The 288,358-nt window shown below is 40.2% G+C and overlaps 2 protein-coding genes and 2 long non-coding RNA genes across 10 annotated transcripts; 2 read left to right on the plus strand and 2 right to left on the minus strand.

Moving 5' to 3' along the window:
- The first annotated feature begins 10,613 nt into the window (after window positions 1-10,613).
- MAST4 (microtubule associated serine/threonine kinase family member 4) lies at window positions 10,614-206,916 on the plus strand. Of its 7 annotated transcripts, none has more exons than XM_050716229.1 (28): window positions 10,641-10,710; window positions 32,988-33,062; window positions 51,337-51,368; window positions 137,285-137,373; window positions 144,733-144,802; window positions 148,429-148,507; window positions 153,793-153,950; window positions 155,369-155,444; window positions 156,847-157,056; window positions 159,943-160,044; window positions 165,326-165,458; window positions 169,800-169,867; window positions 172,336-172,421; window positions 180,674-180,882; window positions 181,600-181,738; window positions 182,794-182,926; window positions 183,629-183,794; window positions 186,725-186,826; window positions 189,895-190,017; window positions 190,261-190,373; window positions 192,298-192,425; window positions 192,520-192,752; window positions 194,161-194,361; window positions 197,196-197,425; window positions 199,752-199,874; window positions 200,652-200,788; window positions 201,499-201,680; window positions 202,540-206,916. In XM_050716229.1, the coding sequence occupies exons 1-28, from the start codon at window positions 10,672-10,674 to the stop codon at window positions 206,403-206,405; spliced, it is 7,302 nt and encodes a 2,433-aa protein (XP_050572186.1). In that variant the 5' UTR covers window positions 10,641-10,671; the 3' UTR covers window positions 206,406-206,916. The 7 variants fall into 7 exon arrangements, with proteins under 7 accessions (XP_050572188.1, XP_050572186.1, XP_050572187.1 ...); XM_050716230.1 differs by having other exon boundaries at window positions 201,505-201,680; XM_050716231.1 differs by lacking the exon at window positions 32,988-33,062 and having other exon boundaries at window positions 10,614-10,710.
- LOC118251408 (uncharacterized) lies at window positions 30,977-43,221 on the minus strand. Its single transcript, XR_004779805.2, has 3 exons — window positions 43,075-43,221; window positions 37,206-37,371; window positions 30,977-31,104 (listed from the first exon to the last, which is right to left on the minus strand). It is a non-coding gene; the product is annotated as an uncharacterized LOC118251408 (long non-coding RNA).
- On the plus strand, window positions 79,730-102,265 carry LOC118251407 (uncharacterized). Its single transcript, XR_004779804.2, has 3 exons — window positions 79,730-80,096; window positions 85,605-85,685; window positions 98,960-102,265. It is a non-coding gene; the product is annotated as an uncharacterized LOC118251407 (long non-coding RNA).
- Window positions 206,917-212,683: 5,767 nt separating the features above from the next.
- Window positions 212,684-242,686, minus strand: CD180 (CD180 molecule). The gene is made up of 4 exons (XM_035553504.2): window positions 242,569-242,686; window positions 217,516-217,637; window positions 215,084-215,250; window positions 212,684-214,409 (listed from the first exon to the last, which is right to left on the minus strand). Exons 1-4 carry the CDS (start codon window positions 242,684-242,686, stop codon window positions 212,684-212,686), a joined length of 2,133 nt encoding a protein of 710 aa, XP_035409397.2.
- Between the last annotated feature and the right edge of the window lie 45,672 nt (window positions 242,687-288,358).

Raw genomic sequence — 288,358 nt, forward strand, 5'->3', positions numbered from 1 at the left:
TTATAATATTCCCTGCTGTAAATAAGGAAGGAAAGTGAGTGAGCTGAAGTTAACCAAGACAGCTAACTTACGCTCAAATCTAACTCCACTTTAGTTGTGTTTGATGATTATGTGACCAGTAAAAGCAGATACTGAACAAACATCCCTAGCATGATGATGCTTTCCCTGAAACCTGTAACTGAATACACGTTTTGATATGCTATTTGTACATGCTCTTCTGTATCATATACAGTACAAATCAGAACTATTATTCAGTAAGAGAGCATTCATTTAAAAAAAAAAAAAAAAAAAGCTTCCATGGTTTGTCTGGTTTGTATTGGATCCTAGGTTCATGGGGAGTCAGACTTTCAGCACGGTGAACTACCTGCTGAATTAATATAAATGCTAAAACATTAACTACTGCTCTCTAATGAAGGAGGCTGCTTTTGTGAAGAAGAATGACCGTGCAGTGGGTGGGAAGTGTTGAATCTTGGAGCATAAGGAGAAGGCATAAATGCATTAAGAAGAGTTATACATCCTTAAGGGAAAGCACATTACTACCATCATCCCTCTGAGAAAATACTGAATTATTGGAAGTGTTAAGATTAAACGCCTCTAAAAAAGCAAAATGAGGCATCGAAAAAAAAAAGACTAGATGCATCATTGTTCAGAGTGAAAAATACACTTAAATACTTCCCAACGCTAATAATTGTGTTTGAATAATTGTGTGGTTACCTGTCTGTACTGTTTTCACACAAGAACAAAACCTCCAAGTGTCTAGGATGGATGATTCATAATGTAATTGCTGTTGTTATTGTTTTGCCATTAATTTTTTTAGACTGTTCTTCCTTTAGAGTATATGTAAAGTAAAATATTCTGTTGAGCTGATTATTAGAAAATGCCAGTGTAGTAAAATCAACTCAGACTTCGTTTTATTTGCTCTCTGAAAATTGGAATATAGATAGATATGTAGAGCTGCGAACTTTCAGATCTAAGGTGACATAACTCCTGTATGCTTGCTGTTTGGCATTCCATGGGGGAATACTGAGACAAGTAGTTGTGATTTTTTTTTAAAAGGAATAATACTTCTGTATGTACGCAATTTCTCTTTTCTTGTTGAAAAGAGATCCACGAGAGAAATCAGACTGTGGTTATATGTGCTGTGCTTTCAGAAATAAATTTTTATGCTATTGTATAATTGTGGTTTGGAGAGTCAGAGGGCTCAGTATCTTCGTGGAACTGTTAAAATGATTGGTTTGGTGACTCATCTATGCATTTTGCTGAAATGAGGAACGCAGTCTTTGATGCAAACGGGAAAATCATAAAAGTCAGTTGTAACCAGTGTTCTTCTATATATTGTCACTGAAGGGAAGGTTGACTACTTACAGCAGTTATTGCTTTAAGAAGCGTTTGTTTCTTCAACGATTATTTTTCTTCTGATATTTTCGCGACTGATTTATTACCTTCTACACGTGCTGGACGGCTAAAGCAGGAATGGGCTGGTGCAAGTAGGATTTTGTCCAGCAGGTGGCATAAAAAAGCCAGTGTGTACCTACCTATGCAGTCCACGGACCGTACATCCCTTCCTCGTGGCTACTTCAACACGCATAACTGAGGCTGTTGTTAAGGTATATATGCTTTAGTATGAAGAAGCATTTGATTTCCAAGAACCTTAAGATACAATCGGAAACCCAGTAGTATTTTTTTTTAAATCCACAACAATCAGCTGTACTGCTTTATGCGTCACCATACACAACCCTACACTGACCTGTGGCTTGCGAGGTCAGTAGATTCGTCAGCCCTAGAAGAAGGGAATCAAAGCTTTGCTAACTAAGGAGTCTTGAATTTCTCCGTGTTCACCTGTGTGTTCTGAGTAATGCACAGCGGCTCAGGAGAACAGTAAAATCTATCAGTGCATTGCTAGACCGGGTAGGTGGGTTGCTCTCTTGGGTACACAGCAACCTGTCTCATCTGAACGTTTCTGTGCCACATAACAGTCATGGTCTGTGATGGTGAAGGGGAATGCAGGCTGAACGGGACCCTACCAATCCAGGCAGCATGCCTTGACTGAAAATCTCATTCTGAAATCCAAAAGTTGTATTAAAGGAGCAGTGTGCTATGTTGTGTGGGGGGTAGGATTATGTTACTAAAAGGAGGTATAGCTAAATAATAAGTGATTTCAATTTTGTCGTCAGGCCAGCAGTTTTGTAGCTGGGGATGCATAGGAAGCAGTGCCTTGAAAAAATCTGATGGGTGCAGTATCTCTGTTTTCTTTCCTGAGGCATACCAGTTATCATGCCAAGCCCTGAAGGGGAGTTGTTGGTTTCATGTGGAGCATTTATTGTGTTATTTCTATAAGCCCTTTACAGGGATTTAAGGCAAATGTATAGAGTTGTACAGATGGCATGACATTGTAAGGAAAGGCGGACTGGAGGCAAGTCACCTCTGCTTAATGTGCTACTGTACTTACAGAGGATTTTCATAGCTTAATATGGAAAATAAAAACTCTTTCTGGCTGATCTAGTTCTAAAATGAACTTGTGGCTTTTAATTAATGTATTGAGTGTATTATTAACAGTTTTGATATTGAAAAAGGTGTTCTAGTGAATTATAAAGTAGATTATTGAAACGCTTCTGGGCTTTCTGGTTGATATATTTGATGCTGGTGAAGCATTTTGGTTTAGTAGTGAATGGTCACATTGTATACAATGATTTCTAAAGGATTAAATCTAGTAATCCAAAATGAACCTGAGAAAATTGAACTAATTTAAGTACCTAAAACTTCTTGAATACATTGAATGCATCACTATGTAAAATGTATTCTTTGCACTAAAAGTGAATATGTAATACGAATGCATGTGAGTAGCATACAGTTAATTTATGAAGAGATGTTTAGCTTTGTTTCTTATGATAAAAAGTGAGAAACTAATATTGTCACAGTCTGACATCAAGAATACAAGAATTAGAGCAACATGGGACAAACGTGAAGCTTTTTTTTGAATTTGCGCTTTGTTCTGGTATTATATATAAGGATTTAGAGCAGTAGAGGATGTTAGGATGTCTAGAATTCTATATGAATTATTATGCCTTACTAGTAGTAAGTGACATTATGAATACTACTTGTTTTGGTTAAAATTAATTTGTTTCTCTAGAATGCAATGTTTGTTAATTATTAAAGAATTATCAGAATATCATTATAATAATTTTAAACAAGGTACCTTTAGCACCCCACACTCTAAAAAGGAACAATTACTTTCCCTGTTTCCTGAAGTAAGAGGTACGCTCATATGATATCATTGCATAGGTTCTGTGGTAAATGAGATCTTGGAAAATAAATCCTGGAAACCAAGTGGTGGATTTCTATTACCTTGTGGAGATAGTTTGGGATAAAGCTGTCCTATTTTCCTCACTGATCAAATACTTTAGTTAAAATATGCTTTCCTGTTAACAGCAAAACGAACAAGCCTTCTTATAGCTGTGTAAGAGGAAATTCTTGCTGTTCGTGGTGTAGGGCTGCAGTGTGGTCAGCTGGCCTGTGCTCACAGATGAGAAGGGCACGTGCTTCTTAAGGTGGATTCTGGCTGCCCTTATATCAGTGACGGCTTAAGTGTGGGTCCATCAATTTTGGCAGCCAATTTTGAGGAAATATCTCACTTCCAATGCTGTAGCCAATTTCAGTGGCGCTTTACAGAGCAACAGAGGCTTTCAGAAGCTGGAGGAACAAGAGGCAGATGGATAGTGTGTGATAGGCTTCTTTTCCTCAGAAAACATTGCTGAAAGTCCAAAGCATTGCATTCAGGAAAGCTCTTTGGAAATGTAACAGTAAGTAGCGATGCTGTAAGTTTCTGATTTATGTAAAGTGGCTAGGTGTTGATCTGTATGAATTTATTCAAAGATTATCTTCATTTTAATTGACTTCCACAACGAATTTAATCTTGATACAAGAAATAAATGCCCGTCTTCCTGCTCCCAGTATCACACATGGCTTTGGCTTTCATGCTTCTGTAACTTCACTTGGTGAAGATCTGGTTTCCATTATGATTTCTGATGAAATAGCTTTGTTCTGCAACATTTTGAAGTGAGAATATTGAAGGTTAGGTGTAGATACATACATACAAAAAGGCTGAAAAAGTGGGTGATAAGATTGTTTTTACTGTGTTTCCCGCCCATCCCCGGTTGGTTTTAGCTGGATTAGACAAATGTAGTGCTTTTGAAGAGGTTGTCTTTTCCAGCTCTGAAATTCAATGGAAAACTTGGTGGGTAAATTCCTTCAAAAAACTGAAAGCTATTTTCAGAATGCTACAGAAAAATGTGATTTCTGTGTTATAGTTTTACATATATGCAGAGTTGCAGAATTATTTTAGTGTGGGATTTAAGGTTGCTCAATTTCCTTATGACCATTCAGAAAGATAAACTTGGTCTTCTTTGTGGAATTGTAATGTCATCTTCCTTTTAGGGTATGTGCTTTAATCTGTCCTTAAAAGTAGCTTCAAAATACTTCAATATACAGTTTTTGTCTGTTTGAAAACTTTGAGACCTACAGCGTGTCTTCAGAAGAAATAATCAAAGTAGGAGCTGCCTCAGGCAGATGGTCAAAGATGTTGCCAGAATTTGATTCACAATTCGTTTGTAGTGGATAGGAAACTATGCTGAAAGGCTTTAGAGAGTCATCTCTGAAAGATTCCTAGAATTCCTGGGTTCTCAAGTATCTGTGGTTGCATGGGTGAAATAAACTCCTTAGTAACCAAGAACATGCATGTGACAACTGACAGCATATTTTTTAGATGATATTTCTGTTTATCTGAATCTCTTTTTAAGTTTACACCCGATGTCTGCAAGGTTTTGGAGATGAAACATTTTTGGAGAAAGAAACATTATTTTCTTGAATGGCGAGCAGAATATAATGAATAGTACTGAATGTGTTTCTTGGAGCTGCCGCCTGGACTGCTCACTCCAGCACCCGATACCCCTCCAGAATAGAAAGTTTTAGTTATTTTTATGTGCGTTGAGGAAGATGAGCTTACTGGTTTACTGAAGCTTGGATATCAGTAATATCTGATACTTTTACATGAACCTTCTTCACTTTTGGTTAGACAAGAACACAGTATTTTGAATAGTCTGTCATTGTTATGCACAATATAAGCTATATGGAGAATCTGCTGTAAAACTGGGATGTTTGTGCTTCACTTTGAGATTAGACTAAAGGCCTTTGGCTAGAGAGACAAGCTTATTGAACTTGAAAGCTGTAGGTAGATTTGAACTTGATGCAGCCTGGGGATTTCAGTTTTAAAATAAAAGCCTTTTTGCCATGTGCTAGTACTGTTCATACTCTAATCGATGTTTCACTTTTCCTTTTGTTAAATTCTGTAGCTAGCCTTGTAGAGTTTTTCTTTGCAAATTTTTTTTTTTACATGCTCATATTTTGTCTGATTAGGTTAAGCTTGTTGCACTGAGAAACTTGAAATAGGGAGGTATATAAATTTATGTAAAGTAAATGTTTAAAAAGCATTTCTGGGTTGCAAAAATCTTAGTTTAGCATTTTCATTCTAGATTCTAAAGTCTTCTTAAAAGGTAAATTACAAAGGAAAGCCTTCAAGGTTTGAAGCAAGAATAATCTAGGACCATGCTGTGTTGCTGAGAGAAACAGTAGTTGCTACTGTAAAAGGCAATTGAGGCTTTTAGGATAGTAACTCTTAACACCCAGTAAAGCTGCTTGGCTGATAGTTGCTGTTCAGCAAAAATAAACCAACAGAAATGTATGTGCTGGCAATTGTTTGCCTGTTTTGGTGGTGTATTCATGTGCTGTCTGGAAGCTGGTGGGATACCAGTTACAGAGAGTATTAATCTTTCCTCTAATTTGGTTTCCTTTTCATCGCACTCAGTTTGTTTGGGGGAGCTGGGTGGGATGCTGAATAGAAAGTAAGCCACACTTCTCTCCCACTTTCTTCAGTGCTATATATCAGTAATATTTGTGTGCTTTTTTTTTTTTTAAGTTATCTCTTATATCTTCTTTTTGCATTAGCTGTGTATTAGCCTGATCCAGCTTCATTCCCTGAAGCAGTTCCTTGGGCAGGAGACTATATAAATGGGAAAATGGTTCTTACAGCTTGATTTTATGTGATTAGAATAATAAAATAGTAATTGTGTATTGATTCGCAGTGATATGAAGACTATTTATGGAAAAGATGTGGATGAAGATCTTCAACTCTGCTGCATAGGTTAGGTCTGATTTGATGCATGGGTTTTTGTGTGCACGCACATCACAGGCACATTCATGTGGCTGGCACAACATCCAATAGAACACACTCTTAGTTATTTCTCTCCTCTCTAATGTCCTTAGAGAAAGGTTGCATAGGAATTACTGTTAAACACTTCTATGTTTTTCCATTCCTGTACTTGTAAAATCAGGTATCTGTAGTGATAGTGTGTCCATTTACTCGAACTTCTGAAAATATGGCACTTACAGTATTTTAATTTTTCTACTAACAATCACTTCAATAGCTTATCACTGCATAATAACACAATGAAGGCTTACTTTTTACGAATGCTGGGGAAACACAGTTCCCATTCTTATGGGCTCCAAGTTATCGCAGTGCACAGCAATTATTGGATTGCTTGTTATCTATTCTGAGGTTCAGATTTCTCACATTTGAGAGGAAAATAACTATTTAAAAAATTCAGTGATGGTGATTTGATGTTGTACAGTATTTAAGGTATGAGAAACAGCCCTGGCAGAGACAGATTTGAAGGGCAGAGTACAAGTGAGTTGTTCCATGATGCATAATAAACACAATTTATCTTATGCTGCCACCATGTGTAGTATGAAAGTGGCAGCCACGCATAGGATATGTGTATCCATAAAACTAAAATCTCCAGTGTGAGACTTGAATTACATATTCATATATATTTTCATGTGCTCAGGTTTTATCTTTTAATTAAGTCATTGCAGTAATCATAGTAATTTCTAAACTCGGAAAAGAATATTGACTGACGGAACTAAGTGAAGCAACACAATTAAGGCAAAGCCTTAGCAGTTGAATGAGGAAATAAACTGTCTAAATTTGTGCAATTTTCCTAAAAAAAAAAAATAATAAAATAAAATAAAAAAATGTTGCTGTATTTCTTTTTGGCTTTAAATAAACATGTACTTACTGGTATGTACCTAAGCTAACTGAAATATTCTTCACATATAATCAGGTCAAATGCAGCTTTTATAGGGAAGGAAGCTTTCTGAAAATTTTGTGGTGGTTATATTTCTTAAAATAATTCTACCTTCCCTGGGGGGGGGGGGGGGGGGGGGGGGGAGGGGAGGGGGAGGGGAGGGGGAGGGGGAGCAGTTTCCTTCGTATTCTGTATATACATGCTATTTTGTGGTGCATCTACAAGTGTGCCTTTCTGCAACAATTATGTGAAGGAGACTGTGAAGTAGGTTGCTGTATTTTGTATGTATGCAAGGACAGAGAGTATTGTTTACATGTTCCAAAGAACATATTTTTTTCATTATTCTAAAGCACAACTTTAATACCACAATGTTCTCTATCATGATTTTGATAGTTCCTATCAAAATAGGAAATAACGAGCTGAAAAATAATGAAAACCTCCTGACAAAAATAGCAAGCTGTATGCCATTTCAAATGTGTAGATACACCTTTGGTAATATCTAATAAGATCCATAAAATGTGAGAAAACTCAGTGGACACTCACCTTGTGTTAGATGCAACACTGTGCTTTTCAGTACCTTCTAATATGGCATTATATGTCGCAGCATAAGCTTAGGAAAGCGTTATTTTTAGAACTGACAGCAAATACATTTTCAGTGAAAGGTATTTTTTGTACTTTTCTACTTGGGATTAATTCCATCTTCCACTGGAAGGCAGTCTTCTCTTTGTTTCATTTTCCTGCCTTTCAGTGTTATCTATGTAGCTGCAACAATTATCTTTAGTTTCTTGCAAAACAAAGTAGTTTTTGTACACTATTTGTCCGTAGTTAGGAAGCTTCTTCATGTAGGAGACTTTGTAGTTTTGTCTGCTTGTAATTCTTTCTGTAGGTTATCCGTGTGCACAACTGGATACTTTTGTGATAAGTAAGGTGATTTTTTTTTTTTAGGTTAGGACTATTTGCATCTGTTGCCTGTCACTGATACGTTACTTGGTTAGTATGGCTTTATTGTGCTGTTGTTCTTCAACCAATACATTTATAGAATTTTTCATGCCTTGCAGGCCTCTCAGATAGGTAGGAGAGTGCTTTTAATTCATATATCTACATTAGACAGTTTATGTGGTTAGATATGCTAAAATCACTGGGGGGAAAAAAAAACAACTACCACACTTTGGTATTCTTAGCTTCTGAGGGAACTAACTGATTAACTGTGTGCTGAGAGTTTTTCTGTATTCCAGTGACTGAAATAGAACTTTTCTAAACACATGTTTAGGACTGTGTAAATAAATGCAAACAGCCTTGCAGCTGAAACCTGCGGTGTGCCACAAGGGACAAACAGTATGTTTTTGCCACTCACCCTTGAAATCTGACAATCTGGCTATTGCCTCAAATTAATTTGTGCCATCCTCATTGGAAACATAACAGTGTTTAAATTGTGTTTCACTTGCCTGTGCTTTCTTTGGAAACAGAAATGGGGAAATGTTGGATTGTGAGGGCACATGGATATGAATGACTGGGAGAAAATTTGCATTAACAGAGGAGAAAGATGATGTTTTGTGAAGTGGAAATGGGAAAGAAAATAGCATTAGGAAGAACTGAAAGGAGATACCTGTATTACTTAGTGTAACTCCAGTTTCCTTTTCTTCCACAGAGGAAGTGAGGGATTCTAGTCACTTTTCAGTTTGATTCTCCAAGGTGAAAAGTTTTTCACGAGGTTCAACATGATATTTAAAGAGAGGTTATAGTTCAAAAAATAAATTAATTCAGGAGAGTTGAGTATCCTTTGTTACAAAGAAAGTCAAAGAAAGTCATGCTACTCTCTCTTCTGGCCTACAAATCTGTGTCGCGCATTGTTTGTTTTTCGTTGCCTTGTCTCCCTCTTGTGGAACTGGAGTTTTGGTCAGTATGAGCTTCTCCCTTCTTTATCGCCTCAAGCACAGCTCTTATCTTGCAACTGAAATTGGTAGTGGGTAAGTTTGAGCCATTGACCTGATGTTACAGCTACATTTTGAGCTGGAGACGTGGAGAGACAGGGAAGGAGAAACACTTGCAGTTGACGTGACCAACTGATAAAAATTGACTTTTTTTTCTTAACATAGTTGGAGATCTCAGAGAAATGTAGCTTAGTGAGAATACTCAAATTTTCTCGTTGCTTATAAGTGTAAAATAATAATGCATTTCCATCATATGAAGAAAAGTTGAGAAGGGCAAATGCAGCAGCCTCTTTTTTTCTGAGATCTTCATATAAGGTGTATACTTAGTATGTTATCCTTTCAGCAATCCTTCATTTTTGTTCCAAATGTTTTTGCCCCTAGCAGGTTTTACTACTGTGAAATGTACACGGACTGCTTTTCAAAGTGATGCAATCTGACAGGAAATCAATATTTTTTTTCATACTAGATTTAAGGTTGTGATTGTCATAATCCTCATCTTAAACTGTTAATAGGTGAATACTAACCTTGATTTTTATCTCTATTTATATCCTTTAGTAAGAAATGTACTTTTCACTTTGTCCCTGCTTGCTGCTCTCTGGAAGTGGTTTGAAATGGAAAGAGAATACATGTATGTTAGAATTGGTTATCTGCAGGTGCACCTGTGTACTTGAAGTAAAACATGGATATTCCTACAGATGGATTCTGCTGTTGTGTGGTGGTGTCTTCCACCGAATTAAACTTTTGACTGAAAAATTCTTTAAAATTATCTAATTGGGATGCTAGTTTTAGGTAAAGTAATCCCCTGTTTTTTGAAGCAGTAAGTTCAATTACACAAATGAAGGCTAGAACGGAATCATTGCCATTTGCTGGATGTTTGCAGTGTGGATACTGAGGTCATCTCTGTGTTCAGCTTTAGTTCATTTACAGTTTCTGGCAGTCTGACTTAACTTTTTGTGCTTTTGGTTTTGTAAGGAGAGGAGCATGCTCTGCCTTTGAATCTTATGGTGTGTAGGCTCCCTAATTTTTTTAAGTGAGACCAGGTGAGGATTCCCAGCTGGAAAATGTGTAGGTGTGTTTATGGGGATGTTTCTCTGGGTGTTTTGTGTTGGACAAGGCTTCCTCTTGTAAATCTGCGGGTGTGTGCAGTGGTTGATTGCTTTTGAACATAAAACGCAATCTCGCTCAGTTACCAGGTTCTTAAATCTTGAATTTTGTGGGATGTCTGTAAAGACATAGCCCGGCGGGCTCTGACACCACGGCTCATCCTGTGAGGAAAAAACCCCAAACCAACGGTTTGTTTAGCCCGGCTCGGCACCCGGCCGTGGGGCGGGCAGCCCTGTGGCCGGTCCCGCAGGGCGGCGGCGGAGGAGGCGGGGGTTTAGTTTAATTTAATTTAATTTTTCTGTGTTTAGGCGGCTCGGGCTGGCCGGTTGCGGGGCCGGGCCCGCCCGAAGTTGCCGGGCTGCACACCTCGGCGGGCCCACGTGACCGGGCGCGGCCAATGGGCGCCGCCGTGATGTCAGCGGCCGGGCGCTGCGGGGATGCGGAGCGGCGCGGGGGGCTCGGGGCAGTCCGGCGCGGCCGGGCGGCGGAGCGGCGCCATGGACGAGCCGGGCCTCCTGCGGCGGCGGGGGCTGCAGGTAGGGGCGGCGGCGGCGGCCCGGGCCGCAACTTGCCCGCACCTGCCGCGGCGGAGCGGGGCGGGGCGGGGCTGGGGTGGGGGGGGGGGCTCAGCGCACACCTGTGGGCGCGCAGCGGAGCGGGGCTGCGAGCCGTTATGGCCGTTGGCGGCCGTTGGGGCTGCGTGAGGGGGAGGGTTGGGGACGGGGGCAGCGGGGGAGGCGGTGACGGGACGGGACGGAGGACAGGGGGGAGAAGGAGAAGGAGGTGGGGAGGATAGATTTTATTTTATTTATTTATTTTTCACTGATTTCGGATTGCCGGCCCTTCTGTGTCAGACTTGGTTAAAAAAAAAAAAAATAAAAAAATACCGGCACATAACGGTTCGCTGCCCGCCGTCGCCCTCCGTGAGTGACTTTTTACCCATTTATTTATTTATTTATTTTTTTCCGCCGGCGTCGAGTCGAAAAAGTGGAGAAGAGAAAAGGAGGCGGTCTGCCCGGAGCCGAGCGGGCCGGGCCGGGTCCGGTCGGGTCGTGCCGTGCCGGCATCCCGCGTCCCCGAGCCGCCGCCCGGCCGCTCGCCCTGCCGCACCGCCCCAAAGTACATCGCCCTCGCCCATTGTTTCGCGAGCCCCTTCGCTCGAGTCACTCCGGGCGATGAATGTACTTCCTCTCTTTTGTTTTCCTTCACATCCGCAGCGTTTCAATGGGAGGAGGGGGAGAAGGGAAGCCTCCCCGTGTTTGGGATCGCTGTTCCCAAGCAGTGTGAAGCGGCGCAGAGCGCTCGGAGCGCACTGAGCTCGCAAAGTTGCGCGCTCCTCGGAAATACGCCCTTTCCGCTCAGTGCTCTCAACTCCTTGCTGATCGGATTTGTCAGAGGGGTGCAGAAGTGAAATCCGTAGACCGCCGTGTTAGGTAGCATAGGCACATCTGCTGGGACTTGGGGGCCTCTTAGTGCTACGAGAATCTGTCAGCTTTTCTTTAACTTCTCATGCGACAGCATTTGTCTGTGGGGAGTGAATAACTTTTTTCATAAAAAAAAAACAACGGTTTTTGAGACTTTACTCCTTCAGATCCTAAATCCTTTCTCTTAGTTGATGGTGCAGTGGAGAGGGGACTCTCTATGACAGCTTTTAAAAGGATTTAAAAGTTTTGAGAGGCAGATCTTACAGTGATACCGGATTTCCTTCTCCTAAACCTTGTTTAATCCATTGAGTAGTGTAAACCGGATTTCTGCCTTTTGACAAGAATTGAACAGCAGTCTGTACTGCTTCAGGGGTAACATAAAAACCTTGATGTGAAAGCCTATTGTTGAGTTCTGCAAACACTGCTATTGAGTTGATTTTTTTGTTTTGTTTTTTTTTTTTTTCCTCATCTGTAACTTTAATCGAGTAATTTTGAATGAATACCATGAATATTTAACAGAACACTTTGCTTACTCCTGCACATGCTTAGCTAGCTCTTCATTTAACAGTATTTAAAGCTATATCATGAATAATCTGAGTGCGAGAAAGACCCCATTCACACATGCACTGCATGCAGTAATAATTTTTAAAGATGTGTACCTCATGGTTGTCATTTGAGTCTGGTTCTAGGGTAGAAAAAAATAACCAGCTGTCAAAAGTGTCCAACTTGACATGCTGTCATCTAGAAAAAGATGGCAAGGGAGAGATCCTATTTACACTCAAATTTCATCTACTAGTCCTTTCACTGAATCTGTTTTCCTATTGTCCTCTCACTCCTCTTCTGTTCCTCTTTTTTTCACCTTTATCTGTTCGTTCAGTTAGCCTAGAGACTAGTATGATGAATTTCCAAGCGGGAAAGCAGATCATATGACATGACACAGAATGTAGTCCCAGTTTAATTCTTCTTAGTAAATACTGATTAGATGAAGTCCTTGAGTTGGATTCTTGACTGACATTTGCCCTTCTTTATAGTACAAGCCAAAGTAATGAATTTGTTACTTTATAGTATTGGTAGCGTATGTTCTCACTGTTTAAAAGAAAAAAAAAGTTGAACCTTCTGCCAGTATATTGTTCTGTGGAAGTATCCCGTGTCTTTTGCCACTTCTTTAATATGTTGCTCATATTTTCCTTTAAACCTGTCAAGAATATTCAGAACAGGATTAAAAAAAAGGCTTCTGGATTAAGACTATTCAGAAGTAGTTGTGGTCAGCTAACTTTACTTCATATGACTCTGTCACTTCTAAAGGTTAGAAACAGAACTGCTAAAGCAGATAAATCTGCTTAAAAGCTGTGTGCTTGCTTAGTTGAAGGTACGTGTAAATTCCGAGCTCTGCAAAGTGTGAGTTTTTTTAATATAATCTAGACATATAGTGAGAAACAGTACATACTTAAAAGCTGAATTTGTACAATTGCTGTTTTTTCTGTTTGTGCACAGTTTGCTTCAAAGCTTGGTTTACAGGACACACAAACCATTTCCTTTTAGATGGGAACCTGATGTAGTTGTGTTTGATGCCATGTACCATCATGCTGTGTTTAAAAAAAGCCAGGAAGCAGCTTGAATTGAGTCTCAAAATGTAAGCTGTAAGTAAATATGTAGACCTGGGTAAATCTTGTTTTGTGTTGATATGTGTAAGGTTTTTGTGGTGTTTAGGCTTCTAATAGAGAAACTGAGCCCTTCATTTGTTACATCCTGAGTACGTATACCTATTTCATTTTACTAGAACATCTTTCTTTTATGTCTAGTTACTTGTTCTGGTTATGTTCATAGACAAACAAAATCTTCTGAATGCGGAGATCTGGAGTATGTATTCCTTTACAGTGAGCAGATTCTAGGTAATGGCTTCTTAAGCTTTAACTACAGGAAAAACAAAAACCTTTATTTGAAAGAAAAGCCAGGAGAAAATTGATCTTCAACTTCTGAAACGTTAAATATAATTTTGTGTGGATTGAAATAAGCATCTCTTTAAAAAAAAAAAAAAAAAAGGCAGCTATATACTTGCATATTCTGCATCACAGATCTTGATTATGTCCTGCTAAAAGCTTATTTCTGCTTTCTTCCGTGAGTTTGTCTGGTAGGCGTTGATCTGAAGCAGTATCTTTCAGATTGCCTTAAACAACAGCTCCAAGCCCCTGTGATGGTGGCTACAGGTAACATGCAGCTCCTTTCTTCGGTGAGAGGGATGTGGGAGTGTGGGAGAAATCTTACTGCAAGATGCAGCTTCAATCACATTTCTAGAGCTGATGAAGGTTTCTCCTTGTTGAACAGATGAGTTGGAAGTTTCAGGCCTTCCCTTTTCCTTTTGCTAATTTCAGTTTTGCCTTTAAGTGGCTGGTCAGCAGTGTCTTGTAAATCTTGAGGTAGTAACATGAGATTTTTTTATTAGACTTTTAGAGAAATTGACCAACTGCAAACATATCAGCTATATGTGAAACCGCTCAAATGTCAAAGAAAACACTGCATTTATTTGTTTTATTGTCTACAGCTATATTTTTTCTGTAAATGCTGGAAAATTTTTGCAGGCTTCTTTCAATTTGGGACGGTTGTATTGCATAAAGTTTGCATAGTTAATATTGTATATGACATGGAAAAATTCCAATTGTAAATCTTCTAATACTCTACTTCATGCATTGATTTTTTGGGTGGGTGAGTTGAAATGAATTTCATCCTTACATTCAGAGTTGTTGCGGTAGAGATGGAAACAGGCAGTGTAAATGAAAACGTGGTATAAATGCAGAGTTGCTATTTTTGTGGAACTGGTGAGTCAATTTATGTGAATTCCACGTTCTTTCTGGAACACGGCAAGGAGCACGGTGACTGTGGCCTTGACTATTCCTTTCCTCCACCTCCAAAACAGGAAAATAGTTGTCTTTTATAGACACTTTGAAATATTGTGCATAGTGCCTAGACCTTTGCAAAGAGTAAAACCTTAAAGTTTTTCTCCAGGTTCTTGCTTATTGGCTCCCCTAAAAATACGTTCTGAGAAATCTAACAGAAGGGTAATGATTTCTTAGGAAAAACGACCTTCTCTGTGGCTCCTAAACAGATGTGATTTTCTGGATTTAGGAGGCTTCATGAAAATAATTCTTTCTGACTGAAATATTGAAAGATGACGTGAAGAAGGGTCAGCTGGCAAGCTGTGCTCTGGAAGAGAAGGAAGGAAGTATCATTTAGACTGTAACTGCCTCTTGAATGCTGTTCATGATAGGAATGTGTTCTTGGGGTAGTCTGTTGAGGAAAAAATGGTGATAAAAGCTGAAGACTTTCTGCTCTTTCTCTTCAGTCTGCAACAGAAAATTATTATAGATGAGGTTCTGGAAAGATTCTTCATATTTTTCACTGATTTTGATGCAGTGTGTGTGTTCTTCATCCTGCTAGATGTGAGGAGTTGTGTAGTTGAGAATCAGATCTGATTCACCAGCTCTGCCTCTTGGTGAGCAAGTGCAAGAGTGGTGAAAGACTGAAAAAAAAAACCACCACCAACAACAAAACAAAAACAAAGAGACCCCCCACAACTTTTCAATTTGCATTTTCACATAGATTCAGATTAGTTCAGGGGAAGGCAGGATGGACGTCTTCTGGTGTTGTGTGGGAATAGCTTCGTGACTGCACTCTGCATTCATCCTCCACTTTTTGTTTCTATCCAGTCCTGTCTAACACTGCTTACTGAGGGGTTGCTGCTCTGCAAAGTAACGCTCAAAACAACCTAAATTGTGACACTTCTTCGTTTTATGTGGTGTTTGCATGAGCATCGCTGTAATCACAGATGTATAATGTATTTTTTTTGGTATATTGGTAAATTATTTTTTTTCCCCTGATGGAGCCATCTTTATTTTTAAGTTATTGCAGGTATAGCTTTATAGAAAGCAGGGTATCTTAGGTCTATTTTGGTGATGTGTACAGGTTGGAGTAGACATTTTATTTGCTTAAATAGTGGTAGGCAGTGATAGTTGCTGTTAGAAAGCAAAGACCAACCTTCTGAGAGAGAGGACTCTGGTGTAGAGAATGCTTTTCCTTTCTTCATTAGCTGTCACTTTTGTGGGTCCAAAAGAGTGTACAATCTCTCGATCAGTTAATTTACCTCTATTTTCCAGGCATTCATGCATTGTTACACGTTTGTCAGGTCTTCTAAAAGGCCTTGTGTCAGACATTTTGCTATTCTTTGAGCTGTGAAAGCTTCTCTGAAGGGGTTAACCTTTTCTACTGTCTTTCCTTCTCTTAGTATTGTGGTCACTTTATTTCAGGGTTTAAAATAAATAAAGCTGCTTGCATTTGGAGCTAAAATAATTGGCATGGGGCCAGCTTGGTGTCTGTAGCCTGTATCACACTTCTCTCTAATGCCTTTTGATAATTGCAATAACGTTTCTTGATAATGTCTGCAGTATGTCACAAAGCTGACTGACTGTTTTGTGTTAGGTTTGGAATGCAAAGCATAAACTTAATGTTCCTTCATGTAAAATACTTCAGTGAGCTATGAAGTGGAATCCGTAATGATTTGAACTGAGCTTGGTCGTGTTCTACGAGTCATAAAGGAAACCAGTTTGGGAGTTCTCTATGCACTGCTTCTGAGTCACTTAGCTTACCCCCAAAATCTGTAGTGTTGTTTTTTTTTTTGTTGGTTTTTTTCCCAGCAACTTTAGTAATAACAGGGATAATATCTGCATGAAGGATAGGAACTTCATATTAAAACATTTTTTTCCCAATTCTGTGGTTAGTTCTTAGTTTGACAGACAATTTTAACAAACTCTTTTTTTCTCACTGTCACAGCTAATGAAACCAGTAATTTTCCATGTTGTCTTTCTGAAATTCTTTGTAAGATGCTTAATTTTAGTGTAGTTTCCCATTAAAATTTTGTCTGTGATGCCACTTTGTGTTATGTTTGATATGATGATTTCTCATATTTGTTCCTACCTGTTGATGCACTATGTTTAAGTTTTAAGCTTTCCATTTGAGTTGTGGATTTTTATCAAAATTGCTCACAGACTTTGACGTGCTGTTAATTCCTTTCCCCAATAGATTGAAGCAACTTTTTGCTTAGAGCAGTGCCACTTGCCCATCTGAATGTTAAAATTGCATAAAAACACATAAACGATTGTGAAGATCACAAAGCAAAACACTCAAAACTGCAATTTGATAGTTGCTTTTAATTTTCTTTTCTTGGCTTCACTTTGTCTGCTTTAAAATAGCGTTGACTTCTTCCACCACCTTATCTTTACCTCCTATAAGACTAGTAAATCAGAATAACAGCTTTTCCTATCAACAGCTCTTGACCTTTTTAATGTTGTTCGATTCTTAGTTCTCAGCTTCTGCTCTTGTGCTCCTGTTGCTCCTTTGTTCCCCCACCTCTCCATTTAAGTCTCCCTTGACTTTAGTTTTCAAATTTAGCACTCCATGGTGGCATGCAGCAACTGTGATTAGTGCTAGAAAGGATAACTGCACTCAGTGTCTGCTCCTTTGAGAACAGGTGTGCTCTTCAGAGGCGTTAGGTACCGAGCTCCTACAGAACTAGTGTCTACAGAGCAAATTACATTTAGAGTAGGTTGTTCTTTTTGAAATTCCTTAGTTTTGTATATATAGCTGGATTAGTTTTCATAGGGATATTAAATAATGCTTAGAAGGCGTGTGGGTATCCTCCCCCACCAAACTTCAAGACTCTGTCAAAGCAAGGGAACAGGTGTGTTGAAAATTCTGAAAGAATTTTTAGTCATTCCTGTCAGAAAGAGATCCAGTTTAGTAGCAGTGTACCAAAAATTAATCCTTGTACATATGCTATAAAAGAAAAATATCAACAATCAAGTTCCGTAAAATGCTAAAGTAATCAAAAGCATAATCTTGCAAAAAGTAGTAAGTGGCCTTAGTTAAAAGATGGGGTAACCATTCCTGTTACCAAACAATGTATGTTCTCCTGGTTTTTATTTTCAGCTCTATGGAAACTAGTGAATACGCAAAATACCTAGTTTATACAATGCACTACAGTCTAATAATATGTTGTTCTTGAGTTAAACGTCACACTACAATTCTTTTACTTTACACACTACAAGTCTTTTAGCCCTTGAAAACTAGAACTTAAGTGTAGATATTTTTTGTGTAGTTAAATAGTCTTGGTGTTATATACACATAAAGGATGCTATATCAGAAATGTGTGTGTGTATATAAAAAACAGAAACGTATCTGAAGATGCGTTTCAACTATTGAATTTTCTCCTGCTGTCCCACAGTGCAACTTTTTCTTCTGAGGTGAAAAATAAGGGAGACGTGGTTAAAAAAAAAAAAAAAGTGTATACAGTATGTGTTTGCATTTGCTGCTGTTTTGAGATTTTTTTATTTGATAGTTTTTTTTAATGTTTTCTCCTTTTGCTTTAAATTATGCCAAAAGGAGGAGGATACCATTTGAGTTGTTCTAAAAAAGCTAGTTGTTCACAAGTTCTGCAGGTACGTTAGGGAATCTAGCAGTCAGAACTTATGTGCAGAAGAACCTGAAAATAATCCCTATTCTCTTATGTTTTCTGAATAAAACACTCACAGGCACAGCTGGAAAATTTGGGTTATGAGTGGAAAATTGATTTTCGGAATCCATTGCCCCTTGTGATCACAGTTTCCTAGTTTTAAATTACTTCAATTTTTTCTCAAGATTTTAGTAAATGTAGAGAACTGCAAGAAAGGAAGGAGTAATATATATAAGTGTGTGTGTGTGTATATATGGCCCCAGGTAAAACCTATATTTTATGGTACTGTGATTCTTCATTAGTTCCTCATTAGTTCTTCATTAGTTCATGTGCTGTTTCCTTTTTTTGCTTCTTCAAGCCACAGTTGTGCATGTTTGTGTCTGAACATTAAAAGATGATACCAGTTCAATGTAGATGCAGGGGTAATCAAGTGTCTTGTGTTGTTAGACTGTATGTCTTGACTGTTGAAGATGATGAATAGCTTCTGACACTTGGGCATGAAGTTGACTAGCATTTTCTTATTTCATCACTTTTTCCTTGAATAGTTCTGTGTTTGTCTGGAAAGTGCGGTTCAGGATTCCCAGGGCAAAGTGGTCAAAACCTATGTTTTTCGTGGGGTTGGCAGCAGAGGAGATTGGAAATAAAGCCTGTACATTGTATCACTAGGTAGGGGATGTTACTGCCTTTGTATGCTTTGCTTTGTACCAATGGTAAGAAATGTAACTAACAAGGTTATTTACAGGATGGCCGCAAGAACCTCATTGTGCTTGCTGCTGCTCCTCTGAAGTTAGTAATCTCAGCCTTAGAGAGTGCGCCTGCTAAGCTGGTGAAAACTCCTGATTGTGTGTTGACTCATGTGTGTTGCATTTCTGAACTTACTTTCTCGAATAGCTCTTGTTTAACTTTCTTGTCTGTTCTCTTAGGACCCTGCATAGATCTTCATCTTTCACCACAGGTTTCTTTCTTGAGTCTTTGTATTTTGGTTTGTTTATGCTACTTGCCTTTTGCACTGCCAGTAATGCCAACTTCATTGTTCTGTTGGCTTTTGGCTTTTGTTTATACACTTTCTCTGTAGGTTCTTACTGAAACTACAGATGAAGGCTTGTGTATTTTTCAGTATCTATGACAAGATTGTGGAAGAAGTTATCTCGGTGTCTCTTTTTTATGAAGTATTTTGGGATTTTTAAATAAAATTGTGACAAAACAAGTACCTACATTGTGCATGCATTTTATTTTCTCTCCTTCTGTTTCCATGTTATTATTCGTGTGTTTAGGATCGATGTAATTGTAATGGTTTTTGTAGCACCTTATGCCCCTTGCTTTATTTCAGCAGTAAGAGTGGAACGTTCCAGTTAATTTTTTAGCACTACTGCAAACCACAATAGTGTGTATTTTTTGATTGTCTGTTTCCCCCTAAAGACACCCTCAATTATTTCAGTATTGTTTCTCTCTGATGTAGAGTCTATCTGACAGATCAATACTAAGCTCTTCTGGTGCAAAACCCAGTGAAGCTGGTTAGGCTTATAGGTATGTGAAGCGCATACTCTTGTCTTTAGGCTCTAACAAGATGCAGGGAGAAATTTCAAGCGCTTCTACATTGATGTGTTTCTGCCAAAGGGCTATTCTAGAAAAAGATACTGTTTAAAATGCCTATTTTTTTCATGTGTTCTCTCTAGCGTCACTGAGGAAATGCAGTAATCAATGAGAATCCTGTCAGATATTCATTCTTTCCTTTTTCTCCTTCAAAATACCCCAATGTTCTTTGTTCAAAGAAATACTGTAATGATTATTTGTGTTCAACAGGATGTAGTCCAGGAGATGAGGGCAGTGCCATAACTAGCAGTGCTAATGGGAGAGCATCCGGCAGACTAATGGGTTAGGCTGCCAAGCAGTTTGAACAAAACTGTTAGCTGTGCGTTTGTTACACAAATTAACTTCTTAATTGTTACACAATTAAACTTCTGTGGTCATGCTGCAAGAATTGAGGTACAAGAAGTTACCTCAGGTGAGTTACTTTATTTGCCAGTAGTTTCTGTTGCTGGATGGATTAATTGATGCAGGATACAGTCCTAGCCTCTGATTTCAGTTCTCCTTGGGAGACAGCTTTCAAAGGTGTGGTGTGGTTGTTTTTTTTTTTTGATTTGATTTCTGGCTTTGGCTGTAAGGATTGCCCAGAATACCAGTGTGAGGTTTTTGTCAAATAACTGATGGCACATTACTTCTGTTTTTCTAAATTCTGTCTTTTGATAGAATCTTTCTTATTTATTATGTGCTTGCTGTGGTGTGAGATGGCTCTTTTGAAAGAGTTTTCCTGATGAGCATGTAGAGCTCGGCACAGAGCCGAAGTATTACACTGAAGATCTAAATTGAATACATTAGAGATCAGCAAGAAATGAACATCTTATTAGTTAAAAAATAATAAAAAAATAATAAAAAACATTTCACACTTGCCTGAATCAAAAACTAAAACGGAAGAACTGTGATAGAATTTGTAATGTGGTCTTGCCTCCACAGTTGGCACACTGTATTGCCTATTGTCTGAAGACCTCAGTCTATTTTCAAATCACTTATTTCTGTAATTCACAGTACTTTGGTGAAATCATAGAGACTAGGATGAGAGGAGATACTGTGTTTTGTTACCTCTCACGACAGTGAAAGGCTTGCATACATTCTTGTTTTACACCGTATCATCGGAATGTGAAGTTCAAAGCTTCGAACCTCTGCTAGAGTAGTTTGGCTCTGCCTAAATTAATCTTTTCAGTTTTGTCATCAGTCTGTCACATTACTGCATGTCACTTTGAGTAATTTGATTTTCAACACTTTATATCTTTTAAGTATTGGTGTGTTATCAGCATCATTTCATTTAAAATTATTAGTTGCTATCCTTCTTCTTTTTAAAAATTAAATAAATACTGTTTTCTTCCTTCTTGTTTCATATAAGTTTTTGAAACAGTCGGCTCTAAAATTTTATGCAGTTTCCATTCTTCCTTGCATATTCTAGCTACCTCTTTCTGCATATGTAGGACTAAATTATTTTAATGCCTGAAGGTATGGGGAAAAACGCTCTGAATGCCTGTGAAGGCAATACTCCTTTTCCCTTTTTCGTAATAGTGAAAAATTGATTAACCGATCTGCAGCCACAATATTGAAAACTCAGAACGAATTAACCTTTTGCATCTCCCAAGATCTTTGTTTTACTCCTTCCTGGTGTCTTGTTATCATTGAAATAGGGATAGAATTTCCTTTTCTTTGGCAGTTTGAAGCAAAGGGAATTAAGTGATTTGTTCAAGACTGTAAGGCTACTGGTGACCTTGAATTTCCTGATTGTCTCAATACCAAGATCTCATGACCTTAGAACAGGCCATTTTGTTTCATACCAGCTATCACATAATACAGAGGTGTCAAAGTTGTATCTTCCAAATACAGTTCAAGAATTTGAAATAGCAAGGAGAAAGGTGGTATGTATGTAAAGGGCATGAAAAGGCTATGTAATACCTGGAGAGACCCTACCTAATTACCAATCCTTTTTTGTCAAAAATGTATCTGACAGAAGTAGTCTTGGCAGCGTTCAAAGGTCTGTTCAATAGGTAACCAATATAAGGAAAACTGTGTATGAAGAAATTTTACTGCTTGTGCAATATGTTGACTTTCTGCATTGACATAAAACTATCAGAACTATAACTAGATAATATTACAGGTTGAAGGTAATGATACTTGCAATGATGCTTAAGTTTTTAGTGATGTTAGTAAAAGTTTAGTTGTGTATCCATCCTGCAATATTTACTGCTTCCTTTGCTACATCCTAAAATTTTCAAGCCATCAGAGGCTGAATTGACTTTTGATTATGGTGCCTTGGCTCCTTAGAGGTAATAGGGAAAAAATCAAACTAAACATATCATATCCTAAAACAAGATTTTTGCTCTTAGATTACCTATTTGCTGTGTTCCTTTGCTCTTATATTTTCTCTGTACTCACTATTTTGTTTTATGCATCTCTACTAAAAAGTAGAATAATGGGAGAATGAAAATTTCCTTTGGTGAAGGACTTTGTCTTTTAAAATTTGAGTTTGTATTATGTTGGACCTTAAAAAAAAAATTATGAATATGTGGAACATTTCAAAATATGCAATGTTGCAGCTTGACATTTTCCCTTTTTTTATCCAGTCATTAAAACTGTTGTTTTTTAAAGTATTACTATCACAGAAGCATAGAATGGTTTGGGTTGGAAGGGACCTTAAAGATCACCCCGTTTCAACCCCCTGCCATGGGCAGGGACACCTCCCACCAGACCAGGTTGCCCAAAGCCCCATCCAGCCTGGCCTTGAGCACTTCCAGGGATGGGGCGTCCACAGCTTCTCTGGGCAGCCTGTGCCAGTGCCTCACCACCCTCTGGGTGAAGAATTTCCTCCTTATATGTAACTAAATATGTCCTCTTTTAGTTTAAAGGCATAACTCCTTGTCCCACTCCACTCCCTGACCAGGAGTCCCTCCCCAGCTTTCCTGCAGGCCCCCTTTAGGTACTGGAAGGCTGCTGTAAGGTCTCCCTGGAGCCTTCTCTTCTCCAGGCTGAACAGCCTCAACTCCCTCAGCCTGTCTTCATGGGAGAGGTGCTCTAGCACTCATCTTGTGTGTTAGCACAGTCCCATGTTTCACTTACAAAATGCTGAGTGGCAAGTTTCATGATTTTTTGGAACAATTTCAAGATAAAATCTGTTAGAATTAACTAACTTTAGAACCCATTTTATTTTGTTATCTGTTAGGATAGTACCAAAATTCTATAAGGATAACTATTTCAGAACTTTTCTGGACGGTTGTTTTTATCATTAATTACTAATTAACCAGAGAAGGAGGAGGAGGGATGGTCTTGGTGGGTGCTCACTCATCTTAGGAAAATAAAATCAGCATTGCCTTATTATACCAAAAGAAAAGGATTTCTCTTAAACTTGATTTTTAAGGGAAAAGTAGAAAATTCTGTGTTACTGCAGAGTATGCAGCCTAACTTTCTTTGTGAAATGATGTTAAGATTTCACATCTGTCTTTGATTTCTCTGTAAAGTTCCTTTACAAAGAACGCTGAAGCCACTTGCAGCACTGGTGTGGGCTTGAGTTGTGTTGTCATCATTTTGAAACTGGAAGTGAAACCTCTGGTGCTGGACCCAGAGATGCCAGTCCTAGGGTGCTGTGTTTGGAGCTGTTGTCAGCAGCAAGCCTGGAGCCCTGTGTGCCGTGCCAAAGGGTTGGTTTGTCGGATGTGCTCCTCAGTAGACTGTGCTTGGGTGGCGTGTCGCTCATGTCAGATGGGGCTTGCCTTTCTCTCCTAGCTGGCTTGCCTTCCCTTGGTGGCTTTTGTGGCTGTACACACACATCCCATTCTGTTCTTCAGCTGCTTTCTACATTTACCATCTTTGTTAATACACTTCTGAGTGTCGCTTTTTGAAGCTTCCTGTCATGTAAACTGTGGGAAAAAAAATCAAAGTGTGTTTAAAGATACTGTCTTTTTTTATAGTGGCTAGAATTTCCCTTCAATGTTTATTATTAATTAAACACACATTAACAGTAGAGACATCTTGCTGATTTAATGAAATTGCTGGTTAATTTAGCAGAAATTAATATGGTAATTGTGTAGCAAAAGCTCTTACATGCTTGAAACAAACTTTAATTTTACAATTATGCATTTGATTAAAAGTGCTATGTATCTGACACAAGCTGTCCTGTTATATTTTTGTAACACTGTAGTTCTTACTGATACATTTCAGCATGATTTTTCTGAAAATGAAAGATATATTGTACTTAATTTAATTTATGTAAAGCCTCATTAAGCACTGATATTAGCTACAGCCTTAGATCCATTTGTAAAAGCAGTGTAATTCTGAGTTCAGTTGATTACTGATCATCTGATCTTGCAGCTGCTCTACTTGGCTTCCTTGTAGAAGGTGACTTAACATTTCACTTGGTTGTCTTGCATTGTTACTTAAAGGTATCAAGCCATAGGGTGCAAATTCTGCTTTCTGTGTATCATGAAATTACTAGGAAGCAGCTGAATGTACTGATCAAGAGCTGTGTTTTATGTGTTTCACCGTTGTGTGGTGGGTTGTTTTTTGTTTTTTTTTTTGGTTGGTTGGTTTGGTGGTGGTGTTTGCTTTGGAGAAGTGTGGATTGTGGAGAAGGACAGTGAAAGGACCGAGGTTGAAACTTCCAGAGTAATCTACTAGCTGTGGACATGGTGTGCTATGGCTACTTGCATACGTGAAAATCTGCAAGAATAAGCTGCTTGTTTCACACCGCTGCCTTACTGCCCAGTTCTGTGCGTCTATAAAGTTTTTTGTATCTTAATATTTTTGCTTTGTCCATGTATAGAAATAAAAATTTTTAATCACCTTGAACTGATCTGACCTTTACAGTTATCAGAGTCAGCAGTTCTACTTTGATATGGGGAAGAAAAACACTGGTTGCAGTGAACTAATTTAGCCAGTGTTTCCTAATCTCCTTGTGGGGAGTGCTTTTAACATGTTTACGTGATGTAGGGAAGGGACTTGAGACTTGACCTGTGCTTTGAAATTAAGACTTCAGATGCAGGCATACAGCAGTGTATTATGCTGACTGCAACATAGCGCTGTGGCCTCTGACTGACTCAGTATCCCGAGCACATCTGTTTAGGTAACTGAGTGGAACAACTGCATCTAGTATGAGAGGCTACAGGGCAAGAGGTAGATCGTGGTGCATAAAAGATATTGAAGGGTATGGTCTTAACAGTTGACAGTGGGCCTTGGCTGGGAGCCTTCGCTGTGCTATGGATTTTGCTAGATGTAACTGCAGAGGTGCTCAGGCTGGAGTGTAGGACACTGAAGGGTGTAGAGTCTGGGGTGTCAGAGACTTAATTCTAGGGTGCAGATGTGTCTTGGGGACATAGCACAGGGCTCGTCTTGGATAAAGCACACTTGAAGATCATGGTTCAGAGGAGGTGCTCTTGAAGAATGGGGTTGAATATGAAAATAACATAAAAACATTGAAATAGACCTGCCAACATTGTCCAGCCTGGTGTGGATGGAGTTGTTACTGTGAATTTTGTCTTGCGCTAGCTACCTGCAAATCTATCAGGTACCGGTTGTGGTGTTGGTTGGTATATTCATCTCCCTATATGGAATGCTGCCACTGTTGCTTCCCAGCTTGGTCTGGCAGCTTATAAAAATGGAGTGAAAATCTGGACAGTTGCCACTTCTGTCTGAAGGTAGAAATCTCTTCAGGTAAGAGCATGTGCCTGTGTCACAGAATTCAGATGCTCTTGATATCTCTGATTACCCTGCTATCAATGCTAACTGCTCTCACATGGAAACTGCTTTTGGTAGTGGCGTTAAGTCCTGTTGGTAGCTGAATTAGCTCACCAGCCTATGCAGCCAAAATCACTTTTTCTCCTTCTATTGCTTTCTGGTTTCTGTGCCTTCAAAATTAAACTATATAGTGTAATCAATACCTGGTGCCATCCCTTATCTCTGTTGTTTTTTCCTCAGAGACTTCTGTTTTCTGCAAGGTTATTTCTCGGACTGCAAACCTAGAACATGAAATAAGTCTCTGACCCTTTCTGCTTCCTGACCAGTTTTCTGCATGCCGTCTACCTAAAATGCCTTCCCTTGGATAGGGATTACTTAGGATGCTGCCATTTCTCCTCCATTTGCCCTTGGTGACATGAATCATGCCGGCCTTTGTGAAGAGCTAGTTTTCTGACTGTTGCTGAAGTTAGTTGCTTCATGTTAACTGATCAATTGCAGCTGACCTGTTCCTCTGGAAAGGACATTCACCCTGTGAGGATATCGTGGATCCACAGTATGTGCTTTGCTGGTAGTAACTGTACAGTTTCTCTGAATGCATTGCATTTTCAGTGTGTAGGTTTGTTTTTTTTTTTTTTTTCCTTTTAAAATGAAAGGTAGTTCTACCTCTGAGACACTGACCCTAGCTTTTTCTTTTTCTGTGGTTTGTCTGCCCTTATTAGACAGCCCTGTCTGGAGCAGTACATACAGCTGATGTGTGCATAAAGAATTTTTTATCAGCTGGAGTGTAATACTAGGGGGGTGTAAGCTTACGATGTAATGAGGAATGCACTGAAATCTTCCATAGTGAAAGAACTGCATTCTGTTTGCTCTCTACTCTCACCTTTTATTCTTACCTTTAATTCCAGTTTTGTTTCTTGCATGCACTGTCCTGGCAACTTCTGTTAACAGTTGCTGATCTCCATTGTACCTTCAAGTTATCTCTGTCCAGGTGTTAAGTCCCAGTGGCAAACATTCATCCCTACTTGGATTTGCTGACAATTTTGTCATAAAGAGCTTTAGCAGCAGTATGGCATAAGAACTCACCAGTTCAGCTGTTGTCATCAGTGATCAATTTCACAATAGCCCAATTCCATCAGCTTATCAAACTGGCTGACCCTGGGAGCAGGTATGACCCTTCTGACTCTGTATGAGCTGTGTTTAACCTGTATCGCTTCAGTGTCCTGTTTTACAGGATAGAACTACAAATAATTGTACAGATTTGGTACGGGGAGCAGTAAGCTCTGTCTTCAGGGTAGGAATGAGCTAACGGGACAGCTGTGGAGAGGAACTCCTGAATCTGGTTACTGCTGAAGTCTTCTTGGTGGGGACCCATGGCACGACTTGCACCATAACTCATTCCTTGTCCAAGCAAGTAGTGGAGCTTCTGGTACCAAATGAGTAGCAGAAAAGCGGGTGGGATGTATTTATGATTTAAAAATAAAAAAGGAGGAATCCCATGTTCTTTTGCACAGGGGATAATGAATCTGGTATTTGTCTCGAGTTTCATTACCTGGTAGTATCAAAACTACTCTGCAGTCTAGCAGTGTGTCACGTATCTCTTGATGTTAACGTCGTAACAAGACAGTATTGCATCAAGTCTACCTATCTGATTCTTTTGTGCTAAAAAAAATGAGCTGTTAGAATATATTCTGATTTAGAATCTTGTATGGTTTTAGCTTTCCTGGTACCATTAGAGGCACAGCCCCCATATGCATTTTAATAGTCTGAAGATTCATTCCTTTGTCATAGGAATAATCACGTTGATTTAGTTCTACTTTTATGCTTATGAAATGATATCTGTGTTATAATGGGATTTTTCCTAGTGTAAACTGTCTTTTGTCAAAGCTCTGGACTGTTCCTGAAGTACATTCTGAAGGAGAGGCAGGAAGGAAAAATAAAATGCCGGTAACAGAGAAGAATTCCCAGCTTCCCAGTTTGGTACAGGATCTCATGTTACATGGGTTAATGTAATATAATGTAATAAGAGGGAAGGTAGGGCCTCTGAAAATTACCACTCTTGCTAGCTAGTGTTAAAGAATTAAGTTGACCTTATGGTGATTCCAAGCCATAATAGGAAGGAAGGAGACCCTTTTCAAGCATCCATTTTTTCAACTACATTAGTTTATATATTAAATGGTGAAGGGAAGGGCATGGTTGTGCTTTTTTTTTTCCCGCTTCAGGGGGCATTGATGCACTACAAAGATCTTGTCTGTGATAATGCCCCACTAAATTACTTGGGCAACTGAATAAAATCAGCAGGAAATACTACGGCTAGGTTACCTTATCACTTCTCCTTTTGGGAGATGCTCTTTAAACCTTTAATAAGCTTTTTTTTTTTTTTAAATTTTACCTAAAAACATAAGTCATTTTGTCTGCTGTGTTCACGAATACTTTGCTCTTTTGATTGACTGTATTCTAAGGAGTTTCTCCTACTTTCTTATCGGATGTCAGGGAAAGGTTAAAACATAACTTATATTTGCTGTGAATCAACTTTTTGGGTACTGCATGCACGCTATACTTGTGCTTATTATTTTACATAAAATGGTTTCATATTCCAAAAACATTAAACAGAAAACTGTTTCAAGTTTTAATTTTTCTCTGGATGGGACTAACAATGTTGAGAGCAAAATTATTTGTTGCTTTCTTCTTTTTATGGCGGTTTCTACCTTTAAGTACTTTTTTTCCCCCTGGATTTAGAATACCGTGTAATGGAAGGACAAATAATGCTTTAAAAGTGGTGAGAAAACTTTCCCATTGTATTGCTGACCCTATTTACGTTGAGGCAGGGGACAGAGAATATTCATTATAAACGTATCTGTGAAAATGGTACTGCTTTCCTCTGAAATACTACTACATTTGTTTGTCACTGTTCAAAAGAAGACTGTTAGTAAGGTGCTAGGGTAGAGCAGATTTTTATCTTTTGCAGGCTTTTTCCTTTTTGGAATTTCTTACTAAGCCCTAGTGTGAATATTGTAGCAACTGAAATACTTACGTGCTTGGAACCTATAGTGCTGTCAGTGCTCTAGAGCAGAAGTTCCTCGTCTCCAGACTCATCTCCTCTCTAGTCTTTCACCACTGGCAAACCCTTCTGCAACTGTAACCAAATGTTTAACTCCTTCTGTAATGCTGACTATTAATTTGGGTTAGTATGCACTGCTCGCTATCTTTTATTGGCTTAATATGACATAACCTTCCTGTGGTGTGTATAATCTTTGGCTGTTTTCACCAGATCTTTTTGAGTTAGAGCTGGGTTTGCATGGTGTCTTACTGAGAGTAGAAGGCTTTTTGTTAAGGAGGGATAAAATTTATTTTGGGAAAAGCAGAGTCTTGAGATGAGCAGAAATACTTGCCAAGTTGAACTGTATTTTCAGTTAACCCAGTGGATATCTTTTCAGAAGTACAAGCAAGTCCATCTTGCATTTGTAAAAATGTTCTGATTTTTTTTTTTTAGGGAAGACTCTTAGAAGGAATTGTATACTGGCTTTGAAAGTGAGAAAGAAAGAGAAACAGTCATGAATTTTCATCCTGATTTGGAGCAGGCACTTGACCCTTATCTTTTCCCCATCAGATGCATACTTTAAACAGCAGATTGCAGTGTTCGTGCTCGCAACTACAATGAGTGGCTGTACAAATAGGAATGTCTGTAGAGAGATTGAGACAGTATTTAAAATACCTTGGTGAAGAAACAAAATGTAAATTTTTTGTCTCTTGAGTATTAAGCAGGTAGAGGATTTTGAGCTAGTATCTCTCATATCCTGGAAAAATCATCAGCCATTGTGCTCTGTGGGGTATGGACATCACTGGGTAAATACCTTTTGACTTTTTTTCCCAATTTCAATAAGAGTGCTCATGTTCTGTAGTAATTGTAGCTTCACTTTTCCCAATATGCACTTAAAAAGTGGTGAAGAGAGCACAGAACCAAAAAAATCCCACCTCCTCTGGTTAATTCATGTGCTTTGCTCAGAGACATCATTCTAAAACTAGTTTAAAAATACTATAGGCAAATATTTTATAGGCAAATATGGGCAAACCCAAGATTTAATTTGTTTTTGACTAGTTGGCACAATTTCTCAGACAACCTTAGTGTATTGAGACTTCTTCCTGCACTACCTTGTATTTTTAATGTGTATGTTAGTAGAAAATGCTCTCACTGAACTCCAGCAAAAGCACTGGTGTGTAGAAGTGTTTATCTTATCACCTGTTAAATTGTAAGTAGTTGTTAAAGTATAAGTTGTTAAGATTTTTATGTTACTGGAAAAAAACACTTCTAGTTCTTTCATCAGTGTTAATTGTTCTGACATTTTTATATTGGTGATAGAGTTCTCCCTTCCTCCCAAGACTTAAGACACTGCTTACACCATCATTGTTTCTTGTCTTAATCATACTTCTGCACTACTGTATAAAAGTGTTGCCAGCAAATATAGCACATGTAAATGATGATCAGTTCTGTACTTTGATAAAGTCTTTTGTGATCAGAAATATAAACAAGTATGTTCAAGATTTCTGTTATTCTACATTCTATACAAATAAACATTCATAATCAGTCAGTTTAATTTTTGTTCAACACATGTTGATACATTTAATGGGGTTTGTAGTTTGGAAGAAGTGATGAATTAGCTCAGTGACAGAATAATCTACTTCATGTGCTGACTTTAATTTCTATGCATCTACGTAAATACATGTAATCACTTTTAAAATACCTTTCTACAAAAGCTGTTAATGAAGATTTTAAATTTTAAGGACTCCATAGTTCAACCTGTGCATCCAAATTTAGCTTTAAAGAGAATGAGCTCTTAAGTGGAAGCAAGGAAGTAGCGTTCACTAATTGCAGTGAAAAGCCAGAGCTGGGAAGTGCTTGGTTATGTATGTTGAAGTCAACAGAGTTGTGTGCCTAGTTTTCTATGTGCTTAATTAGCTTAAAGAACTGTGGTCGTTCTATATGAAACTTCTTCTGGATGCACTTATTCACTAGAGAAGTTATTGATTTTTTTTTATGACTTGGCCCTTCCTCAAGGGACTGTATCAGAGCATTTGACTGATTGAGTATAATTTTGTACTGTTGATTCCAGGAAGCTATTTAAGTGTAAGCAAGCAGGTAGGATGAAATATTAGTGATTAATTCTCACAGCTCTGTTGGTACAAGACGGGTAAAGCTGTTCACAGTAAGAATTATTAAGGAGCACTTCATGGTTATTGCCAAAGACACAGTAATAGTTCCAGTCAGACACTAGGCATGCAATTCAGTCAGATCTAGATACTGCTCCATCAGTATTTGTCTTATCTTCTTTTCTTGACTTAAATTTCCATGCTGCTGTTCAGCGAAACCAGTAGTACTCATGCACTTCTATTAGTACATCATTAGGAACTCCAGCTAATGGTTTCCTGAGTGAATAGGAATGAGTTTCTAGAGACTGAACTCAGAAAAAGAAAAATATATCTTGACTGGCAGCCCTCTTTGGCCAGCACTCTGACAGAGGCAAAGGGACTCTGTTTCACTACTGTGTTCTTGCTTCTTTGCTTAGTTGCTTGCAGTGTTCTTTCTCCTTTTTTGCCTCCTAGATATAGCTGTTAATTCATGTGAAAAAGTATGTCTTCTGGAGGTAGTTTGTTCTATTCATAGTTGATTGCATCCTATAGATTTTTCCAGGAACCTGCTTCTTTTTGCAAAGCCTCTAAGTGGTGGTGATGGGCCTTGTTTCCTGTTGTCGGAAAGAAAAGAGACCACCAGTCCAATTTCAGCAATGGTGATGATCATAAAGCAGCAGATTATTGAAGTTTCTAGGCATTTTATACATTTTTGGCTATTAAGATACTTCATAATATTTCATATTTTATATAAATATTTTATAATGTTGGAAGTTTGGTAACGTCAGATAATGATTTTTATTTAGGCTGAAATTTGAAACACAGTAGTGTGTGTTTATTTTTGGTAAAAGTAATATTTGTGAAGTTAAAGAGCAAGTTAAATTTTGTGGTTGCCTTAAAGTTTCTAGAAATGACAGAGTAGATATTTAGTCTTCAGTCCGTTTGTGACAAATTACTTGCTGAAAATTCAGTTACCATATTCGGTAGAATTTGTATAGAAAATTAACTTGGAAATTTACTTAACTTTGAAAGCAAACAGAGTAAGTGCTGTTATTTTAGACGATTAAAACATTGCAAAACTGTTTAGCTGGCAGTAAGTATTTAGTCTGTCAAGATGTAGGGATACATATAATCATTTTCCAGAAAAGCTGTTCATTCTAATACGTTAATGTAGAATATTTCTTAGTTGTGTTAGAGGAGCACCTCTTTGATACAGCTTCATGATGTCTGAAAAATATCAAGATGATAATTTCAGTAAAGGGGAAAGCATGAATGTGAAAAAGATACAAAGCCTCTCTAATAATCTAATGTACTGAAAGTCTGATGGACCAGAAGACCAGCAAAATAAATAAAATCTATGGTGCTTTTTCCTTTTATTGTAGGAAAAGGAGATGCAAATACTTAACTTTTTCCTTGTAAAATTTCAGTTTGTACAACTTAGTTGTTCAAAACGCAGATTTTTGCTCAAACTTTATATTTGTTTCTAGTTTCAATTTTTGTGTGTATTTAAGCAGTTTGAGTATGCATTGGGATGATATAATATATTTTTCTGAAAGGCAAGCAGCTCCATGTAGGAAAAGGTTAGGGACAAACCAGTTCCCTATTCTAGAGGCTGTTTGATATGAATTTTGATAACTGAAGGGGGGAAACGAAATGAAGTAACAAGACCAAACAGTGCACCATTTTGTTCTCTGTTTAAAGTCTAAGAGGCAGTCTTACTTTTGCAACTCCAGCAAATCCAGGTAATTTTCAGCTTGGCTGCAGCAAGGTATTACCTAAATAATTTTGCACATGCAAAGACTGTTGTGCTTCTGTATTTTTGTGTGGAATGCTCTTCTAGATTCCTTTCAAAGAGGAAATGATTATCCTTTCCATGGGTGAATCTCTTACTTATTAAGTTTTCTCAGGAAAAGGTACTAATCTCTGCTAGGTACAGATCTCTAAAACATAATGTAGTTGTTGATTGTTGAAGCTCTGGGTGGAGAATGCATGTCTTGGAAGTTGTATTTCACTAGAAGAGGTGCTGGCCTTTGGGTCAGACTGTAGATCCAGCTGGGCAAAATGATTGGTGGGCTGGATTCTTTTGTGTGCAACTTCTTACATGGATATAGAAAATGTAAGATAAAGTAAATACATGAGAAGAGCAAAATGAATCTTTTTTAATCCTAATGCGCGTATCTAGAAATGAAGTAGGCTTGTGTATATGCTTATTTAAAGTACACAGCATATGTAATACAGCATATTAAATGCATATGAACAATACATACATAAAAGCCTTATGAGGCTACTTCTATCAAAAGGTTCATTTTCTTTGATATTTGTATGATGAAATTATTGAAATTTGGTTTTATAAAGCTTTTACAGAGTTAGTGAAAATGCAGTTCAGTTAAATACTCTTCCTCTCCCTTCTCCGACATCCTCCATTCCAACCCCTCCACGATCCATTTCCCTCCCTTTTCTCTGTTCTTCTCCCTCTCCTTTCTCCATTCGCTGTCAGGAAGGGGCGCCTCAGAAGAATCATTTCAGCTCAACACGTCACCGTCAGAGACTAGTGGAACCAGCGGCTTCAAAAGTGAGTGCTTTCATTGAAGGACCATTTTTAAGAAGTGGAATATTGTGTCAGCAGAATATTTGTTACTAAAAGAGAAGACCTTATGTGTGCTTGATAGGAGATACAATTATTACTTGTCTGCAAGTGATATGATCATTCTGTCTCTAAAGGTGACTTTCATCACTGTTGAGATTCCTATTGGTGTGAAACTCTTGTACTTTAAAATGTTGGGATAAAATTTTAGATGTATCTGCAAACTGAACCAGAAACTGTATGAACTGTTCTGGTTTGGTTTTATTATTTTCCATGATGTCTGTTTTCTTCAACTTGTCAGTTCTTTTTTCTGTCTTAAACAAAAGGGTTACATTGATGAAAATATTGGCAGGGTATGAAAAATAATCAAGTATTCTATTATCCAGCTCTGATAGGAACTTTCAGAGAAAAAAAAAGACTTTGGCATCAAAAGCTGATATTAGCATATATAATAGCAGTACCGGTTAGGTTCATAAGACTGGTCCACCTTTTTAGAGGTGTTTTTTGTTAACAGTATGCAAAAAAGTTTGAGATACTCAGTGAATGTGATGTTATTGCATAGCTTTTAATATCTAGACTAATAAACTGTGTTATAGTGTATATTTCAGAACATCTGTAGCTGTTCAGCTGTATCTGTTTTTTGCTACTTTTTGTTAGATTCAAGCAAAAATGAAGCTGTGTATCCATTAGTACCATTCTCCAAAAATCCTGTTCTCTACTTTGCTTTTGATTTAGATATGTGCAAAAATTGATGGTAATATTTTTGTACAACCTTTGATAGAGATTGAAATAGATCAGGGGTGGTAGTCCTGGTCTTGAAAGAATTGAGCCGTGGTTTTAAGAAAAAAATGAATTGCGTCATACATGGACACAAGTTGTCTTATCTTGCTTTCTAAATTGTGACTCAAATCACTGTTGTCAGACTGAGTCTTTCTGTTGTTAAGTGTGTTGACTCACTAAGTTTTAGTTGTGTTGACTTCTACTGATGGCAATTTTAAGTATTTATTCATTTTGGACTGTAACAACATTGTCACTACTAAGTACAACATTGTCAGAACCTTTTGAGGGGCTAGGAAAAGGCAGTTCTGGGCTTACAGATGCAAAAGTGAGTGAAGTATTTATTTCTTTAAATAGTTTACTTAAGAGCAGGTATTAATTTTTTACTAACTCTCTACTGTCTCTTGACAAGACCCTTTCTATGTGCATTAATGTACACTGGAATCACTCCAGGTAATTCCCTGTTTGTGGAAAGCCAAAGGAAAAATGCATACCAGAGTGCCGTCCTGCGGACATAAGCTGTGCTAGCTTTGTGTCTTTGCTGCTGGGAGGATATCCTGATGCACTGGGAGCAAGTCCATTGGCAGCTCACTGCTTCTGGATTCCAGCCCAACATCCAAGGGGGGAACTCGTAGCACAAAGCACGTCATCCTCCACCTCTCCACCTACAGACATTGTCAGCAGCCTCTGAATGACTGTCTGCTTAGAAGACGCTTTAGCACACAGGAGGAACGTAGATTGCCTCCAAGCCCTACAAAACAGTTAACTCCCTAACTCTGTACACCTCTGCAGACCTGCTGCGGTGCCCTTGAGGCAGCCCCTTTTCGTGCTTGGGCCCACAAGGCATTGATGATTCTTGGGGCTGTGGGGTCCAGGCAAGTTTTCTCCATCAAGACTAGGAGGACAGGACTGAGAGTCAACTCTGCAAATAATTCCAGAAGTAAGAAGCTGTAGAAAGGCAGCAAGACTGTCAACTTTCCCAGTGGTTCTTTGTTGTTGTTTTTTTAATCACACTACTCGGTCTCAGTTTATTGCCTCAGGAAGGGCTGCCAGTTGCTCCTCGTAGTTAGGGGTAGGTGCGCAGAAGCCAGCAGTCTGCTGGTTTTGTTGCACTCTTAAAGCCATAGCAACCTTGCCTGCTGCTTTTAGGTTGAAGAGAGGAAGTGAATTGCCATCAACCAAGCTGACATGTCTTTCTTTAAGCTTGTTGGTTTGGCTCTTGCCAAACAAACTCATTACTTTGAAATGGCATGTTGTCTCTTGGCTCTGTAAAGACTGGTGGGATCCCTTTTATTCCTTTTGCCTTCCTGTGCAGCAGCTGTTTGCCCAGGTGGCAGGATGTTATGGAAGCCCAGGCTGCACAGTTTGCAGAAACTGTTGTCTGTATCAGGGCCACTGCCTGGGGGTGGGGGAAGACAATCAAAGACCTGCAAAAGAATACTGTTTTTATGCCTAGGAAAATATGCTGGTGGGCTTGTAAGGATGTTTTGGTTTGCATGTCTGATCCCTGTGTTTCTTGCATCTGGCTCCTAACCTCCTGGTCATAGGAAGAGAAATGTATTTGGAGACTTGGAAACAAGGCAGTGTTGCTCATGGAAGTGGCAGCTGCTTGTGTTTGTGGGACAGATTGTTTTATATGGAGTGCTTTTTATGGTGAAAAATAGCTGCTAGTATATAATTGGTGACAAGGGTGCCTTTGAATGTTTGAGGGCTCTTGACAAATGCACAGACCTTACTGTTCTGCTCAGGCTTGTGCTGCTCAGGCCTCGTTGTATGTGCATAGAAGACGTACGAGCTGGGTTTACTGCTGGTGGTGGTGTCAGGCTGGTTAAAGGAGACTTGGGAAGCCCAGCCACATCTTACCTTCTCTGTGCATAGTGACTAGTCAATCCATTGCAGAGGTAGTATGTCGCTCAGCGATTTGGAGGATATTGTTGTACAACTTGACCATAAGATCCTCCACCTGTGTTCAGCTGACTACAGGTATTGACATAGATCTCAGCCTGCATCCTGCAGATCATAAACTGGACCTGTATGAGGTGCGTTTGTGGGTTAGTGATTGGGGGAGACCCAAAGTAGCAAGGGACACGTGTTGACTGCTGATGGGTGACTGCTGACAAATGTTCCTGAAGGGAGAGGATCTTGGCCTGTCCTGTCCCGATAAAAGACAGTAATAAAGATAAGATGCTGTGAAGCTGGCTAGCATGGCCAGCTGCGGTATTCATATGTTGTTTATGTCTGCCAGCTACTTTCTGTGAAGTGTTAGAATGCCAATAACCCTCTGGTTAATTAAACTGAAGAAGCCCTTGGGAGGTGTATCCTGCTTCATTCCTCAGTCTACACTTTGCATCTGGGGAAGCCTTGGGCAAGGACCCTCATAGCACCCTGGTAGTGCTGCAGGCATGGATCATGTGCATATGTGACCTCTACTGTTGCACAGTGGATCTTGTCTACCAACAGGTCTGTCATAAGCTTTTGTCTAGCATTGTGGTTCTTTACGGATTTGGTGCAAGCTGGGGAACGCTGGGCTTCAGACAGTAACAAGCTGCTTCTCCATAGGTTTCTCATGTCTTCAGTCTGCTTTGCCAGAAATTTTCTGCCAGGCTGGGAATAGCTGATGCTAATACCTGCTTCTGTGAGGGGAAATCATAAAAATGTCTTGAGAGAGACTATTCTGGGTTTTCCCCAGGTATTGGAGCAGCACTTGCTCCGATTAATATCAGTATTGATTTACCTCACGTTATGCTTTGGGGTAAGAGTGACTGTTTGGCAGCAGAACGAGAAGCCACAAACAGTAGCAGAAACATTTATTATGCTTGCCTAACTAGTGCTAAACAGCTGCTGAAGGTATGAATAGGACCTTTATATATTTGTTGCTGTAATCACAAATCATGCAGAAAGTACTTAAAATCAAAGTTCTCAGCCTGTAAGTTGCTATGAACCCTCTGCTCCCCTCAGTTTGTCACTTTACAGGTGCATCTGAAAAGCTGCATCCAGATTTGAGCCCCCTATACAAGAGAGATACTGGAGTTCATGATGTACACGAAGAGGCTGAGGAGCTGACTTTGTTTAGGATCGAGAAAGCTGAGATGGATTTAGTTGCTGTCTTTCAGTGTCTAATAGATGGTTATAGAGAAGATTTTGTAACTTGTGGAGGTGCATTGTGAAAAGATGAGAGGAAACACAGGTTGCGAGAAGGGGAAAATATGAATAGGCAGAAGAACTTTTTCTCAGTTAAGGTGTTTAAGCACTGCAAGAAGTTGGACAAGAGGGGCTGCAGGAACTTCATTCTTGGACATCTTCAAATCTTGACTGGAAAAGGCCCTGAGCAACATGATCTCACTGTGAAGTTACCTCTGCTTCTCATGGAGAGTCGGACTGGGTGACCTCCCAGGGTCCTTTGCAGCCCGAGTTACTCCCGGATGGATGGGTGAGGTACTGGCTGCATGCTGGTGCCTGCCCGATCTGAAGTAGCCTTTTTGTTGTCATAGCATCTTCTAGCTGACAGGCAGTGTCGATGCTAAAATAAATAAATAAATAAATAAATAAATAATGGTGGTTTCTAACTAGTCCACTTAAACACACAGAGCGGACTTTGCTTTTGGCATACATAGGAGATAGTATAGGTGTAGTCTGTACCCATCTTTTACTGGTTATATTTCATAATTTGGTGGTGCCTTGAAACAGAAGCTTAAAAGGTTGCAGGGTAGTTTGTTGGAGCTTTTTTGTGAATCACAAACTGAGCACAGGTAGACAATGTTAAAGAAAGTGCTACAGGAATTATGTAAATAATTAAAGGCAAAAGAAAGCACTCATTTATAAAGCTGGGAAAGGTAATGGTAAAAAATCAATTTGATATGGGAGCATGGAGGTTGAGAAAGAGGCATAGGGAAAACGTTCACACTATTCCCAAACTCCTGTGGTGTTTCAGTAAAAAAGAATAAAGCTGGTAAGAATGGTAAGAATAAAGCTGTATTCCAGATAGGCTGGCACTATAATTTGGGCACATCTAACCATTATGAAGTTTGCTTTGAACGTTGTTAGCTTGCAAAAAAACCAACAACACTGATAGAACAATCAATTGAATGAAAAACTCCAAGCTGATTTTATAGAGAGGACACTTCAGAAGAGTTTAAGTTTATTTATGTTTTAAGTCATTCGGATGTGAGTACTTTAGCAATTAGAGTACAGTAAACTTTATTGAACTTAGACTGAAGAACTTCTGCAGCATATACAAATAAAGGTTTTAAAAAACATGTTTTCTTGCCTATAAGCCTACTTTAGGAGTAAGGTATTGTTGTAACTTGTGCATCACATGATCTCATTTAAAAAAGAAATTATCCATTATAGGCTGGGGACTGCAGAGAAACACAGTTCCTTAACACTCCTCTCTGGCAACAGCTGATAGTAGTTTGATTTGATTTGATGGCCAATTGATTGCTAGAAGGTTATATTTACCAAAGGTCATAGAGAGTCTAGCAGATGTATAAATAGAAGCAGAAGATAGTTTGCAGCCAGATAGCATACATGGGTGCTCTCTTTGGCAAGTTAGGGTTGACTTCCTTATAAAATTGGTTTCCTGAACAAGTAAGTCTGTCACTAGTGTATTATTCATTGTATTAGATCAGTTTTACAAACTTCTTCCCCCAAATGGAAACAAAATAATACTCCCCTTTCTCCTTACTAAACTCCTTGTTTTGTAGAAGGTAGTACCAAGTTATAATTAGAAGTTTGCAGCTGTTGCTTTGAATGTGTGGCATCCATCCGTGTGCTTGCATGCCTCCTGATTGATTAAAAATAGAAATAGCTGGGGTAGAAATAGTATTAGAAATTCTTTGACTTATGTAAATGCCCGTATGTATAGAAAAAGACAACCGAGGAACTTCTAAAGCTTCAGATGTAGTTAAATTAGTGGTCATACATCCTTATTTAAGTGTTTTGTGGGAAGCCTGCATAGTGTGGACATAAGTAAAAGGGTTGGACTAGAACAGAATTGCAGAACTGAAGAAAAAAGAAAGAGAAAAGTCACTGCTGGGAGATATTTCAAACATACTAAGATAAGATTTATGTCATCAAAAAACCACTTTTCTCCCCCAAAAGATGATTTTATTCTGCATGCACTCATATTCAATAATGAAAATTATTATCCAGAATACACTGGTGCTTTCCTTAAATGTTTTGGTCTTGATAGCATGAATGCAGAAAAGGTGAGAGGTGCTGGACTTGGCCTGTCAGATGTCTCATATAAATCAATGTAGGAAGTAGGAAGAATTTTTTATACCATTCCCTGTTGCAGATTCTGAGATTTTGTTGCCTCCTGCTGGCTTAAAAACAGTGTAGAGAAGAAGCTGTATCTGTCTACTCTTCAATTTTTAATTTCATGTGGAAGAGATGCGTAATTGAAGTTGCCATTTTAATCTTTTTGGGCACTGAGGAAGTCTTTGGGATGGACAGTTTTACCAGTCACATAAGAAATCCCTGTACCTTTGGAGAGTTCTTCCCATTAATTATTAGGTATTTCACAACACAACCTTGCAAACAAACATACTGAATAGAGATATAAATTCAAATAACCTTCACTTACCCTGTTAGACCTTATTAACGGTGTAAACAGGATGATCAGTCAAAGGTAAAAGGGAATTTTAAAAATGTAATGCTTGCACAAACTTAATACAGTTGCTGATGTGATTTACTGCAGTTTGACTTGGAACAATCCATCTGCCATGTTGGACAAGGAGTGGGATGAAATTGGCTATAAAATGGCAATAAACCAAAAGATTATCTGGATCCTAATCTCAGCTTTGCTAGAATGTTAGTAGTCCAAAAAAACACTTATAAAATATACCTGACTTTATTGGTAGCAGATACAGAGAGAGCAAATAATGATATAAATAGTGGAAGAGGATTTATCAATATTTTATTTTTGCTTTCTGTATTTAAGAAGGATTGTCTTTCTACCATTGTTTTTAGCTGAAAACCTTGCCTAGGCTGTGATCTACTTTATGTCAAGAGTTCACAAACTCTTACACACAATGTTCCAACACTGATCTAGGAACTTGCATTGTCAGTGTTAGGAAGCTGGTGTTCAGTAGACATGAGCTTCCTGCATGCATCAGAGTTTTTCGAGCAGTGATTGATGCAGAAGATATATCTGTTGTTGCAGACATCTTGAGACTTTCAGATAAAAATAGCAGAGGGCTAATGTTGGTGTTATGATTCCTTTCTGATTAGGAATACTTAAAAAAAACCATTCAGATCTCCAAAGAAAAATTACCTTCTCCATCTTGTCTTCACTGCTATGGGTACTCAAAATTGAGATTGCAGCTAATTAAAGGAGCTGGATAACATCAGCAGGGAGAGCAGTGTAGTATGAATAAGGATCATGGGATTTCTCCCATATTGTATTTGGAGAGGTTGAAATCAATTCTTCTTTTCTTGGAGCACTGAGTGGTAATTGGAGATGCCTGGAACAGCTGGTGATGAGGATGTAGTCTCTTGCCCACTGTACAGGAAGAGTAGTTCAAGGGCCAGTTCCATTTTACCAGTGATCTGGATGCAGGAGTGGAATGCACCCTCAGCAAGTCTGCCAGTGCAGTTTGGTGAAGGCAAATGCTGGGTTCTGTACCTGGGACGGAGCAGTGCAGGACACAGGCAAGTTTTGGAGATGAGTGGCTGGGGAGCAGCTCAGCAGAAGGGGCTCCGGGGGTGCTGGCTGACGGCAGGCTCGGCGTGAGCCAGCAGTGTGCCCTGGCAGCCAGGAGGGCAAACCACATCCTGGGGTGCACTGAGCACAGCACAGCCGGTCAGACGCGGTGATTCTCCTGCTGTTTAGCGTTGGTGCAGCCTCACCGATGACTGGACACAAGGGAACAGCACAAAGCTGTGCCAGGGGAGGGTCAGACTGGACATGAGGAAAAATTCCGTTACCGTGAGGGTGGTCAAACACTGGGAGAGACTTCACAGAGAGGTGGCTGATGCCCGGTGCCTGCCGGTGCTCAGAGGCATCTGGATAACGCCCTCAGTAACGTGCTGTAACTTGTGGTTAGCCCTGAAGGGGTCAGGCAGTTGGACTTGGTGATCTCTGAAGGTCCCCTCCCACTGAACTGTTCTGTTCTAGTGACAACAGCTTTTTGTGATCAAGCAGTAATTGCAGCAAACAAGCAGAAGATGAGGTAGAACACAGGTGTGTAATGAGAAGGCCCATGAAGAGTTATTTTTGAGTTTAAAATGGAGGAAAAGAGAAAATCTCATGAGAATATTGCTCTCTAAGTTAGATAGGACGTGCACTCTTCTGGGAGTGGCAGAAATTAGTGTGGCTCTTTCAGTGCGCTTAAGGCTATGTAGGAGACAAATAAGTTTCAGCTTGTTGATAGGAGCATGAGACTAAAGTGAAAAAAAAAGTTCATTTTGACCAAGCTGTTTTAACAAATGGTTACACAAATGGTTTTCACAAACAGAGTTAATATTTACCTTGCTGTTCTCCAGCCAGTCTCAATTTTTCCAGTGTGACCTTTGCCCTAGAACTTGAGCCTATCTTCCACATCAGTGGAGTGTATTACTAGTAAGCCATGGGGTCAGCTGAACTGAAAAACTTTGAATTTATAAATACAGATTAAAATGTCAGTGTTAAGCAAAATCTCTGATTTTGAGACCTTCAATTGCATAAGGTATGGGATACCTGAAATGACAAGCAGAGCAAATATAAATTTGCCTTTTTCTGTAAGGTATTTCTGTTGCCTGATGAAGGCTTAAAAAAAATTATTTTGCCTCTGCTGTAGCTCATATATTTCTTGTGGAAAAGTGAGCAATTTGTGAGCTTTGTTCCTGGCCTGATGAGAATCTTCCCTTTTCCCTTACGTGTGAAGAGCAGCTGCAGACCTCGGTTCTGAGGCTCCTAGAGAAGTACTTTCCCCTTTCAGCATATGGAGTCTGTTCAAGCTGATGATTGTGAATGTGTCAAGGTAGAGCAAGGCTGTTGTTTTGCTAGTAGTGACCAGTCCTGGGAAAAAAGAATAAACGTGATTGGGTTTTTTATTTAATTATTTTAGCCCCTTCCATCCTCTGTGAAATGCCTAACATAAACTGTTGCAATCAAAGCTTAAATGTAGGCGAGTCTTTCATGCTGCAGACAGGCTTAATCAGTTTATCTTCTAGTTATTGATTTTGACAGCTGTTTAACAGCAGCTGCTGAACATGCTCACTGTATAATTGGAACTGTAACAGAATTGTCAGCTATCATGATCTGATGCTGGTAAGAGGAGGGGAACTAGATTCCTTTAAGTATAATGGTCTCTAGCAGCTGTATTTTCAAGAATCCCAAAATGGCTGGAAGGGCCCTTTGGAGGCCTTTTGGTCCAACCTCTGCTCAGCAGGGACACCCAGAGCAACGTGGCCCAAGACCACGTTCAGGTGGCTTTCGAAGACCTCCAAAGCTGGAGGTTGCACAGCCTCTCTGGGCAACCAGTGCCAGTGCTCCATCACCTGCACAGCAAAGATGCTGTGATGACGTAGAAGGCGTGCTGCCGGATGTTTAGCTGGAGCCTCCAGTGTTCTGTTTTGTGCCCGTTGCCGTCTGTCCTGGCACTGGGCACCACTGGAGCGAGCCTGGCTCAGTCCTCTTTGCACCCTCCCTTCTGGTATTTATACACATTGACAAGATCCCCCTGAGCCTCCCCTGCTCCAGGCTGAACAGTCGCAGCTCTCAGCCTCTCCCCATAGGAGGGATGTTCCAGTCCCTTGGACAATTTTGTAGCCCTCTGCTGGACTGTTTCCAGTATGTCCAGGTCTGTCTTGTACTGGGAACCCAGAGCCGGACACAGCACTCCCCAGGTGCTGCGGTGTCACCAGCGCTGAGTAGCGGGACAGGATCACCTCTCCTGACCTGCTGGTGATGCTTTGCCTAATGCAGCCAAGAATGCCATCAGCCTTCTTAGCTGCAGGGGCACCTTGCTGGCTTATGTTCAGCTTGGTGCCCACCAGGACCCCCAGGTCCCTTCCTGCAGAGCTGCTTCCCAGCTGGGTGGCCTCCAGCCTGTCCTGGTGCTGGGGGTTGTTCCTCCCCAGGTGCAGGACTCTGCACTTCTCCTCGTTGATTTTCATGAGATTCTTGTTGTCTGTAAATTTACTGAGGGTGCACTCTACCCTCATCATCCCGATCATTAATGAAGATGTTAAACAGGGCTGAACCCAGTATTGACCCTGGGGTACTCCTCTCATTACTCACCTCCAGTTAGACTTTGCACCTCTGAGCACTGCTCTCCAGGTCCAGATGTTCAGCCAGTTTGTGATCCACATCACTGTCGAACTGAGGAGAGAAGTGCCGAAGCTAGCCACTGCATGCTGTTGTTGCTTTATTCTTTTGCTTTTTCATGGTAGGTAAAATCCTGTGTAGGTATGTCCATTAAAAAGCCTCTGCTTTTCATGCTTAATTAAAAGAACTTGGAGAAACCCATGGCTTTACTCAGTGCAGATTTAGGGTTTTCCAGCTCTGGTAAACTGTATCATTGTTTATATTTATTCAGCTGAACAGTTCTGCCAGCAGCTGGTGTTTGATGGCTTATGTGATTTATTTATTTATTTTTTAATTCGTTCTCTTTCCCCCTTTATCAGTGATAGCACTCTTCAGTTACAAAGATGGGAGTATTTGTGTCAGCTTGGTAGCTGGAATCTAACTAACACTGGTGTTCCAAACACTTTGCAGTCAGTGCATTTTCTCCACTGGTCATGAGGTGATATGGTACTTTGCCAACGGGTGACATAGGCTCTACAACAGCAGGTCAGCAGGGAGCATGGATTTTCTGACGCTGTGTCAGATGGAATGATTTTGTGTACTTTGAAGTGGAAAATTCTCTCAGAAATTTCGCGCTTTTTAGGTAAAGAAACATGGTTATTGATTTTTAAAAGATTGGGATAATAAAATTCAGAATGCAACATGTCAACAAATAAAACCAAAAGCAATATTTTTCTCTTATATTTTACTAGGAAGTATTTGAAAGAAGTAAAGACTGGATGACTTTAAAATGAAAACAAAGTTTTACTGCATTAATTTTGGCAGCTGTCAAATTACTCTCTCTGAAGGGGATTTGTGCTTCTCATTAAGTATGTCTGTGTTTTTTTTAGCCTGTTACTAATAACAGTATCTGCTCTGCAAATAAGCCATGTTGCATTATTGTTGTAAAGAAGTGGAACTTCTGTGTTTTGCCACTGCTGCTTTTGGCTGAAAACTTAAAATACAGTGGAGATACTCAGACTATGCTTAATAGCATTAGTTCTTAACTGCATTACTGTTTCTCATTTGGCCAGTAGGTTACTGGTACAGTCTTTGTACTTTTTTAATTGATGCAGTATGTCCCTGAAGCATTGAACATTTATGGATTCGGTTGGCATAACCAAATTGGCATTAGATATGCCAATATACATGTTTTTAAAAATTTGTCTTCTTTCCCCTCATTTTCTGTGTTTATGAGTTTTATTCCCATAAAGGGATGTTTTTTTTGTGATCACTTACCCTGTCAATATTTGTAGCACTTCTTCTTTCATCTGGTCAAATTTATTTTCTTCTGCTTTCCAAAAACATCTTCCAGTGACTGACTGCTATGTTATCTTTTCAGAGAATATCTTTGACTATTAGTCATCAACTTAGATTCTTGCTGCTGTCTCTGAAGGAACCATTGTAATACACTGTCTACTTAAAAACAATGCTAGTTAAAGCCTTTTTATTCAGGTGTGGGAGCTGTTCACTGATCTATGTTTATTTTTTTTGAAAAAAATCAGTGGCTGTCATTTGTATGGTATCTCTTACCCAATGTAAGTCTTACTAAGTTCTTTCAGTTGCTAAATGCTATTGCAGATCCCATCATTTGGAAGGACTTCAGAAAATATATAGTGTTCTTCTTAAGAAGATGCTTACTGTTAATACATGGAATCATTCTGAAACTTTCCACCTTGTTTCATAGGATTCAAGGTTTCCTAATGTTAACAGTTCATAGAAGAATACTAGGTAAAATGAAACATGGCTAACTGCTGTTAACTTAGTTCAGTCTGTTATAAACCTTAACATTGCCGTAGTATCTGGTTCATCTATAGGAAAATACATATAGATTATTTACATTGCTTCCATATTGTACATAAAGCAATTGATTTCTTTTTATTATGTGTTTTATATATGTAGCCTGTTAGGCGTTCTTTTTAATCCAGTTAATTTGCATTTAAATTAACAATGCCTAGCTTTAAGTAGGCGTCTGGGTATGCCTTTTACACCACATTTAAGTACCCATGGAGCTGATGCACAGATATGTTTCTGCTTTGAAAGAGGCAGTCAGCAGTGCCTGTAACAAAAGCACGGAAGTTAACTGAGGGAATAAAAATGAGTTGTATAGAATGCAGAATATCGAAGTAGGCAAAATGTGGCCTTTTCTGGTTAAATCTGAGCTTAAGGGGCTTCTTAATTTTGTAGTTTATCTCCTGGTAAAGTATACAGTAGTTCCGGCTGATTTGTGACTCCAAGTTCATAATTTGCACTTTTTTTTAGTGTTTGGTATGAGAGGGGAGAAAGTTAACATGCAGAACATATAAGCTAAAAATGCACCTGAAATATTTAATAGCAGCCTTGTGTTCTTGGCCAAGAAATATTTGGTAGGTGACAAGGGAGAATTGTGAACAGAGTGTTTCCAGAGTCATAGTAACTGCCTTGCAGAACTTGCAAATGCAGAAGCAGCAATTTTTGTTCATGAAAATACTTGTGAAGAGATGGCTTTAGAATTAATTGCTGTGGGTACATACAAAAACAAAAAGACACCTGTTAAACATCTGGCTGCATCTGGATGACTAGAAAAAATATGAAAAACTCGTCTGGCAGGCAGAACATCAGAGTTTAGTTTAAGGCAATAGTAATACCTGTATCTTTGGCAGCTAGTGCAGAAAGGCGAAGTAAGTGGTAACTGAGACTTATGTTGCCAGTGAAGAAGGTATTGATACAAATCGCTTTTCATAAGAAGAGCAAATACTGAATTGCATCTTGGACATGTTGAGTCAGACTAGAACTGCAAAGAAAGAGGTGGCCCAAACATGAACTCGCTTGGTTATCTCGAAGGCAGAACAATTTTATAGTTACACCTGTTATGCAAGAAATCAGGTCTGAGTGAGGTTACCTTAATGTTCAGAGAAAGAGCAGAGAACTGGTTAGTAGTCTTGAGCTGGAAATTTAAAGTCAGAAGAAACTCTTAAAATTCAACTGTAGTGTTAATGGAAAACTTTTGGAGGCAGAGGCTTTACAGTGCTTGGAACCAAGAAACATTGTAAGTTAGCATAAGAGCAAAAGGGCACCTTTGACAGAGAAACAAAATTACAGCAGGAGAGAGGCATTTGATGTGGAACACCTACACTGGGCATTTGAGGTGATTGATCTTTTTCCACACAGTAACCCTTGGTAATGCGTTATGTGAATCTGAAGAACAGAGTGTTGGTAAAGTTGGAAGCAATCAACTAAAAAGCATAACCACCCATTGCCTTGCTTAGAAGATATTTAGACTGGATTAATACAATGACTTGATATATTAATCTTATAAATGAGTCAAGATGAGCTTGTAAAAGGCACAGTGCAAGCCCTTCCCCTGACAGATCAAAACAATCCTATACTTACGTTTCTCGCCCTGCCTTTTTCCCTTGTTCTCACATACCGATGAAAGATCTGCCACCTTCCAACGTGTCTTCAGCAAAAAGATAATAATTGCTTACTTAAGAAAAGTCTTCATGTTCTTCCCTCACAACATCCCTCTTGTCAGTAGTTTTGATAAGAAGGTGCATTGTGTGCCATGGCTGTTTTTTATTCCCTCCTACTATTATAAATGCTGCGTTAAAGTTAGTGTTAACCTGTTATTAATTCAGTGTATTAGTTGTGTATTAAATAATACACATTACCAGAAAGCCTTCAGATGCTTATGGCCAATGATGGATGAGTAGACCAACAGGGTAAAAAACCTTCTATGATTTTTTCCATATTCAAGATTTTTCCTTCTGAAGAATGCACTACTAAAATTTTTCCTGAAAAAATAAGTTTCTTTTTCAGCCTATTTTGCTGACAGCTGAAAACTCTCTTATCTAAGACTTCTGAATATTTGAGAACCTTGCAATTGTTGTTTGAAGATGAAGCAAACTGAGCTGTACCTGTATTGACAACACTAGCTACATCTTTATGAAGCAGCTTATAAATGTGTCAGCTCTTTATTGATTTTCTTAAAAATGAACTCAGCAATAAGTTAATGGCATCTTTACTTCTTCTCATATAAGGGAGGACATGTTCAATATTTGAGTTTTCTCTAATTTGCTGTCAATATTTACAAGAAACTAGATGAAGTTAGGTGTTGTTTTTTTTTTTTTTTTTTTAAGATAACTCTGTCATGTAAACCTTTTTATTTAATTCTGTTACTTGAACAATTTCTCTAGTTAGTGGGCTGAAGACTTCGACCCAGAAAAAAAGCGTAATGTCCTTTATTCATTCTATGGTCTTTTAATAAGGCTGGTTATCTGCACTCTGGTGCACTGACTGAACTTGACCAGACTGAAATGTCTAATAGATGTGTAGAACCAGAGTAAGAATCATAATTACTGAAATGATCAAAAAGCATCTGTTGCTATGAAACTATGTTATTAATGGTAAAATGCACAGAGTATGGAATTTGAACTGATAACGATAGCTGCAATTAAATTTGGTATGGGAGTCTTACTGCATCATCACAGCAATTTGGCACAGACTTGCACAGATCTCTTAAACCTGAGACAAGGCTTATTATGTTTTCAGACCACGTTTTTTGACATAAAGGGCCTCAAGAGCAAGAGTGTGTGGTCCATTTAGTCTCCTTTGTGTGACTGGTGTGGAATGAAATAGCCCTAAAAACAGCAAAACTGGGACTTCCCGGGGAGGATTCCATGCAGGGCAAAGGCAGAACATCATGGTGTCATCCTCTGGGACAGAGATGGTCCCTGAGAACCATACAGAGTGGTACTGAAGGATCTTTTATTTTATTTTTTTAATACTCCAGTGTCTTTTCTGATAAGTAGGTGACCTGAAGATCTTGACACAGGTATGTTTTTCCCTCCAGCAGTCCGTAGGCCTGTGTTGGATGCTGTGCAGTAGGACTACCACAACTGGTCTTCTGCTTATGGCTTACTGAGCCCCTCAGAAAGGAAGCAGCGTAATGCTAGAGAACTTCAGGGAGCTACAGGTCATTTCTAGTGTAACTGAGATATGAGCCTTAGAGTTGCAAGGATGAAGAGCTGAGTGATTTTTGGTATCATTCGGTGCTTCCTTGTTTTCAGTGGTTGTTGACTAAAGCAGCTGGGAGAAACTGAGTAAAAATTGCCTATTTAGCTTATAAAAGATACTGGTGTGTTTTGTCTATCTAGTAATGAGTGGTTATTCATTATTATCTCACCTATATAATTCTGTATCTTCTATATTTGTTATTATCTTACCTATATAATTCTATATATTCTATATAAGTCATCTATAATTTATAGACTGGCCCTTTTTAGAGCATGTTTAAATTTTTTCCACGTGCTCTGAATAGACTCTGTTGTGGAGTTCTGCTGTACTATCAGAATGAAAGCATAATGCTGGCGAGTCCGGTTTGGATTAAGAAAGTCTTTACAAACACAGCTGATAAAGACTTTTCCACAGCTTCAAAAAGTTAAGACAGGTGAGTTTTAAATGATGCACAATCATGTGGGAGCTGAAAAAATTAAATCTGATCTGAGACAGAAAAGCAGGCTTAAGTGTACTATGATTTTTTTTTCTTGGAGTAACTCATGGGGGGAGGAAGTGACCTGGCATTTTAACATCAGCACTGTGATGTATAGGAAAAATGAGGCTATATCATCAAGGAAAGATGGTGTTGTTTTTTATATTTATTTATATATATACACACCCAGAGTATTTTATGTATTTTATATATAAATGTATACTGTCAGGGTATTTTAAAATCCATGCATACAAAATCTTTATTTGCATTGTTTTGTAAATCTTCCTGCATGAATTACACACCCGAGATTTTGTTTCACTTTTTTTACTTAGTACTAAGAGATCTTGGCACTTCTTAACAGTTTTACTTAAGGGTAGTTTCAGTAAATTACTGAAGCTGTATTCAGTGATCAAGAGTAATCCTGGAGGATGGCATGCATGGGAATGGGCTGAGAGATTAATGTGACTTTAAGTGTCCACAGAAGGCATTGTCTGTCATGTGCTGTTATAATGATAAACTATAACCAAACCCCTATAATTTTTCCTAAAAAAAAAAAAAAAAGCCTAAAAAAAAAAAACACAGGAAAAAAGAACAAAAACAAAAACAAAACAAACCATGAATCATAAGAAACAAAACAAATCTGCAACAAGTGTTGCAACTGTTAAATTAGCTGCAAACCCAAGTATAATTCTCGCTCATTACATTTTGGCATTTTTTCCATGGTCATTGGCCATTACTGAGTGACAAAGCCGAGAATTTACAAGTAAAGTTTTATGTTAGAAATGGAACACAATGGCATTGTAAATATTAAAGAAAAAAACCATACAAAGGGAAGTACGTGGGTTCTGAAGTGCAGTTACATTTTGTTCGTGATGAATGTGACATTTTCAATTTAGGGGAATTACACAGCTTCATAATGCAATATTGTATGCAGGTGTAACTGTTCTTTTGTATATAAGCACGTTATGCTAAAAGATGTTGTTTTAAATTGCAAATTCTGAACAGTTGCTGGAACTTCCTAGGAAGTGCCAGAATTTGTTACCAAGGCCTTTAATTCTGCTCTCTTATGCCTGTGCGGTATGATCTCTAATTACATTGTTTCACACTATTTTTTCCTGGCTCATTCAGTTAACAGGATGGGCGGTGCTCAGGAATTGAGCGGCTACTTGATATTTTAATCCTTATCATTCAGTTAGCAGCCCCTGCCTTATTTACTGCACACCATTTAAGTCTCCAAAGAATACATAATTATTCATTCCCTTACGGCCTTTTCTAAGGTGCCTGACTGAGCTATTTTTATCCCTTCAATTGTATTTCATGTACATTTTCTGGTCAATGCCTATAACTTCATTTTATATACTAAGTGAAATGAATATGTGTGTATGCATATACAGCATGCACATGCGTACATATATACACACACACACTTTTTAAAGATAATTTTGAGATCATTTCCTTTAATAACTTTTAGAATAGAAATGGAGTATCTGTTATGTGCTTTAAAACAGTCTTTTGTTAGGATATTAAAAATAGACATAAAATAATGCAAATGAGTGACTGAAGACATCCATTCACATAACTCAAATTATCTTCATATGTTACCTTGTCTTTTGAGATGGTCTTCAACTTTAAATGTATGTGCACATCCTGTAGGTCAGACAAGTTCTACCTTTGTTTAAAGGCAGGCTGCACTCCTTGCTAAACAGGATTGCAAAGATGACTTCACTCATGTAGCATTTAGAATATAAGTTCAAGTGAGGAATGGGGGAAGAAGTGAGGGTGGCTAGACGTTATAACAGGTTGCCCAGATTGGTTTGGAGACTCTGTCTTCGTAGACTTTCAGAACACAACAGGACACAGTCCTGAGCAACCAGCTCTACTTGGCCCTTCTTGGAGCAGGGTTTTGGACTGAAGGATCTCTAGATGTCCCTTCTAGGCTCAATTATTCTGTTATTTATTTGTACTTATACAATACGAGGCGATCTACTTGTGGTAAACTCATATCATGCTTATTCCTGGTAGGCAAAACTTCATGGATCTTGTGTTGTTTTTTTTTTTTTTTCACAATAAATGGTAGTAAGATGTTTATCAGCAGTTCTGATTTAGTTAGCAGACTCTCCCATCAGTCCCATAAATAGTAGTTTAACTGTTCTCAGCAAAAGTTTTAGAAACATCTGTCTAACAGTGGTTCTGTTGTTATGCTAGTACTTTGCAGTGAATTTTAATGATTAATGATCGATCAAACTGTTGTGGATTTAATCCTTTTTTTTAGTAAAAAACAAAACAAACAAACAAAAAACACCTAAAACCACACAGAGGAGAATCATTGGTGTTAGTGGTCACTTATTTAGGTCTTGATCCTGTTGCTAACATCTTTTGCAAACAACGAATGCTGGAAAGAGTTTAGCATTTCTTTGTCACTGATTCTTGGGAGTTTTAATGCTGTCACCAATGTATCATGCTCTGAATAAATAAATGTTACAGAAAAATCTTACCATTCAAAATAGGCTAACTGTTGCTATAAAAAGACCTAGACTTTTCCTCTTGCTAATGTTAATACTTCAAATAAGAATAGAAGGCTATAAGTGAAAGACACATGTAAAATCTGTATTTTTTTTATTACAGTCAAAATATACATCTGTTTATCTGCTGCTGGTAGGATGGGAGGAATAGAGTACTTGTCTAAAAAAAAGTCACATCCAATTAAAGGAGATTTTGTTCTTAATGTAAATTCTTTTCTTTTGCAGAAGGAGTTGAGCCTTCCAAGAAGAGGAAGTTTGTAAGTACCTGAAGTTTCTTCTGTTGTGCTCACAGTACAGTATGTAGTTTTGACTGTTCTCGAGTAGGCTATTCTTCTTTTCAGGGGAGCTAAAACAAAGGTTAAATATGGCAGTTGATTTGCCTTAAGATGTGTACAGAGAAATTTAGATGGTGAATGAAAACCTATGCTTGTGCAGTAACCTTTTTTATGCAGATCTGCCTTTCCTAGAGGAGCTATTGTGAGATATTTCTAAATTGCCTATAAGTTCTTATGTTGAAGCTTTCCTTTTGTATTGAAGATTTCTCTACTTAAAATCAAGGAAGAAATCTGTTTTCTTTGTGAATGATGTAAATGAAACTTGACATGCAAGTATAACTATTTCTGTATGAAATTCTGTCATCAGACTTGTGGATAAAGTGGTAGGAACAAAAGAATAGATGAGTGCTATTAAATGTATAGGGTTGTTGAGCTAGCATTTTGATTAGTGGAGGTGAAAATTGTTTATTCTTGTATGTGTTGCTACTGAATTAGATACCATGGTTTAGTTGTTCTTTGTATGGGCTCTTGTACCTTGGCTTCTTTCCCTGGTGTTTTTGACCTGTTTTTATATATATATATATATATATATATGTATTTATTCATTTTTGTTTATTCCTTGTGTAGTAGTAATTCATTAAGAAAACATTGAGATAAGTATCTACGAAAATATCTTATGAAACAATCTGTTTGGTTACTACTTTCTCTTCAAAAAATAATTTAGGAATATAGGGCTACCACTGTACTCAAGTAAGGTTGTATTAATGTGACAACATGTTACAAATAAAACCCAGAGCCCTTGTACAAAGGCTGGCTATGGTTTTATTTTTATATATTTGTTTTCAACTTGATAGTGCTATGTAGGTTTTGTTGCTGGTTTAGTTAGATATGTGAATAACTGAAACTGTTATTGCTGGGAAGGTACAGGTTGTAAGACATCTGCTGACTTGCGCAAGACTTCCTTGGTTTGGGTTCTGACAGAAGTAAAGTCTTACACCAAATAGTAAGCAAACCCATTATTTAAGAAATGCCACTAAATTATGAAAACTAATTCTATGTCAAGTATTTGATATTGCAGTGGCACAGATAAAAACTGTTTAAGAAAACAATCTCTGGTGCCTTTTGGAAGCTTCATAATTAACCCAAAACTGTTGTGTGAGCAAAAGACTGCCCATATAGAAGTTAATGGGTAAACTCGTGTTGATATCAGCCAGAGCAGAAAGTGGCTTCACAGGCTTTTTTTTTTTTTTTAAACTATAGCCCTGATCTTGATTACTCTTGCTATGTTTGACATTGAATATTGTTAAATGCTTTTCTTCAGGTTTGAAAAATGTCTGCAAAGCAATTACCTCAATTGTGTTCATATACATATTTTTTATAGCAGATCATTGAAATGTAGGTGCAGATTCTGTAATGTTGCTGAGATCTTAATAAAGTGTCATAAAGGAATAGCTGCTTATCAGCATAATCATATCTGGCTATTAAGGTGGTTAGGATTCTGCAGATGGTATTGTAAAATACCTTTATTACTGCTTTCTTAGTTAAAAGGCTCATAGTACTGAACTTAGCAAGGGCTATAGTACCAGTAGTTGTGTTTGGGGGTCTTGTTGGTTGTTCTATTTGCATATTATGTGCATATTGACATGAAGACTGAATTTCACAGTGTGAGAGGTCCTATGTTTTTATTGCCATAAACATCGAGAGGTCCTGAATGGCTCTGTTTAGATGTCGTTTTGTCTGCTGGATCTTTGCAGCCAATGGTGTGTCAAGGACACAGCTGTAGGGTAAGGCAGGGACAGCTGGCTCAGATGGGACCAAGGAGAGAAACATGGAAAACAAGATTTGGGTTGATGAATGATTCGGCTCTTTTTTTTTTTTCTGAAGTCATTTCTTACTCTTATGATACAGTCTGGGTGGTGGGGAAAGGAGGGATGATGCGTGGGGAAAGGTATCTTGCTTATTGTTCACCAAGTGTATATGTGAAAGAACTAGTTACAGAATACTTTTTCTTTTAGGTATGTTGTATTAATTTTATACTTTATTTGGGCTGGCTACCATATAGATTATACAGAGTTGTTTTCCGTATGTATGCAGATAATTTTTAAATGTTTTTTTTCTATGGCAAATATAAAGGGGTCTGCTGTTTCCAGGTCAAGGGAGCAAGTGTGGTATAATGTGTCAATATGGAAGGGCAGGTATTTGTGAGGAAGCATAGGTTGTAAATATATGACTGATACAGAGCACCAGCCTTTCCCTACATATTCTGCTGAACCAACAAGAGCTCTTTGGCGTCTTTAGCTATGTACGCAACTTGATGCCAGAAGTGGTGCTCATGTTTCCTTTATTAAGTTGATCAGATATGCAGTGAAAAAGGGCAATGCTAACACCCTGCCAGCAAAACAGTAAGCAGAGGGGTCTATTTGTGCAGTAGCAATTAGCTCTGGGTTGGTTAGCTGTGGCATTCGTGCCAACAGGATGTGTTTGCTACCTGCTGCCAGTTGGCAGTGCTTTTCCACTCATTGAGCCTCACCTGCTGTTCATCTGCCAGGGTATCCTGGTTGTGCTTCTGGGCACGTATGTTCTTGCCATGTTTGGAGGTACTCCACCTTGCAGCTGACCTGTTGAGCTAACTCTGTGGTTGTTGATCTACAAACCCAACTGGCTTCGCTTACAAACGAAAAAAACCCATGCCCTCTGTTTTCACTGACCTGTTTATCTATGTAACCATCGTGCAGCCCAATATAGACTTCTCTGGGAATCCTGTTACTTGATACGCAAGATTTAGCTGATATAAGGGCAGAGTAGTATGAAACTCTATTGTCTGATTTTGAAATGGAAGACTACAGTCTAAGGGCATGGGGGTGCCAGAAGTCAGGGAAGAATCTAGAGAGGCTGGAGGAGGAGGAGGCATGGAATGCAATGTGTCTTAGGTGAACTCTTGGAGAGGATTGAGGACAGAAAGTGCAGAAAGCTTGCGGAGGAAGAGAGGGCTTAACATCTCTGCTTTTCCCTCATGTTGTCACTATTTCAATTATCTTGCTGTGGGGCAATTCAATTATAGACTGCAGCTGTGTGGCCTCATTTTGGAGGTCATGAAATAAGTTGAAATTTGTTGGACTTGTACAACTAAACCCAATCCCAATTTTACATATACAGCAACTCCCAAAGAAAGACTTGGAGACAAAAGATCTTGAAAAGGTCGAAGTTCACTTTGTCTCAGTTTATGCCAATGATGCTAATTGTTGCTGATTCAGAAAGAAGCAATATTCTGTCAGATCACGCCCTGGCTGTGCTGGTACAACTGCTTGTGTTTACACAAGCAGAACTGATCCAGGTTGCAATTAGCTTCATGGAAGTTCTTTGGGGTGTTTGTGCAGCTGCACAAATGCCTTTCTGACAGCAGGGTATGGTGGCATGGAGGTACAGTGAGTGTCAGGGAGCTTTCTGTAGGGCTGTCTCTATCAGTAAAGCTGTGTGGTTGTTATTACCTCACTTATCAGAAAATTATGTAAAATGTATTTCTGCACACTGCTGCTGCAGGGATGGACTGTTTATATGCTGCTATGATATTTTTTATTAATTTGTTTTCACCACATATTTCTGAATATCAAGGAAAATACTTGTGCTTAAGGTTAAGCCAGACCCAGAAATAGAAGTTTGTGTTGCTAACATCAGTGTATGAAGCATGCAGGTCCTCTGATGAACCACAGAATTTTTGCATCTATAAATCACTATTGTTTATACATTCGAAGAGCAGATAGCAAGAGTATAGAGCCAGAGAAGGTGTTTAACCTGTGTTAAATAGGTGAGTCTCAGTCACTGAAATTAAGATGTCAGCATGCCCTTAACCTCTTTTGTTTCTTTTCCTGAGGCAAAGTGAACAGCAAAATGAGAGCTGCAGAGGGACAGGGCAGGAACTCAAAGGTTGTGGCACAATAGTTACCCTTCATTTTAAGTCGGTGTGTTCTGGTTTAAAATGTCCTACTCCTAAAAATGAATTAACAACAAGCTTCAAAAAAAGTCATATTTAAATAGAACTAAGTGGGTAGGTAGAGGAGGTTCATTGTTTCTTTTGAGCTTCAGTGGTTCACTTGCCATAGCTGTAAAATACATGGCTTTTCCAGACTAAACTGGTTCTTGTTTCTTTTTCTTTTGTTTAATCTGTCAGAGATATTTCAGTTTAATTCAAAGCTAGGTAACTTTAATGTATTTTTTGGCTGCATATGTCCTTCTCTTGAAACTTCTGAAAATAAATTCAGTAATTATAAAATGTGGAGTCTCATTCAGTTGCAGCAATTATATAATCTACTTGCACCTGTGAAAATGTCAAAGTTGGTCACAGAATGTTCATGAAACTCATTTATGCATTACAGTGAAGCAGCTGATATCCTTGGATAACAGCAAAAAAAAAAGTGTGACTAGCCAAGAATTCAAGAAAAACAGTAGCTAAAACCACTGCTAGCTAAAGGGCTTAATCAAACAAGTTTCGGGAAGGTTAATAACTTAAGACAGTTTTTATTAATGACAAATATGGACTGTCAGTTAACCTCAGGGAAAAAGGGGGAATCAGTGATTGAGTGGAATAGTAAAGATAATGCTAACCTCACTTAAAAATAAAAAATAAAAAAATAGAATCTGTAAGTATATACGTGACCTGTGATAATGAAAAATGTTTGAACTGAATGCCAAAGCACCCAAAGGAAAGCTCAGAAGTTAAATACATTGATTGTACGATCCTAACTCTCTACCAACAGCTGTCTTGGAGTTTTTATCTCCCTAATTGCATAGGCTTCTTTGTGGCTTGAAGGGCACAACTGTCAAAAAACTGTCAAGCAAACAAAAGACCCAAGCACTCCAGAACATGTAAGAGAGATTGCCTCTTCCTTTGTGTTGTGTGTATATGTCTCAGGACATGTGCATTTATGGTTGCAGTTTTTCATTTTTTTTCATCAGATATATTTTTCCAGAAGGGAACTGTTGTGCTGAAAGTGCTCGTGTCAAGGTACCTCATTTACAAAGTGCAGAAGTTCAGGTATGATTCATTGTAGCTGAGGATCAAAACTTCACTAAAGGATTTGTAAATATTGGATGATTAGTCTTGGATATTGTTATCTAGATAATTTTAGGCAGATCATTAAAGAATAATAATAAATTTTGAAGAAATGAAATATTTTCCATGTTAATTATAAAAACTAGTCCAAATGCAGTCCTGAGATGTAAAAGATACTAACATTTTGTATTTTAATTAAAATAAAAACTCTGTTTCTCTGTTTATGAATGTTTTGGGACTTGTTTCGTGTTTGTTTGTTTTTTCTGAAAGTGCATAGCCTCTGCAATCTGGTGCTCATTGGGAGAAACTGAGTGTCTTAAATTAAAACAGTTTGCAATATCCCATGAATGTTATTACAGGAGACAAACACAGTTGTGCCTAAATCTGAGCAATGAGTTCTTTGTGCTGCAAAATGGTGTAGAACCAGAAATCTGCATTGCAGCTCTCTTCTGTAGATAGTTTGCTGGTGCTGTTTATATTTATATTGAGATGAAGTAAACAAGTTGGCCAGAGGTGAGTGCTTTGGTAAGCAGCGTTGTTACACTGAAGGTACAGAGATTTAGGTCCATTTGTTCTCTAGAGTGCCTGCCTCTGTAGCTGTGACTTACGTATCTTCTGTAAGCAGGAGTTCCTACTGCAAAGTGTACTGTATGCTGATAGAAGACTCCATCTGATGGCCACTTAAGGAAACGTGTCTGAACAACACAGTGTGTTGTCCCCAGGGAAGTCCTAGCTGCTTGTCTCAGTGGTTTATTGACCTTTGGCAGGAAGTGGAAGGGACAAATAGAGTAAGCAAGAGGGCTTGTGAGACAGGACTGACAGGAGCTAGCCCTTTTTTGTCTCCGGATAGCTTCGATGGCACTGTTTATACAAGTGTTGCAGCTTATGCTTAGTTATGAATCCATGTATTCATAGAGTCCTACTGCAAATGCATCTAATGGTTGTATCACTCTTTGTATTAGTTGTAGAGTTGTAGAGAGATCTGTTGATCTAAATTATATCCAAAAAAGTCATTTTCTGGCATTCCTTTAGTTACATCCATGTTTGGACTTTTGCAAGCATAGTAGCAAAGAAAAGTGATTTTTTTTTTATATCACAGTCAATAATAACTGTTTGATATCAGCAAATAACAATGATATTAAACTGAATGTCAGAAGCAGAGAGCTTTTTTTTTGGAGGGATTGGAAGCTGTGGAGTAGACTTGAGATGATGTTCTTATACTTTGGGAGTCCTGAAATTAGAACCTTCCCACCCCCACCCATTTCATCTTCACTTCCATTTTATCTACTCATTTTCTTCAGCATCATCTGCATTTAAAGTGAACTGAAATGCTGCTTTGGACTTTCAAATGATTATGTTGCTATTACTCATCTTGTACCTTTGTAATAAACATCGGTGTTAATCATAAAAAGAGAACTTGTTACTTTTCCTCTTAAAGTAGTTTGATTACTATTACCTTAAATTTGGAAATCAGAGCACATTATTTATTGTTGCCAGGTAATGGATCTCTCAATTCTAATATGTATATCTTTTGCAGAAGTTGATACTCTCAGTATCCCATGTTGGATTCTTAAAGATAATGTGGTAGTGTTAACTGCTGTTAGTACTCTTTCTATATGTTTGTGCTCAGTTAACTTGTATACTGCCAGCAGGTAGAAAACTATACTCAGTATACTGGGTGGTGCTCAGTAAGGACACCTTAATCTTTCTGACAAACTCAGTACTCATTCAAGAGATCTTTTTCCAGCAAGCCTAATATGTTTTGCTCACATGTGACCAAAACAGTAAAGAATTTTATCTGCCTCTCATAGATCAGTGTTGCTGTTGCTATTAGCACCTTTTGTCACAGCAACACACTGGGAAAATATTGTCTTCTAAATGCTTCTAAGTTGCTTTTCATGATGGTGGCTTCCTAAGTGCTGTGTACACTCTTAACTTTCTAGATTCTTCATGTTTCATAGATATTAATATTCATTTACCAATTAAAATGCATTTTTTAAAAGAGCACAGATTACCAAGAGATCCAGAGATCCAGATCACTTTGTATGTGATGTTTTCGTCCTCAGTATTTACCATTTCTTCAATGTTTGACCTTTGAAACTTTTAGCAGTGACTTTTTAAATGTCATTTCCAAGTCACTGACGAAAACGTTGAATAGCAACAACCAAACTAAAGTTCTATAAACTCGCAAAAGAATCTCACTTGTACAAAGGAAATTCCCCCACTTGCATATATTTTTTTTGGAGGTCTGTTAATGAACTCTAAATCCACTTAATGTATTAATTAATAATGTATTGATAATTATCCACTTATTGCTAACATGCTGAGTTTTCAATTAAAATTTTGAACAATGAATTCACATACTTTACAAAATCTTGCATCAGGCCAGGATCACTTGGGTATGACATGGAGAACGAGGACCACCAGCAGAGTCGTCCACCACATCTCTTCAGTTTCTTGTGACTGAGGATGAAAAACTGGTTTTTGGACATGTTTTTTGTATCCTTTGAGCCAATAGTTATTGTAGTATGATCCTTTTCCCTCACAATCTTGCTTACTTCAGCCCCCATAAATTTTATGCAAGTCTGCTGCCCATTGTTTGCATTTCCTCATTTTATAATTGTGTTGGGCTTACGGGAAGAGTAATGGCATGTGCAACGTGCTGTAGCCTTGTTGCCATTTTCCTGTTGTCAGTGCAGGGTCTTCTGCAGACGAGTCCTTTGTGCTATGGAGAGCACAGGCATGGTTTTTATGTAAACAAAACAGCCCTTGGCATTTTATTGCTATTAGTTTTGTCCTTGGTTATCAGCAGAGGCCATTCTGTTTGATCTTGTTCAGCTATTTCTTTTGGCTTTTTCATGCACGCATTTGCATCCCTAGTTCATTTATAGCAATATTGCTATGAATCTTTGCATGTTGTCTCTTGACTCATATTTTATGATGTATGGGATTGCGTCTCTTTCCAATGCAAGGTTTGTATGCTGTTCGAGAACATTCTGAAGTTTTGTGAAACCTTGTTACTTGTAAACACGTGCTCATGTGTCTGTGTGCCTGCACACAACCTTTGTGAACAGATTAAAAAACAAGTGATGACATTTTAAAAGTGTGTTTTAAGGGTATTTTTAAGTTATTCTGTGTTGCATTAGTAGGCCATATGTTCATACAACATTGTCCACTGTATTTTTAACCACATAGATAATGTTTGCAAGGCTTGGAACTTCATAAAATGTGTTGAAATTGTAGTTACCTGAGGGACTAATGTCCAGAAAATGAGGCGTTCAGATTTTAAACCTTAATTGTGTAACATAATATTTATCCACCCATTCTGTAAGTGTGTTTGAATCATGTAAATTACCACCTGACCCATTCTTCACCATGTACCATGGTTCTTCACAGAGCTCTGCATATGCTGTGCCTTGTTGGAATTGTGTTTCAGACACTTAGGCAAGGACAGGACTGTGTCAAGAATGAAAAATAAGCTTAAGTATTTCTTCATCAAATTTGTGAATGGGCTAAGCCACGGGGAAAAAGGGGGTTGGGGAAGGGGAGATGAGCCTCCAGGGTAAAAAACAATGTTACAGAATTTCAGGATGGGAAAATTGCATGGAATCTTGGAGGGACCAAAGGTCAAATACCTGGTTGCATCTATGCTTTACCTAATTCCAAGAATGCTTTTGCACTAGAATAGTTTATTTGAAATTTTAAAGAAATGCTATGCACACAAATAGGTATAGTGCATGGTGTTCAACCCAGATGTTTGGGGGACAGATCTCATGGCTAGTGGATTGCTGGTGATATGAAGATAGGTACTGAGGTTCTAAAACAGGTGAATGTCTACAAAGAAATAGCAGTAGGAAAGATCTCACAGAACCACGGAATAGTTTGGGTTGAAAGGGCCTTAAAGACCACCCAGTCCCACTCCCCTGCCATGGGCAGGAACACCTCCCACCAGACCAGGCTGCCCAAAGCCCCATCCAGCCTGGCCTTGAGCACTTCCAGGGATGGGGCACCCACAGCTTCTCTGGGCAGCCTGTGCCAGTGCCTCACCACCCTCTGAGTGAAGAATTTCCTCCTTATATGTAACTAAATATGTCCTCTTTTAGTTTAAAGGCATTACTCCTTGTCCCACTCCACTCCCTGACCAGGAATCCCTCCCCAGCTTTCCTGCAGGCCCCCTTTAGGCACAGGAGGGCTGCTGTAAGGTCTCCCCAGAGCCTTCTCTTCTCCAGGCTGAACAACCCCAGCTCTCTCAGCCTGTCCTCACAGGAGAGCTGTTCCACCACTCTGATCATCTTTGTGGCCCTCTTCTTGGCTTGCTCCAACAGTTCCATGTCCTTCTTGTGCTGGAGACCCCAGAGCTGAATGCAGGGCTCCAGGTGGGGTCTCCCAAGAGCAGAGCCGAGTTGGAGAATCATCTCCCTTGCCCTGCTGGTCATGCTGCTTTTGGTGCAGCCCAGGATATGGCTGGCTTTCTGGGCTGCAAGTGCACACTTAGTTCATTATTGAAATCTGAATACTGAATCTGACAAAATGAGGCAAAAAAGTCTGACGAAATAGACTAGCTAACCTATTGTTCTTTTTCTTCCCACATGACAATCTTCTACCCTGAGCAGCTTTTTCAGTTTACTGCTTTGTTCGCTGAACTGCTCTGCTTCTGCTGGTTCTGCTCTTGTACCCTGCATTATCTGTTGAACCAGCAGTTTGTGATGCTCACAGTGTTTGTGTACAAAGAAGCAGCAAGGCATGTAGCAAGCGCAGAAAGAAAATGCGCTTGGGAAGTTGGAAATTTTATAGTAGAAATATGAGCTGCAGAGGCAAGGAAGTAATAACCTATGAGAGCAGGTTGGGTCTCAGGGGTCGCTTAGTTTGTGAACACAATAGTTACATGACTGTATTCTGACTTCAGTAGCAAATGTGGTAGGCACATGAATAACAACTATTTCAGACTAATAATTGTTTCAAGTATTTTAAAATTAGCATTGGGTCCTCCCATTTGGTCTTTGAGCAAAAGTTGCATCATAAGTAAAATTATTTCTCATCAGTATTTGTTCTAGTAAAACTTTAAATTTGTATGGCATACACACAAAGAACAAATGCCCATGTAACCCTGTTTCATTCTGATGCCTGAGAGAGTATTTACCCAGTGAGAACTGGCAGAAGAACATCATGTGAGTAATCACTGCTAGTCAGTGCAGCTTGAATTTCAAATGGCAAATCTCAGGAATATCAGACATACTGAAAAAGCATCTTGCTCACCATTTGTTTTTTCCCAATGGCATTATTTTGCTAGTTAAGGAAAATTCAAAGTTTGTCAAAAGAATTATTTGTTACAAAAGACTTGTAATGTCCTTACGAATTGCGTGATCCTGTCTGCCTTGTGCAGTATTGATGAATTGATTTTTTTGGCACTGATGCTAGAAACATTTGAATAATCTCTTAATCTGCAGAAAAAGCTTTCTGAGGCTATGCAATTTCTAGCTTGCACACATTTAGCCTCTGGAGGATTGGGGTCATGGTAGGGCTCTGGAAAGATTACATGATTGTTTGATGAATCTGTGCTCTGCTTAAAGAATTCTAATTATATATATATATATATTTTGTTTGTTGTCTGTGTGTGGAGATTGAAGGTGAGGTGTAACCTACAAATAGATGATTGGTTTTATTTTTAGGAAAGATGCATTCAGCTTTCTGCACAATATTCTTGTTCTTCCGGTAGCAATAAAATCACCTTTATTCTAAATAACAATTCTCAGGTAAAAGAGGCAGTTACTGAACAGCAGGATCAGCATCTTCTGGTAGACATTCTGGCATTATAGATTTTCCCCTTGAAATTGTCAGTATTATTGTACTTCCATTATGTAAAGTGTAGGGTGACCTCCTAGAGATGTCAGGATCATGAAATCCAAGTAAGTCACCTCTGTTTCCTTGTAGAGAAGGAGGGAAGTCTTTTCTCCCCTCCTTGTTCCTGTCGAATGTGAATTCGAACGTTTTTATTACTGCTGGCATTCTCAACCAGCACTGTTGTTTATCATAAAGCATATTCATGTGTTCGTATCTGTTATCTGCTGGTTCTTTGTCGTTCTGCTGTGCTATCACAATGCTATGTACCTTGTTATAAAGCATTTGGGGAACTCCTGTTTATGCAGAATACTTCAATATTTTCTGAGGAACAGATGGAACTTCTCATTTGTTGGATTCCCCCAGACATCCAAGTCAAGATCTTCATCCTACTTGCTGCATAGCTTGGGATCAAATGTTAGAAAGATCCCCTGAAAAAGTAGTTGTGTAGATACTTTTGGGTATTAACCTCTTAGTTTGGTGTAGTGTACTTCTGATGCAAAAGCCCAATGATTTTCTCGTACTGTACAGTTCTGTTAACATGAGATTTCTTTTGGATGGAGCTGAATGGGAAGGTTCTCTTCTCTGCAAGGAGTTAATCTGATGTACTTCTACCACTAATGGAGAAGTGAGGTACCAGGTAATATGTGTACAGAGCTTGTGTACTCCACAAATGCTCTTGGACCACTGAGTTCATGTAACATCCTCAAATGCTTCCTTTGGTATGTAAAGAGCTGGATGTCATCTGTGCCTTCATAATGTCTGTAAGCCCACAATCCTTCTTTTCTCTCACCTTCCTCTTTCAGTAAACTTTTATCTCTTGTTTTATTTATACCTGCCTTACCTTTTATATCAGTCTCCCCATGATGGGCCCCTTGCTGAACCATTTGGCTCTTCATGATTTCCTGCCTTTCCAATTTTCTTTTTATAATTGTGCTTCCACCAGTCCTTTACTCTCCTAAAATACCAGTCCAAGGCCCTGATGACTGGGTTCTGCTCATTAAACTGTTCTATGAGAAGAGTAAAAGCTGTATCAGTGTCAGGATCAAGAGGCTGTTGCTGGGTATGAGAAGGACTGGCACTCAAATAAAATTCCAGAAGATGAATGCTTCCTTACGGCGGACCAGGGACAACAACTGGATCTCAGAGGAGCAGCAAAGCAGGCATGTTCTTACTGGCAGGGATCTTGAGCAGAGCATGAGATGCTAACAATTCCAATACATATTCCTCTGAAGGCTGCACGCTATAGGCCTGGGCAGGATCAGGTGAGCCAGCTGCAGGAGGAGTTGTAGGAGGTGGAATGTTGGTTTGATCTTGGGGAGGGATGTGTGTCAGTGGTCCACAGACAGACTTTCAGGATTTAAAGCAGCTGGGGTATGGTGTGACAGCAGGAGAGGGGGCACACTGTGATGACTGTCAGGGCCTCTATTGTCCATGGCTGGATGTGGTGCCCACCCTGTAGTTAGGTCACATTGGCTGTTTCTTCTTGTTAGCTAGTAGTTTGGGGAAATACTGCATAACATTTGTGGCCATGGCCATTTTGGCCTTTACCACTACCTCTGTTTCTGCCTAAAATGTCTGGATTCTGCTGATTTTTCTCCACCCTAACATTTGCCTCCCTCTCCCTATTGGGGTTATAGGTCACGTTTACTCTCTCGGGAAGTAAAATTTTCTTGGCTGAATGCAGTTCTGTTTTTCTGGAGGTATTCCTTCCATTTGTGTTTTCAAACTTTGCCTAAAGCTGAGTGCTGCATTGCAGGTGCATTGCTGGGATAGGGCAATGGAGATCTGGGGCAGGGATACTGAGCCAGGCTTGGGCTTGCAGAACTCGAACGTAGTTTTCACATGGTTACAGAGCGCTTTGTATATGGGAGAATGACTAGTAACTTCTGGGGCTAAGAAGAGGGGCAGGGAACATGAGGAGTACTTCGGGAGGGGTCAATGGCTCATTATGAGTCTTGAGGTTACACAAACTGAATAGGGTGTGCCTGGTAGGGGGCAGGTGGGTGACTTCTGTGGACAGGAGCAGGGTGGAGCTCATCTCACGCAGGTTTGGAGAAGGAAAATGTTTCTTTGGCAAGGTACCTTTCTGTTCTGCAAGTTCTAATCATCTACCTCTGCCTCTTTAGTCTTTAACAAGCCTTGGCACCTTGTGTTGTGGCAGCAGTTATCCTGGCATTAACATACTTTCCTGCCATCATGCAGTTTTCTACTCTGCCATCTCTTTAACAAAGCAGGAAGCAAACATATCATCCCTGTCCTTTCTCCCAAATGTTGTAGAGCTTTTTCTTTTCTGTTATTTTATTTTACTTTTTTTTTTTCCTTAGCAAGCCAGCCAAGCTTAGACCTGTAAGGTTTTTACTGAGTTATGTTGTGACAGTGCCTGTGAAAAGGTCAGAAAGAGTACCGGGGATAAGTAGATCCATAACATTGCAGTGCTTGCCTGAAAGGGGTAGCAGATCAAGTGTCATGGGGGAAGCAAGTGGGGGTCTAAATGGCTGGCACAGATCTTGGGAGCCTTGCACTTTGTGGCAAACAGCACACAATGAGTACAGGGCACAAGACAGTGTAATTGCTTATAATCATTTCTTCATGTCCCAGTTGGTTCACTCATGAATGTTTAGTGTGGTCATGCTCCTAGGCAGTGAAGGTAAAAACAGCAGTTGAGACAAATATGCTATCCCAAGTGCCCCTAATGTGGGACTAAACATGCAGCTGCCAAAGAAATGAGTTCTTGCTGTTTTGGCCTGACTGCAAAAGCTCACCTCTACCTTTGTAAAGGTTGTGTAGGGTACACAGGCATTGGGAATGCTTTTTTGTTTTGTTGAATGCTTTGTTACGTGGTACTGCTTTGCAGCCAGGCTGCCAGACACACATCCCACTTCACAGCATGTGATGAAAACGTGATTAAACCAGGCACATTTGACATCCATGTGTGGGTGTGGTCTTGGGACTGAAGTGAGAGGAGTGCACATGCTGAAAATCATCCTGCTTCTGAAGGAAGAAAGGTGTCAGTGATGCCTTTGAACCTGAGGTCAGAATTAACTACTTGTAAACCCTACCAAGGCAGTTCTTTAATCTGCTCTAACAACCTGGCAGTGCCTTTAGGTCAGCTGAATGGCGGCTGGTTCTGGGCTGTATGCAGCACTATAGCTGTCCGGGCACGGGCAGTGGGTTGGAATACAGCATACCACCAGTGGATGTCACGCAGTTCTCAAACCTACCGAAAACAGAGGCCTGGCGCATATCGTTGATGTCTCCAACAGTTCTCCAGTGGTAGAGAATGTGGATAAATGCATTGGAGACCTCAGTCATAAGTTTTGTCTATGGCACTCATGTTCTATGCTGTTCAGCCTCTGGTAGGAGTTATGGGATTATGGTTACCTTACGGTCCTGGTGAGCAACAAGCAAACAATGAGACAGTAGAGAGGACTGGCAGCGTTCTGAGCTGTGTTAAGAAGAGTATTGCCAGCAGGTCAAAGATGATGATCCTTCCCTGCTAGTCATCACTGATGAGGCCACATCTGGAGTCCTGTGTTTCCTAGTATGAGAAATATACTGACTTAATGGGCTGAGTCCCGCCAAGGGCCAGGAAGATGATTAAGGGACTGGGTAGACTAAGATCTGGGGCTGTTCAGCCTGGAAAAGAGAAAGCTCGGGGTTATGGGGTGAGGGATGGTCTTACAAATGTGTATAAATGCCGGTTGGGAGGCAGTGAAGACAAGGATGCTGAACCCTTCTCAGTGGTGCCAGTCGCCAGGGCAAGAGGCAGTGGGCACAAATTAAAAAATGGGAAATTCCATCTGAGCACAAACAAACTTTTTTCCTGGGGAAGGTGTGTGAAACACTGGAATAAGTTTCACACAGAGGCTGTGGATTCTCCTGGAGGATGCTCAGAACCCAACTGTACATGGTCCTGGGCACCCTCCTGTAACCTTCTTTGAGCTGAGGATTTGGACTGGATAGTATGAAGAGGTCCCTTCTAACCTCAGCCATTGTGTGGTTCTGAGTGTAGTGCTTCCTGATACAACAGGTCTTAGCTGCTGCAAGTCTTGTAGTCCAGAAAGTAAAGTGTTGTCAAATAGCATCTACTTAGGGCTGCTTTGAACTGTGTGCATTGTGAGGGCTTTTGGTCCAGGGGGCTGGCTCTGGTCTAAAGTAAAACTTCTGAAATGTATACAGTGTGAATGCAGAGCTCTTAGCATCAACTGCTTTGATCTGCTTGTTCTCTCCTACTACACCATGGTGTTTGAAAATGTGGGCATAGAACTCCAAAAATGTTAGTAATAGAAGTCTGCAGTAAAGCACATGCTTGTGCTTGCTGGTGATGGAAATTTTGTAGGAACTGGTGAGTATTGAAAACCCACACAGAAAATGATGCAAGCAAGATGGATGCCAATTAGTTTGCCAGAGTTCTGTGATAATTCTCACTGTAGCAGTTGTCATTTAGGTGTCTGTGTAGCTAGTGCAAAATTTAGTAGGCTTGGTTAACCAGTGAAAGATCATCTAGAGAGAATATGATTTGCCTTGGTTTTCTGCTTAATTTGAGAATGCAATCTTACTACTTTTTCCTTACAACTTTTTTTTGGAGGTCCTTAGTTGGAATAGGAGGCATTTTATTTACTTTAAAAAAAAATATGATAACGTGATATAAGAATAGAATGACTTGGGTTGGAAGGGACTTTAAAGACCATCTAATTCCAGTCCCCTGCCATGGGCAGGGACACCTCCCACCAGACCAGGTTGCCCAAAGCCCCATCCAGCCTGGCCTTGAGCACTTCCAGGGATGGGGCATCCACAGCTTCTCTGGGCAGCCTGCGCCAGTGCCTCACCACCTTTGAACGAAGAATTTCCTCCTAAAATAATATATAGGAACAAAATCTTTAAATGGTTTGTTTTCCAAACTGGCTCTTACAGCTTGTACTTTCATGAATGAGCCCAAAGTAGAGTCATAACCAGTGCATTATTGATTTTATATAGATAAGATATCATTTTAGGGAGTTGGCAGTAGTCTGAAACCAAAGATAAAAGAGGTTCATTCAGTCAGTGGGATCCTAAAGCTCATTGGCAAGAGAGGCAACTATCAGAGATCTGCATCCAACAAAAACTGTGAGTTTGCTATCTAGATTTGATTCACAAAATAACTCAAAATGGAGAGTCTGAGTAGAGAACTGGGATGCAAGAGGTAAACCTAAGCTAAGGTATTGCCTAGCTACTGAATCACTATCTTTACACAGCTGTTGGTTTTGAATCATGTCCAGGTATTGTCTGACTCATTCGTGACGGTGTAACACTGAAGCAATGTAATATTAGTGAAGTTAGGGAATTGTGCAAGAATGAGAGAAGGGGAAATAAGTTGCTACAGAGAAGAATAAAAAAGAAAATGGCTGAGGAAAGGCTATGAGGAAAACGCAGGTAAGAAGAAAGAAATTCCAGCAGGTATGTGCTTGAGAGAATCTGGAGCAGATATACTTTTATTTGCTCTAGTAAATTCTCTGGTTGTGACTCCCTTATTCTTGTATGAAGCCCTTGCGTGTAGTATCCAGACAGCAAGGAGAAATCAAAGGAGCCGGTGTTAGTACTAGAGAGGCCTCATCCTCAGTTAGAAGCTTTTTTGGATAAATGAGTAGTCTGTGGGAAGTTAGCATCACACGGAGCCTGGTTAGCTAGTAAGGAATGAAGAGGGAATGAGAACGGAGAGCAGCTCCAGCATTTGCTGCTGACTAGGTAAGAAAGCAGAGAGGAAATGTTCTGCTAGAAGGTAGCTGTTCAGAGCAATGAGGATAGTCACAAGCCCCAAGACCTTTTCTTGGTCATTCCTGTCAGTCTTACTGCACTATTGTGTACTTGCCTCCCACCTGAAATTGTTGCAGAGCCATCTCCCTTTACATGTATGTGGCCGCAGTAGTGCAATAAAGCGGTGGAAGCAGAGGGACTCATCTTTGCATCAGTTTTATGAGATGGGGTAATGGGCTTTCCTCCACAGCAGTGCTTGCAGAACTGATGCTCCTCTAGACCAGCAGGGCATTTCTCCAGTCTGAGCTCTTGCTTCATGATGACTGGAGGCAGGCAGGCAAAGCCATGTTCTCTGTGTCTGAACACAATTTATGGTTTCTCTTCACTGTGAAGCCTACTGATCTCTTTGTCAGAGAGAGAGAAGTGGCAGCTTAGCTCACCTGTACTCGCACAGCTCTGTCAGAGGGACTCCTCTAGTTGTTTCCATGTTGAAACCATGACTATTTTTAGTGTTTGTCCTATTTTTCTTTAGGGGTGTAAGTTTGTAAGGTGAGGTAGAGTCTTTTATTAGACCAACGGATACAGTTAACAAACAAACAAGAAAGAGTCTTTTCTAGGCTCTCGTGCATTCGGTGTGCTTGATTTATCGTGCCTCAAAATCTTCAGATTTAGATTCTGAGCCTTTTTGGGGCTTCCCCATCTCAGAAATAACTAACATTCTGGCTCCTGCACAGCTGTAATGTGTGACTTGCAGTAATAAAAGCAAAAGTCTTTAAAATTGTGGAGCAATGAAACTGTTTTTCTACCTTTAGTAAATATCCAGGTAAGTATCCAAATTATAAACTGTGGAAGCACTGTGCTTTGAGTTACAGTTTGTTGTTGTTGTTTTGCCTTTGTTGATTACATTTCTTCCTAAATCAGAATGAACTAAATTCACTAATGATACTCATCTTGTGATCTTCTCCGAGCTTCTTCCCTTAATAACTTTTAGCTATTGCTAAACTTGCTTACTGTTATTAGGTAAAAGTACTTTCTACAAGAAAATACCGGCCTTGAGAACAGGATTTCCTTATTGAAGCTGAACTGCAGAGAGTTAATCTTACTTGGCTTAATGTGGTACCTTCAGTCAGATTTATTGAACAGTGTGCAAGAGCATCAAAGAAATCTTTGAATCTGTCTATATGGGCTGGTGCTGCTTAAATGTGCAATGGGATGTTGACCTTTTCAAAGAGATAGCAGTTGGCACTGCCTTCGGTACAGTATGTGTAAGCCCCTGGGTTAACAAAGTGCATGTAGAAAAAGCCAATTCTGTAATGATGGACATGAAAGTAGGAAATACTATACATTTTATTCAGAAGTTAGTGCTGTTGAAATCTGTTTAATAACTTAGATCTGTAAGTGTATTTGGAGTGAATAAGAGATCATAAAAATGTACTTCAAAAATCTTTTCCTTCTTCTATTATGTATGACTGATTAATGCAGAAGGCTTTGTAAGACTTAAGACAGTGTTCTGAGGATTTTGTAGCTGTACAAAAGTGTGTATAAAAGTACCCCTTGAAAACAACCCTTTTCGTGTATCTGCTTCTAGTGAATATTTACAAGGTAGAGAATACTTGAATATCGGGCAACTATTTCAAAATCTAATTTGAAAGTATATTTTTGTGTGGATTAAGTGTGGTAGGTATCACAGGTGCTAAACATGAGGATGGTTTTGAAAGGTAAGTATTTTGTTCACTAGATCACTGATTAATTTTCTGTAAGTAAATGAACATCCTTTTAGTTATAACAGATAATTCACTTATGCTGGCTTTATGTTAAAGATTCTGTGTGGTCTTGGATGCAGGTTGTAGAGTCTTTGTCATAGGAGATATTCAAAACCCAACTGCATGCAGCCCTGTGCAACTTGCTCAAGTCAGCTGTCCCTGAAGCAGAGCGTTGGGCTGTATGATCTCCAGAGGTTCATGAACAATTCTGTGGTTCTCTGTAATACCATTGAGATTCTGCTGAAGATCAGTTTTTATAGATTGTTTTCATACTTTTTGGATGCTTCACTTTTCTTTTAGATTATTCTAGGAGACACCATAAATATTTGCACTTAAATTAAAAATACTGCTGATTTCTTGGTTGAAATGAGTCTGTCAGAAGTACAAATAACATATATTTCAGTCCAGATAGCTTTTGAATTACTGTTTTGTAACTCTGAACTTGGCTTTTTAAGACAAGTTTTACCAATAGCCAAGCCAACAGTTTTTTTTTATATTGTCAGTTCTGAGAACCTTTTGATACATTACACGTAGAACAGAAAAACTAAGCAGAAAATTACAGTGGTCTGCAGATGTAGGAAACTTGGATAACTGGCTTTAGTCATTTTTTATTAATGGTGTAGATGGTAAGAGTAGAGGGTATTTATTAAGTTTGCAGTGGACAAGCTGGGAAGAATGCAGGTATGCAAAAACAGTATGGCAATTCAAAATCATTTTGACAACCTGGAGAAAATACACTCAGTGAAATAAGAAGTCTCCAGCCTGTTCTATTTTAATAAAATAAAGAGCTTTTTGGATGCGAGATAGGTGGATAAGTGGCAGTTTCCAGGAGAGGGTGGGAGAGGCACAGTGGTTCCACAGTGTCGTTGTTGGAGGGGTGGAAACATGGGAAGAGAGTATGTTGTAGCACATCACACTGGAAAGCTGATGCTTTGAGATGCAAGGCACACAGCATTTTTCTACCCCACACAGAACCTGTAAGACCTTATGCTTGAATAGTACATGTAGGTTTGAGTGTTGTGTGTTAACTTGACATACTCCATGGAAAAATATTTGCCAAAATAGAGTTGTGCAAAAGAGAAGCCTGAGGGGAGGTAATAAGAATTCAAGCGTATGGAACATTTGCTGTGAGTGGGAAATTGTATTTTGTTTGTTAATAGAGTGTAAAACAAGACATAATGGGCTTAAATTGGAACAAAGGAGATTCAGTTTAGATGCCATTGAAACATTTTCTGTCCCTCTGAATGGTGAAGCAGAAGAGTGGAGTAACTAGGAGTGTTGTGAAATTGCCGTCAGCTTTTAAGAACAGGTGAGACAAACTGTTCCCTGGAGTGATATGGGTAATACAAGTATAATGGACCTCTCTGGGGGAAGGACAAGGTGATCTCTTGATTTACTTCCAGCTCTCTTTACTATATATCATTGCCTTCATGGGAGTAATTGTCAGGGGAAAAAAAGACAACAAACTTCAGCCTTTTTGGTTGTGTTTTCATTTTTTTTTGCATGTGAAAGACTGCTCCCGTTTCTCCTGCTTTCCTTGTTCAGAGCACTTGCCCAGACCTGTTTGTCTAGTGACTATCAAGAGAGAAGCAGGTGATGTATCTGCAAAAGTTGCCAGGCATACATGTGGTAGCCTTACAAAGCTGCTGGGGATAAGCATCCACAGCCATGTATATATTTGTGTGTGTATGTATATTCCTTAATAAGGAATCAATCAGCCAAAACAGAGTTTTGCAACATTCTAAGTATGTATTAGTTTCAGATTAATAGGTGCAGAGTGTTGGGAGAAGGATGAATTTTAGAATTCTGTAATTTCTTATTTATCCTTTAGCTTTTTTAAGAAGATACTCAGATAACATCATGATCTTATAAAAACTATTCAGTAAAAGATGTTTTCTGTTTTCAGTGTATTCCTGTTGATGAAAGAGTAAATACAGAAAAGTTAAGTGGCATCAGTTAGTACTGAAATATAGCTTAAATACAGACCAGATAAACAAATGGCCATTAAGAGCTCGGACTTGGCTTATCACTGGGTAACAAGGCTCTTGAATAATAATAGTGGTAATAAAATAATAATAAGAAAGTGCTTAAACCCTGCGTAATGCAGAACTCTTCAAGAAGTAGTTCTATTTTTGCCTCTAGTTTTTCTTAATTTTATTTTTTTCATATTGAAAGTGCAGTTTGAGACCATAATTGTTATTTAAGTCTGATTTCTCAGGCTTTTTACAGTTTTGGTAATAGCTTGATATCTGTTGAAAAGTATCTTTATTAGCTGAGCTATTTTTATTGCTTTCTAAATTAAGCTTATTTATTTTTCATTTTTGTAGCATGTGAAATGTGGTAGGAGGTTGTCTAAATCTCAAACAGCTACTTTAGGAGTTCTTCAGAAGAAAAAAAATGGCAAAAGATGAGATGTTATATTGTTTGAGTTTTTGATATTATGTGGAGTATTATTTTAGAGTTTCCACAGCCATGCAAAATGATGCTATCTAGAAAAGGGTGATGGGAAGACCGATAGAATGTGAGGAAGGCTGCAAATGTATTACATTAGATGGCACATCATGCTGGTTTTTTATGTCATTTGTAATAACCATCCAAATGATATTTAGACAGAGTAGAGAGCTGCTTTCAGTTTTCAGCCAGATGCTTTCAATACTTTAACTGTCTTCTGAGCTCTTTATGTTGGAGGACCACCCATCATTAATCCCACTTAAATTTGTAATTGTCTGCTCCTATGTATGAGCAGGCTATTCCATCTGCAGGGATAATTTCAGAACTAACTGTTGAAACTCAGGGTGGAGGAGTAAAAGAGAGTGAGGTTGCACAGATATTTTGCCAGACCTTGGCTGGTAAGCATTATTGATTGTTCTTGTCCGCTTGGTTTACACCCTGCAATGTTTTAGGGTCAAAATTTGTCATAGTCAATGTGTGTTCAGGAGGGGAGAGTCCTGTTTAACTAACTTAATTTCCTTTTATAACAGGGTTACCCAACTCATTGAGGAAGGGAAGCCAATTGATGTAATCTTTTTGGATTTCAGCAAAGCTTTTGATACTGTCTCTTACAGTATCCTTCTGGACAAAATGTTCAGCATACAGCATATAGACTCTTTAAATCTTTAATTTAAAAACAAATCCTTTCAGAACAGTAAGAATTACAGACCCTAAGTAGGCTCCGGCAGAATATTTTTTAAGACTACCTGGACTTTTACCTTCTGGTACTTCAGTGACACATGAATAAACAGTATTATTGTAAAGTGCTCACCACTGTCAGATTTATAGACACGGCTGTAAATGTCAATGATGTTATATCCATCATTTTGAGAATTACAGAACTTGGAGATGGAAGGGGTCACCTAGTCTCTTTCTGTGATGAGCTACCAAAGTCATCCCCCTACCCCATGAGAAAACTTATGTAGCAGTGCTATGAGCTGTTTTGTATGGCATGCAGACAACCAAGGAACTTCCAGGTTCTACCAGAGTCTAAACACCGCCCTGCAGTGACAAGCAATTTGTTTGGACGTCATGCTGAGCTGCTGTGCAAACTGAGCCCGTGAGTGCAGGTAATGGTGAGCATCTTCCATCATCCCCACTTATTTCGCCCTTCCTCAGGGAGAAAAACATAAAACAACCCCCTCCTTTTCCTCATACAGTCTGGCCAAGATGAAATATTCCTTGACATTGCAAATTGGGTGATTATTTTGAGCCTGAGCATATGAGCAAGATGTACCAGACAGGAATCTAAGAAAAAGGATTTCTTAAGCCATCTGTTATTACTTCTTTAGTTATGCTGTATCTCAAATACTTCTGAATAAAATAGGCGGTAAATAAAACAACCCAGAATAACTGACCAATTACACATCGATAGGAAAATTACTTCTTGACCCTCTCCAGCAGCTAGCTGAAGCATGAGTTTCATTTTGTATGCATTGTGTTGATCAGTCTGTTGACTTCAGACAGAAGTAACAGACTGGTAGATTCATATTTCAGAGTTCTTCTGTGACTATCTTACAAAGCATCCAGACACACTGTGTTGGAAAGAATGCAAAAAATTTCTTCAGTGCTGTTTTGCTTCTTACTGATGCCAAGAAACAGGATTGTACTAGAGTGGTTCTGCATTTTTCTTCGAAGAACCTGTTTAGTACCACAATATTACCAATGAAACAGCTGTTAGAATCTTGAATGCCTCTTGAGTTACAGTTTTGCTTTCCACCTGGTATAGAGATTTGCAGTGTCCCAGATTTGAATGTTGAATCTGATGTTAAAATTGCTTGTTCTTATCTGCTCAACTGAGAGAATTTCACAAACCTAAGTTTTGAATATAGCAGGGAAAGAAGGCGAGCATGTAAACAAGCAGAAGTACTAGAATCTGCTGCTGTGGCATCATGGTGGACTCCTGCTGTTTATTTAGCAGTGGATCCTGAAATCTTACATTTTTTGATTGATGTGAGAGAATGCAAAGTGTCACATTCTGGAGACACTGCTGTTAACTATACTATATATGGGCACGCTACATGTATCTGTATGTACCTATATATGTATACACATACATTGCTAATGCTTGGATGTTTTCTCATCGTTACAAGTTGTGTAGTACAAAACTAAACTGAGGAAAAATTGTTCCTGAGCAACAGTTCTCGGTTAGAAATCTTTCTGTCGTGCAGTCGTTGAGTGTATGCAGCTGATTTTCATAGATCAGTGCTGGCTAGTAATTGCAGCTTGAAACAAGTGCATTTCACTTAAAGACCACTTTATTGGGACAGTGATTGCAGTTCAGAACTATTAATCACAAGTGATTAGTCTGACAGGACCTCCAGGAGGATTCACAGTGACATTGTTTAGGGCCTGGGTGGTTCATCAAGAGGATGAAAATCTCTTGAAAACTCTTGAAAAACTGGCAAATATGTTTCAGCTTTTCTTTTTAAACATAAGAAAACAGAAACTTGACTTAGAAAATGTTGTCAAAAGCATTTGTTTGTCACTTAATTTGACTTTTTGAGGCAGTTGTCAGACCAGTTGTATGTTTGCCTGTCTCAAACACTTGTGGATACCAGAGCCTGTACAGTATGAAGGCTGCAGAAAACAAAGAACTAATTCCATCTCTGCCTAAGTTGTACTCATTTTTCTCCTGATGAGGAAGAAAGGACTAGAGACCATTAACTGTGATTGCCAGAATGAGGGCAGCATGATTTTTGTTTTCAAAAACATGTTTTAAAAGTTTTCTAATCTAACCATTGGAAAAATAGTCAAGATAAAAATATAGAAATTCTGAGGTGGTTTATCTCATGTTAAAATTTGAAATCTGTTAAAAAGTATTAGTAAACTCGGGCATTTTCATTGCTTTATATCTCCAAACCATGGCTTGTAGCTAAATCTCATATCATCCCAATAAGAGAGGTAGGCGTTGTCTTAAACTTGCATTTTGAGAAACTTGAATAACAGAAAAATGGGGATAAAGTGCAAGACACTTTATGCCAGTTTTATAGTTTTGGTATTCTTTAGTCCTCAATTCACTGGATTATGAGGACTATTTTTAAAGCAAGGCACATGTTCTTGTCATAATTTTGGAACAGAATTCCAATTTAAAGGGAAAAAATGGAAGCTGTACCTCTACTTGAATGTTGCTAAACAGACCATTTGCTGGAAATGCATAAACGTCAGAGCCTGGCATGCTAAGCAGATTATTAGATGATAGAAGTTCAGATGAAATGATCTTTGATTAAAAAACTGTTGTGGAAGGATGTTATCCATTGTTGTTGGTCTTTGAGAGCTGATTACTAACTCCTGAGCACCTTTGGAAAGTACTAGCAAAGTGTGCATGCAGAATCAAAGGAAACACTGACTTGCTTGTAATTTCAGTGTAATTGCTATTAAATGTTAAAAACTAATGAAAAACAGGGGCATCTGTACTATTAATGGTATTATTGTGCGTTACCTTCATTTAAGGGAAAAAGCAAGCACAGCTAACAGCTGGAGACAAAGGGGGCCTTGAAAGTGTAGAATATTAAACTGTGAACTGTGGTATGGAAGAGAAGACTTACAGGTTTGCTTTTTTTTTTAAAAACCAGATATCAGAGATAATCATTTAAGTCCTTCCTCAGATCTTGCTGATTCAGCAAAGTAACTTGTGCCATGTATTTTTATATTTCACTTTATAAATTTGGATTTCATCTATAGAATAATCCAAAAGGACACTGGGGTTTACATTTGCAAAGGAATGCAAGTCTTAAACTCCTTCTGTTCTTGACCTTGTGTGTGAGATCAGCCTTTCCAGATGAGAAATTTTATCTATGAAAACTGTGTCGATGTAGGTAAAAATTGTCAGTGTTTTCAAGTTAACCTGGATAAAAAGAACAGCTTTAATTGCAGGGGTGTGTGTTAAAAAGAACATGAACGAAACAGAGAATGATTGATAACATCAATGTAATCAATTTCTTTTTAAGAGAGTTCTTCAGGAAATTAAGGTCCTGCTTGATGTAACTATTTTTTCTCTTTCATTTTCCTGATTTTGCCACCATCTTCTGCTGCATGAAGTATTACTTATTCTTGCTTTGTGTGATACCTTGCTACCTGATAGTGCTAGAAGAATGTGATGTACAAACCTGAAATAGCTGCTGAGTTTTATTTTGTTTTTGCCCTTATGTACCAAAACCTTCTGTTGTAACTGGTATCCAGAGTGAATGTTTCTGATCTTCATCATGTTGCTAGCAGATCTGTCCTTGTGGTGGAACAAAGATACTTTTTAACAGGAAAAAGTGGAATTTCTTTTCAGTAGCCATAGTACAACAGAACGCTGAAGAGAACATCCAAGCATTTTAGCTTGTGGGTGCTGCAGATTTCAACTTGAAATCTCATAAATGAGAAATTAAACCATTTATTTTTAATTACCACAGGTACTGCATTATTTAAGGTAATTTAATCTTCACAGTAAGTAATGTTATGTTAAACTAAATGAATTCATTTTACTGGTAAAATAATAATTGTGACACCTATTTCGGGGATGATGCCAAAGATGAAGAAAAAGCTTATATCACTACTTTTGAGACTGACTTTACTCTAGCCTTTGCAAGTATAATGAATATTATTATCCTAGGAATAAACTACATTACTTTAAATAAATGAATGAGATTATCTTTTGTGGTACTCCTTTTTAACTTTTACTTGCTTTCTCAACTATGTATTGGTCAGAATGACTTATATCTAAAGAGTCTGAAATTAAGAGCGAAGAATTGTTTTGATTATATTGAAGTCAGCTTTCACTGGCTAGGCACCATCTAATTAAATTGCTATTTTTGCCCACAGATATGTGAAGTGGTGCCCACTTACTCTTGCAAAAGCTGGAAGAATGTAACTGTGGGCAGAATTTGATCTCTTATGTATTCATTATTTTGTTTTTCAGTAAATTATGATTATCCAAACTTCTGTCTGAGTAAGGCAAAATGCATAGAAGAGTTTTCAAAGTCAAGCTATAGCTCAGTCTCATCTTGGAATAATTTACCATTAATGTGATGTGAAGTGCATGCATGAATTAACTCAGCAACGGGTTTGATTTATTGTGATCTCAAAATAGCCCTTACATGCAGTTGCTTTTCTTTAAGCTGCTGTGTTCAGTTACTGGTCCAACTCATTCTCCTGTCATTTGGTTTGTTGGCAGTGTTGTCCTCCCGCAAGTAAAATGTATCTATTGCCTAATGGTAATTTTTCACACTAAAGCACTGTTTTATGACCAATATTCCTTTGCTTGTTTTCCCTGAAAAACTGAACTTACCTCTTCAGTTCACCCCAGTGTTAAAGTTGGCCTTATGGGAGTAACTTCCAAAAATTTGTACTCCACTTTTGAAGGAAGCTGTACCTCCTCAGTGTTCCTTTTGTTGTTTTCTATATGGAAATAATTGTGGTACTGTCCTGATTCAGTGGAGCTGGCTCTCCTACCAGGGGTTTTAAGATGTCTCCTGCTCTGTTTTCAGTGAAGAATAACAGTTTTATACAAGAAAAATCAGGTACTTTCATGTTACAGGTTATGTATATATACATACACAGATGTGGGCTTAAGTTGCCTAAAGGGCAGTGTACGCAAAGTTAAGCACTTTGAATGTTATATAAGACTTATATAAATGTGCGTGTGCACAGTCACAATTTACCAGTCCAAATTTTCTATTCTTGTTTAGTAATCCACCAGAGTACTGCATCAAGTTTGATAATGTGTTTTAAAAATGGGAACTCTGCTGTGCTCTAAGTAGAGTTTAAAGGTCGTGTTTTGAAAGTCCCAAATAGAGGTAGATGCCTAACTGATCTAAATGCCCTTGAAAATCTGTGTATTTAATCATCACAATCTTTGGTCTTGAAATAACCCCTTAAATCTAGTCCTTTTTTTTTTTTTTTTTTTTCCTCTGGGATTATTTGTAGGATGCTTGCTAGGGCCTGAGTTTGGCATATCAGAATCCAGATGTTTTAGAAATTCAAATGCGTAATTCTGTATTTTTTTTCAATATCCTGTAAATGAAGACTCAGGGTAATATATTACTTAAAGTGCTTTCTAATGGAAATATGAAGAGGAAAGAAGAAGAGTTTAATGGTCATTTTCTCCTCTGGTCTTGAAAGAGTTTCCATAGCTAGATTTCCCTCAGTTTCTGAAAACCATGGTTCTGTTCTTGTGAACTTGCTAATTTCTTCCAAAAAAGAGCCATGGACCCAAAAAGCAGCAGTTTTACTTGGTTCGGCATTTTGCCAATCTGCAGAGTACTTCTATGCCCAGAGCAGGGCCAGAGCTCTCAAAGGGTGGAAGAAAGCAAATCACACGATTACTGTTACTGTGATGTGCAAGAGGTACAAATTAGAGCTGCACAGGAAAGCTATGCGGGTGAAGTAAAATATACTGGCTCTTAGATTACTAAAAATAAGTACTTGCACAGTGCCTTTGCTTTTCTTATAGAGCTTTTATATATATAAATTTATATATAACCATACATATTTATTTCCTTCTAAGTGAGATTAAAAAAAAAAAAAAGAAAAGACCTGAAATCAATATACTTTTCTGCAATTTCTAGGTTTGGCTCTCACCCTTACTAACAATTTTAGGTAATTTTCCTTTAAAATCCCAGTACAATCATGACAGAACAGAATTTGAACTTTTCCTTTTGTCTTAGCCTCAGCATGACAATAATTTGTTTGTTCCTCAAATCGCTTAGTAATAATTCCCCATGTTAAAGTGGAAGGGCATATTTTTCATTCAGCAATTTGCTGTTTTATTACTGCAGAAACTGCCTGTCTGTTTACTGAGGAAAGGGATAATGTGACTTAAACAAGATGGCTAAATCCTATTCGATAGGATCAGAGGGGGTGGTGAATGTTTGACATTTGCAGATTTGCAGAGAGAAACTGTCTTAAGCATGCAGGGCTTCTTCACGCTGTTGGTTGGTGCAACGAGGGGGACTTCTCCTTCCTCTGAGGTGCAAAGCCTGTGCCAGCGAGGCAGCTGCCTTTGCAGAAATCAGGAATGAATTGCTTGACGTGCAGAACTGACGGCTCCCTTCGCTTGACAAGACCAGTGCAGCGTGTGCTGCCGTTAACCTGAAAGAGGCAGCTGACAGCGCGTCGTGACAGCTCGAGGTGGAAGGACCCAAAGTTGCGGTGCTCCCCCCGCCCCCAAGAGATCGTTAGTCCATTCCTTTATAGTGGTTCGTTTTGGCTCTCTGTCATCGCCAGAATGCTGCCAGGGAATGCATGTCATGGTTACAATAGAGTCTGGTAACATACCACAGCAATGAAAGCCCAGCGGGAGAGGCTACAAATTCCAGGGCTGACCTTGGAGTAAGTATTGTCTGTCTTTAATATATTAATGGTTTCTGCATGATAACTGGCTTTCGTGCGAACAGGAGCTGTTTAACATATGTTTATGCCGACAGTCTCGGAGCACTGCAGCTTTAGGTTGAAGGAACACATTTTAAACGCACTGCAGTTGGTTTCAGCAAATGTGCGAGCGTGGAGCTGGGCTATTGCAGTATGTTTGGAAAGAAAGCGTTTCTGCATATTTAAAGTTATCTCCGTGCATGGAGCATCCTGATCCTGTGAGCTTGTAGAGGGAGAATCTTTCAGTAGGCCATGGTGTCTGTCTTTCTCTCCAGCTCTCTGTTACTGTTTGTTTATCCCGGTGCTGCCTTTTAGAAAGGCCTCTATCTCTGCTGAATAATAGAGAGCACAGCAAGAGATTAAAGCATTATAAAAATGCCATTTGTGAAAATCCATCAGGAACAGCCTGTATTTTACATAAGTATCTACATTAATGAACTGCATTTACATACTGGAGGATTCCTGATAGTCTCTGCAGTAAGTATGTTTACCTAATTTAGCAGTATGTTTACTTGATACTTGCTTAAAACTGATTAACTCATTTGTGTGCTTTCTGCTATTTTGGGGGTAGCTACATGAAAATATGTAATTTTTATGTATGATGATAGTAGCTAGTCTTTTATTCATAAATGCCAGCATATATTTACCCAAGATTTGTTAGTAAAAGCCAAATACTTATTTCTGTACATGCATACCTACATTCTACATTGACACATCAAGCATGTATGTATGCATGTTGCGGACACCTCGAGAACTTGCTAATTTTATCTAGGTAAATAGATATGGTTACGTCAGATCCTTTAGTGTTCCCTGGGACTTCCCCATCCTCCTTGCTGGAGGAAAAAAAAACCTGAATGCTGCAAATGCCTGCGGTAAAGTTACTTAGCTCTGAAAGGTATTATCTCTGACATCTGCTATGTTTTAAAAAGAGGGCTATAGGTAAGTGTGCAGTGTAGCAAATAATGTATTCTGATAATCACATGAAGGTGACAGAGCACTTCGTTCCAAGGAACAAGTATGGATGTTATATAGGGTTCCCCAGAATTAGGCTTGTGAAATGTCAGAGAGAAATTCTGCATTTCATTTTGGCATCTTTTCCTTAGAGCAGCATGTGTTAGCTGTGAGCAGAAGAAGCTCTAGATATTCTTCTGGGAGAAAAAAAATAATTGCTAATTTCTTAGGAGTTTTGGAGGGCAGGGGGGTCTTATCAGGGAGCTCGTTAAAATGATTTACATGAATAATTGATTATTGTACTCCCTTTGAGGTGGAAATTTAAATATTTTTGAATCAGTCTTCACTGAATTATGTAATCATCCTATGTGAATATCATCACTAATTGCAAAGGATGAAAAATGATTCATGTTACTGGTTCTTTCAACATACATGTATGTTTTTGTAATATGAGGTAATCTTTTACTGTTTCCTCCTTTTTCATGGTACCGTGACAAAATCACATGTGCTTTGTATTGCATTTCTATAATATTTAAGTACTGCTAAAAATAATTATACTTTAATTTCAGCACTGCACATTGTTTTTGCTAAAACATTGTTCAGATACAAACCATTTGTATATTTAATTTGTTTCATATTTTTATATCACACTTTCATTTGTCATCATACTTAACTACTTTCCAAACTTAATTTGCTTTTAGAGAAAAGAAAACACAGTTTTAGTTTGCTGATTTGTCATAGTTCAGTCAGTGCAGGTATAAGTTGTGCCTCCTAAATTTTTATTCTGATCTATAAAAGCAAATACATAAGGGGAAATAAAAAAAATCCAGCTTTTTCATAGATTCATAGAATGGGTTGGAAGGGACCTTAAAGATCATCACCCCGTTCCAGCCCCCTGCCATGGGCAGGGACACCTCCCACCAGACCAGGCTGCCCAAAGCCCCATCCAGCCTGGCCTTGAGCACCTCCAGGGATGGGGACCCACAGCTTCACTGGGCAGCCTGTGCCAGCGCCTCACCACCCTCTGAGTGAAGAATTTCCTCCTAACATCTAATCTAAATCTCCCCTTTAAGCCATGTTTAAGTACTGAAAGGCTGCAATGAAGTCTCCCTAGAGTGTTCTCCAGGCTGAACAGCTCTCTGAGCCTTCCTTCATAGGAGAGGTGCTCCAGCCCAACTGCATCAGTCAGTTCCCTCAGGACTCTGGGATGCATGGCATCAGGCCCCATAGACTTGGGCCTGTAGACTTGTACCTGTTCAGTTTCATCAGGTGGCCTTGAACCTGCTCTTTGCTTACAGTGGGAGGCACTTTGCTCCCCCAGCCCCTGCCCAGAGGTTCAGGGACTCGAGGGACGTGGGAAGCCTAAGTGGCACTGGAGGCTGAGACAAAGAAATTGCTGGGTACCTCAGCCTTCTCCATGTCTGTTGTTACCAGTCCGCATTTATCAGAGGTGGCACACTCTCCTTGGCCTTTTTTTTTCCGAGTAATGTCCCAAGAGAATCTCTTCTTGTTATTCTTTGCACCCCTTGCCAAGCTCAGTTCAGTCTGTGCATTGACTTTGCTGATTCCATCCCATCACATTTGGACAGCATCCCTGCACTCTTCCCAGGCCACATGTGCACAGGCAGTGGAAGCAGGGACTTCCTTCTTACATGTCAGTCTGACCACCAGGTCCTTGCTCAGCCACCCCAGTTTTCTGCCATCCCTTCTTGCTTTCTTACACATGGAGACAGAGAGCTCTTGTATTCTAAGAAAGGAGTTGTCAGCTCTGATCAGCTCCTCTGTCCCTCAGGACTGCGTCCCAAGGGATCTCATCCCCTAGTTTGTTAACAAGCTGGAAGTTTGTTCTTCTGAAATTCAGGGTCCTCACTTTGCTCTCTGCCAGGCCCATATTCCTGAGATGACAAACTCAACCAGGGAGTGGTTGCAGCAGCCCAGACCACCTCCAGTCTGAACCTGTTTATTAAACAGGATGACAGGATGACAGGATAACAGGATGAGTTCATCCGCACTGGTGAGCACCAGGTCCAGTAACACTTCTCTGGTTGGTCTGTCTAGTACCTGCACCAGGAAGTTATCCCCGATGCACTCCAGGACTCTCCTGGATTGCTCACAGCTTGCTTCCCCAGCAGACATCTGGGTGAGGTCCCCCGTCAGGATGAGTGCCTGTGAGTACGATGCGCCTTGTAGCTGAAGCCAGAAGGCCTTGCAGACAGGCTCCCCTGGGTCAGGTGGCCTGTAGAAGACCCCAACCACAAGGCGTCCTTTATTGGTCCAGTCCTTAACTTTTACTCACAGGCTCTCAACCTCCACAAGGCTATTTCGCAGAGGCAGCTTTTTGCAATCTATCTGTTTCTTCACCCAGAGGGCGACGCCCCTCCCACACCTTCCCTGCCTCTCTCTCCTGAAAATCTTGTAGCCCTTGATTCCAGTGTTCAGAGTGTGTGATTTGTCCCACCATACTTCTGTGATAGCAATCAAGTCACAGTTTTCTAACTGCACTGTGGCTTCCAGCTCCTCCAGCTTGATTCCTGTGGTGTGTGTGTGTGTGTGTTGGTGCATTTTCTCAAAACAGTCTTCACACGTGGATCCTCATAATTTTTCTTTCAATAAAGTTTAAATGTTGGGACTAGAATTACGTTTCATCTCTGAGAAATTTATGCAGTCTGTCTACTTTATATTCATTACTTGCAGGAAGCTCTTTCAAAGAATATTAAGGACCCAAATTGAAACATTCCAAATTTAGTAAATGTAAGAATTAAGGCTGCCTGTCAGCCTTGTGCATATGCACTGTGATAATTTGTTTTAACATGTTTCTTCATGAAATTTTTAGGTCTTAAAAAAGCAAAGCTGAAAAGCAAGCTCTGTAGAACCCTATTGACACTCCAGTGTCATCACTTGGTGAGAATTTATAGATCCACAGCACAAGCACAGCTGATAATGAATGCCCTGAGAGTCTGCTCCATGGCTGAGACTCTTGTGTTACAGTAATGAAAATGAGGAATAATAATGGAGTAACTACTAGCAGGTGTAGGATTTACACCTCCTGTGTATAGGCTAGCCACTAGAGGGAGGAGACATGTTTTGACACTGCATGTCCCTAGGATTTGTTTGTAGTAAGGGCAGTAGAATTTCAGTGACTTCTTTTTTTTTTTTTAAGGGTAGTAAGGTGGTGACTTTAGAATCTCATTCTGGTGTCTGAAGTTAACATATTCTTCTCATTCAGTGAGAAGAAACCTGTCTTTTTCTTTCCTTTCCATTGCTCTGGCTTTGATTGGTTCCTTGCCCCTGATCTTTACCCTGCAGATGTCCCCGTGCTCTCTTCCTGTTGCAAACCTCTGCCTTACAAGTCTTTACTGATCGTACGTACTGGAAAGGTCTTGGTTCGCATGGTTGTGGCCATGGTGCATTAGAGGGAGGCTCAGCTGAACAGCAGAAATCTGAATCTCCACAGGCCTACATGGGCTGACTGATCTGAGCCTGGGTTCAGTTTAGGCATTTTCAGTGTAACATATCAAGCCTTTGGCTCTTAAAGTACCTTATTAGGTCAGACATACTGCTGTGCTAGCACAGCTAGTCTGCAGCTGAAAACAGGCTAGCTCCTGTCCAGCTGATGAGTTGTGCTCTTCTGTGGACCAAGTTTGGGGATGGCACAGCTAGCAAGCTTGGCCCAAGATAGCAGCCTTGTCGAGAAGTACGAGAAGGCCCATCCTTGACTCATTGTTCTCCCTACCAAGCTTTGTGTCCTCTACAAAGCATGCAAATGTAAGAATGCCTTAAGAAAGGTAGCAAGTAGTTGTCAAACAATTCTTTCCCAGTCTGTTTAAGGAGCAGGAGTACTATGTCTGCTGAAACATAATTCAAAAAGCCGTCAGTCAGGTATCTACATTGAAAGGTTTTGATGGGAATGTTGTAAAATATGACTGTCAAAACAAGGATTGGAGCTAGTTATAGCATACTGGTCTTCTGTGGGGCTGCTGGGGACATGTCAGGAGAACTAATGTTGGCTGGCTGCAATGGTTTGTTACGTAGCAGAACAAATCTTTATGAAGGTCATCTTGAAAAAGCTACCCAACAGCTTCTGCCTTTGCTTGGTTTAAACTGATGGTGGAGCTACGTGTAGTTTTGGACAGATGACTTTAGCTAATCACAACAAGAAGCATGTTTGTAATGTATTTAAAATGTAATTTTAATTAAAAATTTAAATTTAAATTTAAATTTTTTAAATTTTAAATGTATTTAAAAGATTAAAAAAAAAGCTGTCTGCAAGTGTTACAGGGACAAGTGCATGTGACTGCATGAGTACGTTTTAGAAGTGCATCTGTGAAATCTGTCAGTGGCCTACTGTTTTTAGTGAGAAACTTTTCAATGGAGATGCACTTGAGGCAACTTCTTGAAGGCACCTTTGAAGCCAAGCGCTCAAGTAGATTTTTGGGACGTTAATCACTTGTATTCATATTCTTTTATGTAAATAAAGGGGTTGCTGTTTGTGATAGGACACTTCATAGTGAAATCAGTGGAAATTGCTGGTAGGTCACTTGATTTTTAGTAAGTGCCTGAAATTTAGTCTCTTAAATTGGATTTTTTTTCTCAGAGTTTTCTGTTGCTGACAAAAGCTCATCATCATTTTTAGTTCTCCAACACCTCTGACTAGCACATCAGAAGAAACTTCAAAAATTCCTAAAATTAAACAAAGAAAAACCCCACAACCACTCCCAGTTACTTATTCTGTTTCATACAGAACACTTAGAAGTCTGAAACAAGTATTGTATTTTTCCCTTCTTTGGACAGTATTGTTCCTTGAGAGAGTCTCACATAGTCAAGCATAAGCACCAGCAACAGATTTCATGTTTGTTTTTATTTAAATTGATTTCATCGTATGTCAAAAACTGTGTGGCTACTGTCAGTCACTTCATTCAGGAGGACAGTAATGTTTCGGTTCTAACTGAAACTCCTTTTGTAACTCCTACACTGAAACATGCAACTCTTGCTAAACCTTCTGTTTACTAGAGATGACATTATTTTAACTTTCAGTCTCACCCCAAGGAGCCTGAGCCCAACCCCAACAAGCCCTTGCAGCCCATGCAGTCCTCTGTTCGCTTTTCATTTTTGGAGGTAAGCGAGTAAACTTCCGTTGTTGGTGTTTTCTTCTGCATCCAAAACGTGACGATCAAAATGTGTTTCAAGGGGAGAAATGAAGAAAATAAAATGTCTGTGCAATCAGAAAAATGTTTTACTTGACCAGCTGTTTTTCTGAAACTAATTTTTTTTATGGAAAAAATAGAAGGTAATCCATATTTTGAGACCTAGTAAGGAGATTTAAGATATTAATGCGTAATATTGAGTTGCTCTGACTTTTGCTTAGGAATGTGTCTGCTATTGAAATTTTATGGTTTGCTTGCTGTGATGCTACTGCAAACTGTTCTATCATGCCAAAAGTTTAAGGTGAATTCAGAAGTGAGGGTGATTGATGAAACACGTTGTGTTGTGCATACCTGAGAGGCAGTACTATGATCTGTGATGCCAGATGTCAGAAGAATTGAGTATCCAAGATGTATATCTATTTAGAAGAAAATAGTCATTTACGGTGGATATGTAAGGCTGCTCCTTCTGAAGGACTAGGACAATTTTATACCTTATTTCTAATACAGTAATGTTTTAGATATGCCGTAAGCAGCTACCTGAAATATTCTTCTCATTTCCTTTCTCCTACTCCCCAGTTCACACAAAAGAATCAGTTTTGTATACTTGTCAGGAAGGGAGTTTTTTTTACAACATTAGAAAATGAAATGATCCAAAAAATACTATGTGACACTTTCTATAATGGTAAAATTATCATAATAAATAAGAATTGAAGGGTGTTTCTGATACAGTAAAATTTGCTATACTTTATTTCTATTTCAGAAAATTAAATTGCAAGCTTGGTCTCTCCTTGGCATGAATTAGTGAGACCCTGGTCTTTAGGGAGAGTAGTTGTCAAAATGAGTTTCCAATGCCTCATGGATTGGAAAAAAAAGAAAAAGAAAAAAAAATGAAAACCAACAGAAAAAAAAAGACAAATTTTAATAATCAGATTTCAGTTGTTACTGTGAGGATGAAGGAAACTTAAAGAACTACCACCTTGTTAAATTACGTAATAAAGTGGATTTGTGTCTATTTGGTACAACTTCTTTAACATTGCATGGCAGAGGAGACATTGCTTGCATGTGTTATTATTCTTCAGCATACTTGAAAGTTAAAAAACAACTGATTCTCAAAATCCATCTATCATGGCTTAATTTGACAGTGAAAAATGAAGCAATTTTGTGGTTTGCTATGTGTTTCTGAAGATATATCATATTTTTTTTATATACGGTTTTGTAAGGGAAGAGATGAGATGAGAATCCTTCTTTTGTGCATTTTTCAATATGATTAAGTGTCCATAAATTTTGTTTTCAGTGAAAACACTGTGGTGTTTAATGAATTATCAGTAAAACAGTGTGTGTTGTGGAGCTTATCGTGGTGGTAGGGAAAAGCTGGTAAAAAGTAGCACTTTTTGGTCTTTAGTTTATGTAGCCCAGTTCTGGGGCGGGATGGTGGGGGAAGTGTTCTTTTTCGGAATGGCAATTTTGTGGAAGCAAAAAGCTGTGTAAAGGTTTTAATTTGTGTAAACTGCTGAATTGCACCTCTGGCCTCGTGGACATCCTGCCAGGCAGACTGTGCTGTGGACAACAGCGCTCCTGAGCTTTATTGTCTTTGGAATCAGGGCATAAAACTGGACCCTCAAGGCTTTCATTTCCCCATGCTGGGTGGTAGAGGCTCCTGGCAATACCGAGTTTGAGCTTTCCATCCCATGATGGACGGTGTTGGGAGCAGACCTCTCAGATTCATTTTGAGGAAACAGAATGGAATTTACTGATTCTGTGCAGTACAATACCTCCTCCACAGATTTTCCTGAAAAATGTCAGAATTCCTAGTGTTTGTAATTCTCCCCCCCCCCAAAAAAAAAAAAAAGCATCTAAAGCTTTGCCAGAATGTTTGAATTTTCCCTGAAATTGAATTTTAAAATAATTTTGATTTGTTCTGAATCTTCGTGTTGTATGTAGCTATAACTGTAGAGCACTTCAGGTGTTCAGAGCAGCAAATGTTTTAGTTATTAGTGGCTGTTCAACGTTAGGCTCACAGAAGAAAAAAAAGTGTGTGTTGGTTTAGGGCATGTAAGTAATTACCATTTCCTGTTTCTTTGGCTCAGAGTTCTCTTGTAGGTGGGAGGAGAATTATTTTAATGTGACCACTTCTGTTCAAAAGTTTTAGCAGCATGGGAGCTTTCCTAGAGTGAATACATAAGATTTTCCTGTGGTATCGTATCACTCCAATGTGCTGGCTCATCTCCCTCATGTCCTTTGACTTGCACAGCTGCTCCTTGGGCAGTTGCTTTTGTTGGAATTCTGCTTTATAGCGGTTGTATACAGTAGCAGTGTAAAGGGAACCTTTTGCCAGTATGATGAACATCTTTACAAAATAAACAGTAGCATCTTGTGAATAGAAGTACCTCTGGCAGCAGAGCCCGCTGGTACAGCATGAGGGTAGCACTATCCGTATTCCGCTGGTACATCTTCAGGAGGATGAAGGCAGGAGAGGTTTTACAAACTTGAGGCATATATTTCCCATCATCTTTGTAGCTGCTATTTGTGTCTTCTGAAAATTTGTAACTTCTACAGGGAGGGAAAAGCACTATATTACTATTTTCTCACAAATTAATGCAAGCAGCAGCAGCGGATTTGCAAGGAAGGAAGGAAAGCGGAAATAATGCTCAGCACAGCTACTGAGAGATTCTTCAGGAGCGCAGTGCTCCTGCCTTGGCATGGTCACTGCGTCAGCGCTGAAAGTTGCCTGTTCAGACCTGAGTGACAGCCAAGGTGGTAGCTGTTGTACATACTGGTTAATGTTTAAATCTGGTGTAAGCTTATAGTCTAAATAGAGCAGGCAGTGTGCACTGTAGGAAATGAAGTATGAGTGTTCCCTCTGTGATGGTGGGGACTTGTGCAAAGAGGGATGACGTGGCTTTCTCAAGGTAAAGCATGATTTTGTAGAAGAGGTAGAAATTTAATTCAGGCTTTTCTTATCTCGAGTAGTTTCTTTTATGAATCTCAAAAGACAGAGTTTCTGCCCATTTTCCCTCTGTCCTAGCTCCACAGCTGCCATAACAAGGCATGCTCAAGCAAACATTTTTCTTGAAAATTTATTTCCACCTTTGCATCCAGAGACCAGTACAAAGTATGTTGACCTTGAGGTTATGCTGAAAGATGCAGTTGTTGATTTATTACTCTGAAACAAGGTCATGAGAAGGGCTGGTGCAGATGAGGTAAGGAATCACTTGACTCCATTTCTTGCCCAAGTTCTTCATTTTTGTTTAAAATGAGGAAAACCTGCTGTTTCATCTCTCAGAATAATCTCATTAGAATTCATGAACACCTACAATAAAGCACGAGTTCCTCAAGGTGAAATAAATTAATAGCTGGCTTCTACCTCCAAAGGTAGAGTCTCTACTGCCAAAATTCTTACGTCCTTGCCGTTCTTTTAACTCCTTCTGTGAACATTTATTTAACCATGCAAAACACACCTACTCCAGATATTTCTAGTGCTCTCTCATGTTAAACCTTGTGTAGCTTCAAAGGGAGACCTGTTTCAGTTGAGAATTAAGATTTATGAGTATTTTTGGAAAGAGAAACAATGTCATTGCATGTGTAAAGCTGTGTATTATTTTTTTCTCATGTAGAACTAAGTTTTGAGGGAGTGATTGATTAAATAAAATGAGGGAGTGATTGATTAAATAAAAACAGCCTCGTCAGATCTCATCACTTGTGTACTTAAACATGATACACCATAATCAGCTTTTGAAATTCTTTCAAAGCTTTTAAATTCTCTGGGCCCTGTAGACACAAAGCAGAGGAGAGGGTCTTATGTCTCTATTTTTGCTTGTGACAGTCAGTTATATCTGTATAAACCTATTAGCATCTTGATGAGGTGGTGTTGGTGTACATGAGGGTACAGTTTGAAAACTGCAGGTGCTGCGCAGTTGTCATTTGTGAGCAGAGGTCTTCTGGAGAATCTTTACTTGTTGGTTTGCCATCCCAGAGGGATGCAGTGATGAGAATTTCTGATCTCATTAATTTTGGGAGGCTGGGACTGAAGAAAGTGCAGTTTTACTTGCTGCACACTGATATGGAAACAGAGGTGAAGCTTTAGTTGTTGTGGTGATGTTTTGGAGCAGAGCTAATGGAGTAAAAGAAAAGCAGAACTAAATTTGTTGATATCATAAAGATTTGGAGTGAAGTACATTTTTAAAAGCTCCTGGAAGAAATCTGCATTCTTGTGTATGCGTTTGAAACAGTTATTAGGCATATAGCAACTTGATTTGTGGTTTGTGTTATTTGATGTCGTTCAGAAAAGTGTTCTTTCTAATTCAAGTAACCAAATAAGAGTAGCTCCCTCTCCCTTCCCTCCAACCTGAATTTTACAGCATAAACCATCTCAGAAGAAAGGATAGATAACAGAATTTACAGGACTTACCAGAAATACAGTTGATTTGCTGTCTGTCTGTCTTTCTGTCTGTCTGTTGTATCTTAGATGATGAGAAGTCCTTGTGACAGTAATTTCCTGCAGTAGTGTGAAAGCTGTTACTTTTCATTTGTGGGAGAGAGCTGGTCTGAATCATTTTAAATGCCATTTTGTTGATCTTCTTTCCCTGAACTCTCATAAAGAATCTCCCAAAGCAGTTGAGTGCTGTTTTTATTAAATCTTCTGGCCTTTTGGGTTGTATTTTGTACGTACTGTTGAATGTTAAATTTTGAAGTTAACAGTTCAGTCTTTTTAAACATTTTGAGGAAGTAAAAAGCTGATAGGAATTCCAGACTGAAAATTACAGCTATTGTGGAATAGTGCTGCAACACCAGAATATTGGGAATGCAGACAATGAAGGATTTTTAGTTTTTATTCTAAATATTATTAGAAAAAAATTATTTTTAGAATTTTCTAAGGCTTCATAGGAATGACCTGAATGAAGGCTTCTTAACTTAATTGCTTTCTAAAGCAGAGGATGAAAGTCTTTCAGAAATATTTCCCATTGATATATACCTTCATAATTCTATTTTTTTACTGTAATTTAATGTGCTTCTCAGAGTATTTACAATTTTGAAGCCTAAAATGTTTGTGGCATTACTTTTTGGACAGATTTTTGTTTCTTTGGGTCAAATTCTGCTTTCTCTGATATGTTATGGGTGATATGATAAAGAACTGGTTTGACTGAGGTTTTAATTGTGTTCCATGTGTCTGGTTTGAATGAGTAAAATGAAAGCAAGGTATGAAGAGGGGAGCTCTATAGAAAATACTTCTCAGGTTTTCAATTTAAAAAAAATAATAATGAAAGTTTGTAATACTTACAAAAATATGCCACACCTAAATCAGGAATTGGAGGAAAGGAGGGAATTGAACTCTGGGGACCATGTGAAAATTAGGTGAGTACTCAACCTGTAATGTTAAGACATCACTCCAGGATGATTATAGGAGATGGTTAAAATTTGAATAACTGCTCCACACTATATAATGGGAAATGAACTTGGCAGCTCTTGAAATATACTTGGAAATATAATACAGCCTCATGTGTCTTCCTAGCTGTCATACCACAAGGTTTCAAGTGCATGCAAATTACCTGCTAACAACAATCGTTAGTCACTGGAGAGCGTACCTGTTGACCTAGAGGCTTTGCTTGTCGGAAGGTGATGTATCTATTAGTAATGATTGTAAATGTCCTGAGGCTCAGTTGTCTCAAATTGCACATAAAACTCAGACTTCTGTAGTATGGTTTCATAATTGGCTTTATCTGAATTAATGGGAAAGCATTTAAAACAACCTAACTTCAAGGTCCATTTGTTGTCCAAAGTAAGGCTACTGTCTGTAGTCTGTCTTGTTGCCAAGCAGTTCTTGGAAGGACGTAGAAAAATGCTAGGTAAGCCTGTTGGTTGTCCTTAACTTTCCTTTGAAAGTTTGGTCTGATAGGGATGTTAACATTTCACTTCTCCCAGGAGAGGTATTTCCCTAGAAAATTCCACTCCTGCTATCCCACGTTCAGACGTCTTGCAGTCTGTGCAGCACAGTGACCATTTTCAGCTAGTTCTTGGATGAGTTGCCAGAGAAACAATCCTGCAGCTAAATTCTTGAGTTGGAAATTCTCATCCATGCTCTGTGCCAACACTGCAGCATTTTGTTGCATCTGCATCATTTTATCTCACCTTGATAAAAATAGTCGCAGAACAGAAACGAACACTGCAAGCATCAGCCTTGCTTATTACACAATTTCAGCAGATCGTAGCACTGCAAGCTGCAAGGAGTTGCTTAGGTGCCTTGAAACTTAGGGAAATGCTTTGAGACTCCCAAGGCTTTCAGTGGGGAATGTAGAAGGAGGTGAGGTGTGTATCATAAGGACACTGCTATCCCTGCAGTGGCCATTTTAGAGACTTTGTTATTTCTGCTATACACAGCACAACTTGTTTTCACTAGTGTGCAGGCTGAATTACTTTGCGATAAATGTTGGTGGTCCCTTAGGGAAAGAACTTTCTGTGGTATTAGCTTATTCTTGAATACTATTGAAGTGATGACTTTACAGCCATGCATTGTAACCAGACTTCACAAATGGAACTAGGAGTGCAAGAAGCACGAGAGATTTCCAGAATAATATTGAAACAAACAAACAAAAAAAACCACACCAAGAAACGACAACAAAAAGCTAATCCTCCTGCCCCCATTAAGTACAAAGCCTCTTAGTCCTGCTGTTTTTCAGGTATCTTGTTATTCCTTTTGCTTGCTTTTAGCTGTTTCAGAAGTAAAGTAAATATATGGGTTCCTAGATGCAGTGCCTTGTACCTATAGCAAAGTGAAGAATGTTTCCAAAAGGGCTATATTCTGGACTTGGCAGACCTGTTGCCAGTATTGGTTGGTTTCTCATCTTGGTCCACGAGAGTTTGGTGGCTGAGGCAGGGATTGACTATGCTCCTGATCCAAAGAGCTATTCAGCAAAATAGGATCTGGCTTTAAGTAGGAGATCAGTTCTGTCTCTTGGGAGTGGAAGGACGTGGCATGCTCATGGCGTGACTGAGACACAAGCTGACCAGGCCTCCTAGGGACTGGTCATTCTGTGCCATGAGATGCGGTGCAGCTGGCCTATTTAAGTGTGCAGTGTGGTTTCAGAGCCTGAGCAGCTCTGAGGATGTGGTTCCACCTGCTACTGGGACACCACTTTTCTTAAAGGGTCATGGGAGCTGCTTCTGGGCTCGAGCATAGTGTTGGGAAGTAGGAGGTGTTGAGGAGCCATATGTTGGGATGACACCAGCTCAAATCTGTCTGCCTCCTGAACTGAGGTTTCACACAGTAGAGGGTTTGTCAGTGGTGTGGTAACCATTCCCTGTGTGACAGCACTGTCAGTACTAACGTCTGTTAGTACTGTGTTACATTGGCTATGCGTCGTGATGTCTGGCTTTCAGCAACATGGCTTTCTGGGCTCGTGCTGTAGCAGTCAGGAGCTCATATCCACAGGGTACTCTGAAGCAGACTGTCTCTTAGCTCTGGAGACTGCAGGAAGAAATGAGCTAGGTGTGCAAAATTCTTTTCTGGCAGTAAGAAACCTGCTGTCACAGAGCAAAAGCATTGCTTGTCCTCTCCTTTTACCAGGAGTGATGAAGGCTGTGTTTTTTCTGTTCCTTAGGACCTGCTGCTAGGAGAAGGACTTGCTACTAGGAGAGATTTGGCAAGGCCCTCCTTGGGCTGGAAAGGAGGAGGTTGTTTGCAGTTAAAAGCTCTAGCACAATGACACTTCAACAGAGCAAAGCTGATAGGAGTTGTAGCCTCAGAGCTACCCAGCAAAAAAGTTAGTGTGGCTTACAGCCTAAATATTATGTACCTCGAAGAGTTGTGAGAGGGATTGCTCCAGGAGCTGTTCTCAGATGGGAAATAACATGATGCTTATTGGCCAGGAAGGTGGATTTGCAATTTGATAGAAGAGTGAATAATGACTAAAACTGTGTTTAAAACTTGTGCACAACTGAAAGGACTATACAAAACATGTCTGTGGGACTCCAAAGTATCACCACAACAGTCTGGAAGTAGTTCTTGTCATATTTTAGGAGGTTGTGGTCTCAGACTGCTGTATTTCTTTTGGTAAGTACACTGGAAAACATGTGGTTGAGTGTAGGAAGATGGTTAATGCCCTGTGACCTCCCAGGTTGATTAAACCTGGAAGTATTTCTAAAAATAGCTGTAATGCCTGAGAGGAGGGGATCATGACATGCGGTGATACAGATAAATATCAACCTAAAGCCAGTCACTTCCACTATGAGCAATTAGGTAGGCGGTTCCTCCTTCACCTCCACACTGTGGCTTCCTTGCCAGGTGAACATGTAGGCTCTCAACACACTGCCACTGGACTGATGAAACTGCTCTACTCATGCACGTGTGCAAGTGCACGAGCAGTGGTGTTCGGGAAGCATAGGGTAGAGAACAGGATATACATTGGGCTGGGCATCAGATGTTGTAGTCATCATGGCAGAACTTTTGAGTGGGGCTAGTCATGTGGCTACCAATGCTTTACAAAGGTAGAGTGGAATGTGTTGGGACACAAGTGGGGTTTCTTTCTTTAAATTTTGCAGAATTGAAGTGTTACATAATTTTTGAAAGAACTGATCACTCCACAAAAAATAAAAAAAAATAAATCAAAGTACAGAGTTGAAAGCATGTGCTGATTTAAGAGAAACATACTTTTATACAAGTGATTCAGGCTCATTAAAATTCATGGTAAGCCATGTCCAGACATGACTGGAGATGGTCAGGGAGAGGCTGCTTGAACGGTGAAGGGGTTAGGGTTGAGGTTGGCTTTGTTTCTTTCATTAGTGGCATATGGAGAGCATGTATTTGTAGTGATAAATGTTTCAAGTCCCTTTTGTATCAAGATATTGATATTCCCTTAAACACCCTATGCAGTTATATGAATGGAATAATCAGGTTGTCTGCTTTTAGTAAAAACAGGGCTATTAGTTGTCTGAACTGCTATTTGATTGCTGAGGAGTTAATTCCTTCATTTCCACTATGACTGATCGGATTTTCCAGGATGCTGGAGGTAAAAAAAAAAAAAAAAAAAAAAAAAAAAATGCTAGCACAGATTGTGCTGATCCTGCACTCCTTGTTTTACATGTTTTCGACAGGGTGTTGGTGATGATTGAGGTGCTGACTATAGCTTCCATGTTACGCAGTGTTGATGTGTGCTCTCAGTTCTGCAAAGCTAAAATGAAATGTGTATGCCTGTCTTTGGAGCAGGGGGGTGGAGGTCTGTGACTTGTCATGTCATCCTCCCTGATGCTTGTCATTCTCCTTGATACGCAGAGAAGAGATATTTAAGACTTTTTCTTAATTCATCTGAGTCACACATCTTGTGTTTGTACAGTCTATGCCTGCAGGAAGGAGGTGTTGTAGAAATAATTCAGTACCTCTGTCCGCTAGTCATCCTCAAGATCTTCCTGCTACCGTCTACATTTTTTCTCTCATTTTTTAGTATCTGTATATTTCATGCAAATATTTCTGTAAATGTCTTCATTGCACTACTGAGGAGTTAGAAGACATTATTATCTGTGCTTTACAGATGGAGAACTGAAGCACAGAGATTAAAGAACTAGATAATGCTGGGTTTTAGACCCTGAGGCCCCTTAGCTGTGAGATTGTTTTTAGTATTTTGTTCTTCACCTAGAGTATTTTCTCTCATTTGACAAGCATAAATAACTAAAATCACGTTCACCTCTCTTGTACTTCTAGACGTTTGGTTTGCACTTTGTTTGAAAAATTACCTTCTTTACATATAGTGAATTCTACTACTTCTAGTGCATTAGTTTGCCAATGACACTAAACTGGAGGTGCTGTTGGCTCCCTGATGGGGTAAGAGGCCTTGCAGACAATTTGAGATGGACTGGAGCATTGGGCGATCATCAACAGCATGCAGTTTGGTGAAGGCAAATGCTGGGTTCTGTACCTGGGACGGAGCAGTGCAGGACACAGGCAAGTTTTGGAGATGAGTGGCTGGGGAGCAGCTCAGCAGAAGGGGCTCCGGGGGTGCTGGCTGACGGCAGGCTCGGCGTGAGCCAGCAGTGTGCCCTGGCAGCCAGGAGGGCAAACCACATCCTGGGGTGCACTGAGCACAGCACAGCCGGTCAGTCGCGGTGATTCTCCTGCTGTTTAGCGTTGGTGCAGCCTCACCGATGACTGGACACAAGGGAACAGCACAAAGCTGTGCCAGGGGAGGGTCAGACTGGACATGAGGAAAAATTCCGTTACCGTGAGGGTGGTCAAACACTGGGAGAGACTTCACAGAGAGGTGGCTGATGCCCGGTGCCTGTCGGTGCTCAGAGGCATCTGGATAACGCCCTCAGTAACGTGCTGTAACTTGTGGTTAGCCCTGAAGGGGTCAGGCAGTTGGACTTGGTGATCTCTGAAGGTCCCCTCCCACTGAACTGTTCTGTTCAGATTGAAATAGCGGGATGCCTGCTGGAATGTAATTGCTATTTGTTATTTAGCCATTTGAGTGGGAGAGCATTAAGGGTGGTGCGTAAAAAGATTTAAGGATGTTATCAACTTGTAGTCTTGTATGCTTGCTGCTTGAAATACCAAGGTCACGTGATGTTAATAGCAGTCCAAATTATATTCTTTAAACATAATGTTTCCCCTTTTAACTTCCTACGTCCCCAAGTTCCAATTTGCCAGCTTGTGCTGCATGGGGTGCTCCATCTCACACCATTCTGCTGACAGCAGATCCATCACACAGATCAGATGGAGGGAGCATGAAACAGATGATTGCAGGGAAATGCTCAAGAAATGCAGCTACTTAGTGTTTACATACTACAAAGCTCTGAAATCTTAGCACGTTATTTTTATTCAGTGTGATTTAAATCAGGATTTGGAAGTAACTGGTGTGTTTAAAATACCTGAAATAAGCAGACTACTTGCCAAAGTTGGGGAGGAGCATTTAATTTCCTTGCTCTGACAGAGACCTGTAATTGATCTGTTGCCATCAGTCTGTGTTGGTTGGATGATTAGTTTAGGACGTTCAGTGTGTAAGTATTAAAGCTGATGAAGTTTTCTGTCTCCCTGAAGACAGTGTTTACACTGATTAACTGCTTCTAATTTCAATATCACTGGAGTCAATCTATTTAGACTTTGATTGACAGTCGTGAGTTCTTAGCTGTGCTGACTTCCATTAACCCACCCTCCCAGGTGTTTTAAAAATGAGAAAAGTTGCAGCTCATTACAACAGCTTTCCCAAACATATCAGGAAAATGCTATCCAATGTGAATTGTGCTTGATTTCTTTCCCTAGTTCGTTTAACTTTTGCACAGGGAGTCCCTTAAGTCTGCTGTTGCAGATGGTGAGTAGGGCAGTTGGGTGGTGGCTGGTGGCAGAGATGAATGCATGAAAATGGCTCTGAATAAGGAGCAGTATTCCTCTTGCACGGGTATGTTGTCTGGGGTTCTCCAAACTAGGATGCTATGGTGGCATAACAAAATGTTCCATTTACTTCACTGTTCTTCCATTGGAAGGTAGTGGGCTTGGCATTTTAGTTTGTGTTTACAAGTTATGAAAACAAAACCGGTTAAAAAAAAAAAAGCTGAATACTTTTTTATAGATGTATGTAAAACTTAATTTTTAAACTGTTTTCTCTGATTAAAAAGAAAAGTCTGTTATATTTTCATGTTAAAAAGGTTCAGAAAGATTGTATGCTGTATTAGAATATTTATAGTTTACTGGAATTATTCATTTTTAAACTTTAAACACTTTTAAATAACACAATTTTAAGTTTAAAGTTAAAAATCACCTTGTATTCTAAAAAAAAAAAAGAGCTTTTGTACAATTAAATTAATTTTTCTCACATAGTATGGCTTAATTGACTGTAGCTGTGATGTTGAATGTGTAGAAATAGGTAAGTGCATGCTGTTTTAGAAGAATGATTGTATCCATCTTAAGGAATTATTTAGGAATTTCACCTTAAAGATAGTCTATTGCTGTTGATTTTAAAAGATGCATGGCCAGATGTGTGAGGACTGGAGAAGGTATGTGTGTATACTAATCTGAGTGCAATGAATCATGCCTCTTAAATGTATCATCCTTTCATGTGAAGGCCTGAGAACATGGGAAACTTCGTTACTGCTCTTGATGTACCATATGGAGAACACGTTTACCTACAGATTTATACTAGTGGTACTGCAGCCACAAAAAAAAGATACTTATTTGAAGAAATGGAAAAGAATCCTTTTTAGGATGCTGCTAAGTGCTGGTTGAAAAAAAAAAAGGCACTTGGAGGAAAAAAAAAGGCAAAGCAGGATGGGCTAATATTGGCTATGCAATACTGTATTTTTATTTTTTCCTCCAGCATTTGTGATCATGAAGTCAGGGTCCAAGTAGCATAGTACCTAGAGCAAGGTGAAATTTTTATCAGATATTTTCTGTTTCTCTTCCCTGCTGGACTTGCATTTCTGAACTGCAGTAATGCTTTCTCTACTTGCCAAGATAGATAAATGTAAATTCAGTGATAACAATTGGAAATATCTCTTTCATACTTCCTCATTAGTCTGCCTGTTTGCTGAAGTAGCTTGGAAGGAGAAGGTAATTTCTGGGACAAGAGCAAATAGGTAGCTTAGTTGATAGTATGGTTGGCTCACTCCACTACAGATAGCAAAATGTTGGATTAAAAATAGTATTTTGACAGATTCAAATTCTGATGTTTGATGCAAATGACTACAACAATATACTTAAGTTTCAGTTAATATTGTGTATCTATTCAGAAACTTTCTGAAATGGGAAGAGATGCTGTGACCATTGCTTTTCCTGAACATGTTTGTTAAATGAGCTATAATACACTAGAGTAGTGGGAGGTTAATTTGAATTTGCATGTTACTTTACAACTTGTTAGAGCAGTAATGCTTACATGTGTTTATAAACAGTTCTAAGTAAACTCAGAAATTGGCAGATACACACTGCACACCCACAAAACACTTCCTTTCGGTGATTTTTTTAAACTTATTTTTACTTTCTGCATCCCACGGTGAAAATCATGTGAAGTCATCAGAAGAAGGTAATAAACATAATAATCATCATCCACTAGAGGGAGCAAGATTTCAAATATTGTAATTAAGAATACTTATAAAAATGTTTATTAGTACATTTACTACTAATACAAATGTAAAGTCTAAGGAATGAATAAACCAATAACATCTTGTACTTCAACTTCCTATATAAAATAAGCTGTAGAACCTTTTCTAGTATTTTTTCAATTCATCCTATTACTCTTGTTTGAATTGTCATTATTTTTTTTTTTTTAGGTAGAAGAGTATCTAACCTTTAAGACACATAATGATGGGAAATCCACTGTGTTCTGGTGGCTAAGGTGAAATAATGCAAACCTGTGCTTTCTCATCTGACTCCCACAGTTTGAACCTCTACTTCTAATATGTGTGAGTGAGGGACAGGATAGAGTTTGCTATGCCTACATCCTGTGTATTCCCAAAAATCTCCTCATCCTGTGGATACATATACCAGATGACAAAGGTACTCCTATAGCCTTGGATAAAGTGAATAATTCAAGCTTTTCAAGCTGCATACTGTGGTTCAGCAGGTCATTCCTGTATTATTTTTGAAAATACTCTAGCCTCCCAGTCCTCATCTCCTTACTCCAGTGAGGGATTTTCCTGCTTGTGTATCTGTGGGAAGTGTATTCTTTTAACTATACTGTCACATAAGGAGCTCTTATCTAGTTGTGTACCTGTGGGAACACTTAAAATTCTTCGCGTTGTCCCTGCCTTCTACATTTCTACCTTACATTATGTCCTTTTTTTTTTTAGTGACTTCAAGTCTAGTAATAACAATGTCTGGTGTTCAAACAAGGCCACTTTATCCAATGATAAACCATCTTGTTCCTGTCATTATTTACCTCTTTGGTCTCATTGGCTCGGAAAAGTATTACATTTTTTTCCAGATCACTGATAGCAGTATCGAACGGTATTAAATGAAGAACATATCCCAATATGATCCACAGGAAACGTTTAATGTGTAGTTATTTTTTGAAATCTCTCTATTGGTAAATGTTAGTGTTTCCTGTATCTTGCATAAATTTTTGCATTCTACTAATTAACTTATTAAAGCATTATGTGGAAATAGGTTGAATGTTTTACAAATGTCTCAGTGAATTGTTAACTCAAGTGTTTATTAATCAGGCTTGGAATCTCATTTTTAAAAAGATCTGTTTGGGCAGACTGGCTTTTGTGTAAAACTGTGTTAAATGACACTAAGTATGCTGCCATACCTGAATTCATTACTAATGGGAGCGAGTATCCTGTTTATTCTTTTAAAGGAGTGCTATGACATGATGGCTTAGTTTCAGTATTGTAGAATTTCTAGATATTCCAAGACTCTCTGAAAATAGCAATAATTTTGGCTGAGTGGCTCAGCCAGTTCCTTCATTACTCTTTGGATAATAGTTATCTGTCTAAAAAGGCACAATTAAAACAAAACAAACTCCTCCCAGCACATCTGCAGCCTTTGCTGTAATCTAATGTCCTTCCAAATTATTGATAGAAGGAGAGGTATTTATGTTACATTAAGCTGTGTTAACATACTCCTACATTCTGAAGAATACAGAAAAGATGTGTTAAGGCAAGAATTACTTTTACCTTTTTTCATCAACCTTTTATGAATTTACCTTCCTAATCCAGTGTGAGGCCTGTACTATTTGTTAGGATTTTGCTAGTTTTAGCATACTGAAGGAACTCTTTATTGTTTGTACTGTTACTGGTAAACTTCTTTCAGTGTGTATCTTGTCATAAAGCTGTTGAGATCTGAACAGTTTGGAATGCTTTTGAGCAATGATTCCAGAGCGTTTTTCATGTTTTGAAAAACTCCAATGTGTATTGACTTAATTATCAGAGTGAAGAAGCTAAGCTAGATAATTTCTGCATTGGATTATTATATGCAAAATATTAATTTAGTATTGGTGTTGCATTTTGGTTTTAAAGATACACTGCCTATCTTTCTAAGTGTTTATGGTAGTGTTTAAAATCAGTAATTAGTACTGTATAATTAAAACGTTTCTGGAGAATATTTCTGTTGCTATTTATCACCGAAAGTAAATGTTGACATATTGAAATCTTTTTGCTTATGTATTGAATAGAAATCTTTCTCAGAAAAGATTCCTTTTGTAAGTTTGCTTTTGGAAATGTAATTTTCCTTAAAGTGAGGGTGGATTGGACAGCTTTTCTGACTTGTGTGACGTTTTTATCCTCAGGTGAATATAAAAGGGAAAGCTTAATGATCCTTATCACTTGCTTTGCTATGGGATACCTTATGTAATGCTTTGATAAATAAAACTCCTCAGCCAAGTTACATACATTATGAGTTGCCTACCATAAGTGATCAAGTTGCCTGAGCTGCTTTTTGTTTTGGGAGTGGCTGTATAGCTGAAAACCAAGTGACACCAAGGGGTGTTAAGGATGTGCTTGCAGGTTCTCATGTTGTATTTTATATAGTTTTGGGACACCCACAGAATTAAATTATTTCATTTGATTATCAGTAGCATTCTGTTGCAGGGAAACATATCTTAACTGTCAGATATGCATTCAGAAGTGTGACGTGGATTTGTGCCTAACAACTTTGTTTCTATGTATTTTGGAGCAGAGTTATGCAATTTATTTATTTATTCTTTGTCTAGTTCTACATGGCAGAGGTAGGTAACTAAATTGTGCTGGCTCACTGGCTGTTGAGCCTGTATTTGTTGAGTTGTTGCAGAGATAAACAATATACTGTCTGAATTTAGAGTGAGAGAGGCTCCAGTTGAATGGATAGGTGCTGCCAAAGGAGTGATCCCGCTGCCCCTGCCTGTCTGCCTCATTATTAACTCCCTTCTGAGCCTGGTGCTGGGCCTCACTGAACTGAAAATGCTGGCTAAATGGGGAGAGAGGGTGGATCCGTAGACAGCAGCTGTGCAGTACCAGTTTGATTTGCTTGCAAAACCTCACTTTCCCTGGAGATGTTTGCTCTGAAATTCGGCATTTCTGTGGCATGGAAGGTCAAACTGCAGGCACCACTGTGGAAGCAACGTTGTTTGTTCAGAGGCGTTATGAAGTCTTCATCCTTGTGTTGTGCTCTTTAGGATAAGGCCTGTGTTTCCCTTTATGAAGCATATTCCTTCATGTAAGGTTGTTGTGGAACAATGTTGGACTTTTCACAACTACTCCCTTCATTTGCACACCTTCAGCAAAGTCTCAGTTCAGCCTCCTTACGCATATGTCCACCCAGCACTTCAAAAAAATACTCAAGTCTTTGCCTTTGAGCTGGTGTCTGAAACAGTCTAACTAGTTAGCAGGACTGTTTGTGTCTGTGCATGGTAAGGTAAGATGAAATTAAGCTTGAATTCACAAGTCATGGGATTCTGGGAGCTATTGCTTGTTGAGTAGTAGTATGTGCAGGGTCTGGAGATGGAATTGTAAGGGTTTTGACCATCAGAAGCCACAGATTGAAATGACCTGTGTTCTGTCGCCATAAGAGGACAGAAATGTTCACCTTGAATTACTTCCTTCTGTTCCGCACATGGAAAAATCCAACTTGTTAGATCATGAAACATACATACAGTAGCCAGGTCTATGTAACGGCTTTAGGTACAATCATCTGTCTGGTTATACCCAGGAGTTGACTTATTTTGCCATCAGAATTTGTCTACTTGCAAGCAGTGATCATCCTTTTATTCAGTTGGGTCTTTGCCCACATTGTAACAGACTGGTACAGTTTTATTTTTGGAGAAAAAAAAAAAAAACAAACACAAAAACATATGTTTATATGGGACGCCTCTAATCATTATTGTTAATACGGTAGAGAGTTTCACAAAGAAATCATGAGTTGAATTAGTCTGTCCTTGCAGGGGAAACGATTTCTAGTGTTTGGCCTAAGATGAAATAAATGGGTTTGAGCTCTGTGATTACCTCACAGATGATGTGCTCGGCTGAATGTGACTGAGTTAAGGAAACTGAACTAACTTCCTTCAGCTGCCTCTTAGGAAGGCTGAGGAGAGGAGGGAGCTTGCAGGGAGATGGTGGAACTGAAACTTTTCCTGCATGATGGATGCAGATGAAAGGCTTGGTTATTACTCTTTAGTCAGTGCTGTTCACAACATCCAATAAGAAAAATTCCCTAGTTTAATGATTGTATGCATTTTTTTTCCTCCCAAAATGCAAGTTTGCAAGTTACAGACAAAAGCTTGGCTACAGAACAGAGAGGATGAAGTAGTGGAGTCTACAGAAGAGATGTTTCTCAGTGCTTATGCAGAGATAGGGCTGTTTTCCCTTCTCATTTGTAACTGATCTTCCTAAAACTGTCTTAATTTTAGAAGAGTTTTTAGACACTTGTGTTATGTTTGATCAGAGCTAGACTGACGTTGTTTACTGTGGTGTGTCAGCAAGTCACGTCTGAAGGAGATTTGTCCTAAGGCCTTTTGGGGTAATTGCTGTGTGAACACCTTATCAGATGTCTATCTAAACCCATTTCAAGCATGTTCTTTTTTAACTCTTACCTTAAACCTGTGTTTATCTTCCAATTTATTACTATTTTTTAATTGTATCACCATGCATTCTCTGAGTAGGGTAAAGATTGTATGGATGACTTATAAAACTTTATCGCAATAAGATGTTCATCTGCATCCCCAAGATAAACACCTCTAGCCTGTTAGTTAGAGGACAGGTGCCTTCTTTGCAATGCATATTTCTGGGTGCTTTTCAAAACAGTGGCTAACATCTGGATGCTCTGTTACGTTCCAAGCTGGTATCCTCAGAGTTGTGTCATGTGAGCCTTTCCAGCTCATCTCTGCAGCAGTCTGCATCACAAGGTCTTTCACCCAAGTGATGACTCCTGTGGTGGTTTCATGCTGATGGGCAGCTGAACTCCACCACAAGCCCTCTCTCACTCCCCCTCTGCAAAAGGGCATGGGGAGAAAATAGGATGAAAAAAAGCTCACAAGTTGCAATAAGGACAGGGAGATCTCTCACCAATTGCCATCATGGGCAAAAGAGACTCAGCATAGGGAGATTATATTTATTGCCAACTACTAACAGACTAAAGAAGTGAGAAACTAAAGGTACCTCCTCCTTGCCCCATCCACCCTCTTCCACCTCCTTCCCCGGAGCGGCGCAGGGGAATGGGCGCTGTGGGGATTCCTCTCCACTGCTCCCTCATGGTCACTCTCTGCCCCTGCTCCACGCGGGGTCCCTCCCACGGGATGCCGTCCTTCCCGAACTGAGCCTGCGGGGGCTGCCCACAGGCAGCAGCTCTTCAAGAACTGCTCCCACACGGCTCTGTACCACGGGGCCCATCCATCCCCCAGGAACAAACTGCTCCAGCACGGGTCCCCCACATGTGGGCGGCAGCTCCCCCCAGACCCCCTGCTCCTGTGTGGGCTCCTCTCCACGGGCTGCAGCTCCGGCCTGGGGCCTGCTCCTGCGGGGGTTCTCCATGGGCCGCAGCCTCCTCCAGGCCACATCCACCTGCTCCACCAGGGGCTCCTCCACGGGCTGCAGCGTGGAGATCTGCTCCGTGTGGGACCCATGGGCTGCAGGGGGACAGCCTGCTCCACCAGGGGCCTCTCCACAGGCCGCAGGGGAACTGCTGCTGCCTGCCTGGAGCACCTCCAGCCCTCCTGCTGCACTCACCTGCGGGTCTGTAGGGCTGCTTCTCTCTCCTCTCTCCAGGCTGCTGTTGTGCAACAGGATTTTTTTTTTCTTTTCCTTTCTTAAATCTGCTCTCCCAGAGGCCCAGCCAGTGTTGCTCGTAGCTCAGCTCTGTCCCTTTTGGAGCCATCTGGAGCTGGCTCTGACCTGACATGGGGCAGCTGCTGGGCCCTGCTCACAGGAGCCACCCCACAGCACCCTGCTACCACACCCTTGCCATGTAAGCCCACTACAGCTAGTTTATATTTACGCTGTTTTTTTCTGTTTCCCATGTGTTTACTCCCACTATTGCAACCAACCCTCTGGTGAATTAACTACAGCACTACATCACTGCTCGGAGAGAGTGCCGTGCTGCCAGCCATGCTGGGCGGTTGGTGTTTCCGTGGGCTGCAGCTCCTACACCATCAGGATTCCGCAGGAACCCATCAGTGAAATGAGCAAGCCGCCGCAGCGCACAACTCGCAGGGTTCGCCCCGTAGCTACCGGCCTGACCCAAACCCCTGACGCGCCAGCCTTCGAACAGGGCCGCGGCGGGGCCCGGCCGCGCCGCCGCACACGGGACGGGCGGAGCCGGGGGCGGTGCGGGGCGGTGCCGGGGGCGGGCCGGGAAGTTTCCGTCGGTGCCGGTCGCTGCCGCCTCCCGGTCGCGGCGGCCCCGCGGCGCTCGGTGTGTGTGCGAGCGGCGTCGCCTCGCTCCCCGCTTCCCTCCCTCCCGCCCGGCGTATGGCGTGGGGCCGCCGGCGGCCGTGAGCGCCGGGCCATGGACATGTCGGACCCGAACCTGTGGACGGTGCTCTCCAACTTCACGCTGCCGCACCTGCGGAGCGGCTCCCGCCTGCGCCGCACGCAGAGGTAAGGCGGGCGGGCGGCTGCCCTTCCACGGCCCGGCCGGGTCTCCGGCTCCTTTCCCTTTCGGAAGAGGTCCTTCTCCCCGCGCCCACCCCCCCCCCCCCCCCCCCCCCCTTTTTTTGTTTTTTACAGACCTTCCGCTTGCTCTCAATTGTTTGACCTTTTATCCGGAGCGCGTACTTTATATGGACAGCTCAGGAGAGCCTACTTTGTTCGGTGCTCTTAAAGGGACAGGTTTGTCTCCCTCCGATGGGCCTTTGTACGTGCGGGAACGGCCTTTTCTGTTTCCCTGTACCATTTCCCTCCTTGACAGAAGGGGGAAAAAAGGTCTGGAAATAGCAAGCGCCAAATACAAGGTAGGGTTGTGCCACTGAAGGTTAGAAGAGTGGCAGGCTCTGGTGCCTTGGTCATGTTTTGTGCTGCGCCATCCCCTCGCAGTAAAGTGTGTGCCTCTGTCACAAGTAACAAAACTTTACAGAAGTTTATAACTTTGTTCGTCACCACCCTGTTTGCCATCTTGATACCTACCGGTTGTATTGTTGTGAGCCCTGATACGCTCCTGACTGCAAAACTACCTTCGGTGTCACCATACGTCTTAGCGTGTGTGAAACGTCTCTTCTGGCTGAAAAGTTAACGCAAAGAAGGCAGGATAGAGGCCGAGCAGAGCTGTAGGCTCCTAAGCCTTAAGTATTTGCGTAGTGGTGTTTTTTGAAAGGAAAAAATGACTGTGGAATGATAGAAGGTTAAAATAATAAAATCAAGTGGCATGTTTCGCATCAGTGCAAAGGTGTTCCTTCAGCGTGCGTCTAACGTTTATGTAACTAACTCGCTAGTTGCAACTGATGGCTTATTTTATTATTAATTATATCATTATTTTTATATATATATATCTCGTTAATTATATCATTATATATATCATTTTTAAATGCTTAAATAGCGTCTAAACTGAGTGTCCAAATATGCCTTATGCATTTTTCTGCTGCAAATATGTCTGTGTTTAAAAAGGGGAACGTGCTGGGGCTTTTTCACATCTTTTTCACTCTTCTTAAGTAGGTTTTCATATACGTGAAAACCTAAAAATAGTTCTTTTAAAGTACATGGCTCCAAGGCAGGTCAGGGAGAGAGACCGTGTTAGAACTCACAAGATGCATGAAATACGTGTGTATCGCTTCTTAATTTTCATTTATTTCAATATTTGGATGCCTTCTTATTTCTCACACCTATTTCGTACTATGGAATCATAGAATAGAATCATAGAATTGCTTGGATTACTTGAAATATTTGAAAGATTTTTTTAAAGTAGTTCTGACTACTCTCTCAGTTTCTATATATGTGATATATTATGCAGTTGCATTTTATGTATTACAGCAGCGTTCAGTATCTTGTACCCTCTCCTAGCAAAACCAGTATGTGACATCACTGTGAAACTAAGAGGCTAATAGTGTTGTTTCAAAGTTGCTTACTGTTAACAGGCCCAGAAACTGATTCCAGGCTGGTTCCCTCATGCTCATCCCTTGGGAAGCTCAGCCTCTCCTCTGTTGCCATTCCCAGGGGAGGGAGGGCTGACTAGCCCAGCTGTTACAGTTCTCTTCTGGAAGGCGGACGTGTCCCTTGCACCCCTCCACTCATAACTCATCGAGTGATGTAGGTGGCATATCCCAGGTGATAAAAACTTTCAGAGGAAATAATATGGCCAGTGCAGATTCTCCTAGTTCTGCCGCAGAAATGGGCTTTGGTTAAATAAGGTGCCAGCTGGATCTGTGTTTTCTGAGCTCCATCTCATCTGGACTGTCTTCAAAGGCTCACAGTCAGTCACGGACTGTGACTGTTAGATGAAAAGGCTGGAAGGATAGCTGGTTACATGCCACAGGATTCTTCCTCTTCCTAGAAGACTGCTGGGTAGTGGTAACCACTCGTGTTCTGTATAGCTTTCCAGGCATTATAGAGGACCAAAGAATATGAACAGGCTTGAAGGAAGCCTGGTTCATGTGATCTGCATCTGCTGGCTGTGCTTAAGTGAAAGTTTTGGGCCTGCTGATCCAATTTTTTTTTTTTAATTACTTTTCTTAGTAGTAACAGTCTGTAAAACTACCATGGTTCTGCATGAAAACTTGGAAAGGGATGTTCACTGTCCTTTCTCATGGGATCCATAGCTGGCTTTCGAATTCCTCGACAGTGTGAGAGCTTTAATTTTGTCCTGGCTGGGCATTTTTTTTCCCCTCTCAGATTTGTCCTTCCTGCAGGTTCAGTTACTTTTGCCAATACTACCAGGATTATTGTGGCCTGGTAGACCCTATAGGTTCTATGTGCACTACCCTTTCTTTATGTTTGGTATCAATGAGAATTGCCTGCAAATACTAATGATTTTGTTTCTTTGTGCAGATTTCTTTGAAGGAGGAATTTATTTCTCTTCGCTGAGATACTAATAAGTAAAGAACTAAAAGATAGCCTATTCTCCTTTGGGTTGCAGCATTAGGCATGGCAGCAGGGTTATAACGTGGACATAAGACTTAATTTGTGGTCGTTTGCTCACTAAAGTCTCTCATTAAGATTTTTTTTTATTCCTGCTTTTCTGCAGTAGACCTAACTGAATTCAGTTGCAGCAGCTCTTGCTAGAAGTGATACCTGAACAAGAAATATCCCAGCCTGACTTTCAAGTCATGGAGTAGGTTTTCAGGACTGGCAGGTAGAAAAATTCTCTCCAATTATAAATTGGAGGCATTTGGTATTCAAATCACTGAGCCTATAAATGACATGGATTACACCACGTCCTTTTACAGAGAAGAGGCATGTATACGACCATATTAAATTCCTTTTCTGTTGCTATAGGTGTAAGCCCTTCATTGTACTAATTTTGGGTTCCTGACTGAAATGGCATCCAATCTGGATTAGAGAACGGAGAGGGAACATGAGAGTAAGAGTGTCTACACGTCTATTTACAGAGGTAGATATGTAGATCTACATACGGATGTGTGTACACAACACACGTACTTTTTTGTATTTTAAAATAAGTAAACTTCCTCCGCTGCATACTACCCTGCACAATTAGCTCTCCTATCACTTCTCTCATGTGTCCACAACCTCTGTATTTTTTACAAAACAAGCAAGCTAATGATTATTTTGTATGTGTTTTTTCTCCCACCTCTTTGTGGTAATTGCACTGAAACAGCATTGTTAGGATCATTCTTGCTTTAGGTCAGAGAGGTTATTTTTCAAAGGCACAGAGTTAGGAAGGGTTGCCCAGCTGTTTCTCAGCCAAAGTAGACTTTGGGATAATTTGTGTTGAAATTTCATGTCATTTGTGTATGGTCACTGAAGTGGTATTAAAGAGGCTTTCCCCATAGGGGATTAGCCAATCATCAAGTAGCCCTGCAAACATTCTAACAATTCGTAACCATTTCAGAAACATACAGAAAAAAAAAAATCAAAACTCTTACTGAAAATTCTTTCAGAGAATAGAGTTGTCAGACTTCCTTGTAGTTTTACTAGTTTTGGAACAATCTGTTTCCTGGAAGACATAGAGCAAGCGTTTTGAGCTTTTGTGGGTTGGCAGTTTGAGTAGATAGTGATTAATTTACAAAGTAAACACCTGCTATTGGTTATTGTATAGATTTTTTTCTGTCAACATGATATTATGTGAAAGTATCCTGTAAATTGATTGTTTATTCAATAGTAAGTGTTAAAAGGGGTCCCGTTGGTGACATAGAAAATAACATATAATAAAAAAAAAGGCATATTTATTAATGTAAAAGCAGCCACAGGAATTAAGTATCTTGTGCAGATGCCAGCTGAATCTGTCAGTGCTCCAACTTGAGTTATTTCACTTTTGGTACATTAGAGGACTATCGGTTACAACTTACAAAAGATTTTTTTTTTTTAATTGTATTTGCGTTACTTTAGTGTATGTTTGGGAGTGGGGTGATTAGAAGAGCTTTATCTCTTCCCTGCTTTCAGCTCTTTGAGTTTACCTTAACTCCTGCTTGCAGGAGGAGATACAGATGTTTATTGTCCTAATAGACATTGCATATATTTAGGAAGATGATCTTTATCCTAAATTTGGGAGGAATAAGAAATAAGTATGTGTAGGCTCTCTGCTTTAAAACACATTGCCATCGAATATGTGTTGTTAAAAGGTAATCTGTTGGACTAATGATCCCACTGCTTCCTTTGCTAGATAGTGAAGTGCTAATGTAGCTTGGTAATTTTATTTCCTTTCATTCACAGTAGGGGTTGTGCATTAGGGGGGATAGTCTTACAGTTTCACTGTCAAAGTGAACGCACTTTTGTTTTTATTCTGGTTGGTTTACTTGGCCAGTCTTTTTGTTCAAGCAATTAAATTTCAAGTTCTGCTTACAATTGAATATTGGCAACAATCGGTTTTCTCCAGTGAGCCATCATTGTTTCTTAGCTTCAGCTAGACTGGTGAAGATTCTTCTGGTCACATTCCTGTGGTTTTTTTTTTTTTTGCTTAGTCTTAGTCAATGAAAAAAAACTATTTTCTTAGAATTAAATCAAGATCCTCATGGTATGACCAAAGGCTCTGACTGTAGAAAACCCATGGAAAGCAACCATAAGACTGAGATTTAAAAAAAAAAAAAAAAAAAAAAAAAAGAGAGAGAAAAGAAAGAAAGCTTAGAAAGTGCGGGAATATGCTGCAAGCCATAATTTTACTTATTTATTTGTTAACCACTGTGGTTAGTGTCTGCTGTTACAGAGCAGGAGACAGTCTTTGTCCTTACCCAGAGAATCAAAAGGACAGCAGTCCAGACTTCCCTTCATTAGCTGTGGCTGTTGGGACACATCACACAAAGTGGGCACATTACACAGAGATTTAGTCCTCCCACTTTGTTTGAGCTTGTTTTACATCTGCTGTTGATGTCCTGCAGAGCCATTGAAGTTCTTCCTCTATTAGAAGTTGACTGATCCTTCTCAAATGTAATTTTTAAGCATTAACAGGCGCTCACTCATGTGGTTGTTCATAGTTGCCTCTTCTGTGGCACCTTCTGTCAGAGATTCAAACTTCTGGTAGCAGTAAGCTCGCACAGCTCGTTGTGTGGCTGCACATACTGATTGATGGACTTGGGTCTGGTAATTCTTTGTCAAAGCTGGAAGTGATGGCTAGATAAGGATCCCGGGATGGGTTCCCCATGAGTTAGATGCATGTTTCAGTTTGTGTGACTTAGGAAGTAGAAAACTGAAGTGGAAATTATATGGTTAGATATTGGGTATGAAACCATTAGGTAGTTGGAACTGCCATGTTCAGAGTATGAAGGTACTGCCAACTGATTTATGTTGAACGCTTTTAATGGTGCTTACTAAGTGGCACACTAACTTAATAATGGTGTAAAGCTGTTCCACAGATCACATTGAGTTCTTTTGTGTGTATTGCCACATTTATAGGCTGTAGACATGGATCAGGAAGTTATGTCACTTAAATATAGATAGATAGATAGATATTAGGAGGTAGATTCGTTGAAAGGAACACTGTTATGGCACAAGGATAGACATGTATGTAACTCACCGTGTTTCCCAAATTGAGAAAAACAGTAAGCTTTGTTAACCTTGATTCAACCTTGTTCAACAGGTGTGTCAGATTCAGTAACAGCTCACGGATTTTCTCCTGAGAACCTTACATTTACGAAGTCACTGACGGCAGTAACTCTGGAATTTTAAAGCCTGCCAAGGATACAGTGTTAATACATAAAATTATGTTTAGGCATAATACATAAGCATTATGTATTGGGCTCTTTATTTCATTTGATGTGTTTATGGTGTAATGCTGTGTGTCCTTACCTTACTTAATTTTTAATGGGACTTAAGTTTTCTCTGGTAAAGATGTAGGAGGAGATCACCCAGGCTTTACATTCTTGGCATTTTTCTATGCGTTTCTAAAACTTCTAAAAAGTTCTAAAAACTTCTCAATACTAATGTTTCAGTACTTTCTTTATAGGAATACATATTCTATATACTGTTGATATTTGTATTTCTATATACTATTGATGTATTTGTATTAGTTACATCTGCTACAGTATAATCTTGCACCTTATTAAAACTGAGATAACTTCTAGTACAGCCTTAAATCTCATGGTAGATCAGTTCTGTGATTTTCTTTGAAATGCTCAAGCCAAATTGAATAGTAGCAAACTAGAAAACTCCTCTTGGCATGGTTCCCAGTAAATATAAACATATCACAGAAATGTTGTAAACCGGAACAATTCCCAGATTGATCTACCCAATAGAGAGAGCTCAGAACTAACAACTGTGCATTACTAGTATTCCTGCCACTGACAGATAAGTACAAAAATATGGGGGTCATGCCAGAATAAATATATCAGCTTTTTCTCCCTTTCTTTCAGTTACTAATGGTCTTCCCTAAATAATTGTTTAGGAGTAAGGAAAACCGTCATGCTCTATTGTTCCTGAAAGATTATAATTATTATTGTAAGTAGAATCTGTTATTCCCATGAAATACCGGCATGTTCGGTTTGGTGATTAGAAAGTAAAAACTGCTGCAATTTCCTTCTCCCACCCGTTCTTTTTTCAGCATATGTAGTAATTATGGAGATATGTTAACATGTAATAGCCTGCTTTTGATCCCTATCATTTGGCTGTAATATAGGTTTAAAATGATACGCTAATGAAAAATTGTTAAAAGGTTACCCACGAGTTGATTTTTTTAATCATCTTATGAAAATGTTGAAGATGATGTCAAGGCACTGCTTACTGATAGGAAAATGGCTGTTTTATCCATGAACTTTGTGTCTGTCTTGATGAGGCTGGTTTAAAACACATAATTATGAACATCCAAATAAATCATATGTAAATCAAGGATACAAATATTGTCTTACAAATATTTTACTCTAGTTTGTGTGTTTGCATGTAAGCATTTTTAAAAATCTATATTAATGATAGGTAGATCAAGGTAGTCCTATGTAAATTCAAGTGTGTTGATTTGGTTACTGAAGAAATACTGTTCCTAATGCTGCTTAATTTGCTGAAACAAATACTAATGTCAAGAGTTGCATGTTGAAATACTTTTACTAAAAATGTCTATACCCTCAGACCTCTTAGTGCTTGAATATATTATTGCAATGCAGAGTTTAAAAAACACGCCTTAATGGCAGTAAGGTGGTTATAAAAAACAATCTGACTTCTTGTGTGTGTCAATAAGGGAATACATCAGGCTGAAAACTTATTTGTCTGACAGAATTCATATTTTTCAGGGGACTTGCATGACTGTGAACTTATAGGAGAGGAAATGCTAGCAATATCAGTGGATTCTTATGTTTATTTTTATGTGCATCTGTATATAAGTATACATCCGGACAGACTAAATACACACGCATGGGTGCACAGACATTTGTATACATAAATATTCAAGCAGTAGCTTTAAAATAATACTTGTTGAGAACTTGATTATTAACATTATAAGGTCAGTTCAACAATCTGAAAAAAATTACTCTTGTGCTTTGTTCAAAGACACATTGAGGCATGAAAGAAGCTATTTCATCTGCAAGGGGATTTATGCTGTTTATAGTGTGCGTTTGTACTATAGCTTTGGAAAATTACCCAAGTACAGCCATTTCTGATCTTGCTTCTGGAAAATGTGGCTTGTCTCCTAAAACTGAAGAAGGATTCTGGGCTCTATTCCACCATTGGAAGAAGTAGTTGGTTTATTTGATATTTTTATTTGTTTATTTGAATATGACTAATTGAAACTAGCATAGTATTTACATTGTGAAATATTGTGAAATCTACTTGTATTTATTTCCCTTAAGAAATGGAGAGAGAATTCCATTTTTAAAAATCCTTTAATTTCCAAGGAAATTATATTAATATGAATTTTGTCTGGAGTTTAACTTGAGAGCGCTGATAAAAGTCATTTTGTTTGAATGCTGGTACTTGTTATCTGGGATTGTTTTAAGTAGCACTCAAGATGCTTATAACTGGAACAGTAGTGGAGGATGAACTTTTCTCTTTCTCCAGCTGCTTTCTTTACTGCATTTGGGAACAATGTGTAGTCAGTCTTCTCTTTCTGGCTGCTGGGCCCCCATCATTCTGTACGGGATTTGGCATGGACTCATGAGCAGAATTGTACTTCTCAAAAGAGATTTGCACACGTTGGAACAAGATGCAGTGTTGGACCCTTTGCTCTTTTTACACGTATCTGGGAGGGAGGAGTTTATATAATAAAATTCGACACGTTAAAGCTGTATGCCAGAGATGAGTTCCTGCAAAAAGCCTTTACTTTGTTTCTGAAATACATTTAAATATGATGTTTTAATGCATCAGATTTAAATCCTAAAATTGTTAGGGGTAACATGGGGACAGTGTTTTGAACTAGCTGACCTTCCTTTGATCAAAGTGTGAGTATAATGAATCAGCTTCTAATTTACATTTATGTTCTTAAAGCTTTTAAGTTTCTGTTTGGGAAACTGGTATTATCACTTCTTGGGTGAGCTGCTGAAATTTTCTGGAAAGATATTCCTACGCAAAAATATATGGAAACATCAGAAGTAGGGAGGAAAAAAATGGCTGTAAGAACAGCTAATTTTGTAACTACTTATTTCAATGTCCAGCACCCCTCCTGTCTGCCCTGAAAACCCAACTAAACCCAAGTGGAACATGAGAACTTGTTTGTGTGCGTGTTGGCCGGGTCTGACCAAGCGGCAGGACCTTACTCCAGCCAAGAGGTGGTGACAGTCTGGGGAAGTGTCCCACAGGTGGCACTGCAGCGGCCACAAGAAGTTCTCTTGCACTCTGTAGCGAAACAACAGCGAGCAACCCAAAAGGGAGTTTGTCAGAGAGTGAATCGGACATGAGAGCCGAAACTTTTGCAGGAGGGCTGTGACGAAACACAAACCCATAGAAAGTGGAGCTTCCCTAGTTCTTCTGTTGACAGAATTATTTGCAACAGATGCGTGTCATTTAATTTAACAATATATAGCTTAATGCCACTGAGCCTAGAAATCCTAGAGCCAAGTTATCCCTTCAGACATGGGTATTTCCTGCTGGTTACAGTGTGTGCTGACTGAGAGAGGGCAAAATTATCTATTAGAATGTTTCAGTAGGTAAATAAATATGTTTGCAGATTTAACATAGTTCAAGCATAAGCGTAATCAGTTCTTGGTGCATCAGAAATGGGATAGTGATGATGAGAATAATTCAGAGTTTTAAGCTTCTACCAAGTGTCTTGGTGTTTATCAGAATTTGTTGTCAGGACAGCTTTCATAATGCAAATCAACACACAGCTTTTTTATTTCCTTCTGTGGAAACTGGAAAAAAAGATGTGTGAATGTTAACCCATTCATCTGACAATGTTGTTCACTGATAATTCATAATTAGCTAATGTCCTTTGTGATAATAATGTTAACCCTCTCACAGTTAACTGATAAAAAAATAGAATGTGTGTATTTGTTTTACAGATTTCCTTTTTCAGTGAGTCAAGGCTTGTCTAGCTGCTTCTTATGCATGGATATGTCAGGGGAATTTCCATAAGTGCTGTAACAGTAGAAGCAAAGGCAGTCAGACAAGTCCAATATGCTCTATTCACCTTGTCTGCAAACACCCCACGCAAAAGGATGATTATGTCAGTTCACTGTACAGTCAAGTCTTACCAGAACATCTTCCTTGTGCTTCCCCCACATGATGGACAAAGAAAATTTGTAACGTGCTTTGTAAGCGAGGTTTGTTTTTTGTCTTGTTTTGTCTTTTCCCTTACCTGGAGTTTGGTGATTTGGCTTCTCCCCCTGGCCCTTCTGCCATGTTTTGATGATTGAACTGTTCTGTTTGGAGGCATCTGCTCTCCATCTGTGACCTATGACTAATGAGAGAACATGAGTTCTGTTGGGAAATATACTTCAATCTCATTTTTTTTCCTTCCTGAGTGTCTCACATGTTCTATTCTGTCTTGCCAAATGTCAAAATATTATCTTTTGCACGTCTTTGAAGAGTGAACGCTATTGGTGGAATAAAATTTTTAAACCAAAAAATGAAGTTTCTTCACCCTTTTTCTTACATGTGTTCCCCAAAGCTTAGAACAGAAAATTCCTTTTTTTGTTTTCCTTTTCTGTATGGAAATGTTTTAAAGGAAGTTCAAAACATACTAGAGTGTATGAATATAGTAGATTAATTTATTAAATATGCAAATTGTTTGTGTGGGTCAGACCTAAGCATTCAGCATTATCTATAAATTAATACCTTTTAACCATCATGTGTTTCCTTCTTCTGATTCATAAATTATAAGGCAAGAAGGAACCAGTAGGATCACCTACTCTGACATTCTGCAGGAAACATGACATGGAATAATAGTGCTAGAGATTTAGTAATTTGGTCTTCTCAGCCAAGGTAATGTGTTTACTTAATCATTGACAAATTTGAGAAAATGAACACTCAGAAAAACAGGATCCAGGAGCTAGAGCTTCAGAAGTGGTAGTCATATTCATTGCATGCTAGAAGTCCAGCACACAAATGAAATGAGAGATTGCTGAACATAGTTTTAATGCACAGGTAATATGTGCATATGAAATATTAAAGTATCTGCAGAGTTTTAGGTGATTACATTTTAAGCATTCTTCTTTTTTACGTGAAGGTGTTACTGTAAAAGTAAGTACTCTAACATATGCGTGCTAAAGGTGCATATAACAAGATATTGATAGCCAATGTAATTACCCTATTTTATGGAAAAGCTCATACGAAAAAACATTTTGTAGTTATGGACATTGTTAGTGTCAGAGGAGGGATTAAATTTCTTGAGCTTCTTGCTCAGTGGGTTGCATTATACAGTGGCCTCTTTGGAAGCAGGTAGTGCCACACAATAAAAACGAGCGCTGGAGGTACCTTTTTCATTCTGTTTTTCATACACATTTACAAACATTTCAAAAATATTTACAAATATTTGTGTGGTCAAAAATATTTTTCTTCTGTGGAGACTTTGGTTACCAAACCACTTTTCTGAAAGATACCAAGGAACAGTGTGAACAAAACACTTGTAAACCATGACTGGGGGACTTTGCTTATCAGTAGATGATAGCCATCGTGTGCTTGAAGGCGGCAAGTACTATCAACACAACTGTTCAAGATAAATGAAGGCAAATATAGGACTTCCACTTCAAATACTGTAGAAGTACAAGTAGTTAAAATATAATTCTTCATATAATGATTTGGGAGGAATGTGGTGCTTTGTTTTTCTGATAAGTGAATGGTATGAGACTTTTTGTTTTTAAACCATTTGTATTTAATACTTACCTTTTTATGAGAGCAATGCCAGTTAATCTACTGACTCGGGCGTTTATTAGATGGTGGATTCCCACGAGTCCTATGTCCAAGTGAGGGCTACTGTTCCCTCAAAAATCTTGCAGAACAAGGGAAACTGATGCGGGAAGTAATTTGCTCCTGGCTTTACGACTGTGGGGGGACTAAAGGTTTTGTTTGTTTGTTTCTTTAATTCTCTTACAGTGGTATTCACAAAGCATAGAACATTTTACAAACAAAAGCAAAGATGGGAGAAATGGCAGTTTTGTCCTTTCTGTACATTGCTTCTTAAGGCATACTTCTGCTGTGATGCAGATAGAAACCTAAAATTAGGTAATGGGCTAATGGGCCGGATGAGTAGTGAGGTGATTACTCTTCCTGATGGCCAGGAATTGTAGCACACCCTTTTTCTGTCACCTTACCTCATCCACACCCTTTTCTAACCTGTTGGAGATGTTCGTCTCATCTACATGTTATGCCTAAGTTTTTAGACTGTGTAAGCTTTTTCCAGCAGAGGCTGTCATTTGTTGTGTATGATGTCTAGAACAATGAGGTCTTGGAGTAGTATTGCATGTATAAAGAGGAGTAATGTTTTTCACAATTACGTTCTTTTGCACGTTGCAGTAAGTGATTTTATTCTTGAGAGTAGCAGGAGGTGGTATGTTGTCTTCTCATTTGTGAACAGATCTTGGAATAAAACTGGACCACTCCAGTTTTGCCTCATTTCTGTAAATTGACTCCATTGCATCCTAAAGAAGGAAGGTCACAGTCTGAAATGGTTTTACAATTTTGAACAACAAAGAACATCAAGTCAAAATTTAGTTTTACATAAAATCTAGAGAAAAAACACAAAATCAATGCATTTATCACTTATCCCAAATACTTTTTCAGACAAAAGCATCATTCTATCTACTGATGTCTTTTTTTTAAAAAAATAGACGTATGTTTATTGGGAGGAATACCATGTGGCTGTACATTTGTGTACATGTGACTTTCTGGTTTCGGGAAGAAAAGAGATGTGTAAAAACAAACACAGATTACTTTTTCACATATTTGCTGTATTTTAATATTGGAAAATAAAATACACAATATTGTGAATGTACTTGTTGAGTACGGTGGTTACCAAGATTTCAAGCAAGTGTATATGTATACTTAATTGATTTGACGTTTTTGAAATATGATGGAAAGCACCTTCCTCTAACAGTGAAAGATAATAGTTCTGCTTAAGGCGTACTGGATATTTTTTTCCTTCCCTTGTCCCAGTACACTGAGTTTATAAAATGACAATATTGAATGATACTATGTACTGCTTGTATTGAAAATATGTATGTGAGGGTATGATTTCTCTTGAATGAGAAATTTTGACTTCCAGTTTGTACTGTGGTTGCACACCACCAGTTTGCCTCAACAAGATCATTGAATTTCTATGCTTGTCTTCACATACGTAGTACTGATAAATTATCCTGACAGCCTCCTCAGAAGCTTACCTACTTTTTATACTTGGCTAATGCTGTGATAAGAATTTGGTTTGTTAAGTGTAACAATATGTAATTTTTCAGTTTAATCTTAAAACATCCTCATTGCACTTCATTGTCATCGGTGATAAGTTGTCTTGAATGATCGTGTTGTATGTATATAATAGTTACAGGCCCATTTTTGTTAGTCTGGCAGTTTTCAGAGGCTTGATTCCATCACAAGGTATGTTGGTTTCCAATCAAGCGTTGGCTGAGAAAAACCGGGGGTTTGCTTAACACTAATATATTTACTGTCAAAATGATTAAACCTCCTCTTCAGTTAGCTTGTTGAGATCTTGAGAAGCAACCCCAGGCTGAAAAAAACACATTCAGCTGATCTGGCTTTCTGGACATTTAATGTTTTTTTTTTCAAAAGTGTGTGCTTAACTACCCTTACCCTAAAAAAAAAAAAAAAAGGTGATCTCTAATGATCTCACGTGGTTGGCAGCCCAGATTCATCTGAAAAACAGCACTGTGCCCTGCAGCACCATACTGGGGTGTGTGCTTAACACTGACTCAGAAGAGATCATCATCATTTCCTGCAGCAAGCTAGTTAGCCTAATGCTGCGTAGCCTGAGATGTGGCAAAATCACAGCACGAGGTGATATGGCTACAGGCATTTGGACTATTAAAGCTAGACTTGTAAAGGATATGACGTGTAGTTTTCTATCATGTTGCAGCATTTTTCTCATCTCTACCAACGATGAATGACATGTTACTACTTTTCTACAGCGATAAAGTATGCTGCGAGACATTAGTGAATAGGAAGACCAGAATTTGTCCTTTGGAGAGAGTAACTAAATTAACTTCTAAAGGTATAGCTAATCCAGCATATTGAGTAGTCAATTAAACTAACTTGTTTTTAGATCTCTACTGAGCTGTAATATCAAGCCTTCGAGTATCAGTAATGTAATTTTCAGTCCAGCTTCAGTCCCACAGAATTTCTTGGGAGCCTTGCAGATTTCTGCAAAATGTTGCTGTGTCTGCTGTGTCTCTGATTCCCTCTGTTAAGTAAGTGTGAAGCTGTTATTCTTGTTTATTTACTGGAAAAAAAAATAAGAAAAATAAGGGAACAAAATATGCTATTTTTCTGTAAGAACTTCAAGAAATAAAGAATCTGTATGAATTTGTAAGCAGTCCCCTCAGTCATGTGACATCTAATTGAATGCTTTAGAAGCAAGGGATTACTGAATTTCACCAAGTTTCAGGAAGAAAATACGAATTATTGAATGCCGGTTTACCAAGGAATGTCTTGGTATGTTGGTTTTTGTTTTTAATTTATTGCTAACTTTTTGAAATTTAGTTGTCATTACTTTCCTGTATCAGCTAAATTTGTGCTAGCTACAGTGAGGTAAAAGATTATACATCCTAGTAAAAACTAGTCAGATCTCTTTAATCAGTTCAAGCTAGGTTGAGAAAACAATCAGTCACTTTTTAATTGGTCACACACCCATATGTACATCAAATTAGTTGTCCAGCCCTTCCTAACTGTGTTACCGTGACCTGCACAAACTTTCTTGAGATTTTGAAGGACTGAAAAATCATTCTGGTTTAATGTTGAGTTATACATTTGTAAAAGGGAGTTGATTTAAAAAGCATGTGATTGTGTTAAAATTGATTTACATGAATGCTTTATCATTTAATTTATGTCTTCAGAGGCAGAATCTGTTTATATGAGTAATGGTGATTTTTATAGCGGTCATTTGAACACGGAAAATAACAATGAATGTCTCTCCTCTTTTATTATAGAATCACAGAACTGTAGAATGATTTGGATTAGAAGGGACCTTTGAGATCACCCCGTTCCAGCCCCCTGCCATGGGCAGGGACACCTCCCACCAGACCAGGCTGCCCAAAGCCCCATCCAGCCTGGCCTTAAACAATTCCAGGGATGGGGCGTCCACAGCTTCTCTGGGCAGCCTGTGCCAGTGCCTCACCATCCTCTGAGTCTCCCCTCTCTTAGTTTAAAGCCATTTCCCCTTGTCCTATCACTCCACTCCCTGACCAAGAGTCCCTCCCCAGCTTTCCTGTAGGTCCCCTTTAGGTACTGGAAGGCTGCTGTAAGGTCTCCCCAGAGCCTTCTCTTCTCCAGGCTGAACAGCCCCAACTCCCTCAGCCTGTCTTCATAGGAGAGGTTCTCCAACCCTCTGATCATCCTCATGGCCCTCCTCTGGACTTGTTCTAATACATCCATGTCCTTCTTGTACTGGGTCCCCATAACTGAACACAACACTCCAGGTGGGGTATATATTCAATATGTTTGTGGAAGTGACTTTTGCTGGCATTCTCTCGTCTTTCATATACATGCCTTGGTTTGGCTTTTGAGTTCAACGTCTGCTGGAGGTGATTTGTAAAGATCTGTAAAGTTGGGCAAGAGCTTGTATTAGTAGAAAGTCAAATGTTTGACAGATTAAATCACTGAACCAAATTAGAGGTTTGGGGCATCTATTTTGCAAAATCCAGGAAATGAAGGATTACTGTTTAAACTCTCAGAATGTTCTTCCTTACTATTATAAAGGTTAGAAGATCACAGATTGCTACATTTAGTAGTTCCACTTGAACGTATCTTTATTGTATCAAAAAGAAATAGGCAGAAATGGTGCCAAATCAAAATTTCAGTGGAACAGAATAGTTGTATGTTACAGCTACTTAAATTATTTTTAAGTTGTACATTCAACTTGCAGTTTTCTTCATTCATACGGCTCAAGATGGCTGGTAATCTGCAAGATTTATGTGATGGAAATACAGGTGTGAATCTCAGAATAGTAATGATGACGTTGCAACCTCATGGCAGTAAGCTTACAGAAATGTGCGGGTGGGCATGTTTTTAGCTAACATAGTGATATGTCTTAACAGAGTTTGAAGACTAAAATGTGATGTGGTTGAGTGAAGATGTAGGGAAAGGGGGAAATTCATTTTTGCTGTAGGATGCCATTTTACTATTTTAAAGACAAATTGAGTGTTTCTTAGTTCTAAATCCAGCATTAGTCATAAGCACAAGTTCTCATTCAAAACAAGATCAATGGAAGCAAAAAATGTGAGATATTTTTCTAATTTTTCTTGTAAGAACGTTTCTCTGTTGTTCATTCTGAGATAACAGTTGAGCTCTTGTGTGTTTGTATGTAATTAACAGTTTATAAACAGTGGACACTTTGTAAAACAGCATTTTGTAAGAGAGTTGCAGCTCTCCTCATTGTTCATCTTTGACACAGATCCCTTCTCAGCTTTATTCTTTCCACCGTCATGTCTCTGCTGTCCAGTACATTACTCCAAGCCAGAGCTTTAACTGAAGTAAAAATCAAAAATCCAGACACATCTGTTCTTGCAGGATTACAGAGTTTTGAGATTTTTTTTTAAACTTTGTGATACTAGAGTTCTTGTAGGGATGGGCACGTGAAGGAAAAGGACTACACATTGAACCACACTATTCAGTTTCTTCGCATGTCCAAGTCAACATTAACTTTTATTTGGATTTGTACAGATTTTAACACATGGTTTTCTAATGCAGAAATCTTTGTGGATTGAAGTTAGTTTTTGACTGTTTTCAGATGTTTAGGGTCCATACTAAGTCTTTCTGTTGCCAAAATAGGGCCTGACACATAAATTTCCAAGAAAATCCAGAAAAGAAAAAAAACAAACAACAACAACAAAAAAAGGCAAAAACAAACAAACTCAAACCATACCTTGAAACACCAAAAACTCGGAGTTCTCAAGTCATCGTATGAATCCAGAAGCTAGAAGTTTAGGAGTAACTATAAGTACTGCATTGTACAGTTACAACAATTGACAACACACTTGCTTTGGTTTCTTCTTTAATTTTCCTTCAGTCCTGCTCGTATTGGAATGGATGTTATTTAAACAGTTAAGTTTTAATAGAGATGTATGCCATTCCATGTAGTGTAGTGGTGACAGACAGTGTTTCCTGTAGCACCTCAGGTTATTCTTGCTGCTAGATCTGACACCTAAAGCTATTGTTGCTGTTGTGTCAGGTAGAAAAGCTTTCAGGGTCGTGGTCGGTAAGTTAACCAATGTATTCAAAATTAAAATATTAACTATAATTATCATTGCTTGTTCTTTCCTCTCTGCATTTGGATGTTACTTTACTAGACCTCTTACATGATACTTCATTCCTGATACATCAGGATGAACTAAACGAATCTTCATTGTGAAATGGTTCCTCTTCAGATATTAGCTCATAGCTATTTGCATGGTATAAATCATACCTTGCACACTTTTTTTCCTTTTCTTCTTTCTCACATGTTGAGTCATTGGTATTTGCTTTCATGAATCCTCTGTGACCTACTTCTATTTGTGGACAATTAGTGTATTACTTTGGTAGTGAAATGCACCTTTCCTGGTATGGATATTTTTATAGGGCAAAGTATATGCAAAAATCCTTCTCATAAACTGTCTGTATACTCTGTTCTGTATTTAAGATGGATTTAGTCTTTTCTCTATATTCATGTGGTTTACTATATCACTGTATAGATTTAAGTCCAGTACAGAAAAGTATACTGGGGATGAATGTTAATTTTCAATAGCCATTTTGCCTTTTTTCTTTGTTCTTGATTTTTCATGAGAAAATAGAATGTAACAAGCCACTGAAGAAATCAGGAGAAATATTTACAAGGAACCAAACTTACTTGGTCCTGAAAATTGCACGTTTCTATAACAGATTACCCACAGAAAGAAATCTTGGTAAAGACAGAATATGGATGCATTTTCTAGGCCATGTTCATTCTTGGAGATTCATTTCATTAGAACTCTGATTGGATAATGTAGTGTTGAACTAACTTTTGTTTAAAAGTAACATTTTTTTCTAAAAAGAAATGCGACATCTTCTAGTTTTACTTAGTAAATTTTCATCAAATATAACCATGTGGAGAAACTTCAGATTGTTCAGAAAAGTTCAGATTGTGTTTTGCCAGGTCGCCAGTTGTGGGAAAGAGCATGAAGTATACCACTGTAGAAAAGAAGAAAGAGTCTGTCTGAGAGATTGCAACCCAGCACTATTATGTTCTGATCTCCAGAAAATCTATTAATTCTTAGAAGATTCTAAAATAGTATTAATTATCATATGTCTATTTGAGTTTTGGATACTTGGATCATTAAAAGGACTTACCATATCAGGGAGAAGGGAACGTTTGGTGGCATAACATGAACACTTTCATCAGTGCTTATTTGGGATGTCCTAGATAATTTGTTTCTGACATCACTGAGTAATGCAGTCACTTGAAACTTATGCCATTGAAACTTTTTTCAATACTGCACTATACTATTTTTAATAGTATAAATGTGCATGTATATTAATTGCCAGGTCTGTGGCAGCGAATGTGAAAATGTAAATCATCTGATCTTTCTTGGCTTGTATGGTGCTTGATGATTAAGTGTTACCAAAAAAAAAAAAAAAGAGTGGCTGCATGTCAGCAGCCTAGTGCTGTCATCCCTGCTGATGAGTATGCCTGGAGATGTTTGAATTGCTTCATTGGAGATTATTCATATGTTTCTGGTTACATCACAGTGACTTTGCAGCAAAGCACCGTGATCTGCATGTATAATAGACTGCCTTCCTGAGGTCGGTGTACTGCTGCCTGAAGTCGCTCTCAGACCTGGTATATACACTGGGCTTTTATACAAGGGTAATTATTTGAGTTATATCTGGCCGGTTAGTTATGCTGACAGAGCTACACTGGTCCATAATTACAGTTGAAAAAGAGAGTGTATATTTTCCTGGTGTGTTCTGGTTTCCATCTGAGAAAACTTAAACCAGTAAAAGACCTGTGACTACATCAGTAGAATGGGGAATAAGTTCATGTACCTACACCAGAGCAGACACATACCTGACTCTTAAGTACAGATAGTGCATGCATGTCTAATAGAAAATTGTGGACGAAAGAAGTGATTGATGTAGTTTTGTAAATAGTGTCAGCTGTTTGCCAGTATCCTAGAGGGTATTTCAGTATTTTTTTGTCAGGTTTCTCATAAAGCTTTGTTAAACAAAAAATCATAATTGACAGTTATGTTGCTTACATAATCTCAGTTTTCATCTGGAAAAAAAGAAAGCCCACACGTACAGTTCTACAAATCAGTTATTTCTTGTTCTGCTATTAAAAAGATTTTACTATGTTTGGGAAACACCAGTGGCAAAAAGACTCCAATTCATTATAGCTCCACGTGACTGATGGGCAGTGCCACGTTGCCGGCTGCACGTATGTGGACAGTGATGTCTTAGTTATGAACATGGATTGTTTGGTCACTTAACATTTCAGCGTGAGTTTGCAGACAACCGGTTCCTACTGAACAAACAACCTCTTCATGAAAGCCGCCGTAGCTGGCATTACTTGATGTCCTCTTTGGCAGGCTGAACAGACACCAGCAGCTGAATGGGCACAATGAAAGGATGTTTTTTTTTTTTTTTCTGAGAAAATAATGCTTCTCGTTGCTTAATTATGATTTAATTACAAAATTTCTGCTCAGCTGATAGTGTAAGGAGAGGAGAACACTGCTCTCAGTGAAGACGGGGGGAGTCCTTTTGTTTGCAGACTGCGCTTTGGAACTGCGGCCAGTCTGCGCGCGCTCAAATGGGGCGTTGATGGTGCTCCTGGGGGTCTCATGGGAACAGCCACAGTTTTCAGGTTGAGTGCCTCATAGATAAATGTTCATATTTGGGCTCCTAGCCAGTAAAGGGCATGGTTTTCAAAAAGCCGTATTTTGTTCTAAGTAGTGATTTAAAAAATGCCTGTTTCCTTAATTTCGGTGTATTAACAGTTTGCTTAAGCACTGTTGAATACTTGTGTCCAAGCAGAAGACAGTACATAATATTAATTACAAAATGTCTGTTGTTTGTTTTATGGAAAGTGTGGAACCAAGCACGACATAGCTAGCCAGACCAAGAAAGTGGTTGTCCTGCTCTGCACTGTGCTGGTGTGGCCACACCTCGAGTACTGTGTGCAGTTTTGGGTGCCACAGTATAAGAAGGACATAAAACTGTTAGAGAGTGTCTAAAGGAGGGCTACAAAGGTGGTGAAAGTTCTAGAGGGCAAGACGTATGAGGAGCATCTGAGGTGCCTTGGTCTGCTCAGCCCAGAGCAGAGCAGGCTGAGGGGAGGCCTCATGGCGGCCTGCAGCTCCCTCACGAGGGGAGCGGAGGGGCAGGCGCTGAGCTCTGCTCTCTGGGGACAGCGACAGGACCCGAGGGAACGGCAGGGAGCTGGGACGGGGGAGGGTCAGGCTGGGTGTTAGGGAAAGGTTCTGCACCCAGAGGGTGGTCGGGCACTGGGACAGGCTCCCCAGGGCAGTGGTCATGGCGCCGAGCCTGCTGGAGTTCAAGAGGTGCTTGGACAATGCTCCCAGACACATGGTCTGAGTTTTGTGTGGTTCTTTGGTGACCCAGGAGTTGGACTCAATGATCCTTGTAGGTCCCTTCCAACTTGGGGATATTCTGTGATTCTATGATCTTTTCAGGAAGTTCAGTTATAAAATGAACAAGACTATTTTCCTGTTACTTGCAGTAATTCCTTTAAAGAAAGAGTGCAAATCTATCTTAAAAAGAAAAAAAAAAAAAAACTAGAGAGGAATAAGACAATGTCGAAGTGACATAAAAAGCCTGAAGCTCATTTCCGTTCTTTTGCAGATGCTCAGTAGGCAACTGTACTTCACAGTTGAATTGCTTTTGAGTCTGTGGGTCTGTGCCCTCTACTCTGGTTTTCAGGAGGTTAACTAATGTGAGTGCTCAGGGCTATCCTTTTTACTGGGAGAATGTGTCTTCTGGAGATTAATATACTAACGCTGTTGAAAGATCTCTTTCCCCCCTTCCACTCCCCGCCATATTGCAACAAAAGGAAGTCTGGTTTTGTTATTGTCCAGGCACATCAAACTCTCAGAAACTGCTGCTGAATTTAGCATTGAAAATTACATACCCGTCTTTTAGGTCTAATATAGGGAACCTTCTCTGAATAACACAATTTGGAACAAACCATAGTTAAGTAATTCATGTAAGCTTGTTTATACAAGAAGAAAAGTGAGGTCAGGATATTTGTCAGAGAGCACAAAGGAAGGGGTTTTCTTTTTTTTTTTTCTAAGACTTTGTTACAGAGTTGTGTTTCAATGGCATAACATTTCTTCCTTTTTTTCTCCTATAAAAGTGTATTTTACTTCACTTCAATTTAATTCTGGTTGTACTGTAATGTGAAAAAGTTCCACTGAAGTACTGACATGCAGTACAACATATTTAAAAAAAAAAAAAAATTGATTCAGCATTCTTTTCATTTTTCTGCTCTTGCACGCTCATCTTCTGGACCTTCTTCTGCCAGAAGGTTAAAATTACAGATATGCATACACATATTTGGCTTGCTTTTTGGGTGTGATTGTTTACAGATGAGCTGTAATCTTTACCTTTTTTGGTGTGGAGTAGCTAAAGTTAAATCTACTGATTTCAGAAGAACTGTGACTCCTTAAAAGGCAGAATTCTCCCAGGAATAAAAAGATAAGTAATGAGCTAGTGATAATCAAAGTATTGTATCCTAGTACAAGATAGAATTCTAATTTTAAAATAGGAAAGTAAAGACTTAGCTTGCAGAAGTTTTGGTGACATTTTAATGTCTTAGATCCCATTTTCTAATATGGGAAAGAAAATTATTTAGCAGTTAGTGAGGAGTATTATGCTTTGCAGTCAGAGAATAGAGCACTTGATACAATGACAGTGTCTCCCACCTTCTTTAGTATCCTGCTCAAGTAGGAGTGAGAAAATTCCATGCTCTTGTATTCCTAGTAGTTTTGATTTGGGATGTTTTAAATTTTATTTTTTTTTTCCTCTCCGGCATTCTCTCACCCATTCAGTTGTTGAGTCTTTTCTGCTTGGTAGTATTTGCTGAAAGCTGAAAGACAGAACATTTATTCATCATATGCTCTTCTGTAGTTTTGGTAGGATGAGAGCTACCAAATTTAAAAATGGAGAAAAGCAGTCCTGCCTGGACTCATTACTCTTTGGAGTAAAAAATGTTAATATTTAATTATAGGAGAAAGAAGTCACGTATAAATACACTTTATTTTAGGGATTGAAATGGAAGAGAATTACTGGGTTTGAAAGTGAAACAATGCAAAGTCTTTATACGACACACAACTGGCAATTTCCTACCCTCAAATTTTAAGATTTGACTAATTTTATTGCACTTCTATAAGATGATTAAAAAAAAATAAAGACAGCTGTCCTGAAAATTGTGAAATTGTGTGGTTTCTAGGAGCTTTTCTCTTGGGGACAGTCTCTGGAGTAGAGTGCAGAGCAGACTGAGTTTGATATGATGTGTATTCTTTGGGTTAATAAGCCTCTGATCCTTTTTTATGTGAAAGCAGCGTTAGCAACATAAATTATTTTGACAGATAGAAACTTCTGTAGCAGGAAGCAGAGCAGACTAAACCATGTCTTCCCCTTTCTGTTTCCTACCCCCAAATGAAAGAGGATCAGTTGTTTCTGAGGTACTTCCATATAGACATCTACTCTAGCTGTCTACTGAAGCACTAAAGTTTTTAGGCCATTTCTACGTGTAAATTTGAGACAGTTTCAGAGTGGCAGACTTTATCCCTTAGAGACTTTGTTAAGTATTGCTACCATGCGTGCTTTTTCAATGACAAGAAACACTCTGTAAGAGTACTCTGTGCCATTTGGGAAATGCTTTTTAACATTATGAGGAGGTCTTTCTCATCACCGTGACCCACCAGTCCCACGGAATACAGTGAGTTAAGAACAGCGGTGCCCGTAGGGGCTGCTGTTGGGGACGGCTACCTGCAGGCAAGAAGCTGAGAAAGCCGAGAGGTGCTGGGTCTAAATGGAAAACAGAGTGAGAGGGCTGGGGAGAACAGGGACGGGGTTTCATCGCTGTAGGTATCTGGATAAGCAGGTCTTCTGTCTGCAGTTTGGAGGCACTCCCACTTTTTATCTTAATTCTGAGCTATGCTGGCCTCAGTTTCAACCAGAGTTACAGAAAGCTCGGGGTTTGAGCTTGGCTCCCTTGCAGTACCGGAACAGCCTGGGGAATTGGCTGTGGTTGAGCCTGGATGGACGCTGTTCAAAAGAAATAAGTCTGGAACAGGACCCACTTCATCTTTGCATCTTTGGTGTGGTTTGTTTGCCTTTTTCATTTTTTTTGAAAGGCCAAATTAGGCGAAAGTTATGAGTAGATATGCTAGTCTATTTGATGAAATCGTGGAAAAAGTCTTGCCCAATATCTTTATTTGAGCTGGGGGTGGAACTGTGAGGGGGAAATCCACCAGCTGTCCCATCCTCTGAGTCTGGACTGTGCGTGTTGGGAGCAGCACCAGCCATGGGGCGCCAGCCCAGCTCCCAGACTCTGGATGGACTGACCGAGCAGCAAGCATCATCTGTCACGGGCTGACTGCAGTAGGGTAGAAGACAGCACTCCAGTCTGATGCTCTGGAGGGGCCTGTGGCAGTGAATGGCAGTCCCAGCTGACCTCCCCTGATTTCTCCCATGCTGTTGACGAGCAAGGAGGCAGCATCAGAAACATCCTGACCCCAGCCTGGGTTTAAGGTGACCACCACAACACGGTAAGAAGTGTCTGGCCACATCCTCTTATCCCAGGAGACGCACCAAGAGCTTGTAATCTAAATCCAGAATCGAGAGTGGCTAAATCTAGAGATCTAGGATTAACGTGAACCTGCTGGGGCTGGCCAAGAGCATGGTGAGGCCTGTGTTTTAAACCCCTGTCTGTGCTGTGACTGCGACAGACATGCGTTCCAGTAAATTGGGTATTTCCTGTCTGATGCAAATGATGTCTGGCAGGGCAAAGCACTGCTTCACGTGGTTAACATCTCAAAACTATTGATGCTTTGATCTTCACAGGTGTGATGTGATCTATGCTGTGTTGTTTTTTTTTTAAGGGACTGCTAGTTAAATAGTATAAACCTATCAATATAGCTCCTTTTTATTTTTTCAGTTAGATATTTCTGGCTTTTTTCATCTCCTGAATTATGTAATGGTGATCATAGTCGGGAGTTAGGCCATCCCTGTCTATTTTTGCTCTGATTCCTGTCCTGTCTTACAATTTATCTTTCTGTTTTAAAAGAGAAGTAATTGTGTGTTGAGGAGTTTAGTTGAATATCTCAGTATGATGGCAAACGTACTTTTCAGCTATTAACTTGGTTTATATCCCTTCCCAGAACACAGATGAGATTTAAAAAAAAGAAGGTCTAGAAGCAGTGGGTTTTAAACGATTCCATCAATGTGTCCTCAATAGCTTGTATGATACAAGGTTGCCCAAACTGCATTTTGAAGATAACGAAGAATTGCACAGTCTGGCTTCTGATCCTGAGTGATTTTGTCCATTCTCCACTCTCTGCCCACTTTGCATGTATCAGATTTTATGTCTTGTAGGCAGGTATTTTATGAATATTGTACAAATATAGAGTTAGTAATTAGCTTAAATACTCTGTTTCATTTTACATAATTAAATATTTATCTCTGTAGTAAGTTAAACTGAGTATGTCCTTAGGAAGTGACAACAGATAGAAATACACCATTTTAGGTTTTTAGGATAGATTTGGATTTTAAATATTGTTTTTGGGTTTTTATTTGTGAAGAGGAAAAAATATGGATCAAAATTGCTAGGAGTAAAAATAAGCAGTCACTGGAGCTGAATACATTGAACACAGATGTAACTATCACTAGGCAAAGGCCTAATGAACTATCTGTTTATTTGTTTTGTAAAGCACTGTGGGAATGGAGATTGAGAGGCTGTCTGCAGCATTAGAAGCCTGTCTTTGTGACAGTGTGTGACGATCTTCCTCAGGTCTGCAGAGAGTTGGCAGATGTTTTTGCAATTTTGTGATGTCTTGGCAGAGGCTTTTCCAGTGATGCTGACTGATGCACCTTTGAACTCTATAGACAGTCTGTGCAGAGGATGATCATGTTTCCAGCTGGTTGCATTTTAAGTTTGATTTCCACTGATATTTTATTTTATTTTATTTTATTTATTTTCATTTTATTTATTTATTTATTTATTTTACTTTTAGAAATATGAGGAAAAGACCAAGAAAAATCAAAGTCTTGGTGATAGGGAGAGCGCCGGTAGGCAGTAGTAATGGCAGGGAAATCGCTGCTGAACACAAACGTGTAAATACCAGGAAAGGACCCTGAGCTCACTGTCCAAGTCCACCCAGGCAATAGCCGAAGCTAAAACACTCACAGCTGTGTTGAAAAAAATTCAGGACATACTCTGCTAAACTAGGACTGCTAGCAGATGTATGCGTCACTGTTTTGTCCTGTTCATTAGGTTTTGACAGCACTCTTTTCTTCTCAGCACGCAGACTAAAACTGGCCTCATTCAGGTTGATTAAAGCTTAAATACAAGAGAGTAAAAACCTGAATACATCCATTATACAGTGAAACTTTCCAGCAAATTCCAAGACTATTTTTCCAGATCATTAAAGATTGATATGGAATAATTCCTTGCAGTGAGTGGGATATATAATAAACATTATTTCTCTGTGTGTGGCTATATGTGTACATATAGAACATTTTAATATATAACCTAATGTATGTCTGTATATAAATATATGTATGTGTACATGTGAATACGTGCATACACACATAGCAGATTTGGGAAAGTGAACGTGCAGACATAGTCTGGTAAAAATATACTGGAAAATTTTGCTGTGTGATGCTAAATGGATATGAGTATGGAACACTGTAAACTACTAAAAGAATGAAATGTAAATTCTTCGTGTTTTGTGGGTTTTTTTTTGCTCACCTTCAGATGTTTTGCACATTTCTCTCAGTGGTAGCACATCAAAAATTTACCTACTCCAGTCTTTAAGTTAAGAAATGTCTCTCAAAATTGGAAATCTTTGCTTCCTTACTCTACAGTCTGACTTAGCTATGGGGTAGAACAGGACAACAGATCACACTGAGTAGAATTTGTGGATTTTGCTCATGTAACCCTAATTCCACGGTGTTCAGAGAGGAGCAGTCATTGTTGATCTGCTGCCATTTAAAAAGTGGTCTAGGCATGAAGCTACCGGGCCACGTGCTACTTGGACTCTCTGGATCAGGAGATGCTTCATCAAGTATGACCATAAAGGTACCTGTTGGCAGGGAAGCCACTGTGAGGTACCAGCGTGCACCATCTCTTCCTCGCAGCTGTTCTGTACTTGCGTTCTTTTGAGTTAGTGCCCTGCAGAACTTCCATGGATTCTGGAGAGGTTGGAAGCACTCACCAAAGTGCTTTTTAATGCCAAAAGCTTTTTTTTTTTTTCCCTGCAAAAACAAAACACGAAACAAAGGCAGTGAATTCCTCACTTTAAATGTTTTAATTTTTATTTTTTCTAACTCAGGGTAGTGTGCCCTGTTGACTCTTCAGTGTTGCTGTTGATGAAGATATAAAGTAACTATGGTACCATAGTTAGGTAGCTTTAAAACAGGTTAAATATAACTGAAATATAAATTAAATTAAACTTTGCTGTAAATACAAAGTGGCTACATCCGAGTCTTGCTAGGGACAACATGTTCCTCCTGAGGTAGTTTTCAGCTATGCTGTTTTAACACCAGAACCATTTCAATCACCTTTCCTATCCCACAGCCTCTATGCTAGAACTGATCTTGCATTATTAATGTGTCTTGTGTCTGCAAGGTCAGGCTTTGCGTTTGGGTGCAGCAATAGCTGTTATAGTCTGTTTGCACTTACATTAGCAAATACAGCATTTACTTGCAGTCTTCCTTAAAATAGGTGTCCCCTTTTAATCTTCACTTTCAGCTAAACAAACGTGTTACACGGATACCAAAACTAAAAAGCTGTATTGCAAGGTAGTGCTGTGCTCGGCATACACCGTGAAAGGTGGTGAACTGTCATAATAGCTTACAGTCCAAATTCATCTTCATTACAAGTGTAAATATTAATAATTAAGGATATTGAAATGAAATCATTATAAATGATTAAAGCTATGAAAGGCATGGGAAGTGATAATCTCTGTCAGTATATCCTTCTTTCTATACCTTTTTTTTGGGGGGGGGGGGGGGGAGGGGAGGAGAGGAGGGAGGGATAGGGAAGCAATTAACCCTCACTGCCAGTAATTTGCTCACATATTAACCCTCTTTCTGAGGAATAAGCTTCCATTTTAGTGCATACCTCTCACTGTTATTGCCATTTTTGATCACTCTATCAGGAAATCTGCATTTAATATTTCTGCTCTGGATGAAGTACTGCCCCATCATGAGTATATGACTTAAAGAACTGAGTTTCTGTTTCAAATTTCTATTATATTTAGTTTTTCCAAGAGCTTGTTGAGTGTAGGTGTATTGTAATGGCCATTACCAGTACTTTTATCTTATGCATGGTTAGTGGGAATCTAGCAGTCCCCATTATTTCTGCCCAAAGGGATTTTGCCTGATAGAAGAAGGATTGTGGTTATTTAAGGAGCAAGGTAATCAAGCTTCGTGCAGCTGGATCACATCTTTCAGCAGCTGTAGTTAACCCCTGCTTTATGAGATTAACATGGTTCAGCACAGCACACTTTTTACATGGTGTCCTCCATTTGCTTTGTCAGGCGGTACTTCTCATGGGAAGTGCTGATTGTCTGTTGCAGTCGGAGGAGTGACTCAGAGGTTGGAGTGCTCAGTGCTCCTGATAGCAGAGCAGGGCTGAAGGAGGAATTCCCCAGCAGCGAAGAGTCACGATAAGGAGGAGTGCTACGAGTGGGCAGGAGCGTTGGTGGCAGAGAGCAGGAGATAAGGCAGAGGGATTTGGAAACCAAATAGGAAATTATGGATTGGATTCCAAGATAAGGAACAGTGTCAGTAATCCAGGGCACTGCTGGCACGATGTAAGCTACTGCCAGATATGCAGTGATCCAAGACTCCTACCTCAGGCTGTGGGCAACAGAACCAAACCAGGGAGGATCTTCCTGGGAAAGAGAAGGAGAAAAGGGCAAAAAGTGCAAAGTTTGTTCTCTTCAAATTTTATGTGTATCCCAAATTTTAATTGGTATTGTTGAACATGGCTGACTAAGGTTTAAAGTGTTTTTTTTTTTTTTTATAAGTTCTCTCCTTCTCTTGTACTCTCCTTATTCTCTTTTGTACTCTCTTCTTCTTGGAAAAGGATATTTTCCTTTTTTTTTTTTTTTTTTTTTTTTTTTTTTTCCCCAGATCTTTAAAACCCTGTGTAGTCTGCTGCCTGGCTTGCAGGTCTCTTCTCTGTGCCATGCAACCTGATCACAAAGTGAAATCCAAGTTATAGAGAGCAGCGTTTTGAGAATGTAGCTCTCTGTGGTTTACCAAGGTTTATGTTTCCCCAATTTACAGTCCTGCACTGTATAACTTTACTACAGACAAAGAGGCTTTCTTTCAGGTCTGTCTTTCATCAGTTGGTTTATCTTGTCAGGTTTGAATGGGAGAAGAATAGATTTATGAAGACAATAGAAAGGAAAAGTTAACCTGATGTGTGCAGGGATCTAGAAGAAATGATTTTGTCTGCAGAATTGCTCTAACTTTGGAGTTTCTTTGTACATGAGGACTGCTGTTTCAAGGCTAAATACTCTGTTAGTAATGCTTTGCTACCTCCTTAGTGGGACCCTGCTTCCTGTTTGCATTGCTCTAGCAGCTGAGATCATCTTTCAAAGTTCCCCAGAGGTGTTTTTTTCTTCACCCACAAAGAGCCTCTTCTATTCTACCATTAATCTGGGGAATGAGTTCTGTTTCAGGGGTTATAGAGGATGGCTACATGCATGATTTCAGAATCTGTGGAGCAAAAAAACCCAAAGCTACAGGATGAGCTCTAGCATGGATTTGTCCTTGCATGCAGTGCTTTACGTTTTACGTTACTCGTAGGACAAATAGAGGAGAATTCACATTTTTGACTTTACATCTCTTGAGAAAATCAGAGTCACAGAATTGTAGGGGTTGGAAGGGACCTCCAGAGATCATCGGGTCCAACCCCCCTGCCAAAGCAGGTTCCCTAGAGCAGACTGCCCAGGCAGGCATCCAGACGGGCCTTGAATATCTCCAGAGGAGGAGACTCCACAACCTCCCTGGGCAGCCTGTTCCAGTGCTCCGTCACCCTCACCGTGAATAAGTTCTTCCGCATGTTGGTGCGGAACTTCCTGTGCTCTGTCTTGTAGCCATTACCCCTTGTCTTGTCCCCACAAACCACTGAAAAGAGGTTGGCCAAATCCCTCTGCCTCCCACACCTCGGGTATTTATACACATTGATGAGATCCTCTCTCAGTCTTCTTTTCTCCAGGCTGAACAGGCCCAGGTCTCTCAGCCTTTCTTCATAGGGAAGATGCTCCAGGCCCCGTATCATCTTTGTGGCCCTCCGCTGGGCTCTTTCCAGGAGATCCCTGTCTTTTTTGTACCAGGGAGCCCAGAACCGGACACAATACTCCAGGTGAGGCCTGACCAGGGCAGAGTAGAGGGGGAGGATCACCTCCCTTGACCTGCTGGCCACGCTCCTTTTAATGCACGCCAGGATCCCATTGGCCCTCTTGGCCACCAGGGCACAGTGCTGGCTCATGGTCAACCTGTCGTCCCCCAGGACCCCAGGTCCTTCTCCTCAGAGCTCCTCTCCAGCAGGTTGCTCCCCAGCCTGTACTGATACGTGCAGTTGTTCCTTCCCAGGTGCAGGACTCTACACTTGCTCTTATTAAACCTCATTTGGTTTCTTCCTGCCCATCTCTCCAGCCTGTCCAGGTCTAAAATACTTCACTAGAATGTGATAAGTGAAATTCTTCATACAACTGCAGCCACATCTGAGTAAAGTAAAGATTTTTTGCAATGGCAGTTCGGGGAAATTTTTAAAATTATGTAAGATCTTGCTATGGAGGTAATGCCATCCTACTCCCCATAAATAATTCTTAAAAATAACTGTAAAATCTAGATAACTAGAATTATATATCTTAATTAATGTGTGAAAGATATTGCACTAATTTCACCTGTGGAACGTGAAGTTTGAATTTTAATGTAAAATTGAATACAAAGAGTCTTTTATTTACAAAAAAAAAATTCCGGCATAAGTGATAAAACTGTTAATTTCTACATTTAAGTGTAAATGATACTGTACACATGTATATGAAATATCTTCGTAGCAAAATTAATGAAGTGTGCATGTGGCCTAGAACTTAAAAGTAAGGTTGGTTTGGTTAGAAAAGGAGAATCATCTACTACCTTTGAAATCTCTTTTGCTGGGAGCATTATCAAGGGATTAGATGATTAAAACCTATGCTTTTTTGTAGGAGATGTGACGATCCCGAATTTTGCACATGCGAAGCTGCCTTATGTCATGTAGTAGGGTCTCAACCCCAGCCTGCACCACAGATGCTGCAGTGGTGTCATCAGATCGTTATAGATAGATACAATCTCTTGTGTCCTTTAACAAATGTCTAATGAATACTGAAAGTTTGTGATGAATTTAGTTTTGGTTTGGAGGATTGCAAATGAATTCAAGATCTTTTAAAAGCGTAGCAGGTAAACTAAGGGTTGTCATAATATGATATAAGAAAAATTACTGAAATTAGTGATGTTATAAAGCCAAAAGGAAGTATTTGAACCATTCTTTGATAAGAGAGCAGTTGAATATAGCTCTTCAGCTAGACAAAATTTAGAGAAGGGATGGAACAACGTGGCTTTGAAATTGTTGTCTAATAACATATGGAGTATTTGCTTAAGTCTTCTCACTTAAACAGTAGGTTAAATAATAAGTATATTAAAATATTTGTAGTAAGGTCAACTTAATTTAAACATAATATATATAATCCATACTTATAAAATTTTCCCTGTTTGGTCAGCTTAGTAATTGCAGTGTATCTCTTAAAAAAGTTTTGTGTGACTTTTCCTGTACTTTAAATGTGAATCCTTAAAGCATTTATTGCTTTCTTTTCCTACAGTGGTAATAATAAATATATACTCATGAGTTAATGCATTGTTTAATTGATTATAATAAAGGGATGTGGTAGTCCATTGTGTAATTTATGGAAATAAACTTTGCGTTAACCTGTTAAACTGTTGGATATGGCAGTCTCAGTGCTTAGCAAAATGTTTTTCAAGGGAAGACTGGTCTTCATTTGACACTTTTTACATATTGCAAATAATTTCTATACTGCTTTATTAGTCTGCATTTCCTCTGACCTTTTTTTCCCTCCAGTAATAATATGGATTACTTTTGAATCTTTTTTACTTACTATTTATGCTATCCCAGCAGGTTACCCATGTTCATGCCTGCTTGTTTAACTCTATCCCTTCTTTTGCATTTTACTCATCTTGTGATATTCAATTTGATCAGTTTTGCTTGCTGGCTGTTACATAGAGATGATAACATTAGAAAGTTAGACATGTTAGATGTTTAGAGACATCTACAAATAAGATCTGAGTATGCCTGTGTTGTATTAATGAAATGCTTTTTATAAAAGAATTTTCTCCCTTTTAATGGTTTTGAGTTTCTATAAACCTTTATGGAAAAAAAATCTGATCGTAATGCTGTAAACATTTGCATATGCACTTAAGCTTATATACAGTTAGTCTTTTTGACTTCAAGATACTATTTTCTTGTGGATGAATGTTTGCAGTCTTGAGGATTTATATTTATGAGAATATTAGTTATAGTAGAAAGAGGGGAAAAAACACCTCTGCCATCAAATATTTTAAAATGTTATGTTGTATTTAAGAAAAATGTGTCCCTTCTCAAGCTTAATAGATGTGTTAATTTACTATTTATCTTGCCTAATGATCTTGTGATATGGGAAATCAGTGGCTTTGCAGATGAAAGATGTATGAGTAAAAAAAAAAACATTCATCTTTGTAGGCATCATCTGTTTCATTGACAAAAGGCACAGATGCAAAATTTAACTTAATAATTAAATTTATAAGTATTGTTTCAGAGTCTGATAAATAATTGCTCCTCATGGCATGCTATGTGGAGCTACAGTTCATATAATAGAAATAGGTTTGATCGTTGGTGATTCTAAGCTGAGAATTTTTCAGATTGTGTGTGTATATTTTTAAATATTATAAAAAAAATGTATGGCAGAGAAGCAAGCTGCAGACAGGGAAGAACATTTTATTAATGACTCCACAGGGATATGATATTCTTTGCATTGAACAGCAAATGTGCAAGCCTGACATGTATCCATGGTGCGTTTTCTTTGGAAACTGCTGTCTTTGTCATTATCCAGTATGTTCCTACAAAAACAGCAATGGCTCTGATTTTTAATAAGAGACTGGGAAGTGAAGGAACAAAGAAGCAAAAACTCAAAATGTCCATATGTGGTACATGCTGTGTTTCTAATGATGTCTTTTTTTTTTTCTTTCTGTTTTTGCCTATAGTTGTAGAACAAGCAACAGGAAGAGTTTGATGGGCAATGGCCAGTCTCCAGCTCTGCCTCGGCCTCATTCACCTCTCTCAGCTCACACAGGTGATTTTTATAACTATTTTACTGGTGGTATTATTAAATTCTTCAAAATTCTGTATGAGGAGAGTAAAAGACACTCTATCCCACTACGTTTCTTTCCATTGTTGGAAGTAGTGAAAAGTTGCATATCATTCCATCCAAATTTCTGTTAAGTTTAAATCCATAAATCTTATGTTATGGTGACAAGAAATATCTAACATGCATCATGTAGTTTTGTTTGTTTTCCGTGTATTCTGACGAGTTCTGATGCATTTTCCCCAATTCCTTTTCTGGGCCTAGTACTGTATGAAAAGAATATTAAACAGCTTGTAACACATGGTGAATATAGTGGAATTGGTGAGTAGGGTATTACATTCTATTCATAGTGCTTTTGTTCCCTAGGATTTATGAAGTTAGGCACGTTACTAGAAGTTTCAGTGCTTCAGTTTCCACAATAATAAATTGGTGATCATTTTGTTTCACTTCTAAAGCACTGAAGCACTTAAGATTGAGTGAAAGTTAGAGATGATATTGTCATCATTTTGAAAAGGAACATTTTTAGCATACCAAAATAGACTAGTGCAAAGATTCATTCTCTCACATGTTTTGGTGTATAGTTACTACCATTGGTTAAAAAAAAAAAAAAAAAAGTAAAGCCCCACAGCAATCCTTGTATTGGCAATGACATTGAGTACTTCGTAGAATTGTTCTTGGATGGTAGAAGAGCAATTACAGAGTGTAAGTTGTGTTTTTCAAGAGAACGGTGAGTTTAATACAGCGCTTGCAGTTTTCTAGTAGAAACAACATTATTAGAGAAAATACATTGGTTCTCCTCAAACTGACCAGCACGCAAGCAGCAGATGAAAGCTGAATTGGGCAAATACTGAATACTTGCATAAAGTTTTTTGATTTTTTGTCTTACCATCGCAGTAATTCTCAGATTCATGTGATTGGATGGGGAAGGGGAAGTTGGATGGCACCACGCTGATGAAGTAAATATATTGTTCAGGGTGCAAATGGTGTATTAGTAGCACCAGTGGAAGAAGAGACGGGTTCATTTGTAAGCAACATGGAGAGTGAAGGCTTGTGGCTCTAATAAAGAGGTGTCAAAGCAGTAAGTAGTCCAGAGCTTGAGTACATACAAGATACAAGCTCTGGGACTGGAGTTTAGAAAGGGGTTATGGAAATGTTGACATACGACGGGTATTATATATCAGTTATATATGTTAATTACTAATACAGTACATTATATGCGCCCTTCCTCTGTATAGGGCCTGAAGCTAACTGCAGAGATGGTTCATGCTATTGGAAAGTCAGATTTTGATTTGCAGCTGAAATCTGGCAGTAGGTCCTGTGCAAAGACACTTGTAAAGATCGTGAGATTTCTAGAATACTTGCAACTTTCACTATGTAAATTCTTTCTCTTTCTTACAAAAATAGAAAGCAAATATACACTAATGCCATTTCTTTGTGTTCAAACCTTGGTCATTATTATTAATTGTCTTAAGACAGTTGCTGCATATCCTTTACCTTTAATATGTAAGCTGAAAGCAGTTAAACCTGCTGAAAGCTCCTTTTAGTTTTTGCATGAACTGTGGATACATTCAGGATTGTGGGAGGCAAAGGGCTGCACTGTCAGCTTGGACAACATCTGGTGCCCTGGACACTAATGGGTTTTCCAGCTGAATGCCTGCTGCTGCGTAGGTAGATCATCTGCACCTCCCAGCCTTCAAGTGAGTGATTATCATCTCAGCAAGTCAGGGCATTCAGGTGTCCCCACCTCAACAGTCACAGGAGCTTGTTCCTGTGGGTGATGCTAACCCCTGATGATGAATAATCAAGTGTAACGCTGTTTAATTTTCTCTGCTGTAGAAACAAGATTTAGCTGTTAGGAGTAATACCGTAAATCTTACATGTTTGTGTCTTAATGAAATGTTTCATTTTGTGCCACTAAGAGGACAGGTACTGGGAGAAGAACTGCAAGTAGGGAATTGCTTAAAAAGGAGAGCATGAATGTTGTGCTGAAGTGAGAAATCTTACGAAATGGGAGCAGAGTTTTTCGGTAGAGTGCTCAGGCTTTGGTTTTGTGGCCAAACCTTCTTAATCTTTTCATAAATGACATTGGCAAAAAATTATTGTAGTTGATGTAAAGTTGGAAGACATCCAATATGGAACAGCACTGGGAAAACTGTGTTAAGGTGACTGATCTTGAGGACTGCAATAAAAAGTATCAAATTACATAGCAATTTGCAGCATTTTGTGCTTGGAGGACCAGTAACATAAATGTCTACTGTAAGATCTGGACTCATCTGTGAGAAGGACCTGGCTGCATTTTCTGGATCAGAAGATGTTTGGAAGGACCAAAGTAGTGTAGCTTTAAAAGTCAAATCTTAGAAGTTTATACAAAAGACGTAATTTTCAGCTGAATCGGGGAAGGTTTCATGCCACTGTACGACATCTTGGTTAGATTTCATCCAGAGTGCTGCATGTTTTTAGGGTTGTGCATGTTCTGGAGGTTTTGTGTGGAGAAAGGCTTAGTAGGATAGAATGTGAGAGTTTTTTATGCAAGACTAAAAGATTATTACTTGCTTATCTTAGGAAAAGGAAGACTGAGAAGCCTGTGTTGTCATCTGTGAAGTCATCTAAATCAGGCAGAGGCGTATTGCAGGGAGTGGGAAGAAAGATGTATGTTGGTCGTATATACAAGAACATGAGGGTTCCTGAAGAATTTTTCACTAAGAAAGCAGTGACAAATTCTATCTTTCCTGTGGGATTCAGTGTATTTATGAATGGGATTACACGATGGTATCGTCTAAAGCAATATTCCAAGGCCAAAGAGGTCTTGCCTCTACTTGTAATCCTTTTTTGTAGGATTTTCTAGGTCAGCAGACATTGTCACATGTTGACTGTTAATTTTCTGGTTTCACTACATTAATACCTGTTGCTTCCATGAGATAATGTTTTGGGTAGACCTGTGTGGAGCCAGGAGTTGGACTAGATGATCCTTGTGGGCCCCTTCCAACTCAGGATATTCTATGATTCTAATTTCATTTGATGGAAGTAGTTTAGCCACACTGCAGTTTAGTAACAAAGAAAGCCATTTAAAATACTAAGTATTTTAGTTGTTTCAGGGTTTGAATTACACTGGAGACATTCATGTGCGTCAAATTTAGAGTTGGTTTTCCTGGATTTCTTAACTTTAAACCTGTGGGTTATTTTTTTTTGTTTGTTTGTTTGTTTTTTTCTTTAATGTCCAAAGTAGATGATAACGAGTACTGGCTTACTACTGTGCATTTAAAGCAAAGAAAAATGTCTCATACACAGCTTCTATGTTCTTCTGCTTTAGTTATGGTCTGTGTTGACTGCCTTTTGGGGAAAGTAGGACTAGGTTTGTAAGTGAATGAAAATAAATGAAGTCTTGGTGTGTTTTCGTGGTGAACTGTCAAAGTACTAAAAGCTAAAGCTAACACAGGGTCTGAATCTCTTTTTTGAAAGAAAACTGACATTTACAGAACAGAAACTAACGTAGTTTATTAGTCCAATTGTCATCATATGTAGATTGATAAAAACTTTTGCTAAAACCCAGATTAATATTATTTAAACTTAATCTGACGTGTCAATTTCATAAAATCATAGAATTGGATAGAAGGGGCCTTAAAGATCACCCTGTTCCAGCCCCCTGCCATGGGCAGGGACACCTCCCACCAGACCAGGTTGCCCAGAGCCCCATCCAGCCTGGCCTTGAACACTTCCAGGGATGGCGCGCCCACAGCTTCTCTGGGCATTTGGAGTACCAGCATTCACTTACTTCCAGGAGAAATTAGCTTTATGCTACAGGTTCATCTGTATGGTCCCTTCCAACCCAAACCATTCTGTGATTCTAAGCAAGGCAGGAGCCTTCAGTGACACCCAGGATGGAACAAGCCAGCTGCTAACCATAACAAAGTATTTAGCATAAAAGTCTATGTGTAGAAGATTTGCCCTGGCAAGCGGATTTAAGAAGCTTGCAAGCCTTCCTTGCTGTAACTGAAGAAAGCCATTTGCTGGCATGAAGCATAATTAATCCAGTTTTTGAAACAGCTTGAGCTCCTCACCTCTGAGCAGGTCTTGGCGGAAACACCTGCTGAAGCGTTCAGAATGCTGCTGCTGCCCAGCTGCGTGCTGCTGCTGACTGGCACAGTTTACTGGGGTATGAAACTCAGACCTGTAACTGTTCATGGATTCTTGTGTATTGTTCACTTCACAGCATGGGTTCACGCCAAGTAAACAGACACCAGGAACGTATGACCTGTTGTTACATTGTATTGCTGTGGTGCTGATGTACCGTAATTCGTTTCAAATGACTGTCAAATAATGACGCCAAGACTTCAAACTGGAGCTGTCTCTGATCCATTGGGAATTTGTGATAACAATCATTAATCTGCTATTCCCTCAGTACCAACAGAAAGTGATTGCATCAGAAGTTCTTTATTTTGTAAGTAGACAGCTATTAAAAATACATTAATAATACACATTCCCTGTAACATATACATTTTTAAGAGATGTAAAACATCTTCCCTCTTTGGCAAAGGCACAGGACTTTTTGAAGCTAATTACAAAACAATCACACAATTTAATTAATCTGGGTATAGTATTCTTAACAATAGCTGCTTGCAAAATGAGACACCCTGTGTATTGTCATGAGGTAAAGTATTGTTTTGGTATGTTGATTGCCTATTCATTGTGCTACTTCTCCCAGAGGATACTTGAGTTAATTACTTGCCTAATGCATGACCACCAGTCAGGTTTACTTCATCAGGTCAGGAACATCAACAGTAATCTCAGCAGCATAGAGATACCCTGGGCCTAAACATACAGCAGCAAGCAGATCCCAGAGAACAGCGGGATTTGACTAATAAGCAGGCACTGCACATATGGGCAGAGAATTAACTGGCACTGGTTTTTATTTGAAAGTCTCCCAGGTATTGACTTGCAGATGGACTTGGGGGTGGATGAATGCCATGATGGATGAAGGTCACATATAGGACTCTGCTTCTAACCTTTCTTGTTTTTCTGGAACACCACACCTTAAACCTTTAGTAGCACTAGTTGTTGCTCCCATTGTTTGGGGTTTGGATTTTCCATTCTCTGTTTCCAGTCTTGTCTGGGTTCTCAGACGTCTAGATAAGCCTGCAGGATTTAATATCCAGGTATTACGTATATGGCTTTGCCAATCTTGTTGTTTTAAAAGCTCATTTGCTTTTGGAAATGCTGCTTGCATACTGATTTTCTTATTAACAGTATCTAATATTCTTCCTGAATAAGACTTTGATTTTGGATTTTGTCTGACAGGAAGTGATCTTCGCCTCTAGTCAGGCAGTAGCAGCACTGTGTCTCCTTGAACCACCCACTGTTGTAGTTATAACATTACTGCTTTCTTTGATGTTTTTTGCTTCAGTGTGAAGGTTAAGCTTATGTTTGAACTAACTGGTGGACAGTTAGGCATGTCGTTGATGTGTAGTAAATAAGTTTAACTCTGTATAACTTCTAAACAGATGAATTTAAGATGCCCCCCCATCTCCTGATTTGTCAGATTATTTCCTGTCAAACGCTGTTTGTCTCACCACATTTAGCCTAAGTCCCTGCTTCTGTGACAGAGTTTAAGGTAGCTTCTTTGTCTTTTTTCCCTCTTATCTAAGCTCACAAAGGACTCCCAGTTACAGCTAATTCTTACCAGTGCAGTAGCTAAACTTTGTGACAATGTTTTATCTGCACAGTGTTACTTTTTTTTTTTTTAAATCTTATCTTTATTAAATAAGCTCTGGTAGCAGCAAAAGAAATCCAGTTAGCTGTTAAATGAAATGACCTGTTGCTGTCAGTAATTTGGTGTTTTCAGTTCATGCAGGACAAGAATAAATTGTGTTGGCTCCCAAATAAAGATTGAAATCTGTGCCATATGTGTGGCTTTAGATTCCCTCTGGTCTCCCCCCATCCCTTCAGGGAACAAAAATCCTTGCTACCTTGAAATTATCTAGGCCCTCAGAAGTGTCTGAAAAATAATGAAGAAGCTAGGGTCTTGAGGGGGAGAAGGTAAAGTTGAAAAGACATAATTTTTCTGTGATAGATAAACGGACAAAAAAGTCTGTGGTATTGGCCAGTGAAAGTGAGATTCTCATCTCCTGGGGCTTTAAGAACAGATGCAAAGACATGATCTAAGCAGAGCTAAAAACACATTTTGCATCTGCTCCTGATTTAAAAAAAAAAAAAAAAAAAGTCAGGGGAGGGGGTCTCTGTTTACTACCTAATGGTTTCATGATTACACTTTCCATCATTGAGTGTCTAAGGACATTAACTGTGAAAAACTCAAAGCTCATTCAAAATTTTGAGTAGAAATCAAGGCCACTTGAAGTGTTTTAGGTACTCAATTTGTTGTAGCAGCCTTTTCACATGTAGGTAGTAATTTTCTTCTCAGAAACTAAATAATGATTCTAGCTGGATATGCAGAAGCTTTTTTATCTATTTCTTAATGTTGCAGTCTCATTTATGTCAAAAATAAAAATACTGCAACAAATGCACTACTTTAATATGTTGATGTTGCAATCTGTTCTTTATTTTAGGAAGGGTAGATTTAGATGTATGCTGGCACTACTTTAAAACTTATCTGTTTAGCTTTTGAGGTGATTTTTATTTTTTGGGTGTCATTCTTATTTCTTTTTTATATACTGTCTTTTCTCTAGTTACATATGTTGAGGAGTCAAGGTGACTGGAACACCTCTCACCACTCATCTTCTTTCCACACTTTCATTGTTCAGAAGGAGGTTGAGTACTGTAATATGAAGAAGTAACCGTCATAAAATTGCAGCTTGGTCACAGTGTACAGTCACTTCTTATCACATACTTGTAGTCAAATTTTGTGCCAATGTCTCACAGAAGTAATGGGAAAAAAAATCATTAAGTGTGTTCTGCCTGCTTATGTGGGGTTAGGAGCTAGGAAAAAAACTAAACAATGAAAAATTCACAATAAAGCTCTTGTGAAAATGCTGTAGAGACTTTGTGTAAGGGCTAAATCATGCTAATAATGATTTTGCTATCTTTCAAATACGTGTGATTAAGAAACACTTTGTTTCCGTGATTGAAAGTGTATTTCTTTCAAACCAACATTTTGTAAACTTTCTCAGGTTGAATGGAGCGTTTTCTGTGAGTTAGAAAATTCAGTAACAAAAAGTCAAATACTAAATGAAATCTCACGTCACATAAAATTGTATTTCATTTTTTTCAGTGTCCTCAAGAGGAGAAATTCAGAAATTAGTTTTTAACCTGCCTGGAAATGCTAGTGTTATCATGTCTGAAATGTATTTTCTTTTTTCTAATATGTATTTATTTATGTATTCCCCCTTCCAACAGGAAACAGTCCTCAAGATAGCCCTAGGAATTTCTCTCCCAGTGCCTCAGCCCACTTTTCTTTTGCACGAAGGTAAGAGTTTGTTTTTAGTACACATCATGCGTTTCGCAGAGAGGAAATGTTGTTGGACCCAGATATTAAAAGATGATTGGAAATACATAGCTGTATCTGTCAAGTCTATCACTCAGAATGACAAGTGTTATCTCTGTTAAATAACCTCTTTTAAACCTGATTTGCAACAAAATTGTGCTGGATGATAGATACAGTGACATCATACATTTTTAAATATATATATTGTATTAATGGCTTTTAAATAGATTCACACTGTATGAAAATAGAAAGATCTCCTCATCCATTGGGGTTCGGAGAAATTATAACCTACATACATATTTTTCTTATTTTTTTCTTAACAGTGTAAGAAGTGCGTGGCATGCAAGAACTGTATCTTAGAGAAAATGGAATAGAAATTCATGAGTTCAGGGCCGGGTTTCACTGGTAGCAGCATCGTCACTGTACATTTAATATCTGACCTTGACCTGTTTCACTATCTGAACAACTGAGACAGTCATAGGAGCTCTGTCATAGGAGTGTTGTGAGGATTAATTAATGTTAGAATTTTTGAAGACCTAAAGTGAATTTGAAGTGATCTATGAAGTAAATTACTATTAAATGAACCGTAACTTAAGTTGATTATGTGTCATGGGAGACTGCCTATTTGTGCCACTATGGTTCCGTATCACTTAACACCTTGTCAGCCTACCTCAAATAATATGTTCATTAACTCTAAGCCTGAGAGGGTAGGTAGAGTTTATATTTTGACCCAAGAGTATAGACACAAAAAAAGAAATTGGAGTCCTGTAGCACTTTTTGTCATTAAACAATGCCAGGTATGTGACTGTTGCATTTGCAGTGAGATAGCACTTGCTGCTGTAGCTTTGCTTCCTTTATTTTGGGAGTTCATTAAAGCTGCACACACAAGCTCTCAAACGTACTTGTGAAAAAATGGCTAAACGCTTTTTGAAACCTGCAAAGGGGAGAAAGCTTTACACAAGTGTTCCTTTAACTCTTACCTGAAACAAACTTGTCTGCAATAATAGATCATGTCAATCTTTCTGACAGCATATGATGTTACTTTTTTAATCCTTAAAGTATTTCTTTTGAATCTACTTCCTCTTGATAGTATCTTTTGCTTAAAAAAGGAAAGATGTGTGTTCATAGATTACATTTGTTTGTGAACATATTTTTAGAAAGATTCATTAAATCCTGAAATAGCTTATAATGGAAAAAACAGATGTGAAAGACTGAGCATTATTTAGAAATACAGCAGGCAGGATGTATTTTTCCTTTCACACTCATAATCAACAAAATGTTCAAATAATCATCTTTCTCTGAACCTTAAAATTCAGGAGGAAAAATGAATTCATCTATCAGTGCTTCAGTTTGATTTTGACCATTTTTAGAGCATTGTACAGATACTAGTTTCCAAGTGAAAAGTTTTAAATCTTTTATTTAAAGGAGTATTAACACAAGAAGTTTCTGTGATTTCAAAATACTTCACCCTTTTGATGGGATTCAAAGAAACTTATTTATACCAGTTCTGTGGACACTTTCTTCCGTGTTTATAGCACAAATGCTTGATAACACTTAATTTGAAACAGTGCTGATATAAGAGTTTTTCAGTTTGCTGTGTGTATTGTGGTTATTTCCATATAACCTGTGTGTGGTGGGGATGGAGGCAGAACTCCCCAGGCCACTCTGCAACAGTCGGAAGTGTCAATTTCCTCTGCCCAGAACTGGTGGGTGATGCAGGGGAGTAGGTTGCGCTACTTGTATCTGCAACTTAGGTGTCTTCTGCCAATACACATGAGTACAGCATGTGTGAGCTGGTGGATCCTGCTTTCTAGAGCTTCTGTGAACTGGGTAGGACTGCAGTATGGTCCAGGGACAAGTGGTGTGTCAGGGTCTGGGGGAAAATGCTGTAGATGCTTGCTAACCTTTTCTTGCTTCTTCCCAATTCAAAAATCCTCCTATTCTGCCTCCTTTGTTTCTTGGATACCTTCTGTGATAACCATCTCCATCTTCAGTGGCCCTTCTGAGTGAGAACTGCTGTATGATGCAGGAGTTCTGTTCTATATAGAAGTCATTCAGTGAGGATGTATATTCTGTCTCACAGGTGTGGAATATGTGGGTCTAAGCCATTTTAAATAAATTGCAAGTACTTTGTCTTTCAACTGTGAATATACCTTGCTTGTGCAGCTGAGTCAAAATGAAAAGTATTTTTATAATAGTTTGTTAGCCTGGTTGTTGTTCATTCGTAATGGGGAAGGGGAGGAGAATTAAAGAATTAAAAACAAAATTGTGGACGAGGAGGAAGTTTTTTCCAGAGTTCAATCTTTGATGCAGTCACTTGTCCCTCTACCACATGTTCTCTTAATAATTTGCACTGTTAAATTATATACCGTCATTTATAATTGACAATATTTTAGGTACAGTACTTTACCTCTTTTCATATGCTCTGCCTCTTCAAAATTTGGGTTGTAGCTTGTGGATAAATGGGAGTAGGAAATAAGCTGCTAGAATGGAGAGAGGGAAGGGTGTTTTTAGACAGTTACCTTGAATGGTAGGGAAATTGCATCAAGAGGTTCAAGGTTCATGATCATTGTTTTCAGACAGTTACCATGCAGGATAAGTTCCATGCAGGGAAGTTACAGCAAGAGGTTGAAGGTTCCTGATTCATTATGACTTTAGTTCTACTTTGAGGAATTTTTTTTTTTTGTGCAGATCAGTCTTGAGAGGCGTTCTTTTTACTGGCTGTAAAACAGAGCCTCAGTTCGCCTGTGAACTCTCCTCTAATATAAAATTGTGTGCTAATAAAAACTACTCCTGTTTTGTTATTTATGTATATATTTTTTTATTTTTTTAAACATATTTGATACTATTGTACTCCAGTCATGGGCATCGAAGCGACAGGTAAATTTTACCTCCTCGGAAATCCAAACACCAACCTCATCATTGCTTTTTGGCTTGTCTTTTTGAATGTTTAAGCTCCGTGTTGTCTGTGTGTAGCTCACCTGAAGCTGTGAAGAATAGAAATTGGCTTTGGTTATGATTCTTTTTTTTTTTTTCCTGAGTAAGCATGATTTTTGCTGTTTTTTTTTTTTTCCTGACCTACATTTGATTTTGAAAAAAAAAAAAGTTTATCTGATCATTCTTTCTAGTTATTTTATATTCGCTTGTTAGTTTGCTGGTATCCTGTACTAATGTCAATTACAGAAGTGTTACCCTTATGTTTCAAGCAAACTATATCGGTTATTTTGTAGTTCAGAGCATCACAGTTGGTTTGTTCACAGGTTTTTAATTTGCTTCACATTAATTTTCGTTTGATGAACCTGAGAGTTGTGAAGACTCCATGTGTTCAATTTTTATGCATATTAGTGAGAGATCAGTTGTCTGTTCATTCACTTTCTAGTTATTTCATCTCACAGATTTTGACTAGAAAAATGCCCTAAAAAGTCTGTAAGCCCAAATCATCCTTGCTGAATGTTTGTTTATTGTGGTCTGATGTGAAAGTTTATTTCTATTAAAAACCTTGTTTATATCATGCTTTTGGAATGCAGTTTTCCACAATAACACTTTTGCAGATGTTTCTGTGTTAGGGTACTGCAGTGTTCGTTTGACTAAACTGAGTTTCACAACAGGACTGATGGTCGCCGCTGGTCTTTGGCCTCCCTTCCTTCTTCTGGCTATGGTACAAACACACCCAGCTCAACTGTTTCTGTAAGTATCCAGAATAGTATGCTATTACGTGCCCTATCTTCTTAACTGTAGCAAAGGTTCCGTGTTTTTTTCTTTTTTCTTTTTTTTTTAAGAAAAGGCAATGTAGGGTTTTGTCTTTTTTGTTTACTTCGTCTACTTGTTGTATACTTTGAATTAACATGGGATATAAAACTGCTTCACTGATACAGAAGAAGAACTTGAGGCAACTGGTGCTTTGCTTTTACAGATCTTCTTTCTCTGGACGGGAAGTAGCATTTAACTGCCTCCTTTTGATCTATATAGCAGTAGTGGGGAAGACATACTGCCTTATTTTAGCCATATGGAAGTTAGGTATTGAGTTTGTGAGCTAGCAGAAACCACCCTACAACATGATTCGTCCATCCTAGGCTAGACTGCTATCTTAAAATCAGATGAATCACACATTTGCCTGTCTTTTTCATTTGTAATAGTCAGATGTTAGTGCATGATATTAGACGAGATATTTAGCTTTCTAGATGGCTATAACTAGAACAGAAGAATTCCTTAGAATGCATAATAGGATAAATACGATAGTTTATGTTGTTAGTTTTTGCATGTTAGATCAGTCCTTTTGATGTGATCTCCTATCACACCCAGCCCCATTTTGTGTGCACTGTCTAACTTTTGAAGTGCACCATGGCAGTGCATGTGATTGTGCTCCAATAATAAGGTTAGGTGAGAGAAGTATGAATTTGTACTTCTGCACATGACAAACTTGTCTGTACTGCAGAGGAAGCACTGAGTCATCTTACAACCTGGAACTAAGCTATCTTTAGTGATAATCACACCTGAGACTAGGAAGGTGCAACTGGGGAGAAAGGCTGCTTTGGAAACGGCAAATAGTGGGCTGTTTGTTTACGTCTCCCGCAATAAAGGGTCTGGTCCTTGCAGATCCAACTATGATTCTTTGACAAAGGGTAATTTTGTATCATGAGCCTTGGTTTGTACCTATAGCATTGCACTGTTACGGAAAGTACTGTTTTATGGGTAGTAAATATTACTGGACACCTGATGTCTGTTTTTTTTAAACGTTTCTGTCAGAGTTTAAGTAAGCCTTCTCTTCTCTTGGATATGTTCTGTTTCTCTTGTGAAGTAGTGGAATTCTACACCCTGTACATTGGTAAAACTTGACCATTTTATATTATGATCAACTCTATTTTACTTTTGTCCACAAAAGCGCTGGAAAATTGAGTCATTACTATTTCTTACAGTCTTCAAGCCAGGTTGGGGGATTTTATGTATTTTATGAACTGCTCCTCAGCAGTGCTGATTTTTGACCTCAGACCTGTACAGATCATGCCTTTGCCGAGGAAATTGCTTTATTTCACATTAAGTCCTTAAGCACTTCCCATAGTGCTCACTCGTACACCTCTTCTTGGAACTAAAACAAATATGCTGTGTTCTTCACTTAAAGTATATTGACGTAAAAGGTGTTGTCAGATAATAAGTAATTGCTATAGCAACTCCATCATTGTTAAAAGTAACAGGCTTATGCTACAGAGGAAATGAAAAGCTGTGTTAGAAACGCATAAAAACAGTTTTAATTTTCCATCGATGGGCATAGTTTTTTTTTTCCTTGATGGGTGCAATTTTAAAATGGTAGGTCCATTTTTTTTTCTGCTTTCATTACTCTATTAAGTTTACTATATGGATGTGCTGGAACATGGAACAACTTTTACATCGTGTTCTCATTTCTTTTGGAAAAAAAATCACTCATTTAGGGAGTTAAATATCTTAACTTTTGTGATTGTTTTTGAATTCTGTCTTTATATTCTTTGACACAAAAATATCTTATAGATACTGAACTAGATGTCTTGTGTAGCATTTAACAGTTTCTAATTTGTGGAAGTAAATATTTTCAAATTAAAAAGTTTGGATTTTGTTGAAGAAAGAAGCAGTATAGAATTGATGTCCTTTTTTTTTTTATATTTCACTATTTCCTTGCTTTTCATTTTTTACCCACTGGATCACAGAATGACAGAATTGAAGGGGTTGGAAGGGACCTCGAAAGATCATCGGGTCCAACCCCCCTGCCAAAGCAGGTTCCTTAGAGCAGGCTGCCCAGGTAGGCGTCCAGATGGGCCTTGAATATCTCCAGAGAAGGAGACTCCACAACCTCCCTGGGCAGCCTGTTCCAGTGCTCCGTCACCCTCACCGTGAAGAAGTTCTTTCGCATGTTGGTGCGGAACTTCCTGTGCTCCATCTTGTGGCCATTACCCCTTGTCCTATCCCCACAAACCACTAAAAAGAGGTTGGCCAAATCCCACTGAATGACATATTTGAATCAGAAAATGAAACTGGAAATCTGCCCATTTAATTGGTTTCATGTACTTTTTCAGAATCTGAAACAGCTAGCCATGTGCAGCCTCATTCTCTGTATTTTTACAAATTCGTAAAGACGATGAGAGACCACTTCAGAAACAGTAGTCTCAAGAGTATATACAAAACAGTTTCTTTTCAGTGCAGGATGAATAAGATTCACATTAACCTAGAGATTTATTAACTGGAGACCAGAAATGTTTTTTACACATCACAATAGATCACAGCTTTGATCTTTGCAAGCAACTAAAAGTCAAAGCAGGGACAGAAGGGTCATATAAGTAATCATATCATGATTACACTCAGATGATTGCAGCAAACCATTTCCTGTTAACCTGTTTTGTTGTTGTTTTGTTTTGTTTTATGGTGGAAGTGAAGAGATTAATGGAGTTATCAATTTAATGGAAGTTCATGAGTTTCATACTCCAGTTCTCTAAACAAAGATGAAAGTAAATGAAAATATCTCCTGTGAGGATTGTTCAATTGAAAATAAACTATTGCTGTGTCATACTCCAAGAAACAAAGTTGGATCAGATCTTTCCAGCTAAAACATGCAGTCAAGATGATTATGCCCCTTTTAAGAGAAAGAGACTATAAAGAGGATAAAGCAAGAGAAAATTTGGTTGCATGTTTTTGCCAGTAGCCTGTTAGAAAATTATTTGGATATGTGAAGATAGGCTAGGGAGATCTGGAAATTCATTTTTGCAGTTACATAAACTGGTATTGGCTGCAGATCTGTCTTTCTCTGAAGAACAGTTTGCCTTGCCTTGGTGCGCTGTGCTTGTGTATATATGTTAAATGCTATGTAGCTTTTGAAGCAGCTATTCTAGAATGCCAAGAGAGCTTTTTTTTTTTTTTTTTTTTTTTTTTTTTGCGGAGGATGGGAGTGAAGAGTTCTGCTATGAGAGCTCAGATCTGTTCAGAGGTCGCAGTTCAGACCTCCAAGAAAATGTGCTCTGGACCTGTGATGATCCTGATGCAACTGAGAGTCCTTAGCAAAAGAAGTATTTTCCACTATAATCCTGTTGGATGTAGACTCTGTGACATTTTAAGTGTGGAAAACATGAGGAAGATTATTATCTTCCTGATGTTCCCAGAATCCCCTGAAGTTCAAGAGGTACAGATTGATTTTATAGAAATAGGTATATGTGACAGTCTTTATTGGGAAATTTTGCTATACTAGAGTATACAACTTAACAATAGTGGCTCTAGGATTAACCGTGAGGTTAACTGCAGCTAGTTGCCTTAGTGTGAGATAGGAAGGAATATAGTTAGTGCTATGTGCTGAATTATGCATAGTGTTGTGATACAGCTGAAATGCATAAATGAGTTACTATGGCTTGGCAAGTTACTGCCCATCAAGTGAACTGCAGTACATTCTTGGTGTATATGCTTCTTAGTCTGCAACAAAACCAAGGTAATGCAGTCTTGTTAACTTTAACTTGTTCTGATGTGATGAAACCTTACCGTGTAGACCAGTCCAGTGAAAGTAAACCTCTCTGAGCAGTTTCTTTTCTTCTTTTTTTATTTTTTTTTAATTTTTTTTTATTTCAGGGGATGATTTCATGAGATCTAGTGTGATAACTATGTTTTCTTCAGTTCCTAAAATTAGGATATATTCAGCTTTTGCCATACAAGTTGCTAGGGAATTAGGAAGACTGACTCATTTCTGTGCTTGACAGCTTGGATATTACCTGCTGACCTTAGCAGTGCATGAGAACATCTATACAGTATGAAAGTTTACTGTTTTCTTTCACTTGGGACAACATAGCAAAGATGTTTTTACTGTGCTGGTCTCCAACAAAAAAGCAGCCAGGCAGGGGTCTTGATTTCCCATATGACAAGACAAATAAGTACAATAATTTGCACATGAAGATTGATATTTAGAAGAATCTCATTTTGTTGAAAAAGTCAGCTGAGGACTGAAGAGCTCCAGAAAGAAATAAAAGTTTTTGGACTTCTTCCCCTCCACAGATAAAAAAAAGGGACTGGTACTGAGCAGCTTTGTAGAATCACACAAAGATACCTGTAAACTGAGCTATCTTGGAAACCACCTTTGGGACCAGAAACACTAGAGCGTCTATAGTAATAGTCCAGGCTAGCAAGGCTGGTTGTTAATGCATTGACCCGTGGACACATTCTTCACAAAGACATCAAATCCAAGCTGAGCAAAGTAGTTTCAAAGTTCTTCCACTAAACATTTAATGTGGCTTAGGTAGCTAGCTGTGCTGCATAGAAGGCAGCACTGTGTTATACAGGGGGGCTTTACACGCAGTTTTGCAAGTCTAGTTATTGTAGTAACAATTTCAATCTCTTAACTGTCTATATCTTCCATTTTTAAATGAAATGGGTGGTTTAAATATAATCCTTTTCATTTCCATCAGCCATAGAAACTATCTTGATAAAGGCATTAAGTTCTTTCATGTCATTTTAAATGTACAGCTTTTAAGAGAAAATAGCATATGATTTTTTTCTACGAGAATTTAGATTACATTTAACTTTTTTTTTCAAAACTTCATTAATAGCTTAAATTTGGATAATGAAATAACTTTTGTATGTGGAATTGAAATATGTATGGCGGCAATAAGTTGTACTCTGCAGCTATCATTCTATCTTATGTAAATAATTAATTTTCAGCAGACTCAGTTTTAAATATTCTTTTAAATATTGGTGCGTATTACTGATGCCAGATGTCTTCTTTGCCTTAGACAGAGGAAATGTGAACTTCTGAAATGCAACAGCTTTCTTCCTAAACTGAAGTTGTTTTTATACCCTGTATTTAGCTCATTAAGTTGAGACTAATTATTTTTCTTCTTTAATTTGGTAGCTAAACATTGGAAACAGTAACTAGTTTTTATATTAAATGGCTTCATTCATGAGCTGTGAACATAATCTTGAAAATGCTTTTTCACTCTGATAGAAGCTTGTGTTCTGTTCTGCTCTTGTAGTCATCCTGTTCGTCCCAAGAAAAGCTGCACCAGTTACCATACCAACCAACACCTGATGAACTACATTTTCTATCTAAACATTTCTGTACCACTGAAAGCATTGCGAGTGATAACAGGTGCAGGACCACTGCAATGCGTCCGCGCTCCAGAAGTCTCAGGTGAGTTCCTCCATCTAGTAAGAGGGGCTGAATCTAAATTTCTAAACGTCATGGTTTTGTGCATTGGGAGCATTCTCTATTTTCAAAATTGCTTAAGTACAATACAAGAAGTAAGAATCTGTGCCTGAACTATTAATAATCCTTTTTAATTGTTACCCCCTGGTTTTGATCATCACTTAATTCTGCGTTTAGAAGTGTAATCTGGGTCTTAAAGGAGGCAACTAACCTGTATGAAATGTCTTGGTGAGCTAGTCCGTGCTGATCTAACTACTCTTCTAGAGTTGAAACTCTACAGAATATAGTCTTTTGTTGCAAAATAATTTGAAATGTATTTATATTCGTGGAGTGTCTGGAAAGAAATGCAGTGAAGAAATGGGCAGGGAGTTGGGGGGAATGTATTCATTTGTTTTCTTTAACCAAGATGAACTTCATTTTTTTGTTTCCCAAAGAGTAGGCCAGTTTCCTTTATGGTGGTCATTTGCATAAGGTGTGTTTCATCGAAGATTGTTTTTTTTTTTTTTAAGTGTTCAATTTTGCCCTTTTAGATAGCTGAAACTCACTTGTTTTGCTCTTGCAAGAAACTCTTTTGTATGTGTATAAGAAGCCCTAACGTATACGTTGCGATAAAGACAGTCTTTTAGGAGGGCATTGCTTTTGTGGAGTCTTATTCCACATCTTTTATACCATACTTGGATGGGCTGGTGTTCCCAGCCCAGGAAAGTCAGGTGGAGATTTTTAAAGGAAATGATAGCCAAGAATGAGGCTCTTGATAGTATGAAGGAGTTTCCTGGGTTAGCAAAGGCTGTGGGTACCTTTTATGGATGGTTTTACTGCAAGTCTCATGCTTTGTTTTTTTCCAGGCACAGTGTCTCGGGCATTGATGGAACCTATGCCTATGTGTGGCATTATTTGTAGGAAGTCAGATTGGAGATAACTGTTTTGATTTTTCTTCTATTTTCTAATTTAAAAATAGATTAAAAAAAAAAACAAACTTCTCAACATTTTCACTTGCAGATAATAGAGGTCTTGGTCAGGTCTTGCTGTTTTAATTGTATGTAACCTTCAAAGGGGTGGGTGTAGTCATACATATAATAAGCTGTTAAATATATATCTCTGTTGCCCTTCTGAGGAAAAAAAAAAGTAATGTCACGAGTGTTGCAAAGCTGCATGTATCCCAAACTGTAGTTATAAACTAAGAAAATAACATCCTTGACAGTTATATGTCAAATACATGAACTATCTTTTAAGGGATGGTCAGAAATAGCAGAAAGGAACCAAGCATGCCACTGATTAGAGGATGTGTCTGTCTAGTGAAGCATGTGCTGACTTTTTGGTGCAAATAAGCTATGCAGAAATATAAGTACTAATTCTAGCTCATGCTGAGACAAGTTTAAAGAGATAATTTGCTTTGCTTGCAGCCCTGGACGTTCTCCTGCCTGCTGTGACAATGAAATAATTATGATGAACCATGTCTACAAAGAAAGGTTCCCAAAGGTAATGAATTATATTTAAGATATGCAATATCTAAATTGATAGGCAACATAGGTTTTAAGTAAATGGTGTTTTTGTTATGGGAACTAATGATCCAAGGCTGTAATGGCTTTCATAAAGCATCACCAACCTCTTATTAGAAAGATAAAATCACAATAAAGAAAATCCCTGCTGAGAAGAACTGGACATTCGTTTGACAAAGCTGCTGAACTGGTTTTGAAATTAATCATTCTAGTAATACGTTCTGCAGGTTGGAAAGAAACAATATGTTCATTTTCAATAGATGCTGTGTACTTGGGGTTAATGTATACTGAATTAGTAAACTGAAACTGTTTCTGTGGCTCAGTCTTGTACAGAATCTGCTGGTACAGCTGCAAATTTCTTTCTTCAGTGCCATTTCTCCCTTTTTGCAAAACCTTGCTATACATTTACTTTAAAGGTAAAGATCAGTACATAGTTGTGAGAGTTTGACTCAGATACCAAATCAGGAAATGTTGCTGTCTTGTGCAGAGATCTGAGACAAAAATGAGTTCTTTGGTGCAGGCACGTTGCAAGGTGCACTGTGCTCTCAGTTTCTCATAGAATTTTGATTCTTGGCAAATAAAATAAGGTTAAGCTGATATCACTCCAAAAATGCCTACAAGTAGGAAAAAAAGTCTTAATTTTTCTTCACATAAATTTCTTTATGGAAGTATGAAGATATTTGTAGAGGGATTGAGCAGCAATCAATAGTGTGAAATGATCTGCTCATTTCAGTGGGTAATGTATGAATTAAGAGGTGTGAGTTTCCTTTGTAAAAAGAAACATACTGCAATATCTATTTTTTTAAGCATATGCAGCTGTGAGAAACAGTCAGTTGGATCTATAAAGCAAGCACATCTAGCAACCTGCAGACACATCTAACAGGACCTGTGAGCCTGTGATTTTTGTAATCATTTAATGGGCTTTCAAACTCTGAACTCAAAGTTTCAAAATTTTGAACAATTTTGTGGTATAACCTGTACAAAAGGAAAGGAGATATTCTGGTCTGTAGCACCTACAGTTTATACAAAACAGCCAAAGACATTCATGAGTTCTCATTGCTTTTATTTTGATTTGGGCTTATTTTTACAGTCATGAATGTTAACTAATTATTTTAGTGAGCAATATAAGATCAGTGTTTACGACTTGCAGCAGACAGAAAGCAGGATTCGCATAATAGACCAGTAAGGCGATTGCTTTTCTGAACTGATAACTGGGGAAATGTCATCTGCCATTTTGTCTATTTGCTTGCTTTTTTTGCTTGAGTCATTTCACATATTTTGTGTAGGTAATTTCTTAGGCACTCTAGAAGGGTTGTAAAACCAGAAGTAAGCTTTGAGGCTGTAAGGCTGATATAATGTATCATGTATGTATTTGTATATAGGCCACAGCTCAGATGGAGGAAAGGCTTCAGGACATTATAACAAATCATTCTCCAGAAAACGTCCTTCCCCTGGCAGACGGAGTGCTCAGTTTTACCCACCATCAGATCACAGAACTGGCTCGAGATTGTTTGGATAAATCCCACCAGGGCCTCATCACATCACGATACTTCCTTGAATTACAGCAGAAATTAGACAAATTGCTACAGGAGGTATGAGCCATGAGAATGCTGTTATGTTTGGTAGAAAAGTAGTTTAAATATGTTTGCCTAAGAGTTGCTGTCTTGAAACTATTATGACTGTTGCACTCAAATAATTGTCAGTGTTCATGGCAGTTTTAGTCTACATAATGACTACAACAAGGACCAAAAGGCATCCTACTGTAGTCTGGGATAAGTAGGTTGTAAAGATTCAGAAACAACAACATTTTCTGATGCAGTGCAAGTTATAAATTGCTTACAGAAGTGTGTGAATAAGCCCTAAATGAGGAGGCTTGCTGTATCATTTACTGTGGATAAATGAGGAAGCATACTCTTTCCACTTTATCAGCCCTACTAATTGCCTGCTGTGTTGACAAAGGAGACAGCAACCTTTATGTTTTCGTTACATGGAGGTTATTTGGCTATTTAATTATTTAAATATTTATTTATTTCATAATTAAACTGTTTATTAACAGAAATTGTCAGTTCTAAAAGCATTGAAACTTCCATAGAATAGTCAGCTAAATGTATTAAGAAAAACATGAAACTTGCTAAAGAAATGTGCAATGCTGTAAGTCAGCATGTTTTATAGGTGTATCATTTTTAGAACAAATGAATATGCTGAATGCTGTAATTGTTGTTTGTATAGGACTTGATAGTACATTATAAACCAAAGTTAATGTGATAGACCAGCAGATTTGATAGACTTGAAATTTTCCCACTGAGATACTAAGATGTTATGTCTGTGTTAATTTATTTTTTTTCTTGGTCTTTTCTTCTGTTTTCTTTTAAATGCAGGAGCAGTTACTAAAGCTTTTGGTTAATTTTTTTTTTTGTGCTGTATTTTATTGTCTTCTGTTCAGTGAATATATGTATTTTACTGATTTCTACAACTACTGTGTTTTGAACCTTCTCATAAAGCAATGCAAAATTTAAGACATCAGTGAAGTATTTCTGCATTATTGAAACTCAACTGTTTGAGCAGGGAAATAAGAGCTTGCTTACTAGTCAAAAGAGAGTTTGAACTAGTGACCTTTTTGAGAAATAAATTTTTATGATGCCAAAGTGCAGGCAGAGTTGGCAATTTGGCTAGAGATATCTCACTAGGAATTATGTTATGGTAGTGATAATGTCAAAATACAAAGAAACACGTCTTAAAAGCTAAGATGCACTGAACTGTATGTGTAAACAGTATATCCCTTAAAATGGCTGCACAGCAAGTATAGTTTAGAGTGCAAGTTGGCACATTCATTTAAAAACAGTAACAAAAAACCCTCTGGTTATTCTCCAAGCTGTATATAAAGCAGTGTATAGATGTTAAAAAAAACTACAACAAAACGCTCATTTTGTCATGTACTATCATGCAAATTCTATATTATGTTAAAATTTTCTGCTTTGCAAAGATATAATGCCTTAAAATGTTAAGGCTCACCTTTTGAGTAAGTGCAAATGGTATCTGTCAATAGTGTAATATGATGGAAGGAAAATTTTCTGCTTTGCTTAACTCAGCTGTGGGCACTCAGTTGTGCTTTGGATTCATGCGACATATTTGTTATCAATTCCCAGCTGTGACTTTCAGGAGAAAGCTGTGCTTCCTGCTGCTAGTTGGCACATTGTGATTATTTTGCATAAGCTGGGGAAGGCTCCTTCGATATTTGAGCAGTTTGGTTCAGTTGAGATTTTTATAAGTCTAAGATCAAGAGGCTAAGTGGATCTGAATGCTTTCCTGCTTCATCCTTCTTTAATGTAATATTTATTAAGTCTTTGTTCACATACACACCTGAGTGTTTGCAAAACTGTACAAAGTTGCTTTAAATTTTTCTGGTGATTAAAACAGGCAGACATTTTGTTTACAAAAGAGTTCTCTTTGGAATTGATTGGTAGTGTGCAGAATACAAATGCTTGTGTCCAATTAAGGTTCTTCTAAAATCCGTTGCAGAGTGCTAGATGATGTTTGTGCCTTTTTTCTTGTTTTCTTTTTAAAGCTTTACAGATTAACTTTTTTCAAATATTTGGTGTGTTTTTAAATGATAGCGCTTATGTTGAGAGCAGCATGTAGCTTCATTTTTTGTAGGATTTTTAATTACAAAAATACAATATAAGATCTGTTTTATATGAAAAGTACTTAGTTGCCGTATTAATCATTTTCAAAATGTTAGATTCTTAGTTTTCTTTCAATTCCTTTTGTGATTTTGAATAAGAATGAGATGAGGAAAACTTCAGTTTATACTGTTAAGAACAAAGACATACTTGGGTGATATTTGAAAGGCTATGGGTATGTTTTAGTCAGAATGAGGATCATATGGCTTCTTTGCATTCGTTAACATCCTCACATTATACCTTTTCTTCTTAGAGGTAAAAGTTTAAGAGAACCGTTTTGCAAATCTTTTCAAACCTTTCAGAACTGTTTTTTCTATAGCATTCTTTTTTTGTCATCACCTTCACAGAACTCGAGTTTAAATTGCCTTCCTTTTGCACATACCTGTATGTGGCCTCTCTATCCAGGAAGTGGTATAGCCTCCTGTTTTGTTTTTGTTTTCGTCTCATCCTAAAACTGTTAACTAGAACTTAACTATTTGTACAAAAGTACGTATAGGTAGATGGATGATGTATTGAATTGTATTTCCTTTTGTGAAACTGATAACAGTAAGTATATAATTAAAAAATGCAGATATGTCGTTTTTAGGCGCTTTTACTTCATTGTTGCAGGTATAGGATTGTACAAATTGGATTACTTCAGTTTGAAATTACAGTGTTGCTATCCTTACCATTGCTGCTGGTATCTTGATAATGATTTACAATTTGTCTAAAGTACATGCTTCAAAACCAGCAATTATATTTCCAAGTTGTGCATTGAATAAGTTTTGTTTTATTTTTCCTTTTACGTTCAATTTTTAGGCACAGGAGCGATCGGAGAGTGGAGAACTGGCATATATTAAGCAACTGGTCCGAAAAATCCTAATAGTTATCGCTCGTCCTGCTCGTTTACTGGAATGCCTGGTAAGGTGATGCTACTGTAAGTAGGTTTTCTTACTTGTTACTCTGGGAAATTTTTTGGATTAGTATTCAAGGCCATTTACAATCATTTCCTGAAATGTCGAACAACTGGGCAGGGCTTCATTGTTGGTGAGATCCTTTTTACTTTTATGTCAGAAACATGAGACTGACAGGGAACTCCTGCAGTTGTGTTTGGCTCCTCACTATTGCAAATGCTATGTTATTAAATCCCTTTCATAAATTTGGGAAGCTCCAGTTTAAAACCACTTGGGTTTTTCTGTTGTTTTGTTAGACTTTGCTATTCTCTTGGGAAGACTTCTCTGGAATCATAATTACTTCGTGGTTTTCCCGTTGTTGTTCTTACAAGTTTCATAATTTTGTTGCGCTGAACAGTTGCCAGAGCTATAAGCAGCTTGTAGTTAGCTCTGCAGTACCTTATCTGGGGGGAAGGGTTAGGGTGTCTGAACAGGTAGCCTGAATTATTCTGGGGACCAGAAGAAACAGAAGAGTTAACTTGCGCGTGAGGATAGCATGGATGTTGCCAGGCTGGGCTAGCTTGTGCCAGGCCACCTGGGTGTGTGTCTGCTTTGCCTGCCCCTGATGTGAGAGCTGGGGAGGCTCAGGTGTGGGAAGTTGCTCCTATGCACAGAGCCAACATGCTTCAGTTGTTCAGTGGAAGTAATAAACGCTCAGAGAACACAGTGTACTCAGGAGGATGGTGTAGACACCCAAATACCATGTAAGAGCCAGCCTGACTCCAACAGGCCTGGCAGGAAGCCTGAGCTGACTTTGTTGAGCTGCTGTGCTTGCCAATACCAGGATCACAGTGTTGACACTGCACATGGCTATTTGAGGCTGGCAAGACTCTGCGTATGTGGGAGCTGCTAACCTGCTGCTAGACTCAAGTTATGCCTGAAAGTGTCATAACTGCATTTGCATGCCACTGAATCTGAGCTAGTCAGTCTTTCCAACCTGATCTTGGCTCTGCACTGTGTTTCTTCATCTGTGGCACAGTTAATCCACAACCTGGATCATTCAGCCATGGGCATTTTGAGAGCTGGCTCTGTTTTGTTTTGGAAATACCATGTCTCAGTGTTCCCAGTTGCAGTTTGTTCATGACTTGCAGTTCAGAAAAAAATCTGAAATACGGTATGTGCTCTGGAGCAGAACATAAAAGATGAAAAAAATGTCAGGTTCTAGAGAAGAGGGCGCCTTAGCATATATTGCCTCTACTGTCGAATCCAGGCTTGCTTTATGCCTTCACCCTGTCCCCTGAAATGCTTATTCAGTCATATCTAGAATCAACTTCTGTGCTCCATTCTCAAGGTTCACATAATCCTTCTCCAGCCTTTTATACAATTTCTCATGATGTCTTGCTTCCCTCTGGTCCACGTCCTCACCGTTGCACATGCAAAAATGTCCTTAAATGCATTCTTTGTGGCACTTTGTCCTCCCTTCAGATGCTACCCTCCTCCTTCCCACTCAGTCTTGTTCCCAGTCTTATCTTTTAATTCAAATGGTTTCCTGGTGACCCATTTGCCCACTAGTTCATTCTCCCTAAATATTAAGTTTTATAGCTAGCTTGTCCAAGTCTCCATTCACTTAGTCCCCAGTTTCTACCCCTGGGATTTTATCCCAGCCTACTTCCTCTGCCACACTACACTTAAAGTGGAACTGCTCTGTATCTCGTGTTGGTCCCTTTGCTGGTCCTACTGATGTGAGTGGAAGGGACAGTGTTGTCAGATCAGGAAATGAGGTCTCTCTCTCTCTCTCTCAGTTTGGGTGCGTAGTTGCTTCCAGCTGTTTAGCTTTTCAGAACAGCAATGGCAGAGAAAGCCAGCACAGCTTCTTTGGAGTGTTCTTACTTCAGACAGAGATTTAAGCTGGAACAACAACTCTGCGCTGTATGTTTTTTCAGAGGCAGGTAGCTTGAACAAATGTAGGCAGACAGTCACAAAATCCACATTTCATATGCAAGATGTTAAGCCTTACACCATAAAGGTCACTGGAATTGTTTAATCTTGTAAAAACAATATTTTTCCATAGCTTCTGTGTAGAAAATTTTGAATAATGTTGGCTAATATTTTAAAAGGTCTGTCTGAAATAGATACTAGATATGGAAAATTTCAGCCTCTGTAAGAAAGTTCATAGCACTACAGGAAATAAATCCAGTGCTTTTATCATGAGGAGTTTCATGTACTATACCGTAATGCAGTCAGTTTTCTTACGGCAATCTTAGCTCCGGTGTTTGTGGTATATGAATTCCTATTTTTATTCACACATTAATCATATAAATAACGTTTTTTTTAGTTTCATGTGCCAAGAGCTACTGCCAAATGTTGAAAGATTTTTTCCATTTTCAGTGGCTTCAGTATGTGAAGAATGAAACGCAGAGGTAGAAGTAAAGATAAGGAAATAAATTTCTTGTTTATAATATTTACATATATATCTAGATGTATACATGTTTGTGTGTGTATGCATTACGCATACTTATTTATCTGGTTAAAGGTATCTGTTCTGAAATTACCTTGACTTACTAACAAGTGGAGGAGAAACTGCATAAATATACCTACCACTGCTGCTGGTAAGGAGAAGTTGTTTTCATGATGTAGGCAAATAGCTTATGTCTACATGTATATCATCACATTGTTGTGTTCATCAGTGTCAGAGACTAGCATATAAGAGATTCAGCATGTCAAATGAAAAGAGTAAGGCTAAAACAGCATGTAATACTTAGTTACACATTTCAGATTTCTAGGCTGTTTAGCAGTCTCCAAAGACCTTGAGCTAAGTAAGAGAGTTTGGGTGTTTAATGGTTTTGTGGTAAATCCACAGAAGTAGGCTGCAGATGTTGTAAATAGTTTCATGAAAAATAAAAAAACTGAGATTGTTTCTTATAAGACTAAAAATACCATAGACATTTCACTTCAGAAACACTGCAAGTCTTCCTGGTAGCTACAGTGGTTTGGATGTTTCCAAAATGAAGCACGATACGTGATCTCTCAAGCTAATTTCTCTTCCAGATTGGGATGTTGAGTTCCCAAGTCGTGGGTAGCCTAAGGAGCTAGGGCAGGAGTCTGGTGACCTAGCAGGCAGACAAAAGCCCCAGGAAGTTATGGCAGGGCAAGAAATAAGCAAGGAAGCTAACAAGCTCAGCCGTCTCCCTGGCTTCTACTGAAATTTTTGATAGAACTTACTTGCTCTATCAAAAGTCTGTTTAGTTGTGCCAGTGTTTCATCACTGTGTATTGTGTTCATGTGGCAAGGCTTTGGTAGCAGGGGGCCTGCAGGGGTGGCTGCTGTGAGCAGAGCCCAGGAGCTGCCCATGTCAGAGCCAAGCAGATTTAAGGAAGTGAAAAAACAAACAACAACAACATAAAAACCACCATGCAGCAGTTGTGAGAGGGAGGAGTGAGAAAATGTGAGAGAAACAGAAAATGTGAGAGGGCAGGAGGTGCTTCAGGCATGCAGCAGCAGTTCCCCTGCAGCCTGTGGAGAGGCCCCTGGTGTAGCAGGCTGTCCCCCTGCAGCCCATGGGTCCCACACGGAGCAGATCTCCACGCTGCAGCCCGTGGAGGAGCCCCCGGTGGAGCAGGTGGATGTGGCCTGGAGGAGGCTGCGGCCCATGGAGAGCCCCCGCAGGAGCAGGCCCCGGGCCGGAGCTGCGGCCCGTGGAGAGGAGCCCACGCAGGAGCAGGGGGTCTGGGGGGAGCTGCTGCCCACATGTGGGGGACCCGTGCTGGAGCACTTTGCTCCTGGGGGATGGATGGACCCCGTGGTACGGAGCCATGTGGGAGCAGTTCTTGAAGAGCTGCTGCCTGTGGGCAGCCCCCGCAGGCTCATTTTGGGAAGGACGGCATCCCGTGGGAGGGACCCCACATGAAACAGGGGCATCAGCATGGGAAAGGAGCAGCAGAGATGAAGTGTTATGGACTGACCCCCATTCCCTATTGCTCTGCACTGTGTTAATTGGTAAGAGGTCGAAGAATGGAGATTTAAGTTGAGTCTGGGAAGAGAGAGGGGGGCAGGTGTTTGTAGTTTGCTTTTATTTCTCACTGCCCCTCTCAGTTATAAGTTGGCAATAAATTAAAGTAATCTTTCTCAAGCCAAGTGTTTTGCCCATGTTGGTAATTGGTGTGTGATCTCCGGGTCCTCTGAACCCATGAGTGCTTTTCATTGTATTTCTCCCCATCCTGCTGAGAAGTGAGAGAGTGGCTCAGTGGACATTGGACAGCTAGTCAAGGTTAATCCAGCACATTGACTGGAAAACGTCTTAGTGGCTCTTACTGTATTAAGTATTGCTCCTGTTGTGGTCTGTTGTTGGGAAGAACATCTTGAAGAATACAGAGGCTGTGTGAAAGAAGTTTTGATACGAATTCATAGAGAAAGGTAGTGAAAGGCTTTTTTAATTAAAAACAAAAAAGGAAAATACCCTTTTATTAATCATCCTTTTTCTGTTCAATGCTTCCCTATTTGTATCTTCTCTTAAGGTAGTGAAATAAATTTATTTCCAAGCGAGTTAGAGGACAGGCAGGGATTATGGTAAATACTTTTTTCTCACTGTTGGGGGCTTGCCTGTTACACATGGGATAAACTACAGTAGTAATGTAGTTGATTCACAAAATACGATGTTTCTTGTCTAGTTTTGGATCAGTTGGATGAATGAAGCTGAAACGATGTTTTCTGCAAGTTAGAATTTTGTCTTCATTCTAAAGTCAGTGATATGTTTAGTTGCATTTTCCATAAAATACAGTGCATATATATTGAATTAAAACATTTCAAAGTTTCATTTAGAAGTGAAAACAAAAAAGCAATATATTTATGTAGTTTCTTTAGTAGATTTTTAATATGCAATGTACACACTTACTACATTTATGTAGAAAGTACACATAGTTCAGTAGTAGATTTTTGTGTGCAAGCAGCTGCAGGGAGATGAAGTCTTCTTACGTGAGATCTTGTCACTGAATGATACACTGAATGAATACTGAATGAATTGTTGGTTATAGGTCATTTCACTGAATACTGTGGGAAGTTTTGGGGGCAAAAAACTTCCTATTAATAAAATAGTGCTCTGAAAGAATGGTATGACGTTTCATGGCTTACAGCATATTACATTGTATAGGAATTGTAATCGAATAATAGGTTACTAATAGAGTAATGAGGTATTGTTTTTAATAAGGGAGATGACAAATATTTGCAATAGAAACAAAAAAGGAGATTGTTATATTAGGTTCTAAGGCTTCAATTTCTGCAAGGAGAATGATGATGATTCTTTTTTCTTCTAGGAATTTGATCCCGAAGAGTTTTACTATCTTTTGGAAGCAGCTGAGGGCCATGCTAAAGAAGGGCAAGGCATTAAAACAGACATCCCTCGATACATTATTAGTCAGCTGGGCTTAAATAAAGATCCTCTGGAAGGTAAGTGCACCTCTTTGTCCAGCTACAGACTCCCAGATACTTCTTTCTCAAGGTATTTATTTGTTGTGATACTGAAGATGTTAGCAGAACAAGCATTCACTAATCCATTAGGTTTTCTCACAAGCTCAAAGGCATAAAAAGGCACCTGAGATTTTCTGGTATGAATATCATTCGCAAATACATTGTTTCAGTTATATTCATCTTCTTCAAGTCTTGCAGTGTAACTTCCTTATTTTAACTCTAATTGAAATTTACAGGTATAATTTGATAGCCACTATTATCCAGCCGTAGGTAATAACTGACACTGGACTAAACTGTTACTTGCCTTTCAGTATCCCCAGCTTTCCGCATCTTACACTCCCTGAAAAGTATGTCTTCCATTCCTATTAAAACTGTGAAAATTTACTTTCCTGATTAACTTAATTGTCCATGAGGACTTCTCTTGGGGGGAAACTGGGTTCCTGTGGAGGTACTGTCATTGCAAAACATTTTTTGTTGTTTGATTCTTGTTTTAAGGACAGTGTTGGGTAAACTAAAATTACTTGTCTCCTAACCAGACCATCCTCTCTTCCATTCTGAGACCAAGCTCTATCACTGGTGAAAAGTGGAAATTGATTTTTTGCATTCTGTGCTAGTCTTGCAGTTAGAAAGTCCAGCAGAAGTGCCATCATGGAAAATTGGTCTAGCTAGTGCCATTTTTCCTGTCTTCTGTGTTATGACCCAGGACAAGGAAGATCTCTAGGGGAGGACTTGATAACACAAAACAATAGTGATAACGTGACAGGCTTTTTTTTAACCAATTCTTACGATGCAAGATCGTATTTCATTAAATCTAAGGAGTAGGATATTACATGTTAAAAGAAAATGTTTTTTTGTTCAGCTTAAGCAGTTTGTGAAGTTCAGCAGTGCCATGTGTTGTCAGGAATTTGGTTAGATCCGATTCAATTTATATTATCTTGAAATATGTAAAAGAAGTTGAGCCTATTATTAGTCTTCTTCCTATCTTCATAGAAAAAAAAATCATCCAAATATTATTTTTAATCTTAGATGTAGATTAAAGCAGTGTCGATGCATTTTGCAGGGATTCAGACTTCAGGAAGGATGCAGGGCAGATCAGGAAAAAAACCACAAATTTAATGAAATGTGATCTTGTATCTGTCAAGTAGTACTGGGACAGACAAAGAAGTAGCTTAACTCTCTGCAAGATACATAGGTGTCTGCTGGATTTGGTGAGATGCTGGTTTGGCCTAAAATGACAAATCATAAATTCTTCACCGATGAAGTCTGCAAGATAGAATTTAGTGGGTTGAGAGCTTAGTATTATTGACCCTGATTCTGTTACGTTAGCTTGCTTTTTGAATCTTTCTGTCGACTTGGCCAGAAGTGTTCCTCAGCAAGAGTAAGAAATCTGACACTAAGTTAGTTTTATGATGTCTTCAAACGTTTTTAAACAGCTTATTTGGGACAGAAGGCTGGAGACAAGGTTACATACAAGTAAGGGATACTATTTTCTCAAACTGAGTATTTATTTTATGCGAGTGTAGTTTATCTAGAACACATCTTATAATTGCATTTCATAAATTGAATATTGACGAATAATGAATATTCATAAATTGAATATTGATGAATATTACTTAAAATTTGAAACATTCCAGGATAATTGATTTTTTTTTCCTGTGGGAAAAAATGGACTATGTGGTTTGTCAGTAAATACTGAGAGGTATATGATGTATGGGTTACTGATCATTCAATTGAAGACTTGGCTAATTAAATTACTTTGTATATCATTTTAAATGTTAATATGTATGTAGATCTGTAATCAAATAATTCGGACAATGTGATTCCTTTTACTGCTTTCCTGTTTCCCCACAAAAAGTGACATTTATAAGCAGTATAAGTCACCGTGCATTGACTTCCTAAATGATCTGAGTTTGTTTTTAAATTAGTACCTCTGTATAAAAGGACATCCCATAAGCAAAAATAAAAAGAATGGCGCTATGAGTTTATGCCCTTGAGTTAATCGTGTACAGAGAGAATTGTTTGGAAGCACTGTATTCATTAGTATAAAAATATTGCAGGAAGATCATTTGCCTGAGGGAGCTTTTAAATGTCTTGTATCCAAAAATGGAAAATACTTTTAAAATATTTAAAAAGCAGAATATATATATATAGCAGTATATATATATATATATATATATATATGTATATATATATATACTTGAAGGATGTCTGACTGATAAACGGAGTTACTGATATATATAAATATATATATATATATATATATTTATATATATCAGTAACTCCGCTTATCCTGACACACAGAATTGTATTTCCAGATAAGCTGTTCAATTATGCCTGCAGTGTTTGTAAATGTTCGTGGAAGGGATTTCACTCCTCTGCAGAGAAAAACAGTATAATGCTTCAGCCCCTTCTCTACTTCCCTCCTTTGTTTGCTGCCATTGCTGTAGTATCCTTTCTTTGAGTGAAATGATGCATGCATTACTTGGAGATAATGCCAGATAAATTTATATACTGTAGTGAAAGCAATACCACAACAGATCCATCACTTATCAGAGACTGGTGGTTGCATTTCTGAAGAGTTCCCCAGGGAGAAATTTTTCCCCCTGGTTTTTAAATTACCATCTTTACCTTTTTGAATCATGAGTCTTCAGAAATGGTTTAAATCAATGAAAGAAAAAGGGCAGATGTTTAATGGTATTTAGATGAGTTTTAAAAATCTCTTCAGGCATTGCAAAATGGTTCCATGGCTCTGTGTTTTGAAAGCTGACTCTTGGTTCCATTCCATTACTACCTACTGTTTGCAAATAATATGTATTTCTCAGATAATGGATATTTTGCAAAAGTTCTGTTTAAAAATGGCTCATTTTAATTTGCTATTTCTGAAAATAATTGCAGTTGAGAAGGCTGTCAAAGTATATTTTTCTAGCATGCTTGGTTCTCACCTATACTATACAGGTTTCATCAAACTTCTATTATAAAACCCTCATGTTCATGAAACTGAGTTTTGACAGGAAAATCCTCTCTAACTTGGAATTTGGCCTGTATTGTTTTAGCTTAGGCTCTATTTTTAAAATGTTTATTCTCATTGGAGATTTTTTTATTGTTCATTGACATATTTAGAGGGGTTTTTTGTATCTGTCTAGCTTCTGATAGATTCTAAAGATCTGTCATTTTTTGTTGTTGTTGTTTTTTAAGTTGTATTTCAATTACTTTTCATTCTTACACTTTAAAAAAGTTTGTTTTTTTTTTTTTTAGTATAGTGATTATGTGTGAAAGTTACTCCTTAAATCTGTTCCACAAGAAAATTATCTATATGGTTAATTTGCTGTTAATGATTAAACTAAGTGTTGTTCAGATTGTTACCTAGAATTTCACTTGTAATAGTCACTTATTATGTAGAAAAATCCAGTTTAGATATTCTATGTGAATATTCAGTTATTCTTCATATTCGTAAGTTAACAGTACTGACAATAAAATTGTATCTCTCAAGTTTGAGGTTGTTTTCTCTGTCATATAACTCTGATAAAATGGGCATCTTTGGCTCTGAAGAGTATATAATTAACTATGTATATGATTAAAGTAATACTAAGCTTCCCAGGGTCTTTTAGCTACCAGCTGTCCTGTTTAGCTTTTATTACCTAGAGGATTTCTTAGTTCTTGTGCCACTGGAGTACAGAATAGACTTAGGAACTCTGCACCATAGACTAATACTGGCATGAACAACTTGGTAAACTTGGTAAAGCTGAAAAATGTAAGCATTTCCCAGAGAACTAGTCTATGTTAGTGACTCCATAGATGATAAGCTTATAGGAAGAAAAAGGCTTTTAACTGTTTCTGTTAGGCATATCAATCAGTATTTCTGTGTATAGGATGCAGACCATTTGGAATCTGTATCTGTCTGAACTAGAAGCTTTTTGCTCCAACTGGGAAGCTTTCAGCAGCACATTAAGGGTAGGGCACACTATTAACGCCTACCTAGTTCGCTACGATTCTCATGAGTTTTAGCACATTATTGCTGTCTTTCTCTTAATGCTCAAATCACACACAGACCACAGAATTCCAACATTTCAGCAGTCACAACACTATTGCTTTTCATTGGTACTTGGCTGTTTGAAGATTACATGGACATTGAATAGCAAGTCTTCCTTTTCCATGTGGTATTTATTTATCCTCTAAATGCTTAGAAAGATCCTAAGAGTTATTTGGCAAGAACTACAGATAGGACAGCGTGTTTACTAATGATTCCAGAAAAATGTAATTTCTCAGATTTTAGTTCTTGTACTTCATTTATACTTACTGTATTCTAATCTTTGCTTCTAGAAATAGCTCAGCTAGCTAACTGTGACAGTGGGACAGCAGAAACTCTGGAAATGGATGAATCAATAAGTGTAAGTTTTTCTGTTACAATGCTACTTCTGCTGAATTGGAGCAAGGAAAAAGAAATGTGTTGTTACCCCTCACTGTCTTGTATCTTAGTCCTAGTATGTGTAAATCGAGTGAATGGAGCAGATGCTAATCCTTAGACTGTTGCAGAGGTGAGCACCATGGTGCTCAGCAAACAGAGGGATCATGAAAAATATCAGAACAAAACATTCTACCTGTATTCCTAGATGTTGCATTATCTGGCTTCAGTGAAGCTGCAGTAACCACCACGTGAAGGCTGTTTTACTACAGTTTCTACCACTGCTTCTTTCATTTCTGTTTATTGTAATTATTTTCTTTTCAACAGGATTTTAATACCCTTTCCTTAGAAATAAAGTGTTTTAAAGCAGTTTTAAGACAGTCTGTTTGCAGAGGCAGCTAATGATCAAAGATTCTGAACAGGTACAGTCAAGCCATGAGGAGGAAATGAGCATGTTAGCAAATAACCTGTTTCAGAAAGTTAGTTTGCAGTCTGGAAGATGCTGCTTTATTCTTTTGAATAGGTGTTTGAAAATATTTCACTACAATAATGGATATCTTACAGTAATATTTTGTCAGATGCTTGTTCAAAAGAAAAAATGAGTTGGTAGAGGTGATTGGGCTGGCTATTGCAGTGGGTTTAAATTCTGTCAATTTAAATTCTTTTAAAAAGATGTTATGTGTACTTTGGATGACAGCCAACAGACTAAATGCAGTTCTTGCAATTAACAGTTGATTTGCAGTGCAAAGGGATAGAAAAAGCCAATGCAATTTGGGGGGTAGCGGGGAGAATGGAATGTCACATAGGTAGTTCAGTAATACTTTACTGGCATTTTTAAGTATTAGTAGAGTTTAAAATAGAGACATGGGTTATCTGTTAAGCTAGTTTTGATATGCTATGGGAAGGACATCATCCTGTCCTAAACGTCCTATTATCTTGAGAAGATTTCCGATTTTCTGGCCAAATACCATCTGTAAAGGCTCCCATAGTTGTAATGTGAGGGGCGTTTCTCACTCTGCTGCTTTCATTCTTCTGCATTTAAAATACTGTATTAGACCTGAGCACTGTTTAGAGGAAGGATATTGACAAATTGGAGATAAAAAAAAAAATAGAAAGAATAACTAAAATGCTGAAGGGAAGTTCTGAATTACAGGGTGAATATAAAGATACAGACTGGCTTAGCAATAGCTACTGAAACTGTAATTCTGAAAGTATTTGTACTGTGCAAATGCAAATTCCAAAGTTGAAGAAATAAAAGATAGTGCAGTGTAATAAAGGAATATATAACTGGGGAGGAGGTGTGATGGAATGATATCAGGAAAGAAGAGTGTGGGGTGAATATCTAGAAACATTTTCTCAAATGCGGTTGTGGAATAAATGTAAGATAAAATGACACATGAAAAGTGTCAGGAAGCATATCTTAAAAGTAAAGTACAGAATCATTCAATATCATAAATATGTAATTAGGGAGAATCCTGTACTGGCAGGCACATAGCCTAAATAATGTAATATATAAATTCTTTCTGCTCTTGCGTAATTCATTCTATTAACATATTCACTAATCTTGTACTGAAATGTTTCTTTAGCAACCATTTCATTGAAAATGTTCCAACCAGATCTACTTTCAACTTTAACTGTTACTGAGCTACCTAGATAGGGATCACAGAACTCTTTGGAGATTTGGGAAGCATCATGATAAGGATCTTGTGGGTTTGGAATAAGGAACTAGGGAGTCTGCACATACACACGCACCTCACATCCTGCATTTCTAATTTACACTTATATCTTCAAGATTCATTAAAATTACAGCTAGAAAGAAGGTTGTACAATATTCAAGACAACTCCATTTTGAAAATATTCTGGCATATAAGTAGGTGAAAGTGACCCCTATCATGGTAGAAGTATTGCATTTTTATCCTCCATATTTTTCTTTGTGCCTCTTTCCACAGTCTGTACTAAATTGTATCACAGTCCTAACGTTAGTTAGAAATGTACAAAATATTTGCATTAGCAAGAGCTCATCTGCTTCCGTTACTACCAGGCTGTACCGGTACAGAATCAGACTTACTCAAATAGGAGGGCAGTGGCCAGAGAGTGCCTGGTGGGATTCACAGAAGTGTGTAACTCCAGATAAGAATTGCTCATTACTCCTTTATCAGAAGTCATTATGCATATCTGCTGTAACCCTGGTATGTAGGCGAGGGGACAGACAGCTCCAATATAGCAGATACCTTTTTAGTAAAAAGGCAGCTTTGCCTCAAGAACTCCTCAGGTCCCTCATTTTAGCAGCTGTGTTGTCAACTGGTCAGAGCTTTCAGAGACAGTTCATCTGAATGTGACAGACTCATGATAGTTGATGCTTTGGTTTGTTTTTTATTTTTCCCTAATTTTTTTTGGGGAAAAAAAGTAAAATAAAATACTGTGCTAACTGTGTTCTTCTCTTTTACTTTGAAGACCTCTAATACCTCACTGCAGCTCCGGAGGAAACCTCGGGAAAGTGATTTTGAAACAATTAAACTGATCAGTAATGGAGCTTATGGGTGAGTAATCTTTGAGTGTAACAACCCTTTTGCATTTCGTTTTTGCCTAACTTCCCATTATTTCTGCAGGGATAGTTATGGGAGGGAGTTGTTTGCACTGCGGTTTTCTTAATTCTGCTTTCCTCCTTAGTTGCGAATACTTGCAGTTCATAAGAAAAACTTTTTGGTAGCCTCCTAAGCAATGATGAATTGCTGTATACTGTAGTACATTAACATATTAAATATTATACCACAAAGATTTTTCAGAAATAGGTTTCATATAATGCCAAAGATTAAATCTGAATAAGTTAAAAGATAGACTTAAAGCCACCTTTTTAACACTGGAAACAGCTAATGTTTATGCAGATCTGAAACAGAATGAAACTGCATCTTTAAGGGAGGCAGGTTGTTAAAAAGTGCTTATTTGACCTAAAAATACTGGTAAAGTAGAAACAAATTTCCATAAATAGCACTAAACTGCTTTATTCCTTCTCTGTGGACTCTCACCTATCCTCAGATTTTACCAAGACAACTTTCAAGGAATTACTGTTTCTTGGTTGAATTTTCTGAGTGCTTGGAAAGTACATAATTTACTTCTCAGTGGTATGTGAGTCGTTTGCAGATAATCCTGGAAGACCAAGTGAGAATTACATTAGCACAAGCCTTAAGTGAACACGAATTATTCTGTGGAATTACACTGCAGGGATTATGCCTGCCAGTAGACAGAATTCCTGTCTTTAGTCTTATTTGTGATCAGGTGCTGCCTATAAGACCTTTGTTTGGCTCCTTCTCAACACTAAAATATGTCAGAATAGGAACTGTTGTTGATCTAACCTGAGAGCTGTATTGGTTCAAAATAGTTTTCTGTCTGGAGTTCAGAAGCCCATCACCAAACGAGGTCATGTCACAGAACAGCAGTGAAGGAAAGGGCTGTGCTGTTCTCAGTGCAAATCACATTAGACTGTCTCTACTCTGTGCTGCCTGTACTTGAGGTGGGAAACAGCAGCTATCTGATAGGAGTCTTTAAAAAGACCCTGTACATAGAAGAGAAAGCACCCGTGATATACCCACTGGAATTATGCATGCTTTTTTAATGGTCTGAGGATTATGGGTACAGTAATGCCTTTCCCTGGTCATATTTAGGTAAAGGCAACCCTGAATTCTGGTGGGACGGGCGGTGTTTATTGCTTCTCATCATGACCACGTATGTGGAGGGTATTACTTGTGTCCAGACCTGCTTACATAGTTCAGCAAAAAGCCTGAAGGAGATAGCATAATTTGCATTAAAGTTATGTAAACATCCAAATACAGCTTTTCAATGTTCAACCTCTTAACAGTTCATTTTCTCAGAATTTCTCCCTAGGCAAACTCATTACTGTATGCTGGTTTCTCCAAATTACCCTAAGACTTCAAAAGCCTTTCTTCTGGCACTTAGCAGTAGCTGCTGCTCCACTCCCTGGCTGCATCCCTTCTTCCTTCCCTTGGCAGATGCTTAGCTCCCTCCCTCCCTCTTTCATCTCCTACCCAATTTCCTCTTTGTCTTACTGGAGGAAGAGAAGAAGAACCATGTGGGGTAGGTCCATGTCAGAGAAAAGGGTGTCTGAGTCACTGGACCTGCCCAGCTTCTTATAGTTTTAGGTTGGTGTGCAATGGAGAAAAGAGGGAGTGGTGGCAGACAGGCATGCTGCAACCAGCAGTGTGAGGCTGGCCACCAGAAGTCAGAGGTGCAGTAGTCCTGGGGCTCTTGCTCCATACATTTTAAAGCCAGAAGAAGTCCTGATGAACCATTAAGAAATACAGACTGGAGAGAGCTATCTGTTTGAAACAAGAGACAAGTAAGGATGAAAAGCCCAGGCTTTCTATGCCACATACGATGTAGGCATGTAAGATATTTTTTCTTGTGCTTGTGGCAGGGAAAATAAATACTTGCTGGGTGAAACAGCTTTCTAATACGCATAACAGGTAAAATTGTCATAGATGTCGTAAAAATTTGTTGAGACCCCCATAAATTTGTGAGGAAAGGGAGAGCTGATTGAGGTTGAACAGCTTGGAGTGTATCTGGATTCTGTATGAATCATTGTAGCCTTTGTTGACTGTTGAAACAGAGATATGCTGGTGGTAATAATCAGCTTTAGTGGAGTGCTATTGTTTCCATGCTTAAGCAAACAACAACAAAGTGCGTTTTGTTGGTTGGGATTTTTGGTTTAAATGGTTACTTCTTACAAGAAAAATCAACAAGAAAGAAAAAGATACAGCCAAATACTAACTAATTTAGAGGAAAAGGAATAAATTCAGTGAACTGTATGGAAATAGACTTTTTAAAGTATTTGCTCATCACTTTCAAAAGTGATGTTAGCACCTTGTCTTTAACGTTGCTCAAAGTTTTGCAAAGTTTTTGAGGCTTGAACTCAAATTCTCTAGGATATCACTTTTTTAAGAATTTGTTTGCTTGAATTTCTCTGCTAAGTCAGATAAAAGGGACAGTATTATTAACAGACTTCTGATGAGTATCATGTGTTCTTTTTCTTGACGATTGGTGATTGTTTTTTTCAAAACTTACAGCAAAGTTTAGAGGGGAGCACATCACTGTTACCTGTATATTTTTTAAGCCATCTACAAAATGAAGTGTAATTAAGCAACAATATCTGTTCATCTGTGAATACAATGCAATAAACTGACCCATAGGTGTTTATTGCACTATTACAAGTATAAGCAGCTGAAATAAGTTACTGTTACTATGCTACAAGGGTTTTTTCCTACTTCTATGCTTTTCCAGGCCATTAACTTTTTGAAATAATGTGAATGTGTGAATTCTGCATGAGCTTCATTGATTTATTCTCAATCAGTGGGCATATTTTGTGCTCTGACGTATTAAATTTAGTATGCTATTATAATATTTATTTTGAGAATATAAGGGAGGTTTTCCTTCTGAAGCATTTCAAAATATATATATATATATACATTCTGGTGTTTTTGACTTTATTGTGGTGTTTTTGCCTTCATTAGTGAAATGGAAGGCTTTGCTTGACAGGGTGATTGTTGGTCTTGGCATGCTGTAGCAGAGATTTGTCAGATATGTTAAACTTGATGAGTTTAAATATAAGCTATTGGTTTTGTGAAGGTTTGAGTAAATATCTTAGGATTTCTCTGCTTTTAATTGTTTGGGTAAACTCATTTGTAGTGCAATTAAATGACTGTATAGTAGATGAGGTGTATCAGGCTGGGAATATACAAGAAGTTAAACAAGCTGTGAATCAGTAAACATGTAGGACACTGGCCAAGTCACTAATGGTTTCACAAGCTGTCTATCTGACTTGTTTTCAGCCAGTCAAAATTTTCCTTTTTATACTTCTCAAATATTAAACTTTTACTGCACTCAAAGCAACATTTTTTTTCCGTTTTTCAGCTTCTGGGAGGTAGCAAGTAGTCCCCCTCTTTAAGGTGGCATCAGCCTGCTCTCCTGAGCTAGCTCAACAAAATAAAGATTGTTTGATTTCAGGGAGGGGAGTGATGTTAGTTCGGTTGGTCTTTACTAATGTTTGTGTCTCCTTAAAGCAAATACGTGATACCGCATATGGCAGGAGTGTTTTCACTTCTACAGAAAGAGATGTGTGTAATGAATATGTACATGGCATACTGGCTAATTGTGTCACTAAGTAAGTTTCACAACTCATCAGCAATGTTGGCTTTAGCAGCTGCTGCCCCTAACCTGTGAATACTCATTATTGTCTCTTCTACTTGCTCATGTTTAGCTGAGTTGAGAATGGTACTAAATAGCACCACCTCAGAGAGGACTGCAGATCAAATAAACTGTATTCCTTTTTTTTTTCTTACCTTTTACCCCTGTGGGTGACTGGTCTACATAGAGTAAGAGGTTTTGGCTCCTAGATGCCCATAGCTTTAAAGAGCAGCTTAAAAACAAGGCTGGCAGTTTCTGTGTTAGGTATCTTATATTCATCATTCATTGTGGGCTTACACAAAATAATGAACTTTGAACTCATGGACTTCATTGTTCTAGAGTGAGCCTCCCTTCTCAGTACAGCACAGGCCAAGTGTACTCTTTCTTTTGTAGCTAATACTTATGAGAGGATCTAATATTGATAGCTAATACAATCTTCTCTGATGGTAGAGAAAGGTTGTTACAGTACTGAGGGTTTCAAATTGTGTCGTTCCTGAATGTGCAGTGTGCTACAAACTGGTGAAGAACTCAGTTTCTCAAGCTTTTCTTTTCCAAATACAGAATAGTTCTTACTGAGCTTATTTACAGAAAATCTGACAGTGGTTTCATCACTGTGCATCAGTGTTTACTGGCTGCCATAAAGGTAGAAGAAGTTGTTTCAGTTACACATGGACAGATGGTTTGTCTGGCCAAAATATGTGACATGTTGATACAAATAGGACTAGTACCACAAATCACAGCTATCCTGTTCTTTCTCAGATGGCTAGCATCTTGTACGCTACTGTGCAGAATAGGATATATCCAAAATGTTGCTGAGACGAAGCTGTGCACTTCACTTACACCACACTGGATGCTTATCTTAGGAATGCTGCGGCGCTTTTGGCAGCATTACTTCCTTGCCCACAAATAAATCTGATGTGGTGATGCACATTTTCTAGCTAGGAGGTGGTACAGTGTTGCTTGTGAGTCCTGGTCTTAAATAACTATCTGTAACTTTACTGTAGTGCTGTGATATGAATCGTGGCCTCACAAATGGCTGCCCTGCACTGGAGACAATTCAGGCATAATTCCAGGGTAGTACAGAACTTAGCAGTCTCTTCTCAGGAAGTTGCTTGTGAAAATGAAGCATAGTGCTTGGTTAGCAGCTGTAACTTTTAAACAGTGAATATAGGAAGCACAGTAACTTTGTTTCCACAAGGAGTTCAAGGTCCTTTGACAAATTAGAGAATCAGGTCAAAGCAAGTCACATGGCAACATTAACCTCAGGCACTGAACGTAGACAAGATTGTAAAATATATCTAAGAGTTGAAGTTATGGAAGAGCTAGGTCTAGTAAACTAGGCCTGAAGTCTGTGAGTGATTTAAGGAAAAAACAGGAATTTTTGTTGTAGGATTTGAAGTGTAGGTTGAATATTAGTTAAGTTGAAGCAATTCAAGAATGAAGTTAAACATTGTTTTCATTTTTTTTGTCATCTCAACACATGTGCATAGTGTTTTATATTTGTGCCTATCTAAAGGTGTTATAGAAATGCTTGTTCAAGCTGAGTGAGACTTACGTTGGAAGTGGAAGGAGGCAGTGTTTGGACAATCCCAGAATTTATTAATTCTTTGAGTGGATGGAGAGGGCAATCAAATGTTCTGGGTGTTCCTAATACATTTCTATTGTATTAAAGGAATCCTCAAAATTACAGTTCTCTTTATAACATACCAAAAATTATGAACTGAGCATTTAGTGATCAATGCCAGGAAAATGGGAGTGAGGTATTGTGTTCTTATAAAAGCACATATAAAGCAAAGATAAACTTCCGTCTAATGCTCCGGGAATAGCATCCTGAAAAGTAAAGAATAGAGAGCAACAGAGGATAGTCAGCCTGTGGGGAAAAGAGAGTGAGTTCAGTGCAGGAATTAGGAGAGTGTAGCAAGGAACAGCTTCAGGGAACGGAAAGGGAAACAGAAAGGCCATCCCAATCTTCTTCATGACTTATTATTCAATAGCAGAAGCATACTTCAAAGATGGCAAGTAAGGGTTCAAAATAAAACCAAGTCAATGTGTAGCAGAACTCACTGTGGTTGATCTCATCTTCGTACTTGGAAGTTCAGCGTCTTCGATGTCTTGGTAGCTGTGTGCTGCTTTACTCCAAGCTTTCCATTTTTTAGATTAAGTTGAGGTCCCAGGAAGGTTGCTGTGTTGTTTTATTTCAAATGCACAACCTTTTCTTTTTTTCTTTTTTTCTTTTTTTTTTTAATTTAATGTTGGGGAGGGGAAGAGTTGCATTTTCTATATATCATTTTAGTCACATTTCAGCAAATTCTAATACTGCCTTCCAAAGAGTGGGAGCTGAGAACCACATGTGTCTCAGTGTACAGGATGCAGTTGTAACAGACCGTGCCTTGCTAAGTACTGGTATGCTAGGGAAATGCATAGCTACTGTGAATTGGGAGCATTCTGAAGGGAGAGAGGTAGTTTGCAATAGGAATACTTTGCTTCTGCTCAGGGCATAGTTTTCTTTATAATGATGCTTGCTCAGGTTACTGTGAGAGACAACATAGGGTGTGCATAAGTAATGATATGCATTTTTGTATATTGAAGATCTTTTAAAATCACTTTGTATCGTATAAACAGAGTATGTGTATCTAAGTGCAAGAGAGAGAACTGTGTTGCATTTGTCTTGTGAATATGGCATGCTGATTTTTTTTCTAAGGAGTTGTGGATAACTGAATTCTAGTGCAAATTTATACAATTATCTGCCTGCAACTATAAGGCTAGAGAAAGTAATTTAGAGAACTGCTGAAAAAAGTAGCCAGCGTGTCTCAGATATTTTACTGGATTGAATAGTTCAAACTTACCAGTTTTTCATCTTTAAATACAGTAGCAACAACTCTACAGATGCTACCATAGGAAAATAGGTGTTTCATTTTTTTAAAGCGATGAGACTTCAGGCGTGTGAAAGACCCACTTTTCTACAAGCCAAAAATGCACAAAGGAACTGAAAAAGGGAAAAGAAAAGATGAAATTACAGGAGGTTAAGAAATTTAAGACAGATGAACAGCAGGTAGCAACAAAAGAGAGAGGAAAAACAGAACATAAAGGAAAGAAAAGCAAAGGACGAGTTGTACAGAAGAGGTGGAGAAAGAAATGAGTGTAATGGGAGTGGTAGGAAGAGCTGCAGGACAAAAGTCATGAAGCCAGTAGGGAGGAGTACTGGAGTTGTATAACTTGGTGTTTCTTTGAGCTTGGGAGGGGCAAGGAGCAAGACTTAGTAGGAGGCACTAAGGGTGGGGTTTGTCTTTGGTTTTGCCCAAGGTGTTTTCCCCCTAGTTTCATGATGGTGTAATGTCTTTTACCTACCCTACGTTCAGACAACAAACAGCAAGGGACTATTGAAAGTTTTTAGAATGAATAAGAGAAACTTTCTTGTCTAGAAAAAATATTCCACAAAGGAAAGTAGAAAGTGTTGATTTTTCCAGTGTCTGTAAGTTTTGTAGTAGTGTGAAGATGTTTTCATAAAAATAGTAAGGCAAAAATTGCTTTTTGTACTTAAATACTTGTATGCTGATAATTGGACCTCATGGGGACAACAAATTGAATTTAAAAACTACATAACTGAGTCCTGTTTTTCCCTCTATTTTCTCCTTTTTGTCCTTTCTTTCCATAATCACTCACTACTGTGGTAATCATATACTGGAGATGCTATAAGCATTAAATGCTGCAGAGTGGATTTCAAGCAAGGTATATGTTTTTAGGATTTGCCTCAAGGGATTTTGAGAAATGCAGCAGTCATGTCCTATGTCCGTGTTTCATGGCAGGTTGATTCTTTTTCCTGAGCCTTGAAAGCAAGAATGTTTGTCCATGTGAGGTTTTCTTTAACTTTGCTTCCCCTAGTACCTTGACCTTATCTAACCAAGTTTATAGGAAACTTTATACCCAATACCACAGTGAAATTCTGCAGGTCAAGATGCATCTTAATCCCATACTACCATGTTGTTAAAGTGATCTTTATTTTGGATTACCTACTGGTGACCTACCCCTGATACGGATCAGTGCTGATGTCAGGTTCTGAACAAGTACAGAAGATGATGCATTTTGCACCTGACAATGAGGGAGCCACCTCATCGAGCAAATTCTGAGTAACCTTCATGAGAAACCTGTGACATGTTTTAAAATCCCCTGGACAGAGTCTGAGTCATAATTGTCTGACTGCACACTTACAGAATAAGCATTTGTCAGAATGATTTTTATCACTGTGCCATGGCTGATTTCCATATATAATCCTTTGCTGATGGAAACTCCCAGACTCTGAGCTGAGAGTGTTTGTTTCTGTTGGGGTAGGCTATTTCGTTTGTTTGTTTTCAGTTTGTGTACTAATTTGTGTTGACTGAAACTGATCCTGATGATGAAACAAAATGAGGTCTTCAGCTATTCTGTAATGTTGAAAGGTTTGTCGACTCCATTAGATTAAAACCAAGTCTTTTTACAATGTTTTGGATATATGTAATATATTGCATGTATTTATTTGTTAAATGTATATTTTTAAAAATACATTTTTAATACATTTAGTGCTTTTTCTTTTTCTCCCCCTTTTGGACTTCTTCAGTGCGGTTTATTTTGTGAGACATAAAGAAACCAGACAAAGATTTGCCATGAAGAAAATTAATAAACAAAATCTCATCCTTCGAAACCAGATCCAACAGGCTTTTGTTGAGCGCGATATCCTGACATTTGCAGAAAATCCTTTTGTTGTCAGCATGTATTGCTCCTTTGAAACAAGACGTCATTTATGTATGGTCATGGAATATGTAGAAGGTAAAGTGTCTGTTCTGGTTTACAGGGAAGAGCAGGTTTTTGTCACACCAGAAAAGAAATGTAATCCCTGCAGTACACTGGAAATACCCTGTGTGTCCTCTGTACGCTGGCACTACAATTCAGGATCTAAATTTAAGAATAAGGTGGCTTTTTTTTCCATTCATTATCCCTTAGTGAGGTCTTTTAAAACACTTTTTCTCCTGCTATAATGGGGGATAACTGATCTTTGAATAAAGTTTTTCGTAGACTGTAATTATAAGCATCTTACCACTCAAAGTTCATGTGAAAATGAACTTTTCTGGAGTTCAGATTTTCATTAGCATGTCTTGCGGTATTTGCAATATTTTTTGCAAAGGAAGAGGAAGAAATTCGGAAAGGTGCTGACGTTGGAGGAAGACAGCGGACAAAGACTGTGAAAGATGAATTACTTGCAGCTGAGGCTGTGGTTCTGAACTGTTTTTTGTTGTTGTTGGTTTTTTTTTAAGTAGAAGCATGGGTTTTATTGGTTTCCAGCTGAACTCTTGTACCACTCTATCCCAGCTTCATGCTGTTTTTTCAGTTCAGTAGTTAGTGTGCTTGCATGTTAAATTGGGTCATCTGACTGGAAAATCAACATATATGACTGCAATTTGTGTCTGCTTCTGCAGCATATATGGATTATGCTTGTACACCTCAGAATTTATGGCATCATTTGGAACATTTGTCCTGTTTCCACAGGTGGAGACTGTGCTACTTTGATGAAGAATATGGGTCCCTTACCTGTAGACATGGCAAGGATGTACTTTGCAGAGACTGTTCTGGCTTTGGAATACCTTCATAATTATGGAATTGTACACAGGGATTTGAAGCCAGACAAGTACGTATATAGAATATAACCAAAAGAGTACCTTGAGATGGTTAGATAAAATAAGAAAAGTGTAATTTTGCTGTACCAGAAATGTTTTGTTTTTTAATATCATAAATGTTACATGGATTTACAATTTCTGCCCAATATGTGAATTTTCATTATCTGCAATTACAGGAAATGTATGTTTCCAGAAGTGTTCTTTAAAGTCCTTTAAGATGGAAGAGGCTATCTGAATAGATAAAGAAAAATGTTCATGTTTTTTTGGCTGAATGGAGGGCTGAAATGTTTTTTTTTGCATATTGGATGTTAAGGAAAAGATCTAAGTATGCTTAAAAACAGGTTAATACAAAGTATCAACAACATGCAGGTTTTTGCTATTTGCATTTATAAAAGTAAGATTGACCACTATGGAAATCTTTCCTGTTGCTTTTTTTTTCTTTTCCCAGTATTTAAAAATACAGAGGCTTTCCACTATGTATTTGTAGTGAAAAATATGGCTGTTGTATCTCCATTAATCTTCTCCCCATTTCACTTTTTTTTTAAAAAAAAAAAAAAAAAAAAAAAAGAATCAGTCACATCTGTTGGCTGAAAATACCTTCACAGCATGACACCTCAGGCCGGTGTAGTGTTACCAGCTAACTTAATAGCTGAGTTCTTTTCAAATGGATGACCCAGCTTGCTACAAGCAGAAAATGCCCACCTCACTTCAAAAGCTGGATTAATTCTATTCCAGTTCTTTCAGAATTACTATTTCTTTTTGTTCAAATAATCTAGCATTAACTTTTAACACTTAGTTGATTCTCTAAGATGATGTGCAATTGCATATAGAAACTTCATTTACATCTTATAACAACAGTAACACGTTTGTGACTGTCATATTCTTAACCTGTTTTGTACTTGGTTAAATTTCTTTTTAATCTGTCTTTATATTTTTGCAGTGCTGTTGAAACATTTCCCTCTGAGTATAATAATAATAATAAGGATATAATTTTGAGTATAATAATAATAATAAGGATATAATTTTGCATTATATCACAGTAACTTCAAATCATTCTAATTTTCAGTTTATTGGTAACGTCCATGGGCCATATAAAGCTTACAGACTTTGGTCTATCAAAGGTGGGGCTAATGAGTTTGACTACCAATCTGTATGAGGGTCACATTGAGAAGGATGCCAGAGAATTCCTTGATAAACAAGTAAGACACAGCCTTTTTCACTTTTACATTGATTGTTTGAATGAAGTGATGTTTTGGCAGCAAAATGTACTGTAATACCACATAAGCTGTTGTTATTTCTGCATTGGTGTTCTGGTGGTGTGTCAGTTACTTCTTCTGATGCCCTGCAGATTATGGTAGTCTTTTTTCTTTCTACATTTGGGTCTATTAGTAAGATGAACAACTTAATTGTGTGCAAGTGAGCCTGTGAGAGAGACAAATGGAAAACTGTTTTTATAAGGAATTCAGAAGTCTCAGCAGAGTACTTGTGGAGCTCATGATGCATTGTACAACCAAGGGTGCTAAAATCCTCGATATGGCCCATTTCCCTTTAAGCATGCCTCATTACCATTGCTCACAATCTGTTCGCTGTAAAAGTTACTTAAGATAAAACTGTCACAACTTTCTTTTAAAGATAAGGATATGTTTAAATTAAATAAAATATTTGCTGTGACAGTCTCGCATGTATGAAAAACAAACTGTCCCTTACATGTCTGTCATGCAAATGTGATTACTTCTATGTGTAGATAGGTCATTTAAAAATGCATTATGCAAGCTCAACAGCCTAAAATATACTGAATTTCATTTTTCTATTTTTCTACATTATTTTACATTTCAAGAGGTACAAATGATATGACATAACTAGACTGAATTTCCCATCATGCTTGTTTTCTTTTGTTTTAGGTCTGTGGTACACCTGAATACATAGCTCCTGAAGTAATACTGAGACAGGGTTATGGAAAACCAGTGGACTGGTGGGCTATGGGGATTATTCTTTATGAATTTCTTGTTGGGTGTGTGCCATTCTTTGGAGATACACCAGAAGAGCTGTTTGGACAAGTAATCAGTGGTAAGGATCATCACAAAGAACCAGATTTCCTAGTTTGCTGTCAAAAATTTCAATTTATGTTAATAGTAAAGGTATTTATAGCTTTATTAATACACTAAGTTTCAAGCTAGTTTTGCTCAAAAAAAGACACCATTATTTCAATACTGTAATATTTGATTTGCTGTCAAAGCAGTAAGAATAAATATATATTAAAAGCTGGATTTACCATATATTGTTGCTGAGTACAGAAGTGCAGTAAAATAGAGTACAATGACGAAACTACACTGTTTGAAAAACAAAAGCAGAATTAGTAGAAAAGTAGTGCCTCCATGGCACAGTGTTTACAGTTTTTAGTAAAGAAATTATACCAGAGAAGAAATGGTTAAAATAAATTTGCATAAATGGGAAAATGCCTCATGACACAATGAAGAAATTAACAGAGATGTGATAAAACCCTAAAACAAATGTCTCTCAAATAATAAATAATGAGAAAGAGAAGGAAACAAATTCAATTCACAGATTGTTAATGATTTCATTCGTGATTGTTCTAGTGTAATGTTATTTCTGTAACAGCTGTTCTTCTTTCATTTAAAATTCAATAACCTTTTAGATCTTAACCTGCAAGCTGACCCTAAGTATTGTTTTGTGGCTTGTGGCAAAACTGAATGATAATTAAACAGAATCATTTACTATCCTACCTGCTGTTTCCATAAATTTCCCAGATGCATAGATGTAGAAGGCCTCTATTTATGCTGAAAGTTCAACAGAATAGCACCTCTGTTACTGAATATTTCCCAGTCTGTTTTACAGTCTGCCTAAAAGGTCCGCTAACTAAGACCAAAACAAACAAACAAACCCAACAGAGACAAAACTAAACTGAACCTCCAGTTCCTCATTCTCTGAGAACTCGTCAAATCCCCTTTGAACAAAAGGAATTAGTCTGTCATCATCTCACTTTTCGCTGCCTCTGACATTAAAAGCCAGACATGTTTGCAAACTTTAACGAAATGTATTTGAGAGTTGCCTGTAGTATAGCAGAACTGCCTTCTTATAAAACACCCTAGCTGTTTATGGATTTATAACTGTGCAGTTTTCTGATGTGATACACCAGAGCCTGAGTGGCAAGGAGAATCAACTGTTTAATTAATGTGAGCAGCAAATGCCGGCTTTGTTCTCAATGCCTCGTGGCTGCAGTGCAGCTTTATTCATGCTTTATTTTCGAAATCAGATTTAGACTGCAATGGAAGTTGTAGGCAGATAAACATGGAAATAACTCATGTTTTTATTGCATTTCCAGACACATGCACATGTGTTTTTATCTTTATGCTGCCTGGCTGGGAGGATGTGGGGGGATAGTTTAAAATTAATGACCAAATTTGACTTTAGACTTTATTTCACGTTGCACTAATTTTACACTTTATAAAGCATCATGTCAAATTATCTGTGGAAGTGTATTTTTGCAAACCTGATCCATTCCCACTTACTCTACAACACTGTTGGTCAGCTTACTTTCTTGTTTTAACGTTTGATTGTCATGCTTTTCCTTTTGATTTTAAATGTCTTCCTGAAATCATTCCTACTGTGAATATCTGCAAGAGAACTGTTTCCTTGGATAAGTTTCCTGTGCTAAAATATATGGTCCCGTTGTATTCAACTGAATAAGCCATGTTACAGAACCCAAACCATAGCAGAGTTTTGTTCCAGTTTCTGTTGGTGAAGTCTGCATTCAACTTGACAATCTACTCGTTCTAGCCCCCTCATCTTAGCTTCTTTCTTCTTTATTATAGTTTGTCTTTCCTCCCCTCAAGTTTTATGAGTAAATGGTGGGAAGCTTCAGTGTAAACTAGGTATCTAAAATGGTAGGGTTTAAAAATAAACCTCCAGAAATGGGTTACATTTCATGCCTTTTTATTTCAGTACCTTACTTCAAATTCCAAAATGCAAAGGTGAAACTCCTGTGTAAATTCTGATCATTATGTCTTCAATGGAGACCATTTTAAAGGAAAAAATCTAGGTCGTATAATTACAACACAATATTTAACAGCCTTCTCTGTTTTCTGAGGTCCTAGTATTCTGTCTCTCTGATGCTGAAATCCTTGTACCTTCCAAGAAACTTTTCCAGGGTTTTGTCTAAACCTGCAATATATTACACTTGTAGATGCAGCTTCTGGTAAAAATCAGATGAGAATAGCTGTGTAAGCTGTCATAAAGTTCACGTTGATCTTGAAACTGGCACTGTTTTCCACTGTTTAATTTAAATCAGGGTTTGGCAGAATTTTTATTCAGCACTACCTGGATGTTGCACAGTCTAATATTGTGACTGTAGGATTTAAGTGCAACTTCCTAAGAAGTACAAAAGGCTTAATAATGTGAGAATCAGAAGAGTGAGTTTTTTCCTCTCAAGCATGAGAGACTTGGAAAAAAGCTACATTGGCATAGATCTCTCCAGAGCAGAGGCCAATACCTCAGCCCTTAGTCATGGGAGTAATGACTTTAGTGAATGTCTAGCATTAGAGAACTACAGATGTAAGCAGTGACTGCTGGGTCAAGTCAGCTGTGTCCATCTTATCAGCAGTTTCCATTGAACAGAACTAAAATTTAAACCATAATGATTTGGCAGGGGAATGGGGGGACATCGGGGAAAAAGGACAACATACAAGCCTGATGAAATTTTGCAATACTTTTCCGCGAGCCAAGCATTGCTGTATTTTGCTGTTAAACACTGTTTTGGGTTAAAGGATACTTCTGACGAAAATGGGAGCATAAAAATAAGTTTACTAAATCTGTGTAGAGAATATTAAAATCAGAAGTAATTGGTATGCAACAGAGCAATTTGGAAAAGTTGTCTTAACTCTGACTTTACTGTTAGCTTACAATGCTAGCTTTAGATAGCTTTTTCTGAATGTTGGGATCAGAATTAAATAATAAGAAACAACTGTCTTTTTTGCTAGATGAAATCAACTGGCCTGAAAAGGATGAAGCACCACCTCCAGATGCTCAGGATCTCATTACCCTGCTGCTCAGGCAGAATCCTTTGGAAAGACTGGGAACAGGTTAGGAGAACTACTAAAAGTTTTGTTAGTGTCCTAGAAATATATTCACCACTGGAGCTTTTGTTCACTTTTTTTGGGGGGGCGGGAGTGGAGATGGGAGTTCTGGGAAACATTTGTCGGGGCAAGTAACATGACAAGCTGTTATAGCAGGGGTTAATTTACAGATTCAAACCAGTAATAAGACCTTAAACAGATGATGACTGTCCTTTTGTGGTGTTTACATTGTAGTCATTTATTCTTCTTTTACTTGAATTAGTAAAACAGAAACCTCTCAAACATCCAGTTAGGCATAGGATGGGATTACTTCATGAATGCAGTATTAAATAACTATACACAAAAATAGAGAAGGGGAAGACATATACAACTGATGCCCGCTTTTTCAGAAGTATCTTTACCTGGCAAATTGGTTCCTCCAGGCGTTAATCAGAAATGACTGTCTGAAAGGTCCTATCATTCTCATTCAGCACTATTATATTGCATGAAAAAGAATGGAATCAGAAGCACGAATGTTAAGGAAATAACTGGGTATTAGTGAGAATACAAACTGCCAGCTTAGTCTGCTGTGGTTATTCAGTGCCGCACTCATCCCGTATCAAGTGAAGAACCTTGCATGTTGTATCCAGCATAGAGAGCCTGTACTGGCTAAGCAACGCGCTGTGTGTCTGTGTAAGAGAGTTTATAGGTTTGTTGATGCAGCAGGATTTACATGGGAATTCGGGTGAGATGCAGTAATGAATATTACATGTTATTTTTAAAGTGTTAGTGTATGGTACACCTAGTCACTGACTACCATCCCACTGGGCAAAGCAAGTAAACAGAGCAAAAAAAGGCTTTCTGCATAAAAGAGACTGAATATAAACTATAGTCTTACTTGTAGTGAGTATTGTACTCCAGGAATATAAATACACTGGGACACTAAGGAAACCAAGTGGAAGGTTGAGTCAACATAACTACTTAGAAAATTACTGGCAAAACTTGAGTCCAGCAGTTAGAGTGTGATGCATATTTTTAAAGCTAAACAAAAAAAAAAGGAGCTTAGGGAATCAGTTTATAACTGTCCCTACCACAGCCATTCAGGGGGAACATGAGTATAGCCTAGACCCCAAGTACTGTTGACATGGTCTCAAACTACAGGTCTTCTTTTTGGAAGTGGTGTAGTGACAGAAATGACTGAACTACATGTCTCTTGCTCCCTGAGTACATGGAATCTATATGAACAGCCCTTAGCCTTCCCGGTAGCCGATGGTCTGGAGTAAGTGGCATGCTGTAAAGTTTGTTCTCTCTTGCCCCAGTGCTGAACAAAGTAAGAATGAGGGAGGTATGATGACCGAGATGGTTTCTCCACTTGCTTCATCTACTGTAGAAGGCACCACTGTTGAAGGCAAAATGAAAAGCCAGGGCTAGTTCTGTTCCCTTGTTTTAAATATATATGTTTTTATATATTTTACATATATATGTATTTAAACATATAACACAAAATACCTTTCTGGCATTTTCATTGTTTCATTGCCAGGATGCTCTTATCTGATCAATGTAGCATTAATGCAGGACTGTCAACCTGTGAGAGGCTGGATCACAAGTAAATTGGAAATTCTGCCTCTATTTTGCTGCAGCTGGATGAGAAAGTGAATTGGCTAGAATGAGGCTGGCTTAAGTACCGTAATGGTCAGTGCAGCTACGTGGAGCATCTGTTTAGTTTGTTTAGGGGCTGATTTCTTCTGACAGTTAGTAGTCTCTCAAGAGCTGGCAGTCTAAAGAAGAGAGTTCTGCAGTCATTCTTTGAAGCACAAAGGAGTGTTTAGAAACCACAACAAAGTTTTTTTTAAGTGTCAGTAGCAACTCACAGAAATGGAGGCTGCAACATGGCGGGTCCCATGGGGGCACTGGAAAATAACATGGTTTATCCCAGGCTCCACCATGCATTTCAAATGACAGCCCTATCTGTTTAATAAGTATTAGCTAGCTGCATAATACTCCGTGAAAACGGTAATTGTGTATTTGCTCAGGAGACCTGAGTGGCAGAGTCATGTTGAAAGAAGAGAGACAGATACTGTACTCTTCTGAAGAAGGAAAATGACAAAAAAAAAATCTCTTTGGGTCTGAAGTGTCTGATATCTAGTCAAGAATTACACCATTTGCTTTAACATCCCATTACTGTGTTCAGAAAAATTATCACTCTTTGACTAGTTATTTATGATTAGATATGATTTTGGTTTCCTTTGGGAAGATTTGGCTTTCATGATTTTTTTTTTCCCTGCTGCAGTCAGAAAATCAAAACCCAACCTAGAAATCTTAGCACTGACTTAGAGGTCAGTGCTGGAGAATTCATGCTTTTTCCATGGCTCTGTCCTGACTTAACATTCACCTACTGAAGTTTATGCTGCATATCAAGTTGGAGTAACTCTTGTGCTGTAGCAAATATGTTCAGTTTTCAGAATTAAATCGATGTTTATTAAAACATCTCCAGCCATTTCCCCAGGTATTTTCAGTGTGTTAATGTGTTATCGTTTATTGTTATTTCAGTATTTTGCGTTTTTACAGTTGTTGTCTGTTAATTTGAAACTAATGTAGTTGTTTAACACATTATAAAAAGTAGGCAGTAATCTATTATGAGGTAAATTATACATTATTTCCTATAGAATTTCTTATTACTGTCTTAAAAGAAAAGGAGTTCCTAATCAGCAATGATGTTTACACTGAGCAACAATTAAGAATCATTCTTTATTACTTTATAACTTATAATTACTTCATAACTCATGTAATGCACGTTTACTTTTTTATTTCAGACTAATGCGTGGCCAATGCATAATTAGTCTGGCCAGAAAAATAAAGAAGTTAAAAGGGGGAAGAATAAGAAAAAGCAATGCCAGCCCTGATGAAAAATGGCAACAAGGAGGTGCTCTGACAGGTTTAGGTGATACTAGTGAGAAAGGGCAGTAGAAGTTCGTACCTGCAGTGATGACTGTGCCTTTCCATGCTAATTTGGATTTTTTTGACCAGGGATTTAGTTGAGTTAATGTCAGTGGATTTGTTGTCATTTGCTCAGTGTTTTTCTCTGGCTCCCCCAGGTGGTGCATATGAAGTAAAGCAGCATCAGTTCTTCAGGAGCCTTGACTGGAATAGTCTGCTGAGGCAGAAAGCAGAATTTATTCCACAGTTGGAGTCTGAAGATGACACAAGTTATTTTGATAGTAGGTATTATATTGCATTAAAAAAATTCAATAAACACCTTGTTGAAATAATCACTGTCTTTGATTGTGTATTTGCTTAATGTTTTGAAAATTTCCTTTGCCAGAACTCTGGCAGCTGTGCAATTTAAGTGGTGGTATGACATTTCAGGAGAACTAATAATATAATTGTGCGTTCAGTTAATAATAAAGCTTATTACCCTTTTCTACTTGCCAATTCAAATAATTTATTACACTTGTCTGTAGCTCGTTCTGAAAAATACCACCATATGGAAACTGAGGAAGAAGATGATACAAATGATGAAGATTTTAATTTGGAGATAAGACAGTTTTCTTCATGTTCACACAGATTTTCTAAAGTAAGTAAAAGTTGCTATAATGTTAATACATATTTTATGCATAAATGTTTTGCTGCTTTTCTAAAGTTTAGAAATGTTAGATATGAAAGAGGTGTACAGGGTGTTCATGTACAATGTTTCTTGAAACATTAACTAAAATTTGAGTGAGAATGAAACAAGTACCATGAGTACCAAAAACATGAAAATATTGTACAAGAAAATTGTCTTGAATCCTTAAGTAGTAGAAAATGAAATAAATAGTTGATATTTTCTGTAGAAAATGCATGTGGGTTTTCTTTATGCATAGTTTGAATGTTGCTCCAGTTGTATCTTGCAGATGATAGCGTAACAAAGATTACAGTACTAGCCTATAGTAGCGGTGAGCTTAAGTGACAAACTGTAGAGAAGAAGCAAAATAGTGGTCAGCATGTGATTTGGTCAAAAAAAAAAAAAAAAAAGTGGATTTGAGTGAGTGATTTGAATGCTGTGAATTGAAGACAAAGCTGAGTGTCCAGAGGGGAAGAGATGAGAGCTAATTATTGCTGGGCAAGGAATGCAGAATGGACATACTTAGGTAATAGTGTAGATGAAAAATTGGCAGGAGATAATGGATTAAGAAGCAGAATGCCTAATGAGCATGCTTTTAATAGTAGACAGCAGTGACTTTCAAAAGCTTTCTATTAATGAGCAGTTTGTTTAACATGTTCTAGGAACTATTGAAAGGTATTTTGAAAATGTATGTTTGTTTGTATCTTGTTTTTTATGGCTTATGCTTTAATTAACTGGTATATTTTGTAGTGGCTCTGCAGTACCACTTATGTATTGTATCTGTGATAGCATGGAGGAGCAGAGACGGGAGTTGTAGATACAGTTATTTTCTATGTAAACTATTTTCACTTGGCGGCATGTTTCAAATTCAGTTATTAGGAAATGATTCAGTCCTTTTGAAGATACCTTGGACAAGATAACTTGGCTCTTTGGAGATAACTTCAACAAGAGGCAGTGGGAGCCAACACAAGAAGTTCAGTCTGAACCTAAGGAAGCATGTTTTTTACTGGGAGTGTGACAGGGCACTGGCATAGGTTGCCCAGAGAGGTTGTGGAGTCTCCCTCCTTGGAGATTTTCAAAAGCTGCCTGGACGTGGTCCTGGGCAACCTGCTCTAGGTGTTCTAGCTTGTTGGACCAGGTGGCCTCCAGAAATCCTTTCCAACCATTTGATTCTGGGATTTTGTGAGCTTCTACCCTCTTGAAAGCTCTGTTCCACGATAATGATTTAGTAAGTTAATGTCATTATGTCACTGTGTCCCTAGCTGCAACTGCCAAGCTGTAGAATATACAGCTGACAATTTCTATATGCTGTTTGTCAGCTAAATAAACAGACTTCTGAAATGTTAAGAATTTACTTTTTCTAAATCCTTTAGCCAGGTAATTTATTCTTTACTTCTGAGTCTTAAATTCTTAAGAATTTATTCTTTAATTCTGAGATTCATTTGTCTGCTTTCCACATCTGACTGGTAGATACTTAGTTTCCTAGGGGTAGGTTTTTTTTTTTCTTTTGTGATTTTATGGTTATGAGTAAATTCAGCATTTGCATTGATCCTGTGACCTGGAGACCCCAAGGCAATGGATTTTGTTTGTAGTCTTGTGGTTCACACAGTGAAATGCAGAGAAAGCTGATGAATTTGTAATGAGAAGAGATACTATTCGTGACCCTGTATACGGAGCCAAGAAAGCAAAACATTTTAAGAACAGAAAGTATAGAAATATAAGAAGGCTCAAGAATTTTGAAGTTTACACTGTGAAATACTGTGTAAGCATTTAGAACATGCAGAGTACCACTTGAAATAAACTTGCTTTCCTGAATATCTTTTTACATCAAATGTCAGTGATGAGGACTTTTCTATATGTTTGTGTGTGGTTTGTTTGTTTATTTCTTCTGTTACAGGTTTTTAGTAGCATAGACCGAGTCACTCAAACACAAGGTGAAGAAAAGGAAGATACAGGAGACAAAACAAAGAGTGTAACATTGCCTTCAGTGGAATCTTTAAGCTGGAGTTCAGAATATTCTGAAATGTAAGTAGAAGGAAGTGGTCCACATCCTGCTAGACAGCTAGCAAGCCACCTCATCTCAGTTAACTGCATGAGAGTTTGCTTATTTTTATTGCAGACAACAAATATCTACATCCACCTCCTCGGACACTGAGAGTAGCAGGCAGCGACATAGTTCTGGTTTACTGCCAAAGCTGGCCATATCAGCTGAAGGAGAACAGGATGATTCTACCTGCTTAGTGAGGCCCCGGGAAGAACAGGAAAAGCCTCCATTAGTGAGCGAGGAAACAGTGCAAGATGAACCTGAAGTAACCACTCCAGCAAGTACCATCAGCAGCTCCACACTATCAGGTAATTCAGGGTGGGTCTCTTCACTGATGACATTAGAAACGGTTGTGAGTCGTCTTTGTTTAGCACTTACATTCATGGATTTAGAAATCCTGCATTTCAGTACTGCTTAAACGAAAGTATCTCAAGAGGGCTCTGGTTTGGAGAAAATGAGTCATAGGTCCCTTAAGCACATAAAGCACTATTTTTATACCTTCCCATGCCTAGGTTGGTGATTTTTTGATTGATCATCCTGGAGTCTTTCCAGCTGATCTGTATAGCTATTTTCTAACACTCTGTGCTGCACATGTCCTCTCCACATCTACAGTTTTGTACCTCAATAAGTTATCTCAGGATAACCCTTGTATTATGTATCCTTTCTATTCCTATACCCATGATTTCTCTTGTTGTCTGTATTTTCTTCCCTTCCACCCCCCATTTCTGGGAAAACATCCTCAAGCCCATCCAGCTGTATAACCATTTCCATCTTCTTCTCTTGTCCAAAATCTTGAGTGTGCTTTCTAAGCTGGGCTCACTCCCCTCCTCAATGTTACGTTGATGGAGTTAAGCATAGCAGTCACAGATGTTAACTCAAATTGCTTCTTGCTCTTTCATAACTTATTGATTATACTTAAGAATAATTTCATTTTTTTTCTGTGGTGGTGCATTAGGAACAGGATATTCTGTGATCTTGAAGAAAAACTAGGTATTAGTTTTGTTCAAAGGTCAGAGACTTACTCTTCTTGCTTGTTTCATAAGGTCACACAACTTTACTGTGGCATCTTTGAAGAAATCTTTCACAGATTCACTTGGCGTAGGGTCTTCCTGTTTTGTTTGTTTGTTTGTTTGTTTTTAATTGCTTGAAATCCCGTTGTCCTTAACTGAGCATTGTGGAAAATCATTACCTATGATAGACTAACACCATTGTGGTTGTATATTGAGTTTTGTGGTGCTAGGTATCTTCCTCCTTGTGGAAGTGATAGAAAAACACTCAAAGAATAAAAGCTGTAGATAGTAATTAAAAATTTAACTATAATTAGTGTTTTTAATGATTTTGAAGTTGTTAAGCTGACAACTTTTGTAGGATTGGAACCTCTCATTTACTTTAGGTGAAGTTCACATGAAAAATAATTGTATTAATCATAAACTTAATCATTAAGTTCTTCAAGGTGAGCACTGCATAATGAGCTACCAAACTTGCTTCTGCTTTTGTCTACATTTTGCTTTAGTCAGTGACTACACAACGTTGTAGTCACTGTTGCATTAGTTCATTCTGTTAACCTCTATGCGTATCTGAAAGAATTACTCAGATTTCTGAAGCGTTGTTCTATGGACATGTAGACAGAAGGAAAAATTACCACTTCACAACAGTACAGTTTTTCCTCCCTGACTCCCATTTTTTCCTCAATATGTTTATTCCTTCTTTGTACAGTTGGTAGTTTTTCAGAACACTTAGATCAGATAAATGGAAGAAGTGAGAGTGTGGACAGCACAGATAACTCCTCAAAACAACCCAGTGAAGTTGCATCTCATGTGGCTCGTCAGCGATTAGAAAGCACAGAGAAAAAGAAGATCTCTGGAAAAGTCACGAAGTCCCTTTCTGCAAGTGCTTTGTCCCTCATGATTCCAGGAGGTAGAGATAAATCTGTTGATTTGAAATGTTGTGATTTGTTCATACTGCATGGTTTATAATGTAAATGTAAGATTTTGGAGAATCCAGAATGAATTCCATGTCAAGTTTTGTTTTTCCTTTTCTCATGATAATAATGGTCTAATCTAGTCAGACAGTTACAGCGGTCAGATCACACCTGAGAGACCACCTCTGACAAGCAGACTGTAGCTTAGTGGTAACTCCTTTGGTTTTGACCACATGCGTGTGCAGCAGGATGCAGACTTCAGTCCTGGTCCATCCTGCAGTATGGTTGTAGCTTAAATTCTGAGCAGTTTGCTATGTACAACTCCATTAATAACGGCTTTTCGGTTACAGCAGCGTGTTTGGTGTGGCTAGTTTTCTCCCATCTCCTGTAAGGAAAAGTGATAAACCAGAACAAAGTGTCCCCGAAGTGGAAATAGACAATAAGCTCCTTTTTCTATTACATTGGCTTGCATGGAGTGATCAACATGTGAAGCCAGAAATACTGCTATACATAAGTGGAAGTGTAGTAGCAGTAGTATTAAGTGTTTCCAGATGAAGCACTGAGACTTCATATTGTAGTGGTTCAGAATCAAAGTCCAAATTTCCCAAACTAAGTGATTTTTTTCAAAAGTGGGATTACGCATTAACTTCATACACTGGCCATATGCTGCCTTTAGACCTTAGGTGTAATATTTTAGTATCTGCTGGTGTGATAATGCAACCCCACTCTGCTTCATATGTTCATGCTTCATGCGTTGAGTCCACAGCCTGGCGGAGAATTTTATGCAGGGTTGTAGGCTTTGGTTCTGACTGGCAGAGGTGGAGAGAGCTGACATTGTACCTCCAAGTTGTAAAGCACGTGTGCCTTATGCTCTCTTTAATACCTTGGTGAGCAGATGCAGTGGTATTGTCCATGAATCTTAGAGAATTTTAAGAGGTGAAAGGACTGTCTGAGCACTATTAGTGCAGGAATTTCTGATTCACCTCATGATGTTTTCTACCCTTCTTCACCATACAATTTAAAAAACAGCATAGGCTTCCTGTGTAATATCTGTGATAAGCACCAACTAACCATGAGAATTTTTAATGAGATAAGTCAGGAGGAAGGTTTAAAGTCACAATTATAGAGGAATATTTTGCCTCTGCTTCAATGTGTACAACCCATTGCCCATGAAAAGAATGATTAGCATTTCTGTGATGCTGTCTGAATGTGAATGATCATTCTCACAGAATGCGTGTGAGAGATGAAGATGTCTTTATTTTTACAATGGGAAAGATAGTGACTGTGTGTTTAGCCTATGTAGGATATTTTCAATTCTGAAAGCATTGTGGCCAAGAAGCAGTCTGGGCTTGTTCTTTGTATAGACTGTTTCTTTCAAATAATCTCTCTGTCCCATAAGTCACAGGTGTTTTTCTGGTATGTCCCTATAGCACTTAGTACCATTTTGATTTTTTTCTGCTTGCAGAAGGTCTATAGGGCATGCTAATTATTCAGATTAGCTATCACAAGAGCATGGTACACATGCAGGCAATCTACACAGACAAGCAACACTCATTTATCAGTTTGTGTTCTATTGGTTCTTTTCACAGCTGTCAAAAATTGCTGTGTTCAGAGATAGTATAGTCTGAATTACTGTGTTTATTAACTGGAGGTTTCTTTCAGTTTAATCTCAGCATTCTATGAAATCTGAACTTAGCTTTGGCTACACGTAGGAATGTTCTTGTCATGTTCATATCAAGGAAAATCTCATATATTACTTAATACCTCCCAAAAAAACCACCTTATTCACATTCATCAATAAAATAAACTACAACAACAGGTGGCCAGTGTCACTGATCATGTGGCTGAGAGTCACAGGATATGTCCCACACTATAGAGAGAAATAGATGAGGGCATCTGGGAATGTTTCAGAACCAGAGGGTGGTGACAGTTACAGCCCACTCTGGGTTTGGCTGGTAGTGGGAATTCAGCATTAACCCAGTGATAGCTATCTGTTGGAGCCTTTGGTGATTCAGATTCAGGGAGTCAGTATACTCAGTAGTGCCTTTGTTGACAAAGGCTATCTGCCCTCACATGACATTGCTTGGCACAGCAGACAAACCTGGAATGTTTCTGGGCTGCATTCCTTTCAAGAGCTGTCATCTTGTTATAGTCACCAGAGTATTTTTATTTATGCTGCAGCAATTGTGTTTACATTTGCGCAAGTGTGAGCACAGTGTGCTTTCAAAACAATAAAATAAAATGAAGCCATAATTGATATTGTTGTAAGAAAGTCTTGTGGTCTTAACTATCAGAATTTAGGAATGGAGATTTGGTACAAGCATTGTGAGTTACTGTCCATGTTCCAGCTAGATACCGTGGTTTAATTACGGTAGTGTTTTTAGATACGTAACTGAATCCAGAATACAAACACTTTCTTTAAAACTGCTGGTTGATCTGACAGGTGGTTTTGGGTGTACTCACGATAGCATCTGCTCCCAAAGTGATGTTCTTTTCACGTGTATTTATAAGGAAGAGGAATGAGGACTGTTCTTTCAGAGTTAGCAATGAGTGTTTTCATATCTAAAAGGAAAAAAACAGCCTACATCTAGCAAGTTAATGTTAGCATTAAGAAATCAGGGTTATGCTATGGGGGAATTAAATTTATTTCTCAAATTGGGTTTGTTGGTCAAGCTTCAAATTCACTAAGCTTCATGCGCAGTGAGGAGAGAGTCTTTATGCAAACACAATGAAATAATTTGTCACAATGGTGTCATTAAACACATGCCCAGTTTTGTGTATGTGTTTGTGTGTGCTCAGAATGTGTTCTTATAGGCACTTTTTCTTCCAGATGTGTTTGGTGTTTCTCCTCTGGGAAGTCCTATGTCACCTCATTCACTATCATCTGATCCTTCATCCTCCCGTGACTCCTCTCCCAGTCGTGATTCTTCAATTGCTGCTTCAAGTCCTCATCAGCCAATAGTAATTCACAGTTCAGGAAAAAAGTATGGCTTCACCATCCGAGCGATCAGGGTTTACGTGGGTGACAGTGATATCTACACTGTGCACCATATTGTTTGGGTAAGCTAAATCTTTTTCTTACATATAGCCAGAGAAAACTAGTGATATATTTGCTTTTGATCTTTTGTGTACATTGTCTTTGCTTTTTGACAGCTACTGTGTAAAATTTAATATTGTGCTGAACAGTTGTCTTGGAATGAAATTTGTGCCTGTGCACAAGGCCAGTGCTGGCAGTAGGGACAATTAAACCCATGTAATACACATCTTTGACAGGAGTAGTACCTGCCTATGACCACAGAACCATAGAATGGTTTGGATTGGAAGGGACCTTAAAGATCACCCCATTCCAACCCCCTGCCATGGGCAGGGACACCTCCCACCAGCCTGGCCTTGCACACCACCTCCAGGAACGGGGCATCCACACAGCTTCTCTGGGCAGCGTGTTCCAATGCCTCACCACCCTCTGAATAAAGAATTTCCCCTAACATCTAATCTAAATCTTCCCTCTTTTAGTTTAAAGCCATTTCCCCTTGTCCTATCCCTACACTCCCTGACAAAGAGTCCCTCCCCTGCTTTCCCGTAGACCCCCTTTAGGCACAGGAAGGCTGCTGTAAGGTCTCCCCAGAGCCTTCTCTTCTCCAGGCTGAGCAACCCCAAATCACTTAGCCTGTCCTCATAGGAGAGGTGCTCCAGCCCTCTGATCATCTTTGTGGCCCCTCTCTGGACCTGCTACAACAGGTCCATGTCCTGGACCTGGGGCCCAAGCCTGATGCTGACTTAACAACATGGGTCAATTTCATTTTTAGCAAATTTGGCACTTGTAAACCGGGTACTGTGGCTTAGAAAATGAAAGGGTTGGTGCAGCCCCTCTTTGACTAGGGGCAGAGTCTGCAAAACTAAGAAACTGTAAACAGAAAAATTTGAAATATACATGAAGTTTATTAAACTGCTTCAATTAAGGGATTCACTAAAGTCGGGTTACTTCCACATTTGACTGGTCATTAGGATAATTTAAAGTACTGATTTTGTGTAGAAATTTGCAAATCAGTTTGAAATATGAAAAGCTTTGAGGATCTATCATTCAGGAAAAGGACTGACTCGGGAATAAATAATGTATCTTTCATCCTCTGCTTGCTACTTATTTGAATAAAGAGAGAGAGACAGGCTAAAGAATAAGACATCAGTTCTTGCATTTGCACTGGTTATCAACTTCCTCAATTGTAAACTAAATCTATATATTTCTGCAATTATATACATATATATATTTATTTTACAGTTGAGGTTGATAACCAATCATGTATTTTATATATTGTATATATTATACATAGGTATATATGTGTGTGTGTGTATATAAATGTTAAACATATTCCAACTACCTTAAAATAATTTTGAAAAATTCATTACAAATATATTATAAGCTTTGAAGTTTTGGATGATGTTTTGTTTCAAATATCCACTGTAGGTTTTGAAATAGCCATGCAACTGATGAAATAGTGTATCGTTCATGTTTATTCATGTTTCAGTCATATTGTTTACCTCTCAGACATACTAATTCATCAAGAACATTGAATGTTGAGAGTGGCTACATGTGACTGATAATAAATACAAAAACTGAAATTCTTGTCACTGGTATAGTGTCACATCAGTGAAAGGAAGGAAAGAAAAACAATGCTGTTGCATTAGAAGTGAAACCTTGACATTTTTCAAAACACTATCAAATTTTTAATATTTATATATTTTTAGCTCTGTAGGCCTCAGTAGTGGCTACATGACTTAAAATTCTTGAAGAGCTCATTTAAAAATATAATAACTTATTTAAGCCACTTTCAACATCATTTGCAATTTCTGTTCGTTTTGGTCCTTCATCACGTTCGTGCCTCATTGTTCCCTCCAATGGGCAGCCTGGTGAATTTGGTCCGAATACAAACAGCCCTCAGCTGTGTGGTGGAGTTAAAAATGTGCATTATGATTAGGGTCCTGTATGTGATCACTGCCTTAATTACATAAGTATTTCTCAGTGTCAGATATAAAGTCTTCAATTCAAATTTAAAATTCTGGCATGGGAACTGAATCACCCCTTCTTTATATCATGCCCTGCTAAGCAGATTTTACTTAGTATCAGCAGTGACGCCGTGTTTCAGTGAGCTTTGAAACAATTCCACATCCCATATAAGTACAAAAATCAAGTAAGCAGTTGATGATGAAATGATGACTTGTCAGATTTTTTTTTCTTCATTCATAGGATTTAATATCTGTAATATCTGTATTTCTTTGTTGTATTTAAAAGACAACCACTTTTATAGAAAGAATTGATTAAATAAAGCTACTCTTGAAAGTATGGAGAGTAGTTTAACGAGCATCCATTTTCTCCATCTGTGATTTCTAGAATGTGGAAGAAGGAGGTGCAGCACACCAGGCTGGTTTAAAAGCTGGGGACCTGATTACCCATATCAATGGAGAACCAGTGCATGGTCTTGTTCATACAGAAGTCATTGAGTTGTTGTTAAAGGTAACTCTTGGTTAACTGGGACACAAAAACACTTTGCAGTTCCTCACCAAGAATTGTGGGGTTACGTTCGCTTCTTTCAGAGATTAGCTATCAGGTTTTATGACTGTTCAAGTACAAACTCTAAGTTGTTATTGCAGTGATCTGGAGAGAAGTCAGTGACTCTATATATCTTAGTATGACTTTAGTTTCACTGCAAGGAACTGACACTGCTACTGGTATAAAGTCTATTTGGGTACTGACACAAAGATGCATCTCTCTTGAAAAACTTGACGTGCAGGAAAGCACTTCCGTGAATCCAACCATCTTCATCAGGTAACTCAAGCTATTGACGATAAGGCTACTTATCATTTTCTCTTTATCAAAGTGAAATCAATGAGGAAAAGTGGAAACAGAGAATATGAAATGTTTTATTTCCTGCTGTACAGGATACCTTTCATAATCTTTAAATAAGATGTTTCTATAGAAACTTATTTCTTGAAAACAGCAGCCTTGGTCAGTCCATGCTCCCTTTTATCTAGCTACAATTATTAGAATTTCTTATTGTCCTAAAGCTGGTTCTTGGTATGAAGTAGTTCAGAAATTTTGACAGCAATTTGAGAATTTTCCAGTCATCGTTTATGTGGCATAAATTAGCCTGGCAGCTTCTGCATGAAGTTCCCTATACTGCCAGCGCTTAGTCTGTTGCTGTTCTATTGCATTTGTGTTTGTACTGTAACTTCAATTTAAAGCCAAGAGGTCTTCTATTACTCTGCCTAAAGATTGTCTGTATTTTGGCAGAGTGGCAACAAAGTGTCAATTATGACAACCCCATTTGAAAACACTTCCATCAAGACAGGACCTGCCAGGAGAAACAGCTACAGAAGCAGAATGGTTAGGCGCAGTAAGAAAACCAAGAAAAAAGAGAGTTTAGAGAGGTGAGTAAGCTTTTTGGTTCATGATGAATGTGTGTTCTTGTGTGTGTGTGGACATAACAATTAATTTTAAAATGAAGTTAATCCAATTCCCTCTCATACTTTCTGCCCCTCTTTTTTACCTTCTGCTGTGAGATCCTGTGGGTGTAACACATTCTTTCATTCCCATTTTGCCTATAGTATATCCATTAAAATGCCACTTAAAAATTTTCCAGGGTTTACAAACCATTACAGGGAAGAAAATGAGTAACTGAGGTTGTGTCTTCATTTGGATTCACTATAGCTTTTTCTACTTCATTAAACTTCCTAGTACTAAGTTTATGTGTATTTTTTGCTTGATGCTAATGTTTACGCATATTCCCCAAATACATTGCTTGTACTGTATAGATACTGAGTTTTGGTGGGCTCTTAAATTAAGAAAATTAAGATTTATACTCCATAAGAAGTTAATTGTTGCTCTGAAATTCAGTGAATACATTTTAGTACAAATAGATTTAGTTAAAATATCTATCCCACTTATTAGCAATCAGGATATTTTCTGAACTTCATACTCTGCAGACAGGTTTGGTTTCATGCAAACATAGGTTTTATACTTCTTTTCATGTGGGGTACTGGGAGATTGAAGCAATGTCAGCCGCAAGAGCTTTGCCTGTGGTAATGGTATCTTTTCTGCATATTACGTTTTGATTAATGTTGTGCTCTTCTCACACTAGGAGAAGATCTCTATTTAAAAAGTTGGCCAAGCAACCCTCACCCCTTCTTCACACCAGCAGAAGTTTCTCCTGCCTGAACCGATCACTTTCATCAGGGGAGAGCTTGCCTGGGTCTCCAACCCACAGCTTGTCTCCGAGGTCACCTACCCCAAGTTACCGCTCCACTCCTGATTTTCCATCTGGTGAGTGTAAAAGAATGGAGGGCAGAGGAAAATTACTTGAAATTGAAGTATGTTCTGCTTCTTGTGAGCCCCCCAATGCTATCATGCTCTGCTGAGAGCAGTCAGCTCAGACAGACGTAATTATTGAACAGCAGCTGGTTTCTGTCTGGAAGGGGAAAAAAAGATTCTTGATGCAAAATCCAAAGGGGTTCTCATGATCCAAAAATGGAATCGTCTGCTAGGTTTGTAGTTTTGTAGTTTTTGATAGAAAATCTGAAGTCTACGAAGCAACAAGTTGAGTAATAAACAATCCAGTTTTAGAGTACAAAGCAGAATCTTGCCTAGGAGAGGCTGATACAAGAATGAAACCGAGGAAAAAGTTGCTGCATGATATAACTAGCATGGGCTCTCACAAATGTGAATTTATTATTGAAAAGATGAACCAGCTGCTGAAATAGAGATGTTTCTGACTTTTAAACGGGCCTCATCTGCCGCATTTTCCTATTGCACTTTTGTTGTGATTTTAGTGTCTTCTAATAAAGTGAATGCTGTTGTACAATCCCGTGCTGAAGGTAGATTATTTGGAAATCTTGATCATTGCTTTGAAGTGCCAGAAAACATTAGGTATTCTTTTTAAATAGAAGGAGGCAAGAACTCAAGCAGGATGAAGGAACAGAGGGTGGAAGGGAGAAATAACATTCTGGAATGATGAGGGTTTTAAAGCCCAGTCACTCAAAACCTTCCAAATCTTGGAATGCTATAGGAACAGACAGCATGCATCCTTTTTGGATAAGTGCAAGCACTGCCTCTCACTCTTCTCCTAGGCAAGATTCAGTTATTCTTGCTAATCTCATGCTTGGTTTGTTTCTTCTTTTTGTAGGTACTAATTCTTCCCAGAGTAGTTCCCCTAGTTCAAGTGCTCCCAATTCTCCAGCTGGCTCAGGACACATAAGACCCAGCACTCTTCATGGCTTGGGTCCAAAGCTTGGTGGGCAAAGATACAGATCTGGAAGACGCAAATCAGCTGGCAGCATCCCTCTCTCTCCTCTGGCACGGACACCTTCTCCAACACCCCAGCCCACATCCCCTCAGCGATCTCCATCACCATTGCTAGGACATTCACTTGGAAATACAAAAATAGCTCAGTCTTTTCCTAGCAAAATGCACTCCCCTCCAACTATTGTAAGGCATATTGTTAGGCCAAAGAGTGCAGAGCCACCACGATCTCCACTCTTAAAGAGAGTCCAATCTGAAGAGAAACTTGCACCCTCTTATGCCAGTGATAAGAAACACTTATGTTCACGAAAACACAGTCTGGAGGTGACCCAGGAAGAAGTGAATAGAGAATTGTCCCAGAGGGAAGTAACTCTTCAGAGTTTGGAGGAGAATGTATCAGATGTGCCGTCACTCACAAGAGTCAGGCCTGTAGAACAGGGCTGCTTGAAACGTCCCATTTCTCGTAAATTAGGTAGGCAAGAATCCATCGATGAGCTAGACAGAGAGAAGCTGAAGGTCAAGATAGTTATGAAAAAGCAAGATTTTGCTGAAAAAGCAAATGCTGCTCTACATGAACATAGCAGCGAACCAGAAAATCCCAATACCTTAAGATTGGAAGAAAGAGACAAAAAAGCATTCCAGAAGGTATTAGAAAGATCAAATCAGTTTGAAACAAAAATCGTTGCTTTGGAGACCCAGTCAGCTGGTGGCATACTCAAAGACACCCTTCAAAAGAATGCAAACTTGAGATCAAATGAGTGCATTGCTTTAGAAGCACAGACGTTGTGTCATGGGCCTCCGCTTAGTGAATTCAGTCACCTTTCCTGTGACTTCAAAAGAACTTCCCCTCCATGTACACTGCAGGATGTACCATCGCAGTCCTCTGACAGGATGTTTAATGGAAAGGGAGAAAACACGGATAAAAATGTACCAACAAAAGAATTTGTCAAATATGAAAGATTAGATGGCAAACTTGCAAATATTGATTATCTTAGAAAGAAACTGTCCTTTGAAGAAAAAGATGAGAGTGTCTGTCCAGTGCTAAAACCCAAGCTGACAACAAATGTTCACGAATGCCTTCAACTTAACACAGTCAGACCCATAAGCATACAGCAGGATTCCACTACAGTTGCTGAGGGTAGAGCATTCATCAACAGTGCACATGCTGCTCAGATTAATTCCGTTTCTTTTGTTCCCCTCAAAACCTTGAATGGCCGAGCAGAAACGGGTGTGGAAAAATCAGCTGTGATTTCCACGGAGTCACCTGTCAGAAAAAGTCCATCAGAATATAAACTTGATGGGAGGTCTGTTTCCTGCCTGAAACCAATAGAAGGCACACTAGACATTGCCTTACTTTCTGGACCACAGGCTTCGAAGACCGAGTTGCCTGTGTGTGTACTGCCAGAAGGACAGAGTGCCAGCAGTGATGCGGGATCTTCTAAACCTGCAGCACCACAAGAGGGTGGTGGAAAGGCAGAACTGGCCTGTCAGAAAGAGCAGTTGTTAAGCTATTCAAAATCTAGCAAAATTAACATATCAGAACCTCAGGTTCTGCAAATAAGCAAGAGTTCTCCAAATCCACCAGTGATGCCTGTGGCTGCAGAAGTAGTGACAGAGAAAAAGGCTCCTAGTCCAGCTGCTAAAATCAGTGTTTCTGTTGAAGCTGTTCAAAAGAAAGACACCTCTCCTTCAAAACAGAAGGACAGTTCAGTGGAGGCAAAGTCCAGCACTATTCAGAGTCAGAGTGTTAAAACTACCCAAACATACTGCAAACTTTCTACTGTTCAGAGCACTCCTGAAAAAGCTCTAGGCAAAGAGAAGCAAGGGCAAAAGGAGTTGCCTGCCAGACAGCCAATAACCCAAAGAAATTGTGAACCTACCCCTGCAAAGGTGGAGGTGATCAGGGAGTCATCTCTGAAGGTATCTGTCTCAGATGTTCTGACAACAAGCTACTCCAGAAGCAATGAAAAAAAATCTGCTGATTTTGCCATTCCATCTCAGATACAAGGAAAAATGCAAGCAGCTGGTCCCAAGGCACAACCTAAGGATAGCAAAGATGCTCTAAAACAGTTAAACAAAGAAGACACTGTTGTTGCTAGTTTTGTAGAAAGGGATATAACCAAGCAGAAAGTTCTCAGTGAGTCTAAGAAAGTTACTATAGAGTTAAAGAATGAAACTCCTCCATCCAAACGACCCTCAATGGATTGTGATCCTAAAAATGAGAAGTCTATACTGCTGTCCTCTGTGCAGAAGGACAACACCAAAGATTTGGGAAAGAAAGATCAGAAACAGGTCCCTGACATAAGGCTACAGACCACTGAGAGAACGCAGTCCAGCCAAGTTGCTCAGCAACAACTTACTGCTCTGGTCTCCCCTGCTGCGAGAGATGCTGTAAGCAGAAACTGTGCTGTAGATGTTCATGTAGGTATTCAAGAACACGTGAAGCCTGCTGCCACCTGTGTGGAAAGCAGCAGTAATAAGCTCAGGCCTGCTTCTGATGTGACTTCCTCTAGGTCTAAGCACTTGGATAAACAGACCTTTTCACAAAAACCATGCACTCCAGAAACAAAAGAAAAAGAAACAATTATTCAGGTGTCTGTCAGCTCACGGAAAGATGGCAAACATGCCAGTAAAAATGTGCCAGATCCCCCTTCTTTTGTTTCAGGTTCTTTGAGAAAAATGAACAATGAACATGTTCAGGTCGAAAAGCCTGTGACTGTTGAGCATGGGTTGGTATCCACCCTTCAAGTGAGCACCATCACTGCTGACACCAAACCCAAATCCTTTGCTCTTGGCCCAGGACCAACAGGCCCAGAGATTTCTAAGCAAATGCAAAGGCAAGAACCAGCAGGCTTTGGGGAATCTGCTGATCAAAAGCTGCTTCACCTCACTGAGAAACAAACCGTGTCTCCAAAGTTTTCCACTGTGAAAGACTGTCTCATGCTGAGCAAACAGGCAGACAGAAGCCCTAGTAATCAGACGTCTCCGGATAAAAGACCCGAAGGAAAAACATGCACTGATGCACTTTATGTTCAACATGACAGTGGGAAAGTAGAGCCTACCCTTTGCCTCACAAACAGCGATGCCAGGGCAAAAGGAGCAGAAAAATCAACCGCAAGTAGCAAATGCTCTCAAGATTCAAAAGGGAAAGGACAAGTTAATCAAAAACAGCCAGAGGATGCAAACAAACAGGCTGCAATAAAACATTTGTCAGGTGCCAGTGGGCAAAGTTCTTGTCATGTGGCTGCAATGCCAGGAAAACCACTGACTAGTTCAGCCAATTTCTCTGAATGTAGACAAGAAGCATTTGTTTTGTCTTCAGAGAAGAGTGATGCATCTTCAGCAAAGGTTAAAGCAGCTTCACCTGAGCTTCCTGCAGCCAGCTGCAAGGAACTAAGTAAGAAAAGCACCTCTTCCACAGGGTATGGTAAGGCAGAAATGACTAAAAGTGTGTCACTGGTGACCTTGCACAGTGCTGCTGTTGTAGTAGAAGCCCACCACTCTACTTCAAACACTGGGGGGAAACCTGGAAATCAAGAAAAGTCTTTTGTTAACACTGTGGATGTAAAGGGAAAAGATGCTGTTCAGGCTCAGCAGTCTGCTTCAAGAAAACAGAATGTAGGTAAAGATTTATCTAGGTCAGCAACCACACCTGACCGCCAAAATGCACTTTCTAATGACAAAGACTCAGCTCGGCAGCGGCGAGGAAAGGAAGCTTTGCGGAGCAGTCCTCACAAAAAAAACTGTTGACTGTACTACCTGCAGATATGACTTCAAAACTAGCTGAAACAAAGACAATATATTTTGACCATCTTCAAACCAGCACTGTGTAGTGTCTTTGTGTGGCAAAGCTTTCATGTCACTGACAAAAAAGAATGGGGATATATAGAAAGGACTTTTTTTTCAAAATGCCTTCCCAATGTTAACCGGTAAAACTGTTACCATATAGTATTTGTACAAAAATAGATATACAGCTGAAAGCTGTTGAAGAAATGATTTCCTCTGTAAATACTTGGTGATGTGTTTGGGGTTTGAATGTAGCATATATACTTTGCTGCTGATTGCATTGTTTACTCTTCCCTTTTTTAAAGATAGTTGCTTTGCTACTTATTTGCCATACTCAAATACGAAACTGAATTACTAAAACTCACAAGTGGCGTGGACGTGCACAAGTATTGGTCTAACCTGGAGGATAAAAACATGCCACATTTTTACTTACTAAAAATCCTAGCTAGAGGTAAAAATACAAGAAAAGAATAAACGTGGTGAGTTATTGTGAGTTTTTACATGTATTGTTAGTAATCAGATTTTGATAGTAGTGTATCTGGCTAACTGCTTCACCAGATCTAACACAAGATCTAACTGCATCTCCCTACTGCACAAAACCTGCCTGGTAGAGTGGGTGTGATTAAAGATAAGGGAAGAGCGCTTGGCTATCACGGCATCCCAGGAAGAGTTGTGTTCTCTGGTGGAATGGTTGTGCTGGTCTTGTCTGCTGGGAGTGTATTCTGTCACCTTTCCCTCAGACAAGGCCGAGACTCTGAAGCACACGCCGTGTCTTTGGTTTCTGCTGCAACCCTCTCTTGGTTTCCTTCAGCTTTTTTAAATTCAGGCCCTTACAGTGTGAGGCACAAATATAAGCACATGACTTGCAGTACTATTATGTTCATCATGGGTTTTGACGAATTCAGAGAATGTGTGTTACGGCATCTAGGCCTGCATAATTAGCTTCATACAGCTGTAGCTTTTTTTTTTTTCTATTTTATGGCAATTAGGGTAAAAAGGAAAAAAAGCAGTTCCAGTATCATATCTTCAAAAAAAAAAAGTTCAGGACATCCGATACATTTTAATATGTAGCTGGGGCCTTATGTTGTAGACTTTAACTTGCTGTTTTTAGCAAGAAATTCTGGGTTTCACATTAATTTCTAAATGCATTGAGTAGCTCCATACATTTCATAACATAATCTTTTTATTTGTATGCAAAAAAAAGAGTAATACTGTAATTATAAAAGAAGCATTTTGTAACAAAGGAACCTGTTGGAGCTATTTGGTGCTAGAATGTGACTGTCTTTTTACTTTTGCTAAGCCTTATTTAAATTTTGTATACTGTGGAACATGTAGACTTGGATCATTTTAGTGTGGAGATTATTAGTTTGTTTTGAAGGATGAAAGGTAAAACATGAAACATGTACAGGAGCACTACACAATATCCTTGCAGATGTGTGTTTTTAAGTGATTGGGATCAACAGAATGGTGGTTTTGCTTATTTCTGTTTTATGTAGCTAAACTAGACCTAGGCCCATACCTGTTTCATTGGGGTTACGGATTGTCTTTTCTGTCTCAAAAGCTAGAAATTTGTTCTTAAAAGCACAGTATAATCTTGATTTGGAGGTTTGATTGACAACTGATAGTATGCAGAATTAATTTCCCACTGGGAAAAGCTTTATTACACTAATTAGTTGAGTTGGATTACAACAAACCTGCTATGGAAAGAAAATCACAAACAACAACTTCTGATTTTTTATGTGACACTAGAACATTCATACTGCCTTTGGTGCATTCACAGAGGAGCTAGTGAGTGATGGGTAATATTTTTGATCAGTTTTGAAGAGAAAATGGTCTCAACATTTACAGTTTATCTGTGCTTTGGCAGTTACTACAAATGAACGCTAATGCACTTCAATATAACATTTCTGTCTGGGAGGTATTTCCTAGTTTACAGTCTTCTGCATTTTTTAACTCTCCTCTTGTTTCCTTTAAAGCACATCTAGCTATTTGTTTACAGTATACCTTTATGTATATTTTGTATAGTTCATTATCACTTCTGACAAATAAGTTTTTTGCATTTTGGAAGTGTAACAGTGCGTAAGCTTGTGTTTATGTAGTACCTGTTCGTTTGTTGGTGCTTACCTTATCAGTGAGCTGTTAGAGATCCTCCTACCTGTGTGCTACTTGGTCAGTCTTTCTGTGATTGTAGATTTGATGTGTTCCTTTGTAGCTTACTGCTGTAGATTGCTCAGCTTACCAGAAAAAAAAAAGAAAAAAAAAAAGAAAAAAAAGAGAGAGACAAAAAAAAGAAAAAAAAAGAAAAAGAAAAAAAAAAGTTAGGGTCTGTGCAATAAAGTGTTTGCAGTCTTATTTTCTCTAAGAAACTCCTTATGGATGTCATAATTGTTGCATATTGAACACAATTATTTATACTTATGCAGTTGCATAACATTGAAATAAAAATTCAGCATGAAACAGTGTTGTGTTAGTATTTTCCATTGAATTGCTTTCACTCCCGTTAACTTCAGGCACATCCCTGCTGTACTCAGAGGTGGGCAGTTTTCTTCCCTCAGACCAACCCAGTGCACCCCTTCAGGCATGTGCTGGCCAAGGATTTTGCATGAGAATCGTTGTCTGGTCTAGAGAAGGAAGAGCTTTGGAGAGAGTATCTCGTCTCAGGCAATGGCTAGCACCACTGCACTGCTGCTCAGCAGGTAGGCGCATGGATGGACAACGTACCCTGACTGCTAGTAACAGCTGCAGTAACCTGAAATGTGAGACTTAAGTCCCTCCTCCAAGGCTTATATCATCATTCACTACAATAAGTTAGTGTTTTTCAGTACTTTCTCAAAACACCAAATTTTCATTTTTTTATTCACGCTAAATTCTCCGCCTTAAAAAATTCATGAGGCATGAGTGTTAAGTGCAACATTTCTTCAGTTTTGAAATCACTATCCTTGAATGTATTCAAATCTCCCTTTACTATTTTTTTTCACGTAATACAAAAGATGCAGAGAGCCAGGCGGAGGAGGTGGAGCAGAGCCCCTTAGTGCCCAATGGCCACTTTGATGGAGACAAATCCTTCTGTCAGGAGAAGCAACGGGCAGGACTATTGCTCCCCTAATTTCCGTCTTTCTGTCTCTTGTAGAGGAGCACATCCACACATCCTTACTGTTCTACTGCCAATGGCTGATAAAGAAGCTTTGCACACCTGTTTGGCATGTGCCAGGTTATTTTTGTTCATGTTTTACTGGTGTGTTTTTCTCTGTGCTTTTCACCTCTACAAAACCAAGTGTATCAGCATTACAGAATCACTTCTGTTGTGCTCTCTGAATGAAACCAGTAAGTTACCCCCAGCCTTTCTAACTTGCTGAAACCCAGCAGAAGACAGATGCTCTGCAAAATTGGTACAGTGGCAGGGGATGTGCATGAATATGGGAGCGGAGAGGGGGATCCAGCAGCTTCGGGAAAGGAAATGACCAGAGTTGAGAATTGACTGTATGTGACTGCCTTGCCTGCTGTGCGGTCTCTAGCAGTAGCCATCCCTCGGTGAGGAACTGTAGAAAGCTGCACATCCACAAATCCCCACAGCACTCAGGGCCAGCTGAAAGGGGTGGTGTAAGGGGGTTTGTGTTGAGGAAGGAGAAGTCAGGAGAGAAATGCTGACCATCAGATTTGGCATGGCCTGTCATTCTCACTTCTGCCATTGTAAGAAGAGCCTGCATCTCACCTGGGTTGGGAGTCCTTTTCACAGTTTGAAAGAGAAATGTGGGCTTCCCTCTTCAAGAACTGAACTTCCAGCTTGCAAGGTTCCTCTGGGCTCTGTATTTTCTCCTGAGATTGGCAAGAATTAGCAGGGATGTCATGATTGTATTCAGAAAGTACTTAGCAGCTCAGAGAATAAATTGCAGGACTGGAAGATACGAAAGGGTGTACGGATGTCCCAGTTCATGGCTTGGGTGGCATCAGTTTTTCCTTTCAGTGACCATATCTTTAGTATATGTAAGCTTTGTGTTATACCATGGTTTCAGTGATATCTGTATCCCAGGAGTGAGTTGGGTTCTGTTGAGTACCATTCACCTCAGGCAATTCCCTTGTCCCTGCACGCTGAATCCTTGGCTGCACTTGAAAAATAAAAGTCCTGACAGGATACCAAGGAGCGCATTAGATCAGAGCTTGATTGGGTAAACAAATTCTACAAGGAAAAATAAATCTACTGTCACGTTCCATATACATCTTTGCTAAGTAATACAAGACTAAATCTTTGGACTTCAAAAAAAATTAATATATAATCTGGGCATTTTGGTGTATCATGTAAAAATGTTCCTTCAGAATAATCACTCCCTGTATTCAGGATTTTTGTGTATGCTCTATATACTATATACGTGGCTCAGCACTGTTGTTTACAGTGTCCTAATGAATGGTGTTTTACAGGATAATAAAAGCAGAGAGCCTGCTCTGCGTAGGTGACACTAACGTAAGTCACAGAGGAAACAAAAATGGCATCAGATGAAGATAACACAAGTTGTGTGGAAGGGAGAGCATTGCAAAAAGGTCTGTACTTAACATGGCACGCTCAAATGTATCTTGCACGTGAACACATTCACAATTTTGCCTTTTCAGACAGCTTCAAGTTTTAACTGACTGAAGTCCATGTGCAAATCTACCCTGTGATGCTGGGGAGCATTTCAGAAACTGTTAATGCTTAAATCCAAATGAAATGCCAAAATCCAAACGAAGCAGTGTATCAGGAAGTGAGTACCAGCACAACATGCCGCATTCCCTTCAAGTCACAGATATTTGCAAAAAATCTCCTGATCTTTGCAGCAATTTTTAGTGCTTATCCCAAGCTATGATGAACTATGCCATGCTCTTTTTGCTTAGCCATTTATCTATTGCTTTCCTGAACCCACAAGTTGGTGAGGGAAATAACTGAAGCTGTAGGTCAGGTCTCTCTTGAGGGGTACCCACACCGACGTTCATCAGGCAGTGCAATTATTGGCATTGACTTGTTTAACCAGTTGTGTTTGCAGAGGGAGGGAGCCTTGAATCCTGAACTGCCTGGCTGTCGAGGACAGGTCGGGTTGTCCTCTGGCTGCCTGGCTGGCTTGGTGACATCTCAGATCCGTCATTAAGGAACTGCTCACTGATGCGGGCACCAAGGGCAGCTTTGATGCTGCACAGCTTGTGGGTTCAAACACAGCGCCTGCCTGCAGGGTCAGGAGCAGGTCTCTGAGAGCCTCTCAGCAGCAGCAGGAACAGGGAGTGTCTATAAGCAGCACGGAGAGCTGCAAGGAGAGGCGCCGTGGTGCCCAGAATCTGAAACTTTCTACAGGCAGATAAATACAAGAAGATTTCAGGGGAATTTTTTTGGGCCAGGAGCTGAAGCTGAGTTTTTGTATTCCCAGGTGGAAATTGCTCAACGAGAGCTTGGAAAATGTTCAAGGAGTGACCACGACTTCTGGTTGCGTGCAGCCAGGAGCCTTGCTGTGGACAGACCGAGCCCCTGCGTGCTGCTGGGTCTTCTGTGGAGGCAGAGGGGCCATGTCGGGCCATGCCCTGCCAGGTTGTGCCTGTGCAGCGGGGTCAGCCTGCTGACAAAGCCCTAGTGCCAAAAGTCATGTTATGGGAAAGGGGCACGCAGCAAGCTCCCATCGCTTGGCCAAATACACATACTCTTTTAATCAGAATTTAATCAGAAATGTGATAGAGGCTATTGTGGTCTGCCCTGCAGGAGTTGGTCTTATGTGACTATATGAGCATTGCTCCAGTCCTTCACAGGAAGTTTTGATTTTTTTTCCCCCCCTTTTCCTTGTTAACTTAGCAGCATACATTAGTGCCAGCTCTCAAACAAAGCTGTTTCTCATGGGCAATTGATTGAGAGTGAGAGGGTGAGAGTTTATTGTTATGTTCAGGATGCTGTGATATTTTTTTTTCTTTTTTAAGGAACAAATCTTGCATTTCATCTCTTGGATCTTCCCTCTGTAGGTGCCTTAGCCCCAGTGGCTGTGACAGTAATGCTAGCATAGGGATGAACTGGGCATCTCCTTAAGAGAAGTTATTCGTTTTCAAAACCCAGGTCACAGTTTATTTTCCAAGATCATATAAAAGATTTTATTATTTTTCTTAAAATGATAATAAAAATGGAAAGACATTACAAAAGTTAAATGAAATACAGGGCCACGTGAAAAAAAGGTAAGTTGTCTTTCATCCTAATCCAGTTACTGTACATCTCTTTACACTAAGCACCCATCATAAACTTAGATTTGCTGATAATTTCGCTTGAAATAGTGAGCGCCCCAAATGGAGATGGCACCACAGGATAAAACTGCCAGGACAACTGCAACAATTCCTGCAGTGTTGATCCCGCAGGAGAGCGAGACGGTGACCAGCGGAACACCGGTCAGCGATTTGGGTTCAGAGCATGTCGTTCCTTCAGGGTCTTTGATTTTATCTGGGTTCTGCTTGCACCAGGTGATTAAACCAATGTTGGAGCAGGTGCATTCCAGGGGGTTGTAACTTAAATTGATTATGCTGCGGGCAGGTAGGGACTCTAGCTGGTCACGGGGTACAGTACGGATCCTATTGTAGGCAAAATTGAGGTAGATGCTCTTGAGTTTTGAAAATACATCTGTGCTGAATGCAGTAAGTTTGTTGTGGCTCAGATCAACATGCTGTAGCTTCCTGAGGCTGTGAAATGCTTGGTTGTCCACAGCAGTCAGTTCACAGGATGACAAAATTAGCACCTCTAATTTGGATAACTGTTGAAACAGTTTGTTCTTTGGCACAATTCCTGACTCAAAGGTATTTTGACTAAGGTCCAAGAGCACGAGGTTTTCCAGGCCTTGAAAGAGATGTTGAATGCTGGTATTAATGGAGGATGAGGAAAGATTCAGGACCTTCAAGAGATGCAAATTTTGGAAGGGACCCTGTGAAGTGTCAATGTGAAGATGAGAGAAGGCTATGTCCAGCAGCTCCAGGCTACTGCCTTCCTCTAAGAGCACATCTCGGAGGTGGAGCTTTGTGTTGTGGCTCAGATTCAGGTGCCGAAGACTTTTCAAGCCACTTAGCGCTTTGCTACAGCAGTCAGGGCTTTCAATGTGACTGTGACTTAAATCGAGGTGCTGAAGCTCTGCCAATTTCTCCAAGCAGCCAGAGCCCAGATGCAGTGTCTCCAAGTTTCCCTTGACATGGAGGTGGGTGAGAGAGGGGAAGGCAGCAGAGCTGATGTTGCAGAGGTGCTTGAAGGAGTTGTGGTTGAGAACTAACTCCCTTAGCGAGCTCATACCACTGATGCCAGGGGGCAAGGAGCTGATGTGGGTGTGAGTTAGGTCCAGCTTTCGGAGCTTGGTCAAGCAGCGAAATGTGTCAGCGTTTAGGTTTCTGAAGTGCCGTAGTTGCAAATAGAGATCCTTGACAGACATGTTACAGAGGCCTTGCAAAACGTCTGGGGTTATGTCGGGTTGCTTCTCCACATCTTGAAATGTTCCCAACCAAAGGGTCTGGACAACAGAGTTCTGTATCCCTGCAAGGACCCCAGGGATGTCACTGCAGCCCCCGAAGTCCAAGGTGTAGAAGTGGGACTGGAAAGCTCCAGGTTCAACATGTAAAATATCATTGCCTTTAAAGATGAGAGTTATGTTACTGGTCTTCTGAAGAATGCTGACGTCTTCTGCTGTAATCACCCTTATGTGGTTCATTTGAAAGTCAAGGTATTTGAGGTTTTGAGTTGGAAAGTTGAGAGGGAGCTGCAATGAAGAGATGTGGTTGCTGCCCAAGAGGAGGGTATCCAAGCTGTCCAGATTTGTCATTGGGATAAAAGATATTGTGGTTATTCCTGTCTCAGTTAAGACAAGCTGCTTCAGGGACTGAGGGCCAGCGAATGCTGTGTCGGACAAGAACATGAGCAGGTTTCCGGTCAGCACAATGGTCTCCAGGTGCTTGTTGTTGTGAAAGGCACCTTCATACACCCAGTTGATCTGACATCTTGAGAGAGCAATAGAAACCAGCATTAGTGGCCTGTCCTGCAAAACTCTCACTAAATACCCAATACCCCAAACTTCACGTCATGTATGTAAAAACTCATGATCAGTTGTCTTCAATGGGATAAAAGTATCCATCTTTTCCAATGATGCTTGCCCAGTATTTGTAAGCTCATGTTTAAATACAGGATTCTTGGGAGGAAGCTGTACAATAGCAGAAAATCCTTCCCTGAAATGATGGGTGTGGGAAAGCTTTTGTGGATATCAGGGAGACATGAGCTTTTTAGTGTTGTTAACTTAATAAAATGAATTTTCCTGCAGAAAAAATCAAGCATTTACAAGGCCCAAACATATCTTTCCATAGGTTTTAGTGAACAATATCAAAAAGGGCATAAAAAATTGCTCTAGTGACTTTGTTGGTCTTAGCAATAGTAGCACACAGAAAATAGACATTTCATCCATCGCCCTGCAAATGACTGCCACTGGAGGAGAAGCCTAGACATTGCTTAAGCAAATCAGTCTTTGCTTAGTAAAATACCTCAGCAGTGCTGCTGGTGGCTTCTCTGTGAAGGCAGCAAGAAGCTGCTCTGGTGCGCATCAGAAGCCTCCAGCTCTGGACAAGGGCAGGGGGTGGTGGTGACCAAGGTGATGTGCAGAAGTAAGGATGATCTCCCCTACCTTGTCAAGTCCAAGTAGAGAAGAGACTTCAGCCCAGAGAAGGTTGAGCTCTGGAGGGAAGGGAGCACATTGAAGCTGAAGTCAAGGATTTCTGTTGTGACAGGTAGTCTTCCAGGAATCTCCCTGAGTCCTAAACCTTCACAGCTGTAGCTTTTATTCACTGTAATCTGTGGAAAACATACAGTGAAACTCAAAGGGGTATGTACTGTGAATATAGATAGGAAACTACCACGCTTTAAAAAACAAACAGAATTTTGAATTATTTAAAAATGTAGCAGCCAGAACCCTATGAAACACCAGCTCAGGCTTGAAACGCACTGCCCCTCAGGTTTTGTGAAGTCTGTTTTTAAAACACACACCTTGAATCTTGTGCTAATTTGAAGTGTGTCTCATCTGGAGTACTTTCTTATCCAAGTTAGCACATTTGAGGATTGTTTACCATTCTGGATGAATTATTAATCCCTTAGATGAAATCCCCACAAGGTAGTTTTGAATTCTGAATTTCATGAGTCTTGTAACAAAGATTACTCTTGGAGAAGTCTTAGCAAAAATCTTGCAGTGAGGAGGTAAAAAAGAGCAGGCCTGGGAATGTTTCTAGGAGGAACACATCCAAATTAATTGGATACCAACTGCGGTTATGCTCTGCGGTGAGGGAATGGCAGGAATGTGTAGCTGGTGATAGAGATCTTATCTGATATGCCGGGCCTTTAAAATTTATATCAGGGCTTTTCAGTTTAAGTAAAAACGAATTGGTCTGTATGCAGTCCGCCCTGTAAATACCAGAGAAGACTCATTAAACATGCCTGACGTGCCTTTGCCTGCTGACGGCCCAGCAGCCAGCTGGAGCCTGGGCCTGTTGTGGGACCATGGCCTCGTCCCACAGCCCCCAGTGCCTTCCTTGGGAGGTGGCCTCCCCACACTGCTGGGCCAGACCTTGGGCTGTCAGGCCACAGGACACCCGCTGGGGACATGTCCCCTGGGCCGCTCAGGGGCTGCAGCTCTGGCAATGGGGTGCCCTGAGACGCTCTGCTTGCGAGGAGGTCGACTGGGGTGTCCTGACATTCTCTGGGACATCACCTCCCAGGGCAGGGGAGTGCTCCCATTGCCACGTACACCCAGCAGCATGCGGGGAGGCCTTGTGCAATGCCATGCGAGGGGTCTGCAGGTCCTCAGGGAAGAGGAGGAGGAGGAGGCAGCAGCAGTGCGGTGCGTGCTGCAGTCAAAGTGGTCTGGGATGTGCAGGCAGGTGGCAAAGGCTGGAGCAGGGAGAGCAGTGTCTGTCAAGGGACAGAGAGGGAGAACGCGTTTGTCCTCTCCTTTGGGTGCAATGCCTGTCCCTGAGGGGAGCTGGGGAGCACGGGGGAAGCTGGTGGGAGGAAGCGGGCGGGGGTTTTCACCCACACACTGCTGGGACATGGCTCCTCCGTTGCCTCACTGCCTCTCACCCTGCCTGGGGCCCAGTGTGTGTCTCGTGGGGAGGGAGGTGACAGACAAGGTGCCCCAAGCGTGCCGTGGTGAGCACCCAACCGGTGTTGGTAACTATGGAAATGGCAAAATATAAACTCAGAAAAGATGATGCCTTCTATGTCAACATGCAACTAAGAAGTCCTGGGGCTGCCCCCTGCAATGTGCGGTTTAGACAGACGACAGCCACCTAGCTGTCACTGCAAAGGAGAGCGGTGCCTGTGTTTTAGCACCAAAACAAAGTGCTGAGCTCACTCTCTAGCAATGCTGCAGGGCACAGAGCAGGGCTTTGAGGGAGCTGGGGAGGAGCCATCCCCTGGGGCATCCGGCTGTACAGCTCCGGATGCTCTGGTGTTTGTACATTTAATTTGATGGAGAATGTGCTGCAGGCTCCAGCTGTGCAAGGAGAAGGGCTGGTTTCCACAGTGCTCCTTCCCTGAACCCAAATCCTTGCCTTCTCCCCCACTCTGTCTCCCACTTTTTAAAATGAAAAACAAAAACCGCATGGTTCAGCCTTTGTTCCTGGAAAAACCCTGGTGCTATCTCACTGTGCTCATTGGGTACAGAGTGCCTGCCAAATGGCACACAGAGCCACCATCATCTTACCCTGCACACAAGATGCTGGATGGACAACGTAGCATAGGAGAAAAAAATCCTTGCCCCTGCCCCCTTTCTGGCTCTGCTGAGAGATCCCCTTGAGCTTTTTGCCTTCCTTTTCACTTCCCTGGAGCCCCAGCCTGGTTTCGATGAAGGGGCAGTGGCAGGAGGGAGTGTGTGTGTGCCAAGAGGTGGGAAAGCAGCACGTGTCACTGAGCACGTGTCACGACACCTGCTTACAGCCCTGACAAAGGTGTCCAGCCCCCAGAGAAACCTCTCTTCAATTCAAATAGTTGGATGCCAACTGGGAAGTTCCAGCCAGATCCAAACTCTGTGCTTGACCTGCAGAGAGACCAGCAGCCACCACTCACCTCGGTGCACATTGTGTCTGCTGCGCTGGTGGCTCCGTAGCTGGCACAGGTGAGCACGGTGGCGATGAGGAGGCATGAGCCGCATGCCATGGCAGAGCAAGGCAGGCTGCCTGGTATCTTCCCTTGAAGAAAGTGAGACAGAGCAGCAAGGGTCAAACGAACTGAGTGAGCTTGCTGAGAGGAGGTTGTAAGAAGAAAAAAGGTATGCTTGCTAAATCTCCTCCTCAGCATGAGCACAGCGGTAGTTTCAGACTGAAAGAGGAACTTCCCCACTTTAAATATGGTCAAATGACTGTGCACGGATGCTTTCTGGGGCAGAACAGATTTTAAAAATGGAAGGTGAAGGAAATGGGTATTGCTTATGCTTGTGTAGAATAAAGCATCCTCATTAAGTGTGGTGGAGCTGTTAGCTGTATGTGAAACAGGTGGAGCAAAGAAAGAGGAGATGAGAATGCAGTATTCACCTGTGGGGAATATAATTATAAAAGGAAGTCTGAGCCACACAAAAATTGGTGTATTGCTTGTGAAATTCATGAGAACTTGTAAAGCAACTAAGATACAGGCAAAAGCCCTATGCCTATGTTGTTACAAAAAGGGTCACTGCTGAAAACAGCTTCACTCATTAGAAACAAAGCTGAAAAACAAAAGCTGAGTCTGGAAGTGGACACTTTCTGTTCATGTTTAGATTATGAGTAACGATCAGTTTTCTGGAAGGGGTCAATATTTCTCACCACCCCAGGATGGGCATGTGCATGGCTCCTGCAAGTGACGGGATCCGGAGTCCCAGGAGCATCCAGTCCTTAGCACCCCAACAGGGTAGTGTGCTCGCCCTGGCAGATAGATCTGTTTTTTTTTTCTTCTTCTTCTAAATTATTATTTTACTATTTATTTATTTACAAGAAAAAAGGCAGCCTGCAGGGTGACAAGTGTCTTTTCAAATAAGTGAGATGCAACACTGGACTGGCATGGGGAGCATCCACGTGCTGAGCAGCACCTCCCAGCAGGGCTGCTGCAACCAGTGGCTTCAGAGCTGCATTGGCACAAGAGGAGAGTGAACCCAAACGATGGCAAAGCAGCCCGGGGCAGAACCAGTAGCAGGAGCTGATATGTGCATTGCATTTTGCCTGAGCTGCTGCTGTGCTCATCCCTGTAACTAACTAGGGAGAGAGGGGCCATCACCATACAGAAGCAGTGCTTAAAGTGCTTAAAAAGTACAGAGCAGACCCATATTGCATCTTTGCTTAAACCACTTGTGTGCTGTTGGTGCATCCCCTGTTCAAGCACAAATGCACCTTGCTCAGCCCTGCACAATGAGCTGAAAAGCTCACTCCATTTTGCACTGGTATATGAATGCTCTCTGCATCTTTCCCAGCCAGCTCCATGTTTGCTGGAAATCCTGCTCCCCCTGCAGCTGGTAGCAAAAAGCTCAGGGAATTTGTTGTTTGGGGTGTTTGCTGCTTGTTTATTTGCAGTTTTCCATGCTAATACTCCAAGGCTAAGAATGTTTCCTGGTTGGCAGCAGCTTTGACTTGCACCCTTCCTCTTGCTACTGGGAGGCTGTCAGCCCTGGTGGCATGAATGCTACCTCAAACCACCCACACCAGAAACCTCAGTTTTAAAATGAATCAGTTGTTTTGGAAGAAAAGTCATTTAAATCAGGAGGGGAAAGCAGCTGAAACTAATCCTGCCTTTTCCTGTTGTGCAAATACGTCCTTATGTGTCGTGGAATTCACATATGACACAACAGGATAGAAATGACTCCAGAGATTTAATTATTTATTTATGAAGAAATGGAAGGGTTTATGATGCAAATAATCCCAGGGTCTGCTTCAGTTTGGGGTAATGAAGGTTTCATTGTAAAAGTGATACCGGGTGACCGACGTTCCACTGTGTGTTGAGGTGCACAAGCCGTCCAAGTAACAGCCTAGTGATGAGAGGTGTGTGAACTGTTTCCCCCACGTGCCCACCTGATTAATTTAGCTCTTTGTGCTCATAAGGGAGCAAACCATGGGTGGCCTGTCCTGGGCTCGGGTCGCACCTTGAGCAGGGAGCACTGCCCTTCTTGCATGGTTTCTGCTGATGGTGGCGGTGTTTGCTGTCCCAAGGTGCTGGGTGCATCCTTCATCTGTCACCACACGCCTGCTCAGGAGGGCTGTAAGCCTGCTAGGTGAGTCCCCTCACCAGCATTTTCCTGTTAATAATTTTGTTTGTTTTTTTTTTTGTTATCCCCCCTCTGACAGTGGGGGATTCGAGAGCATGCAAACCACCAGCACTGATGATTGCTCCTTGACGGTGAGCTCTGCCAGGGGCTGAGCAAGCTGCCCCTCTGCAGCACCCCTCCTGCAGCCAACAACCCCACAAACCTGTTGCAGTCCCCCTGTGGTAAAAAAAAAAAAAAAAAAAAAAAAAAAAAACCTCCCTTAGAGGGACACGCACACCCCACCACCATCCTCCTGGAGTTCTCTATTTTAAACTGATTTTGAGCTAGACAGGAGAAACAGCTCACAAGGCTTACCAAAAGGCGTGAGTCACCCGCAGCCTGTGCCCACATCCCCCATGCTGGGGCACGGCGGTGGCCTGTCCCCTGCTTCAAAGCCACCACTGAGGCAGTGTGAGTCCTGGCCATCTCGTCGGCCTGGCCAGCATGGCACAGACGTGCGTTTTGCGTCAGCACAGGCTGTTATCAGGATGCTGGAGTTATCAGGACGCCAGTTCCTGGCCCCACAGTGGTGGGTCCCATTTTTCCTTGCTGTCCTGAGTCTGTCAGGAGCCTCTCTGGGACTTGCTGCTGGGGCAAGAGGATGGATGGTCAGCTCTACGGGAAACCCTGTATGGCATTAAATCCATTCAGCAGGCCTATAGGATGTTAACTAGTTGTTAAACAAGAGGTGAATTGTGTCAGTTTCAGCTCTGAACAAGAAGGCATTTACCACCAAGCACAGCGGAGCTTCCAAAATCTGTCTATGCAGGATCAAAGGATTAAAACAATTTTTAGTCTTTTCCTTCAAGGATGGATTTCAAGATTTCCTTTGTTTGTAGTTTTTCAAAGAAAGAGATACACGCCTGAAAGATTTATTTGAATTTTTCGTGTTAAAAACCTGGACCCGTGTTTCCCTGAGGCAGTGGGATTTGGGCTGTTCTCCTGCTGCTGCTGTGTGCCGCCCCAAAAGCACCCCGTCCTGCTGTGCCACGAGCTTGCACATTTCAGCAGGAGAACATCTGCCCCAGGCTGGTGGTTTTTTAGCAGGAAAATCTGCATGGGCTCTTCCCCTGTGGGCTGCTGTGCCTTTGCTTGGACACATGCTGGTGCGAGCTACATCACCGACATCTGACAAAATGTCCCCAGAGTGGAGGGGACACGAAGGGGACAGGGGCATCAGGGCTGCTTCCTGGGTCAGCACCAGCCCATCTGGTGCATGTTTCTGGGTCCGCAGCATCTCCCCCACCCCAGGAATTCCTCTGCTTTGCTTTGGTCTGCCATGGCTCCTTGGTGGAGGGCCAAAATGCCAGTTTCTTTCCCCTGGCATTGGTGTTGAGGTTAACGATGAAAGAACACCGCAACTTCACTCTTCAATTTCCATGGCCTGCGCTAACCATCCGCATGGATAGACACCCAGGTGCTACTTCAAAAAGAGAGAGAACCTGGCCAGGGCTGTGACTTCAGCACTTGGTATAGAAATATCCCAAATGAATAACATGAGAACTCCCTTGCCTGCCGTCTCCACAGACACTTTGTTCTCAAGTGGGTTTTATCTGAGGCAGCTTCCAATGGGATTTGCGGGGAAGCGGCACTGGGGCTGGTGTGCTTTTGGGGGAGGGAATCGGTGCCATTTTATTACGCAGAGTGAACAAAATTCAGCTCATGTTTTCTGGTTGCTAGAGACAGCGCGGACACCGGGCTTCCTGGCCCCACGCCTGCATCCTGTGCTCTCTCCATATCAGCCAGGAAACTGGCGCTGGCCGCAGCCGGGACATGAGACACCACGTGAAGTCCTGTGAGCAAACACAACTGGAAGTGGTCAGGACAAAATGCTAGGAAGCTGATGATGGGAATTACAGGCTCATTAATTACGGAAGCTGTGTGTGTCCATGTTTCATCTGCAAAGGGGATGCCTGCTAGACTTTCCCTGCAGATACTGTTCCTGTATAAGGCCTGTTGTTGTGTCACCCTCCTTGAGCATCTTGTGGCTTTTCAAAAAATCTCACTGGGAAGGTGCTTTGAGGATCTGAGATCCTCTGGAGCCTCTGTTACTCTGTGAAAGAGCTCTAAGGTTTCTCTCTGCCTCAGAAATAGGGTTTCTGTTCCTTGCTAAGCAGGCAAAATGCTCACTCCCTGTGTGTTGTATTGCTCATATAAAGCCAACATAAAATGCAGATTTCCATGATTAGTAACAAGCCATCCCTCCCCCCTCCGAACAATACAGACAGGCTCTGCCAAACTGGGATGCGCAAGGCTTGCTTGCCAAATTTCAGACTGACACGTGGGAAATGGGGCTGCATCTGTAGGTCCAACCCAAGCAGCGAGCCAAAAGTCCAGCACTAAAACCTCCCAAACCTCCCGCGTGTCCCCGCTCCCTGTGCAGCTGAGGAGCCTTCACCAAGCCCTGCCGTGTGCTTCCCGGTGTCCGGCGTGCCGCAGCTGGATGCGGATGCTGCCGGGCTGGAGAAGGAAGCCGGGCCACGGCGAGAGAAGGGCCAGCGAAGGGAGCTGGCGTGCCGGGGCTATTTAAAGAACTTCTGGCATGGTCTCCTTCAAACGACAAAAGAGGATCGTAAAAGGAAGTCCTGTTGCTAATCGCCATAAATAGAGCTCCAGGTCAGAGAGGAAAGAAACCTCTCCCCTGCTCGCAAGACAGAAATGCTGGTCGTGGGTGGAGGGGTCCCACACTGTGTCCCAGCCGAAGGGCTGCTGTGTCCTGCTGGGACAGGGGGGACTTTGGCATGGCCATGTGGGCAGGTGAGAGCAGCCTCACCTCCTCCTGCAGGTGAAACACAGCCAGCTGTGGCTCTCGCCATGGTGGGAGAAACCCAAAACCGCCACAACAAGGAGAAAAACCTTCAGGGTTGTGCCAGTACTTTGGCTGTGCTCAGCCAGGTGGCCTGGGGACCTGAAATTGTATCTCCAGGTGCTTTTGACTACCCCAGTTCACGTCTTGAGCTTCTTTCTTTTTCTGCCCCTTTCATATCTACACATTTTGCACTGATAGTTTTGATTAATATCCATGCCCATGTTGAGTAGTATACTGCTGTAGGAAGGACTGCATGTGAAAGGAGTGAGTTGAAACGTTCTGCTCCAGCTGGGTACATGTTTTATACCATAATGCTGGTTTGACACGTTCCTTTGTCCTCACCATAAATCGGAGACATGTCTTGGATTTTCTGTAGTCCCCATCCTTAGTCCCCATCCGCACAGCGATCTCGCCTCTATTGCCAGACATGGTCCTTTTGAGTCTGGTTTGCTGATGGATGAGCAGGCCAACTGCTGAAATTCAGGGGTTTGCTCACGGTGTGACTGTGGCTGGATGATGCCCGTGAGCTGATTTTATCTCATGGGTTTGGAAGGGGAAGTTCTTACCACCCAGGCAGAGCAACAAGTGGAAATGGGGTGAGTGGTCCTGCCTGTGCCCCCTCTGCCTGCTGCCCTCGGCAGGTATCAGTGACAAACACACCTGCAGTCACAAGGAGATGTTCACTGCCCACCCTAAAAACTGCTTCGAGTGTGCTTTGTACACTGACTACCCAGTCTCTGCTTGCAGAGGTAGGTGCAAGGAGAACAGCTTGTCAAATGCTTAGTTCTGGAGCTGACAAACTCCAGGAACAACCTGGTTGACCCAGGTCAGCTCCAGAAAGCTCTCTGTTCAGACGTCCTACAGCACTGTCAGGGGTAACTGTCTGCAGGCTGTGATTAGGTGAGTGAAAGCTTTTTGCTCAGCAGTGCAGTCTTCAGCGAGGTTTCATTGCCATCAGCACATGGTAGCAAAAGCAAATCAGAGCTTTGTGCTACAGCCTGGCCTTACGTTAATTCTTTGCATATTGTACTGCTATCACTTCAAAATATTACCTGCTTTCCTACTAAAGCCATGAACAAGCGATAACATTTTCTTCTTTTTGGCCCTTCTGACACCCTTTGCAGCATTGGCGAGGTGCTCACGCTGCAGCCCTGCCCTGCCAGTGGCACCTCGGCCATGTGCGAGCTGCCGGTCGGGGCCGTGGTCTCCAGCTGGCAGGAGCAGCTCTGCCTGAAGAAGCGTTCCCCACAGGTGCCGGCGTGGCGGGGAGTCACGGTGCCGTGCCGATTCGTGGGGCACACACCCCTGGGCTGACTTCCCACGCTGGTGGGCTGCTTGGCTCTGCTCTGTGTGCCTGGAGGTAGGCCAGGGCTGTGAAGCCTGGGCTCTGACACGTGTCTCTGTCAATCTGCAGCACACCACGGGATTAGGTTTTGTCCCTCCATTGGAGGAGCGTGCATTTTAATGAAACGGCGGGGCTAGGGACTGACCCTACACTTAGTTAAACCATGAGGCAGTTCCTGAAGTTTCTACGTGCTGGTGTTGTGCAGATGTGAGAGGGAAGCATCCTGTAGTGTGCTGTGGTTTGTGAGCAGTAAGCCTGCCCTGCCTGGGTTTGCCCAGTTGGAGTACATGACACAGGTTGGGGGCGATGGCACTGCACAGGTGGTCTTCTGTACACAAGCGGGAGTAGCTCTGGAGGAGGAAGGTGGGGTGAACAACCTCAGGAAGGGAAATGCCAGTGCGTCAGGTGAGATTCCTGAAATTCACCTCCCAAGCTGTCCTTTTGTTTGGCTTTGCCACTTGTCTCTCTAGGTGTTCAGCACCTAAGCAGCGCATGCAGCAGCATGTTGCTTGCTGCAGGACCAAGCCCTGCAAGACCAAGCCACAATGCCCAGCAGCACGGGGCTGCACAGACAGCAGGGGAAGGAGCTGGGGTTTGTAACAGACCCAGAGGGTCTCCTGCTGCCCAAGGACCACCTGGCTGACTGCCTCAGGAAGCCACCTTTCCACCGCCTTGTGCTCAGCGCAGTTTCACCCAAGGAGATTCTGGCACTGGTGGTCAGGGGTTCGTGCTGGTGGCTTGCTTATGCAGTCCATGGGATTTTTTCAGGCCTCTTCATCCTGAAAGACTTCATATTTTCCTAGGTGGTGTAAGTGGTGGCAACAGCACAAAGCCAAAAGGACGTGTCCTTGATGCTGAAATCCGCTTATCTCCCCTCTCCCCCAGGACATGGATTAAATAGACTTGCAAGATAAACTCTCTTATCAAAGGCAAAGGGTGAAAACTGGAGTCTGGATAGACAGGAGAATAAATCCAACTGTACATTAGGAAAGAGGGAGTAATTATTACTTTAAAATATATCCCACAGATTTAATGCTGTGTGCTTGGTTCATATTCATGATTGAGAGCATTGCTTATCTGAACTGGAAACTTTGGAAGACAGGAATGTGTTTGAGCTCTGCAAGACATTTATTCTCCCTGGCTTACAAGCACTCACAAAGGGGTGCAGACCTTCCTGAAAAACTAGAAGGGGGAACTAGAGGATGGAGATGAGGTAAAAAATGGGCTGAGTAAGGTACAGACTGCAGCTGTAAATTAACTGGAAAAGGCAGGGGCTTTCAGAGGGGAAAAGAGTCCCCTTTAGAGATGGCCTGAAGTGGACCTCTGTGGGGCAAAGCTTGGAGCCACCACCCAGCCCTAAACCTGTCTGTGAGCTCTGAACAGCTTCATACAGTAACTGCATAAATATCATTGTTACATGTCAAAAATCAGATAAAATATGCTCTTTCTGTTGGCTTTGTGAGGAGATTTTCTCATTTTATTCAAACGTGCATCTTGGAGTGAAACTCTGGGAGAGAAGGGACTAATGAAACCTCCTACGGATGGGAACCAAATCCACAACTGGCGCACGCATCCAAGAAGTGCGTTGCCAACATTTTTTACAGCTTTTTCTCCTGGCCGGCGGCTGCTTGCTCCCACTTCTGCTGCTGATTTCCACGAGATGGAGCTATTCTAACATGGGTGGGTGAAGGCTGTGGCGGCAGCCCCTGAGGGGAGCTGATGGCGGGGGAGAACTGCACAGTACCGTGTTTCATTTCCATGACAATGTTTCTGAACTAGGTAGGCTTTTATAAAAAATGATCATCGCCAAAAACAACAGCAACAACAACAACAACAACAAAAACACCAGAGCTCGATGTGCATTTTGCCAGGCTGCATCACCTATAAGCTCCTTGGAAATGTGCCCCCACCAAAACTGTTCCCAGTGGGTGCAGGTGGGTGCAGGACATCTTCGACCCACGGAGGGACAGCCAGTGGGTCACAGAAGCCTGCCTTTGCCATACTATGGTGACTCTCCTGCGTGGCGCTTCCACCCTCCTTAATCTGCAAGAATTTCGGTCCTGTTGTCCTGTGAAGTACATCTGCCCACCTTGTGGGCCATGCCAGCAGAGCCAAGCTCCCCATGCCCTGCCCTGCAGTCATGCTTCCCCACTGCAGCCCTCGTGAAGTCTGACAGCAGCAGCTCAGGCAGAGGCCTTCGTCTCGGGAGTCTCTACAGGAACTGTGAAGATTAGGGCCCGGTTTATACACAATATTTACAATGCTTTCAAAGAGGATATCCTGAAGACATTCTGCTTGCCCTTTGCATTGCAAGCTGTGCTGGCATCGTGATGAGGGGCTGACACTTGTCCACAGGCTGCACGTCCCTTTGCACGGAGCAGATAAGCCGTATCTTTGTGACAAGGTGTCGCTGGCAATGCCTGCCTGCTCCGAGCGCGTGGCTGCGGCCACGGCCGATGCTCAGAGCGGTGGTGGAGGTTTCCCTGCTGCCCAGGGTCCGGGGCACAGCCGGCTGCTCAGCGGCACAGAGGCAGGGATGCACATGGTGCAGTGCTGCAACACCAGCCGGATAAATAAGGGCCAGCTAGGTCGGGCAGGGGGCTGCTGCTGCCAGGTCTGGTAACACTGCACCTGTCCAAATTCCCGTGTGAAATTGTAATTTGCAAAGGCTGGAGCATAAACTTTTTTTTTTTTTTTTTTTTTTTTTTTTTTTCCCAGTGCACATTAACATCCCTCCTCCCTAAGCCTGTGTTTTCCATGGGAGAGAACTTTGGATGAAATATAAAAAAACCTCCAAAGAGCTCCCAGTCGAGGGGCACCCCCCTTTCCAGGTGCCTCTGGGGCAGGGTGTAAGCTCTGTGTGTTGTGGGCACACAGCAACTTAGCAAGCACTGATGGGCTTTTGCTTTTTAAGTCCAGGACAGGGGCACCATCCATGTGTCTTCAGTTTCTTTGACCCAAAGGCCATCCTCCATTGGCTGAGGAACACATGGAGGCATGGGTGGGAATCGGCCAGCTCTGCAGCTGGGGAACACTGGGCTCAAATTGGCTTGTCCCTCCTCCCCTGTGGAGCCTACCACAGTGACCTTCTTTGAATTAATTCTCCTTGGGCTGGTTCATTGCCCCATCCCACTCGTTGTTTCATGGAGCCCTCAAAAAACTCTAAGCCAGTTGCTTTGAACACAGTTTTAGAGGCCCAATATTCATACAAATGCGGGCCTACCTCCGCAGGCCTGGCACGTAGCCGCTGCACACTGCCTGCGTGTGCAACTGGCACACGTGCCCATTGGGGTCAGGCTTGTGTGGATGGCAGGCTGTGCAGGCGCACCAGCATGCCCCACGCCTGCCCCAATGCCAATGTGCCTTGCAATCGCCCCAGAAAATCCTCTGTTAACCAGAGCCGTGGTGAGGCATGTGGCAGCTGTTGCTAAACATTGGTGCCATAGATATTTGTTTCTTCTCTGTGAGAAGAAAGGAGCATGAAGAGGAGCTAATAAACCACAACATAAATATTGCTGTTTGAAAGACCTGGAATAGGAATTACTTGGGTTTCCATGAGTTTCACATGGCAGGGGTGTGGGTGATTTAGGCTAGTGATTATTCAAGACACAGGGTGTGATTGGACTTTATGATTTGGAAGGATTACACTTTCTTATGAAGTGGGTGTTTAATTTCTCTTCATTTTTAACCTGTTCTTTGTAAATGCTAAAATTACAAATTATCATGCCTTTGGTCTGCGGCATAGGACAATCTGTGCTTGTTTTCTCCCGCCTTGGCTCAGATTAACCACTTTCCTCAAGTAATACTCATTCTACAAAAAATCTGACTTTTCCTTTTCAAATAGTTCACACGAGTGAGTGTGTGTGCACACTCAGGCAGGGATGTGTGTTTTGTAACAGGTTTCTGTGCCTGTGACTCAGAGCTGAGCTATTAAGCCATAACACATGGCTGACATCTGGAACTCACTTGCAAGCTTTTGTCATTCAAATACTGGTAGCCACGGCTTGCTACTCTCCTTCCCTCCAAGATGTAGCCATGCTTTCTCTATCCACACCTCATGAAACAGAGGTAAAAGGCTTTACTGGGCCTATTGGCGTTGCTTGATCAATGTAGATAACACGTTTTGTCCAAACCAGCTTAAACACGTGTTCAGAGGGCTTGGCAGACACATCTTTCTAAACATAGGCTCTGCTTTGGATTTAAAGTGATTTCTTACCATGAGAATATTCAGAAAAATTGCATATATTCACTCAGTAAGAGTCTGTGCTTGCTCAGAGTGCAAGCAGTCACCTGTTGGCTGGTAAACTGGGGTAAGAATTGCAGACAGATTGCTCTGGTGTTTCAATGTAATTAATTACATTAATTCCTTCAGATGAATGTCTCTTATTTGGCCAGTTTTAAAGCAAGATTAAAATGTGCTGGTGTTTGCTGTGATGTGGAACAGTTTCTTGCCCGTGCTCCACACTGCACTGTGTGAGTGCCTTCTCTACTCCCAGGGCTGTTTGCTGCAGGCTGGTTTGCTCCTGCAGAGCTTAAAATCTTTCATTCTCCTTGAGACTATTGTGGAGATGCCAGGCAGGGTGTTGTAATGAAGGGCGTGTTGAATATCATATTGATAGCAAAGAGTAATGTAAACTGTTGTCTAGATATTGCTGCAAAGAGTCTCAAACTGAAAGGGTAGATTGGGAGTGGGTTGGGCTCTGATTCAGAAAAACATCTAATTTTTTAGCCCAGCTCTGACTGGGAAATCATACAAGCATGTTCCTAACTTTGGGGACTGCCCAACTTTGAGAAAGATGTGTCCACAAGCGCTGCAAGAAGAAAGGAGATGCCATTTGAAGCCTACCCTGACCCATCTCTCCTGGAGAGTAAGGAAGTGTAGCATGTCTTCAAGGCACTGTCCTCTGCCTGCTGAAGGGCCTCAAGAGGGGTGATTTTGCCACCAGCATAAATGAAGGTGATTATAATGTTTTGGAGAGGCAGGCATATGAAGGTTTGCTGCAGAGGCTCGTCAATCTTTGGCTCTCGGCGTAAAAAGTGTCCATGGTGGTCAACACTATGATGCCTTTGACTGTCCTAGAAGTGAATTCAATGCAAGATTTCTAATGTGGTTCAATGTAAGACCTCTCAGGTTGAGCAGCAAGAGCTTCACACACAGTAAGTGCATGGCCTACAGCATGGCTCTGACAAACATTGCTACCTCAGGTGCTCACTTAACTGTGTGCCTGACCTGCCAGCTTCTCAGATACGTTTTTTTTTTTCGTTTTTTTTTTTTTTTTAGTAAGTTCTTTTGGAAGAAGTTATGTTTGGTCATGTTGTGTTCAGGCGTAATGGTGTGCAGTAGCTGGGTAAAAACTCATTTCAGTGCTTCAGAAAATGCTACGTGCGCTGAGGTCTCTGACTGCTACTGCTGTTTAACGATCACACCATGCCAAGAGGGTCTGCTTGCAGCAGACTGCGATGCTTCAAAGCACAATAGCTGGAAGAGCATCCCACCTGGACCCGTCATCCTCATGGATTTACATCACCACTGGCTGGACAAGGTGGATCCGTATTGCTCCACTCACCTGTCAGGATGAAAATTCGTATGGATTGATTTCATCATCGGAGAGCCCCAGTGCTGGATGTGGCCTTGAGCTATGTGCTTGTTTTCAGCTGTTGGCAGCGCTGCTAATTGATTATGTAGCTACACAAAAGTGATGTGCTATATACAGCAATTAAAACTATGCTGTCAGACTGTCAAAATCAATCTCACTTTAGGATATGGCCAGACACAATACTTTTTTTTTTCTCATTATGAGGATTAGAGCTTATTATTATGTTTGTTTGGTACTCCTGGTTGAAAAACTCCTTTTCCAGTCACTTTGTAGCTTTTTGATAAAGCATCAGCTTTTGAGCTCAGCATTTCCCCACTAGATCTCTAGGTCAAGCTGATTCTACTGAAAAACTCCAGCCAAAATGGCTTGCCCACTTTTGAGCATAACACCTGTACAGCACAGAGGATGGCTTACCCTGGTAAAAGCTAGCCATGAGAAAGTCATCTCAGCTGAGCCTTTTTATTGGGATGTGCCTTATTTTGCTTTGAGAATGTTTCTCCAAGTTTTGCCAGACTATGTACTTTTTGAAATGTGGTCTACTCATGGTGAGTAGGAGCTCATGAGAGCTCAGTGGCTAAAGCCTCGCATCCTCTTGGGTACCCCATAGCACAGCCTGTGGGTTCACACCATCCCCTGGGGCTACCCAAGATCATTGCATCCCTTGGGGTTGCCCACCAGAGCCACGTACCCTGGGGCTTGCACCAGCCCAGCCCAGGGCACCTACCACTGACCAAAGTCTGTGCCTCATGACATGCTCCCACTTGGAGACAGGCAATTTATGCCGGATTTTCCCAGAAACAGCTCCTCCAATCTGGGGTGGGATGGGAACAGTGGTCTTTGAGTCCGGTCCCCACTGAGGCTCACAATTTTGGCTCACTCTTTGTAAGATGGAGCCTATCATATCCCACAGCTCCTTGCCCCTTGCCTGTCTTCCCGGGTGGCTGTGAAAATTAACATGCTGTTTCTGAGGCACTCGCGTACTGTGGTGGCATGGGAGAAAAACAGGCAGAAATTAATTAATCTGTCTTCAGAGCAGGGTTCTGAGGATTATAGAAAATAAGCCTGTTAAACATTAAGGAGAAAACAGAATGCTCTGTACTGGGTCCTCACTCACCCTGGGTACTTAATGACATGTTTTCACTGGAAAAAAAGTGGTATGATGGTGTTAATTAAAGGCTATGCCAGAATGCATATGTACAAGGGGGGTAATTGAAGGATGCTGAATGTCTGCCAATTTGACATTACCTAACTAGCTTGATTTTCAACTGTAGTAATATTCTTGTATTTATTTATTTTTGGGATGCCATATGAAAGAAAAATATTTTAGCAAAACAGCATACTGAGCAGAGTAAATTACACCGGTAGGGTTTCTTGTTACTTTATGCCTGATGGAGACAATGAAAAAGAATAGTAAACAGAGCAGACAAGCAATGGTGTGCACATCATACATAAAAAGGTACTGTAACAGCAGTGATCTGTCTGCCATAGTAATGAAGTCAAGTGCTTGGAATAATATGATTTCACAGCAAGAAATGATAGCGGAGATCTGCTGAGCTGAATCTCTGTATTAGATGGCTGTGACTTATCCACATGAAACTACAGAAGAGGTTAAATCTTAATTTTATTAAATGGAGAGTCAGAGTGAACAGGCTCAGCTTATGGCTTTTCTAAATTCTTAGATTTTCTTGTCTCCAGCTTGTTATTTATCTGAAGCTGTTTCTTGCAGCTCTATGGACTCCCTGCAGTAATGGGTTCACAGACTCATGGTGTTAGCGCTCATCCCCAGGCTCCTGCCCTCACTCTTGTGCTGTGTTGTCAACCGCTGTATCCAAAGACTCTCTTTCTTCTGTCCAGCTAATTGGTATACACCTCTGGTTAAAACAAAAAAAAAGAAAAAAAAAAAAAAAAGGTTCTGCCCCCCTTTTGCAACTGCGAAACCCTGGCAGAAGAGTATGTTGCTTGCCCAGCAAAATGGGTTTGGATTCATATCACCGGTTTTCCAAACATCTTAGACAAGCAGCTTCTAATCTGCTTTGCTCTGTGACTTTGCTCCCCTCTTTCCTTGGGCTGGCAGTGAGGGCACCATAGATGACCCATTTCTCCCCTCTTCTCTTGAGTTGGCCTGTGCTATTTTCAGGCTTTCTGTTCTGAATTAGGTCAAAAGATTTGTCCTTTTACAGGCAGCTTTCACTCAAAATTACTTGTGCTGGGACAAAAAGGGAAAAATCTGATTAAATATCGGAAAACCAAACTACACCACACACAACATAATTAACCCTGAGCTTGATGGAAGGTCAGCTGATTCTTGAGATGATTTGTAACCATTAAATTGGGCAACGGCAGACATGCATCATTACTTGATCTTATCTTCATTGCCCTGGTTGCCTTTGATCTCCATTTGTCTTTTCCCATTTGTTTATGCTCTTTCATGCCTTGCTTCAAAGTAGACTGTAAAGCCTTTGGGGCAAAGACCAGTGGTGCAGTGGTAAATGGGAAGGACAGACAGACTCCCTCATTTGCTGGCCCAGTCTTGATTGTGGGAAATGAGTAAATGCTGAACTGCCAACAGTAAGAATGGGTTAATTCACTCTTGGAGTGGGGAAGTTAACCCATGGCCACAGCGTGGGCAGACACCAAGCATCTTATCTGGACCTCTTGATGGCCAGTGCAGTGCCCAGGAGCGAGCTTGGCCTTCACTCTGATGAGTTACTGACCAGGGGACATGAAAGAATCTGCTATTATAACAAAAAATGTAAATAAAAAAAAATCATAGAAATGTTGGATATTCTTAGCTTCAGCTTTTGTATTGTTTTCACTCCAACAGGAAGTTTGCAAATAGTTCCATTATTCTCTGTGGAGACATTGATCTTCAAGACACTCTTGAATACATAGTTATTGTCAGATTCTACACAGAAAAAAAAGAATAGGATGAGGAAAAGCCAGAGATAAGACAGCCCATGGGGAAATATCAGAAGATTACTGTAGAAATGTACATCGATCTTTTTAATGCTTTTAATTGTGTTTAATGCTTGAGGGAATAAACTGCACAAAGAAGCAGTCGTAATGCTAAATTAGGAAAAAACAGTTGCAAGAGAGCTAGGCCTTAAACACCTTGTACAATGCATAAGCTGAAACTGTGTGCCATTAGTTTCAGCAGTACAAGGTGTGCTGAGCCTGTGACTGGACAAGCCAGCTCAAGAGTTTTACATCCATGGCAGGAAAGCTAGGAATTAACTAGATAAAATCCACAGAAGAGCAATAAGAGTCCTCAAGGACGCAGCAAATAACCTCTGAGAGTGAAAGACACTGGGAACCGTTCAGCCCAAAGAATGGGGCAGTGAGGAGGGAAGAGACAAATGTTGTGGTAGAGCAGCACTGCTGCAGAGTAAGGTAAAAGGCTGTTTACAAATGGGAGTGGAGAAGTCTGGTTTGAAACTGGGAAGCACTTTCTAAAAGTAATGATGGTGAAGCACAGGAATTGGATGCCAGTCCTCAAGAACAATTGGGAGAAACATGTCTCAGTAATGACACTGGAGCAACTGATTCTGCTTTGGGACAGTGCGAAGAGGTACACAGATTTCAAATCCCTTTGACCTATATACTCTATGATTCTACAACACAAATATTTTGAAGTACTTTGGCACTGAGTAAAATGAAAGAGGAGATAACCTGGCTTCAAATTTATCTTGGTTGGTATGCTTAGTGTCAGGTAGTGTATATTTGCTTTTCACAGCACAATGCCTTTCACTTCGTTCTCATAAATGATTGAATGAAGTGAAAGAAAAATATATGAAGTTTCTTCTGCAGTAAAGTATGATATAAGTCTGATCTAGGCTGAATGTTTGGATCACACTACTTCTGACAAGGCTTTATCATGAGCTCTGAACATCATCACTCCCTGTCAGCTCCTGTTTTGTGTGTCTGTTGGCCTACATGGTATCAGGCTTCGTAGCTTGGCTAAATGAAGGTAACTGTCAAATGCAACTTGTTGGGAACTTGATTCAAGCTACGGCTTGGTTTAGCAATTAAATTTCTGTAAGTCTGTTTTGTGGTAACATGAACTGTGCTCCTAGAGGGGAAACAAAAAGCTAAGAATAGTATTAATAGGAATGTGGCTTTGGTGGTTTTTCTTAGTAAAGAGACAGATGAGCAAGACATAGCCTGTAAAAGGAAAGAGAAGGGGGGGTGGGTATGGAGGAGAAAGGGAGAGATAATGAGTTCTGAAAATTCCAGGTGGGATCTAGTGGCTTAGGCATGTTGAAAGGTAGACTGGATTTGCTAGCTCTTAACCACCAAAGATAACTTCATACTGTAGCTGAAAGAGAAATTACTTTCTCAGATAGTATTTTTTAAAGCTGCTTCTCTTATATATGCACTAGAATGAAATTCTAAACAGTTATCTGGAGCTAAGCTAAGTGTATTAAATAAACATGCTGATCTGAAATCTGACACTTTCATCCTTAGTGCAATTCCTCTGGAGTTTCATGCAGCAGAGTTTCAAAGACATTTTTTGGAGGGACACAGAATGGAGGGATAAATTTCAACCATTTCCCTTAAAATTGAAGAGTTCCATGAAAATCATGTAGGTTTTCCTGGAATTTCAGTTTCACAAAGAAAGGAGAATGGTAGAGGAGTAGTGAGATACTTTAATTATTTTAAAACATTCCAAGAAGGTTCCCCTTCACCCCCCAAACCGAAAACTGAATATTGCAGTAAAATAAACATGTCAGAATATTAGTGGAACGTTTTGATTTTTGTTGATTCCAAAATGTTTGGATGACTGGAAACCAAATGTTGTTGCGGAAACTGCCTTTTTCAAGAAGCGGTAACTTCCATCCTGCTGGGGGACAGACAGGTATTGCACAGCTTTGCTCGGAAGCTTCCTCATTTCATGTTAGTTCCCCATATTGAAGATCAAGAAAAGTACTGAAGTTGTCCTAACAAGCCAGGTTTTGTACCACATATTTAGGGAATGGAACTTGATGCTAAAAACCACCTACTAACTCCATCCAAAGGAATAGGTTCCACCTCTGGCTGCTCTCTCTCCTTCCTTTTCCTCTAGCACTGCCCTGGGATATCTCCACTGCCTGCAATTGCTCATCTAGAGGGGTCAGCAGAGCACTGTTGCACAGCTCTCCAACATGTTGCACTAGGCACTGCATGAACCTCCACTCTCACATGTCTGTCTCCAAAGTAGTGGAGTCTGCACAGTGACTTTTCTCTGCTGTGTGCAGACTTAACGCAGAAGATCCATGCAGTCTTTGCTGTGGATATTGCTTTGCTCAAAGAGCACTTCTCCACAGAAGTGATAGGATTAGTGCAGGCTGCCAAACCTGAAAAAAACAGTCACATAATTGTATAGGATTAGTTGATGGTTGTATCGTGTCATTTCCACTTCTTCCTCATCTTTACTAACTGAACTGTTCATTTGCAACCACAAGCTCCTCCCCAAGACAAATTTACTGCAAGGATGTCAAAAGAAAACACTGTTCAGTTGATTAACGGGTTACACAGAATTGGCTCCAGCCCATAGATTACTATTGAAGATTGTATGTAGCTGATGCTTTCACAATTTCATCATTTCAGCCATCTGAAGTGAGTGCACTTGAATCCTAGAAGACAATCATCTAATCCTCCTTTACCACTTTCCTTCTTTAACGGGGATTGCTGCTTCTGTTTCCTGGCAAATGATTACAGAAACATTAAAAAGACAAAGCAGGTGCCTTATTTGCCTCCAAGCACTGAGGCTACATTCAGGATGTACCTTCACGGTACATTGCAGCTAGGTCCCTTGTTTTTTGCAGCCCAGAGCAGAGCAGGCTGAGGGGAGGCCTCATGGCGGCCTGCAGCTCCCTCACGAGGGGAGCGGAGGGACAGGCGCTGAGCTCTGCTCTCTGGGGACAGCGACAGGGCCCGAGGGAACGGCACGGAGCTGGGACAGGGGAGGGTCAGGCTGGGTGTTAGGGAAAGGTTCTGCACCCAGAGGGTGGTCGGGCACTGGGACAGGCTCCCCAGGGCAGTGGTCATGGCACTAAGCCTGATGGAGTTCAGGAAGCATTTGAAGAATGCTCTCAGATAGCTGGCTTGATTTTTGAGTGGTCCTGTGTGGAGGAGTTGAACTTGATGATCCTTGTGGGTCTCTTCCAACCTGGGATATTCTATGATTCTATGATTCTATGTCTGCTACGTTCAATTAAGATTGTGATCCTACTGATAAAGGAATAGCTGCTGTCTAACCAATTATTTCTTTATAGGCCTGTGCTGCCAGTTGTCCATATTGCTGTTACTGCCTGAAAGTTTGATGCTGTAAATATCTTAGATTTTTCTCCACTCCAGGTAATTCAGACTTCTCCAGAGGTCTCCAGATGTCTGTGGTCTCTCAGGTTAACTTGTTTCTGGGAAGGCTGGCAGCTTTGGAAGCCAATGTGTAGCTTCTGAGGTGTCTCCAGACTCCCTGAGTGGGACTGTGCAGTGCAAGGTCAGGTTATTCCCCAGGGAAAGGAAAAGGAGGCTGTAGAATAGGGCTGAAGACTGCAGGCTTCATAGGTAAGAACGTAAGAGGAAGAGAGAACTGTCTGCAAGCTGGAGCTGAGGGTTCTCATTGCAGCCTGGTGTCCCCTGGGTGTTCAGCCACGGGACCATGGCATTCCCTGCAGTGTGGATGAAAACCCTCTGGCTGATTTACCACTGCAGGCAAGAGGAAGGGTTGCTTTCTGTAAGTGCTAGAACACATTAAAAGTTTATTGTTTGTTTTAGTGATTTTTTTTCCTTAAAAAAAAAAAAAAAAAACAAAAAACAATTAGCAGCAAAATCTTTCTCTTGCCCAAAGGACACATGTTTGAAGCTCTTTAGCTTCATAGAAGCTATGCAGGATGATGGTTGTGTCTGTTCAGAAGCATGATATATAATCTCAGCACCATGCTTGCTGCAAGGTGCCCTGATACCCAGATTCAGATCCCTCAATGGTAACAATGGTACCAGAGGTACTTGTTTGCACATCAGGATTTCCTTGCAAAGCCCAGAGCTTGATATATTTGTGCCTCACCAGGCACGTGGCTGGACCTGGCTCAGCATGAGCAAACAAAATGATTTGAGAAGAGGGAGTTATGAATTTCAGACCCTTTTCTGAATGAGGCAGAAATATGACTTAAACCCACATCTGTTGCCTTTCTGGCTATTATTTTAATCAAGGGAACGGCCTGCAGTATTCTAATGTTTTCTGTCAGAAATGTTGTAGGATTAGTTTCCATTCCAATATAGGATGAAAATATTTGATGTTTTACTAGAGTAGGACTTCTTTGTGGCCGCCCAACGGAAAGGATCCATTGCATTGTTTTGTGGATCAGCTGTGTGGTGATGGTGAGCTGCCAGGGTCCCATGGAGCTCCATGTCACTAATTAACATTGTAGATAAAGAGAAATACTCCTTTATGTTTGTTACTATCCTGTTGTCTCTCCTTTACAAGTAGAGATGATGTGGTCAGAGAAAGGGTTCAATGGCTAATAGTAAGCAGGGTACTTCTCAGTAACTTCAGCTTCCTAAAATACATTTATTTTTTCTTTACGCTTGGTTTCATATTCACCCTTCTCTGTATGTCCTAAAGAGCTGAGCCTGTTGGGCAAACCCAGAAGATAGAGGAGATAAAAGCATGCAGTGTCCTTTTGGAATGGACCCATGTGGCTTCCAGTTCCCTTTGAAACTTTTCTGAGACACCATTGAAGATGCAGTTATTAGATAATGATGAAGACAAATGTGGTCATGGATGGTATTTGCTTACAATAGAGAACACTAAGTAATCAAGTCATAATATAAATATAAGACTTTGCCAATGCTTCCTCACTTGATTTCTCTTCACTTCTTCCCGCTGTTTGATAAAGCTGATTAGCAGAACAATGTTGCTATCTTTTGTCTTCTCATTTATTTGTTGAAGCTCAGATGATGAGGAACCTATGTCTTGGGCAGAACTGATTTTTGCTGCTGCAGAAGCACTGATGTGGTTATTAGGAATCGTGGCAGAAGAATATTGAGGCCTGAGTAATGAAAGCTTGAACTGAACTGTGTTTCAATTGCCAATTCAAAACAAAACAAAACATCAAAACAAAACAGCAGGTTTGAATGCCTTTTTTTTTTTTTTTTTTTTTTTTTCCCCAGTGATATGTAATAGGAAGGAAAATTTTACCTTGGAGCTACTGAGTGCGTTAGTTTTTTCTCAAATTAAATATACTGTTTTTTACACTTTGAAAACATTGTAGCAGTTTGGTTTAAAGCTTCATTCTCACCTTTGTTTGGCTAGCACTATTTGACCAGAATGGTAAACAGTTGATTTTTGGTTATCTATGAAACTGGATATTTTGTTGAAGTTTTATTTGTGACTACCCCTAGCCACCCTCAACAATGTTTCTGTGGCCTCTGAAGCAAACAAAAAAAAAATCCAAACAAAAAATAAAACAGTGAGATTGCCAACAGCAAGGGTGGTTGCAATTATTTATAGTGCTGTTGAGGTTCCACTGTAGAAATAATATGAAGAGAGACAGATTTATCTCTGAGCCAGATGAGGTCTTGATATTGCTGTCCTGCTTTGCTGTACCAGGGAAGGTCTGTGGTCCTGGCTCCCTGGCAATGCCTCGGGTACTGCTACAGCAAACTCCCTGGCTGCACAAGCAGCTTTTGCAAACCGTGGGTTGAGTCTGTGAGGAACTTGCCATAAATTGGAGAGAAGAGAGGCAAAATTACAGGTATCTCTTAGACTCTGATGGCAGCAAAACCACTAATACACATCTGCAGATCCAGGACTGTCACCACCTCTTAAATGCAGTGAGTGTTTAAGGGGAGCATGGCCTTCAGGGAACGCTCCCTGATGAAGTGCTCCTGCTCCAGCAGGCTGAGGAGGGCAGAACAGCTAGAAACAGAGTTGGAGGGAATCAAAGCCTGCACTCCAATCTCCCCTTGATTTTCCATGAAGCAGGAACATGATCATGTCTGCAGTAGCACTTTGGACATTTCCTCTGGAGCTGAATCTGAAGCATGATTTTTTTCCTCTGAAGGAGGATATGCCTCTGAACATTGTGGCTAATGACATCTCAGGAAACATGAAAGATGAAAGATACCTAGTGAGATCATTTGGTGTCTTCCATTCTTCCAGGGAAGCCCTGTGACTCACTTTAAAAGCAGTTGGTGGTTTTATTTTCAATTCTGTTTTAGTCAGATATATGTCATTTTTAAAAATGGCAAACCTGCTTCTCATGATCTGAACAGAGAAATAGGATTATGAAAGAAATACAGCCTTCGGCTTTATCTCCTACCTGAGATATCCAGCATCACAAGTGTGACTGAGCACTGGGAGCTTCAGGCCGCTCTGTAGTGACGTTACCTCACTCATCTTGGCAAGCAGCCTTCCCTTTTCATCAGTGCCTGGAATTTCATTACAACAGAAAACATATTGTGGAGAGGGGATGTGTAAAGATTATGCCATACAACTCGAAGGTCCATTTTTCACTCAGAACAGGTTTTCTCTCCTCTTCTGGAGACATCTGCTAAGCAAAAATCTGTATTGCATTTCTGTGGAACTTCAGGTATCGCTTCTGACTGCATCATGATTGCCTAATTTTAAGATGTTTCTTGCTACTGAAAAGGGGTAGAAAGCATGATTCATTACTGGATTTGGAGATGCTCAATGCCGACAGCAAAAATTTTAGTTCCATATGTTCAATCCTACTACTCAATGATTTCTCTCTCCCCTCTCTAATGAGGTTCATCCCTTGATCTGGAGGATACATACCTGTACATTTTTACCAGAGCAAGCACTTTCATATATTGTCACATACAGATCACTTTCTCAGCAGGCAGGGGTTCAAAATCAAGCATGACCTCTGCCTCTGTATTCTTGTTTACCTTCTGATGGGGGAAGCATGGCTGAGCTATGCTTTGATCATTTTTCCCTTTATATAGGCTGCAAGAAGGAGATGGTAGAATGCAGAATGATGACAGGGCATCTGCAGTGGCCTCCACACAGCCAGAGAAATACTAATGCAGTCAGTTTTGTCATCTCTCCAAGGGACCATATGGCTTTCTTCATGTGCCACTGGATCTTTATCTCAGCAGGTACAAAACCTGTATTTCTTCCAGTGTACTTAAGGCTGGCTATAGGGCTGGAAGAAATAACACTATCTCTTGTAAATCTCTCTCTCTTTCTCTTTTTTATTTTATTTATTTTTTTCTTTTCAGAATTCTAAAACTCTCTCATTTTTATTTTTATTTTTCAGAATCCTAAAGCCCACAGAAGGCCTCATCACTGTGCACTTTGCAGCAGGGACACCCCACAGGCTCCCAGACACTGCTGCCTGGAGCACTGGGGCCTCACCAGGTTGGCAAGCTTTGCTAATGAACACAACTTTTAGTAGGGCCATGAGCAAAACTAGGTGCTGCCATAGCCACCCTCTTTGGAAACTGAAAATCCCTCAGAGCCTGGGAACCCAAAAGAGACCTGCTTGCCTATGCCTGAACTCAAAATGGTTCTCAAGGGTCTTGGGTTTCCTTCCAATGCTGTTGGTGCCTGGTGGACGCACATGGCTGTTCACTGGGATGATGAGCAGAGCAGCTGCCTCTGTGAGCTCTCCTTGGATGGTCAATCCCTGAAGGCTTCAGTGGTGTCCCAGACCACCCCTCCTGCCCTAGGGTTTGTACCCTGTCTCTGGTGCCAGATCTTGGTTGGCGTCCCCAGCATGTGCACATTTCCAGACCCAGCCTTGCCCAAAACATTGTGGTGGCTTCCAACAGGCTTTGAGAGATCAGCTGTGTGCCTTCTTCCCCTGGCCAAGTGCTGCAGCAGTAATCAGTGACCCTACTAATTAATATTTCAAATATACATGAATAATCCACCAACTGTCCATGTCTAGGTATTTTCTCAGATGCTCCCTTCTTGCCATAGATCATGGCTCTCTCCTGGGATATCACACTTTCATTTCAGACCTGAGAAAAGGCTTGCATGGTGAAAGCTGATATGTGTTTCTCCAGCTGTTTTAGTAGGTTTAATAAAAGATGTTGCCCTCTGTCTGCAGGCCTTGTTGTTTCATATTCTTGGACCATCGCACCCCAGCAATACCACTGCCAAGCTGCAGCAAGTGGCTCTGCTCTCTGTACTGCTACTGAGAGCTCGGGCACATCAGCCTGCTGCAGTTGGGGTCTTTCTGAAGTTCTCTGGAGGCAAATGGCTGATGTAGAGGTCCAGGGTGCCTTTCTCCTTTCCCCTTTCTGGGCTTTGGCAAAAGGTGGCTAGTTCCTGAGGCTGTACCGTGTCATTTTCTCAGGGCTCCTGGCTCCCAGCTTGGACTGAGAGGTTTGTTTCTACTACCTGTCTCTCCACACCCTCGTGGCTGGAGGACCAGTTCTTGGGCCTTGGTCTGCAGGCACTCCCGCTTCTCTTGGATGGAAATCAGTGACAGCTTGCACATTGCTCTGTAATTCAGAACACTTAGATGAAGCCTTGCACATCTCTGCAGGTGCTTCCAGTGGATACATTTCCATTTCAAAACCATTTTCCTTTATTCCATCATGCTGGGGAAAGTGCAGGTGAGCCACCGTGTTGAGGCAGAGGGTTTGGATGTCATGGCTAAGCCTTTTTTCCACTGTAGACCATCCAGCTCCATGAAACCATGTCACATCAGATATTGCTAAGCCAAGCACACCAGGTTGATCAAAAGAGAATTCAATATTTGTGGTCATGTGTATTTTGTAGTGAAGCTATTTGTAAGACCAAGATTGATTACCTAGGTCACAGTCTGCTGGGATTTTGCAGCCATCCCAATCAGATATATTTTAGTTTTGCTCCAGGGTTCAATTTTTGTTATGCCACAAGCACAGGCTCTTCCTCTGACTTGAAGAGGACTTGCATTTTTGATCAGCAGTATGAGAGTCCTGTCTCTCTGCTCAGCTGAGGTTGATATAAAACATCTCATTGTTTCTCCTGGGCTTTTTTCATTCCTGACCAACCTTCTCGTTGTGCCAGCTGAAGAAATAGCACAGTTCCTCCATGTCAGCACTGGGGCAGGAGGGCTGCAGGCAAGCAGGGCTACAGCTTGGGCAACCGAGGGGTGGGTGCTTGTTTTGGAGAAGCTGTCATAGTGTGGGGGAGATGGCATGGGGGACACCAGGGAATGAGGAGGCCGGGGGAGAGAGGTGAAAGGGCCAGGCTGAGAAAACATTTAGAAAAGCTGATCCAGGGAAAACATCAGCTCAGGGCTTGATGGCTGGGCTCCCACTGCCTTCTGCATTTCAGAGCACAAGCCCAGCAAGGCTGACCCCACCATCCAATACTTCCTTACCAGGCTATGTGCCTAGGCACCTCAAACTGGGGAGAGATCGATGAGTGCAGTGGTTGCCCACAGATGCAGCAGCACAGAGGCTTCCCCCTCTTCCCTCTGCCCTGAACCCTGGATCACCACCAGTAGTGCCCTTAGCCACAAAATGAACAAAGAAATTTGCTGATCTCCAAGTTTTAAAGGAGAGAGAGAAAAAGAGAAAAGCACCACATTGCAGGCATGCAGGCACGCACCCTATCAGAGAGCACAGGGTGCAAGTAAAAATAGTGAGGTGCAGGCGTGGGGAGCTGGAGGTGGAGGTGTTACAAGATCTGTGCTGTGCTGCAAAATGTTCCCACCACTGACAGCATTATGGAGTGATAACATCTTGGCAGGCTACTTTTAGATGTAGTTTCATCCACTTCCTCTTATGCTTCCCTGCTTTAATTCCAGGATGGCTCTGGACAGAGAGGATGAAGACAGACTTGGAGGTGTGTAAGATACTCTTTATCTAAATAAAGCAGATATGGGAACTTGAAGCATGCTAAGCGTTGAAATGATCGATGCATTGCTCTAAGCTCCTGAGCACTAGTTGAGACTTACAGGGGAGAGAGTGTGGAGACACTGGTGGGACAGTCCAAGGTCTGATCATGAGGTGGAGCTTGTTCTCCAGCTCTCCACAAACACCTTGTTTCATAGGAGGCACCTTTCTTCACCAGCCAAAGTCCCTGGCTGGCTCCCCGCAGCTGCACAGCCAGGAATGTGCTGTGAGGTGGGGAAAGCCTTGGTGTGCTGCAGCCCCTTACCCGCCTGGCTGGTGTACACCGTCTGCAGGCAATGGCCGTGGGGCAGGTAGCTGCTCATGGCCACCCGCTGCTGTGCCCAGATCACTGTGAGCTGTGCTGCACCAGGGGGTCTCATCATGATGGGGTAAACCATGCACCACACTGCTGGCCTGCCTGCTCCTCACTGGCATGGCAGGTAGCTGGACCTTGGGGTGCTTTCAGGAGTGCACCTCTGCTAGGAAATATTTCTCTCCACAGCAGAGTTAGCATCTGGTAGCTGCTGGGAGCTCCCAGGCTGGGTCAGTGCTGTGCCAGCTTTCCTGCTGGCCTCGGGTGGCCACCCTTCTGGGGCAGGGGGTCCTTTCTCTGTGTATTTATGCGTGTTTTTAAAATGAGGGGATTTTCTTCAAAAGGCACACCAGCTCTGATGTGACCCTTGCATGTTCCCGTGCAGCGCGGACCTTCTTATTTCCTGAATGGCTTGCTCTGCACTTGAGTTAACTCACACCCTGGATTTTGTCCAAGTACATTTTGTTTCTTGATATGAGGCCAGGCTTCGCTGAGTTGTGGTGCCGTTTTCTTCTCCCTGCTCTCCTCCCTGCTTCTTTATTATCATCCTCATTACCGAGTGTTACTGGCACCGTGCAGCCAAGGGGGGGAGGGCAGGCCCCAGATCTACGCCTGCCTCTGACAACAGCTGAAGGGAGCACGCTGAAGCAACAACAAACGCCTTCTTTAACGTACATTGCCTGCACATTGAGCTGTCCCAAGCCTGGCCCGGCACTGAAAGGTATGTCTGAGACCAGCTGAAGCAGAAAACATTTGAACTCTACACCCTGCCAAATAGCTTCCAGATGTGTAAGATATAGCCTCACAGTGGACTTTGACTGTAGCTCTGCCAACATACGTCTGCACATTTCTGGTGCACAGGGAACATGAAAGTAGATCTTTTACAACATCTGCTGCCTTTCCCCAGCTATTCCTCCCTGCTTCTTGTGGTCCTCTTCCTATATTTCATCCTCCTATAATACACACATATATATATTAGGAAAAACTACAAGTCCTTCCACTGATTTATTAAATCTTCCCTGCATGTTTCATACCTTTTCTTGTTGACAGTGTGGTCGAAAGAGAGGGAAAGACAGAGAGACCTTCTTCTGCCAGGCAGCAAGGCAGTGCCCAGGAGCTTTAACTAATTCCGTATTGACTCAGGACTGATCTAGGTGGTCTTCTTGAAGACCAACAAATCATAAAATGATATCAATTCCATGGAAAAGGGGCTTTTATAAAACAAAACAAAATAAAGCATAGCAAAGGAAAACAAAACAAAAACCAGGTATTTATCTTAGTGTTGCAGTATGAATTATTGTCTTAATTCTCCAGACACCAGGGCTTGTGGGGTACCAGAGCAGAGCTGGCTGGAAGAGGGGAGGAAGAGAGCAGACGTGTCGGAGATTAGATTCTAAGAGAATGTGGTAGCAGCTCTTATTTGCAAAATAAAAATTAAAAATAATGCTTTTTAAGGTCTTACATTTATAGTAATGCTTTGGCTAAGGAAAAAGACAATAGAGGCCTGCTGTCCCCAAACAAAATGAGGTGATTAGTTGCATCTCTTTATGTTCAATATGACAATCTTATCTCTGACTCCACAAGTGGTGGTTGTTTGTTGACCTTTGTTCCTACACCAAACCCGGCGTATTCTTCAAGAAATACTTATCTTTGGAGCCCATGGCTGTGTCAGTCTTGTCTGTTCTGGGAAGTTAACCAGACCCAGGCCTGGGACGTATTTTGATGAGAGACCACCTGGGAATCACAGAAGCTATCTACATACGCCAGGGAGTTGTGGTCAAACTCTTGGCAAACCATCAACCACAGGAATCTAATGAGTGGAAAGACTTCATTTGGCCCCATCATCACTGCTGAGTTGATTGATGAGGCAGAGATGCAGCCCTACTTACGTACCTATTTCTGTCTTCCCTTTGTGATGAGCTGGGACAGGGCATGTGGTATACAAAGAGCCTATCAGTCAACTTGTGGGCCTTTTGTGGATGAAAATGTAAAATGGGGGATGTCTACAGGGCAGCGCATGTGGCATAGCTGGGGGAGGACGATGGGAAGACATGGTCAGATGAAAGAAAAGATATCATCTCCTAATCTAATCTGCCTATAAAGTAGAATGCCTGCTTTTGTCTTTCTCAGTTTGGAGCAGGCAAAGCAGTAATCTTTACCGGTTGCTACAGCGTCTGCAATGAATCTGGCTGGTTGACACCTGGCCCTGGAGTGAATCATAATTTTGTCAGGACAGCAGCCCTGAAAGCTGTTGTTCTCACCAGCAGCCCCGCTTATCCAGGTATGAAAGCGTGTGCCTGATCCATGGTGTATAAGGGGTCTAGCCAACATGCTGTGCACTAAGCATGCGTGGAGAGACCTGCAAAATCCAGCTGTCCTGGTCTGGCAGCCTGCCTTGTAGGGGTGGTCTCTCTCTTGCAGGCTTGAGATTCCTGTGGGGGTCCTTTCTGCCTGAAAGCATTTGCTGTAGTGGGAGCTTCACCTCCTGTTGTTGAGAATGGACGGGCTGGATCTTGTTATAAACTTCACATATTTCAGGCTAAATCAACAGCTGCTAAGATTTTATTCCTATTATTATCACTATTTTATTGCTATGGTTTCTAAATGGCTTACTTCGCAAGATGGCTTCTTTTTTTTTTTTTTTTTTTTTTCTGGCAGTTAAGAAAAAATATTTCTATACCACAATTAAAGATGATGGGGAAAAGGCATGTGCCCTGAACAGGATATTGAAGAAAAAATGTTTTAGGAACTAAAATAAATGTCTTAATTTCCTCCCTCCCTTCTTCTTCCTGGGATGTAATGGATAGAGTTAAAAAGAGGCACTGATACTGGCTGCTGCTTCATTTCTTGACGTGATTTATGTAACTGTATGTCGAAACTGAAAAGATCTGGATGAAAGAGCTCTGCTTTTACAGAGACCAACTCCTCTGAGGTTTAAATCTTAGAGACAATTTTATGTTGTGAAGCGTCTAGAAGTCTCCTTGGACCCTTTCCAGTGCAGTGTCCCATGGAACATCTTCCTTCGAAGGCACCCTGTGCGTGCCCTCTGACTTCATGCCTATAGGACAAAAAAAAAACAAAACATCTCAGGTTCAAATGTCCGGTGCTCCTGCTCCTGTAATCCCTGCCTAAGTGTTATTTGGACAGGGGAAGAGGATAGATGAGTAACAGCAGTGTCGTTTCAATTGCAGAGGAGACAGCTTAGTCTAATAAACAGTACCTCTGTTACAATTGTGTTGTGTATTAATGCCACCATCCCTTCCAGTACCCGACTTGTAATGTCCCTGAGATAATCATGGTGACTTCTGTAAGCACAGTACAGATTGAACAGCTGATAGTAAAGAAAAACAGACTTGCTTCATTCTTTGTCTGTCAGCTCTTCCCTTTACTCAATTACTTTTGGATCTGACTTTTTTCATTCACAAGTGATCTCTTTGATCTGCTCCCTCAAGTACACCCTAAGCCACTTCTGTCTTCCTTCTCCAGTTTCTTAGGCTTGTATTACTGCTCCCTGATGGCTCTGATCTCACATTTTGAGCTGCCCCAGTCCTTTCTGATACTCCCAATGAAATTACAACAATCCTCTCTCTTCAATCATTCTTGGGTATAAATTTGATCACTACATTAGTCTGCCAGCTAACTTTTCTGGAGCCTTCAATACCCCACAGCTTGTTGTGTATGCTCAGACTGAACATGGAGACAGTATAAAAATGGGAGAACACAAGGCACTTGTGACTAAAGGGAAGCTTGCTTTCAAACATGGAGCTAAGTGTTGCATAGGGTGAATACACACTACAGAAGACTTCAGGCTGTTTCCCAGGCCACATGCTACTTCCCAGGCCACCTGATTTCCCAGGTAAGGAGACAGAACAGAGGGTCTGGGACCCTTGACTTTTTGGCAACTAACAGCTATAAGAAGCTTCTCAGATGGGCAGAAGGTGAGAAGACATTAACATTAGGGCAAAGCAAAGCCTACGGAAACTTACTCTCTGCTTCCTGCCCTTATCAGTCACTGACTGTTTCATGGAGGGACTCGCCAGATCTCGTCTGATGAGACTTGGTGAGTAGCGTGGGTAAGTACTTCTTTAGGGTGTGGACTTCCTGGGCACTGATCATCTTAGTCGTTTTGCATCATGGTCATATAGGGTGTGTGATATAATGTCCTTTTCCTTCATGCATAGCTGGGACCACTTCAGGTGGAATAAGTATTGCTGATTGAAAGGTTTCAGCACAGATCTAAGATTCTGTGATTCTTTAATGACTCTATATTCTTCATTATTTTTATTATAATGTTATGTATTATGAATAAAAAAATTACATAATCTATGGTATTTTCATGATCAGTGCAGGCATTTCTGGTTTGGCTGTGTATCATGAGTAGCAATATAATTTCTTCAGTCCTTACAAATCAGACTGAACATGGTTATCTTGGACCATGTGCTTTCTCTCCTGCTTTTTACACAGAGCTGTGTGGGGTCCCTGGATTGGTCTAGCCATGGGGACATGGCCAAATATCATGAATGATCGCTGATCTGTATGTTGACCACACAAAGGCTCTTCATTTTAATTTGGCCGTTAATGGCTAAGGAAGAGTTTTAGAATCAGAACAAATCACAGCCACCACCTGCATCAGTGAGATGACTCAAAACAATTTTGGATGGAGTTGGTGTTACATTTGTCCTGAGGTAGTAGGTGATTCCTCTTGAAACGATGATGTTCTGGCACAGCAGGTGGAATTTATGACAAATGGATTACTGACGCTATATAGGCCTGAATCTTACTGTATTTGTACATCGTGTCTTAAAGATGTTCCCATTTTTAAGTTTTGGGCAACTGGGTAACTAGCACATACAAAGTGCTCAGGGACTGAAACTTCTGTGGAAAAGACCTGTTGACTGAAGGCTCCTGAGGCCTTATGGACACTTACACCTCCAACAGTTGGTAGTGTATGCTCTCTGGGGGAATACACATTATTCGCATTATTGAAAGAGATGATCTGTCAATAACATCATAAATGTATTCACTCTGATATAAAATATTGTCCATTATTATTGCACACATGGAAATTATTTAGAACTCAAGTTTTTAGAAGTAAATGCACAGACTGCTATTTGTGGATATTCAAAATTGCAATGGGCATATGCCCAGAGTATTTACACCTTTACATGATTAGGATATGTTGAAAACAGGAATACAAATACCCTGACACAGAAGGTAGGAAGAATGCTTGTTAAATACTTAGCAGCTGTAACCACAGCTAACAAGTGATCTGGACTAGCATCTAACCTGAGAAGTTCTTAAAAGTTCTTGAAAGGAATATGATAGCATGTTCCAGTCCAGCAGCAGAGCAGTACAGCCCCTCAAGCAGGTAACATAACACTCAGCTAAAAAGAATGGAAGGGTTTAATGGAAAAACAACAAATTACCTACCTGTAAGTTGTTATGTGGGCTTGCAAACAAATGGGCAGCCACAGTAAAATAGTCCCACTTCAACCTCTAAACCTTGAAAAGCAAAACGCAAATGAAACTTCAAGAATATCTGCAAAATAATTTATAAATAGAAAAGCAGAGACCAAATGATTTTCCTGGGATTTCAGAGGGAAACATGAAGGATTTAGTGGAAATGTAAATAACCAAGGAGATCTCACTTCATACATAATCTACGTAAATTCTTGGAAAAAAAAAATCAATTCAGAGAGAGATGAGAAAGCATGGGCCATGACGTTGCTTCTTCTGAGGCTTGAGGAGCAGGGAATAAGTGGACGGAGAAATAGGGAAGATGAACTGTTTCTTAGGATGAAGGATGAATCTTTTTATATCTTGCTTTTATTTAAATATATACATGATTTCTTTATTTCTCTCTTTTATAAATTACATATTGCAGCAATGGCTCTGCACTGCTCCTGTGAAAGCCAATCAAAAGGTGATGTTGATTCATCTGTTCCCATCCTTTTTCTCAGTTCTCAAATATCACACAGGAGAAGTGTGTTCCTTTGTTAAATTAGCAAAGGTTTGATTTAAAAGATGGATTTACCTCTCCTTTATATTACTTGCATGCTATACAAACCAGCAATATATGTAATTGTGTATGTTTTTATGTGTATATAGTCTTTTCCTCTGTCTTGCTGAAGCTTTTCCATGCCTTCTTGTCCTCATGGTTTCTAACCTTATAGACTCTCTTTTGTTTTCTTCTCAGCAGTTACTGACAAGTGCCCATCTTTAGAACTTGGACCAAGACTGAAACAACAGAGTCTCAGGAGTCCTGCAGGCCCATTGCTGAGGTATCTTTGTAGTGTAATACTGTCGTGTTTTCCTGTAAACTCCTAGAAGCGCTGGGCTTTTTTTTTTATGCATAGCTGGGAACTTCAGTCAACTTCTTCAGAAATTTTGGAAATAATGGAAATCAGGCATCTGGAGTCTGAGATAATGAATTGAGCTTGTTCTTGGTATTATCTTCTTAGTGAATGAAAAATGTGCTTGTTCCTTGAACAAAATAGAAGCAAATACATAACAAGTAGAGTTCTTAGTATACCCAAAGTCTGTATCTCCAAAGAGTGATGTGTTTAGAAAGCCCCATCTCTCTCCAATTTCCTCTCAAAACTCCTTCACCTGACTTTGAGTATCCAAAGTCCAAATCCTGCAGAACTAATATTTCAGCCTCTTCTTTCACAATGAGTGGAAACTCTCAGGCGAAATGGCTTAGCGCTGACCTCTTTTGCAATTTAATGCCTTGTGAGGCAGCTCTAAAGATGTTTTTTATTATATAGAAAGTGGTTTCATTGCTCCTTCAACTGAACCTAAAATGAGCAAGGCAAATCTAGTTTTTAATGAGGGCTGTTATTGTCTTTGGTTCTGAAATTCCCCTCCTGGCAGCCGTTAGGATCTTTCAGCAAACACTATCAAAATGGTATTATCTTTGTGTCTGAGGGCTTGATCAGCAGTTGCCGCATAAAATCTTGTACAGCCTCCAGGACATCATTGCCTTTCCAGAAAGTAAATTGGCAGAGACATGCTTGTCCAACTTGCTTGTGCTTAAAGACCTACAAATGATGTTTGCTCTGTAAACGAGGCTCCTTTTGACTGAAAGTGAGAGGTTTTTTGCCCTGCATGTCATCTATCCATGAGCTATGAAACAAACAGGTAGCGAACACATGTTTTGGAATATGATTTGTTCCTGACCTCTGCTGGAACAAAGAAGTCCCTGTGATCTTTCCAATGTGCTTTCAATTGTAAGGTACTTACCTCTGTATATTGTTAGACAAATTTCATCTGAATCAGCCATGCTTTTTTTTCCCAGAATTCAGAGATATGATGTGTATTTCTGATACTTCTCAGAATACTTTTTTTTTTTTTTTTCAGCAAACCATCGAGAGCATTACATGCCTCATTATGTAGGCTTTTTTCATTTGCAATGGATAGTGTATGGATAATTGGATAATCACCATTTATTAAGCAATGCAAGAACATTTCAGGGTGGGATGTTGCTCTCAAATTTATACATTAGTCCTGGCTTTAGATCATATGTTTTCTAAAAACAGATTGGATGTCTCATTTTCATGACAAAAGATACTGAAGAGCAGGGAATCAAAAGGGTCTTCAGACCCATGGTATTCTTTGTCTTTATTCCCTCCTTTCCGCCTCCCCCTCCTGCCCCGAGGCTGGTAATGCTCATGCACAGGATATGAGAAAGGAAGTCTGAATATATACTCATGAATATTTATGTGCATGCCCATCGTTTCCCAGTCATGCACATGTTGCCTCAAGTACTTCATCTGGAGAATCTTTATTAGCCAAAGAGCACACATATCTTGGATGTGCTCAAACAGCATACATCTCTTGGATCTATGCTTTGTGTGGTTAAAAAGACAGAAAAGGCTCACTCAAGGTCAGGAGGTCAGAGACAGGTTCAGAAGAGGTGGTGCAAAAGAAATTCTTAAACCCTATTCAGTAGAGGGGGCCTTAACTCCCTTCTCATTCCCATAAATCACTGTGGAAGTTAGGTAATGAGCCTGATAGACAAAGGAGAAGAAAAAATAAAATAGAAGCACTAGAATTAGATGCAAAGAGCAAACTGCAACAGAAGGATGTTTTGAAGTCACAGGCAGTGGCTGCATAGGATGGTTCTTACCTTTACCAGAATATTTGGTAATCCTGGACGTGGACAAGGTTCTCCTTGGAGTTGTAGTCCCTGAACAGTTTTTTATACTAGGTGACAGTCAGGTTTCCTTCCCCGTGTGAAAGTTTCATGATGAAATGTTTCAAAACCAACTCTAGTTCAAATAGTGACTTCTTTGGTGAAGAGTCCTAAATAGTAATTGTCACGTTGGTCCTTGGGCTGGGTTGATAGATGCTTTTGGGCTGGAATTGGTGATTTGAGACCATGTTGGTCTGATCTGATATCAGCAGATGTGCAAATGCTAGGCAAATACTTCCTCTAGAAGAAGAGAGCAATTCCTCACCCTTGTCCTTTGCTCCACCTCAGTGCTGGTATTTGACCTGCAAGAAAAGAACCAAATGCCTTCTTTTTCATGGCAGAGAATCAGGGAAGCTGTGTGCCTGCAGCTGGGCCAGTCTGAGAGACTTGTGGGCTCCCTGCACAGAGTGTGCGTTATGCTAAATTGTAGTACATGTCCTAGTTAATTCCCCATACAAGGCTGAGATATGGTTCTAGCTTAATTTCTGCATTTTGAATTTATTACAGATCTATGTTGGGTTTGCATCTTCCAATACATGTTGTAAGTGTCTGGCATTGCTCAAATTGCATAGACTACCTCATAAGCATCCAGACTGCCTCATCTCCTTACAGCAGCCAAATGATAATCAAACCGTAAAGATGGTAGGAATCTCTTGTGCATGAATATCTGTCTTCCCTTAGATGTGCCTTTAATTTAGTCACTTCATGAAGAAAAGGCATTAAACCCTTTAATCTAGCTAATTATGATGTTTGAGACATGCAAACAATTCTGGAGGGCTGGTTGGGGAAACCTGTGGGATATCTGGTAGCTAATGTCTTTTGACAGAAGGGGAAAAACAAGAGAACCCTTAGAATTTGCTTTTTTTTGTTGTTGTTGTTTAATGTTTAGTTGGCTTAATTACATGTCTGCATTATTTACAGTCTGTTATTCTCTGTAAGATAATAGGGCAGCATGGATTCCTGAATTGCTAGTCCTGCAAAAGTGTAGCTCATTTATCTTAATGACTGCATCACCTAGCCAATTAACAGGATGGTCAGACTCTTGTAATGAAGTGCATTAGCTCAAGCACCAGCAAGCAGGGGCTTTTCCCTAAACTTGAGTTGTTATCTAAAAAGTATTTGTGCTGTAAAATTCAGGTTGTATGGTTAGGTACTAGTTGTTGCTGTGGTCATTGCAGACAGCCTTTTCTCCAGTAAAATGGGATTTCCACAAAAATTCTTTCATTGAAAGTGTCTGAAAAAAATGTGGTTTACATAAACAGCCATGCAAACACCAAACATTAAGGTAGAGGTGACAACCTCATGCCTTGATCTGATTGCTGTTGGGTCTGGAAGGCCTTTTGTTTCCACCAGTTTTGCACATCAGTGTGTTTGAACTTGGTACATGTTGCTTACTGCCCTGTTTACTTTGCTCCAGCTGTGCACCCCCTGTGCTAAGAGAGTGGAGGGAGAAGGGCAGATATGTCATCAAAGAGTCCGCCATCAAGTGAGAGGAAAAATTGTCAACAGACCAAGCCAGGTGGGTGCTGCAGAGCCATGGGTGGCTGTGGTGCAGAGCCAGGGCCTGTCCACGGGACCCTCGCTGCTCAGGGAGTAAATTTCCCCTGAATGTGACAATGAACTTTCGACTGGCAAACCAATCTGAATGTGATGGCAGGGTATGAGTACAACTTGCAGCTTTCTCTCAGTAAGAAAAAGGGATTTTGGGGATGCTCTGGGACTCTCCTGCCCATCAGTCAGCAGGAGGCTCCTCCAGCTCAAGGTGCTTCTGGGCTGGCAGGGCTGGCATTGGTCCCACCAAACACATTTCCTGAGAGGCAGTGTTCAACAGCAAGGGCAAACGCTTAGAGAGGTTATTTTTCAGTTATTCTAAGAGGCAGTGAGCCTGAGTAACCATCTCTCCATATTATTATTATTTTCTTTTCTGCACATCTCTGCCATGAAATAATTTGCTAACAATTGCTGTGCTAAAATTACAGTTTTAGGCTGGAAACCTCTCAGGCCAAACCTTCCAATTTTGGGATAAATGAGAGAAAATGAGCAGCCATACTATACCTTGCAATTCACACCATGTTTCAGGAAAACATTGAAGAACTACCTTTTTTTCCTTCAGGCACTACCTCCAAGATTTGAAATGTCTAGCACGTATTGGTGCCTTTGCTTTTCTGGATTCCTAGGGAGTCTGGGGTGTTTTATATGAATGCAGCTGGGCTCAAAGAGCTAGCAAAAAAAAAAGGAAAGGAAAGGAAAGGAAAGGAAAGGAAAGGAAAGGAAAGGAAAGGAAAGGAAAGGAAAGGAAAGGAAAGGAAAGGAAAGGAAAGGAAAAAGGAAAAGCTAGTCTGCATAATACAAGCTAGTTTAAAAAGGATATATGTGTATGCACTTACGAGAAGTGTAACGCAGCCGTGCTTCCTGGTGCCGGCTCTGAAGTCCAGAGATCAGAACTAGCGAGTTCGCTTTATCCATCCCAAGAGAGCCCTTGCACAGCGTTTGAGGTATTATGTGCTGAAAGACCTCATTAATGATGCAAACACTTCAGCTGTCATTGACTCATAAAAAAGCTCAGAAATGGGAAGGTCTGAAGGAAATTGATTTTCTTTAATTCCTTTGCAAAGCATCATGTGGAATACTGATCACTTTGGTAGAAATAATTTAAATCTCCCCCAGGCATCTACTGGAAGGCAAATGGGTTTTTATCTGAGATGTTTTTCAGTTGTTGAACCATACCAGTGCTTATCAGTTGGATACTAAGAAGTTTGGGACATTCACTGACACGAAGGTGGCTGAACTACAGTTTCTCCTTGGAAAGAGAGGCTGCTTACATTTGAGCTGCTGGAGAATTGCTGTTTCATGTCACGTTATGCCATATACAGCTGTTTTAATGGCTTTGCAGTGAGTAACTAGAAACACATTGTAGAAGGAGGAATATTACTTCAGTGCTTGTATGCCCTATCTTTGGAGAAGGATCAAGGTGACTCAGGGCTCTTGTAGGATAAGTTTTATTCAGCCTCTTCACTTCTAAAAGTTATCTTGTCAACCTGGAATATATTTTGCAATTAAAATTAGAGAAGAGAGAAATGGTAATAGAAAAACCCTGTAAAAAAAAAATGTCAACGTTATATTTTTATAAGGAAGTTGCAGTTCTGTGTTAGAGGTGATTGTCTCCAACATTTTCTCTCCCCAGGCCCCCCAGGCAGTGAAGGTAAATTCATGAGTTCATAAAGGACTGGGTGCTCCCTGGGTGGAAGGTGGGATAGAGCTATAAAGCACTTTATTTCCTTGGTATCCACAGGGAGTTATTACTTCGGTCCAACACATTATTAGTGAGCTTTTGGAAATTATGTGGAGTGATTCACTGAGAACCAAACAGTACCAAATAATGCCTGTTTAAACCTGCTGTCCTGTGAGGAACATTTTGGCCAGAGGACAGGTTGAGATTTGCCTAAACTAGAATGTATTTCTAGATATTTTTAAAAGGTCACACCAGTGTAATTATAAATCAGTAGTCTGTGATATTCACCTTCTTCAACCCCTGGTCGCTCTGGCATTTACATTGCCATGGTGTGCTGGCTTCATTACAGGCCATGTCTTTGGGAGATTATTCTGCTATGTGCTGTTGCAATTGGAAATGTTTAAAGAAAGAGCTTCTCTTACATGTGTGTTACAAAGCTGTTGGGGAGAGCAGAGAGCTTGGAGACTACGGAGCGGAAGTCTTTATGGGGAGAGGAGGAGCAGGGTCCAAAATGAAAAATACGAGTCCCGGTTATGGGCTGACATCAGAAATATGGATCCAGCCTGGAACTGTGGTACAGGTTTCCGCCCCCCATGTAGGAATGAAAGGCACATCCCCAAGTGAAATCTTCAGGAAGTTTGGCTGCAGATCTCATCTAAATTCAGCACGATAAACTCTCTCTACTCAGCAGCGCTATTAACCTTACTCATTATCACTCTCCAAGTTAATGATGGGTATCTGATCTGCATAGCGATCTTCTCTCCTTTGCCATATTCATAGCAATACAGCTTTAGCTAGGTTGTTATTAAGTAACAGAGGTGAGACATAGGATAATCCCTTTCAAAATAAATGCCTGTGCCAGTGCCAAAATATGACCTTAAGGTTGTTGCAATGAATCTGGCACTTGGGAGCCTGCTGCTGCCATTGGTGTTTCATCCATCCATCTGTGACCTGCCCAAGGTGGACCCGGCTTGGCCAAGAGGAGGGGACCACAGGCAGGGCTCTGTGGTGAAACCCTGATCTGGGAGATGTGCTGGTAAGGGCAGCCTGGTCAGCTGAAGGCATCCTTCCCCTTTGCTGCCAGTCCCGATACCAAAATGCTATTTTGATATAACCTGCTGGAACAGAGGCTGATGTTTCCTTCTCACAGGAAGCTGGTTTAACACCATTCTCTGTCCTTCCCCTGTGTGGCACCTTGCTGTGACAGGCGACAGAGTGCCACTGGGGCTGCTCTGCAAACTTGTGACATGAGAGCTGGGAGCAAGGGGAGAAACACACGTGCCCTGGAGATGCCCCTACCAGAGCATGGTCACCTCCAGCCCTGCCCTGCAGCAACACCCCCACAGCCCTGCCGGTGCCACGGGCACGAGCTGCTTGTCCCTACGGCATTGCCACCAGCACCCTACGCCTAATTAACTACTCCAGCAGCTGCAATTGAGGGGTTGCTGCTGCTTATTTTCTGGGAGGATTTGCCCTTGAAAGGAGGAAGTGAGGTGCTGGGTACAGCAATGATCTGGCAAATATACAGGAAAGAGGAAATAAACCAGATGGATATTCCTAGCTGGAAGTCTTCTGGTGGCTGAATGAGCTGCAATTTAACAATTAACACAAGATGTACTGCCCGCCTGTGTTGAACACTCAGCGTAGTGTAACTGCACGAGAGGCATCACCTCAGCTTCTTGGGTTCAGAAGGGTTCTCACAGGTTGGAAATAAGCTGCTGCTTTTTACTGAGAAATAATGATATTTTATTGTTGTAACATACATTATTTTAAATGGATTTTCTCCTGTAACCTTAATACACAGTCAGACACAATGCACACCCAGTCTTGCTCTTGCACTAAAGCTGTGCTGGATTTCTGGTGTAACTTATTTCCACAAAAAGAGATTGAGGGTCATAATATTTATGACTTCATAACAGGTTCAAGCAGAAGAAAGGAAACTGAGAAATTAGGTGCAAAGCTCAGTTTCAAATACAAGTCTAGCAATACAAATCCTACGATAGTTTTCATAAAAAGAGGCATGCCTCCTAACAGCGCTACATCTGCGTGAACTCACTGCTGCTCCTCCTCGATGGAGTGCTCCTTTCTGTCTGCCCTCTGGGTGCAGTGAGGTGTTTTCAGTATCACCCCTCTGCTGCTGCTTAGTCCATGGTGATCCCAAAGCCGTTCTGTATGGATGTAGATGGTGATACTCTGAGCTGAATTTTCCAGGTCTTTTCCCCGCCGTGGTGCGAGGGGATGCGGCTGCTGGTTTCTGCTGTCTGACCCTAGGAGGCTTTGTCAGTCTTTGTCTGGCCTTAGGAGACCAAAGTTTATAAAAAAATATGAATGGTATGGAGAAGGTAATGAGGGAATGGTTATTCACTGAGAGCTCCCACAGCCACAGACACCCAATGAAAATACCAGGCAGTGGGTTCAAAACAAAGATGAGGAAGTCCTTCACCGCACCCTGCATGCTTAAATGTGGGGACTCATTGTCACAGGATGTTTTGGAGGCCAAGACTGCAAATGGGCTCAAGGAAAGGAATAGCCAGACCCATGGCAGGGCTTGCAGTGCTCTTGCAGGAGAGCGATGAAGGCAAAAATAGCCAAACTCTAGGTGTTTTGTAGTGGTTATGCTTCGAGACGTGAAACCATGTTCACCGTCACAGTGAGGATGCAGATTTGCAAGTTGGTGATGAAGGCTGAGGGCTATAGAAGAGGAATGGAGGTAGCAAACAGCCTTTCAGACATGTCCTTCCCTCGTAGCTCTCCTGGATGGTGCATAGAATGAAATGGGTGGCAGAAAAGCACAAATGTGTGTACCCAAGAAAGCCTGGGCTGCAGTTATTTCTGGCAGGAAACATGCTGCGATCAGTGGTATCCGGAGGTAGTTTGGTCATGAAATGTGAGAGCAAAAACAGGCTGGTTGTCACTTATCTGCCTCACTGATCAGAGACCTCAGGCCCAGCGTGCAGCAGCCTCATGGCTATGGGGAGGCCCTGCCACAGAGGCACAGCAGCTTGCAGGCAAAACCTCTGAGCAGTGCTGTTCACAGAACCCTCAGCACTCACACAGAGCTGCTAGCGATGTGACCACAGCTGCCATGGAGAGAAAGAACCTCCAGAGGAAGCATACAGAGCTGCTTTCCTTACATCAGCCATCTTTGTGGCACATGCTTTTCTCAGGTATGTCAGGGAGAGACTGGCAGTTACCCCTGAAAGTACTTCAGAGTAGAAGTCTAGTGCAGCCTCACAGCTTGGGATGCTCTTACTGAATCTTCTTATTTAAATGCAAAGCAAAACTACAAAACAAACCAAACAAAGCCAAACTGAGACAGAAAACTTTACCGATTTTGCATAAAGTATGGTTTTGACATGCAGGATAAACATGCTGGGTCTGTACCATAACATATCACTGACCTGTTCTAGAGGGTGAACCCTGTTTCCAAGATGATTGTGTCTTAGGGGCCAAATTATTTTTTTTTTCCTGATGAAAGCTCCTCAGCTCCTGTCTTTTCCAGCCAAGGAGGAGCATTTTAGGACTGAGCCTGAGTTTTCTTTGGATGAAATGCCCGATGGTATCTCAGGGCTTCTCACTTGAGTAAAAAGGGCAATGTTGGGATTTGGATGTCTCAGGGGGTCAGGAGAGAGAGAAAAAAAATAACTAAAAAATTTAACTAAACAGCGGTGAGTGAAATTCTGAAATTTACAATACCCGGAACTGCTCAGAAGTAGACCTCTGTCCTAAAGAAAACCCATGGCATAGCTGAGCCTTTTGAACTTCTATTGGCAGCAGTTTCTTTTTTTCCAAACTGAAATGCTGGCAAGTAAAATGCTACCCCACTTAATCAGCTGAGCTCACATGCTTCCTTTCAGCCACAAGGAGCTGCTCTAATTAAAAGAAGCAAGAGAAGAAATAATGAATTTGAGAGCACATGGTAAGGGACTGCATCTAAACACCAAGTGACTGCTGACGGTGGCGAGGTGGGGAGCTTGTTCTCATTTAAAGGCCTGTCTGGTAGGGAACAAATTGCAGCAGATGCACCATACGTAGCCCTCAGAAATCACATATGGGTGTCAGTCCAAGTCTTCCTGCAGGACCGTGCATTGGTCTGGCATATCTGGGGGCTATGGAGGCAATTTCTGTGGACTGTGACTTGATTCTGAAGGTGGTTTGCTCACAAATGTATTAACTCTGATGCAAAGTCTGGCTCATCAGATGTTGCTTCAGTATGCGCAAAATTCAGCCTCCACCCCCTCCTCTCCCCTCCTCCTTCCCCCTTTTATTTGGCATTGATCAAGCTCAGGGCAAGCAGTGTCGCCTCACACAGAGATGAGGAGCTTCTCCCACAGCCAGGGGCTGCTCTGCTCCCTTGGCATGTGGGAGGGCCACCGCTTGGTTACTCTCAGCATCTTTTTTATGTTATGCAAGGTGCTGGGGCAGAGACAACTGGCTATTTCTGTCTGGAGTGATGTGTTCAGCAGACTGTACAGGGTGGCAGTGTGAGCACAAGCATATGGTGGACAAAAGGAGAAATTCATTCAGGTGGGACTCAGCTCTACCTTCAAGCTGCCAAACCAGGATGGGGCTGGTGTTGGGGTGCAAAGTGCTGAGGGACACCAGCTCCCTGGCACATGCTGGAATCTCTGCCAGCATGGAGCAGGGCAAAGCTCTGCTCTGACACTCACAAAAGCCAAAATAAAATAAACGTGCTTTAGTTTGGGTCTCATCCTGAAGCAAAATGAGGGCAATATCTACAGAGGAGACAGAACTTCGTGTGGTCATTCTCAAAGGGCACAAGAAATATAGCTGAGATTTGCCAGGTGTGTAGTTTGCTGGCAAAATAGTTACAATGGTTAAATCTGTGCAAATTAAAAGCAATTGCAGAGTTGTTAAAATTACTGATAGAGTTTATGTGAAAAAGGCTGAACTTTTCATTGCAGTGGTGCAAGCAGTGCTTGGTTGTGAAATTTGGCTATGTTTAATTTTAAAAACACAGCTTCCCACTTGAACCATTCGAAACACTTCTGCCAATTGCACATGATATTTTTCTGGTTCTTGCTTTGCTGAAGGGAGCTGATATTTTATTTTATTTTATTTTATTTTATTTTATTTTATTTTATTTTATTTTATTTTATTATTTTATTTTATTGAGTTACAACGAATCAATTAATCATATGACCCTGGTCAGACAGGCTGTGGATGTCTGATCTCCAAGACCCCTTTGAAATGAAAGTCCTTAATAGCTCTCATGAATAAAAAGCAAAGTTTCATAGGCACAGGCATAATTTGTCCCTGAAACCAGTTAACAGACTCTATATGCAAAGTTTGCTGTTGACTCAGCACTTTCAGCAGATTTCAATATGATTTCTTAGAGCACTTACTCTCTCCTACCCACTGAACTAGCTGATCTTCTGAGAACTGCCCACTTGCCCTTGTTTTGAACTTCTCAGTCAAATTCTATGAAATGCTAATGGCATGCAGTACAGAGGGCTTAAAAAGGCTCTGCAACAGCTGTGGCGCTCAGATTTCTGCAAAACATATATCTTTAAAATAGTGTTCACCACATTCAATATCCAGGAAATACAGCCCAGCAATAATAGGTTTGTGAATAAAATTGGAAAGAATAGGTCCGTGAAGCCAAGCTGGACAGAAAGCTCTGTAGCCTGCTGTTACAGACTCTTATTCAATTATCTATTTTAGAGCAACTCGAATAGAAAGAGTCAATGTGAAATGTGGCAGGAGAACATCTGTGCCATCATAATGACTATTCAGAGCATTTTTATTTGATTGTCAGTTTTGGCTTCCTGGCAAAATATAATTTACATGTAATTTCTCCAAACATTATTTTTATTGTAATGAATTCTTTTCTTTATTATAAATCTCGATTACTCTGTTTCTTTTTCAGAGGAACCCTGGTGAAGTTCCTGTGACTTGAAAGAAGGCAAATTTGGTATGCCATTGTTTCTGTGTTATGTTTTCTTTTTCTTTTCTTTTCTTTTCTTTTCTTTTCTTTTCTTTTCTTTTCTTTTCTTTTCTTTTCTTTTTTTTTAAATTAAGTATCGCTGTAAATGTCAGTTCCCTGATTCATTAGTCGTTTGGGGATGAAAGCTAATGTTGTAATTATAGCTTCATTCCAAATCTTGATCACAGTGACAGTGGGTGTTTTCTAATAATTAACACTTGTTCTAGCTGATTTGTGAACACCATGTTCATTGATATTTTCACCTTTTTTTTTTTTTTTTTTTTTTTCTGTCGTTTGTTGTTGACATTCACAGATTGCTTGTGAGCATGCTCATACCCTTTCATACCCTTCAGGTTTCCGCGTGCTGGTTCCAGGACAGCAGCTGGAGCTCAGGAGATGCCGTGCGCCCATTGTAGGCTCCATCCCCTGGGGGCGAGGGTCCCTGGCCCTTTCTGGTCAGGCCCTGCCTGGGGCATACTCGTAAGTGAAGAGTAACAAAGGTACCAATGTCCTAATAATGAGACAAGGCTTGTTTTTGCAAAGCAGCTGTTCCAAACTTGTTGTCTGGAGGGTGCTTCTTCGGTGGCCAAGTGCCTAGGGATAAAAGGGCTCAAGGTAAGAGTAGGAACATTGACTGAGAGTAGGAACACAGCCCAGCAATAATAGGTTTGTGATGAACACAAAGAATTTTCCTCACAGTTTTGTGAAGTTTCTGCTTCTTTCATTTGTGGAAGAGGAGCAAACAGTTCAGGACATGCTTCTCCCTGGGAGCTTTCCAAACTCTCACTTTCTTTTTTTGCTTTCCTTGACCCTTGCTTCACATACTGCCTGACTACCCTCTTGTTCAGTGCAAAAATCCTATTAGAAGCATACCAATTACCAAGAAATTAACTCAGATACTGTCATGCTGCTACTTTTCCACCTCAATTATGCAAGATGGAATTAAAGTGCCTTAGAATAAGACCCTTACTGTTCTTATGAACTCCAAACCACACCAGAAATATTCTACCCGGTGACCTTTATCTGCACATAATTACAGTCTGAGGCATTCTTAAATCATTTGCTAAGCTATTTCTAGTGTTATTCCATGGTAATCTTAAATACCTGGGGATTACCAGAGATTACTGCCCCATTTTCAGGGCACAGCAGCTAGATTTCTAAGTAATGCTGTGCTCTGATACTTCTAGCAGGCACTGGTATGTTTGATAAATCCGACTTTTTAAATGAAGACTGAAATTGCTGTATTGCATAGTATAGAGATAAATTTATAATTAATCTTTGAAACTTTGAATAAATTAACAAACACAAGGCTAACAAGTCGTTATTTAAAATATCCGTGCTGTCTTGTGCTAAAGTCCACATTGTATTACAAGCAATTTCATGATCATATTAAATGATCACACTTCTGTAGTAAACTTCTTAATGGAATTTAAACCCTGGACTTTTGCTGTGTGCTATGTTACGTTCGGAAGAGTGTGAGTGGAAGAAGTCACGTACATGCCTCAGGTCAGCACAGTGGCTTCATTCAGCAAATAATCTGTATTCCAGGTAACATTTGTAGGGAAGGGGATGTTACTCCAGGAGCCTGAAATAAGCTGCTGCTTGCCTCTGGGTTGTAAGCAGTTGAGCACTGGATAGCAATGTTGGTGGATAAAATTAATAGCATGTGATAGCTCTTTGTGAAGCAAGCCTGTAGCATTAGCCTTGTTTTTATGGGTGTTTTGTGGGCTAGAGGTATGCTTTGCAAGCCACCAGTAAAAAGTATTTTCAGCTGTAGTGGAGGCTGACCTGAGCTGGTGTGCCACAAGGGCTGCAATAATCATGTCCCCAGGCCAAAAGGGACCATCGAGCTCATAGTCTGAACTGCTGAACATGGGACATGGCCCCTAAACAAGTGGTTGTTGCATCTGGCTCACTACTTGGAGTTGGACAGAACAAATTTGCCCCTGGTCTTGTATTGAGGTTCATCAGCCTTAGAATTAAGGTGTCAGCACAATACAGGGAAGAACATAGGAAAAAGAAAAACATCCTTAACGAACTGTGAAAAATTATCCTGAAACACTAAAACCCTTTCACAATATTATAAAAATTAAACACAAAATAGCCCTTCTGCTCCATATTGTGTGTACCAAAAACATAAATATATATATATACTTTTATTTCCTCTGTGCTACAGCAACTGTTGTGCAACTGCCCCAGTTATTTTGACATCTAGTAGTTGATGTGAAAGTATATGGCTCCTTTCTAGAAGTGGTAAATGCAGTGGCATGTTACAAGTCAAAGGAGTTTTATAGAAATCATGTGAAGAAGCATCTGGACTATTTTCACAATATTTATTGAGTTTGTGTCACAGTTTTCCTGTTTTCCTTTTTTTTTTTTTTTCATTGAGTTATGAGTTCCCCTTAGTGCTGAATATCTTTCAGCACTGACGCATTTTCTTTTTCTTTATAAGCAAAGGAGTTTCTTTTTCTTATCTTAAAGCTAAGTTTGGTAACGGGGCATAAATCAGTTCTGATGCTATAATATGCTCAGCTCTTTACCTACCCTTCAGTAATTTCTATATCCCCACATAGCTGCAGGAGGATGAATTGCTGCCATCCATACTGCATGCCAGTAATGTAATTAAATCCTGGAATACACTGGTGAAAAGATTTGCCTTTCTGGGACATTAGCGATGTCTTTTTGGAGCTGGCTTTGTCCCCTTGATTATGCATCTGTCTGTACATATATGCTCCCCTTCATTGCAAGCATGCAAATAGGCTCTGAACACATTTCTCCATGCTCAGTTTTGCCTATGGGCTCTCAGATACAGCAGTGATAATGACCCATTACAAGCAGATGTGGGTCGTGCTTGGAAAGCTCTGAAGGGCTACAAAGGGATTGAACACAACCTCACCATCCTGAACGACACGTGCAAGAGAATTTGATTGCTCTGTGAGCTGTGCTCCATCATTTTCCACAAACAAATTGAGACAGTTATATTTGAAAATCTAAGTATAATTGAGTTTCTCCAGTCAAATCCTTTAGATTCATAACAAAGCAATTGAGGAAACAGACATCTTTTAAGTCTTCTTCACTTCCCTCTCCTCTGTCTGCCCAGACTAAGAAATCTCCACTATGTTGAAATCCTGGCTGATAACTGGATCACAACTGGCAGATGTCTATCCACCACTCATCTTTTACTCACAGAAGTCAGCAAAGCCCCTCTTTCATTCCACCTTTCTGCTTTCTGGCAGTTTGTAGGACTGCTGTAGGTCAGTAGGCAGGTTGTACACTAAGACGCAGTCATGGTCTTTGCATGTACAAAACAAGTAGCAGCCCCACCATGAAAACTCTTACCCATTTCAGATATCACCAACATCCTTATAAGCCTAGGAATTTATTCTCTTTTTTTCTCATGTCATTGTCATTTTTTTTTTCAAATACTTTGCTTCCCTTAGATGTCTTCTTATTTTCTGTTTGAATGCTGTAAGCCTAACCATAAACTTGAAATTTCTGAACAAAATGAATAGCTTTTCTTCAAGAAAACATGGAGGGTGTCAGCTAAATAAATAAAATGATAGTGCCCAGAATGCCTAGTATGATTATGTGCTGAGGTTTTGAAAACCAGTTATTTGTAATAATGTAATTTAAAAAAAAATAAAAAGCAAAACAAATAATGCAAACATTACCAATACTTCATTTTCTCCTTTTTCCTTCATGACATTCAACCTTTTGGTCCACATTCATCTCTTTTTCAAAACCTTTCCTTTATGCTGCCCCTGTTAACAGGTGATGGGTGCAGATCAGACGGGTGATTCCCAGCATGTGAGCCTCCGCCTGCTGCGCTGTCAATCTGTTCCAGTGATGTACGGCTTGTCTGTGAACTCTGACACAGAATGGTGTAGGTGCACAGATTCGTGTGGGAAGATGGAGTATGTCAACGACAGAGAAATGCATCAGGCATTACCCAACATAACAGAGCTGTCCCTGGCTCACTGTGGCCCCCAGCCATATGTTGCCAGATGTTGGGGCGTCAGCTGCCATGATCCAGGCAGACCTTTTGGTATGGTCCATTTCGGGTGGTTTCATACATTGCACTGGGCAAGCTAAACAGCAGTAGGTAAACCTTTTGCTTTCAGCAGGCAGCTTTCTCTGGGTTTATACTCCAAACTCTAAATACAAACATGAAGCGAAAGGTATGGAGGTGTTGGAGGTTGGACTCGATGACCTTGAGGTCTCTTCCAACCTAGAAATCTGTGTCTGTGTCTGTATCTAGAGACCGATGCAGTAAGTCTGAAAGGATTTAATCCTTTTGTTTTTAATCCCCATTTGTGTTGAGAATACTTCCCTCCAGTAGGAGAAAGGGATGTCTTGAAGGCTTGTGTGGTGACACCACAGTAAGAACACACCAGTAAGCCCTCAGAGGGCATCTACAATACTGCTCGTCGGGGGCCTGGGACCAGCACAGGATCCTTCAAATCCTACCCAGAGCTTTGGGGCAATACATGCGAAACAGCAGCCAGGAGCAAGCAGTGCTCTGCTCACCATCAGCTGCAGTCACAGAGCACTGAATGGTCCTGGGGATGCAGAAGATGAAGAGACTGCACACAGACACCTGCTGTACTGCCTGAGCTTAACTTCCCAGAGAACGGTCTTTAAATAGAAAACATCTGGTATCAGCTGTGCTACGGGTCGGCTGAGATCCAGTCAGATAAAATAAACATTTGCTTGAAGCAGGTTTCTGACAACATGCATGCAAGAAAGGTCATTTTCATGCCTGCCTGACTGATCAGAATACAAAAAAGGGGATGAAATGTTCTATCCACAGCCTGAATGCAGTGTGATTAGTTTTTCATTTTTATTCAAGGCTTAAGTATTGTGTTCCTCTGCCTCTCCTTCAGTGGCACATCATCCTCTATTTTTCTCTTTTTACGCTTCCTTGGATTTGAACGGCATCTCTCATTCAAAGGGCCCTGCTCTGCCTTAGCTGCCACCTATCTTTGCAGATTTCGTTTGCCAGGGGCTGCGTGGAGGCAACGAGTTCACTTTGCATTTCCAATATGAGTGAGCAGGAGGATTTGGAGGCTGCAGCCATACTCATTAGTACCACCTGGTGCAAAGTGCACTGCATGTCACAGGAAGGTAGGACATTTTCTGGCTGCTCAGATCCCTTGTCAGCATGGTGTGGGGAGCAGTATGCTCAGCTACCACCAAGGTGATTCAGAAACACTGTAAATGGTGCAATCATTAAGCAAGTCACAGTTGAAATACTTTTAAACCACTGCATTCATCTCCTTGAAACGCAGGATTTCTATTCCTGTCATGTTTTCTAATGCAGTTTTACAAGTCCACAGCAATACCTACAAGTCCTTCACATTTTGATGTTCTCAATAACAGTTTATTTCTTGTAGGAAAAGTGCTGGAAACACTTCTGTGCCCTCTTAATACTAACTTCTCTAAGACATTATGGTAGCACGGTGTCTTATCTGGTTATGCACCAGAATTTTTGCTCAGAAATCACCCTTTGTCAGAGCAGTTTTTGTTGCTCCTCTCTAGATTCCCTTTGAGCATGACTCATTATGGAGGGGCGGTGGCCTGAGTTGGTGTCCCAGGATGTTTAAGGACAGCCTGCTCCTTTCATAGATGCTGCCCAAAGCCAGGCTGTCTTTTTTCATCTCTGCCATACTGTAAACTTAACATCAGACTTATCAATGAATTATTCACAGACTGTGAGGCCCCATTGAACAACTGCAGCTGTCTACTCTGACCTGCTCTGCGTAGAGGACATTTAATTTCTCCAGAAGAAGATTAAAGCATGCAAGCCCCCTAGAAAAGCATGGAATCTCATTTTAAAGACTAAGTGATTAGAAGTCTACCCATTCTTCCAGTAATCCTCTCTACCTTTTAATTACCTTTCTACTGTAAAGCAATATCTCATTGCAAGGACAAATTTAGCTATTTTCAGCTCCCATCCCTAAATTTAAGCCTAGGTAAACCCTTCTTCTTTGTCTTATCCCTTTTCTTCCTGGAGGTACCTGATTGGACATGTAAGGATCAGACCATCTCTCTCATCAATTTCCTCGATACAACACAGTACAATGTCATCCCTACACGGTACAGAGACCATTTAATGAGGTGATTCACGTCAGCCCAGAAGATCTGCCCTTTCTTGTTATCTGCTACTCCATCAGCCTTTGCATTGCCTGCATATTTGCTGGGTAAGAATTTTACCCTACCCTTCTCGTCACCTGGATCATTGATAATGACAACTAACATTGGACCAAAGACATTTTCTTGGGAATATCCCTTTTCTCATGGCCCTGCCTCCTGATACCTTTTCATTGTCATCACAGTTTGGAAAGTTATCAGTGAATCACTTTTTAACGAGTTAGAAAGTACTCACTAATTCCAGATAATGCAAGCTCTTTAGTCAAGATATTGTATAACAGTAAAAGAAATGGTTTGCATCAACACAGACTTGTTTATATCTGTATCTATTTCTATATATTTAAATAAAGAATGAATGATCGAAAGAACCTTCCTTACAAGAAATCAAGCTGAATAGTATTAATCATACTTTTAGCCTCTAACTCTTTGTTGATAAAATCCTGAAAATTTTCTCGTAACTTAGTGTCAGATTGGAAAATTGCTGTCTTTATTATCAAGTATTGGAATTACACTTAAATATTTTCCACTTATAAGTTGAAGTTTTTTTAGTATCTCGTTAATAGTTAGCCTTACTGGTACAATGACAACTTCCACTCTGGCTGAGGAACTTGGTCCAGTTGATTTTAAAACGCTTAGTTTAAGTGTTTTCGGCTATTATCAGAGATGGTGGGCCATCATTAAAAGAGGGGTGGGTTAAGACTTCTTCAGCACTAGCATTTGCTCTCTTTGTTGCCTCATTTTTCAGAGGCACATGTCTGGCTCATCTCTATGCCTTCAAGAGCATCAGAAACCAGGAGGTAACTTTGTCAGTGGCAACAAAGAGCTCGAGAAAATTAATGAGAAAAGCTATTACTGAAAACAGTATTTTCATCAAAGCTGAAGTCATCCAAGCACACCCTTACACTAACAAGGCGTCCCAGGGGGAGACAGCTCTGGAGGAGGTTGGTGAAGGGATTCTCCAGCCACATCCAGTGCACCCTTCTCTACATGTTTGTTAAATAAGCACATTAAAATGTGTTATACAGTATAAGTCTGCAAAGGTCACTAACAGCTTGTTTTAATGTCTGTGACATATTGGGAGGTTTTTAACCCAAAGGCCTGGCAGTCTGCTCTCTTTTTGGGATCCCAAATTCATTTCACTTGAAGAGTGGGTCTGTGTGAACAACTGATCTGGGGGAAGAAGAAGGTCATGGAGGCTCAGTGCTTAAAACAGAAAGAAAAAAAAATCTAGTCAGCTTGTTTTTGCATTTCAGAACCATGCCATATTTTCTTCTCCTAAAGTCGGTCACATGAAAATTAGAGTCTTTTTATTTCATGCCAGGTTGTAACATGACTGTGATGGAGAGCACTTTGGCTTCCAACAGCCATGTGTCGTGCTCCCTCTGTGGCAGCCAATGTCCCCAAGATCTTCACAGTGCAGGTGCTCACCCCACCCAAGCACCAACACTGGTGGTGGCTTTGATTACGTCCGCTGATAGGTTGGGCAAAGCTCAATGTATTTGTGCCTGAAGGTAGCTCTGGGGAGCAGGGAGACTTATTCTCGCTCTCCCTCTCTTTTTTTTTTTCCTTTCACCCTTTTTTTCTGCTTTGTTGGAAGAATATTTTCTCAACAAGTAGGGTGAGCCTCAGAGTTTTGGCAATTAGGTGGACACCTCACTTGCAAGATTTTTTAAATTAAATATAAAATAATTAGATTAGACTTTAGCAGCTTTATACACTCCTCATCAGGAAAGAAGTTAGAGTCTTCTGGCTTTCTGACTTAACCACAATTCAGCAGCACCAGTCCATTTTAATTCCAAAGCTTTAACGCGACAGCTAGTTTAGCAGTTAAGTGCATTAGAAAGTGTAATGAATTATTGAACAGCGGGTGATAGTTTAACATTTGATCAATACATTGAAGTATTAAAAAAAATATTTGTAGGCTGAAAAGGTCTTCCTTTGCCAGCAGAGAGAGTGCTTAGGGCTATTTAGCCTTTCTGTCCTCCACAAGATAGAAAGCTATGGGCCAAAGGTCAGACAAATTCTTTAAGGATTTTATGTGTTTTGCAATTGTTAATTCCTTGAACACATTTTGGACTCATGCCTTTATCTACCTTACACATTTCTGTAAGTATCATATACATACACTCTTGAATTTGACACTTTAGAGTAAGCTGGTAAATGTTTTAAAGAAGATTACCACCATTACCTACATGAGTGTAGCTCAAGTTGGCAGTAATGTTTTGCAAGTTTCACAGAAAAAAAATAATTGGATACCTGATTTGGTATCAACTCATCACTTTGTCATTGAGGAGGAGGGAAAGCCACTTAAGATCATATTTCTGATGCAGTGCTAATGGGATAAAACATTGAAACATTCAGGAATTCCCAAGATGGAAGACATAAATTTTATGAGGGTATTTGTAATTCTTTGTTTCCCGCCTCGTGTGTGCTTATGTGTCCATCACAATGATTTAATCTAGAGGTTCATTTATTCAGGATGTTGTTCTAAGAAGCAATTTAAGTTTACTGACAAGTAATAGCAGGGAGCCATACAGCAAAGCATCTTCAGTCAATTAAAGGAGAATTTAGGAGCAAACTTGTGTCTTGGCTAAGATAGTCAGCTCTTCTTATATGCTTGCTTAATTTCCTTGCTAAAATTTCTCTTTCTACCCACAGCAGATGCAGTCGACACAGGTTTAGGAGACAAAAATATTTTCTTTTCTGCCTTGAATCACTATGGACATAACAGATTTAGTGAATTTAGGATTTGTCTTGATTTTTCCCTGTTTGATTCTACAGATTGATTGCCTCTGTCCTCCTCTGTAAAAAACAAAACAAACAAACAAACAAACAAACCCTATTTTGTGAAGATATTTGATGATGATAAGCATGGAAGAACCTATGTAAATGTAAATTTTATAAGATCATGTTGACAGGTCAAAAGTGTTCTGGCATAATTTGATTAACAAGAACAAAAATTGCATAATAATTTGAAGAAGAAAAAAAAAAGACTCGGCACTTGCACAGTTATTAATGTCATGCTCAATATTGCTCACTAGGTTTCCTGACATTAGGTTAATTAGTTCTTTTCTGGGGCAATCACTAAGCCATGCCAAACAAGAAAAGTTCCTCTCCTGTGGGTGATTTAAGACACTCCAACAGCACTGGGAAATGGCATAAGCTTTACTGTGTCAAAACCACGTTCTTGTTATTTTTGTTTTTAATAATTTTTAGACTCTTAATATGGTAATCCCATTGGGCAAAATACTGAGAGAGGTTGCCTGCCATGGTGACCAGAACCAGGTTATACTGGAGTGAAAATGCATGCGTGCCTGTAAGTCTGCCTTGGGACATTATGTAATACTGTTAGAAACAGGTGGATATGTCACAATTAGGTACTGTGTATTGCAGTGTATTGCCATTAATGTACTTAGTAAGGCTGACCACATATATTTTTCGGTCACTTTAACTGATGTTTTCTATCAATAGTAAACATTGATCTAGGTAGCAGAAAGTTAATTAATTTCATGTGGATTTATAAAATGGGATAGGGCTAGGTCAGGACACGGAGCAGTGAGGCATCTCATATCCTTTGCTCCTGTATGGGCACTGTGGCTGGTTCAACACCAACCCCCGTGTAAATCTATAGGCCTGTACAGGTGTGTAGAGGCACTGGCCTGGAGGAAATGACCTCCAGTGAAAAGGGCCTGGAGATACTCTGCTTTTTTTTCTTTTGAGCAAGGTGCAAAGACTCTTGTGAATGTGTTGAGGCCTGTCTGAGCGAATGAGGCCTGAGGAATGTCTGGGCGTAACATACTGCATCTGTCCTGCTCCGAGGAGTCTGGACATCTCCACCAGCCAGAAGCACTGTTCTACGTATCCATAGACATCTTTGCTAGAGGAAAAAAAGAGGACTAGTTGATGTTAAATTCCCATATCCACTTCCTACTCCCACTGGAAAGACAGAAAAGGGTTTCCCCAAGGACAGGCAGGATTGAACCACAGATGGGGAATGAGGAGTTTCCACAGGATTCACGTGCTGTAACAGGGCAAAGGTGTCAGCCAGTGTATTCAGGAACAGCAGAGCTGCATGGCTACTGAAGGGAGCTCAGCTACTGGGAGCTGAGATGACACTAACCTTCATGGTTTCAAAATAAAACATGGATTAGGATTCTACAGCACCCTCTTAGTTTAAAAACAAATAAATAAAATAATTTTAAAAGGCTGTGGATGCCCTGAGAAAGACATTAGGTTGATGAAAAGGATTAATAAAATCAATTTTTACTGGTGCTGCTAAAAAGCACCACATAATATAAAAGGTCAGTAAGAGGCTTCGTGTCCTAGCTGCACCCCTCAGAGTAACAGCCCTGCCATCCAGGGCTATGAAGGGAAAACACATAAATCACAAAATAGATTAAAGTCTACTTTTGTGAAGGCCTCATGTAATGAAGATTAGTTGAGTCCTGTGACTGCTCTGACCACAGTCCCTTGCCAGCATGCTGGTGCCCAGGTCCCCCTGCACGGTGGACTTCAGCCATGCAGGTCACTTCACTTGTAGGTAGCCTGTGGCAACCAAAGCATATGAGACGGTGGTGAAGGCAGTGATTTGGACTTGAGTGGCTGATATTTGTTTAATTGTTATTTTATAGTTGCTTAGGATGTTTAGTTACTCTAGTAAATATTCAATAAATCAAAAAAGATGCTCATACTGTAGGTGAGGGCCATTCGTTGCTGCCTGTAAAGCCTCTGCAGAACAGTCACCAGATGTCTTGTGCTGCTGATCAAGTATTTTCCACTTTGTGACAGACTCCCGTGCCACCCTGACAAGGACATTCCTGACTATTCCTGGGGTCTCAAAATTGCTGTCTTCCACCAGCCAGCCTATAAGCCAGAGGGACCAATTTTTAGATCTTTCCCATTTGAGTTACACCTTTTCCAGTTGCTGGATATGTTGTAAGCAGTTTTACTACCTAGAGAGGTCTAGGTTCTTTTCTTGGAAGGAAAAATCTGTGAAGAAGCATTGGATCTAGTCTTGGTAGAGATCTTCTTCAGCACCTAACTGTGAGAGAATGGGGGGCAAGATTCCACTTCCACCTAAAAGCCCCTGATTTTGTCTGGAGTAAAGTGCCTAAAGGTTGGTACACACAGTCACAGCATAGTGTAATGGGAAAAAATTTGATAGGGCAATTACCACAAAATTGTCCCTGCCTGTACACTCACTTCTGAGTGTACTTCAATTTACGGATCTAAAGTTGACTACATATGCTTTTATGCCAGGCTCAGTTCTTCCTAACTGTGCTCTATGGAGGAAGGAAATGTTACACGGTTAATTACACAATTCCTTGAGGAACCAGGTATAAGATAGAAATGCTACCTAAGTTTTTGGTCTACTGTAGTAGCAAAACAAAACACTCCAATGATATGTCAAGTTCTGGTTGAAATTCAAAAATGCTTGTCAAAATCACTCTAAAATGGAAGTATTCAGAAGATTAGCAAGTTGAGATGAACCACTGTGTTTATTTTGTTACCCTAGATTATTCTCCTGAGCATCCTGTCATTTGTGGTGTACTGCCTGCAAGCCTGGTGTTTGCTAGCAGATGTTTATATAAAGTTGGCTATAATTAAGCAAACTTGAGATGTTTGACTAAACTCTCTGATTTAGATATCAAGTAATTAAGTAATGACTACTCTGTTTGACATGCTTGTGCTGCATAAAAACATGATGAAAGTGTTTGGGGTTAAATAAAGTATAAAGGCTGAGTGCCTGTAAAGAAGATGGAGACAGCCTGACAGACATAGGAGGATGTTGTGGGCAGTGCTTTCAGCAGCTGCATGAGCATTCCCAAAACCTGGGCTATGAGTCTGACCTTACAGTTTCTCTGCATTTAATCCCTCTCAGACTGTGTTTCTGGGAAGTCACCCTGGCTGCTGAAGAATGGATGGATGTGAAGGGGCCCAACTGGCCCAGGGGCAGCGAAGCAGAGAGAGGGGAAGCACGGGTACACCATACTGCTTGAGCCGCGTGGCCTCATTTGCCAAGATATTGCAAGGCCTGTGTCAGAAATACGTACAAGCTGGTGTTTCTTCTCTGTCTGATGAAGGAACGTAGCTGAAATGCGGTCCATTAGGCCTTCTTGGGAGGAGCGAGGAATGGTAAAGAAGGAGAGAGGACCACAGGAAGAGGAAGTCGGCCACATCACCACTCCCCAAAATGGTGCTTGGCACATGGTGCTGGGCCTTGCTTGTCCCCCTTGGTGCAGGCCAGACCCCTGGTCTGGAGTGGATGTCCAGCGATGCTCATGCCATCTCTCCTTCCTCAGAATGACCTTGTCTCCACCACTGTAACAAGTCTGGTTTTCTGAGCTTACTTTTTATTTTAGGGAGAGCAAAAGGTATTGCACTTCAGTGGCCATTAGGAAATGGATAGACACAAGTTGACAAGACAAAGTAGAAAACTGTCCCCTGTTATTTACAGTAGTGATCTCCAATGAATATAAAATATATTCTTCTTTTGTGCCAGAATGATTCCCTTAATTTTCAAGATCTACCTCCTCTAAATAATCTGGCTTCTTTATTTTATTTTTTTATTTTTTGGGGGGGAACAATGCAGAATGGTAGTTTGTTGTGTCACAGTTAGCGGGCTGTTTTCTCTGCTCATCAAAACTGGACAAAAAGGTCCTTGTTGTCAATGGATACATAGCCTTGATGACAAAGTGCAGAAAGGCTTGCAAAGACTAGCAGTTGATTAAATGTTTTAATTTAAACTGTCATTTATTTATTTAATACACTACTAAAAGCTTACCACTGTTCAGAGCGAATTGTTCTGTTAATAGTAATGGCAATAGTTTCCACTTACAGTAAAATATAGCCTTCTTACCTCTTTTTTGTTACTTTTTTTCTTATGACTCTTTATAATGGTTTTAAATGTAATTGAATAAAATGTTCTGTTAAAGACATGACTGGCCTGCAAATAGGTTTAGCTGTTGTAGTATTGCCAATGGAGAAAATTAAGAGTTCTGTTAAGAAATCAATGAAATGTTCCTTTAGCTGTGAAAGAAACCAGTGTACCACTGTTCCCTTCAGGCCACTTCAGGCAATCCCATTCATAGATGGTGCTGGTAGCACTGTCACTGGTAGCTGATGCCTGTCCTTACCAGAGCTGGCTGCACCGAGGGATGGGTGGGAGCTGGCTTCTCCAGGCTGGAACTGTAAGTTTTGCATTGAGAAATAACATCCCCCTAATATCTGACGTTAAAACAGCCACTTTTATTTAAGGACTCACAATGTTTTACAGGCCTTAGCTAATGAAGCCTTACAACAGCCTGCAGTGCACGGTAGGGAAGTGCTATATGGAATTATTAAATTGAAGTACTGCCAGTCGGCAGGAAGCCCTGTGAGAGTCCTCCTGCTGATCCACAGTGCACAAGTGAGAGACCTGCTTATATATCTGCTTGGCTACTCTCCATTGTCAAAAGTAGACAGGCAGATCCCCTCTGAAGGTGTGAAGGGGGTGTTTCAGTTGTGGTGTGTTCAGTAATAACATTGAGATATAATTCTGTGCTTGTAAAAATAAACAACTCCCCATTAAAGCAGCCGATGAAAAAGATGTTCTAACTGTGCTCAGTGCTGCAGCCCTGCACCCAAATGTTGAGCCTCCACTCATCTCCTTCATGTAACTTCTGCATTTTCTGTGGGTTTACAGAAACGAAACAGAAAGGTTGAAAAAAATGTATATTTGTTTAGTCTTTCCCCAGGTAAATGCAGGAGGTGTGCTGGGTTAGGGCAGGGTGGTAGACAATGAGAATTTACCAGCATAACCCAGGTCGACCTGACAGCACAGTGTTGTGAAGTTGTATATGAGTAATCTGCATCCACAGGGTAGCCATGCAGAAGGAAAGGCTGATAGAAAACAACAGGTAATATTTTAGTTGAAAAGTGCACATCAAAGAACAGTAGTACTGGCTGCTAAAAAAAATCACTAGCCAGACATCTCAGTGGTAAAACAGGCAAATGTTTTAAAGGTGTTACAAAATTTAGGCAAGTTGGGGCATTAAAGGGCTGTCTCTTCCTACAGTATTTGCACACTGGGCCCCCACAGCAGCAGAGACAAGCGTGCACTCACAGGTGAGAGGGCAAGGGGCTAACCCCACAGATGCCCATGGGAAAGCTCAGGAGCCACCAAGAAGGGTCTTGGTGGCTGAATAAAGGGGGAAAAAAAGAGACATGGGGAGAAAAAAGGAAAGGAGCGGAAAGGAGCGGAAAGGAGCGGAAAGGAAAGGAGCGGAAAGGAAAGGAGCGGAAAGGAAAGGAGCGGAAAGGAAAGGAGCGGAAAGGAAAGGAAAGGAAAGGAAAGGAAAGGAAAGGAAAGGAAAGGAAAGGAAAGGAAAGGAAAGGAAAGGAAAGGAAAGGAAAGGAAAGGAAAAAGGAAAAAGCTGAGCCTCTTTAACACCTCCCAACAGCCCTCAAAACTTAGTCAGAGGATGCCTCTGTCTGCCTTGTGCATCTGGTTCAACTGCAGGATTAGTTTTCCTCTGCTTACCGGGAACAGTGCTGGGGCCTGGCTGTGACCATGGTGGTGCTTTTGTCATCAGTGTCCTCAGAAAAGAGTGTGCATCTGTGGAGATGGTGGTAGTGGTTAGAGGTGGTTGGTTGCAGTGGTGGTGGTAACGGTGGTAGTGGTAGTAGTGAATGAGGTGGTGGTCGTGATGGTGGTGGTGGTGGTGGTGATGGTGCTGAGTTGCAGCATGACTCTCAGTGCCTGGGGACCTGCACATCATGAGACCATTGGCCCCATGCTCCTGTGTACACAAATGCTGTACACAGCAGCTGCCAGTGCTGTTTTTCTGCTGTCAGACGCAATTGTTGGTGCTCTCATGTCCTCTCACCTTGTGATGGATTTGGCCTGCCTTTTTAGTCTGAACTTCCCTGCATTTCATGGACCACCAGCAACTCTAAACCCTGGGCCCAAACTGCAATACCCCATCTCTCCTGTTTTGCAGGGCTTGGTGAAACTTGGTTCCGGGCTTTGACTCAGCCACGTAGAGGTAGAAGGCATTTGACCTGTTTGAACCTTAACGGGCATTTCCTCAGGCTTTCTGGGGCAGGGCACCCCGACATTAACGACATACTGGTGGACATGTTCTTGTGCTCTGCCACATTTTTCACAAGCTGCCTGGGCTTGTTTTAGATATAATAACGCTGATGTGTTTTTGTAAAGAGCAGAATGTGTTTGAGTCACACAGTACGCTTTGCTCTTTCTCATTCAGGGTTTCAAGTAGGCATACTATTTACAGCTATCATTATAAGGAATAATCCTTCAGGCAAATCTAACATGCAATTTCTTTATACTCTCTGTGAGCCTGGAACATCACAGTCAGATTCCAAAATGGTCATAAAATTTTGCTCATCTTTTCATATTTATTTTATTAGGGCAGGACCCTCTGAGGAGCTTATTTTTATAGCTCTTCTTTCATTGTGGTTTTCAATGAAACACATTTTTTAGAACCAAGCCAATGAATTCAAACACTTGATTTTTTTTTTTTTATTATTATAATTTTGCAGATGACTCAAATGTTTCAATGCAGTATCTAAATATGTGCATTGTGTACTTTCTGTAACAGCTCTTAGTAGGGCACTTTGCTTCAATGCCTACAATGTTTTCTGAGTTCTCCCCCTTTCCTAACTGCCTTTATTTTCTGTTTCCTTATTATTTGCTGTACATTAACTCTGTCTTTGCTTCTGGTGGGCATAACTCTTAAGTTATGAGTTATAACTCTTTACGCCACCAGGCATTTTCATTCTAGACTTAATTTCTGTAGACCTTTCCTGACTCTTAGCCATCACCTTCACTGTCTTTGCCCCTTGTCCAGTGGGTGTGTGTACACAGTTACAAAGCACGGCTTTTTGAGACTCAGTCATGATGCATAAATTCTGTAGGTCTTTTACCCAGCCCTATAGCTGTGGACTATGTCTATATTTGAATTTACATACTGAACAGCTATCTCCAAGTGATCAGGATCATAAGATCATTTTGACCATTTTTATATCAGTTTCATTACTTAATTGTTGCCTTGTTTGAAAAGACAATGTGTTTTGGGGCAAGATGAATACTTTTCAGTACATACATTGAAAGAGACACACACCAGCTGCTGAGGAGCCATTGCGGCTGCCTCTTTCCTTCAGGGAGAAACTCATGTGGGCACTGTTGCAGCATCCCATGTGGGTTTTGCCTTCCACATGGGACACTGCTTTTAGCTGAGCTGCTCAGCCACAGCCCCCTGTCCCTTATATGAAATGGTGGCAGAGCCTCCTGCTTGACCTTAAGTCCAAAATAAAGCCAAAGTGTCTTCCCACTGCTCTCAGTAGTGTCCTGATTGGAAGGGCTTGATTCCAGGAGAAATGCACAAGGGAAGCCATAGGAAACCACATCGCTCTCCCCTGCACTCTGTATGCAAAATCCAGCTGTAATTGCACACTTGGTGCTTATGGAACTTTATAATTCTTATGTTTTCAGAGGACAAATCACATTGTCTTTGGCTGGCTGTTAAGGAGTCAGAGATTCAGCTGGCCAAGGAGGAAGGAGGAATATAACATTTGTATTGCTTTCTCCATTTGTGTCACATGCCCTCACAGCAGTCCATGCCGCTCTTTTTTTTTTTTTTTTTTTTTTTTTTGGGGTGTGGGGACGGGGATGAAAGAACACTGAATGTGCCAAATGACAGTGATGAATTTGTAGACTAAATTTTCAAGGAAAGACAGTTTGAGTATCAGGCAGAGCGAAGCTGAATTTTGCTGTTTGCATCTGCTGGATACAACTTGGATCTATTATTTCCATTCACTTTCAACACTATATAAAGATTGATTGGACATTCCATCACAAGCTGATACTGCTTCATACTAACCACTGCAAATCTCACAGAACACCTCACTTTTTGACAGTAAGTGAAAGATGCTGTTGCTAAGGCATCTCGGTCGAGTAGATGTGCAGGCATCTGTTCCGAGCACAGACCGGTTTTGTCAGCACTGCAGTTTGGAAGCTCTCCCTCTAGGTCTAGGGTCTAGAGCAAGCCTGTGTAGGCATAACCCAGAGCTGCGCTTGGCTGAAGGTGGGGGAAAGGAAGAGGGAGCGAGCCAAAGCTGGGGAAAGAAGGCAATGTGCTGATTCAGCAGGCCACATATCCCACTTACAACCTGGCTCAAAACACTGGGGCCTCAGCGCTCAGCACAGCTGGAGGTGAAATGCAAGCAGGGCTGTGCTAACCCTGGTGGGGAGAGGCATACTGCTCTTTTATAAGACAGTATCTGAGGAGCAAAACTTTCTAGTGGCTTCAGAAAACATTCCTCCTTAATGAGGGCATATAAAGGGAATTTCAAGGGATGAAGACAAGCAACAGAAAGGTGAAAGGGATCTGAAAAGTCTATTAAAGAAAATACACGTGAAGGAATTGTGTGGGAAGTGTCATCCCACTACTAGAGAGTTATCTAAGCTAAAACATGCCCCAGGAAATCTCTTGATGAAACAGATGTAAACTGCTTAATTGCAGGACTGTACACAAGTTTCTGTTGATTATCATTTTAATTAGCAATGACAGAAGAAAATCTTCTCAGTCATACCATAAAATTCAGAGGAGATCCTGTGGAGATAGCTTTGAACATATAACAGAAAATATTTTAAGATTAGCTACTGTAGGTGCCTTGGATCTAAGTCTTTTCTTGCACATCTATATTTAGTTTCTGACTGCTCCTCTGACTACTTCTCCCCTTACTTCCAAAACTATATTATGAACGTACCTTCTTGGCAAGCTCTGGTCTGCATGGCACTGAATGGGTGGCACCCAGAGCCAGCTGGGGACATTCCATTTCCCTATGGGAAAACAAGGGAAAGTGGAAGCATTGGCTTCAAAACCAGAAAACAAAGCATGTCTTCCAGTGTCAAGGCAGAGAGTGGCTCTCTGGGTCTCCACCCTGCTGTTAACTCCACCAAACAAACAAAAGACCAGCAACAACAACAAAAAAATGACACTCAGGAAATACACTGGGTTTTCTTTGAGGCTAAAGCCTATGTCCAGGTATTTGAGGACACAGTAGGAAAAGCAATGGCAGTTTCCATGGCCTCCCTCAGAGGAGGGCTTCTGTCTTCCAGCCTATGAAAGGAGAAAGGAGGTCTGAAACCAGAGAGGGCCTACAGACACAGAATGGATGTGAAACAATACTAAACATATAAGCATATACTCAGAGACCTCTGGTTCAGGGCCTGTGGTTGTGACTATCATTTGAATAACCATGGCAAAAAATCTGGAAATTCATGGAAATTCTCTTGCCTCCTAGGGAAACGGAGCTTCTGAACCAGGCTTGAACACATTGTTCAGAGGCATCCTTGACTCTGTTTGAGATGGATCCATCTTCATGAGTGACCGAACATGAGGGAGGATCCACCTTTGGCCTCTAGTGTTGAGCTCAGCCAGGGGAGTGCACTCAGGTTTACACCTACAGCTGTGGCCTTCCTGTTACCGGAGGCTCCTGAATTCAACTTCTTCTCCTGAATTATGGCTTGTCATGGGCATGGAGAGGACAATGTATCCAGGAGGGACAGAATACAAGTCTTTTTTGTGGTTTTTCCAAAAAGCTGGTTCTTCAAACTTTTACAAATGTAGCAAGCAGCTGGACAGAAAGAAACTTCCCTGTCCTTGGTGTAGGCCAGCAAACACGTGCTGCCTACGGTCACCCGTATGCGAATGTATTTTTGTTTAGGTACCTGGGTTGGTGGAAAAGCATGTCCCTGGTGGTGTTGTTCACCCCCTGTTAGAAATGACAGAACTGGGTGGCAGTTTTCTTTCTGAATGAGCAGTGGAGCTGTGACACCTCCCAGGAGGAGCAGCTGGAGGGGCAGGGGATGCAGGGCCTGGGTACACAAGCTGGCTGATGGTGCACTGCCCCTGTCTGCACCCACATTGCTGCCTTGTGTGCCCTGTGATGACACTGCACCAGCTCCACCATGTGGGCCTGAACAGATCCACCAGAGCTGCTGGCCAAGTGGATCTGGTACAGATCCCAGCCCTGAGTCAAGCCTTTAATGACCACAGGCCCCTGACATATTTACAGTGGTAAACCTACCACCACCCATCATGTTTACCAGCCATGGGATTCAGAAGCAGTTAAAATAATGCCAATGGGCATGAAATCAGGCAGAAGTGTCAGGACTGGAGAATGAAAACTGCCTGCTTATTAAAATTTTGCCATTGGTGAAGAGAGAGAAATAACATAGCTGGTATGGACTTGCTAGAAATATAGCAAGATTGGCTAATAGAGGCTTGTTTTGGAAATGTTACACTGTCCCACTGCAAACATCTGCTTGGTTGCATATCTCCCTGAAGGGCTCTGTCTCTAATAGTGGCTCAGCTTCTTTAGAAAGTGCTGGAAGAGTCACTGGAGAAACTGCAGCTCACTTTTACAGGAAAAGTTGTTGCCTATAATCTTAAGTGTTGAGGGGATGTGCTCCCAGAGGGACTGTGTAAAGGCTGGAAAAGAGCTTTCCCACTGAGCTGTGGCAGCTGGTTTAGTCACTGGGACCAACTCTTTCTACAACCACACTTTTCCCATACAGTGACCACAGCAGGGAAAAAAAAAAAAAAAAAAAAGTGAGATCAGTCAAAGGATACAGCAAGGGGGAAAAAAAAATGGTTTGCATTTTTTGCAAGTTTCAAGGAGGGTAAGAAAGTTGGAAAAAAACTGTGGTTGCCTGGCTTCCTAAGAGGTGGGTAATGGTGTTATGAGAGTTGGGGTCCGCATTTGCCCAAGGCAATGCCAGCAGAAACACTTCCCTGCCTCACATGGGCAAAGAACTGTGACCCACACCCTGACAGCAGCCTGGCAAAGGGATCCTGGGTCACCCCTTGTTCATTCCTCAAGGTGTCACCCAGGGCAGGCAGAGCTGATATTTTCCTAACCCTGCTCCCCAGCTTAGGAGCTGTAGCAGCAGAAATTGTAGCTGAGAACCATGAGGCTTCAGGTGGAAGGAGAGAAGCTGAAACTGAAGTTTGGAAGAAAGAGAATACACAGGCAGGAAAGGAGGAGGGAGCACTGTCTTTGAGTCAAGTTAAAACACCTGGACAACTTCCAAGTCTGGGAGTTTGACTTTGGGTGCACGAGCTGGCTGGGCGGTAAGAAGGTACCCTGTGTTTGGAGCAGAGAGGGTGAGGGTGGCTGGATGGTCTGCTCACCCATTTGGTCACCTGCCTTCCATTTAACTATTCTAGGCATCTTGGCCACCAAGCTTGTGGTACACTGCTCTACATGTAGGCTCCACTGCTGATTGTCTTACTGATGCCCACAGAAACAGTCAGAATGCCATTGATTTACATATAGGTTGTTTAAACAGTCTTTTGGTTTTCAGATTGATCTAGGGTTGGGAAATGCAAAAAGAATAGTGGGAGAGAAGGTATTTAGTCCTGTGGTGGAGTAGACCCTCTGATGAGACAGCAATCAGAAGTCAGTTCAGTCACTTTTCACAACTGAGGAGGTGCAGTCACACCTTCCCAAAAATATGGCCAGCAGGTACGAAATAATAAAAAGTTTAAAAAAAATTAACAATAGATGGACAAATACAGGAGAAAAAGAGCTGGCTTAACATGAGATCCTGTAAGGAGAAGTCACGTGAGGATTTCCCAGGAGTGGGTTTTGGGTAAATCCCAGGCTGGGGATAGAGCCAAGTTAGACCACTGCACACAAAGACCTGCAATGTTGTATCTCTCCAGGATAAGGCATAAAATGGGCAGATGGCCGTGGCTTGCTTCCTTGTGGTTTGGCCTGGATCCATGAAAGGTTAGTTTAGTAAAAACAGCTGCAGGGAAAGTTGGCTTCTGAGTCCCTTGGGGGAAATGAATTCACTGAGGCCCATGGAGGAGGAGCAGAGCCTAATGGATGAAGAAGGAATGGGGTGACTGTGCAAACTCTTCACCTCAGCTCCAAGTTACTGGTGATTATCAGAAAAAAAATGAGACTCTCTTCAATCTGTTTTGTTTGATGTGTTTCATATTATATTTTATAAACAACAGAATACAATCTGGTGTCTTGCCTTCCATTTTTAAAATGTTTTAATAGTTTGTTTGTAAGGTGAAGCATGCACACCCCTGATCACCAAACAAAAAGAGCATAGCTAGATCCTGGAGAGGAGAGGTCCCTCCCCTGTCCCTCTGGTTGAGCCTTGACCTGTAGCATCCACCTCCCAGATCCATGTGTCAGATCCATCTGGCATCTGTGGATTTGGCATAGTACCCCCAAAAAGGCAGATGGCAAGGAGATCCCACACCTGAAATGGCTTCCCAAGAAGTTTTTTCTACAGCCTGGGAAGTGGATACCTGATCTGACGACAACCACAGTGCATGGCTATCAGGATACAAAACCTTTGGCTCAGGTATGGCCCGGGACCATCCACTGGCTTGGAAGACTGCTTTCCTTGACAAGGTAAGCTAACTGGGGAATACGGTGGTAGTCTCCACAACCTGTACCGTATCCAGTGAAGATGGGTTATAATACCTCCCCTACAAAATAGTTAGAACACAGCTGTATGCTTGGTTACTTCCTAGGGAAGCTGAAGGCTCTCACTAACTGGAACACTGTTGTACCTCTTAGCAGTGGCTGTAGGGAAGGGGAAAAGGTATCATTTTCTTTTCAGGGTATGAATGTTCACCCCTTTTCTTTTTCCTCACACACAGGAAAAGTAAGTCTTGGAGAATCAGTAGGCAGATAACCATTCCCAGAAGTCTGGCCTGCTCTATCTCTTTCAGGACGTAAAGCAATCACTTGTCAGAAGTAAAGGTTACAGCAGAGCTGTTAGCTTAAAGCAGCTCAGCCCAACCACAACACGTGACTCTGCCAAAGTGTGGGAAGAGCTTGGAATAAACCTGAGACTGTCGTCCTCAGGAAGGAAAGCTTTCAAAATGTGGCCAAAGATATTGTGGGCCTGAGCAGCACAATTTTGGAAGGCATAGGTAATTGTGCTGGCAGAAGACACTTGACATTATCATTGTCTGGTGATGTCTCCAGGTGGGGCAGTGGCAGGGTGTCTGCTTTCTCCCATGCCTGGTTTCCTCTGGGAGGTCCTCAGAGACCAGGGGGTTACTTTTCTGTTCCCTCTTCCCTAGTTCATTGGGAAAATGTTGGGTCATGCCCTTTATGGTCTTCAAAATAACATTAGACCAATGGCCCAATGGAAAAATTTGGAAGATTGATTAAAAAGAAATTGAGAGTTTATTCCACAACCTCTGCAGAGCTGGAGCAAATTATCAATTCTGTGTCCACAGCATGGGGCTCTCTTTGTGCTGGTGTGTGGTATGAGAGATATATGTCCTGGGCTAGCTGTGAGCCACATGGAAGAGGTCATGCACAAAATGGGGGGCTGTAGGGGAGAGTGTTGCCTAAATGGAGCTTTTGGTGTGGAATCGTAGAATCATTTAGGTTGGAAACAATCTGCAAAGTGTGTTGGAAAGATCCTTCCACCTAGTCTGTAGGCAGCTGGAGCATTTTACCTTACTGGAACATGCTGACCCCTGTCAAATACTTTTTTTTTTTTTTTTTCTGCTGCTGCGTTCCGTAGGGAAACTTTCATGAGCAGAATGATGGTCTTTGTTTAGAGGAAAAAGAAACAGTTCTTGGAGGGTCTGTAAGAAGCAACGTATATAGAGTGTCTGTATATACATATGTATGTATATATGCATAGTTCCTCAATTTAGCATATGGAGTTAAGATGGAAAAAGCTAATTTTGAATCTACCAACCTTGAAAAGCTTTTCAAAGACATATTTCTTAATGCAGAGCCAAAACATGAGAATCTGACCTAGGTTGGTTTATACATATGAGCAAAAATATTTACTCAGCTAGTAAGTATTTGATTAACCTTTGTTTATTGCTTCAAGATGAGAGACAGTTAAAATACAGGAACTCGTGGATTATATTTTTGCTTTTTGGCTAATGTTCACTTCCTCCACAGAAAAAAAATATGGTGTAGTTAGGGAAAGTATGTATCTCTTTCTCATCTCAAAACCTGTATTTCAAAGTTCAGAACTGAACTCAGGAGAAATGTAGCTATTTGCTTTGTCCTGAAAAGTGAAGTAGAGGATTGCTACAGGAGATCTGAGGCTGTGTGTCACATAACCCTCCCCTGCCCCCCAACCCCAATGAGGCAAGCACGGAGGTACAGACAGAAGCACGTGCAAAACTTCTGTTTTCTGGGTGGGAGGGAGATTTGGATTTCTTTATTTTCCTTCCTTCCTTCCTTCCTTCCTTCCTTTCTTCCTTCCTTCCTTCCTTCCTTCCTCTTGTCCTTTCTCTCGTCCTCTCTTTCTCTCTCTTTCTTTCTTTCTCTCTTTCTTTCTCTTTCTCTTTTTTTCTTTCTCTCTCATTTCTTTCTCTCTTTCTTTCTCTCTCTCTCTTTCTCTTTCTTTCTTGCTCTCTTTCTCTTTCTTTCTTTCTGTCTTTCTCTTTCTTTCTTTCTCTCTCTCTCTTCTTCTTCTTCTTCTTCTTCTTCTTCTTCTTTTTTTAATGATAAAAAACTAAGCAAAGTCAGACACTAGCATGAGCCTTTTTATGCACTTTCTGTTTCTGAGACTTTGCTAGCAAGATGTTTTACACTTTAAATTTGCTGAATTCAAAGGCAGGACACAACCCCCTTTTTATGCAGTACACTGCTGCTAACAAGACCCACCTGCCACAGCCAACTGCCTTGCTGACATGGGTCAACGCAGCATCCCTGCTCCCTGCTCCTCCATTAGGGCCTCAGCATATGCCACTTTGAAAGCTGCCATGAAATCAGTTCTTTTGTCCTGAATAATCTGACGTAGGTGTTTTTTAATATGGAGAGTGTGGCGTGCTGCTGGCTGCAGGAACTGGACTGAGAAGATATTGGTTGGGAGGAGGCATGGCCCAGCTGAGCTCCACTGGAAGCTACACCTCACATTGTAGTGGATTAAGAAAAATGATCACTGCTATGTGAACTTGATGGATAGGAACATCCTTCCTGATAAAGTAGATTGAGAACTTATACTTGGGTGTGAATGTGTGACCAATCAAACAAACTTCAGCCAAATGATTAACTGTTATTATTATTATTTTTTTATTATTGTTATTATTATTTTCGAATGGAATAATCCTGCTCAGTAAGGATAGACTGAATTAGATTGTTTGCATGCCTGAGTAACTTGTCACTTGAAGGTCACTTCAGAATCAGGATTGTCAAGGGAAGAGCACTCCAGTGCAATTCCACAGGCCCCCATCAGAAAGAGGTTTTATTGGAATAAGTTGTTTGGCACTGGAGTCATGAAGAGTCTGCGTCTTAGGTGCACGTAGAGGCAAAGGTTTTATTGAGTTCTACTGTCATACAAGGATGTGGAAAAGACCTAAGGTCTTCTTTATTGCATTTGCAGAGCAGCATTTGTAAAGTAGCAGCTGTTAGAAGGTGCTTTAGACAAAAACATGAACGCACCCATGAATAATAGGAAGGGGTCCTTACAAACAGCTGTGCTGGCTTTCCAGAAGGAATCTCAAAAGCCAGATTACATTTCTCAGTAGACTCCAGGTCAACTGGTGATCATGAAGGTGGTCCCAGGCAGCATTTCATGAAGCAGCCAGCACTGGTGTTTCCACTGTAACCATTCGTTCCCACCCAGGACATCATCTCCAGAGTCTGCTCCTTGCAAGATTCAGGTTAAGCACTGCACAGTGCATTTATTTAGCAAATGTCAGTCCTTTGGTGTTGCCATAAACTCTTAACTGAAGTTTTCTGGCTCAAATGAAGAACTAGATATGTGGGGTTTTGTTTTTGTTTTTGTTTTTGTTTTGTTTTGTTTTGTTTTTTTCAAGCTGGCTCAGGTCCCAGAAGACCTCACAGCCCAACCCCACATGCAGCTGCGGTGGTAGAGGTAGAGGCCAGGCAGGACTGTGCATGGCCTCACGATTCATTGTGCTGTGCAAAGGACAGTATCGCCCCTTGTGTCTGTGCCCAGGCTCATTTATTAACATTTGCGTTTGCTTTTCTTGCTAGGACACCTACACAATTACAGCACCAATTAGATGACCAACCTCCACTCCACTCCATCCCCCCCCCCCCAAAAAAAAAAAAGGTACGTAATCTCAATTTTGATGGAGTGCTTTGTTCCTTATTCTACTCCTCTTAAATTTAGTGTTTTGGAAGTTCTTACTGAGTTCCAAAGCAATTCAGCCTGTTCCTGCAGCCATGGGCCTGGGAAGTGGGGAACCCCTGGGACACAGGTTGGAGCTGAGCGGTGATGAGGAGAGGTGATCAGAGATGTGCTCCTTCCCAAAAACTAATCAGCTAATGAATGTTTCCAGGTGCAACAGGGGAAGTAGGTTGCCCAGGGCAAACAGCAAAACCATATTTCTCCTGCACCCACCGGGGCTTTGGCTCGCCCCAGGCTTGGCATGTTTGGGGAGCAGAAACCCTCCTTGTTACCAGCTCTGGGCTCACCTTGGCAAGGCACTACAGAAGTTTTCCCATCCAGGAATGTCTGTAAAACTGCCAAGTGGGAACACAAGAGGAGCTTTGGTACTGTTCCCCCATTCCAGCATGCTCAAAATGCAGTGTAAGTGTAGATACAGTTTTTACTGAATCCAACAAGTTCAGTACGTGCTAGCTGAATGTCTGAATGTTAAAACAAGCAAACGAGCAAACAAACACTGCAAACCTGGCCTAAAAGAAGGTTTGGTCATTTCATTTGTTGGGGAGTGGGCAGAGTAGAGCAAGGCCGATGGATGGAAAGAGTTCTTTAGAACATGAGAGCAGAAGTTAGGAATCCAGGTGGAACCTGAGTTCAAACCAGTGCTATGCACCACTCACATGGAGACCTGTGTCAGGCCCCTTGACCTCCCTGTGCTCCAGCAAACCAAACTGCGAGTTCTTTTGCAAGCTGAAAACTGGATGCTCCATCTAGGAGAAGCTGGCTCAGGCAAAAAAACTCAACCTCGTTTGTCTTTCTCTGAGCAGTGCTCATCTGACCACTGGTCACAGCAGATGAAATTGCAGTGGTCTTTGGGATTAAGTTTGGCTCAGACTTTTTTCCATTTTTTTTGTTTGTTTGTTTTTGTTTTCGTTTTTGTTTTTGTTTTTATTTATTTATTTTTTAAACATTATTCTGATTATCATCAGAGGAGAGAAGTGCAGGCTGAATTACTGTCTTGAAGTGAAGCAAAACTTTACAAACAAATCACTCATCCTCCAGAGAAAACATTTAGCACCTTGGTTGTAAGTCAGAGGATGGGATTGCAATAGTCAGACCCAGATGTCTGCAGGGAGTTTCCTGCAGAGACTTCTTCCCCCAGTAGCAATTGTTAGGCCACATTCATCACCAGTAAAGCACCACACCACAAGCAATTGAAACAACTGGTCAGATCATGCTTTGGGAAATAATACGTCCTTTCAAATTTTCAGCTTTCTGTTTCTGGCACTTCATGAGCAATATCTGCTGCCTGCTTCTGGTGCATTACATCTTTTCCTCCTGCCAGTGTATGTATCTTCTTGGCTTTCAGTCCTGTGGGGTCAAAGCACCTTTGGGACATCGGTGGTCTGCAGAGAGTGCTGCAAGAAACTGTGGGAACTCCACATCAGTTGTGTGCTATGCACAGAAGACCAGCAGGGAAAAGGAACAAGCCCAGTCTCAGAGGCATGAGGGAAGGTCTCCGCATCTCCTTATGCACTGTTTGATGAGGTGTCAGAGCCTTACTGTGAAAGAAGGTGCTGACAGAATGTGCAGGTGCAAGGTTATTTTTGAGCTAGTGTGTCTGTGACTGTATTCTCTTAGTCCTGATACTTTGGTCAAGTGTCAGGGACATCTTTAGACTATTTCATCTGCATATACAAATCACATAATTCTTTTTTTTTTTCAGACCAGATATTGATATTCTACAGCACTGAGCAAACCTCATGTCCATGCTTTCTGTTTCGCTTTCTGAGTCTTGGGATGAATAAAGTAACAATATGATACTGATCTAAATACAGAAATGACTTAAAAGTGTTTTTTCTTCAAATATTAAAGCTATGAAATTAACTAATTGGCTAGATAATTAGCTAATTTTCATACCTAAGGGACATATTTGTATAAGACAGGTCTTTTTTACCTTTTATGTGTCAAGAGAATGAGAAAATTTTGAAAAGAAAATCTGCATGAAATGTTTTACTTAGTTCTCCAAATTACTGGTATTTTGGTTGAATTTGAAAAAAAAAAAAGGAATTCTCAAACATTTGTAAAATTGGGACAGATCACATGGATAGATCAGATCTGTGTACAGTAGTGAACTGAATTATATGGCTCAAGCTAAAGGTATGACAATTACATAAAATTTGTGAGAGAACAGAATCAGTCCCTATATCTTTGGAATTCATACAGCTCTGTGATTTATGGTAAATAAGGATAATAATAATAATAATAATAATAATAATAATAATAATAAAATGTTTGGGGCAGACAACTTTTATGGGTTGATTATGAGCTAAGTGAATACCATTAAGTAGTTTGAAAAATGGAATTGTCGAAAATCCTGGATAAAACAGCATGATGCTTATTATTCTAATCAATCAAAATTTGATCATAAGACTATTATTTTGCAAAGAAAAGCAATTACTACCCCTAATTAAATGAGGATGTTCTTATCTGGAAAAAACAAACAAACAAACAAAAAAACCAACAACTATGTACTGGTATAACCAGAGCCTGAAATTTAAAAAAAAAAAAAAAAGCTCCTTTTTACTGTCGTAATTATTATTATACCAATTTAAAACAAATTAGAAGGTGGTTTTTGAAATGTCATACTCTTTTATTTACATGAAACCCAACATTGTGCAGGCTGCTAATTTTTCATGCTAGGAAGTGAGTGTATTTTATCAGGTGGCAGCCATTGACTTTACTTTAACTAAATCTTGCCAGCTGGACCCCAGCTGTTCCAGAACTACAGAGAAGAGCAATTCCCTCAAAAAAATAAAAAAAAAATAATAAAAAAAAGGGTGTCTTGTTCAAAAGAAGGGTCTTTCTTTGGGAATGATGGCTCATTCGTTTGTATTTCTTAAACTTTTCTGGGTTTAGTCCTTGATCTAGGAACAGACTGGAGTGCATACTGAAATCCTACTCCTAACTAGGAAAACATTTTAATGCATATGACACCTTTTCCCAGGATATACAGGCAGCGTGCTCAGCTCATTAGCTGAACCACCGATTTCTCCGGTAGAGAGTGGG

Source organism: Cygnus atratus, chromosome Z (assembly GCF_013377495.2).
Source record: "Cygnus atratus isolate AKBS03 ecotype Queensland, Australia chromosome Z, CAtr_DNAZoo_HiC_assembly, whole genome shotgun sequence".
Classification (NCBI taxonomy): domain Eukaryota; kingdom Metazoa; phylum Chordata; class Aves; order Anseriformes; family Anatidae; genus Cygnus; species Cygnus atratus.

Bases quoted from the DNA above. Each gene is read 5' to 3' on its own strand.
- MAST4 (XM_050716229.1), top strand. From the start codon at position 10,672: ATGGACGAGCCGGGCCTCCTGCGGCGGCGGGGGCTGCAG. The intron at 199,875-200,651 runs GTAACTCTTGGT...GTATTTTGGCAG, and splicing joins TCATTGAGTTGTTGTTAAAG to AGTGGCAACAAAGTGTCAAT. The intron at 200,789-201,498 runs GTGAGTAAGCTT...TTCTCACACTAG, and splicing joins AAAAAAGAGAGTTTAGAGAG to GAGAAGATCTCTATTTAAAA.
- CD180 (XM_035553504.2), bottom strand. From the start codon at position 242,686: ATGATGAGACCCCCTGGTGCAGCACAGCTCACAGTGATCTGGGCACAG. The intron at 217,638-242,568 runs GTAAGGGGCTGC...ACTTTCTTCAAG, and splicing joins GGTGTACACCAGCCAGGCGG to GGAAGATACCAGGCAGCCTG. The intron at 214,410-215,083 runs GTAGGGGAGATC...TGCTCTCTCAAG, and splicing joins CTCTACTTGGACTTGACAAG to ATGTCAGATCAACTGGGTGT.